Source organism: Parasteatoda tepidariorum, chromosome 11 (assembly GCF_982258835.1).
Source record: "Parasteatoda tepidariorum strain Cologne lab strain chromosome 11, Ptep-v5.0, whole genome shotgun sequence".
Taxonomy (NCBI): Eukaryota; Metazoa; Arthropoda; class Arachnida; order Araneae; family Theridiidae; genus Parasteatoda; species Parasteatoda tepidariorum.
In genome coordinates this window covers 40,336,080-40,624,437 of record NC_141765.1, presented here as the reverse complement: position 1 = coordinate 40,624,437, position 288,358 = coordinate 40,336,080, and the positions used below count along the sequence as shown (strand labels likewise).

Genomic DNA, 288,358 nt, shown 5'->3' with positions numbered 1-288,358 from the left:
TAAAACAAAAATAATTAGGTCTTCATCCCTAATCTGGAATCACTTGCTTAAAGAAAATATATTATTAATGATAAAAAATATATTTTATTTGTAAATAAGTCTTACAGAGTGCAATTTTTTATATTTCTTATCCATGCATTTAATTAAATAAAAAAATATAAAATATAAAAAAAGTCTTAGTTTCATAATTTGTTTGATACAAAATTACATATTACGTGATAAAAAAAACTTTCTTTATACTCAGTTTCTTCCAAAACCAAACTTTATTTATAAATACATATTAACAGATTAATTTTTTAACGAATTAAGCTAATTGCCATTTGAATTTTTTAAATTTGAAAAATGCAGTAAGTGATGATAAAATAAAATGAACTAGAAAAAGTAATTAAATGTTATTGTAAATCAATATGAAATTAAAAAGAAGATTTTCAAATAAAAGGAAAATCAATAATGAAGCTTCAGTTAAATTTGAACATATAAATATAACTAAAATCAAAAGCAAGAGTACTTTGTTTTATTATAAAATCACTTAATGTTTTTAAAGTTAATAAAATCCGAAGCAAAATTATTTCTTTCCGAAAACTCCTGCGCAATAAACTGAATTCGCGCAATTTAAAGTTCCCGGGTCTTTTGTAACATTCACGATAAAGCAAGCTCTATGATCAAAGAGATATTTTGTCCAATCACTTGTTTTCGTACATATTGGATAAGCTGTTTTTAATATTTGAATCAATATTCGGCACAAAGAAAAATTATAGCTTTTTAAATATGTGACACACTATGAGCTTTAAAGATTAAATTTAACTAAGGCAATTGCATCAAGGGAAGGACAGGAAATCATCAGTCAATCGAAGAAATACTTTTAATTAATTAAAATCGGGAATAGCTGGGTTCTTTCTCTATGGAAAAAGAACACCTCCAAAAAATATAGTATGAATAGTTAGGGAAACTCTTAGATAATATAATTTTCCAAATCTATATTTTCGTAAAAGATTTTACATTTACATAATCATAAGTTTAATCATAACTTATAGAAAAAAAACTTAAGAATTTTTACCTGGAAATTTTTTAAGCTGGATTTTAATTCACAAATATAAAATATGATAAAATGTTAAACAGCTTCTTCTTAATATTCTGAACAGGAAAAAAATATTGTTACTGTTAAAATTTAATTTTAATATATAACACGTTATCAATTTTGCTTAGTTTCTCCTATTTTTTTTTCATGTTCTTCCAGTTTCATAGAAAAAATAGGTGTTTTCAAAAAGGCTTCTTACCCTGGTTCAAATTTTTGAATTTTTAATTAAATTAAAGACATAAAAATGTTTTTAATATAAATAATAATTTTATGCTTATCAAAACTGCATAGTATATCATATCTCAATTTTAATTAATTAAATTTAAGGTTTTAAAATGTTGTAAGAAATATAAATGATAAATTTATGGTCATCAAAACAGATTTGTCTATCATATCTTAATATTAACATGAGTTTCATTTTTATTAAGAGAAGAAAAAAGTATTCCAAAGTTTAAAAAGTATTACAAAATCTTAGCATTTCTGAAACTTTGTTGTTTAAATAGTAAAAATATGTTTGAACAATTTCTTTTTAAGATCACGAATGCAAAAACATTTAATTACAAAAAGTTAGATTGCGTTTTAAAAAACAAAAATCTCTCCTGTAACGATTGTGTGCCAATTAGGATAGGAATAAGATGGAAAACAGATTAATTTCTTTAACAGATTCATTTTTTTAGAAAAATACTTGCTAAAATTTCCCATTATTTTTATCAATGTACTTTTAGACCATTTTTTAAACTAAATTAAAAACAATTTATTTTTTCGAATTAAACAAATTGCCATTTGAATTTTATGAATTTTAAATGGCAGGTAGTGGAGCTAAAATAAAATGAACTAGAAAAGATAATTAAAAAATATTGTAAATCAATATGAAATTAAAAAGAAGATTTTAAAAAAAAAGAAAATCAATAATGAAGTTTCAATTAAATTTAAACACATAAATTTAATTAAAATCAAAACCAATAGTACTTTATGTTTTATTATAAAATCGCTTAATGTTTTCAAAGTAGATAAAATACGGAGCAAACTTATTTCTTTTCGAACACTCCTGCGTAATAAACTGAATTCGAGTGATTTGAAGTTCCCGGGTCTTTTGTAACATTCACGATAAAGCAAGCTCTATGATCAAAGAGATATTCTGTCCAATCACTTGTTTTCGTTTATTGGATAAGCAGTTTTCAATATTTGACACAATATTTGGCACAAAGGAAAAATTATAACTTTTTAAATATGTGACACACTACGAGCATTAAAGATTAAATTTAACTAAGACAATTGTATCATGGGAAGGACGGGAAATCTTCAGTCTACCGAAGAAATACTTTTAATTAATTCAAATCGGGAATAGCTAAGTTCTTTCTCTTTGAAAAAAAAACGGAGCCAATAAAATTAATTTCTTTCCTACTCATTTGAAGGAATTAGAAGAAACTTATTTATCAGAAATATTAAACAGTTTATAACTACAGTTTGTTTTAATTAATAGATTTAATTTCCATGCTCTTTAGTACAACATAATAAGTGAAAACTAAAAACCATCAATATAAATGAGAATAAAATTTCAAATCAAGAAACCAAAATTAAATTTTATAAATTTAATTAAAGTAACAACCCATAAAACAAACCTAATCACAGTTACAAATCAAGTGTTGTATTCATAATTACAAATAATATAACAATTGTAATAATCAAGTTCTGTTAAATATAAATACTAAAAGCGCAACTCTTGGATAATATAATTTTCAAAATCTATAACTTCGTGAAAGATATTACTTTTGCATCATCATAAATTTAATCATAACTTATGAAAAAGAAAACCTAAGAATTTTTACCAGGAAATTTTTTTACGCTGGTTTTTAATTCACAAGCATAAAGTATGATAAAATGATAATCAGTTTCTTATTAATATTCTGACCTGGAAAAAAATATTTTAATTGTTAAAAATTTATTAAAATATATTTCACGTTATCCATTTCGGTTAGTTTCTCCTATTTTTACGCTGGATTTTAATTCACAAGCATAAAGTATGATAAAATTATAATCAGCTTCTTTTTAATATTTTGAACTGGAAAAAAATATTTTAATTGTTAAAAATTTATTAAAAGATATTTCACGTTATCTATTTCGGTTAGTTTCTCCTATTTTTTCACGTTCTTCCAGTTTCATGGAAGAAATGGGTGCTTTCTGAAAAAACTTCTAACCCTGGTTCAAATGTTTGAATTTTTAACTAAATTAAAGCCTTAAAAATGCTTTTAATATAAATAATAAATTTATGCATATCAAAACTGCGTACTATATCATATCTTAATTTTAATTAATTTAATTTAAGGTTTTAAAATGTTGTAAGAAATATAAATGATAAATTTATAGTCATCAAAACTGATTTGTCTATCGCATCTTAATGTTAACATGGGTTTAATTTTAATTAAGAGATGAAAAATTTATTTCAAAGTTTAAAAAGTATTACAAAACGTTAGCATTTCTAAAACATTGTTGTTTAAATAGTAAAAATATGTTTGAACAATTTTTTTAAGATCACGACTGCAAAAACATTTACTTACAAAAACTTAGATTGAATTTTTAGAAACAAAAATCTCACCTGTAACGATTGTGTACCAATTAGGATAGGAATTAGATGGAAAAACCGGTGTTACATATCTAGCTTTTACACCATTATCAGCGATTCTTTTAAATCCGGGATAACAATTATTATTTAAATAATCCCAACGCACACCATCTACAAGCACTAAAATCACTTTCTCCGATTCGACGAGAAAAGAGGGATAAGAGAAACTTCTACTAATCCCAACAGCCAAAAACAGAGCCAACGAGAACATCATCCTTGTCGATACCATTATCAGTAGCGAGAATGAGATGAAAACTATCACCATCCTCAAAAGGATGAAAATTGGCGATACTTTCTTCGAAATTACTTCGCCAAATGTAACCGGTTTGGCATCAATTCGCCTAAATTTTTTCCAATCAACGGATTCTATTCTTCTGTAAACTATTTATTTTAACTCTTTCATAAGAGAAAAATTTCTTGAATCGCTTTCATAATTGATGCTTTTAATTCTCATTTCTTAAATAAATGAATAATTTAGAAGTTAGCTACAAACGGAACAAAGAATCTGATATACCGTAATTTTATAGGCAGTATTAATTCTATCAGTAGTATATATTTTATAGTAGTATTTACTATACAGAATCATTGTAATTAAATGTATATTATTATAAACATTACGGTAGAAATGGAGTTTACGGTAAAAAAAAATTTGCTAATAATGCACCCAAGTTATCAGTACTTTAAACCGCAAATTAATCCGGAGTATTCTTACAGTGTATGTCCCATCTAGAAGAAAAAGAAATTTCTGAAATAGCTTGAATGAGCAACAAGCATAATAACTCCAGAACCATTATGATTTTTCTCTGTATATAATTTAATTAGAGTTTTCTTCAAAAAGTTTAATTCTATTTATGAATAAAATTGTATATTTCCTTTAACCTATTTTTCCACCATAACATTTCCAAATGTTGTACTGATGTCAGATATTAAAAAGTAAAATGTAGGAGAAGAACATTACATATTAGTGGATAATTCTTCCCACAAAAGGGAATAAATGGATAAGACATTAACTTGAACAAGAGAGAATCAAGAAATTATCAAATTCAACTGCGCTATCCCCTAAATTTCAAGAACATGTTAAAATTTAAGGGGTTCATTTGCGTAAGATACCATTCCCCCCTAGTAAAGGATTAGAAAATCAAATGGTCGTCAAACACCAAACTAAGAATTTTTACCTGGAAATTTTTTTATGCCGGATTTTAATTCAAAAGTATAAAGTACGATAAAATGATAATCAGCTTATTTTTGATATTCTGAACTGGAAAAAAATATTTTAATTGTTAAAATTTTTTTAATTATATTTCACGTTATCAATTTCAGTTAGTTTTTCCTACTTTTTTTTCACGTTCTTCCAGTTTCATGGAAGAACGTGATTCCCTGGTTCAAATACTTGAATTTTTAATTAAATTAAAGACTCAAAATGTTTTTAATATAAATAATAATTTTATGCTTATCAAAACTGCATACTATATCATATCTTAATTTTAATTAATTTAATTTAAGGTTTTAAAATGTTGTAAAAAATATAAATGATAAATTTATGGTCATCAAAACTGATTTGTCTATCGCATCTTAATATTAACATGGGTTTCATTTTAATTAAGAGATGAAAAAAGTATTTCAAAGCTTAAAAAGTATTACAAAACGTTAGCATTTCTAAAACATTGTTATTTAAATAGTGAAAATATGTTAGAACAATTTTTTTAAGATCACGACTGCAAAAACATTTTCTTTACAAAAGTGAGATTCTACTTTGAAAAACAAAAATCTCACCTGTAACGATTGTGTATCAATTAGGATAGGAATAGGATGGAAAACAGATTAATTTTTTTTAACAAAATCTTTTTTTTAGAAAATTACTTGCTGAAATTTCACATTATTGTTATCAATGTAGTTTTAAACCATTTTTTAAAATAAATTTAAAACAATTTATTTTTTAAAATTAAACTAATTGCCATTTTAATTTTATGAATCTGAAAAATGCAATTAGTAGTGCTAAAAAAAAAGTGAACTAGAAAAGGTAAATAAAAATTTTTGTAAATCAACATGAAATTAAAAAGATTTTAAAATAAAAAGAAAATCAATAATGAAGTTTCGATTAAATTTAAACACATAAATTTAATTAAAATAAAAACCAACAGTACTTAATGTTTTATTATGAACTCGCTTAATGTTTTTAAAGTAGATAAAATCAGAACCAAAATTATTTCTTTCCGAAAACTCCTACGTAATAAACTGATTCGCGTGATTTGAAGTTCCCGGGTCTTTCGTAACATTCACGATAGAGCAAACTCAATGATCAAAAAGATATTTTGTCCAATCACTTGTTTTCGAACATATTGGATAAACAGTTTACAATATTTGACACAATATTTGATTCAAAGAAATTCGCCTCAATTCGCCTAATTTTTTTCCAATCAACGGATTCTACTCTTCAGTAAACTTTTTATTTTAACTCTTTCCTAAGGGAAAAATTTCTTGAATCGCTTTCATAATTGATGCTTTTAATTATCATTTTTTAAATAAATGAATAAGTTAGAAGTTAGCTACAAACAACGGAACAAAGGATCTGATATACCGTATGTTTTTAGGCAGTAATAATTCTATCAGTAGTATATATTTTATAGTAGTATTTACTATACAGAATCATTGTAATTAAATATATATTATTGTAAAAATTACGGTAGAAATGGAGTTTACGGTAAAAATAAATTTACTAATAATGCACCCAAGTTATCAGTACTTTTAACCATAAATTAATCCGGAGTATTCTTACAGTGTAGGTCCCATCTAGAAGAAAAAGAAATTTCAGAAGTTGCTTGAATGAGCAACAAACATAATAACTCCAGAACCATTATGATTTATCTCAGTATATAATTTTATTAGAGTTTTCTTCAAAAAGTTTAATTCTGCTTAGAATAAAATTATATATTTCCTTTAACCTATTTTTCCAGCATAACATTTCTAAATGTTGTACTGATATCAGATATTAAAAAGTAAAATGTAGGAGAAGAACATCACATATTAGTGGATAATTCTTCCCAAAAAATGGAATAAACGAATAAGACATTAACTTGAACAAGAGAGAATCAAGAAATTATCAAATTCAACTGCGCTAAACCTTAAATTTCAAAAACATGTTAAAATTTAAGGGGTTCCATTGCGTAAGACACCTTTCCCCCCTAGTAAAGGATTAGAAAATCAAATGGTCAAACACAAACATTTTGATGATATTTCTCAAGTCTATAGAACGATACCGATTTTTTTTCAGTTAATAAAGGTTCTAAGAAGGAGCTTTTTGACTGACTGAATTTCCCCACCCCAGACTTTCACTCAACTTTTCCGGGAGGGTCATGAACAGTTCGCAATATATATATATATATATATATATATATATATATATATATATATATATATATATATATATATATATATATATATATATATATATATATATATATATATATATATATATATATATATATATATATATATATATATATATATATATATATATATATATATAACTTTTGACCGGATGATAGGATCTTCACGTACTGGGACTTAGCACTAAAGGCTGAATGAGTAGCTTTAAAAGCTGTAATTCATTAACTCAGGGTCCCGCAGTAGACTGATCATTAAGACACGGTTCCCAGCAGATCACCGAAGTCAAGCATCAGTGTGCGGGTGAGTGGCCACTTGGATCAGTCTGCGTAGGAACCGAGGGTGTGCGTTATTGGCCCTCGTTAAACTGTGCTACCGTAAAGTGCTGGACTTCGCGTGCAGGTCGTTGGACTTCCGAAGCTGGGATGCCATCCCCTCTGCAGATGATCAAAATTGTGATGGCATGTCTTCGGATCATCCTCAGGCGATACTTAATTTGCTAAATGAGATACGAAAACGTACTCTTTTTAAATAAACATGCCTTTTTTTTATTAGATATCGAATTTTGACCTTCAAAATGTATGGATTGCCGCCATCTAGGAAATATGGAATCAATATTTTGATTAGGAAAGAAGTTAAAAAATTTGACTCTTTACTGTTAATTTTAATTTTTATGCATTTCACCATTACGTTCTAATTTAATCAAAATTTTAAATTATAAAATTTTTCAACGAAAAAATTCCTTTCTCCAAAGATAATTCCTTACAAGAAATAAATTTTAATAAGTGTTTATTATTTTTTATTATTTCACTTAATAATAGTCGAAAATATTTCGAATTGTAAGGTATAAAAAATTTTTTCATCGGTTTGAAGAATGTTATTTTACATGAAAAAATACAAATTTTGAATGAAATTGGTTGATCAAATGACTTCTGAGTTAACAAATTTTAAAAAACTCGTACATTTAAAATTCGATTTCTCAGGAACTATGCGATCGACTTTGTTCAAGCTTTATATTTTTCTATGCAAAATTACTTTCCTTGAAATGAGGCAATTTGTATACCATGCATTTCAAAAGTCTTTCGACTATTATGAAATAAATAATAGAAAAATAATAAGTAATTGTTAAGTAATTTTTTGTACAGAATTATTAAATAAACGAATTTTATAAATACATGTAAAACTTCTTCTTTTGCTAACAAATTTCTTAAAGTATGGCGAAATAGGAAAAAAATTAAAATTAACATTACAGTGTCCAAACTTTAGACCAAATTTTTTTTTTTAATTTGGACCCTTATGGGACCATATTTCCAAGATTGGAGCTTACATGTGATTTCGTAACTTAAAATATCGTCAAAGTTTATTCAAAATTCTTTTTTTGAGTCCTTTTTAAAAATGAGTTATTTCTTATGTTTTTTTGAAACTGTACTTTTACTGCCAATATTTTGCTGCGAAATAAATACGTCGCAGCTGCTTTTTACTTCGATTCTCACAATATTGCTTATGTAAAATATGATAAAAATATATTGATTTTACAATAATTTCTAAAACAAAAATAATTTGGTCTTCATCCCTAATCTCGAATCACTTGCTTAAAGAAAATATATTGTTAATGATAAAAAATTTATTTTATTTGTAAATAAGTTTTACAGAGTGCAATTTTTTATATTTCCTATCCATGCATTTAATTAAATAAAAAAAATATAAAATATGAAAAGAGTCTTAGTTTCATAATATGTTTGATACAAAATTACATATTTCGTGATAAAAAAAACTTTCTTTATACTCAGTTTCTTCTAAAACCAAACTTTATTTATAAATACATATTAACAGATTAAATTTTAACGAATTAAGCTAATTGCCGTTTGAATTTTTTAAATTTGAAAAATGCTGTAAGTGATGATAAAATAAAATGAACTAGAAAAAGTAATTAAATATTATTGTAAATCAATATGAAATTAAAAAGAAGATTTTAAAATAAAAGGAAAATCAATAATGAAGTTTCAATTAAATTTAAACATATAAATATAACTAAAATCAAAAGCAAGAGTACTTTGTTTTATTATAAAATCACTTAATGTTTTTAAAGTTAATAAAATCCGAAGCAAAATTATTTCTTTCCGAAAACTCCTGCGCAATAAACTGAATTCGCGCAATTTAAAGTTCCCGGGTCTTTTGTAACATTCACGATAAAGCAAGCTCTATGATCAAAGAGATATTTTGTCCAATCACTTGTTTTCGTACATATTGGATAAGCTGTTTTTAATATTTGAATCAATATTCGGCACAAAGAAAAATTATAGCTTTTTAAATATGTGACACACTATGAGCTTTAAAGATTAAATTTAACTAAGGCAATTGCATCAAGGGAAGGACAGGAAATCATCAGTCAATCGAAGAAATACTTTCAATTAATTAAAATCGGGAATAGCTGGGTTCTTTCTCTATGGAAAAAGAACACCTCCAAAAAATATAGTATGAATAGTTAGGGAAACTCTTAGATAATATAATTTTCCAAATCTATATTTTCGTAAAAGATTTTACATTTACATAATCATAAGTTTAATCATAACTTATAGAAAAAAAACTTAAGAATTTTTACCTGGAAATTTTTTAAGCTGGATTTTAATTCACAAATATAAAATATGATAAAATGTTAAACAGCTTCTTCTTAATATTCTGAACAGGAAAAAAATATTGTTACTGTTAAAATTTAATTTTAATATATAACACGTTATCAATTTTGCTTAGTTTCTCCTATTTTTTTTTCATGTTCTTCCAGTTTCATAGAAAAAATAGGTGTTTTCAAAAAGGCTTCTTACCCTGGTTCAAATTTTTGAATTTTTAATTAAATTAAAGACATAAAAATGTTTTTAATATAAATAATAATTTTATGCTTATCAAAACTGCATAGTATATCATATCTCAATTTTAATTAATTAAATTTAAGGTTTTAAAATGTTGTAAGAAATATAAATGATAAATTTATGGTCATCAAAACAGATTTGTCTATCATATCTTAATATTAACATGAGTTTCATTTTTATTAAGAGAAGAAAAAAGTATTCCAAAGTTTAAAAAGTATTACAAAATCTTAGCATTTCTGAAACTTTGTTGTTTAAATAGTAAAAATATGTTTGAACAATTTCTTTTTAAGATCACGAATGCAAAAACATTTAATTACAAAAAGTTAGATTGCGTTTTAAAAAACAAAAATCTCTCCTGTAACGATTGTGTACCAATTAGGATAGGAATAAGATGGAAAACAGATTAATTTCTTTAACAGATTCATTTTTTTAGAAAAATACTTGTTAAAATTTCCCATTATTTTTATCAATGTACTTTTAGACCATTTTTTAAACTAAATTAAAAACAATTTATTTTTTCGAATTAAACAAATTGCCATTTGAATTTTATGAATTTTAAATGGCAGGTAGTGGAGCTAAAATAAAATGAACTAGAAAAGATAATTAAAAAATATTGTAAATCAATATGAAATTAAAAAGAAGATTTTAAAAAAAAAGAAAATCAATAATGAAGTTTCAATTAAATTTAAACACATAAATTTAATTAAAATCAAAACCAATAGTACTTTATGTTTTATTATAAAATCGCTTAATGTTTTCAAAGTAGATAAAATACGGAGCAAACTTATTTCTTTTCGAACACTCCTGCGTAATAAACTGAATTCGCGTGATTTGAAGTTCCCGGGTCTTTTGTAACATTCACGATAAAGCAAGCTCTATGATCAAAGAGATATTCTGTCCAATCACTTGTTTTCGTTTATTGGATAAGCAGTTTTCAATATTTGACACAATATTTGGCACAAAGGAAAAATTATAGCTTTTTAAATATGTGACACACTACGAGCATTAAAGATTAAATTTAACTAAGACAATTGTATCATGGGAAGGACGGGAAATCTTCAGTCTACCGAAGAAATACTTTTAATTAATTCAAATCGGGAATAGCTAAGTTCTTTCTCTTTGAAAAAAAAACGGCTCCAATAAAATTAATTTCTTTCCTACTCATTTGAAGGAATTAGAAGAAACTTATTTATCAGAAATATTAAACAGTTTATAACTACAGTTTGTTTTAATTAATAGATTTAATTTCCATGCTCTTTAGTACAACATAATAAGTGAAAACTAAAAACCATCAATATAAATGAGAATAAAATTTCAAATCAAGAAACCAGAATCAAATTTTATAAATTTAATTAAAGTAACAACCCATAAAACAAACCTAATCACAGTTACAAATCAAGTGTTGTATTCATAATTACAAATAATATAACAATTGTAATAATCAAGTTCTGTTAAATATAAATACTAAAAGCGCAAATCTTGGATAATATAATTTTCAAAATCTATAACTTCGTGAAAGATTTTACTTTTGAATCATCATAAATTTAATCATAACTTATGAAAAAGAAAACCTAAGAATTTTTACCAGGAAATTTTTTTACGCTGGTTTTTAATTCACAAGCATAAAGTATGATAAAATGATAATCAGTTTCTTATTAATATTCTGACCTGGAAAAAAATATTTTAATTGTTAAAAATTTATTAAAATATATTTCACGTTATCCATTTCGGTTAGTTTCTCCTATTTTTACGCTGGATTTTAATTCACAAGCATAAAGTATGATAAAATTATAATCAGCTTCTTTTTAATATTTTGAACTGGAAAAAAATATTTTAATTGATAAAAATTTATTAAAAGATATTTCACGTTATCTATTTCGGTTAGTTTCTCCTATTTTTTCACGTTCTTCCAGTTTCATGGAAGAAATGGGTGCTTTCTGAAAAAATTTCTAACCCTGGTTCAAATGTTTGAATTTTTAACTAAATTAAAGCCTTAAAAATGCTTTTAATATAAATAATAAATTTATGCGTATCAAAACTGCGTACTATATCATATCTTAATTTTAATTAATTTAATTTAAGGTTTTAAAATGTTGTAAGAAATATAAATGATAAATTTATAGTCATCAAAACTGATTTGTCTATCGCATCTTAATGTTAACATGGGTTTCATTTTAATTAAGAGATGAAAAATTTATTTCAAAGTTTAAAAAGTATTACAAAACGTTAGCATTTCTAAAACATTGTTGTTTAAATAGTAAAAATATGTTTGAACAATTTTTTTAAGATCACGACTGCAAAAACATTTAGTTACAAAAACTTAGATTGAATTTTTAGAAACAAAAATCTCACCTGTAACGATTGTGTACCAATTAGGATAGGAATTAGATGGAAAAACCGGTGTTACATATCTAGCTTTTACACCATTATCAGCGATTCTTTTAAATCCGGGATAACAATTATTATTTAAATAATCCCAACGCACACCATCTACAAGCACTAAAATCACTTTCTCCGATTCGACGAGAAAAGAGGGATAAGAGAAACTTCTACTAATCCCAACAGCCAAAAACAGAGCCAACGGGAACAACATCCTTGTCGATACCATTATCAGTAGCGAGAATGAGATGAAAACTATCACCATCCTCAAAAGGATGAAAATTGGCGAGACTTTCTTCGAAATTACTTCGCCAAATGTAACCGGTTTGGCATCAATTCGCCTAAATTTTTTCCAATCAACGGATTCTATTCTTCTGTAAACTATTTATTTTAACTCTTTCATGAGGGAAAAATTTCTTGAATCGCTTTCATAATTGATGCTTTTAATTCTCATTTCTTAAATAAATGAATAATTTAGAAGTTAGCTACAAACGGAACAAAGAATCTGATATACCGTAATTTTATAGGCAGTATTAATTCTATCAGTAGTATATATTTTATAGTAGTATTTACTATACAGAATCATTGTAATTAAATGTATATTATTATAAACATTACGGTAGAAATGGAGTTTACGGTAAAAAAAAATTTGCTAATAATGCAAACAAGTTATCAGTACTTTAAACCGCAAATTAATCCGGAGTATTCTTACAGTGTATGTCCCATCTAGAAGAAAAAGAAATTTCTGAAATAGCTTAAATGAGCAACAAGCATAAAAACTCCAGAACCATTATGATTTTTCTCAGTATATAATTTTATTAGAGTTTTCTTCAAAAAGTTTAATTCTGTTTATGAATAAAATTGTATATTTCCTTTAACCTATTTTTCCACCATAACATTTCCAAATGTTGTACTGATATCAGATATTAAAAAGCAAAATGTTGGAGAAGAACATTACATATTAGTGGAAAATTCTTCCCACAAAAGGGAATAAATGAATAAGACATTAACTTGAACAAGAGAGAATCAAGAAATTATCAAATTCAACTGCGCTATCCCCTAAATTTCAAGAACATGTTAAAATTTAAGGGGTTCATTTGAAGATACCATTCCCCCCTAGTAAAGGATTAGAAAATCAAATGGTCGTCAAACACCAAACTAAGAATTTTTACCTGGAAATATTTTTACGCCGGATTTTAATTCAAAAGTATAAAGTACGATAAAATGATAATCAACTTATTTTTGATATTCTGAACTGGAAAACAATATTTTAATTGTTAAAATTTTTTAAATTATATTTCACGTTATCAATTTCAGTTTGTTTTTCCTACTTTTTTTTCACGTTCTTCCAGTTTCATGGAAGAGCGTGATTCCCTGGTTCAAATACTTGAATTTTTAATTAAATTAAAGACTTAAAATGTTTTTAATATAAATAATACATTTATGCTTATCAAAACTGCATACTATATCATATCTTAATTTTAATTAATTTAATTTAATGTTTTAAAATGTTGTAAAAAATATAAATGATAAATTTATGGTCATCAAAACTGATTTGTCTATCGCATCTCAATATTAACATGGGTTTCACTCTAATTAAAAGGTGAAAAAAGTATTTTAAAGTTTAAAAAGCATTACAAAATCTTAGCATTTCTATAACATTGTTGTTTAAATAGTGAAAATATGTTTGAACAATTTTTTTAAGATCACGACTGCAAAAAAATTTAGTTTACAAAAATGAGATTCTACTTTAAAAAACAAAAATCTCACCTGTAACGATTGTGTATCAATAAGGATAGGAATAGGATGGAAAACAGATTAATTTTTTTTAACAAAATAGTTTTTTTAGAAAAATACTTGCTGAAATTTCACATTATTGTTATCAGTGTACTTTTAAACCGTTTTTTAAAATAAATTTAAAACAATTTATTTTTTTAAAATTAAACAAATTGCCATTTTAATTTTATGAATCTGAAAAATGCAATTAGTAGTGCTAAAATAAAGTTAACTGGAAAAGGTAAATAAAAATTATTGTAAATCAACATGAAATTGAAAAGATTTTAAAATAAAAAGAAAATCAATAATGAAGTTTCAATTAAATTTAAACACATAAATTTAATTAAAATCAAAACCAACAGTACTTAATGTTTTATTATGAATTCGCTTAATGTTTTAAAAGTAGATAAAATCAGAACCAAAATTATTTCTTTCCGAAAACTCCTACGTAATAAACTGATTCGCGTGATTTGAAGTTCCCGGGTCTTTCGTAACATTCACGATAGAGCAAGCTCAATGATCAAAGATATATTTTGTCCAATCACTTGTTTTCGATTATATTGGATAAACAGTTTACAATATTTGACACAATATTTGATTCAAAGAAAAAAACATAGCTTTTTAAATATGTGACACACTATGAGCTTTAAAGATTAAAATTAACTAAGGCAATTGCATTATGGGAAAGACGGGAAATCTTCAGTTAACCGAAGAAATACTTTTAATCAATTCAAATCGGGAATGGCTAAGTTCTTTCTCTTCGGAAAAAAAACGGCTCCAAAAAATTAATTTCTTTCCATCTAATTAATCTTAATCTCTTTCCAATTCTAATTCATTTGAAAGAATTAGAAGAAACTCATGTATCAGAAATATTAAACAGTTTATAACTACAATTTGTTTTAATTAATAGATTTAATTTCCATGCTCTTTAGTACAACATAATAAGTGAAAACTAAAAATCATCAAAATAAATGAGAATAAAATTTCAAATCAAGAAATCAGAATAAAATTTTATAAATTTAATTAAAGTAACAATCCTTAAAACAAACCTAATCACAGTTACAAATCAAGTGTTTTATTCATAATTACAAATAATATAACAATTGTAATAATCAAGTTCTGTTAAATATAAATACTAAAAGCGCAACTCTTGGATAATATAATTTTCAAAATCTATATCGTGAAAGATTTTATTTTTGCATCATCATAAATTTAATACTAACTTATGAAAAAAAAAACCTAAGAATTTTTACCAGGATGATTTTTTACGCTGGATTTTAATTCACAAGCATAAAGTATGATAAAATTATAATCAGCTTCTTTTTAATATTCTGAACTGGAAAGAAATATTTTAATTGTTCAAAATTTATTAAAATATATTTCACGTTATCCATTTCGGTTAGTTTCTCCTATTTATTTCACGTTCTTCCAGTTTCATGGAAGAAATAGGTGTTTTCAGAAAAAACTTCTAACTCTGGTTCAAATGTTTGAATTTTTAACTAAATTAAAGACTTAAAAATGCTTTTAATATAAATAATAAATTTATGCTTATCAAAACTGCATACTATATCATATCTCAATTTTAATTAATTTAATTTAAGGTTTTAAAATGTTGTAAGAAATATAAATGATAAATTTATGGTCATCAAAACTGATTTGTCTATCGCATCTTAATGTTAACTTGGGTTTCATTTTAATTAAGAGATGAAAAATTTATTAAAATATATTTCACGTTATCCATTTCGGTTAGTTTCTCCTATTTTTTTTCACGTTCTTCCAGTTTCATGGAAGAAATAGGTGTTTTAGGTTTAGAAAACTAAAAATCATCAAAATAAATGAGAATAAAATTTCAAATCTGGAAATCAGAATCAAATTTTATAAATTTAATTAAAGTAACAAACCATAAAACAAACCTAATCACAGTTACAAATCAAGTGTTGTATTCATAATTACAAATAATATAACAATTGTAATAATCAAGTTCTGTTAAATATAAATACTAAAAGCGCAACTCTTGGATAATATAATTTTCAAAATCTATTTCTTCGTGAAAGATTTTACTTTTGCATCATCATAAATTTAATCATAACTTATAAAAAAAAAAAAGAAACCTAAGATTTTTACCCGGAAATTTTTTTACGATGGAGTTTAATTCACAAGCATAAAGTATGATAAAATGATAATCAGCTTCTTATTAATATTCTGAAATGGAAAAAAATATTTTAATTGTAAAAAATTTATTGAAATATATTTCACGTTATCCATTTCGGTTAGTTTCTCATATTTTTTTCACGTTCTTCCAGTTTCATGGAAGAAATAGGTGTTTTCTGAAAAAACTTCTAACCCTGGTTCAAATGTTTGAATTTTTAACTAAATTAAAGACTTAAAAATGCTTTTAATATAAATAATAAATTTATGCTTATCAAAACTGCGTACTATATCATATCTTAATTTTAATTAATTTAATTTAAGGTTTTAAAATGTTGTAAGAAATATAAATGATAAATTTATGGTCATCAAAACTGATTTGTCTATCGCATCTTAATGTTAACATGGGTTTCATTTTAATTAAGAGATGAAAAATTTATTAAAATATATTTCACGTTATCCATGTCGGTTAGTTTCTCCTATTTTTTTTTCACGTTCTTCCAGTTTCATGGAAGAAATAGGTGTTTTAGGTTTAGAAAACTAAAAATCATCAAAATAAATGAGAATAAAATTTCAAATCTAGAAATCAGAATCAAATTTTATAAATTTAATAAAAGTAACAAACCATAAAACTAACCTAATCACAGTTACAAATCAAGTGTTGTATTCATAATTACAAATAATATAACAATTGTAATAATCAAGTTCTGTTAAATATAAATACTAAAAGCGCAACTCTTGGATAATATAATTTTCAAAATCTATAACTTCGTGAAAGATTTTACTTTTGCATCATCATAAATTTTATCATAACTTATAAAAAAAAAGAAACCTAATATTTTTACCTGGAAATTTTTTTACGATGGAGTTTAATTCACAAGCATAAAGTATGATAAAATGATAATCAGCTTCTTATTAATATTCTGACCTGGAAAAAAATATTTTAATTGTTAAAAATTTATTAAAATATATTTCACGTTATCCATTTCGGTTAGTTTCTCCTATTTTTTCACGTTCTTCCAGTTTCATGGAAGAAATAGGTGTTTTCTGAAAAAACTTCTAGCCCTGGTTCAAATGTTTGAATTTTTAACTAAATTAAAGACTTAAAAATGCTTTTAATATAAATAATAAATTTATGCGTATCAAAACTGCATACTCTATCATATCTTAATTTTAATTAATTTAATTTAAGGTTTTAAAATGTTGTAAGAAATATAAATGATAAATTTATGGTCATCAAAACTGATTTGTCTATCGCATCTTAATATTAACATGGGTTTCATTTTAATTAAGAGATGAAGAAAGTATTTCAAAGTTTAAAAAGTATTGCAAAACGTTAGCATTTCTAAAACATTGTTGTTTAAATAGTAAAAATATGTTTGAACAATTTTTTTAAGATCACGACTGCAAAAAACATTTAGTTACAAAAACTTAGATTGAATTTTTAGAAACAAAAATCTCACCTGTAACGATTGTGTACCAATTAGGATAGGAATTAGATGGAAAAACCGGTGTTACATATCTAGCTTTTACACCATTATCAGCGATTCTTTTAAACCCAGGATAACAATTATTATTTAAATAATCCCAACGCACACCATCTACAAGCACTACAATCACTTTCTCCGATTCGACGAGAAAAGAGGGATAAGAGTAACTTCTACTATTCCCTACAGCCAAAAGCAGAGCTAACGAGAACATCATCCTTGTCGATACCATTATCAGTAGCGAGAATGAGATGAAAACTATCACCATCCTCAAAAGGATGAAAATTGGCGATACTTTCTTCGAAATTACTTCGCCAAATGTATCCGGTTTAGCATCAATTCGCCTAATTTTTTTCCAATCAACGGATTCTATTCTTCAGTAAACTTTTTATTTTAACTCTTTCCTAAGGGAAAAATTTCTTGAATCGCTTTCATAATTGATGCTTTTAATTATCATTTTTTAAATAAATGAATAAGTTAAAAGTTAGCTACAAACAACGGAGCAAAGGATCTGATATACCGTATGTTTTTAGACAGTATTAATTCTATCAGTAGTATGTATTTTATAGTAGTATTTACTATACAGAATCATTGTAATTAAATATATATTATTGTAAAAATTACGGTAGAAATGGAGTTTACGGTAAAATAAATTTTGCAAATAATGCACCCAAGTTATCAGTACTTTTAACCGTAAATTAATCCGGAGTATTCTTACAGTGAAGGTACCATCTAGAAGAAAAAGAAATTTCAGAAGTTGCATGAATGAGCAACAAACATAATAACTCCAGAACCATTATGATTTATCTCAGTATATAATTTTATTAGAGTTTTCTTCAAAAAGTTTAATTCTGTTTATGAATAAAATTGTATATTTCCTTTAACCTTATTTTCCAGCATAACATTTCCAATTGTATTCCTGATATCAGATATTAGAAAGTAAAATGTAGGAGAAGAACATTACATATTAGTGGATAATTCTTCCCACATAAGGGAATAAATGAATAAGACATTAACTTGAACATGAGAGAATCAAGAAATTATTAAATTCAACTGCACTAACCCTGAAATTTCAGGAACATGTTAAAATTTAAGGGGTTCTTTTGTGTAAGATACCATTCCCCTCTAGTAAATGATTAGAAAATCAAATGGTCAAACACAAACATTTTGATGATATTTCTCAAGTCTACAGAACGATACCGATTTTTTTTTCTGTTAATAAAGGTTCTAAGAGGGAGCTTTTTGACTGACTGAATTTCCCTTCCCCTGACTTTCACTCAACTTTTCCGGGTGGGTTATGAACAGTGCGCAATATATGTATATATATATATATATATATATATATATATATATATATATATATATATAACTTTTGACCTGATGATAGGATCTTCACGTACTAGGACTTAATACTAAGGGCTGAAAGAGTAGCTTTAAATGCGGTAATTCATTAACTCAGGGTCTCGCAGGGGACCAATCATTAAGACACGGTTCCCAGCAGATCACCGAAGTCAAGCATCACTGGCTGTGGTCAGTGTGCGGGTGGGTGACTACCTGGATCAGTCTGCGTAAGAACAGAGGGTGTGCGTTATTGGTCCTCGTTAAACTGTGCTACCGTAAAGTGCTCGACTTCGCGTGCAAGTCGTTGGATTTCCAAAGCGGGGGTGCCATCCCCTCTGCAAATGATCAAAATTGTGATGGCATGTCTTCGGATCATCCTCAGGCGATACTTAATTTGCTAAATGAGATACAAAAACGTACTATTTATAAATAAACATGCCTTTTTTTTATTAGACTTCGAATTTTGACCTTCAAAATGTAAGGATTGCCGCAATCTAGGAAATATGGACTCAATACTTTGATTAGGAAAGAGGTTAAAAATTTTGACTCTTTACTGTTAATTTTAATTTTTATGCATTTCACCATTACTTGAAAACGTTCTAATTTAATTAAAATTTTGAATTGTAAAATTTTTTAACGAATAAATTCCTTTCTCCAAAGATAATTCCTTTCAAGAAATAAATTTTAATAAGTGTTTATTATTTATTATTATTTCCTTTCGTAATAGCCGAAAATATTTTGAATTGTAAGGTATAAAAATTTTTTTCATCGGTTTGAAGAATGTTATTTTACATGAAAAAATACAAATTTTGAATGAAATTGGTTGATCAAATGACTTCTGAGTTAACAAATTTTAAAAAACTCGTACATTTAAAATTTGATTTCTCAGGAACTATGTGATCGACTTTGTTCAAGCTTTATATTTTTCTACGCAAAATTACTTTCCCTAAAATGTGGCAATTTGTATACCTTACATTTCAAAAGTTTTTCGACTATTATGAAATAAATAATAGAAAAATAATAAATAATTATGAAATAATTTTTTGAACAGATTTATTGAATAAACGAATTTTATAATTATCTGTAAAAGTTTTTGATTCGCTAAAAAATTTCTAAAAGTATGGCCAAATAGGAAAAAATTAAAATTAACATTACAGCGTCCAAACTTTAGACCAAACTTTTTTTCGAATTTGGTCCCTAATGGGACCATATTTCCCAGATTGGAGCTCACATACGCTTTTCTATGTGATTTCGTAATTTAAAATATCGTCAAAATTCTCTAGAAATTCTTTCAAATTTCTTTTCGAGTTCTTTTTAAAAATGAGTTATTTTTTGTGTTTTTTTTCAACTGCACTTTTACTACAAGTTTTTCACTGCGAAATAAATACGACGCTGCTGCTTTTCACTTCGATTCTCACAATATTGCTTATGTAGCAAAGTAGGATAAAAATATATTGATTTTACAGTAATTTCTAACACAAAAATAGTTAGGTCTTCTTCCCTAATCTGCATTCACTTGATTAAAGAAAATATATTGTAAATGATAAAAAATTCATTTTATTTGTAAATAAGTTTTATAGAGTTCCATTTTTATATATATGCATTTAATTAAATAAAAAAATATAAAATATAAAAAAAGTCTTAGTTTCATAATATGTTTGATACAAAATTACATATTACGTGATAAAAATAAATTTCTTCATATTCAGTTTCTTCTAAAACCAAAATTTTTTTATAAATACAGGTTAACGAATTAATTTTTTAACGAATTAAACTAATTGCCATTTGAATTTTTTAAATTTCAAAAATGCAGTTAGTGGTGCTAAAATAAAATGAACTAGAAAAAGTAATTAAAAATTATTGTAAATCAATTTGAAATTAAAAAGGAGATTTTAAAATAAAAAGAAAATCAATAATGAAGTTCAAATTAAATTTAAACACATAAACTTAATTAAAATCAAAACCAACAGTACTTTATGTTTTATTATAAAATCGTTTAATGTTTTTAAAGTAGATAAAATCAGAATCAAAATTAATTCTTTCCAAAAACTCCTACGTAATAAACTGAATTCGCGTGATTTAAAGTTCCCGGGTTTTTTGTAACATTCACGATAAAGCATGCTCTATGACCAAAGAGATATTTTGTCCAATCACTTGTTTTCGTACTTTTTGGATAAGCAGTTTTTAATATTTGATACAATATTTGGCACAAAGAAAAAATTATAGCTTTCTAAATATGTGACACACTATGAGCTTTAAAGATTAAATTTAACTAAGGCAATTGCATCATGGTAAGGACGGGAAATCTTCAGTCAACCAAAGAAATACTTTTAATTAATTCAAATCGGGAATACCTGAGTTCTTTCTCTATGTAAAAAAACGCCTCCAAAAAATAAATTTCTTGCTACTCACTTGGAAGAATTAGAAGAAACTTATCAGTGAGAAATATTAAGCAGATTATAAATACAATTTATTTCAATTAATAGATTTAATTTTCATACTCTTTAGTACAACACCTGTAATAAGCGAGAACTAAAAAGCAACAATGTAAATGAATATAAATTTATGAATTTCATAGGAATCAGAAACAAATTTTATGAATTTAATTAAAGTAACAAACCATAAAATAAACATAATCACAGTTACAAATCTTGTAATTCCATAAAATAAACATAATCTCAGTTACAAATCCATAATGACAAATAATAAAACAATTGTTATAATCAAATTCTGTTAAATATGAATAGTTAGAGCAACTTTTAGATAATATTATTTTTTAAATCCATATTTTCGTAAAAGATTTTACTTTTACATAATCATAAATTTAATCATAACTCATGAAGAAAAAACCTAAGAATTTTTAACTGGAAATTCTTTTACGCTGGATTTTAATTCACAAATATAAAATATGATAAAATGAGAAACAGCTTCTTTTTTAATATTCTGAACTGGAAAAAAATATTTTTATTGTTAAAATTTAATTATAATACATATCACGTTATCCATTTCGCTTAGTTTCTCCTATTTTTTTCATGTTCTTCCAGTTTCATGGGAAAAAAATAGGTGTTTTCTAGAAAAACTTCTTACCCTGGTTCAAATATTTGAATTTTTAATTAAATTAATGGCCTAAAAATGTTTTTAATATAAATAATAAATTTATGCTTATCAAAACTGCATATTATATCATATCTCAATTTTAATTAATTAAATTTAAGGTTTTAAAATGTTGTAAGAAATATAAATGATAAATTTATTGTCATCAAAACTGCTTTGTCTATCGCATCTTAATATTAACATGGGTTTCACTTTATTTAAGAGGTAAAAAAAGTATTTCAAAGTTTAAAAAGCATTACAAAATCTTAGCATTTCTAAAAAATTGTTGTTTAAATAGTGAAAGTATGTTTGAACAATTTTTTTAAGATCACGATTGCAAAAACCTTTAGTTACAAAAAGTGAGATTCTTCTTTGAAGAGCAAAAATCTCACCTGTAACGATTGTGTATCAATTAGGATAGGAATAGGATGGAAAACAGGTTAATTTTTTTAACAGAAAAATTGTTTTAGAAAAATATTTGCTGAAATTTCCCATTATTGTTATCAATGTACTTTTAAACCGTTTTTTAAAATAAATTTAAAACAATTTATTTTATCAAATTAAACTAATTGCCATTTTAATTTTATGCATCTGCAAAATGCAGTTAGTAGTGCTAAAATGAAATGAACTAGAAAAGGTAAATAAAAATTATCGTAAATCAATATGAAATTAAAAAGATTTTAAAATAAAAAGAAAATCAATAATGAAGTTTCAATTAAATTTAAACACATAAATTTAATTAAAATTAAAACCAACAGTACTTAATGTTTTATTATAAATTCGCTTAATGTTTTTAAAGTAGATAAAATCAGAACCAAAATTATTTCTTTCCGAAAACTCCTACGTAATAAACTGATTCGCGTGATTTGAAGTTCCCGGGTCTTTTGTAACATTCACGATAAAGCAAGCTCTATTATCAAAGAGATATTTTGTCCTATCACTTGTTTTCGTACATATTGGATAAGCAGTTTTTAATATTTGACACAATATTTGGCACAAAGATAAAAATATAGCTTTTTAATTATGTGACACACTATGAGCTTTAAAGATTAAATTTAACTAAGGCAATTGCATTATGGGAAGTACGGGAAATCTTCAGTTAACCGAAGAAATACTTTTAATTAATTCAAATCGAGAATGGCTAAGTTCTTTCTCTTTGGAAAAAAAACGGCTCCAAAAAATTTATTTCTTTCCTACTCATTTGAAGGAATTAGAAGCAACTTATTTATCAGAAATATTAAACAGTTTATAACTACAGTTTGTTTTAATTAATAGATTTAATTTCCATGCTCTTTAGTACAACATAATAAGTGAAAACTAAAAATCATCAATATAAATGAGAATAAAATTTCAAATCAAGAAATCAGAATAAAATTTCATAAATTTAATTAAAGTAATAAACCATAAAACAAACATAATCACAGTTGCAAATCAAGTGTTGTATTCATAATTACAAATAATATAACAATTGTTATAATCAAGTTCTGTTAAATATGAATACTAAAAGTGCAACTCTAGGATAATATAATTTTCTAAATCTATATTTTCTTGAAAGATTTTACTTCTGCATAATCATAAATTTAATCGAAACTTATGAAGAAAAAAAACCTAAGAATTGTTACCTGGAAATTTTTTTACGCTGGATTTTAATTCGCAAGTATAAAGTATGATAAAATGATAATCAGCTTCTTTTTGATATTCTGAACTGGAAAAAACTATTTAATTGTTTAAAATTTATTAAAATATATTTCACGTTATCCATTTCGGTTAGTTTCTCCTGTTTTTTTTTTACGTTCTTCCAGTTTCATGTAAGAAATATGTGTTTTCTGAAAAAACTTCTTACCCTGGTTTAAATGTTTGAAGTTTTAATTAAATTAAAGACTTAAAAATGCTTTTAATATAAATAATAAATTTATCCTTATCAAAACTGCATAGTATATCATATCTCAATTTTAATTAATTTAATTTAAAGTTTTAAAATGTTGTAAGAAATATAAATGATAAATTTATGGTCATCAAAACTGATTTGTCTATCGCATCTCAATATTAACATGGGTTTCACTCTAATTAAAAGGTGAAAAAAGTATTTTAAAGTTTAAAAAGCATTACAAAATCTTAGCATTTCTATAACATTGTTGTTTAAATAGTGAAAATATGTTTCAACAATTTTTTTTAAGATCATGAGTGCAAAAACATTTAGTTACGAAAAGTTAGATTCTATTTTGAAAAACAAAAATCTCAGCTGTAACAATTGTGTATCAATTAGGATAGGAATAAGATGGAAAACAGATTAATTTTTTCAACAGATTAATTTTTTTAGAAAAATACTTGCGTAAATTTCTGATTATTGTTATCAATGTAGTTTTAAACTATTTTTAAAATAAATTTAAAACAATTTATTTTATCGAATTAAACTAATTGCCATTTTAATTTCATGAATTTGAAAAATGTAGTTAGTGGTGCAAAAATAAAATAAACTAGAATAGGTAATTAAAAATTACTGTAAATCAATATGAAATTAAAAAGATTTTCAAAAAAAAATAAAATCAATAATGAAGTTTCAATTAAATTTAAATACATAAATATAATTAAAATCAAAACCAAGAGTACTTTGTCTTATTATAAAATCGCTTAATGTCTTTATAGTAGATAAAATCAGAAGCAAAATTATTTCTTTCCGAAAACTCATACGTAATAAACTGAATTCGCGTGATTTGAAGTTCCCGGGTCTTTTGTAACATTCACGATAAAGCAAGCTCTATGATCAAAGAGATATTCTGTCCAATCACTTGTTTTCGTATATTGGATAAGCAGTCTTCAATATTTGACACAATATTTGGCAGAAAGAAAAAATTATAGCTTCTTAAATATGTGACACACTATGAGCATTAATGATTAAATTTAACTAAGACAATTGCATCATGGGAAGGACGAGAATTCAACCAAAGAAATACTTTTAATTAATTCAAATCAGGAATAGCTAAGTTCTTTCTTTTTGGAAAAAAAACATCTCTAAAAAATTTATTTCTTTCCTACTCATTTGGAAGAATTAGAAGAAATTTATTTATCAGAAATATTAAGCAGTTTATAACTACAATTTGTTTTAATTAAAAGATTTAATTTTCATGCTCTTTAGTGCAACATAATAAGTGAAAACTAAAAATCAACAATATAAATGAAAATAAAATTTCAAATCAAAAAATCAGAATAAAATTTTATAAATTTAATTAAAGTGACAAACCTTAAAGCAAACATAATCACAGTTACAAATCAAGTGTTGTATTCATAATTACAAATATTATAACAATTGTTATAATCAAGTTCTGTTAAATATGAATACTAAAAGAGCAACTCTTGGATAATATAATTTTCTAAATCTATATCTTCGTGAAAGATTTTACTTTTGCATCATCATAAATGTAATCATAACTTATGAAAAAAAAAACCTAAGTATTTTTACCTGGAAATTTTTTTACGCTGGATTTTAATTTATGAGTATAAAGTATGATAAAATGATAATCTGCTTCTTTTTAATATTCTGAACTGGAAAAAAATATTTTAATTGTTAAAAATTTATTAAAATATATTTCACGTTATAAATTTCGGTTAGTTTCTAATATTTTTTTTCACGTTCTTCCAATAGATTCAAGAAATAGGTGTTTTCTGAAAAAACTTCTAACCCTGGTTCAAATGTTTGAATTTTTAATTAAATTAAAGACTTAAAAATGTTCTCAATATAAATAATAAATTTATGCTTATCAAAACTGCAAAGTATATCATATCTTAATTTTTATTAATTTAATTTAAAGTTTCAAAATGCCGTAAGAAATATAAATGATAAATTTATGGTCATCAAAACTGATTTGTCTATCGTCTCTTAATATTAACATAGGTTTCATTTTAATTAAGAGATGAAAAAAGTATTTCAAAGTTTAAAAAGTATTACAAAACCTTAACATTTCTAAAACATTGTTGTTTAAATAGTAAAAATATGTTTGAACAATTTTTTTTTAAGATCATGACTGCAAAAAAATTTAGTTACAGAAAATTAGATTGAATTAAAAAAACAAAATCTCACCTGTAATGATTGTGTACCAATTAGGATAGGAATTAGATGGAAAAACCGGTGTTACATATCTAGCTTTTACACCATTATCAGCGATTCTTTTAAATCCGGGATAAGAAGTGTTATTTAAATAATCCCAACGCACACCATCTACAAGCACTAAAATCACTTTCTCCGATTCGACGAGAAAAGAGGGATAAGAGAAACTTCTACTAATCCCAACAGCCAGAAGCAGAGCCAGCGAGAACATCATACTTGTCGATACCATTATCAGTAGCGAGAATGAGATCAAAACTATCACCATCTTCAAAAGGAGGAAAATTGGCGATACTTTCTTCGAAACTACTTCGCCAATTGTATCCGGTTTGGCATCAATTCGCCTTATTTTTTTCCACTCAATGGATTCTATTCTTCAGTAAACTATTTATTTTAACTCTTTCCTAAGGGAAAAATTCCTTGAATCGCTTTCATAATTGATGTTTTTAATTCTCATTTTTTAAATAAGTGAATAAATTAGAAGTTAGCTACAAAATGCAACTTAAACAATCAAATTGGAAAGTTGGACAAATAATTCGTCTAAGAAAAGAACAAAAAAAAACGATTAACAAACAATTTGCACTTAAAATCCTTTGAAAACATTGTTTATTTTAATCCATTGATATTTTAACTAACAGTCATAAAATATTAAATATTGAAGCATTCTAACACTTTCCGTATAACATCCGTTTAACACTTTCCGTATAGCATCCGTTTAAAAACAATCTTTAACCATATTAAATAAATAATCCTAAGAAACTGAAGCGGCAAGATATTAACTTATTAAAAACTTCATGCACTTCAAAAATATATAAATATTATAACCGTCGTTGAACAGCCAACCCTATGTTGAGATTACGACTACCAATACTCAACTACGCAGCTTTGTAATTTTGAACCCAATCCAGAAGACAAGGGAGCTCCTAGATCAAGTATTAGGAGACTTTTTGCAGTCGTAGAAGACTTTATTTGAATTAATTAACCCACATTTGCGTTACGTGTAGAGGAAAACCGCGAAAAACTCTCGCGGTCAATCTGACGGCAAGGAGACTATAACCCATGATCCGTCTACCACTGAGGATGTTTCATGTCAGCACTGTGGTCGATGTGTGTGGTGCGGAATTCTTATCGACCAGCCATCGTTGGGATTCGAACCCTATTCACCTCATTGGGGAGGGGGTGAGCACACTATCCCCTGAGTCTCTATCCCCTCAAAATCTATAAATAGCCAATAACAGTCGATATGTTTCGAGCACTTATTTAAAGCGCTTGAAGCATGCCAACTGTTATTTGTTTTTTATATATTTTTGAAGCGATAAAAATTTTAAATCAGGTGAAATCTTTAACCCTTCCAAAAATGTTCAGATATAATTGCAATTTAAAACCAATGACCATAATTATTTTAATCAAACACCATAATTTATTTTTTAAACCATAAAATAACAAAAGACAAACTCCGAATCAATAAATTAAACGGATATTTTATTTAAGGCCGTAAAGTTTTATTTTATTACTAAATTTTATTTAAGGCAGTAAAATACACAAATGCCTATATTGCTCTAACAATTTTTGTTTATGAATTAAAGAAATAAATTACGCTTGAAAAATACATTCCTAAATTCTAATTTTTTATACATCTTTGAGTGAGTCAAGCACGTTCTGTGGGAACCTACAGCAATACCATGCATTTTTCTAACGCGTTCTCTAATTGACACCTATACTTTCAATTAGCACCCATACTTGAAATTAGCACCCATACTTGAAATTAGCACCTATACTTTCCCAAGCTTCACTGAGTCGAGAAAAATATTTATTATCGTACCTACAATAGACATATATAAAATTATAAAAAATGTACTTTATTATTTGATTTTTTTTTTATTATTTGATTTTTTTTTTATTATCTGATTTTTTTTTATTCGATTTTTTTATTTTTCTTCTTCGCTATAATTCATAATTACAAAAACAAAGAAGTAATGGAAAGTTATTGAGAGGAAAGATTACTTACTATGAGAGATAATCCTATTAATGGATAGATTTTTTTGCTGCTTATTTCTTAAAGTATAAAGCACGTTGAAATAAATGTAGATAATAAGATAGATCAGTTTTATTGTTTAATATAAAAAAATATTGAAGCTTGGTTTTAAATGAGAGAAGAAACTATAAGCTTTAAAAAAACTGCTAAATTTTGATTAATATACAACTATTTCAAAATATCATCGTTAGTTGTATTCGAATTATTTTCAACTAAAAGCAATAAATAAAGCCACAGGTCAAAAAAAAATTTCATTAAAATATTGTCAATTTCGTTAAATATTTTTGCTTGTATTTAAAGCGTCAGAAAAAAAATTTATGTAAAAGGGCGTTGGCGTCAAAACATTAAATGTTTGAGGATTTCAATTTAGACCACTAACATATACGCACATACAAATCTGCACAGTTACCCGATATTTTATTTGCTCTTTAAAAAAAAATCTTTTCCACAAGTTGCTGTTGGGACATAAAAATGAGATGCATTTTCATCTTTCTGTACAAAAACTCAAAATTCGGTAAATAATAACGATTATGAGAACTGTGTTTTTCTTTTATGTTAGACAATAATATTTAAATAAATATTCCATAAAAAAATTAAGCAACATACTCAATTCCTATTTGTGTACGAAACATTCAAAGTTTTCGCTGCGAGTGAGACTCGTATAGATGAATTAATGAATTAATGACATACACAAATATTTACAAAGCAGATTTTTATAATTGGCATTTTAATAAATGATACAATTATAATATCAATTTTATTTGTCTCTCATACTGCTTTTGTCGCTAGAACTACTTTTACTTATTTGCTGTTGCGGCTTTTTTTATTTGTATAAGATTCTTTTTTTCCTTCCTTGTTTGTTTCTTCTCCTCTCCTTCTGTAGATATTCTGTATATTTCAAAAAGTTTTCTTTAATCATTTTTCGATGATTTCTTTATCTTTCTACTCTATTTATTCTTCTGCAAAAGAAAAAAACACTTTTTCAATGATTAATTGTAGCACTAAAAGTCCAAAAATACATGTTTAACATATTGTTAACATATATTGTTGAAATGATCTGAAACTTTTAACTTCAAATAAAGTAAATCATATTAAATTTGTTTTTATCTCAAACTCTTAAGTATCTACATTTTATGCTAACTTCATAAACATTTGAATAACAGTTTAAATTATTCGCATTTTCTTATTCCTTCTTTTTTTATTTGAGAAAAATGGAAAAAAATCTGTGCCTAATGTTATATTTACTTACCTACCTATCCTCTTCGCGCCTACTGGCAAATAATGCCTCGAGTTTCTTTTTTCCAGGCACTTTCGTCCCGAGCCCTGCCTCTTGCCTCCTCCCATCCATTTAATTTTGTTTTGCACAGATCTTGGTGCCTATATCTTTTCAAGTAAGTCTCGGCCTTCCTCTTTTACGTTTTCCATCGGGTACCAAAATAAGTGTGATCATAGCAAAGCTAACCCATTTTAAACGAAGAATATGTCCAGTTCATCTTCATCTTCTCTTGAAAATTTCCCCTTGAAAAATTTTACATTTGAAATTGCATCGTTATTTGAAATAGTTTTAAGCCGGAAAAATTTTGAAATAATTCTTAAACATTTGTTCTAGATTGTATCTAGTTTCCAGTTCACCGTTTTCTGTTTATTTTATATTTTTTTAACATATTTATTTAACAAATTTGTTTAAAAAAATGTTACCAAGAAACAAAATCATACGGGTGTATGAAAAAAAAATTCTAAAAAACTGTTCTGTTTGTTAAAATTTCAATAGAATTCCTACATTTTAATGTACTTCCTTAACCATATATCATGTACAAAAATATTTTATTGTGGAAGTAGCAGTTTATCAATCCAAACTGAATAAATAAATTGCACACAATGTCCCTACTCAAATAATGCTAATTTTGATTTATTAATCAGAGTTCCCACAACTAAATCAAAGGGTTACCCTCTACATGTTTTCCAACATATTATTTTTACATGATTTATTTTATATTTTGTTTAGATTACATTTGCACTTTATTTCAAAAGATGTTGCTGGTGTGTGACTTTAAGATTAGACTGTCAGATTATATGTAAATTACGAGAATTGCAGAATTATTTTTTCAGCTCTACGATACCATGAAACGTAAAGAATTTTGGCACAAACTTTTTCACACAGAGTGTCCTTTTAAAAATTAAAATAAGCAAGTTAGTAACAGTAATTTAATACTTTCTCAATAAAGTTTAATTTTTCTTTATAATGAAATATGTTTATCCTTTGGAACGAGCATTAGTGTATAAATGCCTATATTGCTTTAACAATTTTTGTTTATGAATTAAAGAAATAAATTACGCTTGAAAAATACATTCCTAAATTCTAATTTTTTATACATCTTTGAGTGAGTCAAGCACGTTCTGTGGGAACCTACAGCAATATCATGCATTTTTCTAACGCGTTCTCTAATTGACACCTATACTTTCAATTAGCACCCATACTTGAAATTAGCACCTATACTTTCCCAAGCTTCACTGAGTCGAGAAAAATATTTATTATCGTACCTGCAATAGACATATCTAAAATTATAAAAAATGTACTTTATTATTTGATTTTTTTTATTATTTGATTTTCTTAATTATCTGATTTTTTTTATTCGATTTTTTTATTTTTCTTCTTCGCTATAATTCATAATTACAAAAACAAAGAAGTAATGGAAAGTTATTGAGAGGAAAGATTACTATGAGAGATAATCCTATTAATGGATAGATTTTTTTTCTGCTTATTTCTTAAACTATAAAGCACGTTGAAATAAACGTAGATAATAAGATAGATGAGTTTTATTGTTTAATATAAAAAAATATTGAAGCTTGGTTTTAAATGAGAGAAGAAACTATAAGCTTTAAAAAAAACTGCTAAATTTTGATTAATATACAACTATTTCAAAATATCATCGTTAGTTGTATTCGAATTATTTTCAACTAAACGCAATAAATAAAGCCACAGGTCAAAAAAAAATTTCATTAAAATATTGTCAATTTCGTTAAATATTTTTGCTTGTATTTAAAGCGTCAGAAAAAAAATTTATGTAAAAGGGCGTTGGCGTCAAAGCATTAAATGTTTGAGGATTTCAATTTAGACCACTAACATATACGCACATACAAATCTGCACAGTTACCCGATATTTTATTTGCTCTTTTAAAAAAAAATCTTTTCCACAAGTTGCTGTTGGGACATAAAAATGAGATGCATTTTCATCTTTCTGTACAAAAACTCAAAATTCGGTAAGTAATAACGATTATGAGAACTGTGTCTTTCGTTTATGTTAGACAATAATATTTAAATAAATATTCTATAAAAAAAATTAAGCAATATACTCAATTCCTATTTGTGTACGAAACATTCAAAGTTTTCTCAGCGAGTGAGACTCGTATAGATGAATTAATGAATTAATGACATACACAAATATTTACAAAGCAGATTTTTATAATTGGCATTTTAATAAATGATACAATAATAATATCAATTTTATTTGTCTCTCATACTGCTTTTGTCGCTAGAACTACTTTTACTTATTTGCTGTTGCGGCTTTTTTTATTTGTATACGCTTCTTCTTTTCCTTCCTTGTTTGTTTCTTCTCCTCTCCTTCTGTAGATATTCCGCATATTTCAAAAAGTTTTCTTTAATCATTTTTCGATCATTCCTTTATCTTTCTACTCTATTTATTCTTCTGCAAAAGAAAAAAACACTTTTTCAATGATTAATTGTAGCACTAAAAGTCCAAAAATACATGTTTAACACATTGTTAACATATATTGTTGAAATGATCTGAAACTTTTAACTTCAAATAAAGTAAATTATATTAAATTTGCTTTTATCTCAAACTCTTAAGTATATACATTTTATGCTAACTTCATAAACATTTAAATAACAGTTTAAATTATTCGCATTTTCTTATTCCTTCTCTTTTTATTTGAGAAAAATGGAAAAAAAATCTGTGCCTAATGTTATATTTACTTACCTACCTATCCTCTTCGCGCCTACTGGCAAATAATGCCTCGAGTTTCTTTTTTCCAGGCACTTTTGTCCCGAGCCCTGCCTCCTCCTATCCATTTAATTTTGTTTTGCACAGATCTTGGTGCCTATATCTTTTCAAGTAAGTCTCGGCCTTCCTCTTTTACGTTTTCCATCGGGTACCAAAATAAGTTTGATGATAGCAAAGCTAACCCATTTTAAACTAAGAATATGTCCAATTCATCTTCATCTTCTCTTGAAAATTTCCCCTTGAAAAATTTTACATTTGAAATTGCATCGTTATTTGAAATAGTTTTAAGCCGGAAAAATTTTGAAATAATTCTTAAACATTTGTTCTAGATTGTTTCTAGTTTCCAGTTCACCGTTTTCTGTTTATTTTATATTTTTTTAACATATTTATTTTACAATTTTGTTTAAAATAATGTTACCAAGAAACAAAATCATACGGGTGTATGAAAAAAAAAATTCTAAAAAACTGTTCTGTTTGTTAAAATTTCAATAGAATTCCTACATTTTAATGTACTTCCTTAACCATATATCATGTACAAAAATATTTTATTGTGGAAGTAACAGTTTATCAATCCAAACTGAATAAATAAATTGCACACAATGTCCCTACTCAAATAATGCTAATTTTGACTTATTAATCAGAGTTCCCACAACTAAATCAAAGGGTTACCCTCTACATGTTTTCCAACATATTATTTTTACATGATTTATTTTATATTTTGTTTAGATTACATTTGCACTTTATTTAAAAAGATGTTGCTGGTGTGTGACTTTAAGATTAGACTGTCAGATTATATGTAAATTACGAGAATTGCAAAATTATTTTTTCAGCTCTACGAGACCATGAAACGTAAAGAATTTTGGCACAGACTTTTTTACGCGTAGTGTCCTTTTAAAAACTAAAATAATCAAGTTAGTAACAATAATTTAATACTTTCTCAATAAAGTTTAATTCTTCTTCATAGTGAAATATGTTTATCTTTTGGAACGCGCATTAGTAAACACATTTCTACCGGCAAAACTCTCAATAATATCTGTCAGGTTATATATAGGTTCCAAGAGTTGCAGAATTATTTTTTCAGCTCTACGAGACCATGAAACGTAAAGAATTTTGGCACAGACTTTTTTACACGTAGTGTCCTTTTAAAAACTAAAATAATCAAGTTAGTAACAATAATTTAATACTTTCTCAATAAAGTTTAATTCTTCTTCATAATGAAATATGTTTATCTTTTGGAACGAGCATTAGTAAACACATTTCTACCGGCAAAACTCTCAATAATATCTGTCAGATTATATATAAGTTCCAAGAGTTGCAGAATTATTTTTTCAGCTCTACGAGACCATGAAACGTAAAGAATTTTGGCACAGACTATTTTACACGTAGTGTCCTTTTAAAAACTAAAATAATCAAGTTAGTAACAATAATTTAATACTTTCTCAATAAAGTTTAATTCTTCTTCATAATGAAATATGTTTATCTTTTGGAACGAGCATTAGTAAACACATTTCTACCGGCAAAACTCTCAATAATATCTGTCAGGTTATATATAAGTTCCAAGAGCTGCAGAATTATTTTTTCAGCTATATGAGACCATGAAACGTAAAATTTTTCGGTGCAGACTTTTCCACACAGATATGGTGTCACTTTATAAATTAAAATAAGCAAGTGAACGACAAAAACTTAATTCTTTTTCATTAAAATCTGAAATCGTAGACACTTTTAAAGCAAACCTAAAATCAAATTAAAGGAAATTTAAATTTTCTTTTTCTGACCTCTTTTTTTTGTGGATATTGCGTGATGTACTCGATGAAAATCGTCCTCTATATTTAAGCCCGGCTTCTTTGTAACAGCCGATCAAAACTATACGTTTCCTTAAAAAATGACTGTAATCTTAAATAATAATACACCCGAAAACCTACCGACAGGAAACTAATTTTTTGAAGATACGTTGGACTATCATTTGAATTTAAAGAAAAGTTCAGTTTTGGTTGCTGCAACTCAAATAAAAATTTATTTAATTTAAAAATAAATTGGATTTTCGAAAGCGATCGCCGAAGGAAATTCAAGCCCTCGGCGTCTTCCCTCTAATTATTGCCAAAGCTTATTCCTCCGCTCTTAAGTTAAATGCAGTGGGAGTTAAGAAAAATGGCGCGTTTTATTTAAATTCTTTGTCGGAATCATAGAGCTCAGAAGAAAAAATAATTCATTGATTATTGAAAATTTAATCGAATTTAAGATCGAACAGGAACTTACAATTAAAATTTCATTAAAGGATAAGCCGAATACGAAACTTACACTACCGCTCAGTAATTTTAAAATATTTTACATTTTTAATGAGAAGCTTGCAAAATGCGGTGCTTTTATGCGATATTCATGTTTCTTGTGAAACTTCCTTTAGTCATTTCTGTATTAAACTTTGATTGTAAAATAAAAAATATAAATATCTTTTTTGCACGTTATCCATCTAAACTTTTAGGACTAAGTTTTTATCGCTGTATTATTTTTCACAAAATACATACGATGTTAAGGAAATCATTTGAACAAGTGCATTCACGGGTATAAATATAACAAGCCTAAATTATCAGTCTGCTGTCGTGATTTATTACAATTGGAGTAAAATTAATTCGAAATTTCGGACAAACTAACAAACAGAATGACCAGAATATGTAAAGTGGTGATAACTTCTGAAGGAGGGGGGACTTAGATTAAGGGAAACAATGTCTAGAAACAGTGTATCACAATTTTTTAATTGAAATTTGAGTAGTTCCCTCTCTCCAATAAGTGACAAAGGAGGTTACGTTCAGTATCATTGAATATTTTTAAATAAATATTAATTACTTAAATATTTTTTTTTAACTCGAAGTGAAATATCACAAAATATTCTAACATTCCGGAGCATTTCATGTCCGTTCTGTATCTTTCATATTTTGAAACTCCTTCTATTTCTTTAAACCTATTGGCATTATATATTTACATTAAGTACAAATTTTTATAAAATTTAAAATCACTTAAGGTATCCGACTACCTGCTTTGTGCCAATTTTGACCAAAATATCATTTTTCTACTTTTTTATATAAAATAAAACTATGGTTATTTCTCTTTTAAATACATTTTGAGTTTTGTTTGTACGTTAAATAGAATAGTAGTTATGATGATTTTTTAAAAAAATGTATATTAGTTATTAAATTTATTAAATGTGTCTTTCTTGGTTATTCTCCTTCATTCCAAATGTAATCTCTTAAAAAATTTTATACATGAAGTTTTGCATGAATATTTTTCTCACATATATCTAGAAAACAGACGACGGACTAGTGAAATAAATATAATTTTATACTAAAGAACTTAAATAAAAATAATTAATCGCAATATTTCACCTTTTTTTCTAAATAAATTTCTATATGTGCTGCAAAATATCTAAATGTTAATTTAATTTTTATGGGTATTATAAAGCAAGAATAATCAATAAGTAATAAATTTTAATGAAGTTATATGATTTTGGATAAAGGTCAATTGTTGGTCTTTTTTTTACTAGTTTTTCCCCATATTTCTTTTTAAAAAATTCTCATGCTTACTTGTATTTATACCATGTTTTATTGTATAATACACAAATAAATAAAAAAAATTTAAATTTTGTCTTCGAAGGTACTCTGGTACCTTGAATAGGAAAAGCATTAAATACACTGGTTATCATAAATTAAGGAAAAATCACAAAAATAGCGATAACTCTTTCAAAAGTAAGCCAAACCGTGCAAAATTTGCATATGTTGTCCACTAAGAGTAGCTGAGTAAAATTGCAATATGCAAATTAGTGGCTCTGCACTCGGCTTACGTCATCTGCCTGGAGCATAAAAGTCCAAGTTTGAGAGAAAGCACACAAATTTTACTGTGATTGCGACATTGAAAATCTGAGATAGCCAATTCGTAATAATGACCTCTAGGTATCATTTGCCTGAAGAACTACGATGGAGAGCCATCGGGAGACTAGAGGCAGGGCAGAGTCAATCAGAAGTGGCCAGATGGCTAAATGTGAGTCCATCTGTGGTTCATAGACTTTGGAGGCAATTTCAAACCACAGATTCGGCATCTAGGAGGTTCAGTCAAGGACGGCCAACTGTTACGACCAGTGCCGATGACCGATATTTGACATTAAGTGCACGCAGGAATAGAACCGCTACTCCGACACATCTTAGATCCTCTCTTGCTGCAGCCACCGGAAGGTTGGTGTCAACGTCAACTGTGCGCAGAAGGCTCCACGAAGGTGGTCTGTATGCGAGACGACCAGCCATTTGCGTGCCGCTCACATCACGCCATAGGAGAGACCGTTTGCAGTGGGCCCGACAACATGTCCACTGGACGTCAGATCAATGGAGGCCTGTTCTCTTTACGGATGAGTCCAGGTTTAGTCTAGAAAGTGACAGTAGACGTTATTTGATATGGAGAGAACCTGGGACCCGTTATCATCCATCAAACATCCGTGAAAGAGATGCATACGGAAGAGGCAGTGTCTGTGTTTGGGGAGGCATATCCTTAGGAGGGCGCACATACCTCCATGTCTTTCCAAGGGGAACCGTGAATGCTCAGGTTTATCGAGACAACATCCTTGATGCTTATGTGCGCCCATATGCCGGGGCAATTGGTGATTGCTTCCTGTTACAGGACGATAATGCAAGACCACACAGAGCTCGCATTGTTGATGATTATCTTCAACAGGAAACAATTACTCGCATGGAGTGGCCAGCTCGATCCCCGGACTTGAATCCTATCGAGCACGTTTGGGATGCTCTAGGGAGGCGTGTATATGCCATCAATCCGCCCCCTCAGACCCTTGCCACGCTTGCAACTGCTTTACAAGAGCAATGGCTCTCACTTCCTATTGAACTGATAGACCGCATAATTGAAAGCATCACACATCGCTGTTTGTGCTGTATTGCTTCTAGAGGCAATCATATTCCATATTAAAGGTACTTTTTCTATTGCAAACCGATACTTCCAATTTGTTTATTTTATACATGTGCTAATTTCTATACTACTATTAATGTCTGATAATTTCTTTTTATGTTGTTTAATACCTTACTATGTGTTGTATATTGTGGGTAAGTTTCATAAAATTCCATGTGTAATTTCTTGAGTTATCGCGATTTTTGTGAATTTTCCTTAATTTATGATAACCAGTGTAGTAATGAATTTCTGAATTAATTCGCTCGTATCATAAAAATCAATTTTATTTTAAAAATATACAAACTATTGTTAGGTTTTTCATTAATATAATTAAAAAAGAACTGAATATAATAGGTTTTGCTTGATTCCAATAAAATATTTTCTATTTCTAAAGTAAAACTTCTCGTATTACGTGTATGTCTTGAAAGTTTGGTAAAATATATTTTATATCGTTTATTAAAATAATTTTTACTGTCATTTTAAATTGCTCTTGATTTAAAAAAAAGTAAAAGAAATGATTTATAACGCACTAAGTTGAACTTTTGAAACATAACATTCGAAAATATATACATTTTGTGCTAATATTAGAAAATTTATGCTCTGAAAATAAATCTAAAAATATTTCGTAACTTGCTGCAAGATTTTTAAAGTGTATTATTTTCTATTGTTATATAGAAAAATATGAAAACAAAATATATATATTTTAAGACGGGCTTTGAAGAAAAATTTGGGAAAAATAAAACCACAAAATTTAATTAAAGCGAGCAAAAACGATATACATTGTGAAAAATTCCGGATCAAACTACGTTATTGCGGATTTTGGGTACATCATCCGCAAAATTCATTTTACCGTAAAATAATTTACGGTATATTATTTATTTATATATATATATATATATATATATATATATATATATATATATATATATATATACAGTAGAGAACCGATTATCCGGAACGATCGGGACTATCGCTATTCCGGATAACTGATTTTTCCGGTTTTCTGAATCGCTACAAAAAGCCGTTTTTTTAGTGTTAAACCCAACTAAAAAAAAATATTTGGAAATAATCTTAAAAATAAGAAAAAACGATGAGGTAATACACTAATGATTATTTCTGAAATGATGGTAAGGTAAACATCTTTCAAAAAAGAAAGAAAAATCCTAAAATCTTATGAGGAAAAAAAAAATTTTTTTTAAATTGCGGGAAAATTCATCGAATTTCGTTCCGGTTTTCTGAATTCCGGATAACGGGTTCTGTACTGTATATATATATATATATATATATATATATATATATATATATATATATATATATATATATATATATATATATATATATATATATATATATATATATATATATATTGGCAAGTGTATACATCTGTGATTTTGTCTCAGTTTTAACTTTTCAATTTTAGCACTATATTCATCTTTGAGTTGTATTTACGGCTGTTTTTGGTGAATTGTTAGATGTTTTGTCTTGTATTGAGGGGTCCACCAGCTCTGGCTCACAGCTCACTCAGTTTTTACTGGTTATCTCTGGGTTCATAATTTTTGTATTTTATATATATATAATTTTTGTATTTTATTTATATAAGGGTTAATAAGTTTTGTATTTTATATATACATATAATTTTTGTATTTTATTTATATAAGGGTTAATAAGTTTTGTATTTTATATATACATATAATTTTTGTATTTTATTTATATAAGGGTCTGTTGACCTTTTAAGTGATCCATTGTATTTGACGTATGGGCCTATTGGCCTAGGCCGCTGTATATATAATAAATAAATAAATATATATATATATATATATATATATATATATATATATATATATATATATGGGTCATTCTATATATATGGATCATATATGGGTCTGAAAAGATATAAATAGACTCAAAAAATTTCTTAAATTAAAGTAATTTAAAAAATGATAAAAATTACATAAATGCCTTTATTTAGTTTTGTTATAGGTCCTTATAATAACGGTCAAGTTTTCTGTTTTATTTTTTACAAGATTCAGAATATTTTAAATTCTGCCTTGTCTACGGAGCAAATGTAATAGTCAACGGAGGAGACATTTTATGCTATAAAATATAAAATGTCAATGAAGACTAATTCATTAATTATTGGGTACAACTGATATGAGTTTAACATTAATAAGTAAATAATAAAATATTTCATTATTAGAGATAGAGCTACATCCGATTAATCATGCTGCTATGAAAGGAAACATCCACTTTTAGCCTAGGTGTACAGTTTTTTAAGTAACTCTTACTGAATATTAATAAATTAAAATGTAAAGACTATTGAAATAAAAATTCAGACTCCACATGAAAGTTAGTGTTGAGGGTACTCTTTTATGAACATTTTATGCAAGTTAAGCATACTGTCTTTCTAATAACTATTTTGTTTTTTCTCTTTTCTTCTTGTTATTGTTTCTTTTTTCCCTGGGAACAAACGGCTTGCTCTATCAATTTCTAGAAATTTAAGTACATTTAATCACGATTTTTCGGTTAAATCTTTTTCTGATACAGATTTTAAAGTTTCTTGCTCTTTTTTTTTTTTTTTTTTTTTACTTTCTTCAAACAATATAGGGTTTTCTTTTAATTTCTGTCTAGCTTGTCTCATACTAAGTTTTTTCTGCTCCCTTCTCTTTTGCATTTGCACATTTGGTTGCTTTCTTTTCATGCATTTTGGTTTTGCCATTTTTTTCCTAAAATTCGAAGAGAAAAAAAATTTTAAACATCACAGAAATTATTTGGAAAAATTGCCAATATTTACTTCTCCGATAAGAAAAAGTTAAACTTAATTGATTTTCTTTAAAAATACAAACAAATTGACACATTTGTTCCATTTTAAAAAATATCAATTAAACGAAAATAGTTTTTTAATTATTAAAATTGTATTATGGTTATCTAAAACATTGTCTCTTCCATTGACTGTGTCTTCTCATCCGTGGACTTGTTATGTCCACGGAGGGGACGTCCACGGAGGAGACAAAAACTAGTTCTTGAATTTTTCTGATTTTTAGTTTTAAAGTTACGAAAATGGAGTAGGTCTTTTTATTAAATATATTATTTTTGCAATCTAAAATTCATCTATAAAAAATAAAATAATTTTCTCTTACCTTTCTTATGATGTCCACGGAGTATACGGTGAGAACTTTGCCAAACCCCAGTTGAACACAACAATCCGAAACTGACACCAAAGAGAACAAAAACAACTGATAGTTAACATTAGAAAATGGAATGGTTACCCCTCCCAGCAGCTGTCTTATAGGGATTTCGCATATGCTGCCCTTTATTGCATATTTACCGAACTATATTAATTGTCCATGGAGGGTGATTTCATTTCAAAGTTTACTAGTCATTTATGTTACAAAATTTTTTTTTTTTTTTAAATATTAAATAAAAAATTACTATAAACATTTAACTAGGTAAAACTACAAAAATCATTAAAATAACATTTAAATTGTTTAACAGTCATTAAAAATTATTTTGTGTCACAGACGTAGGGACGTCCAAGGAGGGGATTTTAAAGTTATGTTTATTAGAAAATAAGAATGAAATATTAAATACATTTAGCAGAAATGCATATGATTTGTTAGTTAGAACTTTACGAAAAATGATGAGGAAAAATATTAAGAAATCTGCTGTATTTCCTAATATTATTACTCAGGGACTTAAAAAATCACCTTTTTGTGAGAATGACCCATATTTACAGAGAGAGAGAGATAAAATATTAGTTCAAAAAATTTTTTGGACTAAAATTGTTTATAAATAAATACGTTATAATATTGTTATTTTAGTTTAACAGTTTTTATGTACAGTGCTCAAAATAAATAAATGGACCATTCTGAATAACTTTTTATCTAATGATCGGATCTTCACATTCTATTACTGATTCTTAATAGCTTGAGGAGGTTACCTCAAATGTGCTAATTAATTAGTGGCAGACGATATTTTAAATCACGAAATCATACACAAAAACGAACTTTTTCTGAATAAACATGCCTTTTTCCCGATTGATGGAGATTTTTGACCCCCAAAATATAAGGTATAACCCCAATCTGGTAAATATGGTCCAAACAGTTTGGTCAAGACAGCGGTCCTAAGTTTGGACCCCTTAATGTTAATATTATTTTGTTGCGTATTTCGCCACATCTCGAGAAATTTTTAAGAAAATTGAAGATTTTTTGTCTAAAATTTTAAAATTCGTTTATCCAAAGATAATTTCAGGAAAAATAATTTTGCATGGAAAAATCCAAAATTTTCGCGAAATTGGTCGTATAGTTACTGAGAAATCGAATTTGAAAATTACGTCTTTTTAAAAAAAAAATTTTGCACTGTGCATTGATAACACCTACTTAACAATAACTTCAATGACGCAAAAACAAATTTTACTTGCTTCTGTAAATAAAACTGTAGCCATTGGAACAATAGAGATATATGTGTGAAAACGACAGTTATAACCATTTAAGTGAAATCAATTTAAGTATTAAAATAAAAAAAGTGCGTTTCTGGGGTTGTATACAAACAATTTTCTGTTTATAAATGAAGAGTTTACTAGAAGAAAGTGATACTTAGTGACTATGATATTCTGAAATTCTGATCAGGTTAAAATAGGAATTACCTTGGCCAATTTAAAAACAATTGTTTTTAACTGGATCTTGTAATTTTCTTAAAACAAATTTAAAAATTATAATGAACAAAAGGATTTTATCAGAAATTAAAAATTCCTTTCAAATATCCATATTTTTCCAATTTACGTGTGGAAGACTTTGCTAAGAAATGAACACTTTTCCCCATTTTCAATTTTTCTCCCTTTTCTTAATCAGAGATAATTTTAACGAACAAATCTCTTTGATTTTTTAGAAAAATATTCTTTCACGTTTTATAATGAAATTCACGTTTCTTAGTCTCCTCAGAATTGTTCATTGATTTTGAACAACATATGAACTACTTAACATACTTCTAAGAAATACAACTGTATACGTTTAACTATTTGTCCTTTAAAATAGACTTTATTTTCACTACAACACAGTTTTCATTAGCATATTTCAAACGATTTCGTTATTTTTTTTTTACGCTACATACAAAAAGTTATAAGTTTAACGAAATTATAAAAAATGACCTGGTCGGAAACTTCCGCGCGCCATTCTTTAAATAATATTAACATATTAAGAACTTTAGGTTACGTTGTTTAGATATATGAATAAAAATTCTCTAGGAATTCTTCCTAGTTTAAGTTATTCATAGAAAAATTAAAATAATTTTGTTTGCGTTGGATATTTTTTATAAAGAAAGCAAGATCTTAAGAAAGCAAATCAATGAATCTGAATTCTAAGATTATGTATCAGAAACTCTTATTTTCATTCCATTAAAACAAAACAAAAACAATCCGTATAAAAACTATTTTAAATATTGTTTTTGTCAATTAATAAAAATAACAAATAACTTTCTACTTCCACCTACATCATTTTCGTGCCCTACTGATGATTTCGGTCATCGGCCCATTTCCACTAATGACCTGAAGCAAATGGTTTAGAAAATTGCACTATCAGAAGTAACTGACAATCGTTGATAGCAGTTCGAAGGACCAGCGTTGGAACACGTGTGTAGCTTCCCCCTTTTCAAAACAAGGCTGTTAGAGCACGGCTGTATGAAATAGGAAGAAGTATCTGATTTGGCTTTGTATCCTTATTTTTATATCTGAAACCAAGCTATAAAAGAAGAGGGGTTGTCTTTGTTACGCCAACTGATTTTCATCCACAGTTAAGTCCTCAAGTTATAGGGCAATCCCGTTCTAACGAAAGTGCACTAAGAGCATTGAAGAAGATTTGCGTGAATTGTATATTTATGTCATTTTTTCGGTTGACTGACCTTCAGGAATTAATTACGTAAAAGATTCTTTTTCTGTTGTAGGTAAAGTTATGTCATTAATGAAGACGAAAGGTTCTTTGATACTTAGATTCGATAATGTCCCACTCTTTACATTTTACCTTACGGGTTAGAACGTTTGGTTTTGCAATGCATAATTGATTGTTTATTTTTATAAGAGACCTTTAAAAACTTTAAAAGAACCTTTTTTTTAAATATTTTTCAGATGTACAAGTATTAGAAACCTAATTATTTTCGTGTGACCAAGGAATTTCATTATGCTATGCTTCGTAAAAAATATTGGAAATATAATGATATTAATCAATGCTTTTACTTAATTGCATATACTTGAAATAATCCCTCGCATAACAATTTTCTTAAAAATAATCTATTTTAAAAAGTAAGCGAATAAATACAAAATAGCAGGTATAATATTGTCAAAACCACACTTCAAAAGCAATTTTTTTCGCTGAAATATCAAAGATAATTCCTTCATATATTTAACTCTAATTAAAACTTCATATGTAAAGAATGGGAAAACTGAAAAAAAAAGTTTAATTTGATTAAGTTAAAATAAAACTTTTTTGATATTATTTTCTAATACACTTTCACACAAAGTGATTTTAAATTCTATCGGTGCCATCAACCGGTAATATGATTTTATAAAAAATTTTGATTTTATAAACATATCGTTAATATAAATTATAGTTTTATTAACATATTCGTTAATAAAAAATATACTTTTTCTAAACATATTTGTTATTAAACAATATACCTTTTAAAAACATATTCGTTAATAAGAATAAAATAAATAGACCTGCAACGTTTAAATTGAGTTTTAACCAATTTACAAAATATAAGGCAGTAAACTGTAAATATATTTTTTAAAAGTCAACTCCTCTTTTTTAATATGTTTTACTATTTCTTTTTAATTTTGGACTTAAGTAATCTTTGTTTGGGACTTTTTGGACTTATTTTAGTAGAAATCAAATACATTTCACGTGTTACGCTATTTTAAACCCTTGCACAAGAATCTGCTGATAAAATAACATTACAAATTAGCAAAAAATAAATAAATAAAAGAATATAAATTTGATAAAAAAAATTAGTCTTGAAAAACAGGAGTTAAGCTTTTTATTTTTTGTTCTCATGACTTTTGAAGGCGTAATTTTGCATTCGAACTCGTCGTCAGCCATCTCAGGAACATAGAATTAATTTCGTTTCATTTCCTTTGGAGGGTTGATTTTTTTCTGATCTCTGCCCACCTGCAATCAAAGATATCCTTTCCTTCTGGCTTGATTTTCGGCTTTTTTTCATTTTTGTTTTAACGAAAAATTCAAAATGTACCGACAAAAAAAAGTAAAGAAAAAGGGGAAATAGCAAAAGTTTAAGAGATAAACAATTTATTTGTCAAGACAATGGTAAAGCAAATACCGTCTTTCATAATATTCCGCCAAACCAGTTCCGTCAAACCAAAATCTATAATACATGTGATTTTAAGTTCATGAAAATAAATTAAAGTAATATAATAAGCGCATAAGTTTATTTATTTCAAAATTGGATATTTTGATCTTTTCTAGTGTTTGATATACTTTGTTTTACAGTTTAAAAAAAGTGAAAAAATTACATTGAAGTTTTAGTATTTTCTGAAGTTTAGGACGGGAAAAAACGTTTTTATTTTGTATTCGAAATTAAACAAAAACTTAATAGTTTCATCTTTTGAGCGTTAATAAAATGTTTTTTTTTAATTTTAATTTTAAATATTAGAATGTAAATTTTAATTTTAAATATTAAAATGTAAATTTTAATTTTAAATATTAAAATTTTAAATGTTAAATTATGAATTTTAAATATTAAAATTTTAAAGAACTCTAAAAAAGAAAACTAAGAAGATTTTATTAACGTTGAAAACGTTATTATAAACAAATTAGCATTATGAGCGTTTATTATAAACAAATTTTTATCATTGTTTGGAATAATTTTGTCTCTAATTTCCAATTACGGATAACAATTTATAACTGACAGAGGTGATAAAGTTTTTAAATTGAGTGAGGCTTCAGAATATCACTTGGCGCTTTCCCTTCAATAATTAACATACTCTTCCACATTCGAGGTTTTTGCGAATTACTTTTAGAGAAGTAAAGCAGCAGAAAGTTTTAAAATAAATAGAAATTTTAAAATACTTTCATCAACAATTTAAGAGCATGACAATTTGACTGTCTGACAGTAATACATGTTTAAATCATTTATAAGTAGGGGGGATAAAATTCCTTTAATTCTAATTTATTTAAACATAAATACATACATTATCTTTGCTACCACTAGGAAATACATTTTCTGAAACTACGGAAGTTCCGTAGTAATTGGAGGATATGCATTAAGGTTTTCATTAATTAATTAATACATTGGTGCTTTTTAAAATGCTATTCCAAATACATATTTTTTGTTTTAATAACTTTCAGGTCACACTGCAAAAAATTCCAGATCAAATTACGATATAAATCACCGCACTTTGGGTGCATCATCCGTAAAATCGATTTTACCATAGAATCCACTTTTACTGTAAAATATTAGACCATAATTTTTGCAGTAATATTTATTAAATTAGAGTGATTCAGTGAATTTATGTTAATTATTACTGTAAAAATTACGGTACATCAGCTTTTTAATTTCGTTACATGTTCCGGTAAAAATGGATTTTAATCCAGAACTTGTTCCAGAATTTTTTACATTGAATGTTAAATAGAATATACGTTATTGAAGATATCAGTTAACCTTTCTAATGACTCTAAAAGGGTTGTAAATTTAATCCTTAATATTTTAAGAAATATTTTTTTCAAAAGAAGCGTAAAAAAATTTTGAAAACTTCAACACTTTAGAAGGATTAAGTGGTCTTTCAAATTTAAATTAAAAATTTTCTTAATTAAATAATTTGAAAACATAGCGTCTGAAGTAGATGTTCCTAAATTTTCGAGTTGAGACTTTTTACGTATGAATGAATCAGTCAGGTGGGTTTTGTCAACACTTCCAACAAATCCGATACTTTACTAGTCTGAACATTGTTACATCGTTCTGTTTTTCCCTCACTGCGCAGTTTTGTAGTGCAGTAGTTGCGACATTTTTTTATACATCCCTTCCACTGTACAGTGCATGTTCGTTACGTCGGACTGCTAAATTGATCCGTGCGGAGACTTTGTCTTTCTTTTTAGGAGATGTTGATCTTGTACTGTCCAAAAGCAGTATTGGGGGGAGAGAAGTCAACAAAAGTTTCAAGGATCTAATACTTCAAATTGATCAAAGCTATTTTGGAGTTTTAAGTAAACACGTTAAATAGTACTTCTCACAATATCGAGGGAACTACGATAAGTCAATAATTTTGTAAAATATTTTCAAAAAATTCAAGTGGTGTCAAAGCGAAAATCTTTTTTTTTCTTCAATTAAAATCCTTTTGCCACAGACCTATAGATGTAAATAAAGATTTTTTTTATTAATTTAATATTTCAGGAACTATTGAGCTGCTGCATACGATCATCTGTATTGGAAACGTCAAAATAGAGAAATAGCTAATATTACAATTATATAATAGAGATAATAGAAAATTATAGAAATAGCTAATATTTCGTAACAGGTATTTGAACGAATTTTACTTACTAATTATGAATTAAAAAAATGTGTTTTACTGTTATACAATGGGAAAAAAAGGTTTTTACTGAAACAAAGAAAAACATTACAAAATATTAACTAGCTTCATTAAATACAGAGATCACATTAAAATGTGTTCATAGCCTCTTAACCCACAATTTTGTACATTTTCATCTATACACCGTTAACCCTTGGACACAAATGGGACACTGAAGTCTCTTTTATATATTTTTTCTGACTCTCTAATTTCAAGCAAAAATATATTTTGGTACTTTTTAATTACAAAAAAGCCTAACAGTCAGTAAAAAACATCTGTTAGATTATCGGAATTATATTTGTACTGAAATATAAAATTAACAAAAAAGTAGTTTGAAATTTCTTTTTCATGCATATTCGAAAAATTACATATAATTGATCATGCAAATAGAAGAAATTTCAATGATGAATCAATGTTTCGCTTAGATCTGCAAATTTGAAAAATAATTGTTTGGAAGTGAGCCGTGTTTGGAAGATTTACCTACAACGCAGAAAAAAACACCGATGTTTCATGCTGTATTTCATAAACATAAATAATTAAAACTCTAAATATAATATTTTTCACTTATTTTGACCTAAAATTATACAAAATAAAGAAAAAAAAGTATGAGAAATAAGTTTAATAAAAATTCTGCATCAAAGGGTTAATGGTCAAAAGGAAAACATCTGAAACTATTAGTAAGAGAAATAATATCGAACATAAAATAATATCCAAAAATCAATCCAAAATTGAATAGTTTTTGCTTAAAATACACATCCTTGTTCAGTTAATGTCTCGAAGCATAAGAATTTACTGTTTCTAAGTGAAGGGATTTAACCAAAAAATATAGAGAAAAAAACCATTTACTATACTAATAAAAAACCTTAACATTTAAAATCTAGTATTTGTTTTCAATTAGAATATGAAGGTGAAGGTTGCTATGCAGCTGGGGTTAATATCACCCAGCATTGTATGAAGGCATTAAATTCAGTAGGAATTGCTATGAAGTAACACCTTTTTGATAGGATAAAAACTAAATTAAAACTTTAAGAAGATCCGTCTGTAACAGTGGGTAATTATTCTGTTAAAAAGAAAACTATGAAGAGAATGAAAGTACACTAAGTTCAGTGCTCTATTACTAGAGAAGAGTAGAAAGTGCTGCAACTCTCTCAAAATTACATACACAATAAACATCGCTAAATATGAATTCATTAAATATAAAGACGAACAAAATGATGACCTAAAAAACTGACGTCATGCTTCGAGGAACGTAGAAGGTGGAAGTCGTTACTATTTTCAAGTGCACTGACCATTTGACATACTTTCCTTGTAGCTAAAAATCACGATCACTTAAGGGGCGAAAGAAAGTGGAGCAAGTTCACTTGTTGACATTTCTTGACTTTTTTTGACCTTCTTAAATTTTGTAATAAAAAACAAATTGATGATACTTGTTGTCAAATGATAAAAATGTCTGCGTTAGTTATGTAATATTCTCATACATTCATTCATTGACATTTGATAAAAAGCTACCATGACTCGCATATCATTTTATTTTAAGAAATTTGATTAAAAACACTAAGTTTGAAATCATTTTTCCGAGAAAAGTGAAACAGTTTGTTCTTTTTTATCTTCAATTATTATTTAAAATATCATTATTTTACATCGTCAATTGTCTACGTTCTGCAGTCATCCTTGATTTTCTTTTTAAAAAAAACAAGAAATATTTTTGATACACTTTATTAAATCACTAAAAAATTTCCACTTCAATGTTAAAAAAATATGTAGTTATCATTAGATATTTAATTTAAAAAAAAGAACAAATATCTACTTCATCCTAATGCTTTCAAGCAAAATAGAATTTTAAAATCTACTCACAATTCAGAAAAACCTTTCCAATAATACACATAACCGTTTTTTCAAGACAGTGAAAGTATTCGCGTGCCCGGTCAGTCATTATTTTACCAATCATTAACCGTATTTCTAGTAGGGGTGACTACAAGCACTTTATATATATATATATATATATATATATATATATATATATATATATATATATATATATATATATATATATATATATATATATATATATATATATATATATATATATATATATATATATATATATATATATATATATATATATATATATATATATATATATATATATATATATATATATATATATATATATATATATATATATATATATATATATATATATATATATATATATATATATATATAGGTTACGGTGAAACACCGAAACCTGGAGAATGTCAACATTCACGTAGTCGCTTGGTGTAGGTCCGAAATATTTGCTAAATACCCTTATTTCTGACTCTCACCGGTGAATGTCAACAATCACATAGTCACTTTGGTGAATGTCCGAAATATTTGTTATATCCAATTTTATATTAATTTATTCGTTAATATTATTATATTTATTTGATATATTTATATTTATTCTATATTTTAATACTTACTGACGATAGATTAAAAGAAACATCCGTGTTTGGAGTATCGGGCAAATATATACCGGGCAATGGCACTTGACCTTAAAGAAACATCAGTGTAGGATATATCGGGCAAATGTATACCGGGCAGTGGTAAACCTTAAAAAAATATCAGTGTGGGGTATACCGGGCAGTGGCCCTTAACCTTAAAAAAGCATCAGTGTAGGGTTAAAATATCGAATAAATGTAATTATATCCACGAATAAATTCATATCAAATCGAATGTGATAAATATTTCGGACATTCCCCAAAGCATATATGTGATTGTCGACATACACCGGTGAGGGTCCGAATGTACAAGAATGTAATGAAATATTCGATCTTTCACCGACGTATTTGGTGTTTGTCGACATTAACCGGTGAAAGTCAACAACCACCGACTTCGGTCTTTCGCCGTGACAAATATAAACATCAGTGTAGGGCAGGGGTCGGCCACCAGTGGCTCGCGAGCCACAGGTGGCTCTTTTGATGTAAAGTTGCGTCTCTTCAGTTCCATACGAAAAAATTAATAAATTGTTGCCAAAACCCTTAAAAATAAGAAAATATATTTTTAAGTACCTAATTTCTCAAGAACTTTCTATTCTTATAATCGTTAATTACAAATCTCTACGCTCAGGCCCGTCGTTAGAAGGGTGTCTCATTCCGACTCGATTCGGAGTATTCACACAGAAAAGTTACAAGTCTGTTGTCTTTTTTGAGCATGCCGTTACCGACGCTATGAAAAGGCACAAAAAAATGATGGTGCCCGCGTCTCTGATCTTGTGAAACAGCAGACAAAACCCCGAAAATTTCTGTTAACTTAAAAAATCCAGGGTGTTTTAAAAGTATTTAGCTAGAAATGCCTTTTTCTCACGTTTTCTCTTACTCTTTCTAAGAATAAAGACAATATCTTTGTCCATGTCGTTAAGAAGGGGAAGGAAAGGGCTCAATGCACATACAGCTGTGGTTTTTCTTTATATGACTGTTCAGTTTCTTTTCCCGCACCCCACCAGTTACTTCACTGACCTGTCTTTAACTGTCCAGTACCAGTTTACAAGTACTTAGTTACTGAAAGCGTATTTTATAAATTAATATTATTATTGAATGTAAGTATAAATTTTTTTATAAATATTTGCTATTTGCAGTCTTATTGTTTAAATATTAAGATAAAATTAAATTGCATTAAATATGTTGTTATTTTCCAATTAAATAATTCCTCAATTATTGCTTCAAAATTTAGGTATAAGACTTTTTTTCAAAAAAGAAAAAAAATGTTTTTTTTTTTTTTTTTAAAAAATATGTATGAGTAAAAATAGATTTTTATGAAGTAGATAAAAAAATTTTAACCTCTTTTGTACAGTAAAATGAATAAAAGAAAGAAAAAAGAGCAATTAAATTTTTTTAATGTTATTTATATTCATTAGTAGGAGCTTGAGATAGAAATAGATAAATCACATTTGAATTCTAAATATAGGAATTCTTTTTCCTTTTTTTAAATAGTTATTTACTAAGCTTTGTGTTTGAAATAGTAATTTATTTTAAAATTTAATTTTTTCAGTTAAGATTATTTTTTATATATATCATTTAATCGAAATTTCAAAAATCAAATTCTATATTTGTTCGTAGCATTTGTTTTTATAATAAGTTCAAACTGCAATCCTTTATGAACAAAACTGTACTAATGCTTATTTTATTAAATATGTAATGTGTTTAAAAATAGAAATGCTTCAATTTTTTTTTTTTTTTTTTATTAATTTTTTTAAATCTTTTTTGTTACTATGTTGACGTATTTCGTATGTATTTAATGTTTTTTATATTATATTTTAGACTCAAGTTAACAACTTTCCATTTGTTTAAGTTAATTATTAGTAAAAAGAAACTCAATATTTTTGTAATTATGTAATATCTCAATTCACAGTTTTGTATTAAAAGGCAGGATAATTATCAAAATAAATAATTAACAAAATTGTACTTTAACTGCCTTAACTGGAAAAAAAATTATTTTGCTATTTAAGGGTACTTTTTTTTCAATATTTAAAAAAAAAACACTTAAAAATTCTTCGGTAAAGCATTTTTGGGTATTTACAAGTCATCAAATTTTACAAATATTTATTTATTATTTATCATGCTACAATGTTTGAATACATAGTTAAATTATTTATTATTTATATTGTGTTATTTTCGTATAAAGAAATATTCGAATGAGAAATTTAGCATTTTACAAATTATTTAAGGCAGGAATGCGTGGAAAAGTTTATCTGTACTTCCAAAACTAGTTCATCCCCCCCCCCAGAAAAAAAAGAACTATTTCTGTATCCCCATTCAAGATTTCAGTCACAGCTCTTATATTAATAACAATGTAAATTATAGCACGAATAATAAAAATGAATAAAATTATTGAATAAAAATGAAAAATAACATTTTAGTAATAAATAAGCATTAAAAATAATTATTCGTAAATAAAATTACTAAAATTAAATATATACGTATATAATATTTGAAATGCATAAAAAAGAATCATACTTAGATTAAGAATTTTAAAAAAATGCACGAGTCATAATTGATGTCTGATAATTTTTCAGTTTAAGGTTTCAGTTTAATGAATAAATACTGATTTAATTTTCATCTACATTTTTTAAAGCCTTTGATGTGCATCACATGTAATTATTATGCAAAACATGATGTTATGAAAAGACCACCCTTAATATAAATTTTTATAAGCTTTGTCAAAAATAAAGATAAAAATCTACTTCAGCGGATGTAGTAAATTAAAATTTAAAAGGGAAAAAACAAGCATATGAATTTGAAAAATACCTAATACAGTATATTGATAATAATCTTTATACTAATAATAATAACAGGCCTATTTAATTGCCAGGTGAATGTTAAAGCTTTTAATTTATAAAGTTATTTAATTTGGTAAAAAATCGTTAATCGCCATTTTACACTCGCCTTCCTCAACAGTGATTTGTTTGTTTTCGATTGTTATAATTCTAACGTGTGACCTTTATCCGTTCTTTTTTGCTTTCACTTGAAACAGAATTTCTTTAAATGCATATTAAGAGCGGTCATTCCGAATCACCTGCTTATTATTAAATTACATAACAAATACATTGATGTTGTAATTTTGCGTATAAAACATATTTAAAATAATAGAAGATCGTTACTTTCAGTGACTTTTATTAAATTAATTTTTAAAAAATTTTTAAGTTATTTGAGTTGGAAAGCTCGAGGCTCTATAAATTTAAAAAATTTTTACAATAAATATAAAAAGTATGTGACCATCATTTCTAGCACTTCATCATAAGTCGATTTAACCTTTGCTTTGACAAAAAAATGTAAAATTTATTCAAATGTTTAATAATTAAGTGTTTAAAAATTGTTTTAACAATAACAAGAATAGACGGTACATATTTCTTAAAAAAGGAAAATTGTGAAAAAATTCTGATATAATATTAAATGAATATTATTGCGGAATTGCTACGAAAAATTTAAAAGAATTATTATAAAATCTATATGATAAGATTGTGCTTCGTCGCACATTCAATAAAAAAATAGCGTTTTCTGCTGAAAATTTGACAATAATTAGTAAGAAAATTTACAATTTTCATCGAATTTTAATGACCCAAGTATTCTACCCCCCCAAAAAATAGTTTAAAAAAATTTAAAAATTAAATGAAAATTAAATTTTAAAAAAATTACTGACGTATTTTAAAAATAAAGAATAAATATTATTCTGTATTCAAAACCTTTTTTTTTAAATTAAAAATCAAATATACATAAAAATACTATACTATTGAATCAAAAAATTTTAGGAGACTCTTTGAAAGCGGGGAAATTTTGTAAAATTGTAACTTTCGGCTCTTTCATTTCAAAAGTTTGCCGACCTCTGGTGTAGGGTATACCGGGCCCAGTGCAATAATTAAATATAAAAAACGGAACAACATTGAATTTAAAAAAATATAGGACACATATTTCTAAGTAAAAAAAGTACCAAAACACTAGAAGGATGGATTCTGTAGACTTTTGCTGCTTTCTTTCGGATTTTTGGACGAGTAATTTGCATTAAATTACATTTTTTTCATGTAAATTTTCTTTTAAGTACTGGACAAATTTATAAACAAGCTTAAATTTTAATTAGCTTATTTTAACTTAAATAATAGAAAAAATAACATAGGCCACATAAAATGTGAGTTATAAAAAAACTGTTTGCACTGCGCTATCACATTGCTTTGTAAGTTGATTTCAAATATAGTATTCACTTTTTTTCAAGAACATAAGGATTTTCGCACTTGAATATATGTATAATATAAACGTTCAACAAATCTACCTATCTTGAGTAGTGGGGTCTGGAGTCTACATATTCTGTCCTTTACAGTACATATTCTAGGGTAGAGAGAAACTAAATTAATGCTATATAGACAAGTTAGGTATTTTTTTTATGTTTATATTGTTGTTGTTGCTTATGTCACTTACCAATACCAGCAAGCTTGCGTAGGAATCAAGCGAATTTTTAAAGCAGAGGATAAGTTTGTTGTTTTTTTTTCAGTGGCGCCATCTATAGCTGAGAATACAATTTCAGCCACACACACGTCACAGCCCGTTTTACAGGGAGGACATAATCATACTCCATTCATTCATTCACAAATCATAATTATGAACTAAACCAGAGAACGATCAATCTCCAATGTAGTACCTCCAGAGATTTTGATTTGTTATGGGAATTCGGAGGACTTAGGGATCCCGATAGATTTAACGCGCACCAGTCACAATTTAATACACAAGGATTCTTGGGCCGGCGGAATTCGAACTCATGTGCTGACGAACACGAGCCCAACGTCCTACCTACCAGGCTACCCCAACCTGTTCGTGTCTACCTATTTACCTGTATACTATTTATGATGTTTATATTTACATTGAATTATATGAGATCGAATTCAAAGTTATATAGTTTAGAACTTATATAGGTTTTATGCATAAAAAGTACAGTTTTGTATTTATATTTATTTACGCGTTTAATGTTGCAATATAGGCAAAAGTAGTCAATTAATATAAAAATAAAGTCGAAGTAATAAATAATTTAAAGGTTATAAACGTTTCCATGAGTCAAAAGTAAAGTCGAAAAGTAAAGTCATTTTCGAGTCTGACGCTGCGATACAGACAAATATATCATAGTGTCTTATGCATTTTTTTAACGCTAAATCCAATAAGATAAAAATTTAATCAGTCAAACTAATAGTTTCAAAGTTATAAGGGTTTTAGGCGTAGCCGAATATAAATCAAAAGTTATAATTTTCATACATAAAACCCTTGTTTCTTCTAAACTATTAGTTTGAACATAATTTTTTTTATATGACCTAACAGAAAAAGTATATAAGAAGCAATGTCTAACATGTACAAAGGCAATGTCAGACGCGTAAATAGGTCTAAGTAAAGAATAAAAAATGTTCAAATAAATACAAAACTGTACTTTTCATATTTAAAACATTGATAACTTCTAATAGAGAAATAAATTACATTATAAACAATACCTCTATTTAAGTTTCTCTTCTTGAGTAAGAGCTGTTTTGAACTGTAATAAATTAAAACAAAACAAAATTCAAGCAAATGCAATTAATTAATACTTTGTTTTTAGTTATTCGTTTCTCAGACACGGCTATATACAGGGCCGGATCACCCATCAGGCCAGACTAGGCCATCCTGGGGCCCCCAATGATTAGGGGCCCCTTAAAAAAAATTTGAAAATGAATTTTAAAAAATTTAGAAAAACAATGATTTCTTTAAAAGAAAAAAGAAAAAGCCAATTTCAAATACATATTAATAAAATACGATAATTTTTTTACATAATGTATTACATAATTATAACATCATGTTTTACATATTTACACAAATTTTTTCAAAATGTTATGATGATTTTTTAGTTCTAATTTTACAAAATAGAGTAAAATTTAATTTATTTTTATTTTAAATATTTTTTTTAAATGAAAAGATATATAAATACTTTTATATTTGAATAAATGAAAAATATGAGAGAAAAAAAAATTAATCTACGGGCCCCAAAAATTTAAATGGCCTAGGGCCCCGCGTACGCTTAATTCAACCTTGGCTATATGCCTTCAGTTCTAGCCAGTAGTGAAGCCTTTAAGAGTAAATACTTATCCTTTTCTTTGGTAAATTATAATAAAATGCGGTGGCCACGAAAATCAAACTTTTGGTGAAAAAATCAATTGTAAGAAAAGAAAAAAAAAACAATAATGGGATATAAATGTTTCCTTATTTTTCCGAAAATCGGCATTCCAGATATCTATTAAAATCCGTTATTGGTTTCTAAACAATAATTTGGTCACAGGGTTTTGTAATATAACATGCTCATAAGCTTTATTAAAATGGAGAAAAAAATACTAACTGTGTTCCGCACTGTAATGGTCCACAGTGCCTCATATAGTCTTTAAGCAAAACAATTTCATTACTTTACTTTTTGTCAACATATTTTAACAAATAAATGAATATCTTGTATACACAAAACCCAATTTCAAAACGTTTTCTTGTATTCTCGTAATAAAAAATATGTTCTTAAAAAAATATTTTTCATACTGTAAAATAAACCGCATATTCCCAACAAACGGCTTAGTTTAAAATTAATATAATTATGCGATGTATAAAGCTTGAAATGTCTACTGCATCAAAAGTTTAAAATAAATACATGGTTTAGGACTAATTTTCTCTCTTCTTTTAATTATCGATAGGCAATCCTAAAAACTAAACACGATTTTTAATAAACTTGTTTTTTGTTTTTTTAACTGTCTGGCTGGACATCTATTATCTATTGGTGTCCTCCCGGGCCCCTTTTGTTATTTCTGTGGAGAACACGTCATCATGGATAGTCATTACATTTCACACAGCAGAGCTCTTCGTGGGTGTTCTTGGTCGAGCATTATTGGGAGGCTCGAGGCCGAATGAGACGATGACTTTTTTTTTCATGTCTTTTTTCCCCTTTATGTCAAGTTCTCTGCCATTGGAAATGAAATAAAAAAATGTTTTTCGTTTTTTTCATTAACTTTTACTTCACGTGAGAAACAAACCAACTTACATTACAATTTATTTTAATGTATGAAATGTTCCCAGAAAATAATATATGAGTAGGAAAGGAAAGAATTAATGTATTTTATTTATAAATGAGTCACAATTTTAAAAGCGGTAACACCCAAAATTTTCTATCATAAGTTTTACATTTTTTTGCTGTTTCTTAAAAAGTATATATTATACAAAACAATAGCCCAAAACGATTTTTTTTTATTTAATTTATTTTACAAGGTATTAACAATTAAATTTCAAAGCTCTTTTTAATTTAAGAAATTAATATCTAAGGATAGAATGAGTGAATTTTTAAAAAATGTATCGCATTTACCGCGGAAATAATTGAAGTTTTTGATAAAATAATTATAATAAAACAAATGTTTAAAAAATTTAACTTTTATTGCCAAATTAAGTTGTAAAATGAAAAACAAAAATTTTGTTAATGTCGTACGAAGTTCAAACAAAACCCATTTTAAAGTAAATTTTTTTCTGAATAAAAAGGCTTTTCAAAAAAAAAATGGATCGCAATTCCATAAAAAGTTATAGCTTTTTTCGAGAAACGCTAAACCGCGGCGCGCTCTGCCACTCCACTCCGCTGATCGCTCAATTGCGCTGTATCTGTTAATTTGAGGGGAATTTAAAAACCTCAACTAAAGCTTCACAAAATAACAAACATTATATTAAATCATAAACATATAATTTATAATTTTAGTGAATAATATTATGAATAATTAGTTATTTATAATTTATTTGCATAATTGTTTGAGTTCAAACTTGGAACTAGAAGAATATATTTTACATTTGAGAGTTTCAAGATTTTCAACTAAATAAGTATGGTATTCTCTAGTTCCATTAATTGTTGAAGCTTTCTTAAATCTTGTTTCCAATTTTTTTTTTCATTCTCATGTTCAGATTTTGCGCAGAAGTCAAACTGAATATTATCGAAAAATTTACATGCCCAATCGAACAATTCTTTAGGTGTTGTTATATTTTGTGTTTGCAAACTACTCTTTCTTGCTTCCCTTTTCTCCGTCCCACCAATACCATCGCATGCCCCTTTGCTATGAGAAGTGGCAAAAAAGTGCCATTCTGCATCGATATTAAAATCATTTCTGTGATTGAGTAAGTTCATGAAACTATTCTTGTTTTAATACTGTCAGGAAGCTCCATCCGAGAGGTAAATAATTGTTTTAATATTATCACTGCCGTAGATATTTTGTAAATATTGAATTAGCTTACTATTAAATAAGTGCACACTTGTAGTGTCATGCTTTTCCTCTTCCGAAATTATGGTAAAACAATGATGTCTAAGCTTTTCATTTTGTTTACAATGAACAGCATATATGGATGTAAGATTGCTTGCTAATTATACCAATAAAAAGATTGAATAGAATCTTGTATTTTGAAAGCATAATTTTCGGAAAAGACTAGGGTAACCAGAAACTCTCCATCTTTCAAGCTGTTTTTTCTTTCACTTAAATTGGCACTTTGCGATCTTGCAAGAAAATCATGTTTCAAGACATGAACACGCAGCGCATGAGGTAATCAGCGCTGACCACAGAGCGCGCTGCGGTGCTGTTGTTGTTGTTGTTGTTCATTTACGTCGCACTAGAGCTGCACAATGGGCTATTGGCGACGGTCTGGGAAACATCCCGGAGGATGATCCGAAGACATGCCATCGCAATTTTGATCCTCTGCAGAGGGGATGGCACCCCCGCTTCGGTAGCCCGACGACCTGCACGCGAAGTCGAGCACTTTACGGCAGCACAGTTTAACGAGGACCAATACCGCACACCCTCGGTCCCTACGCAGACTGATCCAAGTGGTCACCCACCCGCACACTGACCGTAACCAGTGATGCTTGACTTCGGTGATCTTCTGGGAACCGTGTCTTAACGATCAGTCCACTGCGGGACCGCGCTGCGGTGCAGCGTTTCGCGAAAAAAGCTGTAAGTTTTTATGGAATTGCGATCCATTTTTTTTTTTTTTTGAAAAGCCATTTTGTTCAGAATAAAATTTACTTTAAAATAGGTTTTGTTTGAACTTTGTACGACATTAACAACATTTTTAGTCTTCATTTTACTACTTAATTTTGTAATAAAAATTAAATTTTTTAAACATTTGTTTTATTATAATTCTTTTATCAAAAACTTCAATTTTTTTTAAATCCATTCATTCTATACTTAGATATTTATTTTTTAATTAAAAAGAGCTTTAAAATTTAATTGTTAATATCTTGTAAGATAAATTAAATTTAAAAAAAATCGTTTTGGGCTATTGTTTTGTATAATATATACTTTTTAAAAAACAACAAAAAATGTAAAAATTATGATATCAAAATTTGGGTGTTACCGCTATTAAAATTTTGACTCTAATCCAAATAAAATTAATAAGATTTTAAAAAACTGGTAATTATTATAGAAAAGTCGGAAATAAAAGCACATTAAAGGTAATATGAAACAACTTCAAAACATGTTTCATATATATATATATATATATATATATATATATATATATATATATATATATATATATATATATATATATATATATATATATATATATATATATATATATATTGTAGTTGTACTTCATTTACGTCACACTATAGCTGCACATTGGGCTATTGGCGACGGTCTGGGAAACATCCTTGAGATTGATCCTAAGACATACCATCACGATTTTGATTCTCTGCCGAGGGGATGGCATCCCCGCTTCGGTAGCCCGACGACCTGCACGCGAAGTCGAGCACTTTACGGCAGCACAGTTTAACGAGGACCAATACCGCACACCCTCGGTCCCTACGCAGACTGATCCAAGTGGTCACCCACCCGCACACTGACCGTAACCAGTGATGCTTGACTTCGGTGATCTTCTGGGAACCGTGTCTTAACGATCAGTCCACTGCGGGACCGCGCTGCGGTGCAGCGTTTCGCGAAAAAAGCTGTAAGTTTTTATGGAATTGCGATCCATTTTTTTTTTTTTGGAAAAGCCATTTTGTTCAGAATAAAATTTACTTTAAAATAGGTTTTGTTTGAACTTTGTACGACATTAACAACATTTTTAGTCTTCATTTTACTACTTAATTTTGTAATAAAAATTAAATTTTTTAAACATTTGTTTTATTATAATTCTTTTATCAAAAACTTCAATTTTTTTTAAATCCATTCATTCTATACTTAGATATTTATTTTTTAATTAAAAAGAGCTTTAAAATTTAATTGTTAATATCTTGTAAGATAAATTAAATTAAAAAAAAATCGTTTTGGGCTATTGTTTTGTATAATATATACTTTTTAAAAAACAACAAAAAATGTAAAAATTATGATATCAAAATTTGGGTGTTACCGCTATTAAAATTTTGACTCTAATCCAAATAAAATTAATAAGATTTTAAAAAACTGGTAATTATTATAGAAAAGTCGGAAATAAAAGCACATTAAAGGTAATATGAAACAACTTCAAAACATGTTTCATATATATATATATATATATATATATATATATATATATATATATATATATATATATATATATATATATATATATATATATATATATATATATATATATATATATATTGTAGTTGTACTTCATTTACGTCACACTATAGCTGCACATTGGGCTATTGGCGACGGTCTGGGAAACATCCTTGAGATTGATCCTAAGACATACCATCACGATTTTGATTCTCTGCCGAGGGGATGGCATCCCCGCTTCGGTAGCCCGACGACCTGCACGCGAAGTCGAGCACTTTACGGCAGCACAGTTTAACGAGGACCAATACCGCACACCCTCGGTCCCTACGCAGACTGATCCAAGTGGTCACCCACCCGCACACTGACCGTAACCAGTGATGCTTGACTTCGGTGATCTTCTGGGAACCGTGTCTTAACGATCAGTCCACTGCGGGACCGCGCTGCGGTGCAGCGTTTCGCGAAAAAAGCTGTAAGTTTTTATGGAATTGCGATCCATTTTTTTTTTTTTTGAAAAGCCATTTTGTTCAGAATAAAATTTACTTTAAAATAGGTTTTGTTTGAACTTTGTACGACATTAACAACATTTTTAGTCTTCATTTTACTACTTAATTTTGTAACCCGCACACTGACCACAGCCAGTGATGCTTGACTCCGGTGATCTGCAGGGAACCGCGTCTGAACGATCAGTCCACTACGGGACACACACACACACATACACACACACACACACACACACACACATATATATATATATATATATATATATATATATATATATATATATATATATATATATATATATATATATATATATATATATATATATATATATATATATATATATATATATATATATATATATATATATATATATATATATATATATATATATATATATATATATGTATATATATCCATTTCGGGCAATCCGAGGGTAAAATTATTTACTTAAAATTTCTTTATTAATTTACACAATTTTTCCATGTGCAAATCCGTGGCTAAAATTATGTGCAAAACAGGCAATTCATGTTTCTCTTTTATATTTCATGTTTTTTTCTTAATTAAATATTTATTTTCTTAAATTATTTATGGTCAACTTCTTTAAATTATCCAGTATAATATTACCTTGTGCACATCTATTTCGGGCCCATCCTTGGTAACTAACAAATCAAACGCACTTCAGCAATGCAGTAAGAACGACACTTTAAAACAAAACTGCTCTAGTTACGCTCAATTTGCGCTTTTGTTGTCATATTTTGCAATCTGGCAATCTCGTTACGAAAATATTTTTTAAATCATTCTTGAAAAATTTCCCTCTACATGTAAGTACATTTGAATTCGCTACTCGTTTTATAGATTTTGTTTCATTCTGTTTTTTCTTTTTATTTTATTTTAGTTTCTGTTTTTACGTGTTATTTTTACTTATTGTGTTCTATTTTATTTGTTGTAATTTTTGTAAAAAAGTTTTTCAAGTGCTCCTCACACTATTGTATTAATATATTTTGCTTTGGCTATATTGATACAATATCAGAAAGCACTCTTTGTTGCGGATATAATCGTGTGGGCTGATGAAGAGGACGCAATACCTGCCCTCTCAATGCCAGCAGCTAATGCTTTTTCTATGGGAGCTTCATTTACTAATAACTTTTTTGCATTTTGATATTTTGAAAAAATTCTTTCAGCATTTGAAACTTCATAGTTTACTCTAAGATTTTGTGAAATCACTTTTTGTTTTACTATAAATTTAAAATTATTAATGGAGGTGAAAGATCGGTAATAGAGTTATCTTCTGGAAATACGTTTTTCATCAAAATTCATTCAGTAAATCTTTATTTTTGAGTTCACGTAATCGAACTATACATTTCAAGCTTCCGAAAGAATTAATTCGCAATTATTTTCTTCAATTATGAAATGTGTTATTATAAAAGAAAGATGAAAAAATTCTTAAAAAATTTGCGAAAAGAGCCTAAACCACGCCTTCCATCTGTCCTCCCTTCATTTACCAATACGAGTATAAGTTCTAGTAGGGGGGATCTTTTGGGGGTTAGGAGAAAAGTCTCTTCACTTTCCTTGAATAGTTGAGGGGTTAAATAGCCTGGGGTCTTCTATTGTGGTTGAAAATAGTTTTTATTTCATTCGCTTTCTTTAAAATGAGTTAGAATGAAGACTTTCTTTCGAATTTTCTTATGCTTCTTATTATTATTTCTTCTTAATTTTGGCTTATCAAAACATTTTAGGATAAATATATTTAATTAGTTAATAATAATAATACTTACATACATATATATATATATATATATATATATATATATATATATATATATATATATATATATATATATATATATATATATAGAGAGAGAGAGAGAGAGAGAGAGAGAGAGAGAGAGAGAGAGCAAACAATAATTATGCAATCTTCTGTAAAAAATTCTATGTAGAACTTTCAAATACGAATTTCAAGTAAAAATTTTAAACTTCGTAATTTAAATAATAATATTGTCATTAAGACTTTTTTTAGCTTTATATAAGAGGTTAAAAATTAAAATTAGCAATATACAATTTCCTAACTTAAATATCAGTCCTAAATTTTATAAAATTACTATAAATTTCAGAGCAGTCACATGTGGGTCTAATACTTGCCTAATTAAACTTGGCAACTTTTTCTTTAACTACTTAAATAAAATTATGAACAATATTATTAGAGAAAGTTTTTCTTGGATTATCACTAATAATCCACCAATTTTAGAATTTATTAAACATAATAAATTTAATTCTATTGCCATTTATGATTTCCAAGATCTTTTCAATAGCATTCCCCTTTCTAAACTGAAAGATGTCCTTTTGAGTTATTACTATGATTTGAAAAAAATCTTTAATTGCGATTTTGATTATTGGGAAATTCCAATTAATTTTAGTCTTTTTAATAATTATCTTTAAAATGGAAAAGATATTTTTTTTCTAATTGATACTATATCGGAAGGATCTAATTTTTCATCTCTCTTAGCTAATTTATTTTTGCACTAAAAAAATTGTACTCTTAATATTGAGCTTGTTTTTATATTTATTGATGATTTAATTATCTTCAATTTTCAAGAATATACTTTTTTATTAAATGCTATTTACCTCTAGGAATTAACCTCGCTTCGTAATCATGATAATTTTAATTTTTTGGATCTGGGTATTATAAAAGAAGAAAATATCTGCTTTGTTGGTCTATTGGATAATAGAAATTATTTTTATTTTAAGACAAATAAACTAATTACTTGGAATTCTAATGTTCTTAAAAACATCTATTTAAATACCATTTTTAATCAAATGAACAGAATTAAGAGATTATGTAGTAATGTTTAGTTATCCAAGAAACAAATAGACAAAATTTGATAAAAAAGAAACAATGGTTACCCAAATAAAGTAATTAAATTCTATATAAAAACATTAAGTTAATTGTATGTTATTGTAAATAAATTTACTAAAAAACTTCTTTGTTAATTTATACAATTTTTACCGTATGCAAATCCATTTCGGGCAAATCAGAATTGCTTAGTATCATGAGTTTTCTCAGTAAAATTTTACTTTCACAGTGTCAACGATTCATATTATAATTTTCCCTCTTGCAAATACTCTTTATTTCTCAACAACACATGTTGTTGCTCAGCATTTATTTTATTTTATATAGTATTGATAGATATAAACATGAATATTATATTTCTAAATTTTTATTGGTTGTGCATCATAATGCCTATCTGCTTTACATATTCTTGCCTGACTTTATATTTTAGTTCTATATTTTAGTATTCTTTTCTTCTTTTATTTTGGTTTTTTGTCAGCATTATTCACAATTATTAAATCAAAATTATTATTCTCTAAAATAAGTAGTCATAGCCGTGTGCGAGCTCCTTCGTCACAAGAATTCTCCCCCTCTTCAGTGGGCGTAATCCTTAATCAATCTTCAACTGTCAAAATCGGAGAAGGAAAATCGGAGGGGTGAAGAACTAAGATGAAGCTTGGAAAGGGGTGCTAGAGGATTATCCTTTATCGCCTCTTATTTGCAAATTATTTATAACAAGCTGATTATAATGCTGATTAGTAGAGGAAAGCACGTGCTTTTTTGAAAGTTATTATCTTAAAATTTCAAAAATTTATTCTTGATTTAAGTTTAAGTTATTTAATTTCAGACAATTTATCAAAAATGAAGTAAAATAATTCTATATTTATTACTTAATATAAATGGTGTTTTAAAAATCATACATTTCCATGAATTATAACTTAATGTTAGTTAATAATTTTAGTTTGCAGTTATTTAATTAAATTTATGTTATGTTATTAATGTTCAGTTATTAATTATTAATAATTTCTTATAAACATTGCGTAATGTTTCTTAAATATAAGTTCTCTAAGGTTTTAATGTTGGTTTCAATTTTTTCTTGGTTTACATTTATGCGCATTTTAATTTTTCTTAGTTATGATACTCAACTTATACCAGTTTTTTCATTATTTCGATTGTAACTTAATGATGTTAATGCTAAGTTCTCCTGATTGTAGTTATTTAGTTTAATTTACGTACAATACAAATTTTTATTAATTATAGTTATTTTTTATCAACATTTTGTAAAAAAATTTTAGGAAAATTTTCAATTTTTTAAATGTCAAAAGTTTTCATTATTTTGATGTCATGGCAATTAGATAGCAATTAGATTATAGCAATTAGATAGATTTGAAATTAAAAGTCGTTACTTTATATGTATTCAAATAATCATCGCTAAAACTACATTTTAAACAAATCAATTTTTAATTTATGTCACCATTTAATTTATTTTAATTCATTAACACGTACAATAAATTTAATAACATCCAACGTATTCTAAATAATTTAATCATGAGACAATGGGGATCGGTGAGTATGTTGGTGATATTAGCAAGTTGTATTAAAATTTTAAGAAAAAAAAATATAATACAAATTTTTAGTATTTTATTACGAAATAGGTTTCATCTTTAAAAAAAAAACAATCTTTTGTTGAGAAACTCTTTTTTAAATCTTGCGGGAAAATTCGATGGCTATTTAAAAATGACGGGAAAATGTTAAGAATATAAATGTTCACTTCAACTTTTAACTACTAGAAAATGCCCATAATTAATTACCGCCGGCCAGGTGGCCGAGTGGTTAGCGTGTCTGACTGCGGAGCCAATGGCCGCGGGTTCGAATCCCGCTCTGGGCATGGATGTTTCTCTCTCTGTGTTATCTTCTGTTGTGTGAATGAGTGAATGTGGCCCACCCTATGAACGGGTTTGTGGCAGCATGGCGTGGGTAACGTTGCTCGCCTCCGTGACTTTGGTTCACAGGTGCCCACTGGGTAACGCTAAATGAGTAACAATTCCGGCATCTTCTATGGCGAAGAACGAAACGTTCAGTGCCTGCCGTTATTTAAAAAAAAATAATAATAATAATTAATTACCATTGTATTATTTACTATGCCGATTTTACCTTTAATTACCTTTTTGATATTACACTCCTTTTTTCCATCTGTGATAAAATAAGAGTTTTGCTTTTAGCCCTTATTTTGTCACCATATGTAAACGTAATAAAATATTCCAATTGTAAATTTCTTGTGACTCAAGTTATAGTGCTTGTAATGCACATACACATGTAAACTATTTATATTTTCTCTATTTTGTATTTTTGTTATTTATATTTTTTATTTTCTCCTTTTTATGTTTTTATCTTGATTATACGGAATTAAAAGATCAGGATCGTTATAAAAAAAATTATGATTTAAATTAGAGAATTTTTCTAATTGCATGCCTTGCCCACAAAAATGGAATTTTTTGTATTATTACACAGTCATTTTCTCTATTTTTGATTTATTATTTATTTTTGTGTGTGCGAAGCTCTGACATATGTCTACAAACTTACCTGCGTTATAAATAAGTTTCTATTTCATTACGTAAATGAGAAATACATCAAAAAAGTAGTTCGAGAACATTTTTTTCACTAAATTTAGAACCCAAAAATGACACACTAGTGATCTTTTTTTGTTTGAAATATTATGTCTCTTAGCTTTTATATGTATCTGAACAGGTGTGTTTTCGTCGATACACAATTAAAATGAAAGTAGAGAATTCAAGATGTGATCAAAACAAAATTTTAAAACTGTAGACAGAATACAATAGCAAAATAAATAAATAATAAAAAAAAAGTTAATTCGCTGATTATCAAACTACACGCTAACAGATGTTTCATCTGAATTCCATTTTTCTAAAACTGAAGTAATATGGAACATGTGGTGCAAATTCACTTTAAAAAAGGAGAGTAAATAAATAAAAATAAATAATACTAAAATACAAAAATAAATAATACTCAAACAGAAAATTTAATAATTCAAATAGAGATTGAAATGTATGAAACAGAAAGCAAATATAAAATTATTGAAACGGAAAAAAATATAAAAGTATTTTTGTGTAAAAATATTTCTTATTTATTTTCTTTTTCCTTTGCTTTAACACACATACACACACACATATTCAAATGTACGTATGTGTCTTAAACTATTAAAAATGAAAGGAGAAAAATTCTCAGACAAATACAAAACATAAACTTCAGCAAAATTAAAAAGCAATAGAAATAAATAATAAAATTTATTGAGAAATTATTATCCTTATTTACAAAAAATTAAAACTTCCCGGATGGTGAATGCAAGATACATCAAAACAAAAATTTTCTTTGATGCAACCTAAAAAGCGTTTGATTTTTCTTTTATCATATTTTATAACATAATTATTATTTTTTTATTTATTTTTTTTTATTATTAACTTTATATTAGTATAAGTTTTAATCATTTTTTTTAATTCTGTATTATGACTTTATAAATTGCCTACGTTTTTAGAAATTGTATTTTTCTCAGAATTTTTATAATTATAATTCTTCATATATTTACAGCTCAATATACTTAGTAGTCCTAGCGCCGATTATAAATAAGTTTCTTTAAATAATTAAGTTACTTTAAATAATTAAATTAATTCCACACACATAAATAAAAATTTATATTCTTCTTGGTGTTCTAATTTGAAACAAATTAATTGTAAGATATAAGTTAATCCCCATTATCTTGTAAACACCTATTAAATATTTAAATGCAAATAAATAGATAAAATGTTTATTCTGATATTTCACAACGAAACTAGGAAGTTTAAAAATAAAAGACAGCGAACCCAGAATGACTTTTCGAAACTAATGCTTATATTGTTCTGTTTTGCTTAGAGAAGGAGTTTAACTGACCATCTATCATATATCACTGTCACTGTACCAATTCACTTCTCCCTCAAAGCGACGCCCCCAAAGTGTGAGACTTACAACTAATTTTGCCAATTCGGGTTTTTTTTATCTGGGTATGGCGTCCTCTGAAAAGATTATATCTTTTACTTTCCCGATTTTTTAAAAGAAATTTATCCTTTTATTTTTTTTTCCAGTTGTTTGTTATTTTTTTTATTATTATTTTTCTTTTCCCCCCTTTTTTTCATATGTCTGTAATTTTCCTTTGTTTTATTTTCATTTATATATATATATATATATATATATATATATATATATATGTATATAAAAACACAATAAAGAGACAAACAAGAATTAAAGAAAAAAGAAATATGCGAAGATAATTAATAAATTGTATTAACTGAGAAAATAAAACAATAATTTTAAAAAAATAAGAAATAAAATACAAAAAGTAACATACATAGCGAGATCAAACATCCATTTACTAACTGACATCTTGCAAAAATGATTTAACAATATTTTCGTAACTAGTTTGCCAGGTTACAGAATATGACATGAAAGCGCAAATAGAGGATAGTGGGATATATTTAATAGCACGTTCTTACTGAAATACAGAATCGCATTTGATTTGTTTGTTACCTTGTACTGACGCGAAACTGGATATGCCGCAAGATAGTTATATATTATACTCCATAATTCAAAGTTCATAATTTTTAAAAAGTCGAATCATAATTATATTTCGATTTTGATAATTTTTATAGAAATAATTAACATTTTAATGAAAAAAAACTTTATTATATATTAGAAGATTTTTGGAAACGGATTTGCCCGAATTGGATTTTCACATGATAAAAAAATGTGGAAATCATTTCTATGATAGTTTAAACACACATATATAGCGAGATGTTTTATAGAATTCAAAACTCAATGATGTTACATAGAATTTGATTATATTAGTTGGATATTCTTTCCCTAGCAACAATTTTACCTTGGCTCCAGTTGGGTTCAAAATTGGCTCGATATGGGTCCTATGAGAACATGCACCGAGGGATCAATATTGGTATTTAATATTGGTCCTAGAATGGCCTATATAGGGCCAACATTGGCCTACTTCGGCTAAATAATGGATGCAAAATATCAGGTGAATTTGAAAATTCTATGTAGGACCGATATTGGTTGTAAAGTCACTGTAAAATATTGAGTGAATAGGAAAATTCTATATCGGGACAATATCGAAAAAAAAGGCCCTTTGAACCTTACTGAGCCAAGATTCATAAGTATTGGCCCAAGTTATTTTGCGGCTAGGGTTGTTTTTAATCATATTTTAAAAGAGTTTTTCTATTTCTTTTTTTTCGGATTAAAAAAATATTACTACAAAATTCTTTTAATTCTATTTATTTGATTAAAAACAGTATTTAAATAAATGTTTTTAGAAGCATTAGAATTCCATATGTAATTAGTTTATTTATATAAAGTCTAAAATCATTCCCTTAATCGTATAAGTTTACAATGCAGAAATTTTCTTCCTTTTCAATACTTGAATTCAAACAATTGAAATGAATATTATCCGTCATGATCATCAATAAATCTAAAAACAAATTTAATGTTTAGAGCATTTTTTTTCCTTCATAAAAGTATAAAAATTGTTTATCCAAAAACGACGAAAAATTATATCCTTGTCGTATTCCATCTATTTAAATAAAAAAAGAGTTTTCCATTAATAGAGATAATTATTTTTGTTTTCCTAAATTCGATTAAAAACAATGGATATCTAACTAATGTAAATAAATTCTATAAGATCATTGAGTTTATTGTTTGTTAAAACTATTATAAAATTTATTTACACAAAAACTTTTTTGTTAGATAAATTGACATTTTTAACATGTGCAAATCTATTAAGGGAAAATTCGTGGCTAAAAATCCTCCAATATTTAACAAAGGATTATTCAAAAAATTTTAATAATTTCTCTAAAAATTATCAAAATTAAAATGTTACGATTAAAATTTGACATTTTATTAATTATGAACTTTCAATCATCCAATAATAACAATAACAACCTTACGCAAATCCAGTTTCGGGCTAATCCAAGGTAAAAGACTAATCTGTGTTTCAGTAAGAACGAGCCGTAAAATATATTCCATTGTCCTTATTTACGCTTTAATTTAATACTACGTAATCTGGTAAAATAATTACGAAAATATATTCAAAACATTTTTGCAAGATCAGGTCAGTAGCAAGATCAATTTTGTCAGGTTCGATCTCATTCGCTTCAATGTGGAAGAAACAAGAGACTTATTTATGGAGATAAGAACATTTTTATGAAGAAAAATAATAGTAATAATAATAATTCTTTTGCCTTTTTTTTTTGCTGTAACTTTAAAATATTCAACAAAATGAAACAAAATTTTCGAAGCACTTTAAAATTAATTTAAAATTATATTTTTATATTTGAAAAAAATGCGCTAATAACTGCGCAAGATATGAGTACTGAAAATAGTTCCTTTATACTGCGCATGAGCGGAAAAATTCAACAAAAAAATTCTTAATTTTGTAGTGAATTGCTCAAAGCATTTATATACATACAGAATATGTCATCTGGCCATCTCTAGCCCAAACCTCTTTCCTAGTCTATCACCACAGTGTGCCAACAAACAGTATGGATCTTGGGACTAATTTTTTTTTCTAATTCTCCAACTTAAATAATTAATTTTCAAGTCAATTTTGCCTTAATTAATTTCTTTCAGGCTATTGCAATTTTTAGATCAGAGGATAACCACCAAGATGTTCCATAATTTAATTTTCAGTTCTTTTCATGTTTTAAAGATAGTACTGATCCCTCTGGTTATCAATGGTTAGTGGAGCCATCTACAAGGCAACCTGTGTAACTAAATTCCAAAATTACTGTAAATCTTTTTTACTGCTTTCACAATAAATATACAGTTTGTTGCTTTCCTCTAGCCATTTCCTCTTTCTAATTATGTGTTATTCAATTAAATTTCGAAAACAAGGGCCTAATTTAATAAAATTATTGTAAAAATAAAACTGGAGTTTTGACTTGGAAAGAGTTGGTGTAGATGATATGCAGTATTGTATATGAAATTAGATGTTGTTGAATTACTGTATATACATTTGGATTATTGTATATGAAAATTATAAGTAAAGTAGTGTGTTATTTTTCAGTATGATTCCACCAGATTAACTACTATTTTAACAAAAAAATGTTTTGTTAAAAAGTGACTATGCCGAAAATTTTAGCGCAAAATGTGAAAAGATAAAAACAGTTTTATTCAGATTAATTTAAAATAAAGTACCTAGTATAATAAATTACAATTTATTGCTGTCCCGCATGTGACATAAAAATGTTCTTTAAGCATCTACAGAAAAATAAAAAATTGAAAAAAGTACAAAAATATTGAAAACCAATGATTCATGAAAATAAATTTGCCTTTTAATGTTTTTTCAGCAAAGTAATCATCAAAATGATCAAACCATATTGCAATAGACTTATATTTAGCATTAAAGAATCAAAATCATACTTACATGTGGGACAGTTTTAGTTTGAAAATGTTTCTAAGTAAATAATAATTCTAAATGCATAATTGGTCTGAGATGACTGTGCTATTGTTATTTGCTGCAGAAATTCAAAATACAGAACAAAAAAATTTCATTTGTGTCACATGCCAAAATTTATTAAAAAGCAGGCAAAACAATTAATAATTTACTTAAAGTTAAAAGTTTAATACATGAAAACAATAAACATTACCTAAACAAAAAAAATATCTTTAAAACTTATTATTGATTTTCTTTATAGAAAATAGTCAATCAAAACTTGCTGGCAAACACACGCAGCTATCGTTAAACTAACAATTTGCAATTATAGGAAAGAAGGACTTATCTTTCTCACGTCCCGCAGTGGACTGATCGTTAAGACACGGTTCCCAGCAGATCACCGAAGTCAAGCATCACTGGCTACGGTCAGTGTGCGGGTGGGTGACCACTTGGATCAATCTGCGTAGGAACCGAGGGTGTGCGGTATTGGTCCTCGTTAAACTGTGCTACCGTAAAGTGCTCGACTTCGCGCGCAGGTCGTCGGGCTACCGAAGCGGGGGTGCCATCCCCTCCGCAGAGGATCAAAATTGTGATGGCATGTCTTCGGATCATCCTCCGGGATGTTTCCCAGACCGTCGCCAATAGCCCATTGTGCAGCTCTAGTGCGACGTAAATTAACAACAACATCTTTCTCACCCAAAACATAATATTTCACAGTTTTAAATTTAATAAATATCAAACATGTCCTTGTAATTATTCTTTAAATGACTATAAAATTCCTTTTTTCTTCATGGAATTGCCATTTCAATAAAGACGTACTGCATACCCACATATAAGAATTGTTTTTTCTTGTATATACTATCTAAAACAATAATACATGTGAAACTCTGACTCATTACAATTTCTCACACAATCTAACCAGCCCATCAGGAATTCTACCAGCACAGCAAATAGTCAGAACATGCCTGTCTATGGAGGGTAAGCACAAATCATCTTGTCTTGAATATTATTTTTTCAGGGACAAAAAATTCTTTCAATAAGGTAAGATTTCATTACATAACTTGTTAAACAAAATTTCAAATTTAATAAATGAATTATAAATATACTTCAATAAATAAAAATTGTAAGCTTACTTAGCTTATGAGTGCAATTTAATGACATAAAGAACAGTTAGAACGCAGTTTTGATAAATTTTGTCAGTCAATATAAAAAATATGATTGCCAAATCATTATGATCAGAATATGTTTAAAGACAGATAATAAACAATTAAAATAATCAGAAAAACAGTAAGGTTTCAGGATGATCCATAGACCTTTCATTTATGATGAAAATAAGAGAAAATAATTATTTTCACTCAAGTAACTTCATCCTTCTTGGGGTTTGAGTGGCTACCAGGAGCGACGGCAGGTGGTGGATAGCCGAATGTCCTGTAGCAATGACAGGATAGCCTCTGAATAACAAATAGGAGGTCGTGAACCAACTCCCGTAACCCAGGTGTTATGCGACCCGTGCCTTGGGTGAATGGCACTGCGGTTATAGTGTCTTAACGGACCCTCTAGTGCGACTGGCGAACCTCTGAAGTAATAGCCTTACCAAGCATCTCAGGCAATACTGGGCTGACTTTCCTTACCTGAGCTTTTTATTTGAGGTAATGTATGGCTGAAAATGCCAAAAATACAACTCAAATTACTGCTTCTGCAGGTGAAAATCCCAAAGTAGTCCTTTCTGCAAAAGAAAAGGAAACTAAGGAAAAACCAACTGAAGGAGAAGAAATGAACCCTTCATCAAAAGAGGTAGAAATGAGCTCTACCCAGTCAACATCTCAAGTGGGGCAGGAAGCCATTAATAGCATGACTGCCTCCATGGGTGGGATCAAACTTAAAAAAAGATTGTCTGGTGTACAGAAAAAGAAACTTGTCCGAGAAAAGAAGATTGCTGAAGGTACCTGGGTAGAAAAACCCAAACCAAAACAGAGAGGCGAGAAAAGAAAAAGTCAAAGGATGGAACAAGATGTGGCCCCAAAAGCTGCCAGGATAGAAGGACCTGAATGTATAACCTTTAAGGAGGCTCTAACGGCAGTTAAAATGGCTGTGATTCTTGATGGGCATCCTCTTGAGCGCTTATCGGAAGAACAAGCCTTAGACCTTGAGTTCCTGATAACTAGAAAAATTTCAAGAAATGAAGAAGGTTTCGTCCCCACTTTTCTTTCTTGCAAACTAGAAATTGGGGCACTTATTATCAACTGTGCAGATCTGGGGAGCTCTAAGTGGCTAGAACAGACTGTAGTTGAATTAAACCCCTGGCAGGAGCAAACTCTCTTGGTGGGAGAGGCAAGGAAACTTGTCAGAGCCACTAAAGTTATTGCTAAACTGCCGAAAGTCTGTCGTAAACTGGAGCCCAAAGAGGTCCTGAGAAAGATTGAGGTATAAAATGGTGGGCTTACTCCAACCGAATGGAACATACTTCATCGGAAGAATGAACCATCAGGACAGACCATCGTCCTTAGCGTGCCTGAACTGGATGCGGTTACACTTGGCAGAAGGGGATATAAATTTTATATCGGACTTCACCAAGTTCAAGCCAAAGTCCTAGACAAACCTTCCAAAACTGATGGGGGTGAAGGTTCATCAAGACAACATCCACCACAGTAGAAGTGGCACCACGAACCTCACCAAGAAATTTCTTGATGAGGATTTTCACCTGGCCCTGATCCAAGAACCTTGGCTTGTCAGGGGGAAAATCAGTGTCCTCAAAGGAACAAAAGGTAAGCTCTTTTATGATCTTAATAGTGAAGCTAGAACATGTATCCTAATAGATAAAGATATTGAGGTTCTACCTCTAACAGATTTTATTCATAGGAATTTAACAGCAGTGAAAGTCAGACTCAACATAGAGGGAAGAGACCGAGAAATTGTTTTTGGCTCAGTCTACCTACCCTATGAAGAGAAGGCTCCACCTGATCAAACACTGCACAAACTCTAGTGTTGTCGAACTGTGTTGTGAAACTCAGTTTTGTGCAGAAAACAGCGTGCAGGCAGTCATAGGGCTAGACTGCAATGCTCACCATACTGTCTGGGGCACAAATAAAAGAGGTGAGTGTCTTTTAGAATTTATTCTTAATTACAATTTAGATATTTTGAATAAAGGCAATGATCCTACTTTTATAACTTCTAATCGTTCTGAAGTAATTGACATTACTATAGCAACACCAGCTATTAGTAAAAATATCACGAAATGGAAAGTAGATGGGAGACCATCAGGTTCCGACCATCAAAACATCCATTTTGAAATAAACTCCTACATAAATCTTGACCACTGCTTCAGAGGCCCCATGAGAAGAAATTAGAAGAAATTCCAAGACGATATCATGGGGCTGACTGAACTGGGTGAAAATCATATTAGAGATAATTATGATCTAGAAATTACAGCAGAAACTCTACAGAACAAAACTCTAGGTACATACAATAAAAATTGCCCAATACGTACCAGAAGAGCAAAACCACAATGTCTTTGGTGGAATAACTCTTTGGAAACTGAAAGGGCAAAAGTCAGAAAACTTTTCAATAAAGCAAAGAAACATGGTGAGTGGGACAACTATAAAAGAACCCTCACCAACTATAACAAAAATGTTAGAAAAAGCAAACAAGAATCCTGGAGAAAGTTCTGTGAAGAGATAAATTCTATCTCTGAAGGAGCTAGACTCCAAAGAATTCTTAGAAGGGATGAACCCATAATGGTTGGCACTTTAAAGGATGAGGATGGCAACTTTGCTACCACTGGAAAAAGAGATAATGGAAGTTATAGCCAAAACTCACTTTCCAGGAGCCATTGATATGGATAGCAATGAAGGAGAGCATTTCATTGGCTCTGTAAAAAGAATACAAAGAAATCAATGAACCTATGCTAAGAGCATTTTCAATCAAGACAATGTCAGGTGGGCTATCTCCACCTTCAAACCACTTAAGAGCCCTGGACCTGATGGAATCATGCCTATAATGATCCAAAAGGTAGGAGATCCTATCATCCCTGTGTTAACCAGAATTTACAGAGCTAGTCTGGCACTGGGACACATTCCAAAGCTATGGCAGAAGACCAGGATTGTTTACATTCCCAAACCTGGCAAAAGTAACTATGACCAGGCTAAGTCTTTCAGACCAATCAGCTTATCTTCATTCTTTCTCAAAATTATAGAGAAAATTATTGATAGGCGTATTAGGGATTACCTGGGTAGCAATAACCCCTTGCATAATCTGCAGTTTGCCTACCAACCTGGTAAATCCACAGAGACAGCCTTACACAGGCTAGTATCTAAGATTGAAGACACCCTGGAGATAAAAAAAATTGCATTGGCCACTTTCCTAGATATTTCGGGTGCTTTTGATAATACCTCTCACCTATCCATCCTTAATGCCTTAAGGGATACAGGGATAGACCAAACTTTATGTTTATGGATTAGGACCCTACTTTTGGATAGAGTCATTCAAATGAATATCTTGAACGAGACATTAGAAAAGAAAACAACTAGAGGCTGTCCACAAGGAGGTATACTATCACCATTACTTTGAAATCTGGTTGTAAATAGCCTAATAATACATCTAAATAATATAGGCTACTATACCCAGGGATATGCGGATGACATTGTCATACTCATCCGTGGTAAAGATTTTTACATAATTTGCCAACTAATGCAAAACGCTCTAAGTTATGTAAGCAAATGGTGCAGGGAGAGGAATCTGGACCTAAATCCACAGAAGACCAATCTAGTACCATTCACTCGTAAAAAATAAAGGGAAGGCTTTTTTATCCCAAAACTTTTTGACGTTGAAATCAATATTGCCTCCGAGGTGAAATTTTTAGGCTTAATCCTTGACCAAAAACTCACCTGGAATAAACATGTTGATTACAAAATCAATCAAGCAAAAAAATGCATAATGATGTGCAGACGCATGCTTGATAAAAACTAGGGTCTACAACCAAAAATGATGCTTTGGATGTACAGTCCGCAAAAAAAAAAAACGAATCACCCTGAATAACTTTCGTTCTAATGATCGGATTTTCACGAACTAAGTGTCAATCTTAATGGTTTCTGGGGGTGATCTCAAATATGTTAATTAATTAGTGCTAACTATTAATTAAGTTACGAAATCAGACACAAAAACGTACTTTCTCTGAATAAACATATATTTTTTTTTACATATTTGGAATCTAGACCCTTGAATTAGTGGGGGTAGACAAAATTTTAAAAAATTTGGGTGGTAAATTGGGCCGCAATAAAGGTTTATATATTTGGCGATAGTCCAGAAAACCGCCAAAAAAAGTCGCCTGCGCAAATAAATATTTTAAGATAACCCATTGACTAATTCAAAAGAGGAGTGCTTAATTTTACTAGGTTGCTACGCAACCAATCTCTGATAGTAAAAAAATTGAAATAATGTTCAGTGATTGCTCGGAGGGGCTTAATTTATTGTTAATAGAAAATATCTCGAAGTTTCCAGGCCATAAACAATTTTTTTAGGGGATTTCTGTCCAAAAAGCAAAAAAAAATATTATTTTAATCTCCTTTGAAAAGTAAATTTGAATCGATTTATAAATTATTTATGATAGTTTTTAGAATTTAAATACATGAACTTTTTATCTGATATTATTTAGATTACACTGTTTTTACTATATTTATTCGAGGATTTTATACTAAAATAAAATGAGCGTAACTTATTATAGCTATATACAAAATTTTAGGGATAATCATTTTTACAGCTTTAATCTAGTCTTCTAGGCAAGAAAGTTTGAAGAAAAAAAAGTGCTTGAAAAATAAAATGTAGATTATATAATAATTCTAATGCACATTCACAAGGCTTTCTATAATTTACGATATTTCTTTTTTCTATAACTCAAGGAATTGCTGAATGCTTAGTGGCATTTTAAAAACATTGAAATATGTTATGTTTAAGAATAAGATATTGAAATAATATGTTGCAAATTGTAGGATTCATTGTTTAAAAAATCGCTTCCTTCTACTAGATATTTAGGTTACATCGTTTCCTTTGGATAAAGATGATTAGCAAATAGCATCCTCATGTTTCGATACATTCTGAAACTTATACGTTCGCAAATTCACCATAAAATGTCGCACCGCATATTCTTCAATTACGATAAGCTACATTTACCACCAAATACTGCTACTATGGTTATTTTTGCTTTCTTATACATATCTGATGATCTCTTTTTAAACAGAGCTCGTAAGATCCTTAAGATACTGAAATGGGGGCACAAAAACTTAAGAGATAAAATATTTACTTTCATTAACTCAAAATATCTGGTGTCAAAATGTTAATTTTTAAGTTAAATATAACTTTTGCAATATTGATGTTCTTACATTTTTAAAGACCATATGAATCCTGATAAAATATTAAAATGCATATGTTTACTTTAACTAGTGTAAAATCCTTATCAAAATAATAATCAAGACCCAAATGTAAAACAGTATAATTGACGATAAAAACTCAACTGGCTTCAAAACATATGAAGAGGGAAGTAAAAGTCGACATGTTTCGAGTTTTCAAATATAATCGCCCATTCTCAAGACTTGTCAGGCTTGGATAACTTGTGACTTTTATTATTGGACACTCAAAACATGTCTATTTTTATTATCATCTATTATTTTTTTAAATCAATGAAGTTTTTATATTTTCGATTCAGTTTCTTGGGATTATCCATTTAGTTACACAACATATTAAATTATTTCACTCGATATTAAAATAAGTTTTACATATGTTATAGGCACAGGTTCTTAGATTGAAAAAAAAATAATTCACTACTTTGTAAAAAAATTAATGCAGTAAAAAAAAATTATTTTTTTTTATTTTATTTAAAAGGTATTTTTTATATATCGATTCCAAAGTTTATTCGACATATATTTCAGGGTATACTTTCGGAGTATTTCGATCGAGTTTATTTTTACACCCTTATTTGCTTAAAATTATTAAATAATTTACTTAAAATAAATTATTCAAGCTACATGATTTAATGCATTTATAGTATAATAATAAACGGAGCTTCCGACGCATATCCTTAACCTTAATACCGCTATCATTAAATAAATGGAATAAGCTTAGATAAGTAATAAAAGTTAATTTTTCCCTCGTTTTAATTTTCAAGGAATAACATGTTTCGATCAAACAGATTTCATTCTGGAAATAGTGAAATTATTGAGTATGCCCCTTGGAGCAATATCATTCTTATCCTCTTTTGACGAAATATAGGAAAAATTAGTTTTCACAGTTTCTGTAAAAAGTATGTTAGCCTACTTGCCACGTTTTTTTTTAAAAAATTTTTTATTAAAATAAGGTCGGAAATTGTGTATTTTTTATAGCATTTTTTTTAAAAATCAGATGGCTCTAAAATTGGCACAGCTTCGGAATCCTTACAAATTTCAATTTTTAGTATTTCCTGCTTAACAAAATAAGGCATTTTCCTGATAACAAATTATACTACAATAATATCTTGGAAATCATGCTAAAGTAAAAAATTAAACTAAATAGTTTAGTATATTATCAGAAAAAAAAATCTACTTGGTATCATAAAGAGTAAAAGATATAATTAAATAATTAGTGAATCACACGTGGTCAGATAATTAAAAATTTAATTTCACAACTAAGATAGTAGGACGACATTTAAGATACTGAGATATTTTAAGACACTGAAAAAATTGACTACGTATTCCACAGCTTTTTATGTTCGGTATCTTTATCCTCTTTGTAGTGACTTATAAAACATGAACACTATTTTAGATAATCTAAGTTGAAGTCACAAGAAACAAAAAAAAAAGACAATCAATAATTTATATTCTTTTTTCAAAAAAAATAGTATGCTAAGTAAATAATCAGCTGTTTTGCATTAAATAATTTTAAACAGCTGAATGTTTTTAATTTCTTAACAAGGTTTTATTCTTAGCTAGCAGACAATAATTCTTTAAAAAAACTTGACTATAATTTGAAAAGGAAACCTAAATTAAAGAAAATCTAAATTAAAGTTCTAAAAAAATTATTAGTGTATTAATGAAGAAATAATAAACGTAAAATGGAAAAGAATAAGAATTTTAAAATGTTAAAATTTTATTAAATAGTTGGTAAAATAGTTCTGTGATACACTTCCGGAAATTTCTTTTAAGATTAGGATGATAAAGGGTAAACCAATAAATGAAGGAGCATTTCATAGATATTTCTTAGAAATAAGATTTTAAACGTGTCAATTTAGATTGATTGGTAAGAGTAGCTTACTACCTAACAATAGGAAGTCCTTTAACAATGCATTTAGTTATCTGGTCTTTGAGTCTTCTCTGGAAAAAGTTTTGAATTTGTTAGTATCTGTTCAACGCCTTGTTTCTTTGACAAAATTATAAGGTCAGTGTTTGTTTTTATCCGTTTAAACTACAATTAATTGCATATAATAATGCTTTTTCTTTTCATTGTGAAAAAAAGAATTCAAAATATGGTCATTGAAGTTACGTTTTATTTATTTTAAGCATCATAACAGAAGCAAGTACTGAGATTAGGGGGTGTTTATTAACTGGATTACCGAACGATGAAAAACCAATGTATAAACAAGTGTTCCTTTACTGGGATTTTTTCAAGTTAATGAAAATAAAAGAAAAATTTTAATTTTCTTGTACATTTTGTCATATTATAAATCAAAATTATGTTAAAAATAAAAAGGAACAGGCATGTTCCTTCACTGAGAATAGATTTCCCAGTGAATGAATAGTATGTGTGAAATATGATTTTACATGGATAATTAGTAGTTCAGCGACATAGAGGACTCCTAAAATTCAGTTAAATGTTGTATGAATAGTTCCTATAACAATTTCATTTAAATATGCAAATTTAATTGCTAAATTTATTTAAAGAATTATAATAATAATTAATTCATTATTTATCTTTATAAATGTAGTGATTAGTTATTACATCATACCTTAGACACCTTAATAAACTATGTTTATTAACCAAATATAACAACTAAATATAATAATAAAAGCTTGAATGGAATCTTTGCAGGATTTTGTGCCAATAATTAGCTAAATTATTATCCTATTGCCGTCTCTTTTTGTCCTAACGGGAACTGGTAGAAAAAATCCATTTAAAGACAATTATCTAGGTGAAAAATGGGTGAAGTTTTTTAAGGTGACATCCACCGATAACTCAGTGCAATGCGAAGATAATTTCAAAAGGCAAAACTTCCCTTAGAGAATAATATTCGAAATACTGGTTTTAAGAACTTCAGAGAATCTTTAGGAAGGAAGTAGCCCTGGCATCCTTTTATAAAGTGATTGCATTTACAATGCGAATGAAACAAGAGTTGAATACTGCCCTTAAACGGGAAAAATCTGCGGCCTTAAAAATTATAAGGATTTATATTCTAAAGTACCTAGGAAAGAAAAAGTACCTCCATTGGTAGTTTTTCCTTACAGAAGAATTCGTTGAGATATTACAGAATCAGTCCCTGCTACATATTTCATTGGAAAAAGCTATTCATGAAATGAAACGATGACCGCAGCAACATTTTACAAATATATTGCAATTGTTTCTACCCATGGCTAATTAAAAATGCAATCAAATTCCATATTTTGCTTCTTCTGGATAGGTATAAATCTCATATCAATTTGAAACTGAGCAAGTTTTGTTCCTCAAAACAAATTTTCTGATTTAGTTTTCTACGTAATTCTTGGAAATCTCGTTAGATCTTGAAAACAAAAGAATTGTAAAACAATATGTCTAGAAAATTTTACATCCATTTTTAAATAAGATTTGAGGCATCAACTGATGAAGTTAAAATGCTTTTATGAAATGCGATATTTTTTCATTCGATGTAGAAAACGTTGACTGTAACAAATGCATGCTAAACAGACACCAAGAGTTCATGAGCAAGACAACTAATCAACAAAACACATGCTTCGAGAGTAACGATGCGCTATTTCTTCAGAAGCTTGAGAAGGAAATCTCACAAGTTATGTTGCAAATTTTTAAAGGAACATTGACAGAAAAGTTTAATCTCCCAAATATCCAATAGTCTGTGCTTTTCTCAATATTGAAGAATTTATTTCAAAAAGAACAATTGTATAATCAAATTTTGGCTCTGAAGCTGAGACAACTAACATTAATAATGAAAGTATCTTGAAAACTGATTTTGAGATAAGTCCTCTTGAGGCATTGTTAGTTGCAAAAACGATTGGTTTCATAAGTAACTACTAGATATAAGTCAACGAGAGATGGGTTTTACTCAAACTTCGAAACTCCTTTTTCTCATTTATTATCCAGTGAGGAATTCTGGAAATGGAACTGGAAAATCAAAAGAAATTTCGAAGATACATTTACATTGGCCAAAAATTTGGAAAAAAGAGGAAGGTTAAATCAAAAGAAAAAGAAATAAATTACTCATGACGAAGAGAAAAAAAATACTTAAAAAGATTTTAAAAAAAGCTTAAAAAATATGAGGAAAAGATTAAACAAAAAAATTATCGAATTATAATAATAATAAAAACATCATCAGATTACACAATGATAAACATTCATAATTTAGAACGGACTATTAAACTGTGAGAAAAAAATGAAAAACATTTTTTTTAAATTATGTATTCAAACATATTTTACTTTCCATTCCATGCCTGAAAAAAGTAACATTTTCCACGTTAATGTTGTAATTCCAAGAAAAATCTTGTTTTTAGGCATTTGTGTGGCCTATGGATTCCTAACGAGCATTAAACATTCTCAAAATTAAGTGTTCATTCACTGGAAAATTTAGTGTTTATTCACTGGTAAGAACTGTTCCTTCACTTGGTTATCTTACTACTTATTATTTAAGCCACCAAAAGCTTAAAACAATATTATGTAAGTTATCTAACTTTTTTTACATAATTTGCATTTAATAACAAATATGTCGACACCATCATTTAGCTAAAATTACAAATTTTGAAATTTTTATGAATTTTTTTTAAAGGCAAGCTAAGCTTAAGTGTTCCTTCATTGTTTAGTTTACCCTATAAGATGTTGAGAAATTTGCGATGTTGTGAGAGATGTTTAAAAATGTTGACTACGTATTTTTATTAATATTTATAAAATATATATTCAAGAAATTGATAAATATATTACTCCAAATCTATGCATACGCATGTATATTATTGAAATTGTATCAGTTATTGAAAAACAAAATAAAAAAAATAAAAAATAATCACATTAAATAAGCACAATCTGGTGTATTCTATCAGAAGCACGCTTTTTTAAAACTAGACATTTGTTGAATAAAGTGTTTTTTATTCAAAATTCTTTACTAAATTGCAAATAAATTATTAAATGACTGAAAAAGAAACATCGTATTTTATAGTGTGAAAGAAATAAAAATAAAAAGATTAGCAAACGATTATTAGCGAAAAAAATATGAATGAAATTTTACGCTACGCGCACGAAGTCAAGTTCCTCCCAAGTTTATCACATTTTAATATTAATCGCCCCAATTAGTTATTTCTTTATTGTCGCCAAATTATTTTTTTAAAATTAATTAATTTTAATTTTTCTCAGCTTTTAATAAATAAAAACAGTTGAAACTTTAGATTTTTCAATTGAAAAATATGTAGATTAATATGGTATAAAAAAATTCATACCTTATAATTCAATATTTTTTCATCCTCACTTTAATTAAATAATAAAAAATAATAAATAATTATTAAAAATTATTTTTTGCATGAAATTATCTTTGGGTAAATGAGTTTTATGAGTGGGTGCAATTTTTTTTTAATTGCTTCATTAGTTTTGAAAATATGACTGAAAACGCAAAAAGCGAAATTAACATTAAGGGGTACGAACTTTGAATCGCTCTCCTGACCAAACTATGGGGACCACATTTCCCAGATTGCGGCTACCCCCTATATTTTGAAGATAAGAAATCCAAATATGTAAAAAAAAATGCATGTTTATTCAGAGAAAGTACGTTTTTGTGTCTAATTTCGTAACTTAATTAATAGTTAGCACTAATTAATTAGCATATTTAAGGTCACCCCCAGGAACCATTAAGATTGACACTTAGTTCGTGAAAATCCGATCAGTAGAACGAAAGTTATTCAGGGTGATTCGTTTTTTTTTTTTTTTTGCGGACTGTACACAGCAATTGTCAGGCCCGCTTTCACTCATGCTTCAGTGATATGGTAGTGTAAAATGGAACAGAAAACTATGAAGGACAAGCTGGGGAGTCTGCAAAGACTGACCTGCTTGTGTATCCCAGACGCAATGTCCACAACTCCCACCAGAGCACTAGAGGCAATTCTGGACCTGGCTGCTTTAGATATCTTCATGTGCAGCGCTGCCAGAATGACAGCATATAGAATGAAACTGCAATATCAGTGGTATGGCAAGCCCTCTTCTGGAGGTCATACCAGTATTACTAAGAAAATCCACCATCCAACTCTCCTTATGCCTTCTGACTGCATTGAGAGAAAGACCATTTGAGGTAGTTTTTCCTACCAGAGAATAATGGAATAACACGATTGATACAAAAAATGATGATCTAATCTGGTTCACCGATGGGTCAAAGAAAGGTAACCTCTCAGGACTGGGGGGTCTATGGCGTGTCACCAAGATTCAATTTTTTGAAGGTCTTGAGGAATATGCTACTGTCTTTCAGGCGGAAGCACTTGCTATCGTCAACTGCCAGCAGATAAATATTAAGAAAGGCTACCATGGTAAGTGGATTCTTATTTTCAGCAACAGTCATGCAGCCTTGATGGCTCTTTACTCATTTCAAGTTGAATCAAAAATTGTTCTGGAATGCAAGAATCTCCTAAAAGAACTGGCAAAAAGGAATACAATTATTCTTATTTGGGTACCAGGACATATAGGAATTGATGGTAATGAAAGAGGTGATGAACTCGCAAAACAGGGATCCTCTTTCAATCCAATCGGAACGAAACCATTCTGTGGAAACAACATGAAGACTACAAAGAAGGCCATCCTAAAATGGGAAAAACAGGAGATGAACAAAGTTTGGCGCAATTCTCCTGGACAAAAACATGCTAAAAGCATGATCAGCAGTCCATCTGCAAAAATTGCTTCTGAAATCCTTAGGTTCCCAAGATTGAAGATTCAAACAATTGTAGGCTTCATCACTGGGCACTATCATTTTAGGAAACATCTACATAGAATGGGACTTTTCGAACAAGAACCAATACGTCGGAAATGCTGTGAAGCGGTAGAATCAGCACATCACATCTTATACGAGTGTGATGCCCTCGCCCTTACGTGCCTCACTACCTTAGGCAATCCATATCCTAAAGAGCTTCACCTTAACTCCATTAAGGGACTGTCAGACTATATAAACAAAGTAGGCGACTCAAGACAATGGAACTAGGAAAAATTGGGCTCTGAGCATGGTACAAAATGCAACAAATGCAGAGGTGCCACATATCTGACAAGCTCAAGCAAGAAGAACTTCATCCTGAAACACAACATTTGAATATGCTACTTTAGAAGAAAAACTGCCACTCCCATGCAACAACATATCAGCAAACAACATATCAACAACAAGTGAAACCTTCAGAAAAAAGGGGGACTCCAATAATAGCGACGCTGGACAGGACAGCCCATTTTCCTGCTTCCTGAAGATAAGAAAAGAATTTTGAGGTGGTCTGAATATTTTGCGAGAATTACATAAATTGTTGCAGAAGCATTTTTAGCTTCAGAGTCACATATAATAGAAGCTCATTTCCACCACTTACTTTTTCTTCAAAGCGTGGTTTTCATTTAATTGTTGAAAATTTCAAGAAGAAAAGTGTTATCTATAAAATCAATGTTTGATAAAAACATTTTCCCTCCACAATAAAAAATCTAGAAGCAATTCACACAAGTTGTTTTCATGTTAAATTTTTTACATCAACCTTAAGTTTTAATGAGCATACCAATCTATCAGATCTAACGAGCATTTTGCTGTTTTCCTAGTCCCTTGTTATATACATGTCCTACTGTATTTCACCTAGATATTAATATCTTCTCATAGAGTAGACATTTGCCAAGAAAAATTGGTAACATGGCATTTATGATCCTATGTGACTGTAAAATTAAATTTAGTGGTTTTTATTGATTAATATCAAGCTGACTTTCTTTAGAATAAAAATTTATATAGAAATCGGCTTTCAGTCAGAGCTGGAACAAGGTGTGAAGAAGCATGGAAATGGTAAGTAACTAGAGATCCATCAATTATAAATTAGTCAAAATTTACCAGTTATTCAGTTCTGTTGCAACTTTTTTAAAAATATTCAAACTGTAGAATCTTAATAGTCTAGAATTTTGTTCCTTTAACAATGATAAAAAATTTTATGTTAATTACACAAACATTAAACTACCTTAAATGTTAAGTTTTTATAATGGCAAAAATAATTTTGAAAAAATTTTAAAAAACTAAATATTTTCAGATGAGTAAAATACTATTTTTATAGATTATACTACTTCAGTTCTAAACTCATTACAAAGACTTAAAATACACACTAAAAAATCTATGTCAAGTTTTGTTTTTTCTTTTCCTTAATAAACTGATACTATCAATGCTCGTTATAATTCCCCCAATGGAAATTAATGTTATAACATGAGATCACTATATTATGAGTACACAAAACTAAAGCAAATATATATTCATTACTCATAAATACTGAACTTATTTTGAGAAAAATATTCTTCCTTCAAAATGTTCTTGTTGTAAGCATATGATGTAATGCTGATTATGAGCTGTCATTTTTGCTAAATAACATACATCCTGAAAACTGCAATGCCTAAGCAAAAATATTATCAAGTAGAATGTGGCCATATGCTTTAACTACAAAATGAATCACCCATTACAACACATCACATAAAGAGTGAAACCAATTTTCAGACAAGAAAAATTTTATTGAAGAACCTTGAAACCTATGTAAAGAAAATTTACAAAGACTCCGATTTCCACACAAGAATGCAATATGCGATAATTCTCAATGATCAGAAGTAATTAATATTTCAATTGATACTGTTTTTCACTCATTCAGCCAAAAGAAACGGTGGTTTGAATCATTCCTCAGTACTTATGCCAACCATTGATTCATAGTCAATTGGAGATTGTTTTGAAAGAGCAAAAATGTTTAACAGCCATTTTTAGAAAATTAAAAAAAAAGAATTAAAAAAAAATTTTGATAACCATATTAGAATGAACAGTTCAATTTGCATCTTTTTATGAGTGTTAAAATAACATTATTTCTATTGAATGCCAAACAGGATTGGCTGTAATAATGGAAGGGTCACAGTAAGGAGAGAGATACTAAAGACTGTTTCCACAACTTTTTACTAAACTTGTTCTTGCAATCCGAGACTTGAAGCAAAACATGATAATCGAAAAAATTAGAGGAGAGTAACTTTAATTCTACTTAACACATCATTGTTGAGGGACACATTAAATTAATTACGACCAAACTTAGTATTTTTTTAGTATTTTGCAAAATCTACAATCAAAATGCTTTTTTTTTTTTTAATTTAAAAAAAATATGTGACTCAATTTTGTTGTCTTAATTTTTGAGAGTCTGGAGCTGGAACCTAAGTAGTTCACTCCTTTTAAGTTGGTCCTGCTTATGTAATTTTATATAATATAATTTTAAAGGATTTATATTTTTAAATCTTTTTAATCTTTTTTAATACATTTGTTTATTTTAAGTGGTGATAATCAAGCTTCATTATGTCAGTAAATTTAACACAACAACAATATTTAACACAACAATTAAATTGATTTTTATTTGTTCACTTCAAATATAACTTAATTTTATGTACAGTTTAGAGCATTTTTATTATCAAAAAAAGGTTAATAAAAAGATCTCTACTCCAAAACTTCTTTTTAAGCTCTATCTGTTTAAGTACTAAAATAAGTTATACAAATTTGTAAAAAAAAAATGGAAGAATTTTCAGAATGTAAATATCAAATCTGGAAGAATTTCATTGATGGAATTAAGCCATCTTTATAAAACAAGCTTCTTTATTATCATTATCAAGATAATTGAACACTGGCTGCTCACTGTTTGAAAGTTTCCACTGTATACCATTACCAGCTGGTGCAACAGTGTATGGTAAAAGTACATGCCACCAAGACCTAAAAAAAATTACCTGTCTTATAAAGTCAAAATATTTCACATTTTAGAACAATTATATAATTTGAACTTTCAGCTTAACAATTCATTATTTAATGGAATACATATTTCTGAAATGTAAAAATAACTTGACAGTATAACATATCAAAATATTTAAATCACTCTACTTAAAATTCTTTATCAAACCATTGAAACTAGGCCCGTAACCCTTGCGTAATTACCACTTTCCCTTATTATCCATTTTTCGAAGGAAAAAAAATCTGAATTTTACAAGAAAATTAATAACAAAAAAAATAAACTACAGTGAACTCTCACTTATGCACCAGTGTAAGGGGCCAAGAGAAAAAAGCGTATAAGTGAAAGAGGCACATAAGTGAAAGAGGCGCATAAGTGAAAAACTTCAAAATTCTAAAACGCAACGTAAATTTCAGTGACAATATGAATAAATATGTTTCTAAAGATTAAATGTTAATATTTATACTGTTTTGGTATTTACTATAATTATACAAAGAAAAATACCCGTGTGGTGACCGGGTGTGAAAGAATAGTCCCAATGCAGCTCATGCTTGTCGTAAAAGGCGACTAAAATGGGTACCCAGTGTCTGAGGGTATAGCCGGGCACCCTGCCTCTGGGGATTATATCAGGGGACTGGTCCTCCAGGTAGGGAGTTGGGCATAGGGTTGACACCTCTATCCTGTAAAAATTTCTTGCTGCGAAATCCTTAGAAGAAAAATCCCGGATGACTTCACGGAAACGATTTGGAAAACGAAATTTGGATTTGAGAATTGGAAGCTGAAGCGTTCTGTCTCTCTATAGAGCTAAGGTTCTGCATTTGCTGTTAGAACAGATGGAACAATACAATATTGATTTGATTGCCATTCAGGAGGTTAGATGGATTGGCAATGGAACATTGAATAAAAAGAATCATACTGTTTTTTACAGTTGTCACCCCGAAAAACACATTGAGGGCACTGGCTTTATCATAAGCAAAAGAATACGACACCTGATTTTGGAATTTGAGGCAGTCTCTCCGAGATTGTGTAGGCTCAGAATTAAGGGAAAGTTCTTTAATTTCAGTATTATCTGTTCTTATGCACCAACTGAGGATAAAACAGAAGAAGAAAAGGAAATTTTCTATGAAAAATTTAGACAAAATTTACTACAGTTGTCCAAAATATTATGTAAAAATTCTTATGGGAGATCTAAATGCTAAAGTAGATAGAGCATGGGAATTTAAATTTGTAACTGGTGGATTTAGTTTACATGATACAACCAATGATAATGGACACAAATTAATTGATTTTGCTGCTTCACATAATATGATTATAAGAAGCACGTCTTTTCCACATAAAAATATTCATAAAGCTACCTGGCGTGCCCCATGTGGCACTTATGCCAATCAAATTGATCATGTACATATTGACGCAAGACATTACTCTGACTAAATGGATGTGAGAACTTATCGTGGAGCAAATGTAGATTCAGATCACTTCTTAATTATTCCCAAAGTCAGATCAAGATTATCAAATGCAAAAAAGTTTAAGGGAGAGATTTTGAGAGAATATGACTGTGATAAACTTAAAATGAAAGGATAAGGCTTGAATATTGCGAAAAAGTAAAGGAACAGTTGAATTTAAAGAATTATGATGGTACTGTGGAAAATAAATGGAAATGTATAAAAGACAGTATCTGTAACGCTGCCAATACCGTGATTGGTAAAGTAACTAAGAAACAGGGTAAGGATTGGTATGATGTTGATTGTGCCATTGTTAATGATAAAAAGAATGTTGCATATAAACATATGATACAAGCACACACAAGAAATGGTGCAGAGGAGTACCATAGACGCAGAAAAGAGGTGAAGAAACTCTTTAGGCAAGAAAAAGGGTCTTTGATGAAGAATTGTTTAAAGACATGAACATCTAAAATCCATTAATGAATGCAGAGCATTCAATCGGAAAATCAACCGCAGTCGATTGGACTTAAAACAGACCTCTAGTCTATGCAAAAACAAATTTGGTGAAATTATTAGTGATAAACAAGACATTTTAAAAAGATGGTGTGAACATTTTAAAGAACTTCTTAATGAAAATTGTGAGGACGTTGAAATAATTGCACCTGAATTCATAAATGACATCGAAGTTGAGGCTCCAACTATTGAGGAGATCAGAGGTGCAATTAAAAACTTAAAGAATAAGAAGGCTTCGGAACATGATCTTATTTCAGCAGAACTGCTAAAAAATTCTGAACCTACCTTATTGAGAAATGTATTTGAACTTATTACTGACATCTGGCACTCTGAGATTATGCCAACGGATTGGAATATTAGCATTTTGTGCAAAATTCACAAGAAAGGTGATCCTATGACCTGTTCCAACTATCGTGGCATTAGTCTTCTTTGTATAACTTATAAAATTCTATCTAGAATTTTATGTCTCAGGCTGTTACCGTTCATTGACTCAGAAATAGGAAAATATCAATGCGGATTCCGTGATGGAAAATCAACTAAAGATCAGATATTTCGTCTCCGTCAGATTTTAGAGAAATCAATGGAATTTAACATTGAAACACATCATCTTTTTATTGATTTCAAGGCTGCTTTTGATAGTATCAATAGAAATTATCTTTTTGAAACAATGAATACTTTTAAAATACCTTCAAAACTCATTAAATTGAGAAGACTTTCTTTGAAAGATACAAAGTGTAAGATTAAGTTTCTGGGGTCTCTGTCAGAAAATCTTGACACATTCACTGTTCGACAAGGAGATTCTCTCTCCTGTCTACATTGTAATATTGCACTTGAGAGAGTTATTCGTGATTCAGGCATTAGTACCAGTGGTCACATTTTTACTAGATCAGTACAACTACTTGCATATGCTGATGATGTTGATATAATTGCTCGTTTCCTTCTTGCCCTAAAAGAGGCATTTCTTGCCCTTGAGGTGGCTACAAGGCAAATGGGCTTGGTCATAAATGTTGAGAAAACAAAATATATGTTATTCTCAAGAAACAAAGTCCCAGACCCCTATCTTGAAATAAATTCTTATAGATTTGAAACAGTGAGGAGTTTAACTTACTTAGGATCAATTATTACCATTAACAACAGAATTACTCCTGAAATAAAACACTGACTCTATTTAGTGAATAGGGCTGTCTATGGGCTGAGAAGATTTATTAAATCTAGGTTTCTTTCTAGAAAAACAAAGTTCTTAATCTACAAAACTCTTGTCCAGCCAGTCTTGACATCCGCTTCTGAAGCTTGGACAGTGACAAAATTGGAGGAAAATTGTATCGCAATATTTGAGAGAAAGATTTTGCGGGGTATACTTGGTGGTGTAAAGAAAAACAATAACTGGAGAAGGAGATTAAACTTTGAACTGTACAAGATTTATAAAGAACCTGATATTATTAAATACATAAAAATAAATAGAATGAATTGGATCGCCCACGTGATTCGAATGAGTGACGACAACACAATAAAAAAGATACTGCTTTTTAGACCCACTGGAAAAAGAAAGCGGGGAAGGCCGCGGTTGAGATGGGCTGACTCAGTGGAGTCTGATTTTCTCGCAATTAATGAAAAAAATTGGAGATCAAAGATAAATCGGAAGTCGTCATGGAGAAATTTTCAGTGGAAGGCATTGGCTCACATTGGGCTGTCTAGCCAACTATGATGATGATACAAAGAAAAAATTTATCATACCTTAAGACAATTTATTTTTTTACAAAATAATCTTAATACATGTTTGTATTTGTTTTTGCCGACGTTATTCAAAAACAGTTTTTTCCATTTCATATAAATGGGATAAGGGGGAGTTTCAGAAGCAAAATTAAATTGTAAATAGCCACGAATAGTGTCTAAAACTTTTAATACTGCTGTGTGATTTGGGGGAACTTTATCATCTCGTCAATAGTTCTTCACAAAAAATTTGAGTTTTATGGGAGGGGGTGAAACATCACATGATAAATTTCTAAGAAAAGTACTTGATGTCATAATATGCTGCACAATAAGTTGTTCAATTACTACTGTCACTAAACAGATCACCTCCATTTATTTACTAATAATGTCCATCTGACTTCAAGTAAGTGATCACGGTCTCTTTTATCTTTCGTATTCTAGGTGTTTTTTTTTCTAGAAAGCAGCATGGGAGTAAAACTAACCTCTGGACAAGAGGAATGGTCATTTTCTAAAAGATGAATGGGCCTTCATTGCTGTTGGAGTAACAGATAAGACACCCTACTCAAATTTCTAGAAAGAATGTCTTTCCAAAAATAGCAAAAATGAAAAGGTCACAGGGGCAAGCAAATTCAATAGGATCTAACAACATATATTTATTTTTATCTGTAACAAGGATTGCTTATTTGCTTCATTTTTAATTTTAAAAAAAAAAAATTTTAAAAAAAGAAAAAATATTTAAAGGATTAAAAAATTAAAATGTTAGCCTAAAATTTCGGCGCATGTTTGAAAAATTTCTTTTTAGAGCGACGCTTAAACGAAGGATGTTTATCATTATTTTCCTATCTAATGTACTGGGACCTATGAAAATCGTAGTATAAATTAAAAAGGTGCATAAAAGAGGTGGTGCATAAGTGAGAGGTCACTGTATCTTAATTTTGGACTCTTCAATGGTTACATTTTTTTAAAAAAAGAACTTTAAAAGTTTTCTTGAACACAGGAAGAAAAGAATAGCTTAAAAAAATAATTTTATAATTATGTTTTTTTCTTGTTTTTATTTAATTATTATTATTATTTTTTTTTTTTTTTTTTTTTTTGAAATGAGAAATTTAATAGCAAAATATAAGGAGAAGTTTAAGATCGCATTTATATTCCTCTTAACCTTAACCTCTTAACCAAGAGTTTGGGTCTCAGAAAGTACTGAAGGCTAAATATTTTTTATTTGTGTTTAGATGTAAAACTGTACAACACCAGGTTATATTTATCCTCTAGGCCTGACTCAGACTAAACTAAAAATAAACTATACTATGAGCCAAGATACTTGCAAATATTTCCTAGATTCATATTTTAAATAAGTTACAAAATATAGCAGTAAGGAAAATTTTTCTGGAAAAAGCAGAAAATATTCGCTAATTCAATAGAGAAGGGGAAAAAATAGCTAGGTTTTTGCTTTACTCTTAATTTGCTCTAAAATAATTTATATGCTTATCTATGCTGATAAATTCAGTTTAAATTGTTCACATTTGTCAGTTGAGCTAGACTTATTTTCTTCATGTTTACCAAGTTATCAGAAACAGTTTTAAAGTGCATATTCTCTATCATTATTATACCAGAAAAAACTTACTAACTGATTGGAGAAAAATAATTTTTGGGGGGAGAAGGAGGTAGAAATGAAATTTTAATCAGTAATAAACAAAATGGGCATGCCCAATTGTGTCCTTTTCTTTGGTCAGAAAAGTTTAACTTCATTACAGGGAAGCTACTCGCAAAATATCAAATTGTCTCACCAGAAATTGCATTTTGTCTCAGTTAAAATCTCTTTTTGGCTCAGTTTGTCTCAGCTAAAATTATTTTTTCACTCAGTTTATCTCAGCTAAAATGATTATTAATCAGTTTGATAACAATATAAAGATAATTTTCAGGATCCATAAAACCATTAATGGCATACTAGGAGTACTACAATTATACATACATTCACTATTGCTAGGATTTTAAAAAACCTGCATATGATTGATTATAAGAGTCCACAAAATTGTTTTATGGACTCTGTTGTTTTCATATATATTGCATTTATCATTTATGCCAATGAATAGTATCTGTTCCAGAATTTTACAAAGTAAATTTTAACTTTCTTATTTTTTAAAATATAATGGTGTTAACTTTCTAAAAAGAAATATCTATTTAGTTTCAGTAATTCAAAAGGGAAAATACCCATTTTATTTTGAGCTCAAATTTCATCTCAAAATATATAACTATTAATACAAAACAAATGAAATAAAACAAAAATACGACCACCGAAGCCGACGTCTTCAGGGGGTACCGGCCCCGGTAGCCATTAAAAACAAAACCATTTCTATTTGAGGGAGAAGCAAAAGCTTAAAATATCTCCCTCAGTACCCCGATGGTTTTGTATAGAGGTCCAGGAAAAACAAGATACATTCAAAAGAATAAACAAATTACGAAAAGAAAATCAATAAAAATCATCAGAAAATTAAAAACTCACAGTCACAGGTCAAGAATCAACTTCAAAAGCGGAGGAAAAGAAAACACAAAAACTGAAAAACAACGCCCCCTATAATAATGCGCAGTAAAAGTTTAAAAATGAAAAGGTCAGGAGAAGGAGATACGTAGATAAATTAATAGAATGCTTAACTGGGGCTGCTCAGTTAAGACTAGAATTGCGCCCTGTTAAAAGAAAAAATATAAAAAAACCTAAAAACCATCAATCATTTTTTTAATTAAAAAATTAACATTACAAAAATTAAAAGGAAAATCATTTTTACTCAAATTATTTAAAAAATTATCCACAGCTTCTCGAAAACTTTCAACATTATTACAAATTTTCTTGATCCTAACTAATTGCGAAAAAACAAGATTTTTGAATATTTTACTACACAAATTAGTTTTAAAGTTGCAGAAAAAAATAACATTAAAATTAAAGGCTTTTCTTTTATCAAACACACCAATTTTTATAAAATTGTTAACAATATCAATTTTAAAATCTAAATATTCAATATTAAAGCAATTTTCATTAGTTTTTTTCAGGACCAAATCACCAGGATAAATTGTATAAATAAAATTAAAATCGTCACAATTAAACAAAATCAAATCATCAATATATCGGAAAGCATTAAGTACTTTATGTTCAAGAAATTTAGCCTCAAAAAAGTGCAAAAAAATGTTGGCAAAAGCCCCAGAAAAGGAATTACCTTGTGGAATTCCAATAATTTGTTTATAAAAATCTAAACCATTAAAAAGAACATTCTCAAAAAGATTAAACTTGCATAAATCTAACCAGTTAAACCTATCAATTTTTTCATCAAATAAATACTTGTCATAAATACCTTCACAAATCTCAATAATTTTTTCATGTGGTATGCTGGTATACAAATTTTCAAAATCAAAAGTGTTAATGCTGGAAATATCATTACTTTTAATAAAATCCAAAACTTCAACATTACTTTCAATAATAATATTTTTTTTCTTTTTTAATTTTAAGCAAAATAATTTTTAAAAAACAAAAAAACCTTTTACTAATATCAGAATTATAACTATTAGTACCACATGCTATAAACCTAAATTTAATTGGATTTTTATGAAATTTAACTATTGGAAATAAATATGGAAATGTAATCCTATTTAATTTAAATTTTAATTTTTTACTAAATGCAATAATTCTTTTTTCAATAACTTTTTTATCTTCTTTTAACTTTAAATAGGTATTATTTGCATTATATTCTCCAATAATCAATTTTTTAAAAAAATATTTACACATAATACAAAAATTATTTGAAGCTTTATCTACAACAGTAACAATGAATTTATCCTTAAGATTTTTAATTTTTCTAGATAAATCATAATCAATAAAAGTACCTTTAGGAAAAGAACTAAAACTGGTATTAAATAAATTAAATCTAACCCTTTCAATAATTTTAGCTTTCCACTCAGAAAAACCCTCAACAGGCCAATGATATTTTCTGGAAATTTTTGCAATAAAAAAATCTAGATCTTTTTTAATGGATAAAATAAAATCTTCTTTTTTCATCTTAACTCTGGTTCTAAATTTTGAACCCTTACTTAAAATGCTAATTAGATCCTGATCACCCACAATTTCCAAATTTCCGGTAATAACATGTCCATAATCATTATCAATAAATTTTGAAAAACCCTCCTCATTACAATAACAATCAGATTTAGAAATACAATTAAGATTTCGACTTAAAAAATTATAATTGCACACCTTTTTCCTAAGTGTAGAAGAATATTTAAAAGCAGCAGTAACTCTAATTTGTTCTAAAGGAAAGAAATCAGAAAGACCATGAATAATCTGTGGTAACTTAGCATTTTCAAAATTCTTATCATGAAAATTAATCGTACAAAAAACCCTTTCGACTTTAGAAACATTATTAAAAAGCAAATCAGTTTTATTAACACCAATTTTTGATTTAATTAAATCCAAAACTATAAATTTAACAAGTTCAGTATCAAATTTAATTTTAGAACCAAATTTAATAAGGAAATTTTTTAAAATTTTATTTTTAAAACCAAAAATATATTTTCTAATAGTGAAAATATTATTCAAATTAACAGGTAAGTTACAAAAATTCGAAAACTCATCAAACTCAATAAATTTACCCTTACCTTTTCCACCTCCCCTTTTACTTCTAAATTTTGAATCACAAACACCAGGAAAATCAAAAACTTTTAATTTATTATAAATACAAAAATCTTCAGTATTAACAGTACCTTCCCCATTAAATTTACTATTTAATCCATAAGGAAAAAGAGTCTTAAGACTACCAATGTAAATATTTTCTAAATCAAGTCTTTTATCTAAATTTTCCATAAAATCCAAAATAAAAAGAGTAACATTATTAAAATCATGAAATTGAAAATGCAAAATTTCATAATCCGTGGAACAATTACTATTATTAAAATTTTTTATAGCTGATCTGTGGGAATTAATCCGCTTATGAAATTCAAGACCTGTCTGACCAACATAACACAAATTACAACAATTGCACTGAATTAAATAAATAATATTAATACTTTTACAAAAAAATACATTAGAATGACTGTCAATTTGAGAACTATCAGCCAAAGGACAAGTTTTACATTTTTTATTACAACATTTCTTAAACTTTTTAAATTTTTTTATATTTTTAAATTTATTTAAACAAAATATTTGACTTAGTAACTTTTTGTCCGAAGTAATCCCTAAGTCAAGACTAACTTCAGTGCTCCTTGTTTGGGCGCGCGACGAGCCAGGCGCCATAAAATATTTATATATTGTACTTTGCATTATTTAAAATTAACCTAAAAGGAAATACTAAATTAGACATATAAAACCTAGACATCCAACAAAACCCTTTGACGCTTTAAATTAATTAGAAAACACCTGAAGCATGAAATAAAAACAAAATAATTTTTCAAAATAATTTTTCAAAATAATTTTTCAAATAAGAAAAGCGCAAATGCAGCATAAACCAAATTTGAAAATTACAATACTGAAAGAAAACACAAATAATTAAGATCAAAAGGAAAAAACTTCTTTGAAAAAAACGCGCTAAAAAGCAGCAGAAATTTCAGAAAAAAGTATCAATACAAAACAAATGAAATAAAACAAAAATACGACCACCGAAGCCGACGTCTTCAGGGGGTACCGGCCCCGGTAGCCATTAAAAACAAAACCATTTCTATTTGAGGGAGAAGCAAAAGCTTAAAATATCTCCCTCAGTACCCCGATGGTTTTGTATAGAGGTCCAGGAAAAACAAGATACATTCAAAAGAATAAACAAATTACGAAAAGAAAATCAATAAAAATCATCAGAAAATTAAAAACTCACAGTCACAGGTCAAGAATCAACTTCAAAAGCGGAGGAAAAGAAAACACAAAAACTGAAAAACAACGCCCCCTATAATAATGCGCAGTAAAAGTTTAAAAATGAGTCATTTTTAAACTTTTACTGCGCATTATTATAGGGGGCGTTGTTTTTCAGTTTTTGTGTTTTCTTTTCCTCCGCTTTTGAAGTTGATTCTTGACCTGTGACTGTGAGTTTTTAATTTTCTGATGATTTTTATTGATTTTCTTTTCGTAATTTGTTTATTCTTTTGAATGTATCTTGTTTTTCCTGGACCTCTATACAAAACCATCGGGGTACTGAGGGAGATATTTTAAGCTTTTGCTTCTCCCTCAAATAGAAATGGTTTTGTTTTTAATGGCTACCGGGGCCGGTACCCCCTGAAGACGTCGGCTTCGGTGGTCGTATTTTTGTTTTATTTCATTTGTTTTGTATTGATACTTTTTTCTGAAATTTCTGCTGCTTTTTAGCGCGTTTTTTTCAAAGAAGTTTTTTCCTTTTGATCTTAATTATTTGTGTTTTCTTTCAGTATATAACTATTAAGTTACAAAGGAAGGTCTACAGATTTCAATAATTAAAAAAGAAATTCAGTAATTAAATAATGAGAGTTTAAGAAAATGCAAATAACACAAAAAAAAACACTCTTTGATAGAATTCAGGAGGTGCAGTGAAATTTTGAAATATTTTAGGTAGGAATTTTTCAAGAAAATTTTAGGGAGCACTTAATAGCCAAAAATTAGGATACATACATTTTTATATCAAAACAGAAATATATAAAAACTATTATAAACAATTTAAAAAGACACATATAAATATAATTTTCTTTCTAAAATGACTTGCATCCTTTATTAAGCATAAAAGTAAACTTTTTAGTTAATTGGCATTGACTAGTAGATTGTACTTTCTTGCATTCACAAGATCAGTTAGTTGACTATGTTCCTTTAATTTATATAGCTAAATATACAATCATAAAATGTGATTATGAATGCACTTAGTAATTGTTTAAATGCAACAACTGTAGAAAAATATATCACATCTTTACAGTAACTAATTCAAGAAAAAACTTAATTCTACTTCTTTCTAGAATCGTGATACTGGATTTTAAAATTGCGTGAATATGAATTGCGATTTTGGGTTTTAAAATCGCGTGAATATGAATAGCGATATTGGATTACAAAATCGTGTGAATATGAATCACGATATTGAATTTTAAAATAGCGTGAATATGAATCGCGATTTTGGATTTTAAAATCGCGTGAATATGAATCGAGATATTGGATTTCAAAATCGCGTGAATATGAATCACGATATTGGATTTTAAAATCGAGTGAACATGAAATGCGATTTTTGATTTTAAAATCATGTGAATATGAATCACGCTGTTGGATTTTAAAAACACGAAAATACAAATCACGATATTGGATTTTAAAATCGCGTGAATATGAATCACGATTTCGGATTATAAAATCACGTGAATATGAATCGCGCTGCTGGATTTAAAAAGCACAAATCACGATATTGGATTTTAAAATCGCGTCAATATGAATCACTATTTCGGATTTTAAAATCGCGTGAATATGAATCGTGCGGTTGGATTTTAAAATCGCGTAAATATGAATCACGATTTTGAATTTTAAAATCACGTGAATAAGAATAGCGCTGTTGGATTTTAAAAACGCGAAAATACAAATAGCGATATTGAATTTTTAAATCGCGTAAATAAGAATCACGATGAATAATTTTTAGATCACGTGAATACGAATCGCAATGAGTAATTTTTAAATAGCGTACAAATACGAAAAACGAGATCTGATATTACAACTGCGTGATAACGAATCGCAATATTAAATTTAAAAATGCGTGAATACGAATCGCGACGTTGGATTTTAAACTCGCGAGAATACAGATCGCGATATTGAATTTTTAAATTGAGTGAATAGGAATTGCTAGTACGATTTGTAATCAGCGTAAAAAAAAATCGCAACACATAAGTTTTAAATCAGTTAAATACGAAAATCGATGATTGATATTAAAATCGCCTGATTAAAAATCGCGATTTTAGCATTTCCCAGGGTAGTTCCTAATATTTAAAATTCCGAAAATCTGCCAAACGAAAAAAAAAATCAAATATCGGTGGTCGAAACGAAACGCTTAGACTCCTTTCCACTCTATAGCGGAAGTCGCGGGAATCCGACTATCGTTCCGGCGGCTTGGGTTTCTCTAATTGGACTCCCTAAAAATTTTAGTTTTTGGAACATGGTCGAAAATTTTAAAAATTGGGTGAAAAAAGCGGATTTCTGCTTTTTCGTGGAAGTCTTTCATCCCGTGGAGACGTGAACGGCAAAATGATCTCCAATGACTCACGGCGATGCGGATTAATATTTGAAAATGAATTCAGGTTTGCCAAATTTTGGACGTTTTGTCTCAGAATGGCGCAGCTTTGGCAGAAACTGAGCTGAATGTCGCAAAATGGCGCAGTTATGCCGTTTTTTCTCAGTTTGTCGCAAATGACGCAAGCGTAGCATCCCTGTCATTATCTTAAAATGAAATTGAACATTTGAAAGCAATATTTTTGCAATGTTATCACTGCTGTACACTTCTACAAAAAAAATTGCTAATAATTCAAAATTTAACAGCTATCTGGCCTGCCAGAACTAATTTCTTATCTCATAGAGGCATATCATCATCAATCAATCTTATCTTTCTCCCTCTTTCCATGTAAAAGATTATAAAAATTGCATACAACATTAAATATGGAACACAATTTAAAAACCATAATTATCATTTTCCATCTAGCTTTCCATCCCGAAGAAAGTAAAAGAGCTTTCTTGTACCATAAATACATTGATTGCAGTTAAATATGATTTAAAATTACATTAAAATATTCTGCGCATTTTGGTAACAAAATTGGTTTCATTTCTTTAGGGATAAAATTTATTTTAAAACTAAAGTTAAATAGGTAATAAGATTAAAAAAAAAGTTTAAAAAAACTTTAATTTAAACATTTTAAATTTATGTCTTTAAGTTTTATGCTGATGTATTTTATTGTCTTATGTTTTTTATTGCTTTATCTGATTCTTACTTATTAAATTTATATTGTTATGACTTGACTTCTTGTCAAGCAAAATCTGGCCCTACACTTTAGTACATTTATTTTTTCTTCACCTGCAAAATTTTTAAAATTGTCCAAATTTTCTTTTCATTTTTTAAAATTTCTTTTTTTTTAAAAATAAGCTCATATAACAGATTGATCTATTAGTTGATAGTCCAATTTTGTATTTTTAAAGTAATGTTTAACCTTTTCTTTTCACAACACACTATGAAAATTAATAACATGTTAATGTAAAAAGTGAAGAACAAAGACACAAATATTATATAATTGCTTATTAATGACATTACAATTTTTTTAATATTTCTTAACAAAAGTATTTTATGTTCAAGTCAAGAAATAAATTTAGATTTATAAGAAATTTTATGGCAATATTTAATTCAAAAAAAAAACAAAAAAAAAAAACAGACAAGGATAACCTAATTAGAACCATTCGTTTTAAAACTCACCCCAGATAATCAATTCGTAAAAAAATCTTCCAATTATTAATGGCACCAAAATCAAAAGGATTCTCATATATCTATGAAGAACAAGAATAAACAAATAAATTAGACAAAAATAATTACTGTAATGAAGATCTAATTAACAAAGAAAATCATAAAAAAAAAATTAAAAAATGATACAAAATATTCTTATAACTATTTAAACGAGAATTGTAGGACATATGAAATTAAAAACAAAAGATATGTAGAACAGAGTAAGGAAATCTGAAAGGCTGAGTCAAGTACTCTGTGATCTTTTATACACTAACATATCTTTTAAAAAACAGGCTGCATTAAAAATATTTGTATAAAAATTTAAAAGAAAAGTTGGCTCAACTATATACCCATGTAAAAATCATGGAATATTACAGACAGAATTATACATAGGAGGAATAACGTTTTCATTATAACTAAAATAATTTTTATACTCACAAAAATACTATTTCATTTAGTTTAGAATTGCTAGTAAAAGAAGAAGTTTATGTTAATTTTGTATCGACTTTTTAGCATTGTTTGTTTGGGCTTAAAATAATTTTGTAAGGCAAATGCTTAGAGATAAAATGTAACATACATTTTAATTTCTAGAATTTTTTTTATCTTTTTCCTATTTTGGAAGGGAAAAAAGTATTTCTGATGATTTTTCAATATCTTTAAACCATTGCAAAATTTTGAAAATAGTTTGTAAGTCTCTCTTTAATAGAAAAACTTGATTTTTAAGTACAGTAGAGCACCACTTATCACCAATCTGGACCAAAGTTGATCTGATTAACAAAATCTTTGTATAATCCAGAACATACTTTGTAACAATATTCTTGAGCATAATTTATAACAATAATTAATTTGTAACAATTTATAGCCAATGCATAGATTCCATCAAATATAAAAAGTTTTTTTATTTTTAATACCTTGCTTTATTTACAGTAGGGAGCAAAAGTTATGAAACGATACATTTTTCTGTTCAAACTTTTTCAGTAAGCAAAATTTCATAGTTAGGTAAAATAGTAATTTGTAGTTTTAGTCATCCTACATGGAGTGCAACTAATAAGAAAGAGAAAAAAATTAAAAGTTTAAGAAAGAGAAAGAGAAAAGTCTGCAATCTCCACCAAATTTGGAATTCCAAAATCTAAGAAGTAAGTAAATTCTTAAATTCTAATTCTAAATAGTAAAGAAATGGTAGTATGAAAAAATAAAACCCAAACAAGAACGCTAATCAAAAAAAGTCAGAAAAGGTTAAAATATAAAAGTATATTATCTTAAAACTCTTCCTTCCTGCTGTACATTTTTATTTTGTTTTGAATACATTTCATGACTTATTTTTAATTGAAATGTCAGCCACCATTGTCATACTGAACTGTGAAGAATAAGCATAATTAACTTATCTGCCTTTTATTTAAAATCCTGGATCGCACAATACTTCCTCTGTGATAAGATTATTTACTCACATAATCATCCTAAATTAAAATTATCGACTTCAATTTTACCGCTGATCCAACCTCTTTGAAATTGCCAACACATATAATCATATTCCTGAACAATATCAATATATTATTGCTTCCTATGGTCTTTTAAATGAAATGAACATAATGAGAAAAATTTAATAAAATGTCAATGCAAAAAGGGAGCATTGTATAAAAAATTTCAGAAAATGGAAAATCAAAACAAAAACTAACAATTTTAAACTTTAATTTATTAAGCTAAAACGAAAATTTCCAGCACTGAAGAAATTTATTTTACTGATGAAGACTTTACCACTCAAAAATCAAGAAAGTATTGTTACCTTAAACTTTTTAATATAAATATTATATTAAAGCTTCATCATAAAATATTACATAAATTTTTTGTTCTTGTAATAAAATAATTTTAAAAAATGCAAAAATTAGATTTTTTTAATGGCAATATGAACCGAGCTGAAGGTTCCTAAAACCATTCAAATGGCCCTAGAGCAGACACATGCAGTGAATATTTTCTTTGACACATAATTTTTTTAAAATCAAATTTTTGTCCTTTCAATCACGATTTAAGTAAGTGAAAAAATCTTCAAGAGAGAACTTCATAGAATAAAACAAAAATTCTTCAGTTTTACTTTATTTGCCTCCATAAGAATCTTTTTTTATGCCTACTTTATATTTTTCTTTTAAAATTTATAACAATAAAAAGTAAAAAATTCAAGAAAACAATTTAATAAATATTTTAATCGTGTTGAATCTGGAAACGAAGGTTTGAAGGCACATTTGGAATCAGGAGGATATACTTTTAACAGCTGCTACGACGCCAACATACATTGTATCACTTTTTGTTATTGCTACTTATTCTGCCAAGCTTGAACCTGTGTGCAATCAGCTGCAAAAAGTAAACACAAATCTAAAAGAAGTAACTGATTACGTAGTCAAATTGATAGATGTGCTGCAAATTCATCGAAACAATGCTTCTGAAGAGTTTACTACAATTTTCACGAAAGCAGAACACATTTGCGAAGAATTAGGCATTGAAATGAATTAACCTTGAGTGGCATCTAGACAAGCTAATAGATTGAACGTGCCTGCTGAAACCGCAGAAGAATTTTTCAGGAGGTCAATCTTTATACCTTATTTGGGCTCCATTATATCTTTGTTGAAAGACTGTTTTTCTTCTACACAAAGAAAAACATTTTCACTCCTTAGGCTTCACCCAAATGCGATGAACAAACTGGACAAAGAGCCATATCTTGAAGTTTTAGAAGATATATATACTACATAAGAAAAGAATCAAAGATGACTCAGAATTCATTGAAAAAGTTATAAACAGATTTGGACAACTAACAAGATAATTATAATTTTTGTTTGATTAAACAGTTTTTTTAATTGTTATGTATCAATAATTGCTTGGGGGGAAAGCCTGCCGCCTCCACGTGGTGCCCCCTGGATACCCCTCACTGGGTAACTAAATGGCAGGCAAACATACATGATGAGTGAACGAAAAGCCTTTGATACTGCATCATCCGTCCCGCCGGTCAATAAGGGATGCATTCGGGAATTAGGCAGAGGTTCCTGTTCGAAAAGTTTTATTAAGTCTCCAGTAGCATATGGTAAGCCCTCGGGTGAGCCCAGTGCTAATACCGCTGCTTTGCAGTCTGCTTTGGAAGCTGGTGAGGCATCCAAAGGTGCAGGCCCTTCCTCTGCAGGAGTCTCTGGTCCCCAGAGGCACTCAGGGGACAGTGCGTCTGGTACCATTGAATTGCCCAAGAGCCGGAAAAAGAAGTTAAGGAAAATGAGGGCCATGGCGGCGTGTGGAGGAGTTAAGAGACATAGGTCTTCTGGCGCAACTCCATCTCCCAATGCGCTAATCCAAAAAGAAAAGAAGCCCAGGGAAGATATTGTTCCTGGGAGGAAAGCCCAATCCAGTGGAGTGGTTCCCCCCATTGGGGATAGCTGAGCTGGAGAGGGGGATTCAACCGGGGGCCTCCAATCTGGTGTCTCTTTTGCATGTGCAACTGAGTCTACCAAGATCCCTATAGTCCTGGAGGACTTTCCTCCGGACAAGCTTTCTCTGGAAGACTCTAATAACATCTTAAGGGAAATCTTAGAGCGGACTGACGCCATTCCTGGTGGTGAAAGACTGCCCGAGATTTACAGCAACCACCTCCAAAGTGGAGCGCTGGTATTACAATGCAATGAGTTTACTGTAGGGTGGATAAAAGGCCACTTCAACAACAAAGCCTTGGGTAACCTCATGCTCAAGGTCATAGGTGCAAACGAGCCACCCAAGTCCGTGAAGATTGCTTTTAAAACCAAAGAGCAATTCTCCAATCAGAGCACCGTTTTATGGCGTCTTCAGAGACTAAACCCAGGGTTGAAGTCTATGGGGTGGAGGGTTCTGCAAAGTGCTGAGGGACCAGGCACCTCTAGATGGATCTTTGAGGTAGAGCCTGAAGACGCTGATGCAATTGCGAGAGCAAATTTTTGTGCACTAACTGGAGTGGATCTTGGTGTCTTTAAGATTATCCACAATCCTAACAGGAAAAAACCAGTTGAGGCTCCAACAACATCGGACCTCTCTGTAGAACCTGATGTTCAAGAGGACATGGAACAGGAGAATGAACCTTGGCCGGCCAATTCCCCCGATTCCAAGGTAAGTTCAATTGGGGCTCTTGATTTTTCAGAGCTTGGGTTGGACTCGGGGTCAGATGTAACATTACAACCTGACTCACCAGCTTCTATGCTTGGTATTGATGAAGCAATAGAGCTGTTAAAAGAAGATTTTTCTTCTAAAGATGATCAGGATAGATAGGAGTCATTCTGGTATCACTCATACTGCTAACCAATGGCTACAATCAAGGTTGGTCAAATTAATCTCCATCATAGCATTGCTGCCTCAAGCCTTATGGCCAAAAGGTTGAATGATGGAGAACTAGATATTGCTCTTATACAAGAGCCTTGGACCCGCAAGGGTAGAATAATGGGTCTCAATGTTAAAGGTTTTAAGGGGGTAATGCCTGCCGCCTCCACGTGGTGCCCCCTGGATACCCCTCACTGGGTAACTAAATGGCAGGCAAACATCATGATGAGCGAACGAAAAACCTTGGATACGGCATCATCCGTCGCGCCGGTTAACAAGGGATGCATTCAGGAATTAGGCAGAGGTTCCTGTTCGAAAAGTGTAATACAGTCTCCAGTAGCATATGGTAAGCCCTCGGGTGAGCCCAGTGCTAATACCGCTGCTTTGCAGTCTGCTTCGGATGCTGGTGAGGCGTCCAAAAGTTCAGGCCCTTCCTCTGTAGAAGTCTCTGGTCCCCAGAGGCACTCGGGGGACAGTGTGTCTGGTACCATTGGACTGTCCAAGAGCCAGAAGAAGAAGTTAAGAAAAATGAGGGCCATTGCGGCGAGTGGAGGAGCTAAGAGACCAAGGTCTTCTGATGCAACAACCTCTCCCAATGCGCCAACCCAAATTGGAAAGAAGCCCAGGGAGGATGTTGTTCCTGGGAGGAGAGCCCAATCCAGCGGAGTGGTTCCCCCTAGTGGGGATAGCCGAGCTGGAGAGGGGGATCCAACCGGGGGCCTCCAATCTGGGGTCTCTTTTGCCTGTGCAACTGGGTCTACCAAGATTGCTATAGTCCTGGAGGATTTTCCTCCGGACAAGCTTTCTATGGAAAACTCAAATAACATCTTGAAGGAAATCTTGGAGCGGACTGACGCCATTCCTGGTGGCGAAAGAATGCCCGAGATTTATAATAACCACCTCCAAAGAGGAGCGCTGGTAATTCAATGTGATGATTTTACTGTTGGGTGGATTAAAGACCACTTTAACAACAAAGCCTTGGGTAACCTTAAGCTCAAGGTCATAGGGGCAAACGAGCTTCCCAAGCCCGTGAAGGTTGCCTTTAAAACTAAGGAGCAATTCTCTGAGCAGAGCACCTTTTTATGGCGTCTTCAGAGACTAAACCCAGGGTTGAAGTCGATGGGGTGGAGGGTTCTGCAAAGTGCTGTGGGACCTGGCACCTCTAGATGGATCTTTGAGGTGGAGCCTGAAGACGCTGAAGCAATTGCAAGGGCAAACTTTTGCGCACTGACTGGAGTGGATCGTGGAGTATTTAAAATTATCCACGATCCTAACAGGAAAAAAGCAGTTGAGGCTCCAACAACATCGGACCTCCCTGTAGAACCTGATGTCCAAGAGGACATGGAACAGGAGGATGAACATTGGCCGGCAAATTCCCCTGATTCCAAGGTAAGTTCAATTGGGGCTCTTGATTTTTCAGAGCTTGGGTTGGACTCTGGGTCAGACGTAACATTACAACCTGACTCACCAGTTTCCATGCTTGGTATTGATGAAGCAATGGAGCTGATAAAGGAAGATCTTTCTTCCAAAAAATAACCAGGATAGGAGCCATTCTGGTTTCATTCATACTGCTAACCAATGGCTACAATCAAGGTTGGTCAAATCAATCTCCATCATAGCATTGCTGCCTCAAGCCTTATGGCCAAAAGGTTGAATGATGGAGAACTAGATATTGCTCTTATACAAGAGCCTTGGACCCGCAAGGGCAAAATAATGGGTCTCAATGTTAAAGGTTTTAATATCTTTTATGATACCCATTGCGATCCTCCCAGGACCTGCATAATAGCTAGGTCTAATCTAAATGCCCTTAATCTTGTTAAATTTCTTAACAGGGATTTAGTTGCAGTAAAGCTAAAATTCTATGATAATAAGTCAATCTCTGATTTTGTCATAGTCTCAGCCTATCTCCCCTATGAGGAGAGGGATCCATTAGCTGACATTACTAGGGCCCTAATTGCCCACTGTAGTTCAAGCTGTAGATTCATCTTCGGCTGTGATGCAAATGCTCACCACACAGTGTGGGATAGCAGTGATTGTAACCAGCGGGGGGATGTACTCATGGAACATATTTTACATTTTAATTTGTATGTCCTTAATAAAGGCAATGAACCTACCTTTGTTACGTGTAACAGAAGGGAAGTCATTGACCTTACTTTATGTAACTCTAAATCAGTAGATTACGTTAATGATTGGAAGGTATCTGGGGCCGTCACTGCCTCAGATCACCAACTAATTACTTTCTCTATTAAAGGCCTCTCAGGACAGAAGGTCGTAAGGAGGAACCCCAGAACAGCTTATTGGGGTTCCTTTAGAGCAACTCTGGAGAAGAAGATGGGGAGCTTCTCTGGTAAGTACAATAATGTTAATGATGTGGAGTGGACTGTTGACTAAGTGCAACAGATCATACTCGATTCGTATCATATTTCTTGTCAGGGTACGTCTACTAGCTCCCCAAGGCGAGTTCCTTGGTGGTCTTCTGAGCTTAGTAAATTACCAAAAAAATGTAGGAAGTTATTTAACAGAGCAAAGAAATCTGGAGAATGGCAGTCATTCAGAAACGCTCTAACTGCTTATAACAAGGCGATCAGAGCATCTAAACCTCGCTCATGGCAGACTTTCTGCGATGGTATTGACACTACTTCTGCCACCGCAAAGATTGCAAAAATTCTCACTAAAGACTTTAATTGCAGTTTAAATGCCATCCGTCTTACAAACGGAAGATACAGTGAATCAGGGGAAGAGGCTCTTGGAGAACTACTTGAAGCACACTTCCCTGGTTCTCATTCTGTGGAGAATGAAAATATACATATTATTACCACAACTACTTGTAGTAGGAATGACTGGGAGGCCGCCAAGATGGTGGTCTCCTATGAGAAGGTTGTATGGGCCATATAAAGTCGTTTAAGTCCTACAAGTCACCAGGCATGGATGACATCATACCAATGATGCTTAACCAGGGGGTGAATACACTGACCTCTATTCTATGTAGGATTTTTTGATCCTGTATAGTACTTGGGTATATACCTCTCTCTTGGAGGAATACCAGGGTGATTTTCATACCAAAACCAGGTAAGGGGAATTACTTTGAGGCTAAATCATTCAGACCAATCAGCCTCACTTCCTGTCTGTTGAAAGCGATTGAAAAGCTAATTGACAGACACTTCAGAGACACTGTGCTCATAGAAAGGTCACTGTCCTCCACACAGCATGCCTATCAACCAGGCAAGTCTACAGACACCGCTCTGTATGAGCTCTCCTACCTGCTTGAAAAATCTATCACACATAAGGAGATGGCTCTCGCGGTATTCATTGATATTGAAGGTGGGTTTGATAAAGTCCCTCTTGAGACTATCATCAATGCACTTAGGAACAGAGGCATAAACTCAATAATTACCAGGTGGATAGCGAATTTGCTATCCTCTAGGTATGTTTGTTCCTTTCTATTGGGTGCAAGCATGAAAGTGCATGCAACCGCAGGATGCCCCCAGGGAGAGGTTCTGTCCCCTATCCTATGGTGTATGGTAATGGACTCCTTGTTAGTTCGGTTAACTGCTCTTGGCATTCCCTGTATCGGGTACGCTGATGATGGTGTTATTGTTGTCAGAGGTAAACATGGAAAAACAGTCTCTCATATCATGAATAACGCACTCCTAGAAGTAGCTAGATGATGTTCTGAATCAGGCTTATCTGTCAATCCATCCAAGATAAGTTATGTAGCCTTCACACGAAAAAGGCAACTTGATCTAGGTAATGTATACTACCTTGTGATGCCAGAATTGGCATACACATATTTATTTTCTATCTTTTAAAATATCCTTCATTACTTAAGCTTATTTTTATTAATAGAATTACTTTTAAAATAAATCAAAAACTTAATCTTATTAAACGAACATAAAATATTTATTTCTTCTCTTCCAGATCAATGTAACGGATACTTTCTTTTTATTTCATTATTAAGCAGACATATTAATTCAATGTCGCCTCTAATCGAAAACAAAAATCTATTTATAACTTTTTATTCTAATTTTCCAACGGCTAAAATGTTTCGGTTGCATGGTTATAAGAATTCACATAAATTTGTTGGCGACTTGTGATCGCCAAGGTGTTCTTTTTAACCCATGTGGATATGCTAGTTGGCTTTGTTTTTGGCTATGATATATTATGATAAATCGCCAAATTTTGGATCTCCTACCCATACTCTTTCTCTGTCCGTTGAGAATAAATATATTCACTTTGAATTTCTAAATTGGAGAGGCTGGGACCCCTTCGGGGGCCTCCCAGTCTTAATTTTCTAACGGTCAGAAATGTTGTTCTGGCTTTATGATCTCTCAATAGAGAGTATTATTTTTTCATCCCTTTAAGGGATTTCTTATTTTCAAGATGTGGCCACTATCTGATTCAAATTATACTTAATAAAATCTAAATTTACATTCAATGATTTGCACATTATTTCCTGGAAACTCAACTGTTATTGTTTTATTCATTCAATATTGGCCTAAATGAACATTCATAATTCCACTATACAACGGTACGGCTAATGACGAGGAAGCAAAGTCCGTTCCCTTCATCATATACCTGGACCATAAATTAGAACTCACGAAAAAGTCAAGTTTCTCGGGGTTTATTTTGACTCCAAACTAAATTGGGGTCATCAACTTGAATACTGTACCAACAGGGCCAGAAAGATTTTCTGATCTTGCAGAAATGCTATTGGTAGAACCTGGGGACTGTCCCCCAAAATAGTTTACTGGGTATACTCAATGATTATTAGTCCTATCATCACTTATGGAGCAATCGTCTGGTGGTCAAGGACTAGATTGAGCTCCGCAAGGTCTAATCTTAACAGACTACAAAGAATGGTCCGTGTAGCCCTGTCAGGCTGTCTCAGGACCACTCCTACAGCTGCTCTAGAGAGCTCACTTGGGCTTCTTCCATTGAACTTACGCATTGAAGTTGAAGCTCAGACAAGCGTAAAGCGTCTTATGTACCTTGGCCTATGGAAAGAGTATTCCAAGCACTTGTCATGGGGACATCTTGTTTCACAAGTGATGGATATATCCTCTTTTATTATGCCTAGTGACTATATGTCACTAAGATACGTTTTTCACAAGCCCTTCAAGATCCATTTTCCTACTAGAGATGAATGATTTAATTCTCCTCGGTGGCTTAAAGGCAAATGCCTAATATGGTACACTGATGGTTCAAAGATTGATGCCAAATCAGGAGCAGGAATTTATTGCTATAATGATGGTACCAAACTTCACTTTCGCCTGGGAAACTATGCCACCGTTTTTCAGGCTGAGGTCTATGCCATTATCTTGTGCTGCAAGTTATGCTTAGACAAGGGATATCAAAATATGACTATCCGCATCTATTCTGACAATCAGGCTGCTCTCCTATCACTGTCAAGGTGTAAATTCACCTCTTTGTTAGTGAGGGAATGCTTCTCTGTCCTCTGTGACCTGTCCGCTCACAACAAGGTATCCCTGCATTGGGTACCAGGACATATGGGTATTGGTGGAAATGAGCTAGCTGATGAAGCAGCACGGGTTGGCTCTAATGAAATTTTCTGGGGCCCTGAACCTGCGCTGGGAATTTCTCCCTCCTCATTTAGGGCAACCATTTTCAAGCTTTAGGGCAAGATTGCCCATGAGCAATGGCGCGCTGCTGACAGTCAGAGACAAGCTAAGGAGCTGAATCGAGACTGTCCTAGTGTACGTCAAAAGGAGCTCTTAAAGCTTAATAGAAACAGTATAAGGAAGATCATAGGTCCTCTTACTGGTCACTGTATCCTCAGGAGACACCTAAACATTATGGGAATAGAATCCAATTCTCTTTGTCGGGGATGTCATCTAGAAGAAGAGACATCACGACACATACTTTGTGATTGTGATGTCTATTCTGCTCAAATATTTGAGCATCTAGGGCAGCATTGTGTCAATGCCTGGGAACTGTAAGATGTTCCTGTAAGGTGCTTGCTGAACTTTATTTCAACTTTAGGGCTTTCTTGCTAATCACGACTAGGGTTTGGGTAGAATAAACCTCTGGTCAATGTGTCCTGCTCGTCAGAGCTGCCCAACCTCTAAGTCTATCTACCAATAATTGCTTAATTATTTGTTTTTGAATAAAAATATTTTTAATAAAAAATTTTTATACTCTTTAATTGTTTTTAAAAAAAGCCAGGGGGATGTAAGTCCACCCCCTTGCACTCCGCTGCCGACGCCCTTGATTTCATTTCCTATTCATATTTTCTTAAACAAAATACATATATTTTAATGATATTGAAAATAAAACACGAAAAATATGTGCAACAAATTATGTTACTTTAATATTAAAAAAAAGCATTGCATTTTTGAAAATATAACACATTTTAGAATACAGAAAAATTTATTGAAAAATAGGTGTTTTCCAAATAATGGATAAACATAAATCAGCAGTTAGGTGAATAAGTAGTACTAATGAATATTTGGTTTAATTTATATAAAAATGTCTCTCAGAAATCAAGGTGAATGCATGATACACGTTCTTAAATATTTAGTAGGTGAGGAAACACTAATTTTTTAACTGTCAACTTTTAATTTTTTAATTCTTTTAATTGTCTGTTTTTCTCTCTAGTTGAAGTAACTTGTCAATTTGCATGGGTCATTCATTCGTATTATCGCTGTTTTCTTAGAGTTTCAACTTTGTCATTTGGTTTATAAAGATACACTGACAGGTTTATGCTTTTAATAAAAAAAATTTTGATTTTAATATTGTCTAGATACACATATCATATAATTTTACGTAACAAAGATTACTCTCTAATTATCTCATTAAATAAAAACAATTAATGTTTATGAAATATTTCAAAAATAGCCTTTCTGTACCGACAAAGCATTTTGCATTAGACTAGTTTGTATAAAAATTTCTTTTTAGTACACAAATTTCTCATAGAAAAAAAGGAAGAAACCTTTGCTTTCTGGTAGAAAAGCAACTCTTAATAGCAGATCTTTAGGCAATGTTGAAGCTCAGACAGTTAACAAAAATGTTTGGAATATTTTTGTAAATACAGAACACAATTAGCTTAACTATTAATATGGTCAACAATTTTTCTACAGATACTTCTAATTCCTAACTCTCATTGTGAATCAAAAATTCCAATTAGAGTTAGTAAGTATAATCAATTGCAGAAAAAGAAATTTTTGCATTGTGATATTCCATTTAAGACAGAAAAACTATGAACTGCGCCTTAAGAATTACAAAGTTGAAACATGCTTTAAAAATGTGAACTATTAGCTAGAAATTAAATGAGGCAGTTAACATGTTGAACAGAATTCTACTGAATACTTGAGAAATCAATTGTTTCAACATTTTAAAAGATGTGAACTATCTTAGCTTACTTTCCCTTCTTTAATATGATTCTTCCTTTCTCTTTTGTTAATGTGACTTTCAATACTGGTTTCACCATTTGTGATAAGTCTTGCATGCCAAGCCAATAATCCACCAAGAATACAAAAAACAGAAAAACACAAAAGAGCAGCATAAACAACACAAGAATGATACAAAGTTGAAACCCATTTGTCATCGAGGCTTGTGGAATTAGTACGAAAATTATATTCAAATGTTTCCTATAAAAAAAAAACTATTTATTTAAGAAGCTAAAAAGTTGCTAATGAACAAGTATTTAAAGTGATTAATTTATTTCATATATAATATCCTTTTTCAGAATTTATTTACGTCATAGATATATTAATAAAAATTACTGTAAAAAATACATAGCTACTAAATAATATATAAGCACAATTTAAAATATGCAATTATAAATTTTAATTTTACATTAACTTCATAGACAATTATGTGTTAAGAAGGTAATTATGTGGTTATTGTATTACAACAATGAAATAAAAATTGAGAAAATATAGACAATTACCCTCATATAATCAAAAAATAGCTCACAGACTACTTTTTCATACCAAAGACTTTCTTGCTATCTGTTAAACTATTCCCCAATTAAGAACTTTTTTTGTAGACATGACACAGTTTGAAACTATTTATTACATAAAACTATAAATACCAAAAATTTTTATTTTAAATTTACCTAGGTTAAGTTTATCAAGGTTTTAAAAGTTCTATATTAAAAATAAATCATTTATAAATGAATTACACATCATTAGGTCAAATTTTTTGCCCTAATAAATACTAAAAAGTAAAGATATAAAACAGACATTGACATACCCTACATTTTTATTTTAAATTTACCTAGGTAAAGTTTATCAAGGTTTTAAAAGTTCTATATTAAAAATAAATCATTTATAAATGAATTACACATCATTAGGTCAAATTTTTTGCCCTAATAAATACTAAAAAGTAAAGATATAAAACAGACATTGACATACCCTACAATAATGGAAGAGACACTCTCAGCTTTTGACATTAGTTTAAATTTCTAAAGAAATGCTTAGAGGATTGTTCTATAACTTTAGGGGTGTTAAAATTTAAGGATCACGTGATTGCTCATACTTGTCCATAAATTTGAAAGCTTTCAGAGGTTTCAGAGACTAGCAATAAATTATGAGCAAAAACAAGTATTTTTGAACATCCTATGCCAACAAAATTAGGCAATAATTAAACATTAATTGTATAAAATTTCATAAACTGACCTTAATATTCATGAAAATATGGGCATTATTATAAAAAAATTCTTTTTTGTCTCAAATTATCTTAAACTTATTAAGTTGTCTTAAAATCATTTAATGAAATTAATAAGGGGATTTTCACACATCTTATTTTGTACTATTAAACAAGATTTATTAAAAATCCCCCCATAAAAGTATGTTTTCTTTCTTTGCAACATCACATTTTAGTGCATGGATAATTATTGTAAGGTATTATCGTTTCTTATTAAATTTTGTTTTATGATACAAAATGAAATTTACTCATAACATTTAGAGATTTCTTTAAAAGTAAAAAAAACTACTTAGAAAATTTTTCAGATATTCAAAACGGACTTTTTACATTAGTTACCAATACAATTCACTACAAAATATGAGAAAAAAAATTCATTTTTTCCACCCCTGACAGTGTGAAAAGATTACAAGACTACTTTAAATGCTGATATCTTGCAAAATTTTTTAGGAAGTTTCTTTTTCAAATTTTAAAATAAGGAAGTTTTTTTTTTCAATTTCGCAATTGATAAAAAAATGGCCCGAATTTTTTTTTATGTCTTATTAAATATTTTTAAAGGTGAAAAAAAAACGTAAGTTAAAAATATTACTTTTTTTTATAAAAATGTAATAATAATATTTCAGCTAATTTTATGAAATTTTATAAGAAAAATAACAAATAACAACCAAAGTAATCAATACGAGTAACAAGCTTATTGCTATATTTTCTGATATAAAATCTTTAAAAATGCTTGTTTTTGCTCAGAATCTATTACTGGTCACTCAAACCTCTGAAAGCTTTAAACTTTATTGATAAGTATGAGAAATCACATGTCACAATCACTTCTAAAGTTACAAAATAATCTTTTAAATATTTCTTGATAAATTTAAAAAATTGTCAACAACTGAAAGTGTCTATTACATTAATGTAGGGTAGTGTAATTGTTCAAGTCTCTACAAACACATTATTTTTACAAAAATAATTACTTTAATATTTAACTATATGCTCAAATAGTATGATTATACTACACATTTCCAACATTGCTCTTTTACAATTTTTTTAACAATTTACTCTTATTTATTTTTTTATACAAATTTACAGTTACATTGTTATTTATTGATTTGCATAATTTTGTATGTGCCTAGTAGAATCACACATCGATTGATTAACAAACAAGGCAAAGATAAATGGTGAAGTCATAAAGCTAGCAGGCAGTGGTGTACTGTGCTAGTAGAAGGGCTGGCTGTTGCCAGGGGCACCAGCTTGAGTCGGGGACAAATATTGTTTTAGCAATGCGGTAGAAGTTTTAAACTTGTCTGTGGGGGCGAAGAAAAATTGATGGTGAACGAATATAATAATTTTCAATATTTTGCACCCAAACATTTTCCTTGCTTTTTCTCATTAGTTACCCGAGTTATCCAGAAATACCCCTTGTTGCAATAGTTAAGGGTTTATTCACCTATGTAATTTCCCTAGACTGAGAACAGAAGTCAAGGCATCCTACTTCTCATACACATCTTTAAATTCGGATTCTCCAATTTCAAACACTTGCGTTTATCTTCCCCCTCCCCCATAGTGATTTTTATTACATCTTCTATTATCTTCACATTCTATCCTTTATTCTACATCTTCTATTCTTATTATTTAATTTAGTAATGATGGAAGATCAAAACTGTTTGAATTATAAGGTATAAAAAAGTTTATATTATGTTAAATAAAATCCAATGTTTCAACGAAATCTAATAAAACCTACCAAGAAATAAAGATTTAAAAATACAACTTCATTTTTTTATTTTACATGGACCATGCAACTGGTTTGATTAGGATCAACTTTGTATGTTGCTATTCAAAATTGCATAATGTGACTTGAAAAATACAACATCATTCATTCAAAAAAATTTTTAACATTAATAGATTAATTAATAAAAATTACAATCATTAAATATTTTTGTGCACAAAATTATTTTTAGATAAATGGTTAGACTAAGCTATATTAAAAAGCTTTTAAAGCACACAATTAGATTCATAAGCTAATTAATTTGTGCTAAAAATTTAAGTTTGTAGAATCAGACACAAAAATGTACTTCCAGTGAATTAACATAGTTATTTTGCGATAGATTTTGAATCATGACCAATGAATCAATTATAGGGATAGCCGTAATCTTTAACATATAGCCCCACTAGTTAAATCAGAAAGGAAGCCAAAATTTTCAACCCTCTAACGTTAATTTCGTTTTTTGCTACTTCAGCTTTCTCTGCAAATATTTAAGGCAATCAAGAAATTTTTATTCATAATTATGAAACAGGTTTATTCAAAAATAATTCGATGTTAATATTCAATTTTTGCTACTATTTAATTTGGTGATAGTCTAAAAATTTTAAATGTCACTATGTAAAATTAGAATGAAATCCTAGTTTTTGATTTAAGAAGTTTTTAAAAAGTCACATTTTTAAAATTTCATTTCTCTGATTCCATTTCAAGTTTTAATTTGTCATCTAAAGTTGTATTTATGAAAATGATACAAAAATGTGTATGACTTACATTGTTATATTTTCCAACCATTTTTAAATTTATAATTTAAAAATAATAATTATAAGAAACTTTTTTTAAGCATGAAATTATCATTCGAAAAACAATTTTCACAATTGTGTGCAAAAAAGATTTTTTTTTTCCTAAAATAGATTTAGAGTTAAGGGGAAATAAGCAAAAAATGAAATTAGCATTAAGAGTCCTTAATGTTCAACGACGTACCAGATTAAACTATAGAGATTATATTTTCAAGATCGTGGTTAACCCCATATTTTTTTAAGTCAAAAAAAAGCGAATAGTTTGAAAAAATATAATGATTTAATATAATGAAAAAAATTTTTGTGCCCGATTTTGTAACTTAAAACATTTTTTCGTAGTTATTAGTTATATTTTATAACCATCATTGAACAGCAGACCCAATTTCAGTTGTTTTTTAAAAAACTGCACACATTTTTATTATGCCAAGGGCTCCTAATAGGACAGTTACACCACTGCCAGGAATTATATAATTTTCTAAGAGTCAAAATAATGAGTAATCATTATTCTACATATATATTTTATTAATGACGAAAATAATTATTAATAAAAAAATATTTCACGTCCGTAAGTTCTTAGGAAATAAAATATATAAATTTTAAAAATAATAAAAAATTCAGCTAAATTTAATGACTAATTACATTAAATAAATTATTAATGCCTGTAAGATACATCAAAAACTATGCTGTTTAGCCTCTGAAAGTACTTAATAATGTATATTTTCTTTTGTGCTAAATATTTTTTCAAAATTCTATCAGATTATTATTTGAATACTAAAACATACAAAATGGAGCAAAATTTACTGAAATTTTAAAAAAATTTAAATAAAATAAACGATTTATATTATTATTAATTATAGTTCCAGAAATATTTTAAGTCTATAAGTCAATACTGATGAGGTCAATTAAATTTAGAACAAACCTGTAATGTTCTTGGCTGTCTGCTAATTTGATCTGCAACAGTTTTTATTACATTTATGAGGTGAGGTGAAAAACTATACTGAAAGAAAAATACTTATAATAGAAAATTTTAAAAATTGCGAAATTTTAAAATAATATATGTTATAATCTATTCATATTGCAAAGAATAATATTATAAGCTAATCAGTGAATTATGCTTTTAACTTTTCTTAAATTTATAGTTGATACGAAATTGAAGTGAAATGTTGTTTGCTTAGAGGAAACATTCTTAAAGATTTATTTCTCTAAGTTACTGCCCTTGTCATCACTACAAATGGCTCTGTACTTACGTAACAAAAAAAACTAATAGAAGACAACATGAAATTTTAAACATTTAAGGAACTTTCTAATGTCAAAATACCTTCTGGATTATTTTAAGTCAATGTTGAAGTATTCTACTTTTTTCTTCTATACTATTTTTTATGAGCTTCCTTATCGAGTTACATTAAAACAATCAGAATAATAATAATTATTATTATTATTTTCAGTTATGTACTTTTTTGTCTGAAAATGAGCAAGACATTTCATTTTGTTTAAAGTTTGAAATAATTTCGGAGTAAGTAAATAGTTTATTTAGCTGTAAAAGAAAAACCATAATTTGTAGTAATCCAGTATAATTGTAATCCTTTACACCTAAGTGCTCTTATTGCAGAAGGAAAAAACTTGTGGCATTTTTAAAATTTCCATTGGTTGTGGAGTCATTAAATTTTTAAGTGTAATTCATTTCATAATCCCAAAAGATTAAAACATTTGGATGCTTTTATTAAAAAAATTTATTTTAATTGAATCATTTTAATTGAATTATTTCAATTAGGAGGTTGTTGTATATATTGTAATATGTCGATATTAACACTCCATCGGGCGCGTTGATCTGACAGATACAGGCGTGTCAATATCTCTGCTTTTGTCCCCTAAAACATTTTCTTACGACCTTGACCTTATCAGTATCTGTCCATCTGACCCCCTGCTACTTTGGAATGCAGTAGTGACCAGTTCGGTGCAGGAAAATTTCCTGTTTCTAAGCTTGTTTGAAATTTTGTATCTGTTAGATACACGCGCCCGATAACGTTTGTCTCGTGAAGCTACATGGAAGTATCGAGATTCCCTGAGCGTTTTTTATTTATCTTTTTCCTACGATGAGTGCTAAACGCTTTTTAGATTTGAAAATTCAGAAAGACTTAGAGCTAGTTCATTGTATTCTATTTAGTGATGGAAATGAGGAATTAAATGCTGAAGAATTTGATGAAAGTGATGCTGACGAAGAAGATATTTTAGAAACACGTGAAGTTGATTGTCATGGCAGTAAAAGTGTTTAAAATGACTCAGAACTCGATGATGATGTTAATAATGATGATTTTTATGTAGGAAAGGACAATAATACTTAAATGGGCAAAACAGATCGGAAGAAAAAATTTGACTTAAATTTAGAATCGGATTCAATTATAATAATTGATTTGTCACTTTTATATTATGTATTATTTGTGCATAACTGTCCTTTTTATACTTTTTCAACAGTTTAACATGTTTAATTAAATGTTTTTTACAGCATTTAACTTTTGTAATAGCGTTTGTGATTAATAAATAAAAATTATTATTGAAAATATTAAAAAATTTATAAAAAATAAATAAAAATTAAAAATATACATAAAAAACTAATAAAAGTTCCGGGTGTAAAAGCCTGGACCTAAAAAGAGTAAAAATAGGAGATTTAAAGTAATACATATTAACAGAAAACACACAAAACAGAGATGTATCTGACAGATACATCGCGCCCGATGCCGTAAGTTTCGAGACGCGCCCGACGGAGTGTTAATATAGACTAATATAGACAGATCCTTTTCTCAAATTATCTCTAGTTGAAAGAGATAAAAATTTTTGGCAGAGACCCAAAGGCTGGAAACAGATTTCTCAATGTATTTAAAATAAAGTATCGGTTGAAAATAATCATCAGTTTAATACATAAAATTAAGTTGCTATGGAAACAGTTTGTTTTGCTTTTTTAAGATAGTTCATTCTTTTTTGTGGAGACTAAACAAAATGTAACCTAATGTAATGTAATGATATTTGAATTTTCTTACTTTAATTCTTATGCTTGTGAATGTAAGTTAATTAGTAATTACTCGACTGTAATTAAAATTAGAAGTAAACTTAGGTGGGAAGAAGTTGAGAATTATCATCTGTTTAATCTTCAACTTTGATCTAGTTCATAAAATTAAGTTGCGATAGTAACAATTTGTTTTGCTTTTTTGAGCTTGTTCATTCTTTCGTGTGGAGGAGAAGATACAAAAGGGCTTTGAGTTTACATTTATTTATTTTTGAACATTAATAAATTTATATTTATGCCATTTTATAGCTTTCAATGTTTCCAGTTTTATTAATGAAGCTAGTATTTTATATTTTTCTAAATAAAACAGTAAAATAAATCATTTTGCGTGTTGTAAATTGTTTATGGAATAATCAAGAACACTGACATCATTAACTAATTCTGATTCGAAGTGCAAAACGAAATAGTATCAAAGAAATAAAAGTATAAAAGAAATAAAAGTATAAAAGCTTGGATAATAAATAGAAACAAGATAAAATGAGCGAGCTCAATTTACAAAATGTATAGATTATTTTGCTATGTTTTCTAGATTTTATTATGCAAGAAGATATATAGAGAACATTAGTTTTTTAATGATTAAATTGAAAGTTTTTTTTTCTTTTTTGTCCCTTATTATTTAGTTTGGCCATGCTAATTAGCAGTAGAATTATGATTTTTTACAGTCACACACCCTAATGTCTGAAGATAAACAATAGAGCTTACTTTGTTTCAATTTATTTTGAAATGATTAAATTATAAAGATGTGTTTTTTACAAAAAAGTATCAATCCACATCAATATCTCGATTTTTTTTTTTTTGCTTCATTAGTAATCCATACTAATAAAAACAAATGTGCAAGCAGTACTGAGGGCTTACGAGTAGGAAACATGATTTTGAATCAAAATAACGTCAAAAAGATATTAATGTATAAAATATGGGGTATTAAACAAAACTAAGGTGAAAAGGGTGAACAAAGTGATCTCAGATTCTGATGTCATTTGAAATGAACTGGTAAAGCTGTTCTTGGGATCAACAAGTAATAGTAAGTATGGCGCAGAATCTATTGTTTAAAAATTATTGTCTTCTTTATCCAAATCTAATAATAGTTTTTTTTTTATCAAGGATGTTTTTTATAATAATCTATGTAAATTCTAGGTTGTTTTTTTTTAATAATCAAATTTATTTTTTTCTCAATGTTATGTACTCTTTTTACAGCTCCTCGCAAAAAAAAAAAAAAAAAAAAAAAATTCTGACTTTGTCATCTTGACTTAAAAGACATTGCTGGAATTTTGGACTTTCCAGCTTTAAGAAATCTGGATATTTGAGGTTATACTATATTAAAAATCTTCAAATTTAATAAGAATCTGACAGCTTGTGAAGTTATAAAAATTTAATAATAAGGCCAAAAGTTATTCAAAGCGCATTTTTTTTATTCTGTCTTTACACTATCCACCAATACGTATATAGACAACCATGCATATCAATGAAAGGTAGAATTAAGGAATAAGGCTCTTTCTCCTGACATGAACTGCAACACTTACTGCAAATTCATGGCTAACTCAATGTCTATACTTCTAGCATTATTTTAGAAGACGGTGTGCTACCAATATTACACCAATTTTATGGGTCATGTTGTGAGGCCCGACAACAATTGTAATGGTCAAAAAAGAGTTAAAGAAACAAACCACCTTGCTCATAGTGCAGAATGGAATACTACTTAAAACCTGTCAGAAGTTAAATTGCTGAATTAAGTAGTACAATAAACATTTAAGATTGGTGAAGGAACTTACACATCTTCTCTAAGTTACAAGAACTTCTGGAAAACATGCCAAGAAAATTTTGTGACCAATTGCATGATGGTAGCAATTTTGCTCTGACTGCCTATACTTCCCAAACAAGTTGGTGCCCATTGGTTAGCACTTTGACTTCAAACTACTATCAGGAATTAAATCCCAGCTCCACACAATGCCTTCAGCACTGAGTAATTACAGCTCCAATTCTTTTTAGCAATTTTCATATTATTGGGATTCATAAACCCTTTAAAGATGTAAACTCCAATATTTCAAAAAAGTTCCAATTCAAAAATTTAAGCAAATCTGACAAGCAGCTATTTATTACAATGAAATGAATTGATATCTCTATAAATTATTATCTTAAGCTATAGTTTATTAAACCTTATAGCATTTAATATTTAAATTATTCATTGTACAGTGAAACCTTCTGTTATGGACACTCCTGCGAAATGGACGCCTTTAGATGACGACACATTTTTAATTCCCCATGAATCTTCTATGAATAAATCAATATGTACATTCTCCCTAAAGCAGACACTTCCACAATCGGACACATACAGTCATTTTTGCCCTGAAACGTTATTTTCCATCTCTTCAAAACGGACACTATTTTTTCTAAATTTGAAAAACAAAATCTTTTTCTGCTTTAAATTGCAAGCAAAAAAATATGCAACTTTTCAACATTTTTAAAGCATGTAAATTTGCTGCCTTATCTATAACTAAAAAAAAAATTTTAATCAATTTCCCCTACTAAAGAATCAATCTTTCTCCTGACACCTTGTCTTATCTTTGGAAAGAAAGGAGAGAAAATGATACTTCTCATTCGGACAAAGGCATCTTTCAATCTTTTCATCTGAACCGCACAGGTTATGAGACCCCAGAAGCTGAAATGATGTCTTAAGTGCTCCAATGCTTCTTCCCCACTGAAATTTTCTTTCATTTTCTTATAAATTGGAAGACTATATTTAACTCAGCTGGGGTAAAAAAAGAGAAACGAAACATAATCTTTGAAGTGTTTAGATGAAATAAGCATTTATTCAAACACTTGATAGATGATTAATTATGAATAAATCAACTCTACAGGTTCTGGTACCTTACAGGTAAGCATTGATTTCCACTATTTTCTGTGAATCGCTGGAGGTATACTTTTTAAGAGATATTAGCTGTGTATCCTATCAAATGAAGGGTAGGTGTTAGAGGTGTAAACCTAATAATTGAAACCAACTGAGGACTAAAAGCTCCTATTGTGTATCATATGACTAACTTGAAAATCTGTGTTAATAGGAAAATTATATTGATTTATCTGTAGCTACATCTTGAATTATGTATTTATATGAAACTTTTTCATAGATTCTTTTTGTATAGAAAAAAATATTTTTTAAAGTTTAAATAAATATCCTTGTAGATAGTTATTGTAAATATTTAATTATTTCCATATCATTGAAAATATTCTAAAAACAATTTATGGTAATAAACTTCGTTATTAGGGTACTCTTCCCATAAACAGACAATTTTTTTCCTAGGAGTAACCACTTAACTGAGGTTTCACTGTATATTGTTAATAAACTTCACCAAATGAATGATTAAACAATTATACCTCGATATCATGAACAGTATGCAATGATTAGAAAAAAGTTTACAGCATCAGAGGATATATTGAATAGAAGTTGACAAAACAGAAGAATTTTAGCAAAAGGTCAAACCAAATGAAGAAGCAAAGTTATTGAAATTTTTAAAGCAACTTTATTTTGAAGTAAACATATGTATACAAGTTTTAGAAAGTCAGTACAGATATTATTTTGATTAACTTTTTAAAAATATATATATTTTATTATAATATTTGACATTTGATGCCCTAAATTTTCAATATCAAGAAATTTTTAGTCTCTCCCTTAGAGTTTTTAATGTAATGTTAAGATTTATAAACCCTTATACGATGCATGCCCTACAACTACTACAGAATTTCTGTAGTTTTAGAAAATATTTTTTTATCATAGCAAATGTCATGTCAAATATTTTTATTAGAATTAAAAAATTTTGGTTAATCACCACACAAATACTTTAAAAAAGAAATAAATGATCTGACCGTCTAATGGTCATTGTCTAAATTCCATGGTCTAAAGTTCCATAAATGTTTTTTAAAAATTTCATTTGTTTTTTCTGCTTTAGTACAATATCACTGTAAAAAATATTTAACACAAACCTCAAATGCTGGAAGGGGTATGATGATGTAAATCATGAAATTAAAAAAGAAAAGAAAAAGCTAAATACAAAATCTGAGAACAAGTCTGATAAGCAGCTACTTATTACCAGGAAATAAATTTTCATTCTAACTGTAACTTTATCTTTATTTATTTTTCTGATATGTGGGCATTTTGCTATTAAGTCCTACTCTGTGTACTTTTAAATTGTGTGTGTTTGTCATTAATTTTTCATTGCTTTCAATTTTTCTAACTGCTTTTTTCTTATTTGTGTATCCATTACGAGGCCTCGGGGCACTGTCAGCTGTCGGTATTATAACTGCCAACAGAAAGGCTCCTGTGTGTTGGCAAGCAGTGTGTCTCCTGATGAAGTGCTGTCTTGCTAACACACACATCTTAAAATATTATTCGTATTTCTGACTTTTTTAATTAAAGGAAATAAGTTTATATGTTGACCTAAAGGAGGTTATTCATAGATTGAATAAATGTAAGTATAATTACCTCTGAGTTGTACCAGAAATGGCTACGAAAAATAGGTATACCAAATATAATACAAAATAGTACTCCAATCCAAGTATAAACACAAAACATAAAAAAATACCGATGATTGAAGTGTCCAATGCAATTATTGAGCCAAGCTTTTTTCTAATTAAGGAAAATAAATATGCAAGAACTATTTAATTGATAATATAAAATAAGTCATAAAAGCATGAATTTAAATAAAGGATATAAGACTCTTCAAACAAAACAAAATTTGAACAAAAATTCAATTCCAAAAAAATATAAGGTCACCTAATGAGGAAAACTACCACATCAAATCTATAAAGAAAAAAAAAGATTTCCTACAGGAAACAATAATTAACCTTTAAATTACAATTTTGATTTTATTCAGCAAAAAGGCAGTAAATTTTAACATTTATACATTTCAAATTTTTATCTTTTCAAAATAAAAATAAATGAACGTATATTCTGCAAGATTACACTTTAGTGGCATCAATTCCACACATTTTGCAGTTTTATATTATTTTGATAAGTAAATAAATTAAATATAAAGATTTTTAATAATAAAGATTTTTTTAATAAAAATAAAGCATGTCTGCTGGTGTACTTTTCAAACACTATCAATATTCAGCTTCATTAATATTTATAGCTTATTCTTCTCACCAAGTTTATTTTTCTTTAACTGCTCTTATTTTTTCCAACAATTCTTTTAGTGTGCTAATTGATGCAGAATAAATGTTAGAAGCAGCAAAAAAAAAAAAAAATAGGATTTTTTTTCTTTTTTTTTTTTTTTTTTTGCTGATACTGTTTTCAACAGATTGCCAGCATAATTTTTTTTAATTGAAAAAGGAAAAGATATTTGTTTAGTTTGTTATAAAGTGTCTGGAAAATGAACGCGTCCTGAACAGGAAAATGGACGTAGGGATATCCATGGGACTTGATACTGTACATACATGATTCATTGATGAGTTTAATCATTTCAAAATAAAACTGAAATGGAGAAAAAAATGGTTTTGCGACGTAACAGGATGTTTACAAAACTACTATTCAGTCTATCACAACAAACAATTTATGTTGAATATTTCCAGAAACCCTAACAAACATAATAAAAAATGACCAGTGAAGTCAATTTTTAAATATTATTGAAATGAACTTTCAGAAGAAAAAAAATCATGTTTAAAGTACACAATTGACAAAAAATAATTAATTCTATAAAAATCAATATGGTTGGTGTCTTTTGGGCAAAAATAACATCATTTATGCAATATACTATTATGTCTAAAAAGGAAAGTTTTTAATCAATGTGTGTTAATTCAACTTATTTCAGGAGTAGAAACTTGGACTCTAAATAGCAGATCTATACAAAAACATCAAACAAAGCGTGTAAAGATGTTCACTTAGATTTATAAGAAAAGACCAAAAACGAGTATCGTGGATAAGACAAGAAACAAAAGTTTTAAATGCTTTAATCGGTAATGGGCTGGAGGTATAGCTCTAATAACTGACCATCACTGAACATACAACATCTTGAACTGATATCAATGTAACATCAAATGACCAAAGACTAATGGAATTAGAAAAGTAAGCAGGCAGGAAGGCAATAGCATAAGATTGAAAAAATCAAAAATGTGTGGTGAAAACCTGCATCCAGTATTGGCTTGATAATAGTTTATAATGAGTATGATACACAAGGATGATAAAAAAATTCCTAATTTTTCATGCCCTTTATTACAAGAAATATTGTGTACAAGAGCAAAAAGTCTCATCACAAGGAAAATTCTTAAATTTTCAGTGAAATAAAAGAGTAAATCCTTCCAAAGTTTAACTGAAAGTAGAGAATATGTTGATAATATGAGCCATGTTAAGAGAACCTGAAAACTCAGAGTGTGAATGTGGCTAAGATTTTCAACTTTTTCATGAATCTCAGAAAATTACTTGTACCAAATAATAACACAAATTTTTGAAAGCTAATAATTTTAACCTCGCTTTTTAAAAATTGCCAATTACAAAAGTACAAATTTTTTCTCAATTATAGTGTCGATCAAATTCAAGGAAGAAGCGGAAATGGACTCTTTTTCTTACTCCTTTTCTAAATGTTTAATGGAAAATCAACCCATCTGAAGACTTCTGCCCTTCAAGAACTTTAAAAAGAAGTCTTCTTTTGATTTTTTCTCATAACTGCAACGAGATTTAATTATCTTACATTAATTACATATAACATAATTATTGTGAAACAATCTCTTCAAATAACTAGAAACTTTTCCCTTTAAGTTCAATTCCACAAAAAATGAAATAAAATAAATTAATCTGGTAAAAAACAAAAGAGCAAAGAAATCATAGGATGCAAAAATGTAATACACTAAATCTATACTACATTAAATCTCGCTTGAAAATTCCATATTGATATTTTATGTATGACATATGATATTTTTAGTCTTTTTACAGGTTAAAAATAAAATCAGAAATAAATGGAGGAAGTTTTTCAAACAACAGTGAAAATTACTTGCATATGTTGTTTAATTTTAAAGGAAATTTAAAAATATGAAGATATATTAAAATTAAGGTGCAATAGAGTAAATATTAAATTAAAATATTTTGTACACTTAAAATGAAAATTTAAACAAAAAAAATTATTATTTAGAAAGTAACAGCTAGATCAAAATAGTAAATTCAAACTAAAATTTAACTGATAAGAAGCAAAAGAAAGGATACGACAATGATGATCCATTTTTAGAATACATCGATTACAAACAATACAGTGGTGAGTTCTAGGTGGTTTTGGAGCAATGCACCTTTTACAAATTGACACTGCATCAGTAATCATGGTTCCCTAATAAAAGTCATTGACTCTCAGCAAAATAATAATAATTTAGCTATAAGGCAATAAAGTTAAATTCTTATAATGAAAAAAAAAGAGAAAAATTTTAATAAATTAATTTGAAGACAGCAAGCAAGAATATGAGCATATTTTAAGCAACTTTAAATGTTTGAAAATTTAAAAATATTTTCTATCAGTTACAGTTCAGAAATTTCAAATAGTTCTATCAGTTGCACAAAAACATAGATGAAAGATAATTTTGTTTCAACCATAAAAAAAATACATTTCATTGAAAAAGGACTGACTACGTAATAGTAAAAATAACATAGTGCAATGTAAGGAGACTAATGTAAAAAATAACTCAGTCTATCTATATTTGTATGAACTATAATATATAATACATAATGTCTAGGTCTACTACATATAAAGCTTACCTGAGGTGGATAACCAGGATCTGTGATGCATGCCATGTAATAGTAAAACATGATGTTCAAAAGTAACCAATGACCAATAAATAATGCAAACAATAAAATGAAAACATTTTGTTTTAAATAAAATGGAAGACCAACTGCATATGCAACAACTATAATTGATGTGGCTAATAAAATGACTGCTATCACACATACCTAAAAGAAGAATTACAATTAACAGAATACTTAATGCATTTTAATAATTTTATTTATTTATTTCAAAAAGAAATAATTAAAAATAATGTATAACTCATTTGATTTTAAGTCATGAAAAAAACGGGGATCATGTAAACAAAAACTGAAAACTAATATTAGAATTCAAATTAATAACAATTTATAAACATTATATTCCTTTTTCATTTTGTGTCTCTCTCGTTTTTGGAAATCAGATAAACAATTTAGAGGGTGAATAAATCATACAAACATTGTTATTTACCTAAATGAACTTAATAAACAAAAACATTTGTACACTTTCACAATATTTTTTATAAATTTTTTGTAGTATCCGTATTTATAAAACATACTAAAGAAAATTTAAGCAAATCAAAGTAAAAAATTTTGAAGTAAGATATAATTAGCAAACTTTCCACACATTAGCTAATTATATCTATTTTTTATGCAAGTTTCCTAACAATTTAACAGGATGTTATTAATGAAGTTTTCATTACACTTAAGTTTTTTAATTTTTTTGGGCCAAAGAAATAATGAAAAATACTATAAAAATTACTGCTTGATTAAATATTATGAACCTCCTATGAGTAATAAAAACTACATGTAATGTTCCGTTGATCAGCGAATCCAAAAGCGACGATTAGCTGACATTACTTATCAAAATTCAGAGCTCTGTTTACTCTAGAGGTCTAATTTGTGCCGCTTTTAGTAGTTGCAGCAAGATTTGTTGAGGGCAAAGTGGTATAAATGAACATCATCGGCAAGGAATTAGCATATATCTTTCTGTAACATAATTCTCAAGAGTAATTAACATATATTTATCTTTCTTAGTGGTTCTTAATAGTTATTATTCAACATTTGGTTGGTGACATCAATGTTATATAAATTCAATCACAGGAAAATACGACTGTGTGTCCGTTTCTCTCTTCTTTCTTAGCCTGCTATGCAGTGGTAGTATTCTGTTCCATGTTCGACAGATGAGTTTGATGAGAGATGAGGTCCTTTAGTTCTTAGCATTACGCTCTTGCTCAAATGCTCCCACTTTGCTAAACTTTATTATGATATGCTGCAGTGCTTTGTGCAGTGACAACAAGCATTTGGCAGCGATCTGATGGTGTATTGATTGATAAGCCTTGACAACCCCAATGCTGTCGTCTAATGTGTTTTTAGATATAATAAGTGTTACCAAACTTGCCTGTTAACTGTTGAGTCACCATATTGGGAAGAGAACTTTTATCTATGCTGTGCCATTGTGAACTGTGACTGTCCGTGAATTTATGTCAAGTCAACAGCTTTCTACTAGTTATTAGGATGTTCAAATCAAAAAATAAAATTCTTGTTTTTTCTGCATCTCCTGTCTCAATTGTATATGTGGTATATCAATTTTAATTGAAATTTATGAAGTTAGCAAGCTATAAAAATGGTGTTTACAAAAAACACTACTTTAAAATATCAATAAAATGCATTATAAAGCTGATAAACTTTATTATTTTTCAAAACAGCGACAGTATAATGAATTATAATTATGAAGGTTACAATCAGGTGATTCATTATATTAATATAATGAATTACCCAATGTTAGTTCTATCAATTTTTTCTGAGGTGGTGAGACAAAAACTGACCCACTTAACTTTTGGCATTATAAACCACTAAAATTTTAATTAATTTTATATCTTAAGCTACAAGGCTTTTAATTAATTATTTGAAATATATAAACCTATTAACTAATGAAAAATATAAACCTAAAGCAGATCACTTCATTCTGGATGTGCATGCAATGACTAGACACTATAATTCAAAAGGAAACTTTCGTGACAAATTTTCTTTCAACAACATCAGGAATTTAAAATATAGAAAGAGATGAGTTCAGATAAATCAAAAGTAAAGTATGAAGTTTAAAATGCTGATTTTTTTAAGTATGGAATTGCTAACTAATTATCACAGGGCAACTGCTCCTTTCCATGACAGCAGCTAAACCTGTCATAATTTGTTTGAAATTTTATATTTTCAAAAAAATATTTTAGTACTTGGAACTTTATAGTTTACTCTTGGTTTATCTGAACTCCTTTTTTCTATACCTTAAATTTTAAATTACAAATTATCCAAGTAACAGAAACCCTGCAACATAGCAGTAGGCACTGCAGATTATAACAATATCTGCAGATTATTTTTCCTCCTCAGATTTAAAAAAAATTAGGGGAAAAATCTGATAACAAACTAAAAATCAAACACAAAATGATTAATAGATATAATTTGAAATATTAAAAATGTGTTAAAGGTCAAAATAACATCATATTTGGTATTTCAGTAACATTTTTGTTTTAGCAATATAACAACAGCAAAGATATTTCAAAGCTGTAGAGACTTAACCATTTAGAGAGAAAAAAATCTCACTTTTGAAGATTAATAAAATGTTAAATACTTACAGGACCAATAATTTTTGTGAAATGATCAACAAGCCAGAATATTGGCTCCATGCAGGCATCACCAATGTAATATTTATCAGCAAATTCATTGTAAAATAGTGAAAGAAATATTAATTTCACAACACTATAAGCAATCCAGACTTTTTGTAAAATGTATCTGCACCAGGAAAATATTTTACACTGAACCTTGACCATATCAAGGATTCAAGAAACAAAAAATACTTCTATTAAAAATAAATTCCAAACGTTTAGGATGCAGTGAAAATAATACAAACAGTGAGTCCATCATATTATGTCAAAAACCTAAAAGAAAAGAGTGAAATATATAAAGCATTATAAATTTTAATTGATAACAACAAATAATAGAGCATACTGCATAACGAAAACTCTGTTAAAAAATTTCTAACAGTCAATAGATATGCAAAGAGACAAATCAATTTTCAAATGCCTTCAAGATGGTTACAAATGGAACTAGGATTTTACTAACAAAAGCTATTTCTTGCCGCACCTGTAGCTAACACTTTGGTGCTTCTAAAGTGCAACATTGATTGACTAACATTTTTAATATTATGGCTACTACAAAACTTTTTCAAACATGCTAGTTCATAAATATTACCCACGATTAAAATTAAAATCATAGCTGCCAACTTGTTAAAAACAAAAATAGGAACACAAAGCCAATCCAGGGTAATTGTAACACTAAGTGAAAAGCCCAGTTGATTTTATGAGCAAGAAATATATACATTAATTTATAAATCATGCATGTTCATATTTAACATAATTTTTTGAACCTAACAATTCTAATTAAATTACCTACTGATGAAGAATATCATACCTTTATAATAACTAATTCCAGAGGAAAATTATTTCTTACAAGAATCACAATATTGGATTTTAAAATCACGCGAATATGAATCGCGACATTGTATTTTAAAAATACAAATTGCGATATTGTAGTTTTAATTCACGTAAATACTAATCACAGAGACTAATTTTTAGATTGTGTGAATACGAATTGCAATGCTTTCTTTTTAAATCACGTATAAGTACAAAAATCAATGATTGGTATTACAATCATGTGAATACAAATCACAATATTGGATTTCAAAAATGGGAGAATACGATTGTCGTGATATTGGGTTTCAAAAATTTGCAAATACAAATCGCGACATTGGATACCGTCATTCGGGGCTACTTTGTGCAGGATTTCGCAGTTTTTGAACTTTGACATGTAAAAAAACTATGTTAATTCAAACTTTAGTAAAATTTATCGATATTATATTCATAACTGGACTCAGATGAGTGAATTTGATCAATATTGGCATTATTTGTATGCAATATTTACGAATAATAAATCAAAACATACCTTGCACAAAGTAGCCCCCAATTGGGGCTACTTTGTGCAGCGATAGGAATTCAGTTTAATAATCATGTTTTTACTAAAATATTGATATAAAATTGTTAAAAAAGTTAATTGTTGACATTTTTAAAGACAAAAACATCAGGATATGTAAAGATATTAGTTTAAAAATAATTTTCAGCACTAAAAAATCATTTATTTTGAAGAATTTTTTCTTAAAAAGAATGTTTATTTCAAAACATTTGAGTTTAAACAAAAGGAAACCATATACATTTTTAAACATTGAAATGGATGAAATTTCAAAAATAATAATTATTACATATTTATTAACATTTATGATATTGTTAAATTTGAACATAACATCCTTGAATGAACATGACAGAACTTGCTCTTCAGTTTCTGTCAAAATCACCTAATGTCCTATAAAATATATTTTTATGTGTTAAATTGTTTGATTAATTCATTAGAAAAATCTTTGTAGAAGAAAAATAATAGTTTCCCAGGAAGTTTCACGAGTTTCTTGTAAATTTTATTAGAGATAGTATTTCTGTGGATTTTGTACTTCCGAGAAGCTTCTGCAATCGACATACCACCAGCAACTGCTTGCAAACATTGTTGCAGCTTTTCTAAAGTGTAATCACGGTAGTTTCTCGTTCCAGGTATTTTTTTATAACGTCTGACCATTTTTTTGTCGAAGAAAAAACGAATGAAACTTTGCACAAAGTAGCCCCAAAGTGCATGTTTTTTCACTTTCCGTTTATTTGTTACTAATTTTCAAATTTTTTTAAACGCTAACATGATATAATTGCTTATTAATGTATAAATAAAAATTTTGCACTTGCGACAATTGTTTTATCAACGTCTTTGCATTTCACAACTAAAGTTTCCACGCACACTTTTCGACATCCGACGTCCTCGAAAAGTTTTTGACATTGGATGAATGAAACACACTCTGAGATCGTTTTAAAATTCGAAAAAAAATTTTGTAGTAATAGAAGAGACTTCTATCTTCAAATTCCACACATTTTTGACGTGAAATAAACATAATACCGAATAGCAGCACTTGAAAAATGCCGAATTCGAATTTGCACAAAGTAGCCCCGAATGACGGTACTTAAATTTAGTGAATAAGAATTGAGATGTACGTAACACATAACTTTTATATCAGGTAAATACCAAAATCAATGATTGATATTAAAATCGTGTGAATAAGAATCCTGATATTAGCATATTCTAGCACAGTTCCAAATATTCAAAATGGAAAAAATCCACCAAACCGAAGAAACAAATTGGCGCAAGAATCATATGTATGCAAATGTCGCATTAACAGAATTTAGCAAAAGTTTCAAAATTTCATCAGATTATAAGTTTTTGATTCCCAGAAAAGTCCACCATTCAATGGTCTTCAGATATGTGGAATTTTACGACAAGTGTGTAAAAATCATAGGCCCTGCTTCTCGTTTCAATCTACTTCCAGTTTCTTCTAGTTTGAAAAAATTGGCTTCTAGTTTCAAAAAAATCAGTATAAGGAGTGAAAAGGCACTAGAGTATCGAAAAATCAGAACATTTTGACTGAAAATCGTATTTTTGGAACAAGGCTAAAAAAATCGGAACAAATAGGATATAATCAAAACAGTTGGTAGCAACGCAGCACTGTTAAAACTACTTTTTAATTATTGCATTCAGAACTAAATAAATATATTCATTATATTTTATAACTTATTTAACTAAAATTTTATGCAACAAAAACAAATTCTTTACATTAAAAAATTTTTGGACATTTTCAACAAATTGCAGTCAAACTAAATTCATTTATAGCAAGAATAATGGAATTAAGGGTTCCAAGGTTGTTAAATAACCAAAGTTAGCCAAACTTATCAAATGCAAAAACTATTAAATAAGAAAAAGTTTAAAAATGACTTACTTTATTTTTGTTTTTATTATTATTATTTATATTGATTGAGATAACATTTAAATTCTTTTTTTGTGATTGAATCTTAATGAATTCGTTGATGTACAACATGCATGATATGAAATTCAATATGACTCGCCCATGTTGTTTTTGGAGAATTTTACTTTTTTAGAGCAAACTTAATGTTTTTAGATCAGGATAGCAGTGGTTTAATTTTCTCTTCTCTATCGTTGTCAGATTTTGCAATTTTCATAAACATTTAGATAAGAACATGACAGGGGTCTGTCTAGGTCTTTTTTAGAGGTAAGTATTTTGTGAAAATTTAGACATAATTTGTGAAATTTAAAAATTTTATTAAAAAATCAACACAAAAATATGGTAAAATAAGAAAATATTTTCAAAAATATTTAAATATTTTTCGAAAATATGTTAAAAGTATTTTGTGAAACTACCGTTTTTCTTTAAATTGAATTTGTGAAGCTACCACTTTTCCTTAAATTGAATTTGTGAGGCTACCGCTTAACGGCAGTAAATTTGCCCTGGACAGATCCCTGTATGAGTAGCTGTAGATAGAGAAACTATTGAATGATTTGCAGAGCTACATAGTCGATTAGTTAAAATATCTTTCAAGGCAAGACACATGAGGAGCTTCATATTATTTTCCTTTATTGTTTATTGACATTATTTTCTAACCAAAGGTATAACATTCGTGTGCATATGTCTCCCCCCTCCCAACAATTTCCCAAAAGTTTAGATTTTTTTAAGGCTATTAGCCATGGAATATTGAATTACAAAAGGTATTTTATGTTTATTTAAAAATTAATCTTTAGATAGCTTGTATAAAAATAAATGAAATAATTCTATGATTGTAAAACTTATGTCAGTGGTATCTTAAAAACCATTTAATGATTTTTTTTTAATTTGTTACAATTTAAACGAAATGATATCAATGAAACAAAATTTGAGCATTATTTTTAGTTAATGATTGTATAGAGTAGTTATTTGGTTAAATTTATGCTCAATATAAATTTTTTAGTTATGATTTTTATCAATTTAGCATATTAAACTTTTATTAAAAAAAAATTCTGTCAAATACTGTTTAGCATTGTTTAATAGGAGCAAACAGTGTTCCCCCAAAGCCTTTTTAGAAGGGCGGTTCACCCTGCCTGCCCTTTGATCCCTATAAATGTGCCCTCTTTGTAAAAATAAGCAGCTACCCCTAAAAAGCAATGCCTTTTTATTCATATTCCATTTTTAAAAAGGTAATTTACTGTTTAAATAATAATTACACACTAGTAAAATTATCTGTGTTTATAGGTTTAATTCGGAGAGAATATTAATAAATTTTTCAGTTATTTCAATTTTTAAAGTTATTTTATTTCTTACATAAATCCCTTTTTAAAAAATTGCAACTGTAAATATTTATCTTCTCTTAATTTTCAATTTAAATTACATAAAAAGCTTTCAAGTTGTTTATTAATTAATAATTCTTTTAGCTTACTTTTTTGAGAAAAATTTATGTCCAGAGATTGTCTATTAGCATGTCTTTGATTATTTTTATAAACTACAAATTTCTCTCTTATTCTCATAATGAGACAGAACTATTTTTTGAAATATACACATAAAATAGCATAAGAGGATAATTTAAATAATCAGTTATCACAAAATATTACACATTTCGATAAATTTTACAGTGTTAAAATAGTGTTTTTTCGGAAAACAAAGTGCCTTTTTCTAAGATGCAGTGCCCTGCCCTTTCAGTTTCTTAGGGAGAATTCTGGGAGCAAACAGCTTACAGCATATTTTGAACTAAAATTTATACTCTGATATATTCAAGTATAAAATTTTTAAGTAAAATTTCATAGATACTAGCTATACTTAATATTACAATAATTTTTAACCCAACTTCTCCTGATTTCAAAATATGCTCAGAAAAAATTACAGCATCTATTATGCCCCACGAAAGTTTTTAGTTATTTCTGATATACTAGTTACTAACACATGGTTCCTTAAACTAAAGTTTAACAAATGAAACTGTTTCCAAAAAATAAAAATTTATAAAAAAATGCATTTTATACTTTTTTCACATTTGTTGCATGTAATTAATGATAAACTTGATAAATATTTAAATCTATGTGACACACAAATGAAGAAAAAAACCTGTGGAAGACACAATTTATGTCTTTATTCAGACACAATTAATAATGTAGTATATAAGTACGTATGTGACGCTCTCCGAAATAATATTGACACTTAAGGAAATATTTCTTGCATGGAACACAAACACAAAAAAAAACGACAAAATTAATTTCAAATAAGCTATTTTTATTATTATTAAACGGATATAAGAAAAAGCAACAGACTCTTACCAATTTTAAAATGAGACTAATAAATACTAGCTTCCAAATTCTAATGAAATAATAGATTCCAAGGTCATTTAAATTTACAACTGTATATGTGTTAGTTTGAAAAGAATATATAAATCTTTCAATAGTTTAAGATCAATTTTTGAATTCAATGTCTTCTGAATGTCTAACATCTCTTTCACTATTTTAAATACAGCTGACTCCGAAAGTAAACAAAAAAGCAGTACTGACAGTGTTAGTGCTGGCTTTTTTAAATTTGTCACTAAGTCTTCCAACTGTTGTTGTTGTTGTTAATTTACGTCGCACTAAAGCTGCACAATGGGCTATTGGTGACGATCTGGGAAACATCTCGGAGGATGATCCGAAGACATGCCATCACAATTTTGATCCTCTGCAGAGGGGATGGCACCCCCGCTTCGGTAGCCCGACGACCTGCGCGCGAAATCGAGCACTTTACGGTAGCACAGTTTAACGAGTACCAATACCGCACACTCTCGGTCCCTACGCAGACTGATCCAAGTGGTCACCCACCCGCACACTGACCGTAGCCAGTGATGCTTGACTTCGGTGATCAGCTGGGAACTGTGTCTTAACGATCAGTCCACTGCGGGACCTTCCAACTGATGAGATAGCAACAGGTGAGAATCATGAATATAAAAAAGAAGCATAATGGGTTACTGGTGGCAACAGCCATGGTTGCTGGTTTTTACTCAGAATTTCAGATTATGTATCAGATATGATAATATTATATATATGAACTAATTACCTATGGCTTACTTATTGATATGAACTGTATTATGAACTATGTATTACCTTGTAGATATGAACTCATTACCTATGGCAACACTTCACATGCTTTCACCATTAGCGTGAGGAGAGTCATAGAAGAAGGAAGTACGTTAGTTTCTGTCTAGATTTTCCTATAGATTAAAATCTTTTAAGTTCGGAAACTACGCATAGGAATATGTATAAATGTATAGGAATACTGAAAACTACATTAAACATAGTTCTAAAGGAGAGCATCATGGAAATTTTAAAAAATATTTTCATTAATTGAAAAGGAAAAATATTAAGAAAAGGAAAAAATATCGTAGTACTGAAAAGAGGAGGAGAGGCCAGATGGCGTATTCGAGCGTTGCAATCACCTGTAAAAGGGGGGCGTTTATAACTTAGTCTGGACGATTCGCGATCGCAACACTCGAATACGCCATCTGGGGAGAGACCGGTTTCATGCTTTTAGCCCTTCTCCCTTCCCTCTCCTCCTCTTTTCAGTTGTATAGGAATGTACTACGATATTTTCCCCTTTCCTAATATTTTTCCTTTTTATTTAATAAAAATATTTTTTAAAATTTCCATGATACTTTTCTTTAGAACTATGTTAAAGTAGTTTTCAGTTCCATATAGTTTTTCAAGTTAAAAGATTTTAATCTATATGAAAATCAAGAGAGAAACTAACGTACTTCTTTCCTCTATGACTTTCCACACGCTAATGGGGAAAGCATGTGAAGTGTTGCCATAGGAAAAGAGTTCTGCTCTACGCCACCTGCAGCCCATTTCGATCGCCAATACAAATGGATTGATGTACACTAATCTAAGCTGTGAAATTTATTAAAAACATTTTTAAAGTTTCAAAAAAAATTTCTTTTAAATGGTTTAAGTTATGGACGATATGAAGAGAAAATTTTTTTAAAAAATACGAATAAAATTGTGTAAGAAAACAATAGTATTAAAATTTCAAACTTTTTATGAGACTTTATGAATTTAATTATAATCGTAATTTTATGAGTTATTATTCTAAATACATAATAATGTATTAATATAATATGTAGAACATAGTAACTCAGATCCTTCTGTTTATCAGTGCAAGTCAAATGCAAAAATGAAACTGAACATACTTTTCACTGTTCCAGGAAAAAAGTGATGAAAATTTAATATCACAGTTTCAGAAGCATAGATAGGGTTTACAGCACTCGGAAATAAACTGTGTTTTTGATCCCTTTTTCTATTATGAAGTCAAACTTTTTTACGGGGCCATTTCAAGTTTCTCCATTTTCGGGCCTATCCTCGATAACTAACAAATCAAACGCACTTCAGTAATGCAGCAAGAACGCACTTTAATATAAAATTCCCCTAGTTACGCTTTTAGCTCAATTTGCGCTTTTGATCATTTAAATCATTCTTGAAAAATGTATTTTCAAGAATGATTTAAAATGTCCTTTCATGTCAGTTCATTTGAATTTGCTACTTGCTTTATAGATTTCATTTCATGTTTTATTCTGTTTTTTCTTTATTTTTTATTTTCTGTTTTTACGTGATATTTTTACTTAGGTTGCGTTCCAATATTCGCACCGGTGACACTGGTTACACGAAAGCGAACTAGTCACGTGATCTCAGTTCACACCGTAATTTAGGAACGATCGCTGCGGTTAGGTCAGTTCTGGTTGCCATTAGCAACCAGAAGCAGACGCTCTCCTCTTTCGGAATCTTTGAGAAAAATATATTAGTGATAACAAATTCATTTTTTGTTCTATTGTATTTATTTCTTGACCATTCTATTTTTGCATTACTTGTTAAAGAATATATATTTCTAGACTTGTAAAGCTGTTTCATATAATAAAGCAAAATATCATGATTAGTTTCAGTTTATCTTATTTATTTTTTAAGTTTAGTTGATAGAAAGTAAAACTTCTGTTTCTTATTGCATATTTTTCCTATTTAAATGTTTATTTTAAAATGCATCCATCATCTCAGTAAGTTTTATATTTAAATATTTAACAAAATTAAAGAGAAAAATAAAAATCTGCTTAGTACAATTTTTATTGTTTTTCTTTGAAATAATTTGGAAATCATATTTTCGAAAAATTAATCGTTATACACTATTCTTTTCCTCCTTGCCCAGAGTGAGTTTTGATTCTTTAAATTTAAAAATAATAATATTTAGCTTGCTTTAAGCTTAATTTTTCATGTAAATAGCGTAATTAATTGATTTTAAATATATAATAAACTTACTTTCATAATGAATTTTCTCAAGAAAGAAACTTTATCTTAATATAATAAGATCTTTTAAAATGTAAATTTGATAGCATTTCAAATACATGAGATGGCATCTTTGAAATGTTTCTCATTGTAAGCTTAAATGTCAATGACAAACAGTCAAAATAAGTTTAAAATTTGATTGCCAGAATTCAGAAAAATTAACACAGCTTCTATTTTGATAGAGATGGTATGAAGTGCAATGTTTATGAACAAATTGACTTCAACTGTGTAATGAATATATTTTCATAGTGAAATTTTTCACGAAAGCTAATTTGTTTACATGAAGAAATTTTAAAGTGAAACTTCCTCAGTTCCTCTAACAGAAATTAAAAATAACCATATGTTAGATAAGACTAAAAAGATCAAAATCCAGTAGTGAGATTTTTTCCTTAGCTGCAGTTTAAGCATTAAAAAAAAAAAAAAAAGAAGCTAGGTAATTTTTATTAGTGAACATATTGTAAGATATTTTTATACTAGCCACCTTTGGCGAGAAGCAATGTCACATTTCAAAATTATCTTGTACAATATATAAACTTTAACGGTAATCAAGTCGAATGCAGAGCACATCAGTATTTAAATATTTTAATACTTCAAACCCACCTCCAATCCTAACAGCATAATTAGTTTTAAAAAATATATTAACCAATTTTTTTTCACCTTTTAGCTGTTGCCCCAGTTGAAAGTACTTTGATCACAATTTTAGCAAAATAGTTAACACAGAGGAAAAAATTAGATTACTGTATGGTAAAAAAAATCCCTCCTAATACTGGATAATAAAACCAAAATATATAGTATTTATATATTTCATTTCAATTTTCCCATTCACAAGATAACGATTTTCTGAAAATTCTGGTTTTCAAAATTACCCACACACAATTAATAAAAAATACTTAACTGAAAAGCAGGTTTAAGTGAATAAATTAATTTTAGGCCATGCTCTAAGGTATCATGAAAAAATTATTAAACTTTACCAAACTTAATTACATATTATAAAACCATATTTTATTTATGGTGTTTATTTCTATAAAATTACAAGATGACTCTAAATAAATACTTAATGCATAACTAACTGTAAAGCTTAGTGCCAAATATTTTTATTAATTTACAAATAGCACATGGACAAACAAATTTGATTAATTACAAGGAGAAAAAAAAAGGGCCATTTGGTTTAAAGTCTGAGCATCCACTGCCTGGTACAGAGATTCGCAACCACTGTGCTGCGGCACTTTTGTGAGCCGCCAAATTCTTAAAATGTGCCGCCTAATATTAGAAATGATACAATAAAAATTATAATGCTTTTTTTTTATTATGACTAAAGTTTAAATTTAAGAAAAGTGTATATATATACTTTTTATAATTTTTCCACGCTTTAACCGTGTGATCATCTTTGTCGGTGATTATATTGTCTCTGACAATCTTAAAATAAGATGGAAGTGTTTAAATTGTAAATGACACGTGATTTTAAAAAATGTTGTAAGAGCTAATCATTAAAGTAAGCTATGCAATTAATAAACAAATTAACAAAGGATAACTAAAAAAACAAACATATAAAAAAAATTAACAAAGGATTACCAACAAATATTAAGCTAACAAATAGCAAAAAAACTAGTTCACAAGAAACCACAAAAAAATAACAGTTAATAACTATAGAAAACAAGCAAACAATTAATAACTAGCAAAAAAATGAAAATCTGTTACTAAATAATAAAAAATTGGTCGAAATAAATAAATAATCCCTTAATAAATGTGATTTTGTAGCACATATTTTATTTCACATTCAAAATTATTATTACAAACTATTTAACACAGAATAAAATCGGTAATTAAACAACTTTTAATCTAATTTTTTTCATTGTGAGCCGTCAAATTTCGAAATCGTTATAAGTGTGCCGCAACAAAAAAAAGGTTGAGAATCACTGGCCTGGTATGTGGAGGTGCTGTGGTAGCTTGGCGATGTAGGCACTGCAAGTTTTTATATAGTTAACATTTCGGTATGAAAAGCTACTTGTTGAATTCTTTTTTTTTCAAATTACCAGTTATTTGAAATTCTATATTAGCAATAGAAAGAAAATAGTTGTCAAGCCACTTTTCTTGAATTCTACTGTGAAGCACTTATGCTGTTTAAAATTTACTTTGAAACACTAAACAGTGTTGCTAATATATAGAGAAATACCATGATGCCACATGGGAGAAATATTTATAAATAGATAACATACTTGAAATGAGATAACATACTTGATATTATTATAATTTTGCTACAAGTGGGAGCTTTAGTATTCCATCACAACTATACAATTATAGTATTTAATTAAAAAAAATGTTTTAACACAACAATATCATTTTATTGTAAAATATATATATAAGACTTAAATTTTTTAAAAAAATTAAGAAACAAAAATGTTGCAACAAAACAAGAAATGAACTAGTAATGATAAAGTTTAAAGCGTTTTTATTTGTTTACATTCAAAAATAAGAAATTCACTAATATTGTAATCTGCAGATATTCTTGTAATAAAAAATTTTCCATGTTGGACAGAAATATTTAAATTTGTAGTAATATAATTACACATAGTGACAGCAACCTTTGCCATCAAGTTTAAAATCGTTTCAGATAAACTTAACTATTGTTTGCAACTAGTGTGAAATAATGGTGTATACAAAGATGTTTCACATAAAGTTAAATCTCCCTGTCATAACTATTAAGTTGTATTTGTCAGAAATGTTTTAAATCAAACTTTTAAACTAAGTTCAAATATTAACCCGAAAGTTTAAGATGACACAAGCTAGTCAATAATTCACTTATTTCAGTCTTTTTTTTAAAACATTTTGCCAAAAGTTAGATTTAGTAGTATAATTCAAAAAAAAAAGTATACAAAACAACAGTTATTAATAAGTGTTTCAGAAATTTTCAAGTTAGTGTTATAAAAAATAAACATTTATATTACGTATAGATCAATAATCACATAATAAATACCTTGAATTAAAAAATAATTATCATTAAGAAATAGAAATCTTGAAACAAAAAGTAATGAACTAATAAGAAATTTAAATAGAAGTCGATTTTTTTAAAATTTTAAACAGAATCAAAGCTTAAATTAAAAATTTACCAATAACATATAAAATCTTCATATTGTTCAAAATTATAATGTCATAATATAATACTAAAATGTTTATTATATTGTGATTTTCAGAATTTATTTTAGTTAACAATTATGAAAGAAACATAAATGTTAAAAACCTTTGGCATTAAAAGTCTAGTTCTAATAACACAGGCCAATGAACGACCTTTGTCGTTGGGCTCTATTTAAGATCCTTTTACAAAAACTAAACTTTTATATAATATCATCTGTTATTAATCTAAGACATTGATTTGCACGTGTGCTGAAGGAGGTACAGATCAGGATAGATTTCCATATCATTACTACTATGTTGTGGTTATCAGAAATGATTTAATATTAAAAAAAGAAATACATGCAATACTAATTATAAGCATAATAGATTGAAGGCCTAGTTTAACAACTTAGGTCAGTCCCTTTAATGAAACTCATATGATGTATAATACAGTAAAAACTAAAAGCAAAATTTGTTATTAAGCTAGGATAATATTCATCGTTCCAGGTCTGTTATGGAATATAGAAAGGATATAAGAAAAATTTATAACACAAAAGAAATGTATTTAACAATCAAATATTGATTGGATTTGTTTATTTTAAAAACAATATACATTGGACGAAAATGTTTATGAATGCTTATGAAGCAATAAATCTCTTACTGATTTTAAAGTTCTATCGCTATTACAAATTTAACAATGCTTTGGATAGTTGTTTGATTTACAAAATGATATGTTTATTGAAATTCACAAGTCAAAATTCTTTCGATGTGAATCTATCAAGTAAATCTAATCACCACACGTATCAAAATTCAGATGAATTCTTAGTCTTAAAAACAAAAACATACTAATATCAGAAATAAAACGTTTATGAATGATATCCATTGCTATAAACAACATCAAGACGATTCATCTACAGAATACATTTCCAATAATAATTATTATATTTCAACTGATTACAAGAAAATTTATTTTCAATGATAAAACAAGTTTTTATAACAAATTTATGTTAAAATCCATTCAAAAATACAGCAAAATTATGACGATCTCAACAGCAGTACAATAAAGTTTGTAAACAAATAAGGGTAATGACGTCATGCGAACTGACCAAACCGACCAGAAACCTGGTGCACTTTGTGCGTAACTGGTGACACTGGTTTGAATATTGGAACGATCGGTGCAGTGCACTGGTGTAACTGGTTTTAATATTGGAACGGTCGGTGCAGCAAACCAGTGTAACCGGTGACACTGGTGCGAATATTGGAACGTGCCCTTGTGCTTTATTTTCTTGTAAAATTTTTTGAGTGCTTCTCACACTATTGTATTGATATATCTTGCTTTGGCTATATTGATGCAATATAAGAAAGCACTCTTTTTTGCGCATATAATCGTGTGGGCTGATGAAAAGATTATATCTTTTATTTTCCGGCTTTTTTTAAAAAAATTTGTCCTTTTTTTTCGGAAATTTTTCCTCCTGGTTTTATTTGATTATTTTTTCCCTTGTCTTGCTTGTTATATATATATATATATATATATATATATATATATATATATATATATATATATATATATATATATATATATATATATATATATATATATAATAAATAATTAATAATAAATAATAATTTCTCATAATTTTCTGGGCAATAGTTAAAAACGAACTAAATCTGACTTAACTCTTCCATGTTTTGAGCACTGTGGGCAAAGTGATCAGATCACTAATTACAAGCGTAGGTAAATTTTATTTATACTACTCTTTTTTTTTAATAAATATATTTTGTGACAATTAGGTGAGGATTGCATTGGATTTTATACTATTTTTCTATAACAACTATTTGTTTCAAAACTGAAATGAAACACAGTTCTTATAAGAACAATTTCCTAATATTCAAGTAAAAAAGTAAAGATTAAAAAAATATAGGAATGAAGAGTTTAAGAAACTAATATATTAAAACTTTTTCTTTAAGTATAGTTTAACAATACGCTTAGAAATCGAGAAAGATCGAATTTTTACATTATATAATCCTGTAGCGATTCCCTTCTGGGAAATCTATTTTTAGACCAAACCCCCAAATTGTGCCTCTTCATTTCTATAGACAGGCTTAAACCTGCATTCCAAATTTCAAATGTAATTCAACAAAATTCCACTCCATTAAGGATTACTCCGTTGTCAGAAACACAAGAGCAACAACCTACTCTCACCAGATCTGGTCGGCATGTACGGTTTCCCAAACATCTAACTGATGAATATGCCATTTAAAAATCTTCCTATTGTACATATATATAATTTTTTCAAGAATCTTTATGAAAACATTTATGCATTTATCTTATTCTTTTATATTTCATTTGTATATATTTATACATGTATTTCCATTATCAAAATGTCATAAAACTTAAAACATGTTATATATAGCATATAAATTGTAGAAATGCAAATTTCTTGTATCGTGACAAAGTCACTGGGGGGGATACTCTGTAGCGATTCCCTTCTGGGAAATCTATTTTTAGACCAAACCCCCAAATTGTGCCTCTTCAGCCTACCCTGAGAGGCAGTCGCACAAAACTTGTTACTTGTTACGTTTTAATAAATTTATATTAAGTTTAAATCGTCATCCTTGTTCTCACTGCACATTGGAGTCCTCATTAATTAGTGATTAGAGGAAATAAAATTACACCTTGAAACCTCTAAAATCCTTTGAAATCTAAAATAAAATTTCAGTGCGCAAAAAAAAAATTTAAGAAAATAATAAAAGAGCTGCCTGAATAACTTTGATTTAATGATCGGATTTTCACGTTCTAAGCCTCAATCTAAACATGCAAATAGTAAAATTAACATTAAGGGCCCCAAACTTCGGATCTCTTTCCTGATCAAACCATGCAGATCATATTTTCCAAATTGTGGCTACTATATATATTCTGGGGGCCCTAAATCCAAATCCGTAAAAAGAAAAATGTTAATTCAGTGAAATTACGTTTTTGTGTCTGATTTTGCAACTTAAAATATCACCTGCCTTAATTAATTAGCATATTTGAGGTGATCCCCAATTGAACCATTAAAATTGAGTCCTGTAGAGCGCAAAGACCTGATCATTAGATCAAAAATTATTCAGCGTAATCGGGTTTTTTTTCTTCCTTTTTGCACTAAATGTATAGTGTATTAATGTACATTAATCTTAACTTTGACAGAAAGTGGTTAGAAATGAGAATTCTTACTATGGCCTTCTTTTTTTAATTTTAAGAAAATAAGATCTAAATTCAGACTAGCCAAGGTTTTATAATATGCTTTTGTACTGAATACATTACAGAATCCTCGGAAGTTTTTAATTAATGCCAATATGATAGTTATTATGTCCTCTGTTAAGTACTGAAAATTACTCTTAAAATGAATGAGATTTATAAAATTTTCTTTCTGTTTCTTTTGCAGTTTTAATTTTAATACACATATTTCAGAAAATAAATATTTAAAAAAAATTAACAGAAAGTGCCCCCTCTAAAATTTCTTTCACGCTGCGTCTATGTTTAAAAGATGAAAACGTTTTATTCTGAAATTTATTTCCAAATATTTTATAAGAGCCCTTCTAAGGTTCGCCCGGCATAGACATCCCTCTTGCTCCCCTTTAGCTACGCCAAACGCTACTGTGTATGTGTAGTTCACGTAGTGTAGATCACAGTTCCACACCCAAACTACATCTCTTTGTTTTAACGCAACGAACAAACTATATCGTTCTCACATTAAGAATAAAAATAAAGTGACTAATTGTTAAAAATTTTTTTTCAATAATGTTTCGATTTCAACGTTTCAACTGTATGGATAGTAGGCTGAATGTAAACAATCACAAACTTCTTAAAACCGGAAGAAATTTGGAAAACTTCCGGTGTATTCCACAGCCTATGTTATGCTCGCAAAGCGATGTGTGAACAGGCTTAATATTCTATGAAGTTTTATTATTGTGATTCGTGTTTAAATTTAAGCGTAATTTTACTATTCATAAGAGTATTCTGTAATTTACATATTCTAGCAGGTCGTGAGGTCGCAAATTTAAGAAAATTAATATCACAACATAAATAAAGTGTAAGGTTTGACAAGTTTCGAATGTTTTCCCTCATTTGGCTATATCACTGTACATTATCATTGTTTTTTTTTTTTTTTTTTTTAAGAAAATCACAGCACGCTTATGGAGTATTCATTCTAAATTCATTTGTTGTTTGCTTCGTTAAAATTTAAATTGAAAGAACGTGTTATAATGTAAGCTCTACAAGTATAATAATATTGGATAGCTGGCGCGTGAAAGCTCAAGCGTGAAAATCAGCTGAAAATAGTAACCAGGAAGTCTTATGGCGAATTTAAGTCAATTTTACTATAATGGACAATAATATTCAATTTTACTATAATAGAAATTTGCAGTCTATGTTGTAGAAAAATTTGTTTACTACCAAGTTTGCTAGCAAGAACCCTCCACGTCTTCCATGAAAACTATCACTTTGAAAACATTTTGATGCCATTTGCATCCACAAAAACTCAGTTCTGGTAATGAACTTGTTAGCCAAATTAAAGATGCTTGCCAAAAAAGGAAACCCTCAGTTTTTTTGCTACTCAATTTACATTATTGACTTCCACTTAAAAATAATGTCATATCGCTTATCTTTAGTATTTCAAGTGATGTTTTTAGCGTGGTTTATACTGCTCGGTAGAACTGAATTATTTTTTATCAAAGCAGACATTTTGATTAGTCAATTTTAAGAGAGAAATAAAAATGTCCAATTAGATTGAACTTAAATTTGAAATTGCTGTAAAAATGTACAATCAGAGCGGTCCTGTAGTGAACTGATCGTTAACGCACGGTTCCCAGCAGATCACCGAAGTCAAGCATCACTGGCTGCAGTCAGTGTGCGGGTGGGTGACCACTTGGATCAGTCTGCGTAGGGACCGAGGGTGTGCGGTATTGGTCCTCGTTAAACTTTTCTACGTAAAGTGCTCGACTTCGCGTGCAGGTCTTTGGGCTACCGAAGCGGGGCTGCCATCCCCTCTGCAGAGTATCGAAATTGTGATGGCACGTCTTCAGATCATCCTCAGGGATGTTTCCCAGACCGTCGCCAATAGCTCATTGTGCAGCTCTAGTGGCATCCCCTCTGCAGAGGATCAAAATTGTGATGGCATGTCTTCGGATCATCCTCAGGGATGTTACCCAGACCGTCGCCAATAGCCCATTGTGCAGCTCTAGTGCGACGTAAATCAACAACAACAGCAACAACAACAGCAGCTCTAGTGCAACGTAAATGAACTACAACAACAACCAATCCGACCGAACTTAAATTTGAAATTGCTGTTGGGTAAGGTTAAAGCGTACCTTCAGATGAAATCACTGTTGTGTCTGTCAAATACTAAAAATTTGCAGAGAGGCAAACTTGTGAATAATGTAGTTAGTGTTTAAGTAGATAAATGTTAATTTCCTATACAACTAATTGATATAAATTCGCCTTAATCGCAAGAGACTGGGTTATATCAGTAAAATATGTAGAAAGTATATGATAATATCAAAAATTGACATCTCAAGATTTGTTTATTTTTAATGAAAAGTTCTTATTAAGACAAATTTATTAGCTACATTGCATATTTTCTTCGCTAGATGGTTTATTAGTTCCTAGGATTTTTATTCGAGAGTGACAAAATATTATTTTAATCTATTTCAAACAGTTTAAGTTTGCTTAAAAATATTGTAGTTCCCTTCCCAATGGTTAATTTTTTCTGACTATATATTTTGTTTACATTTCATCTTACTAATGATAAATAAATTCACTTTATACTGTACAGCTGTGAAATTACTTTTGTTTGCGAACGAGAGCAATGGATATGTAGGTAAGAAAAACCTTAATAAATTTCATTGTAAAATTTTTAGCAATTTATTTTACTCTAGTGAAGCTCAACATGTAAAAATACACGTTTGTGTTTTGTTATTGTTATACATTTCCATACAAGTATTTTTTAATCGAATCAATGAATAAATTTCCGAAATATTTTATTGCTGAAAGCATCATAATTTTTATTGTGCAAATTGTAATAATAAGTATTCAGTAAAAAGTTCTCTTGATTGAATGTTAAATTAAATGAAGCATGTTCCATTGGTATGCATGTTGTACAATAATCTTTAGAAATAAAGAGTAATATTCTTTCAATCAGAATAAAGTCAGCCAAATTTCAATTTGTGATCTACAGCTAGAAATCATTTTTTCAGAGTTCTTTAAAATCAATTGTTTTTATTTCAGACATATGGTTCGTTTTCATTTTAATATTCTTAGTTCAAATTTTATGTCAACCGATCTGTTTAGGGGTCAGGGAACTGACCTTGCATCAGAAAGGTTCTGGGTTCGAATCCCAACCTGGACAAGGCATGGATGTTCTTTCATTCTCTGTACTATCTGTCCTTACTGTGGGAGCAAGGTTGGCCCACCTAATATGCTGCCCCTAAAAGAGTGGCCAACAAATATACCCTTCAGCTGCCTGTATTGACGAAATGTCATTCCCCATGTGGACACTGGAGAAAAAAGAAGCTCAAATTAAATATATAAAATGCATATTTCTTACTTAGAATTCAAAATATTTTATATTACCTGAAAGAAATTCTAATAGTGATGTTGAGCTATTACTTGGGGGAAATTGTTATAATAAATAATTGAATAATTTTTTCTGAATATTTGGTTTAGAAATGTTTAATTATGCTTTCCTTCATTTTGCATAATTTTATTAATTAATCATTTTTTTCTTTGTTTTACTTTCATGTATTTTGATTATATATAATTATCTGCTTTTGTTTTAAATTTTCTTCAAACATATTGTAAAAAAAAGGAAGAAATTAAAACTTTTTATATTTAAACTGGGATTTAAATTTGCCAACCTTGTGTGAATTAGATGCCTATTTAATTAGTTTTAAAGTAATTTCCACCTGTGATAATGTATTTCTCTTCTTGAATAAATAATTTTCGGTAGCAACTATCTAAGTTTTCAATTAAATGTTTTTTTTTATTTGGATAAACTTATTGGAAATATTTTCTTATTATCTTTAACTTACTTAAAATTTGTTCTTTTATCAAATTTTTCAGCTTTATAAGTTATTCTCCATACACTTGTGAGATTAAATGAAGCATGAGAAATTTCACTTAAAGAATATGGTTTAAAGATGTTGAAGAACTTAAAATAATTCCATCAGAACTTTTAGAGCTATCCGAAAGGTAACGTTAAAAGTTGTTTCAGAAACCTTTATAACTAAGTAGAGAAATACACTTTTCAGGTGGAGGTAATTAGATATATATTAAATGGGTAAATAATTCCAATGATATTTTCAGGAGTTATTAGATCTGTCCTAAAAATTAGCAAGCAGCTTTGTTTATTTGAAACTTATTTAAAAAACTAAAATAAATTTCATATTTTGTATCTGTAAGGTGCAGATTTGTAAGTAATTCATAATGTATTTTTATCCCTATTTATGAATTTATCTAACTGAATTGTGTCTCAGATACTAAGTTACAATTTTAGCCAAATGCCTCTCTCCAAACTGGTTTTAAATGCCCAAAGTAGTTTAAAAAATTATTTAATAGAAATAAAGTTTCAAAATGTATTCGATATTGTTTATTAAAATATAGAAACTTCAATTTTTTACTAAATCTTTATAAAGTGGAATCTTTTGTTTTCTTTTGGTCTTTCTTTATTTGTTTGTTAATTTTATTGAGCAGAATTTTTTGAGTCTAAAAATAAAATTTTGCTGTATGTTTTAATTTATATTGGATTATATAATACTATATTTATTTCTAGCTCTGCATCTTGGAGAAGAATGCCAATATGATATGCAGTGTCTTAAAAGTGACCCTAACAGCTATTGTTCTTCATACAGTCTACGCTTCTTATGTGTCTGTAAAAATAATTACAGAGTTAGTCTTGTAAATAATACTGAAAGATGTATTTATAGTAAGTTTTTGTTTTTTTACTTTCAAACTTTTAACTACTTGAATGTATAGTTTTTTTTTTTTTTTCAATTTCAGTGCAATTAGTTCCTTATCTTATTTTGTAGATAATATTTGTATAGATCTGGTTTTATTTTATTTGCATTAATTATAACCATAATATAAGTAAACTTCAAATTTAATAAGGTAGTAATATTTTATTCTGCTTTTGTTATGTTACAAAAGTTGTGTCAGTACTGGTAAAAGTGCAGACGCATAGCAAATCAGCTCCCATATACTTGTATTTAAAAATTAATTTCCTGGTAAGTTTAATCAAAAAACATTATTGATCCAGTTTTTTCAAAGAACACTTATTAGAGATCAATTATTAAGTAATAATATATAATAACGCAAGTATTTGAGAAAGTTTTAGTTTAATTTACTTTTTCTATTAATTTATTACCTTTGAAACAGTGCTAAAAATATTTTGCTTAAAGACACTTCTGATCTTCTAATTCATGGAAAACCACTATTAAGATGACACTTTCTTTGTTGGTTGATACACAATGTGAACCTGCCTTAATGTTTCTCTCTCCCCTTTTTTTTATATCCAACTATCTTTATGTTAAACTTAATATTTTACCATTGTTTATGTTTAATGCTTATTTTATTTTATTTGCCAGGTAGTTATACTGAAGATGAACGTGAAGGATTGACTGCTGCTCCCATAATTTTATGCTTTTTAGTATGTGTTTTAGTTGAAGCTTTTTGCCTGTTGGCATTCCGTTACTGGAAAAAACGAAGGTTAGTTCTGTTGACAGGTTTCTGTAATTCAAATTGCTATCAATGATAAAAATGTATTTATGTCCTATGCAGTGTTGAAGAATATATATATATATACAAGTAATAATATAAATTTACTCAAAAAAATATAAATATAATTAAAAGAAAATTAAATAAAATTGTGTGTTTACAGAGCAGCACTTCATCAGGGGACACACTGTCTGTAAACTTGAAATTTTTGGAATTTGTTTTCATTTACAAAATTTATTGGGAATATGTTTTCTTTTTCAAAATTGTTGGGATTTTTTAGATAGATGGCGGCACTTGGATTATATTGCTCTTTAATTTGTTTTTTTTTTTTATCTAGGTGTCAGCACAATATAAATTTTGAGCTGATTTGGAATTTATAAGGAAATTCTTCTTCACTTTTACTAACTGTAACTGTTTTTTTGTGCTTTGGGGGCAGTTTTTTTGATGTCTTTTAAATGTTTTGTATATTTGTTTCAGTAAAGGTGATTTTATTACAAAGTTTTTCATGAATGTTATTATGGTAGATATTTATATAATGTGGTAATTATTATTATTATTATTCTTTATGCTTGAATTTTCATTAGGGGCCTCGGGGCACTGTTAGTTTTGGCTTTGCCACTAACAACAGAAAGGCTCCTGTGTGTTTACAGACAGTGTGTCCCCTGATGAAGTGCTGCTCTGTAAACACACAATTTTATTTAATTTTCTTTTAATTATATTTATATTTTTTTGAGTAAATTTATATTATTACTTGTTTATAAGATTTGAATTTGGTTTTAGCTGCCTTGTGCGCTGTTCCAATTTGAATTTGAATTAATGTAGTTATGTTTTTTTTGGTTACCTCCTGTTTTATTTATTTCAATTAAGATTTGAATTTATGTTTGGTTGTATATATATATATATATATATTAAAATGATAATTTCAAAGCAAACATTTAAACTACGTTAGATTTTAAGATACTAACTAAGAAAATACCATTGCTTAGAAAATCAAATTACACATTTGAACTCAATTTTCACAAAGTATTTATTATGGACGATTCTGTTCTTTAAAGGTTAGATCTTGTAAAAAGTAATGAGTTAAGAAAATGCTTGATATATCTTTGAATAAAGTAAATTGGAGTACAGTGACATCTACAGTAAATTGAGAGTTTTATAATTAGATCTAAGAACATATTTAAAAGAACAGAAACTCTAAATTGCTAAATGTTGGTTGTTGTGGCTTGCATACAATATTTTTATATATGAGAGTTGAGCTGCAGAGTGGAACCTATAAATTTGTATTAGTATATATAAATGCATATGTTTGACAAATATATAATCATATCATATTCATATATTTTTAATTGCCACTTAAAGATTTAACAGCATGTGAAAAAGACTTCCTTAAATTTTATCAAACACCATCTATGAACTTCTGCTTGCCAATGTCAAGATGATCTTTGGAAATCTGGGAAAAAGCAACCAGTTAGGTGCAGTCTATTGGAAAAAAGAAAAAAAAAAAATTCCCTAGCAAGTCATGTAGAATTATAACCCAGATATAATTTAGAAATTGTTTAAAATATATCTTTGTGCATAACAAAAATTTTAAATTTTTTTTATGCTATCCTTTTAAAGAAATCTACTGCTGTCCCTTGCTAAATAGTCAAAGCAATAGATACTAAACATTCTCACCTTTTTTTTCTTTCAAGTGTCATATTTTGTCATTGCTCCATTAACAGTGGAAGTCACTTGTCTAAATTTAATTGACTCACTTTACAAATTATTTCAAGGCAGCATTTCAAAATTTAGTCTTGGTGTCTTAAAAGATGAAGAAGTAATATACTAACTATGTTCAATTAAAATAACCGAAAAAAAGTTTTAAGCTGGAAAGCCTTATGCGTAGCTTTTAATTTAAGAATGATACATAGAAATTACCTAAAAGCTCTTAATTTGTTAGAAATATGTGTTACCAAAACAACTAAATTTAAACAACTCTTACTGCTACTTCAAGATAAATATATATGTTCATATTTCACTCAAATTGACCTAATTATAGATAAGTTAATGGATGGAGTTAATTGTGGGATGTCATTCAAAATATGTTGATAAACTGAAATAGAGCAAGTTTTCTCGTGCAGTAAATTATTTGAAGTTGAAAAGAATATAAGAAAGTCTCAAAGTTAAGTAAATAATTTTAAGAAGTATTCAAAATCATTAGTTTTTTATAATAACTAAGAAATTTGGATCAAGATGCAAGACAGAAATATTTAAGAGATGAAAAAGTTGAGTAGAAAATACTAGAAATCTTTTTTGATTAATTAAAAGAGCTTTTAAAACTTAAAAAAAAGAAATTTTTTTTGTTGTTATTATTAAGGTAAAATAGGTTATTATTAAGGTTATGCTATTGTAGGTTATCATTTAAAACTTTGTAAAATTAGTTACTGAAAGAGAAGAAATTAGTGACATTAAGTATATCTTTTAATCAAATAGTTCCAAATAATTTCCTTCAACTATTTTTAAATTTAAAAAAAGATTATCAAAAGCCAAACTAAATGGGAAAAGGCTATTTCTTAAACCTGCTTTTCCTCTCTAGAGCTTATATATCAAATAAAACGTTCTGTATTTCCCAATAATTTATTCTACAGATATTTGGTGAGTTTTGTTCCCCTTTTTCTTTAAAGCTTAATAATAAAACGTTAACTATTGGCTATAGTTTGTATGATTTTGTTTTAAATTCTTTGTTTAGTATATTTAATAAATGTTGCTTGTGATCAGAGGTAAAAAGCTGGTGTATAAAAAATTAAAGCTTTTTAATTTAACATCATAGTTTTCTTTATTTTTCATTCTTTCAACCTAATAAAATATTTGTTAAAGTTACTTTTCAAAGCTGACTTAATTAAACATAAAAATATTGTAATTTTTACTAATTATTTAATTACTTTATGTGGAAAAGTGATATTTAATAAATAATTATGGAAAATGGCATTTGTTGTGTCCATGGAAGTGTAGTATTTTAAAAAATTAAATTAAAAATATTGATGTTTATTTTTAAAACTTTAGTTTTTCCTAATATTTTTAATTGTTAAATTTATGTTTTTTTTATAGGCGTACTAGTGTAACAAGACATGGAGCTTTGCACTTACAAACAGTCACACTCTCTGAATTTTCTAGATTTTCTCATAGTCGAAGTGACCCTATTGTTTCATTTGCAATTGCTCCTGCTATGGACTCTGTAATTTCTAGTGAGTATAAGCAAAATAAAAACATCGAATTTTAGTGTGTGTGTGTGTTTGTTAGTGTAATGTGAAGTATTTTTTAAAAATTATGTTAGATTTTTTGTAATAAGTTTAAGTTAATAAATTTTTTTATCTAAATAGTGCAAATTTGAAAATCTTAGTAATTTTGAAAAGACAAATAAAAAACTTAAGGGTCATGAAAAGTAGTTGAAATAAATATGACTTTATATAAATAGCCAATTAATAAAAATTATATGTATTATTTTGCTGTGAAACTTTCTACTACATTTGAGTGCAAAATATCATTAACTTCTCAAGAAAAATTGAACTTATAAATTATTTTCTCAGGAGGCTTTAATTTATAGAAAAACTTTTGCTTAAATGATAGAAAATTTTTTTTTGCTATTGCTTTTATATATTAGTTCTACTAACTCTTGTACATTGTAATTACAGTCCTAAATAAATTCATAAAAAAATGTATGCAGCTGTATTTCTAAAACCAAATTTATTTTGAGCAAATATTATTATGGTCAGTGTAATTGTATTACGAGTTAACAACATTTAGGGTAGAATTTTTACCAGCAAAAATCAATCAGGAACTGTAGGTAGAATTAAGTTCTGATATTTGTAATTTTTTATTTTTTGCCCTCAACTACCCTAAGAAATTCGAGCTAATGTGCAATGTTTTTAATCTACTTATTTTTTTTATTAACTTTATTCTATTGTAAATTTTTCAGGATTTCTTTAAAATTGTTTGCATTAAGGTATTGGATATGATAAAAAGACAAATAATAATTTTTCTGATTCCAGGCACTCATTTGGCTTCTCCGCCACCTTATAGTCAGACTGTTATTGTTGATACAAGTCTTGTTTCACAGAGAGAAGTAAGTAAAGTAACCTGGTTTTAAGATAGGATTTTTATTTTTCAGTTGGAGAAAAAATTAATGTATTATGCAGATAATTTCTTTAACAGGCAGACTAGTTCTAAACCTCAAAAATATGTGTTTGTTAAATAAATTGACTACCCAATAACATATTGTTTTGTTTAATCTGTTTTTGAGAAAATTTGTAAAACAAAAAACACGGAATTTCTTTTTTGCAAATCTTTTTCTTCCTTTATTGGAATATTTTTCCTGAGGATGGAATCTAAATAGAAAATGACCTGAAAATTTCTAATATTGGTTTCGTGTTGATTGGTTAACTTGTTCTGAACATGTTGCTAACAGTGAATAATTTTGAAATTTTAACTATTACTTTTAATTATTTTCGTTGTTAATTTCATTTAATGTAATGTGCGTTGCTTAATGTGTTTTGTTACTTTACCCTGTTGGAAATTATGATATAATAAGTCACACACAATTTATATTTTGTATTTGTACTGATAAGTTTTTCTCCTCTTTAAAAATATCATGTTCCATTTTTTTTTCAGTATTTTTTAGTGATGTCATCAACAAACGTATCTAAATTGATAATTTTATATAGAATAAATGTAACTAGAAACTAAGTTTACAAAAATGTTCTTTTGCAGTATGCCTAAGTAACTCTAATTCACTTAAGGTCTTCTTTACTTTTGAACTAGAACGATGCAAGCTTTAAGGGGAAATTCTCGTCATTCATTAAAGTGGGTAGGTGGAGGAGAAAAACTCATTTCCTCCATATCTGTTTTTCAAGTTGAGGGCGGGAAGTGACAAATTCTTATTTTCTCTCCAATCATTGGCTATCAATCAAGCATAAAGGCACGGCATGCTGATTGGGTTTTCTTTATTTTTTCTTGTGAGACTGAAAGTGACTCTCCCTCCATGTTAACGTATGCTGCGTTTACTCTTTTTCACAGTGTTTCTTTCCCTAACACTCTAATAAAAAGGTTCCAGGAAATGCCTCTTTTTCTAGCCAGGTGCATAGGAAAGAAGAGGAAGGGGACTCAGTTGTGCTCTTTTTAAAACAAATCTCCCTCCTTTCCTGCATTCCAGAGGAGAAGCGTCACTAACGGCCTTCTCTTCCTCTTTCTGGTGATTTATGGGTTCAATGCATAAATCACTAGGAGCTAGAAAAGGAAAAAAACGTATCAAAAGACCGTTTTTTTTTTTAAGCGAAGGGAAGATGAAAAGATATTTGTTTATTTTGATCGTTAAAAAGTGTCCGGGAAATCGACACTTCCGGAAAGAGGACGTTCGCATATGGGACGATACACTGCAGTGCAATTAATGAACTGAACATTTTTTAAAACATTTGTTACATAATTCTAGATGTAAGGAAAAAAAAGAAGAGAAAATTGGGTGTACTGCTAAAAACTGGATGTATTACAAATAAACTGGTTGTATTACATATATTATATGCATTGCATATTAGCCAAATTTACCTAATTAAATGAAATACTCATGTAGTCTTTATTATAAAGCATAATGTACTCAGTTTATAAGACAAATCGCATATCAGTGAAAAGTTAGTAATTTATAGAAAATATGCAAAATACTTACTCGGCGTGTGTGTACAGAATTACACTGAATAAACATAAATGATACTTAATATCATATTAAAGTTATTAACTCCTAGTAATAAACATACTGATATGCTGTGTAATATTTGCATACCTTTTTTATATGCTATAAGATATTCAATTATAGTATGCAATATTTAATTATTAGATATTTAATTATAGTATGAAATAAAGTAGTACAGCGGTATAAAAATTAGCTTTTGTAGGTTAAAAAGTTGTTTGTTTTAACATATCATGGATGTTGTTTTTAATTATGCCTATTTTTAATAATGCCTACAGAATTGAATATTATATTGTTGTCAAAGGAAAGAGAAAATAAAACATTGAAAAGGCTATGAAAAGTTAATTTATAGAAAATATGTAAAATACTTACTTGTCATACAGAATGCACTAAATAGACACAAAAATGATACTGAAAAAATAATTAACTCCCAATAATGAACATAATATGCTTTATTACATATGCACGTATTTTTTGTGTGGTTAATGTGATTAGTTATTGTATTAAGTAGCCCATGCTGTAAAAATTAGCTTTTGTAGAGTAAAAAAACTTATTTTGACATCAAGGATATTGTTTTTAAAAATAAATGATGCTTAAGGAATTAAATATTACATAGTTGGAAAATTATTTTGCAACAACTGTGTAAAAAATTGTATCTTGTATAAAATATTTTGTATTAATATTCTACATATATATTCACATTAATTGAAAAAAAAAACTTTTATTCTATTACTAAGTAATTACATGTACACAAGTTTCTATACATTGTCTCATTTACAGGAGCCTCCTCCGCCATATGATGAGGCTGTTAAACAATATACTGCATTCACAAAGCTTTCTTCTGAAGAGTATAATCACCGTAAATTGTCTTTCTGAATGTAATATTTTCCATGGGCGGAGTAAAACACTTTTATTCTGAATATATCATTCCTGTAAGTGAATGTAGTTATGACATAAATGGTGCCAACCTGAATTGTGTTCTTACTTTCTGATCTCCAGTTGAAGGGAAGTAGTTTAACTGTGTTGAGTTTTTTCTACTTGTAGAGGTATGTAATCTTTAAAATATGTTATGCTAATATTAGTTACTTCTGTTACAATGTGTATCAAAAACTAATTGAGTTCATTTTTGAATAATATTGACCAAATAAAATTCAGTTTGATCGTGTTGTACATTAAATAAAGCAAATATTCATCAGAAACAGATGTTACATAAAACAAACTGTTCAATATTTTCAAAATATTTTTAAAATAATTAATTGTAAATTCATTTATCAACAAAACTTTCTTAAATCAAAGTACGTAATCAAATATATCAACTGATTAGAGTTGTGTTACTAATTTACACTTCATCATTTCAAAATACTATTATTTGGAAATTCTTAACTAGTATGAACTACTTTTGTATGAACTACTTTTGTGTGGACTACAGTTAAATTAAAGAGAGAGAGAAACAGTTTGCAGTTAGTATTGAGATCAGTGATATATTTGATCATTATTAGTATTGATTATTAGTATTGATCAGTGTTACATTATGTCATGCATAACAGCCATACTATAATTTTTATTTTTTATAACATTAGTGCTGCAAGCTGCTATAATGCGCCAAGAAAAAACATTGCCATGTGTTAAACGTAATGAAGAAAAACAATTTTTAAATTAAGTTCAGGAAAAATTAATACATAACAATAATTTCTAATTAATTCTCAAGTTCACTTTCCCCATATTCACTAGCATATGTTACTCCAGGGTTTAAACAAGAAACATTATTCACCTGCTACAATTTGGTGAAACCCACAGATTTCACAATTAAATCTGACTCTCAAGTAACCCTTCCATTTTAAGAGAGTTATCAGGGAAATACTTCCCCACTGCTGATTGAACATTTTAAATAATGATAATGTTGGACTCCACATCTGTATTTGGGTTAGAAATTGTTACGAGAAGATGAAGTGAAGATCTCCTTGGTTCAGGGAATTTGATTTTGAGGAAAAATGTCTTGAAATGTAATTTTTGGCCAAAGCCTGGAACATATTTTTAAAAGAACCTGGAAAATAATTAATTTTAAAATTTATGGTAACAATAAATAGCCATTGAGGCTTAAAGTAAATTATCTATTTTTATTATATCTTGTAAAAAATCTGCTGCAATATTTTTGTTATTAACTAAAATTAGAATATTAATTTGTGAAAACTTCCCTGTTTAGAAGTTTGCTTTAAATTTCTTTCTAAATATAACCACATTTGTAGTTCAATAATACTATGTATATTAGGAGTGCACAACCTTTGGCTCGCGGGCCATCAAAAACCTGGGATTCATTGGTTTTTTGATGAAAACCTCAAGTTTTTTCAAAATACTTCAAAAATTTTTTCCTGAGTACTAAATAAGAAAGTATGATTTGCTTCTAACATTCTAACAAGAAAGTTTAATATTTGGTAACTATTTATAATTTGTTTTGTTGCAATGTAATTTTTTTTTTTATGTTTTAAATTGTTACGCTATTATTTTTACTTCTTAAGGATAGTCAGATTATGTAAGAATTTAAATCTTCTCAATTAAATAATCCTTAGTTTTTAAAAATCGTTTTATTCAGTTAACATTGCAACTTAATATACTGTTTTTAATTTTTATTCAACTTTTGGTTGCTTTAAAGTTAGTTCATGTTTTTGCCATATTGTTTTGTAACATTATGTAAAGTTATCCTAATAACAGGTTTTGCTGGAAATAATTTAGTGTAAAATTCATCATAAAAGTAAATATAACACATTTTCTGTTTAAAAATAATTTCAAAATTTTGTTAAGTTATATACAGGGTATCTGTGCACCTAGAAAGTCATGAAAAATCATGGAAAACCATGGAGCTCAGTATTGAACAAAATTTGTCATGACATGTCATGATTTTAACTATTTTTTGAAAAAAAAATCATGGAAAGTCATAAATTTAAGTTGCTGAAAAATATAATTTTTAAAATGGTATACCCTCCCAATTTCACAGTGTTTTGAATATCTGAATTTGTAACAAAATCTCCACTCATAGTCACATTTTATGAAATGTAAAATTGTTTCATTTTGTTCTTTAAAAATTATGGTGTTCTTCATTTAAAAAAAAAAATGAAAGAAAGAACGTCATATCTTGAGCGAATTATCTTTTAAACTTCCGTGATTGCAGAATTTTATTATCTATTTGTTATTTTTCATTTTATCAATTTAAAATTCCAGTTTAGGCTTTTTATATTACACTTACTTTTAAGAAGAAATAAAACAGGTTTAAATAAATACATATATCTGACTATTTAGTTATTTGCTTTTGTATTTTTTTAACTATTTTATTGCTTCAACTTTTTCTTTACTCTTTTTTTTAAGTTTAAAATCAATAACTATGAAGATGCAGAGTATTACAGTTTTGGTTATTCCTATCATTTCAATTAATATTATTATAATGCTTTTTTAAATTTATTGTTGACTTTTCGTTTGAGAAAATAGTAACTTTGGTAAGTCATGAAAAATTCTTGGAATTATTCATGGAAAGTCATAGATTTGAAAATCTATAATGTAGCTAATACCCTGTATATACCATTTTCAAAATGTTTTCCATAAAATTATTCAATATTTTTTTTGCAAAAAGTATCTGATAAGGGGATATTACAGGATTATTTTATAATAAAAGAATACCACTTTCATTTTTAAACTGTTAATTTGCAATGAAAATAAAATATCAAATCATAATAATAATAGTGAATAATATTAAGAATGATGGAAGATGATAAAGAAATATTACTATTAAATATATATTAATTAATATATATAAATATATGTGAAAAAATAAATTATTTTCAGTATTTGTGATTTAAATATTTGTGTATCAATTTTCTGGCCATAGGAATGTGTTCATACCTTTGAAAAATCGTTTAGATCCTTTTATTTATGCTTCACCGAGAACTAAAAGAATTGGTTTAAAAATTATAAATCTTCTCAAACATAATAGTAGTCAGATGTTTTTATATCATTGTTTGCTCACATTATTGTTTTTCAAAGTCAAACTTGCTGTTTGCTTGCTTATTTATTTCTATCATGATGTAATTTCCTGAGAAATTCTGTGCTATGGTACATATTTGTTTTCCTGAGGATCATAATGTAAATAGTAATCTTATTAACCTTGTTCAAATAAAATACGTTTACTTGATACCAGGTCGTTTTGCTGCTTCTTTCAACACTGTGCTTTAAAAACTCTGTATTTAGGCAAGCAAAGGGCTTCCACGCCTGTGCCAATTTTGCAGATCTGTGCCAAATCAAAGAAGCTTATATAAATGTATTGTTTTGGCCTTTTTTGCACCAAAACTGAAATTTGACTTTTTGCACATACTTAAGAAAAATAAGTGCTATTTTTCTTTTTATAGCATAGTTTCATTTTACTTTCTGATACACATGATGGTACTAGGCTTAGTTCGCCATGCCCAAAATCTACTTCCTTTTACGTTATTGGGTAGTGTTATTTTTATGCTAATTTGCAGAAGTTACAATTCTCTACAAAGCTGCTAATCTAAAATTTTAATTGTATGACTTGTAAAATTTCATCAGCAAAACATTTATTTCTACCTTACTATTAACATCCTCCCCACGTTCTCATTTACAAACTGTTTTTTTTTTTAAAAATTTTTTTTTTGTGTGAACTTATAAGAGCGAAATGTAACTTCAAATTAACTTTGGAAACCTAGAAGTCAAAGATAAATTAAGTAATGGCTGTGTTCTGTGAGAATAATCATTTGTCATGGATAAAACTAAGTGTAAAATTCATGATGCAAAAAGTAATTCCAAACATTTAACTTTTGTTTTGAAAAATTATTATAGTGCTCTTTTTGTTTTATTTTCTGCATTTAATCGATCTAAAAAGAAATCTTTTTATTTATCTTGATAGTTGTGTTTATCTGCTATTTACTGCTTCCTGCTATTTGTGTCTTTTTAGATGCAAAACTTGCTCTTTACCTGATACAAATTGATACAAAACATAGATTTTTCTAATACAAACTGATAAAAACTGCTTTTCCTGATACAAAAATTTGTACAATTATTTGATAGTGAGTAGGTATACTTGTTTATTTTAAAATCTTTTTGTTAATTCTTCGCCTACTGAAATTTTGTTTTTACAAAATGTAATATTTGATATATTTTCTATCAAAAATTAATTTCGATTTAGTGTTAAATTAAAAAAAATTATATTTCTGACGAAATATTTCCATGTATTACAAAAATATAAATTAAAATTTTCCTGGAAAACCTGGAAGGGTTAGAGAATTTTATTTCTAGAGTTGAGTGGAAGCCCAGTAGTATTAATTTATTTTTCAAACGAATCCCAAAAATATTCTGCATTTAAAAAAAGAAGTAAGGTACATACAACATATGATTTTGTTCTATGTATGACTAACCTTATCACTTTTTTTTCTCTTTGTGAAGCAGATAAGCAAAATTTTAAGTTTAAAATATCTTGAGTTGGTATTAAATACATTTGGCTTTGTATTAGTTCGTATTATCCACAAATACATAAAATAAAAAAATTGTATTACTGACAGATGGCTACACTATATGGCATATGTTATTTTGAAATGAACAAGAATACAAATGCTTAGAAAAAATAAAAAAATTTTTTTGAAAAAGAACTTCTGCAAAATGTTTTATGTTTATATCGAAGATCCAGCTTAGTATTTATTTGAAATGAAAACTTGGATGGCTCAGGTTTACAAGTCTGTTTAAAAATAAAACTTTTTTTTTTACTTTCCTTTCACCTGCATAAACATTATAAAAATTTAATTACAAAATTTTTCACAAGGGCCATTCTGCTATTATATAAGCACCTAAGGGGGAAGGGGAATCTCAATATGATTATTTTTGCTGACAAGGAGGGTGGAGGTTTGAGCAATGCTTACATAAGACAATAAAGTCCCATTATCGTCAAAAATTGCTTATAAATTTGATAAATAATTATTTAAAAAAACAAATAATAAAATTTGAAAAAATATTACATTTAAAGAAAAAAAAATCAATGAAAAAAATCTATTTTAATATTTATTTTCTTCAGTCCAAAATCAATTTTTTAATCTCTTTCAAATACAAATGATTTCACAAGATAAGGAATAATTAATGATATTCCTAGAACACAATTGGTAATATTCTTCTTACCTGCTATTTGTTATCTATAGAATAGATTTTTTTTTAAAAAAAGAAGCATTCTCACAACAGACCCTTGTAGGTTAGGGAGATCATTGAGGTTAAGGCTTCACAATTTTGAGATCAATTGAATGATTGTGGCAATTTATCTGCTTTGTGCACAAATTGCTTTTACTTCCCAGACAAGCTGGTACCCATCAATCTGAAACTGAGTGGGCTTCAAACCGCCACTAGGGACTGAATCCCAGTTCTTCACTATGGCAGTTCTGTGCCTTAACCTCTGAGCCATCACAGCTCTATTCAGTAGATGTAAATGCTTAAAATTGAAGTTAAAACATTGTGAAAAGCTGTGTTTCATAAAATTAGGATCCAGAAATTTGATTATACAGATTTTTAAGGAAAATATTTGAAATGTGAAATTTTTATAACTATCATAAAAATGCTTAATATTAGATTATTATTGCTAAATCTGAAAATCTTGCTTTAGCACAGGTGGGCTTGCAGTTAGTTAATTTTGCTTACAAGAGAGCAGGGGTTAAAAATAAGAAAAGGATGCTTATGTAATAATTGGATGGCCCCATATGAAATGCAATCACAAAAAAAAAAAAAGGTTTTTGCAAAATAAAATTTCTTCAATTCCAAATGTAAGTTAAGAATTTTTAGAAAATTTTTGAAAGCTAAAGTAGAGGGAGAGGTCAGCTTATAATCGGATTCACTAACTTTGAAAAAACCAGGTGAACATTGCCAGCAGGAATGTTTCTTTTTTATCCAGCTTTAGTAATAATCAGTAAATATCATGAAATGTACATGCAAGACATAAAATTGCATAAAATAATAGTTGAAAACGAAATGACTAAATATAAAGATTGAGAAAGACTACATTTATCCTTGACATTATTACTTTTATGAGCTCAAATTGAGAAAAACTACCATCCATCCTTGACTTTATCAGTTTTATGAGCTAAGAATGAGTTCCTAAGCACCACAGCACGCTTTTTAAACACAATGCTGTTTCTTTAGTCCTTGGTAATTCTTTAATTTGGCTTTATGCCAAGTAGAACTATGGCTGATGTTAATCCTTACTGGTTAGTGAAAAGCCTGGAGGCAGAGAGAAAGGGAAACAAAAACAGATTGGGGCTGATGATCTGACCTTAATTCATGCCGCTCAGCTGCAATGTTTGTTTAGAAAAGAAAAAGTACATTTTTATTTCCAAGCATAGTATGCCTTATTTTTTTTTGTCTGGTTATATGCAAATTTTAAATTTTGGGGGAATTTCCAATTGAAAAACACTTTTTGACTTATATATAGCTGGGCTTATATTCGGAAATATATGGTAACATTTCTTTCTGAATAGTTTTTAATTCCAGTCTTTTCCTTCCCAGAAAATAATGACTTGGCTACTATTTTACAATACAATGATCGAGAACCATTACAATTTTTTACTTTCTACTCAGTGAATATGAATTCCATAAAATAAAGATATTTTGTGCTGCCATATTTTGCCACTTTGAAAATTAGGACTACTCTAGGGTTCGGAAGGTTTGGATTTCAGAAATTTACAGACATCTTACTTTTAAAAAAAAGAGATATCAAAGTTGTGGGACCAAAATTAAAAAAATATATTTGATTCTTTCAAAGTTTTTATAGATTTTCAGTTATTTTTTGATAGTTCTGTTCAATCGATTTCCATATATTTTTTAAAATCTCTAAATTTCAATTTAGTATTACGAAATGCAAATAACACGATTAAGTAATCTCTTTTTGAAGTGTTCTATTTGCCACAATTTATTCATTAATTCACTTAGTTATTTTAGTAGCTTTTATGACAGTTATTTCAAAAATTTTCCACATGCATTCAATATTTTATAGGGTACTATTACAACCGACAAATTTCCAATCTCCCACTTGAGCAATAATTTTTTGATGAGCTTGATTTCATTATAAATATACATGGTCTTATCAATCATTTTTTGCAATAATTGCTGCATATTTTTTTATAATCCCAATATTACAATGTTATTATAATTGAGTAATTATTTTTTGATAGTCTTGATGCACTACAGTTTTATTGTAAATTCACATTGTTTTTATGGATAACTCTTGTCAGGTATTGCTAAGATTTTCATCAAGTTCTTAAAATCCCAGTATATTTTATTTATTCACTGTTAATACAATACACATGTACTTACACATTTCGTTTAAAATAAATTAAGCTTATTTTTATCTCATCATGAGATAAAAATAAGTTTCTGTTTTATTGAGGTAATGTATTTGTTACTACTATATATTTTTCTCTAGGAATTTGTGTCTTAAAGGTTTATGGTTATATGTGTGGACATATATATAGTAAAAGTAGTACCTACAATTATCGCCTTCCTTTAAAGTTTCGTTTATTCAATATCATTTTATGTGGTTGATTCAATGATTTATAAAAGAATTTTAAAATAATAAAAGTATTTTGTTTTCATAATTTTATGTTGATAATTTTGTGATTAAATATATATATATATATATATATATATATATATATATATATATATATATATATATATATATATATATATATATATATATATATATATATATATATATTTTATACTAATGTTCTTTTTTTCTCTATCTAGGTGTTTGTTCCCAAAAGCTAGTCATTTTACTTTGCTGAATAGGTTTTCTGAACTCTAATAGCATATTTCCTACTAATAATTTATTTTATTCGTTCATATAAGTAACAATAAGTATTATGCTTAATTTTGATGGTTAAGGGCTATTCAAATATTACATACACTCCTAAGGATATTGAATTTGCTAATTTTTGCTGACAAATGGTGAGACGCTTTTGACTTTTGCTTAAATAAAATATTACTCAAATTTATGAAGGTAATATCAATTTGTAATCAATCGTTTTGTATTAAATAATTGATTCTTTTTGTACTTAGATAGCAGATAACTTAATAATTCTCCAGCATTCCTATGAATCATCTGGTCTAATTAGTGCTTGAATCACATTAGAGTTCTGCATGAGCTTCTGCATGTCAGAATTTACTAGAGATATTATTCGATTTCTTTAATAACATTCAAATAATCTTAAATTAAGTCTGGTAACAATAAAGTGTATGCTAATTTTTACTTCAGCTGATTTTCAAGTTTATTGCAAGCAAATTAAGAATTGTTTTGATTTATGTTTGACTATAAAATGCTTTGATCAGATTTTTTTAAAACCTTATATAAACAAAGAGTGGGTGATTTGCTTATTTTTGTTGACCAGGAGAAGAAGAGTTTCAAAATCTGACTATGCTTTTGTAATATTTGAACAACTCCTTAAGAAGAGAAATGTCTAATTTGTATATAGAACAAAACAGCCATTAGAGTAAATCAGGTGCAGCAAGTAACTTTATGTGAGGTTCATATACTTTTTAAAATTTTTATCAAGGTCCTGAATAGTGACTTGTATTCCTTTATCAATTTATTTTATTTTTCTCTCATTGTTATCTCTTATCTGCTTTATTCTTTCAAAATTTTTTCGGTAGTTAAGTTTTTGACGTACCTTGGTCCATGCTCAGACCAACAGTTGCCAAACTTTGGAGTAATTCTATGTGTATTCATGTTTATAATATCTAAAATAATTGTTATTTGTTAAAATATCTGTGTCTACCAAGTTTTTTTATTTATTTTAATTGCGTATTTCTTTTTGAAATGCTTTGCTACTTATTTGGAAAAATTCTATCTCTTGAATTGTTAACATTGTGAGTGAAAAATTTTTTGTTATTAACCAATTCACTTATTTATGTATTCTGAATAAAGAATTTAATTTGTTGACTTTTTACTGTGTAGTTAAAACAACATTTTTAAATATTTTTCATTTTTTTAACTGTTATATATGCTTAAAATTTTCTTTGTCTTAAAAATATATTATATTGAGGCTCACTACCTTGTTTTAATTAGATGAAACATTAGATGAATTAGAAGGGAATATGTCCATTTTTTTACAGTTAATTTAAATATACTCTCATATTTTAAATTATGTATAAACGTTTCTAATTACTTAACTGTATATTTCATTGCTGAAGAGTTTGTATTTTATCATAAAACTAACATTTTCCTGTCGTATTACACTGAAGGAAGTACAGAATTTTTTTTCTGTTTTATGTATTGGGACCAAGTGCATGTTACTACTCAGTTTGGTGATTCCACTCTAAATGTGCTTTTTGGGTAATGCTGCATTTTGGTGAAGAACAATTCCTTTAAAATATAGATTTTGCACCCCTCAAATTTTAACAAAAACATGCATTCTTGTCGAGGGTAATTAAATGGTACCAATTGTAAAATATTGATTACTCTCTGTAAAATTACGAAGTCATGTTTGATATGATGTATGTTAAAATTATTGATAATCGTAATTAATGGAAATATAAACAATGTGTAAAAGCAAATATTTTAATTACAGTTAGACCTCGATTATCTGAGATAATTGGGACCGCTAGTACCTCGGATATCGGAAATCTCGGTTAATAGAAACCATGTATAAAAACCGTACGTGCTTGCGAATTTAACTACTGTTAAAGTAAAAAACAATGAAACGTTTTTTAAATGATAAGTTAAACATATATGACTTATGTTTCACAGCTAAAAAGATTTAAAAAGGAAATCAACTCTTGTTGTAAATTTTAAAAAGTAAAATGGAATTTTTTTTAACTATACGTAGTTAAATATCGAAAGACGCATTCTCAAAAATAGCACAAATCTCAAAAAAATATTGTATTTTTAAAATTTAATATACATTAATTTGTTAAATTCACATTCTTTTAAAAAAGTCTGTTACCTTTCGTTGCAAAAGTCCAGAATTTCTATCATGGGCTGCCCTATAGCGCCAATTTTTGAGCAATAGGAGATCCATCGGTTAACAGAAACCTCGGTTAATCGAAGCTCGGTTGATCGAGGTTCTACTGTAGTTTGATCTCAGAATAAAGTCTGAAATATATTTTACTTTAGATAACTTTAAATAACCACCTTTGTTTTCTGTTTTTTTGTTTAAATGAAAAATCAGCATGATTGCAGCACATGTGATCAGTCAACAAATAAAATTAAGAAAAAGGAAATATAGACATGAAATTAAATGTATTGAAATACAAGTTTATTGGAAAATTCAATCCCAATCTTCAAAACTATCAAAGAAAAATCAAAATAGTTGAATTCGTCTAAACACTCATCATTAAGATGGTTAGTTTCCTGGTTTACATCATTACCCAGGAACAAAGAAAATCATCATTACTTCCCCCAAAATGAGAGGGAAACTGCACTCTCTCATGCTGAACTAGTTTTTTCTAATCTTTTTTAATTATTCTAGGAATGCAAACCCCTTTCTACTATTCATTCATCCATCCTCACTCTCTCTCTCCTTCAGTCTTACATCATTAACCAGCAATGAAACAAAGATCTTTGCTTCTCTGAAAAAAAGAACACAACTATGCAGCCCTCATTCAGTTTTTACTCTTGCCCTTAAATAATTCTAAGAAAGAAAGCACTTCCACTTCTTTCTATTATTCATTCACCCGCCCTTTTTATTCCGTATCTGCTGCTCCAATTCATCTTTATTTTTCTGTGAAGCAATTTCACCTTAAGAAAGTTATTAAAAATATCTGCTTTCAAAAGTAGATAGTGGAAGATCCTTTATTCGGTATTGATAGCTTGTACCAATGCTTAAAAATTTGCAGGTTTGGTATAATAAGGTATACTTTTTCTTTTAAGGCATTTAAAAATCCACTTATATATTTAACAACATACTTGCACCTCATAATGGAATAAAAGATTCTACATAGCAAGTATATTCTTCAAAACTGTATGTTCTTTCTTATTATGGGGAAGTTAAGTGAAAGAACAAGAGCTCAGATGTTGACCACATTATTTGAGTATCAAATTTTAAATTTATGTGAGGATCCTACCATTGGATGCTTAGAGATACAGCCTTGGATTAAAAGAAAAGGGTCACATGCTTGGTCAATTCTGTTTTTTTTTCCAACAAAATATTTAAAAATAAGCATGTAACAAGTTTTTTACTCTGAAGTTTAAGTTAATAATAATAAATATTGAGTTAAAATTGTTCCATTATTGGTCATTTTATTTTTCAATCCTCATTATATTAGCAAAATGTATCAACTCAAAATGATTAAGTACATTGACCAATTTAAAAAAAATGATCGATAAATAATTTTGACATTACTTTTATTATAAGGTAATAATGAATAAATTATGAATAATAACAAATAATGTATATAATGCTATTAAAGTATATTTATGTGTTATGAAATCCTAAAATATGTCGATAATTAATATCTAAATATTCTGTTATAATTTTTCATTGTTCTTGATTATTAGTATGAGTGAGATTAACATCTCATCCCATGTAACTCATTGAGTTTTAATTGCCATATACCTGTATCATGCTATTTCATCCATGTTTTTTTAATAGTAGTGTACACTTAATAAGAAGATTAAAAATATTGACACTATTATATTTTAAATTACTTTACTCAAACAATTACAAATGCAAACATTTATCATTACTTGAATTTGTGAAATACATTATTTCAAATTTTATATCAAGAAATACAAATGTGACATAGAGTATTTGGTATGTTTTGTTTTTTAAAGTCATTAACACCTTAAAAATATTTTCCCTGTATTTCAAATATTTTTCTCTTTTTTTTTTTAATACTGTTAATAATATGAACATTATTATTAACAGTATTGTTACAGAAATACAGTAATTGAACATTGTTAATAATATGAACAATAAATGTATGATTATTATTTTTTTCGCAGTCTGTCTCTCGGTACTTTATCTACAGTAATTACTTTCGTGCTCTGCTTCTTGTTTTTGTAAAAGAAATATTCTACTGCTAGGGCCATTACTGCAAGTACAACTCCAATAAGAATGACAATGAATACGCCACCTGAAATGTTAAGATACAGCAAAATATTAATATAACAGCTATGTTGATCTGCGTATATTATTTCTTAAATTTACTAAATTAATCTTTATTATTAAATGTTTGTTCTTATTAAACATTTATTTTGTAAAAGATTTATTTTCCTTTTTAATCTTTTATGTTTTTGGAATTGCCTTTCAAAGGCTAAATACTTTGAAAATTATTGTTAATTTTATAAAATGGTGTAAAACAGTTTTCCCTGAATTTAATAAAATTCAGTATATTTTTTTCTAGAAAATCATGTTTTAACTTAAATATATTTTTGTATTAAGAATACTAAATTTTAAATTTTATATAAAATATTTTTTTATGAATCATTTCAAAAAAGTCACCTTTTTTTAAATCAATTTTTAAAGTTCAAAAACTGAGAAAATTTAGACAGTCGATGTTTTCTGTGATTTAAAAATAAAAATTTAACAGAAAATCCATCAGTGAAAATTTAGATTACCTATCTTTTCAGCTTTTCAATTTTTTTTAATGTCATATAATCATCTAATGAGGTAATTATGTTGTGAAAACCATCTACACTGGTTATCATAAATTAAGGAAAATTCACAAAAATCGCGATAACTCAAGAAATTACACATGGAATTTTATGAAACTTACCCACAATATACAACACATAGTAAGGTATTAAACAACATAAAAAGAAATTATCAGACATTAATAGTAGTATAGAAATTAGCACATGTATAAAATAAACAAATTGGAAGTATCGGTTTGCAATAGAAAAAGTACCTTTAATATGGAATATGATTGCCTCTAGAAGCAATACAGCACAAACAGCGATGTGTGATGCTTTCAATTATGCGGTCTATCAGTTCAATAGGAAGTGAGAGCCATTGCTCTTGTAAAGCAGTTGCAAGCGTGGCAAGGGTCTGAGGGGGCGGATTGATGGCAGATACACGCCTCCCTAGAGCATCCCAAACGTGCTCGATAGGATTCAAGTCCGGGGATCGAGCTGGCCACTCCATGCGAGTAATTGTTTCCTGTTGAAGATAATCATCAACAATGCGAGCTCTGTGTGGTGTTGCATTATCGTCCTGTAACAGGAAGCAATCACCAATTGCCCCGGCATATGGGCGCACATAAGCATCAAGGATGTTGTCTCGATAAACCTGAGCATTCACGGTTCCCCTTGGAAAGACATGGAGGTATGTGCGCCCTCCTAAGGATATGCCTCCCCAAACACAGGCACTGCCTCTTCCGTATGCATCTCTTTCACGGATGTTTGATGGATGATAACGGGTCCCAGGTTCTCTCCATATCAAATAACGTCTACTGTCACTTTCTAGACTAAACCTGGACTCATCCGTAAAGAGAACAGGCCTCCATTGATCTGACGTCCAGTGGACATGTTGTCGGGCCCACTGCAAACGGTCTCTCCTATGGCGTGATGTGAGCGGCACGCAAATGGCTGGTCGTCTCGCATACAGACCACCTTCGTGGAGCCTTCTGCGCACAGTTGACGTTGACACCAACCTTCCGGTGGCTGCAGCAAGAGAGGATCTAAGATGTGTCGGAGTAGCGGTTCTATTCCTGCGTGCACTTAATGTCAAATATCGGTCATCGGCACTGGTCGTAACAGTTGGCCGTCCTTGACTGAACCTCCTAGATGCCGAATCTGTGGTTTGAAATTGCCTCCAAAGTCTATGAACCACAGATGGACTCACATTTAGCCATCTGGCCACTTCTGATTGACTCTGCCCTGCCTCTAGTCTCCCGATGGCTCTCCATCGTAGTTCTTCAGGCAAATGATGCCTAGAGGTCATTATTACGAATTGGCTATCTCAGATTTTCAATGTCGCAATCACAGTAAAATTTGTGTGCTTTCTCTCAAACTTGGACTTTTATGCTCCAGGCAGATGACGTAAGCCGAGTGCAGCGCCACTAATTTGCATATTGCAATTTTACTCAGCTACTCTTAGTGGACAACATATGCAAATTTTGCACGGTTTGGCTTACTTTTGAAAGAGTTATCACTATTTTTGTGATTTTTCCTTAATTTATGATAACCAGTGTATATTGTATAATATTTAAGGGAAAAAGGGTTTCCATAAATGTTACTTATAATTTTTTTTCAACTGCCAAAGTTACTAATTCTCTGCAATAATATCCTATATTTTTATCATTAATTGAATTTCATTTAATATCTTCAAATCTTTATTCTTTGGTTTGGAATTCACTGTATACATTGCAGAATTTATAACTGAAATTTATTTAATAGTTATAACTTGCCTATGTTAGCAATGCTAATTCCATCACTTTGTTGCTCACTGTCATCACATTCTAGTTTGGCTGGATTTTTATTCCACCACTTTTCTTTTAAGCCTTCCAGTTTTCTTTGATTCAAAAGTTTCAGTATACTGTGGGAAAAGTGTTACAATTAGCAATAAGTTCTAGAGAGATAATTGATGTCTTATAATTGGTGAATGAAAAGTGTGGCAAATTTTGTAAGACTACTTCATAATTTGTTGCTAAGGATCAATATTTCTAATTTCTAGAACACAGTGTTTGTGGAAGAGATGAGTACATTTTCGAATTTCTTATATTTATTTGTTCAGTAAAATCTGGTAATATGAGAGTGATGATTTTTCCTTTTATCTAATATTGAGATTTTCATATGCTGAATTTGGTTTTCATGATTTAAAGGACTCTCCTAAGAACTGTTCATTTAGTGGCAGAGCTCAAAAATTATATTGCCTGACATGCCCCGTGTAAAAATTCATATTTTTTTACTCTCCCAGAAGGACATGCAAATATTTAAACAGAAATATCAAAAAATACCAACTCCTCTAATCTTGCCAAAAACTGACAAGAGGCTCTGTGGGGTATAAACAGCATCAAAGGGAGATAGAAAAAAAAGAAAATTGACTATATGTCATAAGACTTAAATATAATTGAATTTATTTATATAAATAAGAATTTATTAAACATCATTTTGAAGTAACATGCTTTTCCCAATAATACTACTTATATACTTGTTAATATTAATTCCTTCTTTATGTTTATTACTATTAATTAAGTTAAGAAATTTATGCAGAAATAAAATTTTTTGGAATAAGCAAATAGTCTCTTTTTGGATTTAGAATCCTTAAAAGTATAAAGAGAGTTACAATTTAAAAAATTGGAGATCAAAAGTTCAACCCTTATAATGCTTTTTTCATTTGTGACTGTCTTGACAGCTATTGTAGCAAATCAAAACTTTTATTGATAATTATTATACTAGTTTTCTAATATTTTTTAGTAATTATTTAATTGAATTATTATGATATAAAAGATATCCAAATCTCAATGTGCACAATTTTTTTTTGATGAGAATTTTTGTTTTAAATAAGTCAGGAACAGATAACTAGAAAAATCTATTTAATAACATATTTGTAAATTGTTTTTTTATTTGTTCATTTGTATCCAAAGAAATACAACCATTAAAAATTTAATATTTTTTAATTAAATCTTTTTAAAGGTGTTAAAAATTAAATGTTTTTTTTAGTGTTATATTGAATGCTTTGAAATACTGGATTTTAGCAGAAAAATACATAAATTTAAGAGAATGTTTTATAATTCAAAAATATTTAATTATTCAAAGTAATGTATGATTATTCAAAATAATGTATGAATAGAAAAAGGATAACATGTTTAACTTATTTTAACTGACCATTTAAATAACTGAATATCATAAATGATTTATTATTAATTAGTTGTACATTTTTTTTACTCATTAGTTCCAGCTTAGTTTGTTTTTGCAAAATATGCTATAGATATTTCATTTTGTAACTGTCATTGAACAGCCGACCCAATTTTCGGGTTTACGACTTCTAATGCTCAACTCCATAACCTTGTAATTTTGAACCCAATCCGGAAGACGAGGGAACTACTGGATCAAGTATAGGGAGAAATTTGTTTTTGTGGAGGACTTTTTATTGGAACTAACCCGCATTTGTGTTACATGGAGAGGAAGACCAAGAGAACCTTCCATGGTTAGCCTGACAGCAAAGGGACTCTAACCCATGATCCGTCTACCACTGAGGATGTTTCATGTCAGTACTGTGGTCCGGATGTGGATTTGTACCGACTAGCCATTGTCAGGATTCGAACCCAGTTCACCTCATTGGAAGGCGAACGCCTTATCCTCTGAGCCATCGCGTCTCATGCTATAGATATTGTACATTTAGATATTTATCTGTATTCGTGTAAAAAAATAACTGTTTTTAATTATCGAAAATTTAAAGATTGTATAAGATACTCACGCACTAGATAGCTGATCTTTTAAGGGAGAACCTTGTTGTACTGCAAGAGCAAGTGGTTTCCTACTAAATTCACTTCCAACAGATATCAGATCACAGTTAGTCATAACAGCATATTTTACTTGAGTTGAATCCGCTTTGAAAGAAATAGTTTATATTTAAAATAAGCCAAAGAAAATACTAATTTGTTATTGGAATTGTTTATACTTTCATTGAAAAAAAAGTTAATTTAGAATATTGCAAGCTATTAAAATGGACCAAAAAACAAGCCAAAATTTTCTCCTTATATTGAAACAAATTCAAGAAATGTTTTCATTCTCTTTTTGCTTTTGCGAGAAATATTTTCATTCTATTTTCTATCTTTTTTTAAAAGCATTGTTGTATTTAAAGGTTTTTGGTTATCATAAGTGTGTTAAGAAAAGTACAACATCAATAAATTTTTAAAAATTTAACTTAAAATAAAAATGGCTTTTAAGAATCATTTGTGTTCATATAACCACCTCAAAGATTTCAGAACTAATTTTAAATTGCTTTAATTAAAATTTGGAACTCCCTTTATGCCTGCCCATCTTTACTTTAATTTTTGCATTATTTTTTTTCCAGAAATTTCAATATATTGTTTTAATAAATAAATTTAATTTTTGTTTGCTTTTTTAAGAAATCTTATTGATTGTTTAAGAAATAAAAACAAAAATGAGAAATGTGCAATAATTGCACATGTCTTTTTAATTGCAAACAGAATAAAAAAAAGCAGACAAGCCAAAGCAACCAGTTTAAAGAACAATATTACCAATGTATTCTCATATACATATTACCGTTTGTTGTGTATATATTTTTGTGAGTCAATTATCTTAAGTTATTTCACCAATCTTGAATTCTGTTTTTTTTTAGGCAAAATGTTTCTAAACTATAACTGTATATATATAAGCTTTATGCTTTACTTTTTCAAAATTGTTATTTAAAATAAACTTGCCTCATATAAACTTTAAAGAAAGCCATGCAAGTATATAATAACTTTTATTGTAAATTTTCAAATAAAAAACTGTTTCAAAAAATTGACCTACTAGCAAACTTCCAGCTTTTTTGCAATATCTTTTTTTTCTTTCCTACTAAATATTTTCTTGAAATAGTTTTTTTAAAACTTTTATTCTCGTATTTTTGCTAGTAATAACTATTTTCAGATTAAGAAAAGAATGTCTTAAATTTTCTTTCCCCCCCTTTTTTTTGTTATTGCTCTCAAACATTTAAAAATTCTTAATTAAATTAAACAAACAAGAATCTGAAGAATTGTATCAAAATATTCATTTTTTAGCAAAAAAGATCAAATTAAGTAGAAAAATTAAAAATTTCTCATTGTGAGTGAGGATTCTCACAAACTGTACATCTTATACAGTGATAGAAAAATACTAAGGTAGCGCCAAATAAGGTAGCATCATGAATCTAGATACATTTTTCAAATCATAAACTCAAAATTTAGGCTTTAAAAACTTTTAGTTCACATAAAAATGCTTTTAGTTTTTAGGATGAAAATATTTTAATTTGAAATGCTATACAGAAGTACTTCTGGTCCTATATTACAACAAATACACTAAAAAGTTAAAGTGTAATAGATGATACTGAAAAATACTTCATTATTCAATATACACTAATTTTACAGATTCCTGTAGATGAGATGAAGTTGGCTACTAGATTTAAGCATCTATATTGCAACTAAGTTGTAAGCACATATTTTTTCAAAAATTATTATAAAATTAAAAACGTTATAAATATTGTTTTAAAGCTTCTTTGTTTAGTTATAAAGTTTTTATTATTAATCCTACTTTTTAATTATAATTTTAGTTGTCCATTTTATTTGCTTAAAAGATAAGCAAGCAGGTTTCGTGATTTTTTTGATTTTTTTTAAAGAATCCAAAAAATCAGATTTTTTTTTATTTAAATCGGATTTTTTTTATTTAAATCAGATTTTTTTTATTTAAATCAGATTTTTTTTGATTTTTATTCAAATACACTGTAAGAACTTTAATTTATGATTAAAAAAAGTTTATAAATGCTTAATCAAAATTAAATTAATATTAAAATATATTATAACAATATTTAGAACAATATTTTAACTTACTAAAATAATTTTTCATTATAATACATAGCTTTGAATGCATAGCAACCATTTTGAAACAAATGCATGATTGAAATTTAAGGACTAGTTCAAATAGAAAATTTAAAGAATACTTTATGGGTCTGTCTAGGTTTTTCTGAGAGATAACTATCTTGTGAAAATTCAGACATAATTTTTGAAAATTAAAGATTTGGATTTATCGTTTCTTACGAGACACAAAAATAAAATTTTAAGAAAAAAGTATTTTGTGAAATTATTCTACCGTTTTTCCTAAATTTAAATTTGTGCTGGTACCGGTAAACGGTAGAAAATTTCACTTGGACAGACCCCTGTACTTTAACTATTAAAACAAAGTTTCAATTAGCAAACCATAATTTTAATTTAAAATTTCTTTTTTTTTCCGCTTGATTTTTAAAATGACAAAATAAATGTAGAAGATTGTGTTTATAAATGTAGTCATTCATCAAAAAAAAAATATTTAATCTATATATTTTTATATTAAAATATTCACTTTTAATTCTACATCAAAATAGATAAGTTAGGCTAAAAATATTTTTTTTTAAAAAATCTATGTACTCATAGGAATTTTTTTTTTTACTAAATTTCATTATAGAAAATCGGATGTCAAAGATACTGCAAACATATTATGAGAAAAAATACCAGTTAATAACCCTACTGCTTCAAATAGACTTTGAAAGAGTTTGAAAGGGAGGAATGACACTATATCAGGAAAAAAATATCTGAATTTATTGGCCTTTTTTTTTCTTTCTATTTTTGGCAAATTAGGTATTTTCTTTTTAATATGCTTTTAAAAAAGCTTCAGAAATATACATTTTCCACCAATAAAATATAATGTAGATTTTAATTCCACGCTTTTTCTTTCAAAGGGTAGAATTTTAATTAACAATATTTACATTATTTTTTGAAGAAATTCATGTTTAATAATTACTTTCTACAGCTATGCAACTCTATATTAAGACAGCATTAAATGTTTACTTTAATCTGTACTTTCAATCTCAAGAATCAAAAGATTTTTAAAAATGTAATTTTCAATGTGTTGGAATTTAACACACACCAAGAAAGAAAATAATTTCGTTAACTAAAATTAATTAATGCAACAATTTATTTAAAATAAATTTTGAAACTAAGAAAAGAAAATAATAAAAGTATCAATAATTTAAAACACTGTTTTTTAACTTTTATAATCAATTATATTAAAAAAAATTAGTTGATTTGAATCAACAAACCCTGTATGCAAGTAAGCGAATTTTTGTTTTAAGTTAAATCAAACACGCGTTTCAATAGTGAGGTATCCACTTACTTTTTTGCATAGTAATTAGGGTTTTATTTCAATATAATTTACATGTTCTGGGGCATTTTATTTTTTAATACGTATTTTGAATTTGAAAGTAACTTTTTCATATAATAACATTTTTAGTTTTATTTTATATATTTTAATATGCAGTTTCTAAAAAGAATTCATTCATTATTCTTTATACCAATGAAAGCAAAACCCTCTTGAGATCCTTTCGATTCCATCACTTTTTGTATTCCATCCTCAAATGATTTAGGCATGCCAGTTTCTTGCATGGTCCACCAAATTTTTGTAAATTTGTCACTCACTGGATAATCCCAAACAGCTAACTTAGCTCTTTCCGTTTCATTTAGAGAGTCGTCCAAGGACATATTTTTCCATATTCTAAAAAAAAGTTTAATTTACTAGTTTCATTAATAACAGTGTGATTTACTTAATGTGCATAATTAAACCATTTTTGAGATTTTTATTACAATAATCAGTTGCAAGGATGCCAGTTACTATGTAATTTCTGCAGATTTTAGTTCCTATTATGGAATGATGAATAGTTTTTGAAAATCAAATCAATTTTTATGATTGTAATAGCTTCTAATTTTATTATAGACTTTTTTTTAAATAAATTTATGAATGATCCCTTATTTTATTTTTTTGCTCTTGGTGACATGCTCTTAGTTTATCACATTTTGAAAAATTTATAAATTTATTTCATCAGTAATTAAATTTGTAGCTAATTTTATGATTGTTCTCATAAACTGTAATTGTTAATTTTCTCACAATAAAAAATTCATGGCTAATCTTATTGTTTGGAAAAAAATGTAACTTGCAAGACATTAATGAAGTGCTTTATTTTGCATTTTAGTTTTAATATGGAATCTTTATTATCACAGAAGATTAGGTCCACTACTGTGAAAAAGGTGGGCATCTTTTGATTGGAGTAAAATACTTAGTACATTATTATATATATACAGGGTGTTCAAAAAAGAAAAAAAATGATCAAATAACTTGAGAAACACTTCATATTTAAAATCTATAAGTACACATGAAATATTTTCAAACTATGCATTCAATGATACCTAACTCGACCCCCATCCCTAATCTCATCTTTAGATGGGGCAAGAGCAACTTCATAATTTTAAATAGAAACCATTTTTTATTGCAAATTTAGATTTTCTAGAAAAGTACCCTATTTTAACTTGCCGGCTGTTGCATTTTAATTCATAGGTGGTGCTGCAATTGTGAAGTGAAGATGGCGTAAAAATCGTTTAAAATAGACTTATCTCGGGAAATACATGTTTAATCATAAACACAGATTTAATAAACTCGACCCCTCCCCCGTCTTTAAACTAGGCACCATTCCCTGGGAGGTCAAAATTGTATAAATCATTCACAGCGAGCGCGATATACAAATTCTCTAGTTCTGAATTTAAAGAGAGCTGTGTATTACTCATAGAATTTTTCTTCAATATATGCCATTCTTTCAAAATATGTTGCTGCAGATGTGCTCATTTGTGGTGCATATTTTATTTTATATTGCTTTGCGAGATCATCAAGAGATTCAATGGGAGAATCCAAACGTGATACAGTGAGAAAAGCAGCTAAATTGGCAGTGTAAGAAGCTATAATAATGAAACCAAATAGCCACCAGGTAGCTGCAACTAATCTTCCAGACAAGTTACGAGGAGCTTCACCACCCCCTGAAAAAGATAAATTTAAAAAAAATTTAATATTCTGAAAATGCATTTTGTAAAAATTTTTATTTCATGTTTTCTGACCTTGGGGTGTTAACGATGTCATACAAAACCAAAGACTTTCTTTTAAAGTAAAATCTCTTTTCTCTTCATCATCAAAATCTTTATACTTTTCTTTGTTGTTGAAGTAACTGTAAGGACTTAAGCGATCAAAGCAGTACATGAGGAAACTGAAAGAGATAATAAATAATTAATTTTACAAATAAATAATTTTACAAATCCATATGATGTCTAATAGTATTGCTTGGTAGAATTGTATCTTGGTAGGTTATTCGTGGAAATTTTTTTTTTACATAGAAGTCATTAAATTTACTTTAAAATTTTACTGTGATTTTACATTATTGTGGATGAGTATATGAAAATGAAAGTTGTTTCCTATAAAGTTCCAGTTTCCCTGTCTTGTGTACCTTACTATATTATGATTAAAAATCTTTTAACTGTTGTTTCACTCTTTATAATTATGTATGACGTTGAAAGTACGAAAACAAAGCAGTATTCGCACTTACGCTTATTTTAAACTGCTTGAGTTACTCTTTAATAGAAAACACATGATTTTATTTTTTCATTTTGCGTCATAGCTAATTGTTAACTGACCTTATTGCCAAAAAATAAATATTTCCTCAAAGATTTAAAAGATTAAAGGATGCCACCTTTAACACCTGCAGATGGACTGATATTTTCTTTCTCACTAAAAAAAGAGCAAAGTCTATTAGGTAATAGAATTGGTTGAAATTCTTTTCTGGCTGCGAAGTTAGAGGCAAATACACTCTATAACAAAAAAATCGACGCACCAAGAAGGAGTTATCCGATTGAAACGAAAATTGGTGGATAGGAAGACAATGTACAGAATAGTAAATGATTCAAATTTCAGAATAATTGAATAATTTATTGCAGAGTTACAGTAACAAGTTCAATAAGGTGTTGACCCGCCTTTAGCCTGGATACAAGCTGCCACGTGGCTTAGCATAGACCGATAAAGCTCCCGGATGGTCTCTTGCGGTATTTCCTGCCAAATTCGATCCAATTGTCGAACGAGGTCATCAACATTCCGTGCCAGATGCAATCGCCTTCCCATCATATCCCAGACATGCTCGATGGGAGAGAGATCTGGTGATTTGGCAGGCCAAGGAAGAGTCGATTTTTTTGTTATAGAGTGTATTTTCGTAGAGAACATAACAAACGTCTACACCCATCACGCGTTCTTTATTGTTACCTATCCAGCATTCTACAATGATTTGGATATTATTAAAATTTATAACTGGTCCATTCTTCTATGGATATACTGTATACAACTTCGGAAATAATTTTCTTCTATAGATATACTGTATATTTATTGTATGATTTAAATATTATTAAAGTTTATAATTGGTCCAACCGAAGACTCCCCGCGTAGTAAAATGGTAACTGATGCGCGTTAAATCTGTCGAGTCGCGAAGTCCTCCATGTTCCCATAACAAATCAAAACCTCTGGGGGTACTGAATTGGAGATTGATCGTTCTCTGATTCAGGTCAAAATTACGATCTGTGGATAAATGAATGGGTGAGACGTATTTGTGTGGCAGAAGTCGAATTCTTGGGCATAGATGGCGCCACTGGAAAACAAGAACAATCGCACCCTTCTGCCTTAACAGGTAGAGAGAGAGAGAGAACTGGTCCATTCTTCTATGGATATACTATATATAACTTCGAAAGTATTTTTAATTTCTTTAGAAGCATTCGTAGAAATAATGATCCATAAAAAGAATGTCTTTTAGTCATTATACTAATGTTATAAAAAAGGATCATTTAATTTTATGACAAGTTATAACTTCACTCGAGTACCGTCTTTATGCATAGGTATAGCCGGGCACTGCCCGTGGGCCACAAATACTCGAAGGGGGGGGGGGAGAAACTTTCCTACGTTTAATATATCACCCTACCTACTTTCGAAAAATTGTATTTTAAAAAGAAAGGAGAAATGTATGGCCTCATAAATTTTAAAAGAAATATATTCTATTGAATAAATATAATGAACGAAAAATATATTCAATTGAATAAATCTATTCTAATGAATGTGTAATCATATTTATAATACATTGAGTATATTATGTAAGTACAGTACCAATGAAAAAGATAAGTATTAAAGTGAAAGAAAATTATTTCATGTCTCATGATTTTAAGTATATTAGTTTAATGTAGAGTTGACTAATTTAAACCAATGTTATTTTAGTCATATATATATATAAACTTTTTTTTTTTTAAAATTTTAATTATTTATATAAATACTTTTAATTTGCCAAATATGAAATTTTTCAACAGTTTTTTTTTTAATTTTGAGTTTAATTGCTAAAGGAAGTCTTGTCTTACTTTAAATAAACATAATTGTGTAATTTTTAAATGCTTTCATATTGCGTTCCCGCAAAAATATCTCAGTAGAACAAATTAATACGAGAAAGTTTTAGGTTAGGTCATGTCTCTAAAAATGTTTCACCAATGCTAAAAAGACAATAAAAGTTCGCAAAGTTAGTTTAAAATAGTTTAATAGTTATTAAACTTTTACATTTTGCTAGTAATATCTTTTATGCATTTAATTATTTTAAATAGCTTCTACGGTTTTGAAAACTGTTTAAATTTTAAGTATTGAGGATTACAAATGGTTACTATCTCAAAATTTTAAAAATTATGTATATTAAAACTGATTAATTTTATGTAAGTGAATTTTGGGTGGCTCGATTTTAAACAGTATTACATTTTATAGGGGCCCTGCATGCCATTAAGACGGCCTTGATTTCATTGCTAAAATTTTGACTGCTTGTTATAAATCTACACGTTAGAGAAAATTGATTTTCTGTTACAAGTTACTGAAACATCAATTCAGTTCAACAAAGATGAAATTTGATCAATTATGCCTATTAACATTTGGAAGTAATGTAACTTCCATTTCATAATTAAATCTTTGAAATCAATATATTTTTAGTTGACTGAATTTTTAACAAAATATTTTAACTGTAAGAAAGGGGAACACTAAATGTTTTTAGATAAAATTTCTTACCTTGTTATGAAGTATGCTGCAAGTATGCACATCCATACATTTGCTTCGAGTACAGTGAGAAATTTGAAAAGTGATGATGGTATTGATGGTTTTTTCATCAATATACTTATACCAACTAAATCATAGTAAGGCACCGTAAAGTCTACTACAGTTTCTCTTTCTGCCATTACTGATATTGGACCAAGAGCAATTTCTGCTTTCTGAAAAAAACAAAAGCAAATCCATTTTTTTTAAAAATTTAAAATAGAAGAGTATAAAATGCTTCTACTTTTTTTCTGAGAATATTTGCTTGATTTTTATATAATAATATTATAGTATTAAAAAAATAAATTTTTTTGAACAAAAAAAGGAAGAAAAAAAAACCTATGTTTCTTCATGCTACGCAATATGCTTTTGAATGAAGCTGGCAATTGTGGTACATTGACTTAGTACGTTTTAAAGAAAACACACAAAGTCAGCGTACGGCTACAATTTAAATGCGATTTCCACTTTTCTATTATTTAGTTAAAGGAGAAAAAATCATTTTATATCATCAATGGGTTTTATTTTATAACTGTCGTTGAACGGTCGACCCAATTACGGCAACTAATGCTCAACTCTGTAGCCTTGTAATTTGAACCTAATCCAGAAGACAAGGGAATTCTTGGATCAAATAATATGAGTAATTTGCCTTCTTGGTGAACTTTTTGATGGAACTTACCTGCATTTGCTTTACATTGAGACGACAACCTCCCACGGTTAACCTAATGTCAAGGGGACTCTAGCCCGTGATCCGTCTACCACTGAGGATATTTTACGTTTGAATTGTGTTCGATGCGAGCCGGGTGTGGAATTCGTATCGACCAGCCATTGTTGGGATTCGAACCCGTTTCACTACGTTAAGGCGACTGCTCTATTCTCTAAACCACCACGACTTCATTAATATGGTTTGATAATATATGACTTCAAAGTAGCAGAAATTTTTTGTTCTTCTTTTTTGCACTTTTGAATCAAAATATCTTCATACCATACTGAACTTGATAAATTTCTATGCAAACATTGAATTTTGATTAAAAAAAACCGTATAAAAAGTTATTAAACGTATTAATTGGTCAATTTTGTTATCTAGTATTACTATAACCATTTCTTTATCAGCTTCAATTATTAAAACCATTTTTGGTTTCATAGTTTGGTAAAGAAAAAATGCTTGCATATTTACCTTATCCTTTAAGTCTCTAATCATTCCATCCCATTCTAGGTTTTCATCCATAGTGCCAAATTTCTTATCTTCTGTTTCAGTAATAGTATATTCAAAATTTAATATTTCTTTTATGTTATCAATTAATTCAATGCAGTAGCCTGAGAATGTTACAGTTCCATTTCCGTCCACATGTTTATAGATAAATGGGGGAATCTGAAAGCAAAATTAAAATAAAATAATGAAGTTACTTAGAGAATTCAATTTCTTAAAGTCTGTGGTGATAGTACGTTACCAACGACAATGTCAACCTTCATCTTTGAAAAGGTACTCCAACATAGAATCGAGTTAACATGTCTTATATACTAGTGAATTGGAATTGAATAATTGTAGTGGTAGACACGCTAGGGAATTTTCCCACCAAAATTTTATCTGCGGTAGAATTCGATGAACGGATACCACTAGTTGATTCATTGATGTTTTGTGAGAAGCCGGGAGAGCTGTATTAAGTTCACCGTCATGATCGCTCCTGTGTTGCCATTAGCAGTCGAGTGTATACAGGCCGACGTTGTTTGTGTTCGAGACTGAGTATCACCGGTGTGATGAGGACAATGTCACAGTCACAAATAGCAAGTCAACTGTTGAATGTGGATCATTTTTAGAAGTAGACGTGTTCGATTCGAAGTGGACGTGTGTAGGCCTGTTCAGATCGCGTCTGCAGGTCACCGATGTGGGGCGAGTGTTATTGACAATGTCAACTTTCACCAATGAAAAGTACCCCAACATAGAATCGAATTAACACATCTAATATACTATTGAATTGGAATTTAATAATTGTAGTGGCAAGCACGCTACAATTCCTTGAATCAGATATAAAAATGATTAATTAAAAAGCTAAAATAAGAGAATGAAACTGTAAAAATAATTTATTTAATGGAAAATAATAACGTTATCAAATGTTCTAAGAAACTATTTGAAAAAAAATAGTTTTGCTAATGTGATCGGAAAATATAGCTCTCTTAAAATTCTTCAAAATTATACAATCTCATTAAGTATTTGATCTGTTACTCATATGACTGTAATGAAAATTTAGTAATTAATTAAATTTTTCTTCAGCGTAATTTTTTTTATTATTTTTACAGCTATGAAAATGACTCCATTAACTTAAATCGAATAAAACTTTTTAGTCACCTTATTCTGCAGCAAAATAGCTTCAGTTAGTAGTAGAAGTATATATTTTTTTCTATCATAAGCATTCTCGCCAAAGACAGTTGTTGGCCTAGGATTCATACAAGTTAAGGTACCACAATTTTGAGACCAATAGCATAATGTTAGCAACGTGTTCATTGTTACGGATTTTACATGAGCTTTACTTCCCAGACTAGTTGGTAACCATCGACCTCAAGTTAGGTAGGTTTTAAGCTGCCACTTAACTACTCTACCATCGTGGATCTACCGCATAAAACTAGCTGTTTGTTCTTAAGTTTGCTTATCCAACTTGATCAAAAACTGAAGTTCTTGGTTTCGTTATGATGTAATTGCACCTATACAAGTTTTACTACGTCTTCTGTTAAATTTTAAATTAGTTACACAATTTTTGTTTTTGATATTGAGGTTAATTTTGAAGAAAGTGATCGTTAAAAAGTTTAGCTCTGTGTTCAAAATACGATTTCAGTAAAAGCCTGAACTTTCAAATTGGAAGAAAACAGCCCAACAGCACAGAATCTCTTAATCGATATTTTATCTAGAATCATTCGCAAAGCATCTTAATGTCTTTTCTCAATCAACTCGATGGTTTCTTGCAAAAGTCCGAGATTTTGTCATGTGTATGTCGAAATGTGTTAGCAGATTTAATCAACAAGGATGATATAAATGTATTCTGAAAGAAATATCTTAATTAATAGTACAGTACTGTTTATTAATTGTGTAAGAAAAGAGAAATTTTTTTTTCTTCCTCTACCCCAGTAAAGGTTGAGAGGAGAGGAGAGTTTCAAGAACCTCTGCTGTTGTGCTGTGTTGAAATGTTGTTTTTTCCTTTATACACAGGGATCGCACCAAATCTTGGGGAACTGGTTTACATTCTGTCTATGGAAGCTATCCTTCTTCTCCATGTATATTCTTTGGTACTATATAGTGGGTTACAATGGGGCATTATTTCAGATTTTGTATTTTTAGATGTGCTGAAGCCCTTTTTCCCCTCATCCACTGAAGCCCTTTTTTCCCTCATGCATTGCATATTATGTTTGAGTATATAAACGAGCTTAGTTAATATTTAAGAATGAATTGCAATCAAAATACTAATGTAGAATTTGCATAAAAAATGTACAATACGAACCTCGAGAGTAGTTACACGATATACTGTAATAGCAGTAAAGTTCTTCAGATCGCTTCCTGGTTCAAACTTAATTTTACCCGTTGGTCGACCATAAGTCCATATTCCGATCTAAAATAAATACTTTTAGCTAAATTCATAAGAATTGTTATAAAGAGGGTGGGAATTATTGAGTATACAGCGATTTAAACTTACTCGTTTAGGTTTTGCTATTACATTGTTTGAGAATGATATATTTCGCATGAATAATGATAATTCTTGATAGCTGCTATCAGTGTCTGTTATTTTGAAAGGACCGAACATTCCTTCGTACGCTTCCTAGAATTAGAAAAAAAAAATTGCATGCATTATTTAATGAACACAAATTTATATAAACTGTGTTTTTAAAAATGTTAATTGCAATATAAAGAATATCAAGTTGCTGCAAACTTGAAATTTTTGTTAAATGATACTATCTACTTTTTATATTTTAAGAATAAAATAAAAATGCTTTGTAATTAATGCGGTAGTAAAAAATATAATTGTACTACTGGTAAAGAAATGAAAACGTTATCAGGAGTTACGTGTTTAAAAGGTTTGTATGTCTCTTTTTCAATTGCTAGAATAAATTTTAAATGTTTTTAAATTAAAATTGTAAGAAAAAACTACAATGTTTAGCTGCATAATGTTGTACATAAAAATATGAATTTTTAAAGAAATGTGTGCGTAATTCAAGCAACGTAATGAATCGTTGTCCAACGCAAATTATTCCATCAAGTGTGTTTGGCATTTCTGTATTATTTATTAATACTTTTAATGGATGTTTGAGGATAGTGCTCATTAAAAAAAGTGAGAATTATATGAAAAATCTCACCATTAGCCCCTTCCTTCTCTCTCCCGTGATATCTCCGGGCTGGAGTGTTCAGTAGTAACGTGCCAATAAAAATAAAACTAATTCGTTTCTTTTGTCCGGAAAACATTTTATTTATCATTTTGCACACCAGATGGTTGTACCAATATATTTTTAAGGCAATTGTAGATAGTTTATTTTAAACTAGATGTCAGCACTAACCAAATACGTGTATTTGTGATAGGTGATAAAAAAAATAGGCACTTTTATGACCGTTTTCTTGAAAATTAACCGATCGTTAAGGGGTTAAACTTAGTTAAGGTTAACATTGAACTTGACTGAATGTGAAAAGGTTGATCATAGATTGTAATTTCTGAAACTTACTTGTTTAAGAGCATTTAGAAGTTTTACTGAACTCCGTTCATTCGGATCTATTTTATCTTCCGTTGAACAAGAAGGATAAGATAATTGAGTTGGCCAATCTCCTGCATTTATTTTGTTTTTCACTGTTTGGACTACCAGGAAAACAAGATCATAGTAGAAAGCGATTTCTACCTGTACAAAAGAAAAAGCTAATATAATGTTTTGTAATTATATAAATCATGCTTCAAACTTGACATAATCATACCTCTGATAAAGATTTTTTAAACATATTAGCTAATCTTTCCACTTTCTCTTTACTAGCAGTAGGGCGAGGTGTCATCCACAAAGCAGAAAATTTTTTGCAATTACATCGTGGCTGCTCTGGATCCTTAAGTAAAAAATACAATAGTTTAGTAATTCAGCTTTTGTGAGTATTAATCATTCGTTTATGGTTAAAATTATACTTAGTCATGGAAGAAAGTAGCTATAGGTGATAAAATAAAAGGTTTTTTTAAAAAAAATCATATTGTTTAAAAACAGTACATGAAGTCGCCAATTTGGATCTGAGAATGACTGAAAAACCTCAACGCTTGCAAGAAAGCATTTCGATGTAAAGTATAGTAATGATGCAAAATGGGTTTGTTTCAGAACCTCTCCCGAGGGACCGATCAAGACAAATTCAGGCCCAAGGCCCACAAAATTTTCCGGGTCCCTAACAGAATATTTTGAAATTAAATTTCTGAAAAGTAGTCCTAACAATAAAAATAATCTATTGAACTGCATGATTCAAGAGAAACATTCCCAAACATTTTGAAAGCAGACAATTGAAGAATATTTTTCTAAGATAAAGTTTGCGCATCTAAATATTAAAGCAAAATATAAAAAAACAAAACGATGTTGTATGAAAATAAAAATAGTTTGGTGACCACAAACAATTGAAATCAGTGATTTTGCTAAAAATCTACTGATTAGCTGAATTATTTTAAAGATTGTAGCCTTCCATCTACAAATTTACATATATTTGTTAAGAATAAGCTTTTAGTTCTTGTTGACACTAATAATTTATAAGAAACTTTGCAAATATGCATTCTCGTTGCATTTGCATTGCAAGCCGTTGGAGTAAAAATTGCACCAATTAAAATTCAGCTGTACTCGCTCAGCCGAATTTGATTAGTGCAATGTTTATACGAGTTTGGTTTATCACAATATGAAGAAAATTTGAAATAAAAAATGCCTTTTTTCAGATAAACTGTTACTTTCAGTATTTTTTTTAAATAGAAGTAATATTGTGTGTCTCAAAAATTAGAAAAAGTATTTTTTACTAATTTTTGAGGCCCCCCAGAAAGTGTGGGCCCTAGGCCCATGCCTATTGGGCCTAGGTGATAATCAGGCCCTGCCTCTCCCTTAAATTTAAACACATGTTTTCTTTTATGTGTTGTTTATGTGTGGACAAGTATTGATTTGAAAACCAAAGCAAATTAAGTTTATCATGACTTTTTGATTTAATTTTGTTTCTGTACTGCAGATAAGTTTCTTGAGCAATGTCGGTAAGTGATATTTGACTCACTTTCAAGTTCCCATACGCCAAAATAAGTGTTGTGAGGCAGCTGTTTCGGCTATTGTCCAACGAAACAATTGTCTAAGCAATTTCGACTAATGCTTTTGTGTTTCACAGAGAAAAAATTAAAAAAAAAAAGGATAGTTTGAAACTTTTCATTACTTTCACATATCTTTTGACAGCTTTTAGACTTACTTTCAAGGTCAAACTGTACTTATTGCGATTAGGTTGCGATTTTGTACTTAACCTTTATGATGTGTGTAGTCATGTTCAGTGAAAAAATTTTTGCTTTTAATATGAAACTAAAACGAACAGGAAAGGAATTAGATTACCACTCACTTGAATATAACCCTTAAAAATAAAAAGGTTGTTTAAACCTGGCAAACTTGTTTTTACAATGCATGGAAGTACAAAATCGAGGTTAACGGGGAGGCACTTTTTCTAAAGGAGAAAAATTATTATTTGTTTATGAATTTCGAAGAACTGCTATATAAACGTGCCTGTTCTTGAGCCTGTCCGAAATTCCTGTCCGATTATCACTTTTCCACAAAAGAAAGCGCATGGACAGCTGAGTCACATTGGCTCCATTCATAGGCGGTAGACTTCTATTACAGCAGACTACGAAAAATTATCCCACAGTATGACTATGGACAACCAGTCAAATATTAGTTTTATGAGGTTCAAAGTTAACTGTTAAACCGATCATAACGCCAAAGAGTCCTCAGAAAGTCGTTTTTGTTCTGAATATAAACAAATACTGGTTCTGCAGCATGTGAAGAGGTTTTCACTTTATCAAGCATATAAAGAACAGACCTTGTTTTGACTTAAAGCTCGGTTAAGAGTTAACTTAGTTACCGTCATGTGGGGCTACTTTGTGCAGGATTTCGCAGTTTTTGTACTTTGACATGAAAAAAAACTATGTTAATTCAATCTTTAGTAAAATTTATCGATATTATATTCATAACTGGACTCAGACGTGTGAATTTGATCAATATTGGCATTATTTGTATGTAATATTTACAAATAATAAGTCAAAACATACCTTGCACAAAGTAGCCCCCAAGTGGGTCTACTTTGTGCAGCGATAGGAATTACGTTTAATAATCATGTTTTTATTAAAATATTGATATAAAATTGTTAAAAAAGTTAATTGTTGACATTTTTAATAACGAAAACATCAAGATATGTAAATATATTAGTTTGAAAATAATTTTCTGCGTTAAAAAACCATTTTTGATAAAGAATTTCTTTCTTAAAACGAATGTTTATTTTAAAACATTTGAGTTTAAACAAAAGGAAACCATGTACATTTTTGAACATTGAAATGGAAGAATATTCATTAACATTTTTAATATTGATAAATTTGAACATAACATGCTTGAATGAACATGACAGAACTTGCTCTTCAGTTTTGGTCAAAATCACCTGATGTCCTATAAAATATATTTTTATGTGTTAAATCGTTTGATTAATTCATTAGAAAAATCTTTGTAAAAGAAAAATAATAGTTTACCAGCACGTTTCACGTGTTTCTTGTGAATTTTATTAGCGATAGTATTTCTGTGGATCTTGTACTTCCGAGAAGCTTCTGCAATCAACATACCACGGCAACTGCTTGCAAACATTGTTTCAGCTTTTCTAAAGTGTAATCACGGTAGTTTCTCGTTCCGGGTATTTTTTTAATAAAGTCTGGCAATTTTTTTGTCGAAAAAAAAAAACGAATGAAACTTTGCACAAAATATCCCCACAGTGCATTTTTTTTCATTTTCCGTTTATTTGTTTTAAATTTTCAAATTTTTTTAACGCTAACATGATATAATTGTTTATTAATATATAAATAAAAAATTTTGCACTTACGACAATTGTTTAATCAACGTCTTTGCATTTCACAGCTAAAGTTTCCACGCACACTTTTCGACGTCCGAAGTTCTCGGAAAGTTGTTGACATTGAATAAACACACACTCTGAGATTGTTTTAAAATTCGAAAAAATGTTTGTAGTAATAGAGGAGACTTCTATCTTCAAATTCCACACATTTTTAACATGAAAAAAACATAATACTGAATAGCAGCCCCCGCTGCACAAAGTAACGCATGACGGTACGATACAAAATGGAAATTTGACCAGTTGTCTATTCCCGTGATTTTCATGTCGAGTAGTAGCGAAAATATCCTTGTATCTTTTGCAATAAATCCTTCCTGGTAATTATGTTTCATTTCTATTTAATGACGTGGTAAATTTACTTTTACTACCGTCATTTGGGGCTACTTTGTGCAGCGGGGGCTACTTTATGTAAATTCGAATTTGGCACTTTTCAAGTGCTGTTATTCAGTATTATGTTTTCTTCACGTTAAAAATGTGTGGAATTTAAAGATAGAAGTTTCCTCTATTACTACAAGCATTTTTTCGAATTTTAAAACAATCTCAGAGTGTGTTTTGTTTATCCAATGTCAACAACTTTCCGAGAACGTCGGACGTCGAAAAGTGTGCGCGTAAACTTTAGCTTTGAAATGCAAAGACGTTGATAAAACAATTGTCGTAAGTGCAAAATTTTTTATTTATACATTAATAAACAATTACATCATGTTAGCGTTAAAAATTTTTTAAAATTATTAACAAATAAACGGAAAATGAAAAAAAATGCACTGTGGGGCTATTTTGTGCGAAGTTTCATTCGTTTTTTTTTTCGACAGAAAAATTGCCAGACGTTATAAAAAAATACCTCGAACGAGAAATTACCGTTATTACACTTTAGAAAGGCTGCAACAATGTTTGCAAGCAGTTGCTGGTGGTATGTCGATTGCAGAAGCTTCTCGGAAGTACAAAATCCACAGAAATACTATCTCTAATGAAATTCACAAGAAACACGTGAAACGTGCTGGTAGACTATTATTTTTCTTCTACAAAGGTTTCCTAATGAATTAATCAAACGATTTAGCACATAAAAATATATTTTATAGGACATCAGGTGATTTTGACAGAAACTGAAGAGCAAGTTCTGTCGTGTTCATTCAAGCATGTCATGTTCAAATTTATCAATATTATAAATGTTAATGAATATGTAATAATTATTATTTTTGAAATTTCATCCACTTCAATGTTCAAAAATGTATATGGTTTCCTTTTGTTTAAACTCAAATGTTTTAAAATAAACATTCTTTTTAAGAAAAAATTCTTTATAAAAAATGGTTTTTTAACGCTGCAAATTATTTTCAAACTAATATCTTTACATATCTTGATGTTTTTGTCATTAAAAATGTCAACAATTAACTTTTTTAGCAATTTTATATCAATACTTTACTAAAAACATGATTAAACTGAATTCCTATCGCTGCACAAAGTAGCCCCAATTGGGGGCTACTTTGTGCAAGGTATGTTTTGATTTATTATTTGTAAATATTACATGCAAATAATGCCAATATTGATCAAATTCACTCGTCTGAGTCCAGTTATGACTATAATATCGATAAATTTAACTAAAGTTTGAATTAACGTAGTTTTTTTACATGTCAAAGTTCAAAAACTGCGAAATCCTGCACAAAGTAGCCCCACATGACGGTAGTAAATTAATAAATTTTTTTGCTCTAATTGTACGTAAAGGTTTGTTTCTTTAAAATAAATGTAAAGTTTTTTTTTCAAGTTTGTACAATCTCTTTAAGTTTATCAAAAAGATAAAAATACTTTAAAAGAGACTCTGTATTATTAATTATTATTTAGTTCGTTATTGATTTGCGTGTCAAAATTGCTTGTTATTTTGTATAGCTGTAGTAAAAAAATTATTCCATAAATTAAACAATCGAACTTTCATTTTGTAAATTTTTTAATATATTTTGTTGTTATTCTACCTACAATTATTTCTTTACCTTTACTGAGTTCTTGTTTCGTTTAAATAATAATATTTAAACGGTCTTCGTAAGTTTTAAAAAGTATAATCAATAGGATTGTTACGAAATTAGTTGATGGTGGTACCATCAAATAATTACTTTCAGTGGCTGAACTTTGCGTGTCACTTGATCACTACTGAACCAGCGATAACTGCAATCAAATGAACTGTAACTGTAACTATGCTATCAAACTATAACTAACAAACTGTAATTATAGCTGTGTGATAGAATTATTTAACAAACAAATTTTTATTTTCAACAAAATACATCATATTAAAATGTTAAACGAAAAAAATATTTATTATGGTATTGGTTCACAAATAGAGTAATCGTTCGATTGTTTTCAATTAGAACTAGTACCATATTCTTGAACCTTGCTGGCATAGTGGATAAAGCACTGAGCTAATATTGTCATGAACTAGAGCAGTGGCGTACGCAGAATTTTTTCAAGAGGGGTGTTCATAATTTTCTGAAACTACTAAAAGAAATTCGAATCTGTAATAATGCACTATTATTTCCCTAATTTAGACAGCTAGACAATTTTGACTTTTTATTTAGACAACATTATTTAGTTAAATTTTGATTTGAGTTTTTAAGTTTAAGAACATAATGTAATATCTTCTGAAAAAAGTCCAGTGTCATATGGGTGGAAAGTAACACTTTGAGGGCCACTTTCACATTCATCAGATTTTGTTATGCTAGAAACGTTTTCTTCAACGGAAGTATCACATTTCTGTTCAACAGAAAAACTTACATTGGTACTAGATGCTGTCACCTCACTAATTTCAGGTCGTGATTTTTTCTCAAAATAATTAAAAATTGTTGAATTCACGCGCTTTGACATCCTAAAGATCCAAGAACAGCATACATATATATATATATATATATATATATATATATATATATATATATATATATATATATATATATATATATATATATATATATATATATATATATATATATATATATATATATATATATATATATATATATATATATTGGCAAAAAAATATTCGCTATGCTACGATCTCAAAGTTTCGAGCTGGAATGAAGAATGAATAACTTCAACGAGCACAGTATCTCCAATGGTATTGTTACTAATTTCTTCACTAGTCGAAATAGTGGCGAAGACGGGTTCGATGTTTGAATGAACTTTTTGTTAAGACAAAACAAAACAGATTTAGCGACAAGCTCCGAAAGACAAGCGGCAGAGATAACTCTTAGTCTGACTAACTAACTTCACTGTACCCCGTTCCCCCTTTTATACAATTTTTCACCACATCTCCAAAATTCTCGAATTGTCTTAAAGACGACAGAACGTCTAGGATTCCAGAATCATCGCGTCAAGACCTCACGAATGACAACCAGTCTCGAAAACTATACTAGCAGGACAAAAAGAAACCAGTCCGTAACAGTATCACGTGAATTTGATTTCAAAAGTACAACCCTATTATAGTAAATGTTTTTTCAGTACTCTGAGAAATACCGTGAGAAAAAAAAGTAGGCATAAGGCTAATAAAAATATATAGTCTGAAAAAATAATAGCTCGCATAATTTCTACGAAATTTTTCTTTTGCCATTTTGTCTGAGCTCAAGGGGGGGGGGGTGTTTAAACCCTTAAACCCCTCCCTTGCGTACGCCACTGAACTAGAGTTTTCCATCCTCGGTAGTTACTTGAATCCCATCCAGCTTCAGTTTGATGGGTCTTATTGAGAAGTAAAGACGATCGGTGCATCATTAACCACATTACAATTATTAAGTTATTTGTTACGATAGTGTGGACCGTTAACCAACATGATCTTCCTGCTTCACAACTGCCTGTTACAGGAAAACTTTTCTTTTTTTACCATATACTAGGATTTTTGTTCATTTTTAATGTGACTCTTTAAGATATTTTGCTCGTAACATAAAAACATTTTTTTGGTCAGTTGATCTTTACCTTTAAAGTTTATGAGTTACATTCCAAGAGTTTTATTCTATTGTTTAATCAATTAACAGCATTGGAGTTTTAAGAGCTCTATAAAAAATCTTTCTGGGCTCGCAAGTTGAGACGATGAAAACATTTGGCAGTAATTTGAATAAAATTTACTTAAAAAATGGAAAATTTAATTGTAAAATGTTTAAGATTTTGACGCAATTTATCTCTCACAGTTTTGGATAGCTTTATAAGATTCTGGTAGTCTGAACCAAAACTATTCAATTAGACGAGGAAAAGAAAAATTCTTTTCAAGAATACTTACCAATGAAACGAAATACCAAGCATATTCTCGTCCAGTCATGTGGCTTGCTTCGGCCTGAAATTATAGTTAAATTTTTCAAAATTTTAGAATGAACGTTTTTTTCTTTTTCTTTTTTTGCACTTTGAATGTAACATAGCTGCAAAATTTAAAAAAAAGGAGGAATTGGTGCAAGGTAATTTGATAATTTATTCTAAACTAAATGAGAATGCAAAAAACTCCATGCTTTAAATTTCTTTATACTATTAGCTAATGGAATATTATACTTTCTTTATACTATGAGCTACTATTACATATTATTAGCTACTAAATATTTTTTTTACCCATCTGTAAATTGCTAGTCCATAAATTATGCTTAAATGCTTTTAAAAACTATAAGAATGAAACAAAAAAGGCATGACTTGCTGGGTGACTTGGATTTATTTTAATTATTTTAGGTTATCAGAAGAGACATGGGAAGTAAATACATAAAAATTCAATCTGAGTCGATTTTTTTCATAATTTTTTAAAATTTAAAAACTTACTCACACACTTTAATCTATAGAATGCTGCTATACAAAGATTCTGCCATCATAAAGTATTTCAAGTTCTTTCAAAGCAACTAGTAATCAATTTAAAGATTAAATGCTTCATTTTACAACAATATTAAAGAACAACGCTGTTTTTTTATGAATGTTGGTCAATATAATATATTATAAATTTCTCTTATATATAATATCTAACTTTTTTATTCAGAAATAAAACATCTCTTTTAAAAATCATTGATTAAAATGTTTCATTTTAGATCAAAAACAAGAAAGCTTTAAGAAAAGCTTTAAGAAAAGCTTTTCTAAATGTCTCTCCTGTTTGAAAATGACCCATTTATCTAAGTTTGATTAGCTATAAAGGATTAATACAAAGCTTTTTCACTTACAATTTCTAAGGCATAATTAATTGTATTTGATGGACCAATGACAAAAAAATACGCTGTATCACTACTCTTCATTTTCACTAGTTCTTCCTGAATTTTTTGTCTATCAGGTTTAACCGGAAGAATGTTGGCGCGTGTTGCAATATTTTGAAGAAGTGTTGAAGATTTTTGATCAAGTTCTGAAATAAAATATTAATATTATTAAAGTTTTTGAATTTAATTTTAAAGAAATGTTTTACACACTTTAGAATATTGATTGACAAAAGGTTTTTATGAGTCTGAAAAATCTATTTCATATTGATTGCAAAATTTTTCAAAATTACGTTCCTCTTTGCCAGTAATGTTTCGTTGCATATTTGCTAATTAATTACCTATTACGAGAATTAAATTCAAGACGTGGTGAGAATTAAGTGACTGGTTTCATAACCAGAATGCAGCGAAAGTCCCATTTTTATTTTCAACTATTTTTCTTTAATCGCCTTTTCAAATCGTCACTTATTTTCGGGAACTCGGTAGGGGAGAGTGGGCTCAATTGTAGCATTTTTTATTTAACTATTTTTAACTAACAAAAAATCCAATATATTATTAGTATTAATTGACAGACGAGTAAAGTTGACTATCCTCTACTAGAAAAAAAAACCTTATTTTAAATGTTATTATATTAGTTATTAACAATTTTCGACAGTCGTACACTTGTTACAATTGTCCCCACTTACGGGGTCAATTGTAACAGTTCATAAATTCATCTAAAGCATAGTTAACTATACATATTATCATAGTTGTGATATATATTTTTATTGATCAAAATGGTAGTGATTTTTTAGGAGTAAAAATAATAATGAGCAGAGACCTAAAGGGTTGAACTTTTTACTTTAAAGGGTTAAAAATTTTAATTTATGCTGTGATAGGTGACAAATTAAATAATGCGCATGCAACATAATATAAATGATATAGGAAACCATACTCTCCAACTTATGAGGATTTTAAAAATAATTCTTTCTAGTGGTAGCGAACCAAAGTAGAAATTTTTAAAGCAAATGGATCTCTCATAAAACTTTTATCAGAACTTAAGAATCTAGCCATATGGCCTGCACTTTTATAAGTAATAGTGGACAAGTTACGCTAAAATTAATTTTTTTTAAATATTAAGACATTAATTTTGCTACCGTCAGAAAAGAAGATTTCTGAAACTACGGAAATTCCGTAGCAGTTGGAGGGTATGGGAAACTATTGGTGGTTCTTAAAGAGTTAAGTAATGGTTTGTAAACATAAGATTATTTATTTTCAGCTGTTACAATCGTCCCTTTACTTATTGTTACAATCGTCCCCAAGACGCCATTTCAGCTTCATTTGTTAAAAACAATGCTAGTTAATTAACAAAACTAATATTTTATTTTTTTGAAATGTTAATTAAGGTGTCCACTTACATATTCGGTTGATAATTTTTATTTGTTTAAACAAAATTACTTTGTTACAATATAATATTCTAATACCAAAAAAAGTACTTACGTAGCTTGAAAATATCTTTTGTGATGTAACTCTTTCAAAAGTACATAAAAATGGTTGCCAGCTGGGGTGTACATGTAGATTTATTAAATACACCTTGTGCGCCACCTGGGAACCAAATCTAGAACCCGACACTCGAAATTTTTTCTCTGTTACAATTGACCCCACTCTCCCCTACCATTTTATCGTTACAGCATGTTTCGGTTAGCTGTAAGTTTAAAATATTTTTTTTTAATCATGTTTTTAAATAAGGTAGTTTTCAATGAAAAAGATGCTTTTGAAAATCTCTTCCTAATGTTTCTGTACATTCCAAAAAAATATATGAATATTTCACACAATAAAAATGCTCACAAATTATAGAAATATAACCATTTTAATAATAATAAATTATAAAAAAAACTTCCTCACCTATGTTTTCATCAATCAAAACTCCTGTTGTTGTCATATTTTGGTGAGATACTATGTCTCTTACAACTTGTGGTATGATGTATCCTGGTGGCGCAATTTGGACGAGATACTGTTTTTCATTTTCATCCAAGTTTTCCCATCCCATAATTCCTTTCATTTTTCCATAGGTTGCACTAACTGTTGGAATACCTAGTCTACGGACAACCTTCTTTATCAGTGTACCTGCTCGATTACCTATGGATCTTGGTTTTCGTGTTGTATCAATCAAAATAGTAGGATTATTGCTCACTATTTTCTGACAAACTATTAAAAAATAATTGCTACATTTTAGGTCATGCAATTGTAAATTCAAAATGAAAAAAAAATATATATTCATTTACGTACATTGGAAGTGCTGCATCTCTGCGTTTTATACTGTAGCTGTATTGTATGAAGATAAAATAATCATCTTAATTGTACTCGGACGTCGACTCTAGTTTGATACTCTATTCCAAATTTTAAAATTTCTATACCTTAGTATTTGTAATTACTTTATTCTGTTAATATTAATACTATATTAAAAGTAAATAAATAATGAGTTGTGTATTTCAAAATTCATTGGATAAGAGTACTTTGAACGGAAAGACTTAAGGAATTTGTTATGGCGACCCAGGCAAGGAAAGCTCTTCCTCCAGGTGTTTGTCTCATAGCACGAAGCAGTCTCGCCCAGCACGAGCGTCAAGCTATGCAGACACACAGGCACAATGCCCCGAGTAACTCAATGCGGAAAGTGTTACATCAAACTTACGTTCTATCAACCTTTTCTGAATTATTTTTAATTCAAAGTATTGTTTTAAGTTTGTAATTTAAAGTACAATCGAACCTCTATTTAAGGAGGTTGCTAAATCCCGATAATAAGTTCGTTATATGGAAAATTCGTTAAATAGAAAATCGCCTTTTACAATGCTTAAACAACACAAAACAGGTTTTAAATTCATAAACACTAGACATAATTAAAAAATCAATTGATACAGCTTTATCTTGTAAACTAGTATCTACTATTTATTTTATATATCTTAGTCACAAAAGAAATCGACACTGAAAACAAGAATAGAGCAAAACATTAACCAGTGTTACACTATCAGTGTTGCACTTATACATTTTAAACTAAAAACAGCTAAATTTATGCATAAAATTTTGACTGTATTTATTTGCTGTATAAAATTATAACTGCAAAGTAATTTTAAATAGGGAAAGTGGAAGTTGAATAGAGAACCTCTGTAAGTGAGGATGTAAAAAACAAAAAATTCTTTAAGTATAAAGTGTTAAAACTTATTTCTGCACATTTGCTATTCTGGCAAAATTGATTTAGTCAGTACATGGTAATTGAGATAACTTTAATAGTTATTATGTATTATCTACTTTCTTACAATATGTTGACGGTTTAAGCCATTTTTCTGCCATTAAACTAATTTCCCCCTGCACCATTGAAACTAGTGGATTTTTCTTCTTTTTTCGTAAGTGTGTGTAAAATGCATTAAAACCTCATTATTTAACTCAAAAGTGATCTTTTCAATAAAATTCAAAGATATATTAGTATAAAAGTGAATGTGCTTACCTGAAGTTTCTGTTGAACCATCCTGAATTACTACACTTGAATATTGAATATCTATGTCTGGAAATTCTTCTTTTATGTAATAATCAAAAACTTTCTCTACAACATCTTTTGCTATTGGATACTCTTCTTCAAAAACAGCAACTGAAAAGTACTTGCTTGAGCTTGTTTATTCACAATTATCAGAAAAGTATAGAAAATATGCACAAATTTTTTTTTCTTATCAAATTTAGAATAATTTTGAAAGATGAATTAAGTGTAAAAATATTTTGCTGGTTTTGTATTGCTGTTGGAGTGACAAATTTAACTCTGCTTTACGCGAAGTTTACTCGACGTATAATGAACCAATTTCGCTTCGAAGCATAGTGTTGTTGGTCATTTACGTCGCTTTAGGGCTGCACAATGGGCTATTGGCGACGGACTGGGAAACATCCCTGAGGATGATCTGAAGACATGCCATCACAATTTTCATCCTCTGCAGAGGGAATGGCACCCCCTCTCCGGTAGCCACGTGAAGTCGAGCACTTTACGGTAGAACAGTTTTAACGAGGACCCATAACGCACACCCTCAGTCCCTACGCAGACTGATCAAAGTGATCATCCATCCGCACATTGACCGTAGCCAGTGATGCTTGACTTCGGTGATCTGCTGGGAACCGTGTCTTAACGATCAGTCCACTGCGGGACCCGAAGCATAGTGTATTCTCAAATTTTATTTATTTTTCCATCTTAAAAGCAGCTTTTTCCGAATACTTTCGCTTAGCTTAAAGATATTTTCTTTAAATTTTGGTTTATCATGCATGGTAATTATTAAGGTACCTATTGTACTTAATAGTGGTTTAAAAGCATACAATAAAGAAAAAAAAATTAAAATTTTTTTATAGATTTATATAACGATTTCTCTGATTTATATAATTATTTCATGTTAAAAGATTAAATATTAATTATGACTTTTATTTTAAAAGAAGTTTTTGATTTCATCACTTTTAATTAATTGGTTTTGTCATTCAACTATTCTTTTTGACCATTTCTTACTTTTTGTTGCCATCATACGTTTATTATTTATGTAAAGATATAATTTTAATAAAAGGAAGTATAGAATGTTAATAAACGTGGAAAAATGCTAATAAAGAGTGGTAAGTAAGGAAAACTGGAGATACTTAATTCGGATGACTTAAAACTAGAATCATTGTGCACAAATTACAACATGAAAGTTTGATTCAGCTATTTCTGTTTTGCTTGCAAGACTTGTTGAAAGTGTATGCAACAATTACACTGACATGGTTTTATTCTGTAAACTTTATTTTGTTTGTGAGAAGAGAATTTGTGACTTCAGAATTTTATAATCTTTTGAGTAATCTATTTAAACTATTAAATGTAAACTATCAATCTATTAAATGTAACTGAAGTAGCTTTATTTATTGATATAATGATATAATACTACAAACAATATTTATGGGACTGTATTGAACTTTGGGTTATTGACAATTTCAAAAAACTTAATTGCAATCTACGAATTAATTTTATTTCTAGTTACGACTGTAACCAATCAAAAGTATAACTGTAAACTGTAACCCAGCAAAAGTAAACCCAATTAGTATTTTGAATGGTGAAAAAAAATTTCAATACTTAAACTTCTTTCTTTTTATTTTCATTTTTTGAATATAAATTTATTAAACTATTCAAATGAATTTTATTTGGTTTCTATATATTAATAATTAATTACTTGCCTATTATTATTACTCAAAATTATGAGTCAACATAAAAAACATTGCAAATTCAAGTTAATTTAATATCAATCATAAATGGATATTATAATTTATAGTTATTAGCATTAAAAAGTTTTTGCTTTTTGATGACAATACAAATCCTTAAAATTTCCCATATTTAAAATATTCAGTATGTTATGCAACGGTTATCATGAAATTTATATTATTTAGAGAAATCCATTGAATGTTTTCCTATCCATATTGTCAGCTATGTTGCCAGCTAATTTCATTTTGAACATTTTAATTGAAACATTGTCGTCTGATGAAAGATATTAAGACTCTTATTCATTTTAAAAATAAATGATGTTTTAAGAAAATAATAAATGAATAAATAAATAAAAAATTTCGTTAAAAAAATTCAAACGCAGGAAACATCGGATCCTTTAATAATAAGTGAGAACATAAGTGCGAAAAAAATATATATTATTTCCAAAATAAAAACTGAAAAACAGCAAAAAGGATCAGTAGCCCTAGTTTCTTCTTCTGAATCTCAAATGCAGTAAGTAAAGACAATAATTTTAATTCGAAAAGTTGCTTACACTATAAAAAGGTAATACCGATGCATTTCCAAGAAAATATTCTAAAATTTAAGACTTCTTAATACATTGAAAGTTTAACATATCATTAGAATAAATTATGTAAGAAATATAATTTTAAAAACTTTTATGTTATAAGAGATAAATAAGTACAGTTGTAGTTTATAAATTGGAAATACAACTGGCTTGTAAACGTTCTTATTCATGTCACATTTTTTTCTACACCTGTTTTAAATTTCGGATTAGCTTTAAATTTGAATTTTTTTGGTATCCATGACAAATTCAATAAACAGATTTTTCTCCCATCATCGTATGGTAAAAAACTGATAAAAATAAAATTAGAAAGACAATAAATGTGCTTTGAAAATAGTAAAACCATTTTCTGCGAAAAATTTTGAAAATATCTCAACAACTTGGTCAAGGACACTGCATAATTTTACTATTAAAATGTCACCTTTGAGCAAATAATTTGTGTTTAATAACCATCAAATATCACAATTATCTTTATTCATCTGAGATTAATGATCCATAACACGAAAGAATATAAATGAAGTGTGATTTTTGAGTATAAGATATGTTACAGAATGAGATGAACAACGGAATTTTAAAAAACTTAAGAACTTTAGATAGGAAATTACTTTAATAAACTATTTTATCTAAGAAATTACTCCATATTTTATTAATATTAAATTGTCATAAGTAAGAATAAAAAGTTTGCAAGTCAGAGAATCTATTGACAGCTAAAACTTCTAAAAATTATGGTAAAAATAGCGGGTCGTGGACGTTTGTATATTTTTTTGTAAAGTAATAAGCTAATACATGCTAATTTACTCGCATTGCTAACCTTTAAAGTTAAAGAGGTACTGTAAGAAATTTAATTTTACACCTTGGAACAAGGAGGCTATTTAGCATACAGTATTTAATAGTATTTTTGAGCTGAGGTAGCCCAGTGGATCGAGAATCGGACTCCGTTCCGGAGGAGCCGGGATCCGATGCTCGACTCCACTAAGACACACCAAGTACACTCTATAACAAAAAAATCGAAGCACCAAGAAGCAATCATCCGATTGCTTTGAAATTTCGTATGCATGAATGTTTTGAACAGATATGGCTGGAATGATGCCGACTGGGGACGTATAGTCTTTAGCGACAAATCCCGCTTCCAACTGTGTCCTGATGATCATCGAACACGTGTTTGGAGACGCACAGGGCAGAGGGGGGATCCTGTCTTCACTATTGCACGCCACACCGGCCCTCAACAAGGCATTATGGTCTGGGGTGCCATTTCCTTTGACAGCCGGGCCCCTTTGGTCGTCATTAGAGGTACACTTACTGCACAGCGGTATGTCGACGACATCCCAAGACCGGTTTTGCTACCGTTCCTTTTGCAGCGCCCTGGGCTGGTTCCACACATACGGCACGTGTTGCTGTGAACTGTCTGCAAGCTTGTCAAACTCTTCCTTGGCCTGCCAGATCACCAGATCTCTCTCCCATCGAGCATGTCTGGGATATGATGGGAAGGCGATTGCATCTGCCACGGAATTTTGATGACCTCGTTTGACAATTGGATCGAATTTGGCAGGAAATACTGCAAGAGACCATCCGGGAGCTTTATCGGTCTATGCCACGCTGTGTGGCAGCTTGTATCCAGGCTAGAGGCGGATCAACACCTTATTGAACTTGTTACTGTAACTCTGCAATAAATTATTAAATTGTTCTGAAATTTTAATCATTTACTATTCTGTACATTGTCTTCCTATAAACCAATTTTCGTTTCAATCGGACAACTCCTTCTTGGTGCATCGATTTTTTTGTAATAGAGTGTTCCTTTGACAGCCGGATACGTGCTCATAAAATCAGTGGAATCGAAAGTCCTGCGGTCGGTCTCTGAGCAGTATTATGGGTACAGGTATCTGGAGAAAACTTTCTTCTGCTTCAAATCCACGAGGAAGTGACCTCACGAATGAGTGGTGCTGCCATCTTACCGTGAGGTTCTGAGCTAAGACGCACTTCCACCCTTGCGGTGCTTTCTAGTCAAACAAAAGTAGCACCTTCCTGTTTTAATGCGCTAAGGCCAGTGGCTAACGAGCTTGGTTTGTCCAAGAGTCATTAGAAACAACAAACAACATTAGCATTTTTTTCAGTAACAGTCGTAGAAAATGTGATTTACCTCTATGGATAACTCTGTCTTCTACCTGAGTAAATAAAATTGATGATCAAGTTATTGGTTAAAATTGTACGTTCTACTTGGAAAAAAAAATTGGTCACTGTCAACTAACAGTGGCATAGTTTGATCCATATTGAGATGTAAGATGTAAATTGAATTGGCATAACTATTGGCATTACTAATGAAAAATTCATAAAAAATGATAAACATGTGTTTTTAGACCTGAAAGTTTTGTTGTTTCGAGAATAAGATAACAATTATTTAAAAATAGTGCTACGTGAAGGAAAAAATTTTACCCTATTTCAAACAACTGCTTTTAAATAAAATAATTTTTGTGAAATTTCCAAATTTTTAAAAATTAGCATCATAATCCCTTTAGTGAACACGGTTTATTTTTAGAGCCAGTTCTAAAAATAAATCATGGATGCATTGGTCATTATTGGCATAACTGATTTTCTCCTTTAATTCTATTTATTTTTTCAATTTATATTAAAATTTTATTCGTCTTTCCTTTCTCAAATAGTATAACAGCTACACTTTTTTTTCTTCAGTGTAAACAGGTAATGAATTTTCAATTAATAGAAGGGTGACTGAATGTAAGCTTCTTAAAACCGGTAGAAGTATAAAAAATTTCCGATGTATCTTTCCGCATATGTTACGCTTACTTAGTGTGAATAGGCTTGATATTCCAGGAATTTTTAATATTGTGATTTGTGTTTTAATTATGCGTCATTTTACCATTCGTAAGAGTTTTCTATAATTCATAAATCGTAAAAGGTGGTGAACCTTAAATAAAGTTAGGAAAACTAATATCACATCATAAATAAAGCGTAAGTTTTGTCATATTTTGAGTGTTCTCTCCTATTTGACTATGTAAAATATCGCAGTTTGTTATTTTTTGGGTAGCATCCTACCATGCTTGTGACGTTGACAAAACTCGTTTTCTGTTAAAATTAAACGGATTAAGCTTAAGTTTAAATGAAAGAATGTATTATATTGTAAACATTTCAATTATATTGTTATCGGCAGGCGCGTTTTTCCAAATTTAGGCTCAACAATAAATTGGAAGCAGTAACTCAGAGGTTTTAGATAAATATCTACCACTAGCGCCACCTGTGCTTAGCTTTACACTGTCCATGTCCAATGATCCATCTTTCCGGATATCAAAACCTATTTTTAATCTTCATTTCCTTAATTGCTTTCATGTTTTCACAGACATTATTCTTTAACAGGGGTCTTATTATGAGGTCTTCGGAATCGAAGCAGTTCGTCTATGCTAGAGAGTTTCCAATACTATGCTAGAGAGTACCCAAATTCTTCTGAAAACCTCTAGTTTCGGAAACTGCGTTCGGTATCATGCTCATTTCCGAATTGTTTAAACCCACCTCTCAAATGCCTGTCATTGAGATATAGTGAACTGTGTTGGCAGCTAATATTGTTGCTCTCGCTTTAATTACAGTCGATCATGGATGTATTAGCAACTTGTTAACGATAAAAATTCCAAAATTTTCCACAAGTTTTTTTATGTGAAATTATACAAAAAACTACATTTTTTCAAAATGATACTTTAAAAGGTTTGTATTTATTTTTTAGAATTGTTCCTTCACATCGCCAATAAAAAGAATTAAAATATATATTTTCAAACAAATAATACTTTACTAATATGATAGAAAAAAACTAGTATTTTTCTAAAATTACCATGTTTTCATTCGTATGAAATAAATTTTCATAGCTTCTTTGATACCAGCAAAATAAATTGAGTATGACATTTCTTTAAAGGTCAATAATATTCATTGTTATTTTTCTCCATTTACAAATTTTTTATCATTGTCGCATACACACCATTCGGTTCATTTTTATAAATATTTATGCAGTGACATATTTATATTGTTTTGAAATACCATGTCTATCTAATATATATTTAATTTAATATTTTTTTTTACAATTTAAAATTAGCATACATCTTTTGCACTTTATTTGTTTCATACAAAATAAAATTTAAGAACCGAATGGTTGTGCTTCTGAGTTTGGAATTTAGGACAAATTAAAGTTAATAGATCCTCACAACATGTTCGTAAATGTACAGTGAGCAAAAATAGATAAATAAATAAAATCAGTAAATGAAAAAAGGAACACCCTAAACAATATTTGATCTAATGATCTGATTTTCACGAATCAATACTCAATTTTATAGGTTCGAAAGTCTAACCTTTAGAACAAATATACCTCTTTTTGAACGGAGTTTTTACCCTTAAAATATGAGGGGGGGGGGAGGATAACTGCAATCTGGAAAACATAGTCCCAACAATTTGATTATTTAGGAGAGTGGTCGAAAGTTAGGATCTCTTAATGTTAATTTCACTTTGTGCGTATTTCTCCATATCTATAGAATTTTTTAGGCGAATCGAAATATTTTTGCACACAATTATAAAATTAATTTATTCAAAGATAATTAATTCCATGAAAAAGATAATTTCTAATTAAATTTTTTATTATTTTAGTTGAAAATAGTCAAAAGTATTTTGAGCGTAAGGTTTACAATTTTTCACATGGCAAAATACAAAATTTGACCGAAATCGATCAAATAGTTCTTGAGAAATTAAGTTTTAGTTGAGAAATTATTTAGAAACTATTCAAAAAATTTTGTTCAAAAATATTCTCATTGGTAATAATTGGTCATAATTACATTGGTAAAAGTCATGCAGAATTTTGTATATTTTACAATGCAAAATTTCTGCTACTATTATTAACTAAAATAACAAAAAAGAATTAGTAATTATAATAAATTATTTTTTGTGTTGCATTTTCTTTGGTGGAACGAATTTTAGTATTGTGCTTTCGATTCGCTTGAAAAGTACTCGAGATATTGCGATGCACACAAAAAGTAAAATTAAACATTCGTATTCATCACTCTGAGTTAAACCGAGAGTTACTCGGGTATAAGGAAACTCTAGGGTAAAGGTTACTCGTGGGTTAACTCTCGGTCTTTATTTGACCTGAATAATTTTCAATTATTCATATATTTTGAATGACTGGACGTATCAAGAGTTTAGTTGTTAACGTAGCCTTTCTTTATTTTTTGTTTGATTAGAAAATAGCTTTTCTCAATGAATCGAAGCAAAAGTTTTTTGACTATTTATTAATTATATAATTTGAAATCAACAAATATCTTAGTAAATACAATTGCAAGATTACTCTCTTATTGAAGCTTTTCAAACTTTTGCAAATAGGCAACATTTTAAGACAGGATAAATTTTAATAAATTTGCTGTTGATTTCACCATATTAAATTATAATATATGCAAGATATTTTTGAAAATATGTGACTTATTTTATAGGTTGCTTTGAAAAATGTACTTGATTATGAAAGGATTGGGTCATTAAAAAAGCCACGCTCCTTAAAAGGTGATATTTTTTTCCAAAAGTTGTACCCCAGTTTGTTTCTAGAATGGTATTAAATAAGTTTTCGTGATTAGAGCCATATTATTAACATGATTCATGATTTATTTTTCAGAAAAAAACGCTGTCCTGAACAATTATAATCATTCCTGAACAATCATGAACAATTATAAGTCCTGAAAATTTGGATATCATTTCATTGTGCTCAAAGCCCCTTAAAAATATATTTTAAGCTAAAAAAAGCTTTGGTGAGCTTTTAGTTATCGATCAAGAACTTAAATTTTCTATTAATACAACTCGATAATAAATGTTGAAATAAATTCCACCTTCCATTTTGCAAATAGAATTAATTATTAATTTTCGTTGAAAATATGAGCTTCTAGCAAAACTTCATAAAACAATATTAACAACAATTTCACAATGACTTTCTTTCGTTTTCTGAAAACTCCCTGTCTGTAAAGAATTGAGTTATACATAATTAAGCTTGGTGTTTAATAGCACGCAGGTCACTAATCAGATAAGTGTATCAGTCATAGTTTTCGTGACAGGAAAGCAAAAAGGAAAACTTTAGTCAAAGACATGTCATTTTATACTACAAATAAATATGTAGTAGAATATTCGTTACCATTGATTGATTATTCTAGAAGTTTCTTTTATGTTAGAAGTGAAGTAAGTACTGTGAGATAAATAAAAGTTTTAGTTAGGGGTGCTCAAATTCTTTTGGAAAAAGGCTTCAGAGAAAAAATTTACTGAGTTTTTATATTGTTTGATAATGATTGAAATGTTCCTTGGTGTAGTAAAAACAATATTAGTTTATCTTAAAAATCAAACGATAATATACAGTTCGCAAAATAAAAAATGGACCATCCGGAATAACTTTTGATCAAATGATTAGATCTTCACTTTCTCAGACTCAATCTTAATGATGCGAGGGTGTGGCATCAAATATGCTAATTAATTAGTGTAAATGATATTTTAAGTTGCGAAAACAGATACAAATAGGTACTTACTCTGCATAAATATGCCTTTTTTTCTATGGAGTTGGATTTCTTATCCCCAAAATATAGGGGGTAGCCGCATGCCGCAATCTGGGAAATATGGTCCCAAATAGTTCGATCAGGAGAGCGGTCAATAGTTTGGATCCTTTAATGTTAGTTTTACTTTTTGCGAATATCACCATATCTCGAGAACTTTTTAAGTAAATTGAAAAATTTTCGCACTCAATTATTAAAAAACTTTTATCTAAAGATAATTCCATACAAAAAATAAATGATAGTATATATTTATTTTTTATTATTATTTTTTTCAATAATAGTCTAAAAAATTTTGAATAGTAAGGTATACGAATTTTTACATCATTTTAAAGAATGCAATTTTCTATGGCAAAACACAAATCGGCGAATTGTTCACGAGAAATCAAATTTTAAATATGCGACTTTTTCAAAATTCGATTTCACAGGAATTATTCTACTGATTTCGTTCAAATTTTGTATTTTGCCATTTAAAATTACATTCTTTAAAATGATGCTAAAATTTTTATATTTTATAATTCAAATTTTTTTAGACTATTATTGAAATAACAAATAAAAAATAATAAGTATTTACTAAAAGCTATAATTTGCATGGAATTATCTTTGGATCAACCAATTTAATAATTGTGAGCAAAATTTAATTTGCTTAGAAAATTCTCAAGGTATGACGAAATACGTAAAAAGTATAATTAACATTAATGGGTTCAAAATTTGGATCACTCTCCTTACTGAACCCTTTTGACCATATTTCCCAGATTGCGGCTACGCCCTATATTTTGGGGGTCAGAAATCCAAATCCGTCCAAAAAAAAGGTAGAAAATATGTTTTTGTGTCTGATTTTGTAACTATTCGATATTCGTAATATCGTCTGCACTAATTAATTAGTATATCTGAAGTCACTCTCTTGAACCAATAAGATTGAATCGTTCCTAGAACTTGAAGATCCGAAAATTAGATCAAAGGTTATTTATGATGATCCACATATTTTTTTTTTTGTTGCTTACTATACAGCAAATCATACACGGCTGAAGTTTTGCCCAGTTTGCCTTCTCTGATAAAATAAAAGAAAGTTTTGAATTTCTCCGTAGATGAATAAACGCATTATTTATTGATTTTTTTTTTATTTTTTAGTATATGAGTTACTTACACTTAAATTACTTTTGTCTAAAAATGTTTTAATTAAAATAAATTGTCTTTAAATAAAGCATGTTCAAAAAATTTTTTCTCTAAAAAAATTTAAATGTTTAAATGTTTTAACGCCTCACTGTAAAAAAGGATTTCTCAAAATTGAGCAAAAATGTGCCAAATTAGCTCCGAAACAAATATAGTTGAATCTGAAAACCCATGTACTTATTATTGAGAGTAGTGACATGCCAAAACTTTTACAGCATATAGAAGAAAGTGGGGTTTAGCTGGGTAGTGGGATAAAGTCAGATACCTCGAATTTGGCGAAATTATCTCTGATTTCTAGTGAACAAACTTTGATTTTCATTCTACTGTTCAAGAAGAAGGACCAACCACATTGGCGTATCGTTGTTTATAAATTTACCGCATCTGTGTAGATAAGTTTGTTTTACTATGTCAACTCTCAAATGTTCTACTAATTATAATAATTACAATATGTTCTGAAATTACAATCTGCGTATGGACTGTGAGTGAGTGTGTCTTTCGTGTAAAACTGGTTGTGACGTATGCATGTTAACTCTGGATCATCCTCAGGGGTGTTTCCCAGACCGTCACCAATAGCCCATTGTGCAGCTCTAGTGCGATGTAAATAAAAGTACTAATACAACTCTATTTAAATTTTTGTAGATACATTCTTTTTACCAAATTCACTGGTTCTTTATTTTAATTTGTCATATTTTTTGAAAAATTTTAGCTATGCTAGTCTTTTAATTCCAAGTCATCCTATTAAGTGCAAAAAATACCTACACTGATTTGTTATTTTGAAATTGCTTTTTTATCACTTTTGTAGAAACCATTGTAAAGTAAAAGTTCTATATCAATAACTGCTTTTAATGAATTGTTAAAAGAGCAATTTATTCAAAACGCAATAGTGAAATCTTTCTTAAATAATTTTGTTTTCTAAATAATCATTTCCATAAAAACAATTTTATCTATTGTTGTACATTAAATGTGCTCAATAATAAGTTACATTATTAGATCAATTCTAGTTTCCACCTATTTTATTGATTTAATTTATTTCTTTGCTTAATGGAAGAATGAAAGAGCGTGATTATTCGTATTTAGTGGTTTTTGTAATAATGAATATGTTTGAAGAGATGAAACAAGAAAAAAAAAACAGAATAAAAATGAATACAAAGTCAGAGTAATAAATATTTTACGTTCAACAAATCATAAAGATTGTTTTTTTGTAAGGTTCATGAGCATTGACGTATTTACAGCAAAAAGAAATTAGTTATTTTATATCTTTCTGTCTACCTATTTATCCAATGTAACCAATTGTTATTGTTACATTGAATTCATGGAGTAAATAATAAAAGAAAGCACGGTAAAAATAAAAACATTAAACTGTAATTACGCTATTTCAATTTTCCTAGCTATTTCAACTCTCCAAGCTATTTCAATTTATTAAATTAATTTTTTTTATGAATTTGATTGATAATGTTTAAACTGTCATTGTTTTGCAATTTTGTCAAGAAAAGTGTTTTTATTTTATGCTTTAAGCTTTGAAAATGAATTTGGTTATATTTATTGCGCTCGAATAGGTAAACAGTTCATTTCTATAACCTTTACCTTTCGTGCACGATTAGAAATTTCTCGAAAAAAATTGTTAAATAATAATTTTTTCAAACATTATTTTACCTTATTAAAAAAGACAGCCAAATAACCATAAATAAGACGTTATTAAGCTATTAACTGGGAGAAAAACAGTTTGTTTACTGATTGTACCTTGTACGGTTAAACAGCCAAATTTTTATCACACCAACTATTTTCATCTAATAAAGTCACTTTGTTTCTTGCAGCTGGGTGGATATTATACATATTATACCCGAGAGGGCTAATCTTTCAATCTCATGACCGACAGAACAGGGGTTCAAGTCCCAGCGTTGACACCGCAATATTTACTCCATTACCTTCAACACATTAAGAATTTCCAGTACCCTGCACTTCCCAATTTGTAACCCTGGACTATTAGAATACCATACTCTCATTTACGCATAGATGGCAGTTCTATGTTCAGTTAAGTTTCTTTTTTCACGGTTTTGAAACCATGCTAGTTGTAAGCGGTAAAAAATTCGTAAGGTTTTGTATTCATGGTTTCAAAACCCGCAAAGATAAAAAATGTTCTTTACCATAAATTCTACGTTTAATTGGAGGACAAACTGCTGTCGGTTATTTTAATGTAATTTTGGAATGAAAATTCGAACGTGTGCTTAAACTTATTAAATGGACTTACCGAAATTACTTATATTATGCTACCAAGAATATTTTATTTTCAGAATTAAAGAATTAAAATTTTGTTGAATATAATTTTCAACTCAGTCAAAATTCATTGAATATAAAATGAAGTGTTTTCATCGAGCAAAGAATTTTAGTCATTTTTTTTAATTTATATTTATTTTCCAGTAATAACTATAATGTTTAGTACTTTTTATTGTAATTTCAATAAAATTAACGACAGCTACAAGAAAAGCGCTAAGTGTTGAAGTGAAATCAGATTTTTCGTACCTTTTTTTCCAAAGCGTGAACAGTTTACATACGTTATGGGAAATTTGATTCGTTTTATTAAAACATTTAAATTTTTTTTATTTAATGAAATTTCTAAGTTAAAATTATTTGATAAATCATAATGTTTGTCACCTTTTAATGATATATTTTTTTACTCAAATTATAAAATACCCTTTTTTATTAATATTATTTCAAGCGTATAGAAACTGGGTTAAGTTTGCCTACTTAGGTTGGTTTGATCCACTTTGAGGAAGCATGCAATGAGGAAGGCGACCTCTATATGATTGGGTATTGTTGATCTGAAACTGGCAGACACTTAGCAAGACTTTAAAAGGGTAAACTGGCCACTGTAAAATAATTTTAAAAATAAAACAATTTTTCAAATCTACAACTAGTCTTGGAATCGATTCTTGTACTAGCTAATGGTATATAATCTAATTAAAATACTGACTTATCATAAAAATTCACCCAAACTTTAGGAAAAATGAACTTCTTCTATATGTTCTTTTTATTTGTTTCAAGAACAACTAATACATGTATAGTGGTTTGAAAAAAAACCTTAAATGAACAATTACTTAATTAAATTAAAAAATACTGATGTTTATTAATTTTTTAACTACAATAATTGCTGCTCCAATTTCAATAAAAACATTTGAAAGTTAAAAATATCCATTATTGCCGATTAAAATTAAAGCTTTTTAGAACGTCCTCGTTCGTTTCTGCATCACGCATGTCTTTCACTTTTCATATATCACACCAAGTCCACTAGCTCCCATGGAAACTCACAAAAAAGAATAAATGAATTTGCTAAAAGTAAAAACGAATAAGTCCAATTCAGCATGTAAGTCTACTTTCTTACACACTTATGTTGTTGTTTCATAATAGACCACTGCATGAAAACAAGCACGCATGTAATTCTTTAAAATGGAAAAACGCATTCCACTTAAAAGGAAACATGTCCTAGGGTTTATTTATATTTTGAGGTTGTGCCATTAGGACAATTCATCTATTTTATGCGTTTATTGGTAGATTATTAAGCAAATTTAGTGCTTTTCTAAGGAATTAAATTACAGTTGTTTAGGCTACGACGAGAAAAAAATAAAAGGACGTAAAAGAACTTTGTTAGTAATCATTATTATTCGAAAAATGGAGCTATTGATTTTATAATTTTGATTATGGCTGCAAAATATTTGAAGGTAAAAATAAAAGATTCATATGTCTCTCTAATAAACAAAATAATGCTTAATCCTAAATTGAAGGGAGAAATGCACGAATCTGAAATCCGATTTTGGTAATATTCTATTATCTTGAAACAACGTGCTAATATTCTATTATCTTGGAACGATGGACTCCCAAAAACACTACCAAAAATTGAGTTTAATATTTTATATTTAACTCAATTTTGCGGTGTTATAACCATGTATTCTGGATCTGTTTGTTACAACAGTGTGTTCTCGAAAATTTCTTTTTTTAACCTCAAATACTTTTGTATTTTTTTTAATTAGTTGAACTAAATGAAATTGTGTAGTAGAGGAAAAATAGAGGTTTAGCTGATGAGCACCAAATTGCCCTATACAATGCCATTGCCCTAAGGTAAATTTCATGTAATTGATGCCCATCAGCCATTTTCAAGTGCTGAAAGGAAATCCCCTCCAATATATTTTTCTCTCAGAAAAGTTATTTTTTTCGTTTTTGGTTTTTCTCATATGTGCCATGCGTAGGTTAAAGTTAAACTCTTTGGTTACTTGGATTAGTATACGTGAAAACAATAAGCTTAATTGTTTACTTTCTTTTTTATTGTGTATTTTAAATTTTTGTACAAAACGGATATTAAGTGAGGTTTGATCCATCGTATTAGGTTAAAGATTTTCACAGATACCCCTATCTAAGAGGGAATTCAAAAGAGGCGAAACGCAAAAGGAAATGAAAAAAAAAAAAAAAATCCCCCCCCCTAGAAAATATTAAGAATATGACAAAGAAAGTGGATAATAGAATTTTTCAGATAGTATTTTTTACTGATTCAAGTTAAATTCATCCAACAATTTCTGTTCAGATTTGTTATTTTTTCCTCATTAAATGAATATTTGACTTCTCTTTTAGAATGAATATTTCCTGTAACGTTTCTTTAGTCACCATATTATTGCTGCATACGTTTCAAAATATCTTTTAATGCCATTGGGTCGAACCATTATAGGCTTACCAGTAGAGGGCTTTAATCCAGTTCATACAAATACATGCCTAAAAGGTTAATAAATAATTTAAGTAAAACACAGGGTGAGTCTGAATGAGACGGCAAAACCTTACTGGGTGATAGAACACATCTACATGAAGAATATCTGTCATAGAATGTATGATCAGTGAACACAACAACACAATACAAGCAGTGAGTGTGAACAACACAAGCAGTGAATAATTAAAACGTTGCTTTTCACTGTCGTTTTTAATTATTTAACACAAGATTAATAAAAAATGCTTCAGGAAACTTTTTATTCAAGTGAATATGATTGATGTACAAAGAAATTGCTCAAAAGAAATTGATATAATTGACGAACAAAGAATTGATCGAAGAGATGCTCGAAAAAATTGTTCGCTGTTTTCACATATATACGTCACTCTTTACAACGCAGGTGAGAAGTCTGCATTGAAGCTGGCCGAATATCTTTTGAGCAATTTTTTTGAGTATCTCTTCGAGTAATTCTTTGTATATCAATTAAATATTTTGAGTAATTTTTTTGTACCTTAATCACATTCCCGTGACTAAAAGATGCTTCAGAAAACTTTTTATTCAAGTGAATATGATTGATGTACAAAGAAATTGCTCAAAAGAAATAGATATAATTGACGAACAAAGAATTGATCGAAGAGATGCTCAAAGAAATTGCTTGCTGTTTTCACATATATACGTCACTCCTTACGGCGCAGGTGAGAAGTTTGCCTTGCAGCTGGCCGAATATCTTTTGAGCAATTTCTTTGAGTATCTCTTCGAGTAATTCTTTGAATATTAATTATACATTTTGAGTAATTTCTTTGTACCTTAATCACATTCCCGTGAATAAAGAGTTTTCTGGAGCATCTTTTCGTATTCTTGTGTAAATTCTTTAAACTTGACAGTAGAAAACTACCTTCTAATAACTCACTGCTTGTGTACCGTTCATACATTATATAATGAATATTGTTCGTGTACACGCGTCCTACACTGTTAGAAATTTCTCGGAAGAAATGGTTAAATAACAATTGACTGCATGGCTATTTTACCATATTTAATTAACACAGTCAAATAACCATAAATGAAATGGTAATCAAACTGTTAAGTTTAAGAAAAACCGTTTATTAACTGCTTTCACCTAATACGGTTAAACAACCAGAATTTAATCGCACCAACTAGAACCACCTAATGAAGCTACTTAGTTCTTCGCTACTGCTTATGTATCACAGCCGAGCGGGCTCATCTGTCAATCTCATGACCATCAGAACTCGAGTTCGAGTCCTAGTGTTGACACTACAATATTTTCTCCATTCCGTTCAATACGTGAAGAATTCCCAGCTTCCGGCACTCTCCAATGATCATTAACTTACGAAAAGCCGAGCTTCTATGTCTAGTTAAAAAATTATTACGTTTTTAAAAAAATGCTAGTAGTAAATGGTTAAAAAACCGTATAGTTTTGCATTAATGGTTTTATAACGATATTTCTGTAAATGGTTATAATACCATAAAGGAAATTTTTTTTCTTTTCCGTAAACTTTATGGTTAATGGGATGGACAGACAGCTGCCAGTTATATTACCGTAATTTTAGAAGGAAAATTTTAACAGTATATAACCCAGTGAAGTTTTGCTGTCGTATTCAGGCTCACCCTGTATAATAACATAAGCAGATGGCAAACGCTATAAGTTATCAAAAAATGCGAGATGCACTATTGATAATTGATGCCGAAATTGATGCAATATTTCTCAAAAAAGTGTAATTAATTTTCACAATTTTAAGAGCATAGCACGCTTTTGTGTCTGATTGTATAACCTAATTAATAACTAGAACTAATTAATTAGCATTTTTGAGGTCATTCACTGGAACCATTAAAATAGACTCTTAGTAAGTAAAAATCCAATCATTAGAACGAAAGTTATTCGAGATGACATCTTTTTTTTGTACACTGTGCATACTACCTCATTTTTATATTTGTTTATCTTCATCTTATCATTCATAATCATCTATCCATGCCCGATGAAATAATCTGAATTTTAATGATAAGTATTATTCTTCACAAATTAAATTTGCCTTGCAAAACTCGAATCCGCATCTTCTTAAACAAAATAACCGTCTTGAACGAAAATTGTCTTCTTTAACATAATTAAAATTGATAATAATATAACTGAAATATAATTTTTATTTAAATTATAATACATTCGAATGCATTTTAATAAATATGAGTAAAAAATATATTGATATCAAGATCTATATGGCTATAGATTGTATTTTTGTGTCTCGAATGATTATAATTATCAACTTTTAAATACAACTTTAAATTTCAACAAAGGAAATGGGAAGAGAATTACAGAGTAATTCTCGGAACTCAAGTTTTTGATGTATTTGTGCTTATAAACATGAACTCTATACGACGATTAATCGATTATTCGTTTGCATAATTGCGAGAAATCACCATATGTTTCAGTTTGCACAATTAATGGAACATCTTTTTACCTCTGGATTTACAATAAAAATCAAATATCTGGATTTCATCTACAATAGAAGAAGCAAAGTTAAGAACATCTGTATTTTCCAATGTTCCATTTGCTTCCTTACAACCGTCTGACTCATCAGGTTTTAAGTTAATGAAGGGGTTACTCATGAAATATTCAGAGTTTTATTGATTATCATTAGAAAGTCTACTTATTAAATATCTGCTTGTACACATAAGCAATATAGATTTTTATCTGTAGACTGTTGCATAAAGTTATTGATGCTTTCATCAATTCATCAATTACATAATAAATACTAATAATTTATATTAATTACAAAATAAAAAAGTACATTTTCAATAAAAGTAGGACTATTTACTTTCAACGGTTCTCTAAATGAGTATTTATTTACCAATTAATACAGATTTTTTTTATCAATTTAACTTTATATATACATATATATATAAAGGTTTGGTTTGGTTATGTATAAAAAGGTTTGGTTAACAAACAGGAAATAGATTTTAATAAGAGGATGTATTAAGAACATTCAAAATTGTGGGACGTATCAAATTAATCGTATATTGTGTCAAAGAAGAAAAAAAGGACAGGATATAAAATTTTCAGGCCAATGTAATGTATAAATGCAAAGTTGCTATGAAATGTTTTTTAGATAGTTACAGAGTAAGAAATTTTTTTAAAAAATAAATCGTTCATTACTATTGTTTTTCAGGGTAATTATAAAGCTACTCTTCTACGAAAGGAGATTCAATTCCAAAACATGTATTGAAAAATGTATATAATTATAGTCTTCATACAGATATTTTCTTATAATAATACTATTAATTGTCTTACAAATAAAAACTAAGCAATCAGCAAATGAATGATTGTGTAATATAATTACTTTAGCGAGAAATATTATTAAAAATAATTAAAAGGAATAAAATCATTAATTAAAAGGAATTAAATCCTTTAAAGGAATAAAATCATTTTAGATACAAAAACAGCCACATGTATATGGGTGCGTAAACTGTCGAGATACACAGTAAAACATGTACAATAAAAAAATTGTAAAACTTCCCTTACAAACTGTGTTTTTTATTAAACAGCATAGAGAAAAACTGAACTTTTCTGCAGTTAAACAAATTTGGTTTTTATTTGTTCTCTTTCTCTGTATATGTATATATATATATATATATATATATATATATATATATATATATATATATATATATATATATATATATATATATATATATATATATATATATATATATATATATATATATATATATATATATATATATATATATATATATATATATATATATATATATATATATATATATATATATATATATATATATATATATATATATATATATATATATATATTTATATATATTTATATATATATATATTTATATATATATATATTTATATATATATATATATATTTATATATATATATATATATATATATATATATATATATATATATATATATATATATATATATATATATATATATATATATATATATATATATATATATATATATTTATATATATATATATATATATATATATATATATATATATATATATATATATATATATATATATATATATATATATATATATATATATATATATATACCGAAGAGCCATTACATTATGACCACACTGCTAATAACATGTAGGACCACCTTTAGCCCTCAAAACTGCTAGCACCCGCCGTGGCATTGATTCCACAAGGTGCTGATAGGTAGTCTGAAGTATCTGGTACCAAGTGATCACCAACTGGTCCTACTACAATTCCCTCACATTGCGAGGGGGAAGCGTGGCAGCACGAATTTGGTTTTCCAAGTAGGACCACAAATGCTCTATTGGATTAAGGTCAGGTGAATTTGGAGGCCAAGACATGACTTGAGAGTCAGTGGATTGTTCCTTGAACCAATCCATGACGATTCGACCCTCATGGCATGGTGCATTATCCTGTTGGTAAATACCATCCCCCGCAGGAAAAACTGTTGCCATGAATGGGTGAATCTGGTCTGCAACTATGCTCAAGTAGCTTACAGACGTCAGGGATTGTTCTATGAGGATTATGGGTCCTAATGTGCCCCATGAAAACATTGTTCCTGGCCGAGAAACCATGAAAACCTGGGCGAGCCCATTGTTATAGATGGAGGGTGGTCATAATGTAATGGCTCTTCGGTGTATATATGAATATATATATATATATATATATATATATATATATATATATATATATATATATATATATATATATATATATATATATATATATATATATATATATGTTTAGATGAATTTTTCGAAAAAAAATTGAAATTATTTTCCAACTCAATAAATTATTCATATTTTCGTTATATTTTATATATTGGGCAAAATCATTCAGTACCAGATGCCAATCATGTATCTTTAATGCTGTTTCTTCCATGAGGAGTCAAACCCAGCTGAAAATAAACTGCAGTTTTTCTACAAAATTTAAGCATTTTTGAAGTTATTCAACAGTCTACAGTAGATTTTCTGTGGAATTACTTTGCGGGTAATGTAAAGTAGCTTTGCAGTAATTTATTTCAAAAAAATTGTCAGCTATTGTCTACATAATTACTGTAGTTTATGTAAAGTCACTTTAAAATCATAAGTTTAGAAAATGAGGAAACTTTTAATCCCTAGTTACATTGCAGTAAATTTAAAATAATTATACAGTCATTGTTTCAGAAGCATATTTTCTAATGCATCTGCAGAAAAACTGCAACTTGTTAAAGTGAGAGAGTCTTACGGCAATCGAAGATTTTGATCTTTCAAACTCGCTGTCCTCGTTTTTAATTCTTCAACATTTTGCAACTTTTTTTTCTTGATTATTAATTAATTCTTGATTATTAATTTTTTAGATTTTTATACGAACTCTAAGCATGCATATATTAAGGACAGAGATAAAGTACGTTATCTGCATTTATAAAAAAACTCATAATATATATATTTGACCTAATTGTTGTTTTATAATTTTGAAGCAACAAAAATTTTTAAATAAAATATCTTACACTATTTAATTATTTTAAAATTTACTTAAAATTAAGTATTTAAATATCTCTGCATTTTAGATATTTCATAACTGAATTAATTTTTATCAACTTATTATTTATTGATTTATTTCTTATTTATAAAATTTTTCTTTTACGTAAAATTGTGGTAAAAGCAATATCACAACAAATCACCACTCTACTAAATTTTTTAAGATTTTTTTCTGTAGCTTATTTTTAGGTAAGAAGACACTTATAAAATTTTAACTGCAAGTTTAAATATTTCTCCATTGCTAATTTTTTGTCTTTCCGTAAATTCGCTACTAAATTAATTCAGTGATTTCATTTTAATCTATCTCTCCCTGGATTAAAAAATTATCCAGTATGAGAGTTGTTCTACTATGAGATTTGTTCATAACAATGTGTAATTTTTCAAACTGTCCTAAAAATAAATATCAAATCTATATACAGAATAATATAGATTATAATCAAATTAGATAATTCCAATTTCAGTGTAACAGAAATATCGATGAGCCTAATAAGCCTTCATTACTTCAGGTTCATTGCAAACGGCTAAGAATAAATTAAATTTATTGAAGCATGGGTGGTATATCCTCTAATCAGATTAAGCATAAGTAGGCTTATTGTAATAAATCTAAAAGTTGTAAGCTGAACAAGAAAATAATGGATTACTTTCCGATTAGCCTGGTGAATTGTAAAGAGCCTGTTCCTAGTTTACGATATAAGTCAATTTAAAAAATAATGAATCAGTTAAATTGAAACAAAAAATTTTGTATTAAAAAGGGTGATAATTATTTAAACAATTCCCATCCCATTATATCCTATGTTACACTAATATTAGAAGTAACTCTTTCACATCGTTATGATGTTTCTCAGCTTTAAATTTGAAACAGATGAAAAGGTTTTTAAAGAGGTGCGGTCTCTTTAACATGCAACAGAAAATGTACTCAGCTATACAAATGCAAATATATCATTGATCAAATTGTTACTGTTTTATTAAATATTATTACCTTATGTTATCGAACATTTCATGATATGTGTATCAGTTGGTTTTAAATAGAAATATAGTAAATTCTTCCTAAGACGGACAAAGTATAAATAGGAATTCTATGTAAAACAGAAAATGTAGCATAGCCTGTCCAACTCTATATTGTAAAAAGAATGTAAGTTCTTAGCGATAGTTTCGAGAAAAGCGACATGACAACTATTTTCTTTCCTTTGCTAGTGGGACGGTAAAATAGAATTTCAGAAAACCGAAGAAAAAAAAATTGATAGTTGAAAAACTTTCTTTTTTGTAATATGTAACTTATTATACAGAAATGCAAAATATATAAAAACCTCTATTTTTTGAAATCTCACTCACTTTTACTGAACGGCAGTATAATAAGTAACAATAATTAAAAATTTTTTAAACTGGATTCTGTCTAACGCGGAAATGAGAAGTTTAAGAAGCCAGCAAAAAATGTGAAAATTCTTATGGGTCGGAAAAGTTTCCATGACTTGTGCTAGTATTCCCAATTAATTTTTTACAAGCATGTTTATTTACTTATTTGCGTGGAGCACTGGTGACGAATTTGTGCTGTTAAATTGCATATTTCGGCGAGTTTCTAAATTCAATAATATAAACTCAATGCACAAATAGAGGATAGCAACAGAAATATTTCAGACTTGGTTCAATATTCAAGATTAACAAGATTATTAAATTATTTTAATGCAATCTTGACCATCTCGTCGTCAATCCTGACCGAGTTAACTATTCTGTTTAAAGCCTATCATTGTTGACCGATGACGAATTAACTTATCATTGGTTAGCAACGTTTGGGCAATCAATCCTGACCGAGTTAACTATTCTGTTTAAAGCCTATCATTGTTGACCGATGACGAATTAACTTATCATCGGTTAGCAACGTTTGGGCAATCAATTTTTAGAATGTTTCACAGTTTCTTCCACTATCAATTACAAAGTAATAGCCTAGAAATTATGTAGTTTCTGTGTAAAATTCCCGGTCAATAAAGTGTTAATATGATGGAATTTCAGTTTCTACTCCGCTTAAAATTCCATATTTGAGTTAGACGGGAAACTGTCTAAAGCGGAATTTTTGTTTGGCGATGATTGATCTAGCTTCGAAGATAGATCTTTGACGAAGTATATCGCAAATCGTCTTTTAAATACAGCGTAATCTAGCGTAATACAGCGTAATCTAGCGTAATACAGCGTAATCTAGTGTAATACAGCGTAATCTAGCGTAATACAGCGTAAATCTAGCTTCGAAGATAGATCTTTGACGAAGTATATCCCAAATCGTCTTCAAAATACAGCGTATTATAAACGAGGGTCAACAAATAATCTAATTTTTGTTGTTTTCACTTAATTCTTAACAAATAATTTTTTATATGGTAGAACTTTAGTTCATTTTCATTGAATTATATTACATTTTTACAGCGCATAAAAGGGTTAATTATTCTTAACTCTTGTTTTATTTAGATTGTTTTTAGTTATTTATATGATGTTTAATATAATCTTTTCCCTCCCCTTATTTAGCATCAAACTTATATATTTTTATATAAACCTTTTCAAAAAGTATTAAATTTAATTTTAATCTATTTTATTTTCTGTTAACGAAATTTTAATATACTATATAAGTTTCATAAAAAATATTTAAATATCTTACCTAGAGTCATGCTTGCTGCACCTGCTAGAGTGTTAAATGAGTTGCAGATAAGAATAAATAGCCAAAATGATAGAAGAGTCTTCAATTTTTCATGAAAACTCAACTCCATTGTTTTCAGTTAATTCGTCTGAAAAAAATTCATGCACAATATTAAATACACTTTCAATTAAAATCGAATTTCGATCAAATAAGGTTAAATTCCTCAGCATATTAAATGTAAAATATCCTCAAGCTTATGCACGGGATTTCTAAAAAAAACTGAATTACTATTATTCATATTATTTATGGCCTACATAGGATAATGCTTTATTTCTTTACCAGCCATTAACAAAAAGGTAATGGTTATATTAAAGGCATTTAAAATTTTGTAAAATAAAAAATAGAGAAGAGGGATGTAGACTTGAGATTAGGGTCAGCAAATGGAATATTTCGGTTATTTATCACTTAAAATTCCTAAGCAAATTTTGGTAGATTGACGAAACTGTGCGACAATTTCATTTGTAGTTATAGGACAAAACACTAAATTCCTAAAGAATAAATTTTGCAAGGTTTCAAGGAGACATTGGACGTTCAAAATGAAAAAAAGACCTTCAAAAATCGATTATTGGTTTTTGAAATGTTAAAAAAATGTACACTTTACTAAGTAATAGGCAACAAACCTTGATTAAATCAGAGTTTTTCTTACCGAGTTATAAGATTACGAATTTAAAGGTACATACATCAATATGCATTTCTCGAAGTTGCTTTTTCTCGTAATAGAATTTTTCAATGTTCTCACAACTTCAAACCAGTTTTTGTTTTATTGTTATTAAATTTTTTTTCCTTACTTTTTGTTTACTTCTAAATGTATTTTATTGACTCATATCTAAATTTAATTTTTTAATAAATTAGCAAGCATAATTAAAGCATGTGGTGACGTTTTTGGTGACAAATTAAAATTTAGTGCCTAATTGTGTTATATTTTTATACTGTTACCCATTATTAGTTAAGTTTATTTAAATACCTATAAAAACGTGTTTGGGTAAAAATTAAATTTCGTTCACAATGAACTTTTTAATTACCAGCATTAAAAAGCCATACTTCAGCTACAACTTTAAAAATAGTTATTATTTTTTCCTAAACCATTGCATACTAACTTATTCTAATGTTACCAATATTTTGTTAAAATTTGAAAATGATCGAATAAAAATTTCCCTTTTTGTGTTTTGAACGTAGTGTGTCCCCTTAACAAACAAGGTTTTTATCGTGGAAAAGTAACTTCGTAATATTTGCTTTAATTGAGACTTTAGACTTTTTTATTCATTGTTTTTAACAATAGGAGATGTTATATAGTGAACAAATATGCTTATTTAAATTTTTTACTGAGTTTAAAAGAACATAGGGCTATTTTATTGCGCCTCCCACGGCTCTTGGAAAAATTCAATACTAGAAGTAAATTCAAGTTTATTCTAGCAAGAATTTCTTTTTACGATACCATTTTAACGTTTAGTTATCAAGAAGAGCTAAGTTCATCTACAAATATGTTTTCCCTATAAAATAGTGCATACTGGTTGTCACAAATGTTTCAAAAAATCAATTAAGTCACAAAATGATCGAGGCTTTTAGCACATTTTTCATCATAACTATAAACACCTTGATTAAGTATATGGGATAAAAATGTGAATTAATTATCAACAAATTACTTGTTAGGATGCTTATTTAATAAATTAGATTATATTTGTAAAATATTTCATTTGTTTCCAGTTAGGACTACAGTAGTTATATTATTTTCAATTATTTCTTGCATAAGAGCTAATCTATGAAAAACAAATGCTTTAATGTGTTTTCAGAACTTTTTTAAAATTTAAAATATTGATTACACAAGGAATTTCTTAAATTTATTTTACATAAGTAGCAAATTGGAGACTTCAAAAACTCTGCTAATGCTTCTCAACTGTTATTTCATATCGGTTCGCGAAGCTACTTTATCAAATAAAAACTAAATAAAATTTTTCTGCTAAATAAATATAGTACACTTCTATTTGAGTAACTTGTCATTGAAAAAATTTCTTTTTTGCACAATTGGTATATAGTTTAGTTATTAAATATAAATTAATATTTATAAACCCGAAGAGTCGCAGATTTTTATAAAATTTAAAGTAGTTGTGAAACAACAACTGAGGTAATCAAAGCTTGTTTAATTTTGCCTGTGATTAAAAATTTGAACAATACTATAATCAGATCATATATATTGATGTTATTGTTTAACTTGATTACAAATCATGTTTGTTAAAATAATTGTAAATTAATTTCATTAAATGTAAAACATTGTAATGAAATTCGCTACCACTTTATATAGCAAAGAAAAGTCATCCGTTAAACCAGTGAATTGGGTATTCATGTGTATATTAAGCTTAAACATTAGTTAAAATAGATCTGGTTAAGATTATTTACTCCAGACAGTATTTTTAGATTAAAAATAGTTCTATTTTTATTTTAATTTCTTTTTTAATAAGTATTAGTGGATTAAGTAATTGGTTTCATGAATTGCTCACACCGCTTGATTTGGGGCTAATGTGGACTATTATTAAAAGGAGTATACATACAAATAGCTTTCTTATCATTCTAAATGAAGAAAAACGTTAAATTTTATTTAAAAATATTCTAGAAATGTTCAAAAAAATAATTAGTAATATTTTTTTTAAATTAAAAAAAATGGGTTACATTAGCTTCTTCTTTCTCGTAATTATGCTCCCAATCTAATAAAAAATTAAGATTTTCAGAATTGCCGCAACATACTATTATAATTTAATTTTTTTATCTTATTTTTTTAAACTATAAATCATTACTTTCAGATTTTAAAATTAGCAAGTATTATAATGATGTCTAAATTTAACGAAGAAATTTTGTCAAAATTTGATTAACATTTAGCTATGATGACATTTAGGGGATAAACGTTTAGCTATAAATACAGCAAAGAAATTACAAAAATTGCAATTCATTTTTGATCAGAGTTTAATCTAATTTTCACACTTATCTACAACGATTTTTTTATGTGGTTGTAAAGTATTTTAAAGTGGTATCTAATACATCAAACCTCGCATTTTAAATCACTAAAAAAAGTCATAAATAATTTACTTTAGTCAAATAAATTTAAAAATGCGTTCTTTTTTTAAACATCTGTTATTTTAATTACGATAGTGAAATATCAAAAAGTCACTGAAATATCACAGGAATTTTCATATATTACTCAAGGTTATTGAAACGGTACTTGGTCATACAAAGTTTTTCAGAAACTGAAAATGCGTCTGAAACCTAAGCAAAAATTTTTGTCTGGTACCCTGTAAAAAATTCCGGATCAAATTCCAGTAAAAAATACCAGCACTTGGGATGAAAGTACTTTCTACCATAAGAATCCTATTTTACCATAAACTTTTACAGAACAAATAATTTGTTATACCGTAATTTTTACAATAATTTTTACTGTTAAATCACTGAATAACTGCATTTAAATAAATATTACCGTCAAAATTACGGTTTGAAATTTTACGGTAAAAAATGAATTTTCAAATTACTCAACATAATGCAAAATTTAGTTTTAATGTATCGTTTTCCGTATTTATTTCATTATTTAAAATGTTACTCTATTGGAAAAATATTATGTCTATATCGTAGTAAGATATGCTGCTAAAAATTCCGGATCAAATTATGATGTAAAGTACGCACTTTAGGTTCATCATCCATAAAATTTATTTTTACTGTAAAATATTATGCGTAATTTTGACAGTACTATTTATTTAGTTGGAGTGATTCAGTGATTTTACTGTAGTTATTATTGTAAAAAATTACGGTATATAAGATTTTTTGTTCCGTAACTTGTTCCTGAAAAAATGGATTTTACGGTAAAAGGTATCGGCACCCTAAGTGCCGGTGCTTTTTACCGTAATTTGATTCAGAATTTTTTACAGTGTATGATCTAGTAAGGTAAGTTTCCTTAATATTTGTTGTTGTTTAAAAATGTTTTATTAAGTTTGAAAAGTGTTAGACAAGTTTATAAGCTTAAATAGTTAATAGAAAAAATTATTGTACATCGTACCTTCCGGTGCATCAATCAGTCATCAAAAGATAATCGAGAAAAACATATGCAGGAGAAAAAATATATGCATTATTAATAGATTAATCACTTGTCTTGGTATTGACAATGTTATTTGTTTTTATTATGAAGCTGCTATATGTCTTTCAATAACTCTTATTTGGGATCGTTAAACTTTTCCCTTCATGACGTAATTTTTTTCTAACTTTTGAAAAAATATTTCGCATTTCTATACTACTAAGGATTTTTAGTATAAAATAACAAGACGTCAAGTTCACTAATTAATTAAATATAATCGCAAATAAAATAAAAAACAAACACTTGTGACTTCCAAATTTTAATTTTCTTGCAAAAAACAGTATTTTTAATTCAAATAATAAATAGGTTTATCATATATTTATTTTTAAAATATGTAAGTGTAAATGTGTTAAATGTAAAAATGTTACTGTTTATTTTTTAATTATGCAATGTTTTTAAAAATTTTGTGTTTTAAATATTTTCCGTTCGTTAATATTTTTTTAACTTTAAAATTTATTATTTTATTTCAAAATATGTTTATGTGGTCTTCTAATTGGAGCTTTCAAATTAAATGAGCACAATAAAGTTTTATAAACAATTAACAACAGTTCTATTAACTCTGAAGGGTATTTCAAAAATTAAAAAAAAACATTAAAAAAATTTAAAAAATTACAAACCTTTGTCTTCTGATATCTAATAATTCTTTTAGAACATATTCGAACTTCCTAAGCTTCCATACACTAAATGTGTGAGAACTAACTTTCCTAGGGCGTTTCTTTGCTTGAAATGATAACAGCCAATAGGAACAGTCAATAAGGTGCGCGTGTCTTTCAAAAAGTAATAGTGAGAACTAGAAGTTCAAACAGCTCGTTTTTTACTTGTTTGTAGACATTTCAATCAATATATTGCTTTTGTTGTGGCGAAATGACTTTTTTCTGAGCATAGATTATACGTGTCGGCTATAATTTTCAATACAAATGACATTTTTCTCCTCAAGTCAAAGGCATTTTGTTTAGATTTTTTTTAACTTACATGGATTCCGTCAAACTCATTACGCATTCTTTTGTGCAATAGAGTTTTTGAATAATAAGTCATGAAACCGTCTTTTGTAAAATGACTTCAATTGAATTTTCACGTGGCAGTCATATTAAATATGTTAATAAAAACTCGTTAATGAGGCAACAGGAAACAATTTGTAGTCTTTTTCAATAAATGAAATAAAAGATAGGCGTAGTTGTTGACCGACTGCAGTGAAAAGTATCGATTTTAAGCATTGTAAATAAATTTAAATTTAAATAAAAACGGACAATTTCACAGATAAGTAATATTTAAGCAAATCAGTTCCTAATCTGCAAATAAAAAACTTTACATTTACGGAAAAAAACTGTCAGTTTCTGTTTCAGTATAAAATTGTTTATTTCTCCGAAAAATACTATTATTTAAAAGCAGACGCCTACTTTTAAAGCAAACTCCATTAAGTAACTATGTCAACATTGTGGTTGGTACTAGCCGAGATTAGCATTCGTACCACCAGTTGAATCTGGGATTCGAACCTGGGTCACTTCATTGGGCTCGGCGAGCGCTTTGTCTCTTGAGCTACCGCAATTCTCGTATTTCAGTATTAAGAAAAAGCTTAATTTTTTTAAACTTAAAATTCTTACTTATTGAAGTAATATTTAGGTCCAAAAATGTTTAAAACCCATAGTAGGCCCACTCGTACAAAAATGTTTGGAAACTGAATTTACCAAAACAATAATTCCTTAAGAAATATAATATACCGACAAAATATTAGTTTAACCATAAAGTCGAACCACAGTTTCATTTATACGATGTTTAAAACCATAAAATAATTGCTGAAAATTAAAAGCAAGTACAGAGCTACTTTAAATCTGTTTATAATTTATTAAAATTAGTTTTGAACAAATTGTTATTTTCTTAAGATTTTTGTTTCGCAAAAATTGTTACGTCGAAGAAACATTAATAAAAGTAAAAATATTTTATAAAAATTATAACTATCATGAAAAATATATTAGTATAATTACTATGTTTTATGAAAAAATAATACTATAATTACTATGTCTTATTAAAAAATATTACGGTAGAAGGCAAAATAACGTGAGCCTCTTTTTACGCTTGTTGCAATTCATGTAAACGTTACATCAACACAAATTCTGCAATCTTTCTTTCTAATATTTCAAATTTTGTGAACAATTGAAAACTCAATAGAAAAGTGTATTAAGGGACATAGTGGGGATATTCATTTTTGATTTTTCCTTTCTTCGAAAAGAAAATACGGAAGAAAATATGAATGGAGCTGATGTATCATTTATATTTTCTTCCATATTTTCTTTTTATTCATATTTAATTATTTCTTAATTTTTGCTTTTTCATTTTTACTTGTACTTATTTATCTTTGATTTTTTCTTCTCTTCCACCATTTTTTTCCAATAATACTTAAGTATCTTTTATCTTTCGCTCATTTTTGTTTTCACTTGTGCATGTTTTTCCTTTTTCTTCTTTTCATCTTCCTTCTTCTCTGTTCATTGATAATTAATTGACAACATTGATAATTAAAGTCCCTTATTTTACTTCTGCTCTTCCTTTTCAATTGGTATATCCAATTCACAGTTCTCGTTCTGAGGTATATTAATAAAATTGTTTCTTGAAAAATGGAAGGCAAAATGTTTTGGTATGTACTAAAGATCTTATATTTCCCATGACATAAACTTTCGTAAAAGGAGTAAGGCTAATTAAGCTTTTTTTTTAATACTAGTATCACAGACATTCCATAAAATACATTTAAACTTGAAAATGCCGTAAATTTTTTCTTGTTTCACAAATTTAAATATTGGCAGTTTTTTCTTAAAATAAAATATTTATCCTGTAGTTTTCATAATATTCCTACAAAAAAAATGTCTAAAATTTGAACTTGTTTAAGCAACTAACAACAAGCAGCTCGCACCGCCTAACCATGAATAAGATTGTAGCTCTGTTTCAGGGCTATATCTCTTAACGGCCATTGTTGGAAGACCAATACACGTGGACGACGTGGACAGCACCTGAGCTTGTACCCCTTCTCCAAACTTCAACACCACAATCAACCAGAGAACCTTAGGTCATGACAGATTTAACGTGCATATACACGTCCGTTGTTTCTGGTTTTGTCGACTGACAGAATCGAACTCACAATCCCCAGCTGTGGTGTTTTCGATGCCTTAACCATTAGCGTGCTCCAGAAACGCCAAACAACAAAAAATCCTCTGGAGGTTATTCATTTGATTATCATAAGCATAAAATGATTTAAACTTCAATATAAATGAAGGTATTGGGCCAAATGTTGTTGTTACATATGGCTCTCTACAATGTTCAACTTTAAGTGGACATAAACAAGGAGTAAAAAGGAACAAAATTACAATAACAAACAAAGAAAACACATGACAAACACCTATTAATACAAAAAGAACACATAGAAAAAATTAAAGTAAGAAAAAAAATACATATATATACAGTGAAGAATGAGAAGTAGTCTTTACAGAGAGTTCATGTGATCTCTGGCATCCCAGTAAAGTTTACGCAGATCACCCCGCTCTTGGGATTGTTTGTCCAGTAAAGGGCATACAAGCAAGTGGTCTGAGTTCATGGTTCCCGAATTGCAGATTTGGCATTCGCTAGATGGAAGGATACCTATTCTGTTGAGGTGCTCTGCCTTGCACTCATGGCCTGTTGAGAGTCTGAAGTTTGCCACGGCCTTCTTACGAGGACTGTGACAAAATTTCTTCCAACTGTTTTGGATGTTAGCCCAGGGTTTTCCAGTGGATTTTACTGCTTGGTTGAGCTTTAGGACGGTCATAAGTTTCTCGGAAAATTGTTTTTTAAGGGAGTCTGGTGGAATCGGTTTATTACATTGTGGTTCGAGTGTCCCTTTCTTGGCTAGTTGGTCTGCCTTTTCATTGCCATTGATTCCCACATCGCTACTATAACATTGGGTCAAATGTAATAGTATAGGATATTAAAATGTTTAAAAAAACGCAAATTGCATACTCCTAAGGATTCAGCTTACTCTTTAAGCATACTCTTTTTTTTCCATTTTCTTGTTAATTATTGCATATTCTTCTTAATACATTCAAATAAAGAGAACAAAAAGCCAAACTCAGACATTCAAAGTTGAAAGCCAGGATAAAATGGGATTTGTTTACTTTGGCATCTTAGTCTAATATGGCTCATTTAAAAATCTCACAAAATTCAGTGGCAGGTTTCATCGGAAAAGTGAAGGGAACAAAATCAAAATGAGAAGAAAACTTAAATAACTGATATTTAGACAAATGATGTATTATTTCTGATATAGGTTATATAGGAATTAATAACTTAAGCTATAATGCTATTATATACAAAAAATGCAATTTTTTATGCACTTCACTAAGCTATCTAGGCAAGTGAGGAATTGTATCCGAATTATTTTTTTGAATGAATCGAAGGAAACTAAATTCGAGTCAAACTGACAAGCATTTTTAAAAGATAAAAATATTTTTATGTTTGCTAAAATATTATTTTTAGTTCAACCTATTTGCGAATTTTACATTGCTAAGTAAAGTATTTTAACTTAAGAATTAAGTATCTGAATTATATATAATCTATATCGGAAAGATATTCAGTTTAGATGCGTTAAGAGTTTTACTAAAAAATGCACAATTCAAAAATAGTATTCTTTTTACAAACAAACCTTATAATTCTGAACTGTAAGACTATATTATTCTGAACTACATTGGCTTTAGTTTTGTTTCATTAGATTCAGAGTAAAAACTATGTAAGAAACAATACTTGACCTGTGTAGATAGCAATAGGAGATACAAGTCGGAAATTGTACTTTTTATACATAAATCCCACATAATTTTTAAGCTATTAGAACTATCTTCTCAGACTCATTCAATTTAGCGTAAAAATTTTCATTGAAGACAATATTTTATTGATTGATATTGCTGCTAGATATAGCAATGTCAGACGCGCAAAAAAGTACAACTAGGAAGTAATAATTTTTTTACATAAAAACTATTTTAGCTTCTAATAATCCTATTGAAGCGTCTTTGGTTTCATTCATTTTAGTGAATGAATACATAAATAACAATACTGCTCTTGTCTGGAAAGCAATGTCTTAGGCGTAAATACATACAACATTGTGCTTTTTGTACATAAACCCTTAAACCTTCAAAACTACAAGTCTTATATTCTCGTGCCTGGTCGAGTTCGATTCAGCAAGAAAAAAAAACTGATCAAAAACTCATTTTTTTCCTAGTTGACGAAAGTATCGCATGCAATTTTAATAAATTCTAAATTCGGCGTACAGTAATTAAAAACAATCATTAATTCTAAAATGAATGTTGCTCTAAAATGATTATCTTTCATAAAATTTAAGTTTGAGCAAAATTAAGCATTAAATATATTTTGAACAAACTCTATTTTGAAGTTACGTTTAAGAATATCAACCTCTAAAAACAAACGAAACTGAAAGGAGCGATTTTTTTTGTTTGAAGAATTTAGATGTTTTAAGCTCATGACCGCGGTTTGGTTTTTAATATACATTTTAAAAGAAATAATTATGAAAAAAAAGCATCACATCATACCATAAGTTAAATTATAACTTGACTATTATCATTTCTTAAAATATTTTTTTTCTGAAAATCTGAAGGTTTTGTACAATTTGTAATTTTGTGTTACTGAAGAAAGTAAGTTTTTTGATGGCTCTTTTCTTTTGGCAAATACGAATTAAAAGATGCTTTGTTTCTTCGTTTAATTTTATTTATTACGTCAGATTTAGTAAATAACATAATTTGATTTCATTACATTGTACTAACTTGTTTGATTATAGCCGCTTTTGGCTCTTGCACTAAATTCTAAGTACTACTGACTTTTTTTCCAATTTTAAACTACAAACTGCTCCGCATGAAAAATTTGTCTTCCACATTATACTCAATGAAAAATTGGTGAATAATAAGGAAATTTCAGTACAATTTCGCCCAGGGACTCAACACTAAGAGAATTTACACAATATAACCCAATCTTTCGCAAAAGTGTTTTCCCAATTAATAAATATAATTCAAGTAACAAACTATCCAAAGCTCAACGCTTGAAGGGTTTACTGAATTTAATCCAATCATTCCATAATAGGATTTTCTTCCATTTATTAGTAACATTTTTAAGTTCTCAGCTAATGTCTAAAATGCTGGTATTTCACTGAAGTAGCAATAATTTTGCTATAAAGATAAAACATAAATACTTTGAAACTTGTTATTAAGCTTTTGAATAATATGATTTTCTATTTTCTTTCTTGGATGATTAAAATATCTGCAATTACCATAGCTGATATAGTTTCCATAAAAGCCATTGCCACCTTTTAATCTTCTCTTCAAACATAATCTATCCTCAACTATGTCTTACGTATGGTTATTTGAAAGCCGCAAATCTACATATGACGATGACTTTCCTTGACGATGAAAATCAAGCATAATTTTTTCTTTCTTGTGCGTTGTTACATTTAACAGAGAAATGCTCATAATATAATTTCAGTTTAATTTCTTTTTCAAATCAAAGCCATTTTAAATATTTTCTGCACATATCTATATAATAAATATTTCTGGTGAAAATAATCGATTATTTTTCAACTGAACTCAATTACTCAGTTTTCTCATTATTATAACTCAAATTTCATCACAACACGTAGACATCTTAATCGATAATAAAAGCTGGTTCAAGAGGTACAAAGGGGAAAAACTCGATTATTAAAATAGATATTTCCCCATAACCCTATAAAATACTTTTCAAACCGTGGAATCCTACCATCTGTTTTTTAAGAACTTAGCTTGAGTCAATATTTTCAACTCATAAACGATAGAACTAGATTTTCTTACAGACGTGAATTACGTTTATTCTTTTCAGATTGTGACTTATTCCGTTTTACTACTTTATAGATTTGAATCTACTTTATGTTTTTGTTGTTTACAACTGTTAAGTCGAAAAAGAAGAATTGATCATTAGATGACAAGTAGCATTTATTGATGATACATTGTTTATTTTTCTCAACAGTAATTTCCCGTCTATTTAAATTTGAAACGACGTTTAATAATGCACATGCCAATGATAACTAAATTGAGAAATGATGATGAAATTGTTTTTAAATATATTATGTGGGCAATATTTTAGGGCTCATTTCTTATTTACTACCTTCTTTTATTTTCATCGCGTTTATGAAATAAAATTATTTCCTATTTTTAGAATTAAAATCAAGCTTATTCTTTGCTATAAAGGTTTTTTGTTTGGTGGAATTTAATCTTAACTGAATGAGCATATTTGAAATGTTTTAATTAAAGAAGGATTTACAATAAAATACAAACTTTAAATATAGCGCACAATTTTCTTCGATATAAAAAAAATTGAAATAGTTCAGGAAATGAACTGTTTGCCCTTCTATGGAAAATTCTTAATTGCTTTCTTATGTTTTCTTCCAATTATTGTAAAACAGTTTTACATCTGAAAAGGTATTTCTATGCAATTAAACTAGAGCTGACTAACCTTTTAATAAAAGTACCTCTACATGAAGAAAAAATATTATGCGGACCACTTGCAATTTTTTCTAACATAAAAAAAAAGTACAAAAGGTGACAACAATGCTATTTAGAGATTGTGATTTTTACTCAAAATGTACTTTTTTCCCATATAAGTCTGAGTAGGAGATATTTAAGAAACGTTTAAATAAATAAAATAAAAACTTAGAAGTTTTTTCAAAAAGAGGGTAGGGTAAACTAAAAAACAGGGGATACCTAGAATAAATTAAAACAATTTGAATAAAGAACAGATAAAAGTAAAATGGACATATTATTTCGTTTCTATAAACAAGAACCTTCCTCAGTGTCTAAATACCAAATAGCAGTAGAAAAGAAACGGGACAAACACGCACGAAGTGGTTTAACCAGTAGGGACGGACGAACAAGAGTGAACAAGGTAAAGAATGAAGGAAGATAAGTAACATGTGTGTGGGGATTTGGAGGGTTAGAAATACAGGGATTAGAAATTAAATTATAATGGATTTCCAAACAATGCCAAAAGGATGGAATGCTAGAAGGATCATTAAATTAATTATTAGAATTTTTCAAAATAAGGAAGCATTCCCAGAAATCAAGGTTGGTAGACGAAAAGCAGTATTGAATAATTCCAGCGGAAGAAAACTCAAATCTATGATTAAAATTCTTTCTGTGCAAAGCGATGGAATTTCGTTTAATTATCTGATATTGGACATATTTTTCTTATTTTAAAGTCGAAATACATTTAGAGGAAGTAGAATAATACGTAGGGCTTAAAGGATAATAAGTAGGATCCATTTTGCATAAAATAGGATCCATTTTGCTTGTTCAATTTAAACAAGACCACATTAACAAAAAATTTGAAAAATACCAAAAATATCCTCTTCATATGAAAATTAAGAATTTTACTGTAAGTTTTCACAATCAGACAAATTGTGTTAATAATTAAAAAAATGAATTAATGGTTTTAAAAGTAGACGTTTGCTTTGCTTTAGTGTGACTATAAAAGCGTACTATTCCTTACAGTAATGTTTCTCAGAGCTGATTCTCTTATATTGCTCTGAATTTCTTTAGCAATTTATTGAATTTAAAGTGCAGAGGAATGAATAAAATAAAAACTTTAAGTATTAACATAAATCTCAAACGACATTTGAAAAATAATTGTGCTTTCCCGAAAGAAAAAAAAATCGATCATTTCATTAAAAAAAGAAATTTCTGAGGAGGTCTCAATATTTTTCGATAAAGTAATTAATGGAATACGAATAATGCGTTTGGCACTATTACAATAAACCTAGGAGAAAATTGGAATGCTACTAATCGTATGAGCAAGTGAAAAATGATTTAAAAGTTCATTAAATTTTCCATAAACATGTCATTTTCTCCGAGAATGGAACAGGTACTCTCCAGATAAATTGCAAATTCAATCAATAATGTTGAAATGCCGATACATTTTCCATTAAATGATAAAAAATAAAATTCATAAATTGGTGTCATGTACAGCAAGTTGCTATCATGACAGCGTGCTGTAATCTATCGCGGTAAGCACGGGCTTAATATTTGAATGTTTTAAGTTTATAACTTTCATTTAGTTCATTCTCCAATTTATTCAAAAAGAATTATTTTTGACATTTTCTTCTCTCATACGACAATAAAATATAAGTATCTATTAAATTTCAGTAGAACATAATACGGTGCTATCTGGAATGGTTTAATGCAGGGCAACTTTTGTGTGTAGGAGTATAATGCACTAGATTGCTTGTTGCAATTTTAATTCTTCGTAGTCAGAATACCTTTAACCCCTTCAGAACCACGATCACATAAAGTTACTACCCGATTCTCCCTTCATGTCCCACGGTATCATATGAGACAAACCTTTCCGACTAGAGCAGCCCATGATTACTAGACGTGGTTTCAATTGAAAAGAGCGGTTGAAACCTATCATTATTTTGAATAACGTCTCACAGACATTCAATATGCGCTTTCCACTCCGAGGTTTCTTTTTTATTTGATAAGGGGAATTAATGCATGAATGGGAACCTTAAGATTGAGTTCGTGAATTAGTATGCTCAGGGTTTTTGTTTTGATTTTGACAGAATGAGGAAAAGATGGTGCATACTTTGGTAATGTTTTGCATACTAGATAATGTTTTGCATACTTTGGGTTAGTTTTGCAATTTATTCTTTAAATAGAAAAAAGTTTTTTACAGTATATTCAGGTATTTACAGAGATAATAAATTGTAAATTTTAGCGCATTTAACTGCAGTAACGATTTTATATGAATCTTTAAATGAAATTAGGCTTAACGGGAAACTTGCCCATGAGTATGATACTCTCGGAGCATGTAAGCCAGAAGAAGCACTTCCTTATCTCTCCGCCAGTTCTGAACAGATTAATAATCAGTTGCACAGCTGTAAACATTCATACTTTTAGATTTCTTCTCAAAAGTAAAGGCAATAAAGTAACTCATTTGGAGCCGCAAAGTAATAATTAAGAGTGTGAAAAATAAATCCGCTGATCAAATCACGCAAATAGCTATTGAGAATGACGAGTTGTAAATTTCAAAAGCTATTTGGAGCATTAAATGCATTATCTAATCATAATTTTCGTTGTTCAGTTTATTTCAAAGATATGCAATTAGGAGAAGTTTTGTGATGTTACTCTTTTCCCAATAAACTTGAATTCAATCATTTAAATAAAATGAATTAAAATAAAGTATCAAAACCTGTTTGATTGCCTGTTTAGACAGGAAAGAGTTGAATTATAATTATCGGAAACAAATTTTCAAAACTTTTGGAAAAGATAGAGATAGTAAGAAAATAACACATAAATAAAATGGAGACTTCGTCGGTGTTTCTATTTATGAAAAATACTTGAGTAGTAAATAATTTGTGTTCTCTAATATCGGAGAGACCAATGAAAACATCACTTCATATTAGGAAAGTCCTTAAAGCTTTCGATGTCCCTGATATTTATGAAAAATACTTGAGTACTAAATGCTTTGTATTCCTTGACATCGGAGAGACCAAAGAAGACACCACTTCATCATGTTATGCAAATTCATATAGCCATTGGTATCTTTGATATTTATGAAAACTACTTGAGTAGTAGATATTTTGAATTCTCTAATATCTGAGAAACTAATGAAGAAACCGTTTCATTATATTATGAAAATTCAAAGATCCTCTATAAACGAAAGAATTTTTTTGCGATTGCCTGCTGAACGCCCATTTTTATTATTAAGAAGTAATATGATTTTACGTCTCTTTTATTAGAAAGAATTTTACATTTAGCCACTTAAAACACTTCCTAATCTAAACAGTTTTACAAACAAATAACGCCAAATAGTATAATATATTTTCTGATGTAAAACAAAATCTTTCGAAGGAGTTTGAATTTTAATATGTTATTAAATTTGTTGTTACTTGATTAGGTCCTAAATTATTCTCATAATGGGTTTATCCTCTAACTTAGTAGAAGAAACCTTTAAATTGATCTGTAAAACTAAATTATCTGCCGAACGTGTGGTAAAATATCTACATTTAAATGTTGCAATTCAGGAGTTTAATACTTTGTTAAATTCAAAAATATCTAATTCTGCAAAATGGAATGAAATAAGTTCAGTGTCACATAAAAGCACTTTTTTTCATTTTGTTTCATTTGACTGAATACTTTCAAAGTTATAGCGAAAAAACATACGACCAGAAAAATGAGTTTTTTTATATAAAAATGTTCGTATCTGCTTTAAGCTAGATTAATAAAATTTTATGCAGTTATTGCAAATAACAACCAAAGTAATCTATTACAAGTTACAAGCTTATTGCTTGATTTTCTGGCGTAAGGTGTTCAAAAATACTTGCTTTCTCCTGCAATTTATTGTCACTCTCTCAAACCTCGCAAAGCTTTAAACTTTCTTGTTATTAGATTATTTAAGTACCAATACTGATACTAATTCGTCAAGTACCTGCTCATCATGGTTCTTAAGCCACACTGCATGTTACATATTCCCGTTAAAAATAAAATTTTTATTAATAAATTTTTTACTTGTGTTGTTGAATGGCAAGCGTATCCAGTATTGTTTTTTTTTTCTTTTGGAATGAAGCAGTAGACATTGAGGATCTTTTTTAAACCTGTTGTTCAACCAATTGAAAGGCATATGCTTTTATAGGTAAATATATTACAGAGACACAGGAAGGGAAGTGGGAAATTCGCGATTTAGAACAAATTTTTCAAATATTTTCCACGATGTTCTTAACGTCGTGTCTTAAATGCATGAAATATAGTATCTCCAGTTTCAAATTGCTGTCTGGTTAAATGTTTTTATTCAGCAAAGTACGAACATGAATTCCATTTATCTTTTAAGATGTCTTTTTCTAAAAATCGTAAAAAAAAACAAAAAAAAAAAAAACGATAGCTTGAAGTATATTTTTTAATTGAAAAAAAAAACTTTTGAAATACATATGTAAAAAATTCGAACAAAAATTGAAAGGATGTAGGAATCTTCCTTATGACTTTTGAGTAAATTTAGAATAGGTTAACCATTTCGCATTAGGTAACTATGTTGTGTTAGTTTTGGTTCAATTCATTAAAAATTAATAAATAAATAAAAGCATAAAAAATATCTATGAGGAGTTTTTGTGTGATGTCAATTGTGATGTCTTTTGTGATGTCTATGAAATAAGCTTAGAATAGATTGATCTTTTTAGATTCGATAATTGTGTTGCGTTAGCAACATTTAAAAAAACATTTAAAAAATGAACATTTAAAAAAGATGAAATAATGCATTAATAATTTCTATTACGATATTTTTGTGATTGTATTAGTAGTTTGCCTTAAATTAATGCATTTTGAGTTAAAAACAGGTATTTTCATGTGTTTTTCAAGGTTAACTGTACTTCTAACTGGAAAAATAAAATATATTTACTATCAAACAAAAACAAAAAAAATTGAACATTTTCTAAAAATCTCATCATATCAAGTATGATAATATAAAAGGGAAAATAAAAAATAACGCATATGTATCATTACGCGTAGTTGAATGATCGAGGTAAAGAAAGACAGTGAAACCTGTTAATGACCACGTTTTACTGACCATCTGTCTAATTTGAACCTAATTATCTAGTACCAAACAGGCATAAACAAATAAATTGCTCATTTATAAATTGAGCTGTTGTCTAAGTGTTCCATAAAGTTTCGTTCCACAAGTTGTCAACTTACTTAGAAATTTTATTTACTTAAATGTTTCTGCACCTATAGGTTTTTTTTCAGTCGTAATATATTAGCGGCCTAATGCATAAACATTCAGAGTCTATCTTTTATGTGTTGATGTTGCGTTTTTGGTGAAAAAAATAATAATTTAAGCAGTTGCCGGTGGATGGCAGTAGCATGTACCACTGAAGCCAGTTGTAGTGTTATACGCTTCGAAACCCCGGAGGGATTTATGAATAACCCTGTATAAATCTGAGAAAATTGACAATGAATTTTAACTGACTTAACATTCGTTGCCAAACCGTAGCATAGAACGCTCCTTCACAGTTGACTGGATTGGTAATCGTCTTAAAAAATGTTAACTCTCGCACTGTAAGAAATAGATGCTCAATTTTCACGTTTTTCTTACTTTGTTTTTGACGAAGCCGTTTCCTAGTACTATATGTTATTGACAGTTTTTCGAAGAAAGGAATTTCGTCAAAATTATAGAAATATTTTGTCATTCTATTATTCCAGAAAAAAAGGCCTCTTGTATCTAACTTTTCTAGTCATCACTTTATCGTGGGCACCATATAGTTGGAACAATGTCATCCATACATCATAAGAAGGGCAGAGAGAAAGAGATAAATTAAAACGGAATACAAACCCGGGATCTTTCCGGTACGAGGCCGACTTCTTGACCACCATACAGTCCGGTCGGCTTAGTTCGTCACTTTATATTCGATCTTGTAGTCCTCATCTCCCACAATGCACTGTGATGAGGTTCCGAGTTGAGGAAGCATTTTCGTCAAATATATGAGAGTTCGCGTTTTATCCCAAATCACATGATTTCGTTAGGAAATAATTCTCAAAACTAATAATATACAATTCAAAGATTACTGAATCATCAAAAGTAAAAGTTTTATTCCTGACACTAGACTATATCTGACACATTCTGACTACGCAAACACTAATCAATCCGGCCGTAATGATGTCAGTGGACAAAAAATTAATATGAGAAATTTGTGAAGATCCATGTCCAGAAGACCATGATCTTTGGCCAAAAGTCAAAAATTAAATTTTCAACTAAAATATGTGTAGGCAGTTTAAATATAACCCAAATTAAGTATTCATATTCATTCCAAACATTATAATTTACTTTTTGGACCGACAAGAGTACAATGTAATGAAAAATATGTTAAATTTTTTTTTAAATGCAACTTTTAAATTTTTATTTCAGAAATATATATAGGAATTCAATCATACTGTTACATTTTTATCAGAGTAATTAGTTTGAAATTATAGCACAATTTTTCAGTTTGTTGGATTAGTTAATACTCTAGACAAACTTATAGTTTATATCCTATTATTTGACATTTTATAATGTTTGAATGAATTTCGAAACTTAGTTCCAAAAAGTTCCACGAGGTAATTAGCTAACAATTGTTGTTGTTGTTTTCTTTGATGTTTCTTCTTTCGAAAAAAACTGCCCCATTTTGCCCGTACTGCAAAGGTGGACTAAATATACCGAAAAACAGAAATTAAGTTTTTTCTTCTTCATGTTTTCGCGTTATTTTGTAATTAATTCGCGTTATTTTGTAATATGACTTCGGAAATATAATTTGCTTTTCATTTTTAATATAAAATTACGAAAATTATTGTATTTTCATTGCTATATTTAATTATTTAAACGTACTATATTATTTTTTTTAATATTTGCTTGCCATATTTCAGCCGCCATTTTGTTTTTTGGGGTATTTTTAGTGTATTTCAAAATTTTATTTATGAATTCAATTCACCTGCACATAAAAGCTCCTAAATAAAACCCCCCAAATTTTGAAACAAATTTTATCGAAATACTAATTTTGGCCACGAGACCTTGAATGCTGGCCCACTGTGCACGTAGAACGCGTAGGAGTTACCTTCTGGACACGCCACGTATTAAAGAAAAGAATGAAACTTAAAGAAAGTGAAAAAGGCATATTTTATTAATTCTTCGTTTTACAAAGAAAATTATGATAAATATTTATAAAGACAATGCTTCATATAAACAAGTATCTAATCTAAATTTTTCACTTTTCGCCGCGTGCAACGCCTTTACATTTCTTTACATAAAAATGCTGTTGCAAAGCGTCTTGTATAAAGCAAAAATATATATTATGTTTAAATTATTCATTGAGAATCATCTTTCTTATTGACGCTGATGATCCCCATTTTCGTAAGTGAAATATGAATCATTATTTCCATATCTTGATTGCTCATTAGCTTGAGTGTTTCTTTCAGCATTCTCATAACTTCTTCTAATTGCGAACGAATTGTTATTAGTATATTCTCCTCCAAAATTCGTCCTTTCAGCATTGTCACTGTCGTAATTGTTATAGATGTCTCTTCGTCCGTATTCATCTAATCTTACGTCGGAATTCATAGTGCTGCGTCGATTATTCCACTCATCCTTGCTGAATCCTAATAAAACAGAACAGAATTTGAAACTCAAAAAAATGCATTCATGTATTTTTTTACATGTTACACTGTAAAAAAATAGTCCGTGAAAAGAGAACAGTTCCGATGACTCAGTTTACGGTATTTCTCCGTTCTTAAATAAAGTTTTCGTTGGGATTATTTTAAGACATATAATATATAAATTAATTATTAGCTTTTTGCAAAAATATTTCTTTTAAGCGATCCTTGCTATATGTTGGGTTAAATCACGGACAAGAAGTTGGACAATTAAGTAATTGATAAATTTGAAATGCTTGAGTTTTGATGTAAGTTCTACAGAAAAATTACAAACTTATTAATTTAATAATAGCAATAAGTTTCTCAATGTATAATTATAAGTATAATACTCGTGTATTGTACCAACCATCCATGCATATAAGGAAAAGAATATTTTATTCGTTAAAATTAAGCACGAAAGTAGATTATTTTTAAAATAGAGAAATCAAATAAAGACAAAAAAGTAAAATGAAATTCAGGATTTAAAATTTGAAAAAAAAAGAAAAATAATCCGTTTAAGGTCAACTATATGCATAGGTCAAGTATAGCTTTTTCTTTTTTTGTATGTTCTTCACTTTATCCTATCAAAAAATTAAATTTTGAAATTTCTATTTCCTCAAAGAAGGGTTTTAATTTCTAGGTTTTTCTATAAGTGCTACAGTGCTTATTTTTAAAGCACATGTACTTAATTTTACAATAAAAGTACTTAGTTTAAAAGTATAGTTTTTGTGAGTTGAAGAAAATCAAGGAATAACATTAAAGAAGAAACATTTGTAAAAATGTTTACGGAAAGAATAGGTAAAAACTCGTTATGATTTTTGAAATGTGTTCCTGAAACAAAAAATTCCCCTACAAATTGTGATGATTATCTCGGTTTTATCTGATGAAAATGGTCATTAAATTCACAAAAATCAAATCTTGTAAATTTTCAAATCAGTGTTAAAGAATTATTCTTGTGCCGGAGTTTTGAAAGGTGAATATTTGAGACAAATGCAATATTTCATGAAACCTTGTCACTGATCAAGTAAGAATCAGTTTTTTTCATTATCAAGGATTCAATTATTTGTTTATAATTACCTACATAAATAATGAAAATGAAAAAAGAAATGCATCTAAATTACTTTATCTGCAGAAAAATTTGGATCATAATTTCAGTAAGGAAGAGACATAAGAGTTGTATCGTATGTTTTTTCATAATGAAGCGATCAATTTATCTTCACATTTTTCCAAATTTAAAGCTGTTGACAAAACACCACATAGTTCTAGAGATAAAAGCTAATACTATTTAAGGTATTTATATATTTAAGGTGTTATAGTGTCAAAAATAAGTAGAAAAAAGTATTTGGAACCTCTATTGCTGTTACCTTTAACGTAGAAAAAAATAACGGTGTTTAATGATGTATTTCACAGCCATAAATTATTAAAATGCTAAACATAACATTTTCAATTATTTTGAACTAAATTAGTTCAAAATAATGAAAAAAGTGCTAAAAATATCTTTATAAATTTTGCCTTTTTTCTTTAAATCCTCAAATTTAAAAAGAAATCTTAGAAATAACAATCGAGACCATAAGGTTCCTCATTTTTGTAAGTCTTCTATAAAATTCTTAATTTATTAAGTGCAACTAAAATACGTAAATGAATTATTAATTGCTATTGCACACCAATACTCACGATAAGATATCTTACTTCGTGCTATATTTTTACTTATTCTTACCTCTATTATCAGTACCATTGCTAAATGAAGTAGCATTCTTTTTCTGCTTTCTGTTTTTCACTTTATCAAGATCTCTTATACCAGGATACATTCTAGATTGCATAAAGTTATCTTTTTTATTAATTTTTTGGGATCCTGCATTCAGGAAGGGAATTATAAATTTGGATCTCTTTGAATGCATAACACGCATATTAGCCGGGAAATGTCCTTTGTTTCGACATAAAATGTAAACAAGTTCTGACATTAGGAAAAGAATTGAGCCACATAGTCCAAACATTAAAATATAGAAAGATCCAACCATTTGAGAAACATTAATTTCTCTGGTATCTCCTGCTTGTGGTTTTAATGCCAATGTACATTCATTATCAGGTGGAGAAGCATCTCTTTTCCATTTTAGAAAAATGCCACATTCAAATAATCTTTCTACCCTAAAAAGATAAAAACGCAATGGATTACAAGCTTGTCACTTATTTTAAGAGTTGGTAGAAATTATACTTGGTGTCCCGTTATCACCACCCTTAATATATATTTTTATGACTCTTGTCCAAAACACTCTTTACTCTAATGTGTATAAGCAAATATACACATTAACGGTCACAAATTATTATTTAAGCGAAGGAATAGGAAAATTTTAATTGAGTAGTTAATAAGGAAAACGAGATTGAAAAATATTAAAATATGTTTGATTGCCTGTGAAAATTCAAATTAGGTGGAAGCAAAAATCAAAAAAGCCTTCAAATTTAATTCGGCAATAAAACTTATTTTCATATTTTATTCTCGCCTTCTTCAATAATTATTCGATAGATTTTCTTAATATTTTTGTTTTCTTCTCTTTTCTAGAATGAATTTTCTATCTGAATTTGTAACTGAAATTTGTTATCCCTAATAATCATGCTTATTTTATTCGATATTTAACGAGGATTTAGTAAATGTATATTAGAGGCTGTGGTTACGAAACACTGTGTAATTTTTACATCATAAAATTATGTTTCGTATTTTTATAAGTACTTAGAACTTTTACCCTCTTATGAGGTAACTGATTATTGTATTAAATAGTAAGGATGAGATAAGTTCTTCAAAATAAATAATGAAATAAGTGTAAAAGAAACACTTTTTACTAAAATCGGAAACGAATAACTGTTTTTAGAATAATTTTCGGCTCAATACTGAAATATAAAGTTTTATTCATATTTCTCGAAATTTATGAGAATTTTCGAATAATTTTGTTTACAAAAATACATATTTTATGTTCTAGTTGCCGAAAAAGTATTTTTTTCCTTAAAATTAGTAAATATGTTTAAAGTCTTGAGTGTATAAGTCAAAGTTCGTGTCATTTGGATAATTTTTTCTATGAACTTAATCATTTTTTTAAATGTTCAAGTCATAAGATTTTGTTTAATTTTATTGAAAACCACCTACTCATATATTCGTTCTATCTGGAAAAAAAAAGCAGTCGCTTACTTTTAAATTTTTTTTTAATTCCAATTATTTTTTTAAATTGCAATCGCAAACAAAACCCCTCATCTGTGTGAGTAATTTCATAGGGGAAATCATTAGTAACAGTTTCTAATAGAGATAAGTCGATAATAAATAATAAAAATAGTGACTTGACAAATAAATTCACTGTAATTACCATATTAACACAAAATTTAAGATTATTGGTCAAAAATGTTAGAAATTATTGTTTATTTATAGTTCTCACCTTTTACGGTTTAACAACCAGAATTTTACCAACGTGAACTAGGCCCATCTTATGAAGCAACATAATATCTTGATGCCAAGTGCATACAATAGCTGAGAGGGCTAATCTGCCAATATTATAGCCGAATGAACGGGTATTCGTATCAAGTTGTTAAAACCGCAATATATCTTCCATTTCTTCAACACATGAAGAGTTTCTAGTGTCTTGAACTCTCCAATCGGTGACCCTGGACTATTAGAATACGAAACTCACATTCACGTGTAGATGGCAGCACCACAGAGTTGCTTAGTACAAAAATGTCTAGTATGCCCCCTTTCTCTCGATAGATGGCAGCAAAATATAAGCTAATTTAGTCACATTTCATTTGATAAAACACAACTCAACTACAGCTAAACTCCAATATCCTTTCTCCAACGGAAAACCTAACATAGTGTGACCCCAATGTCCAGTTATATTTTATTTTTACAGTTTCGAAACGATACTAGTTGTAGACTGTTTCAAAACCGTAAAGGTAAAAAATGTTCCTAACCATAAATTTTGCGGTTAATTGGATGGGAGGTCTGCTGCTCGCTAATTTCACTGAAATTTAGAAGGAAAATTCTAGCGGTGTGTCAAAAAACTGTACCCATTAGAAATCACATGCTAATAATTTAACGGGGAAGAAGCCAAGCCTCTTAAGATTTATCGAAACTTTATTGAGGAAAGCTTGATTCAAACCATCAAGAATAGTTTGTTTGGTTATCGTAAGGGGTGGCCAACCTGCGACTCGCGAGCCACATGTGACTCTTTGAAGGATTATTTGTGGCTCTCGATAAATGTACCCGAGTTCCCTTTTCATTTTTGTGCTATTATATTTCATTATTTTTCTGAACCCATTTGAAATTAACATAATTCAAGGAGAGTTTTCCATTTCCAATATAATTATGACCCAAAAAGTATCTGAAGAATTAGAATTAATAGAGATGCAAGACGATCAAGCTCTACAATTAAAATATAAGTCGACGTCGATTACTGAATTTTGTACCAGAATCGAAGCATCCTGAATTAAAAAAGGCTGCTTGTCTAATTATTTCAATATTCGGAACAACGTACTTACGTGAATCATTTTATTCCACTTTAAAATTCGTGAAATCCGAACACCAATCAGTATTAACTAACCAGCATCTCAAAGAATTACTGAGAAGTGCTGTCACCAATTATTCACCAAATTTTAAAGAATTGTTAAGAGAAGTAAAATAAATGTGTTTAATTTTTAATAATTAAATTCAATACACATATTTTGTACTTTTATTTATATGTTTTCAATAAATATAATTTCTGCAAAAAATTTTTTTTTAATACCTTTTTTGCATACCTTTTAAATACGCATTTAACTGCGGCTCGCGAAAAATTTCAAATTTTGAAAAATGGCTCGACTATTAAAGAGCTTGTCCACCCCTGGTATATAACTTGATGACGATTCTAATAATTGACTTTCACCTCCTCCAAATTTCCATCAATAATCAAACAGGTCTTAATCTCTACAGTGAGGTTTCTCGTCAGGTTTTGATAACAATTTAGTTTTTTCCTCTTTAGTACGTTAATTTTCAACACTCAATGTTCTTTTTTTTTAAAATTTAGCTTTGAACAGGAATTTTTAAAATCTATATTCAATGCAGTGATTGCGTATCACTTTGTATACAAGTTTTATTGCTTTTTTTTATTTTTACATTGCTTTAATACCTATCCAAAACGGGAATATATCCAAAGCAAATTTAATTCTTTTGTTCCTGAAAATACTGTTTCTTTTTTAAGCGTTTGTAGAAAAGGGTGCATTTGGTTTTATTTTTTAAAATTATTATCCCCTTACACTGTTTATATACTGCGAAGAGCCATTACATTGTGGTGATAGGTTCGACGCTCATCGTAAAATCAAGTTTATTTCATATTGTTATCTGTTTGTCTTTAATCAATTGTGTTTTTACTTATTTTTGAAGTGAACTGAAATAAGAGTTCTGATGTCATCATATTAGAATTGTATAAATACCAGCTCGCACATGACAGCCTGTCAATAATTTCTCCCATCACTTGCCGTGATGATGTTCTTGTAAATCAAACCAACTTGTATATAAATGTAAATATGTTTAATAAAATATTAGTATCTCGAAGGAGCTATCTTCGCTTACCTCAATGGTGACCCGGACGTGATTTGAACACGCAACCTTCTTCGCTTACCTCAACATTATGACCACCCTGCTAATAACATGTAGGACCACCTTTAACCCTCAAAACCGCCAGCGCCTGCCATGGCATTGATTCCACAAGGTGCTGATAGATAGTCTGAGGTATCTGGTACCAAGCGCTCACCAACTGGTCCTGCAATTCCCTCACATTGCGAGGGGGTAGCGTGGCAGCACGAATTTGGTTTTCCAAGTAGGACCACAAATGCTCTATTGTATTAAGGTCAGGTGAATTTGGGACAATGACATGACTTGAAAGTCACTGGAATGTTCCTCGAACCAATCCATGACGATTTGACCCTCATGACATGGTGCATTATCCTGTTGGTAAACACCATCCCCTGCAGGAAAAACTGTTGCCATAAATGGGTGAACTACGTTCAAGTAGCTTATAGACGTGAGGGATTGTTCTATGAGGATTATGGGTCCTAATGTGCCCCATGAAAACATTGTTCCTGGTCGAAACCATGAAAACCTGGGCGAACCCATTGTTATAGATGGAGGGTGGTCATAATATAATGGCTCTTCGGTGTATTTCATATTTCAATTTAGAGCCTTAATAAAATTTATCTGTATGGTTGCATAAATATTTTTTTTATAAATGTACTTCTAGTAAAAAAAGGATATTTTTGTAACATTCATATGATTACTTTAAATACTTACTCAGAATTTACATGCTCTAAGTATGGCCAGTTTTTTCGAACTGCTAGTGAGACGCTTTCTGCATGAACATCAACAGCACCAACAGCATAATAACATTTATTTGTTTCATTGTATGATTTACCCATTATTTCAAGCAGTTCAAATCTTGAAGCTATAAGTACGAGATCATTATCTTTTATTTTCTTCATCCATTTTGGTTTGTCATCTTGTTTGAGAATAACCAATCGCTTTCCAACGTTTCTATAAGTTTCTGATGTTGAAGTCTGAATCACAAAAAATAATAGTATCAATATGAGTGATAAAAAAAGCCAGAAAAATGATTGTGGGGAACAATTTTTTTTCTATTGCAAATTTAATGGATCTTAGATAGTTTAGTATCATTGATATCAAATCCACAATCAGTTTGAATGTCCAAGTAGCATTTTTTTTTTGAAAATGACCTTTTTTGAAGAAATTTACAAGTTTAAAAATGTTATATATGGCAGGGGGTCACATAAAGGCTGCAAAAGCTTCTAGGGGAGCTAGGACAAGTCCTCAGAATTAAAAATTGCATGAAATCCCGTGTCCAGAAGTGTAATATGCCACTTGGGGGCTGTTCTATTATAAACTGATTCTTCGTGTGCTTCTGAGCAAGTCTCAATAGAGAAGCGGATCAAAATTGCTTCATCAAGATTTGAATTACATAGGAAATCATGATCAGAAATTTCATCATACGTGGCTAGGGGCACTTCCCTATTATGACCTGCTCAGAAGCACACGAAAAAACAGTTGGGAAGTGTCTTAAGCGGCGCACGACGACGCGAGTTGCTATGCCATTTTAATCCTGATGATGTGCCTTAGTTCCCCAAGAAGTTTGTCGCAACTTTTACGCGACACTCTGCTACAAGTAAAGTTTTTGATCTTGTACATTTCGGTAAAAAATTGACTCAAAAAGTTATTTAAAGAAATAATTAGTTGATGTGCAAAACACTAATTTTAGATTTGAAATCCCCACACCCGAATTGGGTAAGATCATATATTTATATGAATGCAACAAAAGATTTGTTCCCCACTGTAATTGAAGAAAAGAATTTAAAAAGCTGTACAGGCCAAATTATAAATTCAGAGAGAAATTGCAGTAAAAATGTCACTTATTGCTATAAAAGTAATTAGCAGCATCTACGTGAGACGAATAAATCGTTAGATGACTATTAGCCTTATTTAATCGCATACGCGTAGGAACTACACATTTTCTGTGGAGAAAAATCACACTAGCAACTTTTCTTCACTTTTGTCTTCAAATTGTTGAAAATAACAATGTTGGGAATTTCCTGTCTTTCTCTTTTATTCTTACAATTTATTAGTTCAATTTTAAACTGTTTCCAAAAGAGAACTTTGTACATGCATATACAGATGGCTCCCCTCACAAAACTATAACAAATGGAGGCTCTGGAGTGTTTTTAACCACTTTAAGTAATTCCCCGTAACAAGGTAAATTTGGAGTAGGCGCTACAGCCTCTAACTTCACCTGCGAGCTACGGGCAATTTTAGAGGCCCTTAACATGTATAAAGCCCTTCCCCCCTCTGAGCAAGCAAAGGGCCTTGTTATCTTCTGCGACTCGAAGACCGACCTCCAAGCAATTTTAAAAGGGGACTCTTCTATCAGTCAAGAAATCATTTCAAATCTTCATGAACTTCAGGACTTAAGCAGAACCTGTACTCTTCGGTGGATACCAGCACACGTTGACATTGCAGGAAATGAAAATGCAGATAAATTAGCCAAGGAAGCCAGAAATCTCAACATTAATAACTGTAACGTCTCCATCCAAGATGCAAATGCAATTGCTAAATCTAAACTAAGAGAAAAATCAATTCCAACGAAACACATGATTTGTAGTGTAAATGCAGATAAATCCACAACAAAAACTATAGCCAGGATGAGAACCAATCACCACAGAGACATGAAGATCGACAGAGAGGGCAGGAAAGTATATAGGAATTGTGAAAACTGCCCAGATACACAGCTGACACCACGCCATATCATTGAGTGTCCAGCAATGAGTGCTAATCTGAGAGAAATAGGAGTCTTGCCGTCATTGATTGACCTTTATGACGACCTTTTTTCTTGATGTTATCATCAAGAAAATCGCAGAAGCAGTAATTAAGACTCATGGAAACATTTGATTCGGCTATGTCATAGGCACGACAAAAAAAAATAAATTAGTTAAATTAAAAACAAAGACTTACTCTTAGTTTTTCAATAAGTCCTTCACCTTCAAGAACGCCCCATTTAATGCTTCTTTGATTTGCTAATAGATCTTCAAACGTGTTGATTGGACTCCTTATTTTCGGGAATGTTAAAACAGCAACAAGATTTCCACTGTATGTTGCTACGGTGACTATTACAAATAGCCACCAAAAACCAACTAATATACGTCCTGAATATGCGAGTGGTAAATGAATTCCACCTATAAAAATTCAAACCAAGTGTAACCCTATAAGATAGTTTAGGGTATTATAAAGTATAATGCCGATTAATATTTCAGTAATTAAATAACAATCATGATGAAACTGTAAATCTAGCGTAAGAGGACGACTGAAGGCTAAATCATGGTAAGAATAAATCTGTTAAAATGAGAAAATACACTTTAAAAAATTTCGGAAACTAATTTTGACAAGACAAAAATGCTTCCGAAAATTTCAAAGAACTTCATTTAATATCATGTTTCCGATCAATTGAGAAACATTTATTTTATTTTTAAAAGTAGGAAACTGAATCATATTGACTCCTATTCAGTTCCAGAGTGTAGCTACCACTAGTATGTAGCTGCCACCCAGAGTGCAGCTGCCACTAGTTCCAGAGTGTAGCTATTCAGAACGTAGCTACCACTATAACTATTAAATTCCAATTCACTAGTATATAAGACATGTTAACTCGATTTTATCTTGAGGTATCTTTTGATAGATGACGGTTAAAATTGTTGTTAGCCTTCAAACAGGAAGTTTTAAAAATATTAAGAAAAGCTTAAAGGAAACACTTCGAAATATTAAAAAAAAAAATCCGAAACTGCAAGAAACTATTTAAAATATTTCTGAAGTACTGCGAAATGTTTCTTATTATTACGAAAGGAGGTTTCCGAAATATTCAGAAACGTTTCGGAAAACTACATGCACCCTAGCTGCCCCATACAATCAGAGACGTTTCGGGAATTTTTTTTTTTTTGCAATGTAATAACAATTACATGGAATCAATTATAGATGATAAGGATATTAACTTCCAGGACTGATCTGATAATTCCTGATAATAGTGTGTAAATTACACACCCATTTAATATGTTTTGAAATCAATACCACTCAAAGTGTAGCGTGCAAAAAAAAAAAAAAAAAAATTAAAAAAAAAAAAAACGATTAACCAAAATGCAAAATGCATTAGCATTTTGTTTACTCGACCTACAAAAGTTTCAAAAATAACTTTTTAAGTCATTTTTCGGAATGGTTTTTTTTTTTCTGACATCTTTGTTCGTTTGGAATTTTTCACTTCTGGAAACAAAATGTCTGGAGGAGATTTGTCCGAAGAGAATAGTGTATGATTCATCTCAAAAACTTCAAGATGTTGAAGCCATCAAGAAAATACAAATGTCGGAATTAAAGAACAACTCTTCCCAAAATTTCGAATGAGGACTTTGAAAGTTGCTCCTGCAAATTTTACGTCTAAGTACAAAAGTACATTATGGCAGGAGGAAGTTCTTTGAAACATATCAAATGACAAAGCATTTCCCACGAAATTTTCAAAAGTTATTAGATCAGCCTTGAAAATTAACGGTCGTACCTTGCAAAAATTGATACAAAAAAAGAAAAATACTTTCTGAAGGTCAATCCTCTTCTTACGGTAAATGGACACTATTTGTATTTATAAAAAAATATTGTACAACTAAAATAATTTTTAAAAATGTTCTATGTAATGATTTACTGTATATTAAGACTTTCACGTTAATAGGAGAAAATTTCGTTTTAAATGATTTTTCGTTTTAAATTATTTAAGTGATTTGATTTTTTGTTGTATTGTTTGCTCATAAAATGAGTACTGCAAATACTGCAGTGTTTTCTATAAATACAGTTTTAAATATTTTTCTTTATAATTTTTCTGCTGATTTGAGCTTTGAGCACTGAAAAATTCAACCTTATTTGTCAATCAACAACAGATAATTTTCAAAGATCATTTCGCTTAAAAGCAAAATATATTAATTTAGAATTGTTCAAAAAATACTTAAAACTTAAGCTTTAGAGGGCGAGCAATTCTTAATAATGAGCAAAAACTATTTAGAATATAATAAAAACTGTATATTTTGAAAAAAAACTCGAATTTAATGTTACATTTATGTTTTTATTATTTTGAATTAAACTTTTTACTGAAAAATATCACTAGAGTAAAAGAAATATAAGTCAGGAAAATTTATTATATGTTATATACAATACTGCACTATCACATTCTGACTCCTTTAAGTTTTATTACTGATTGTTAAGTATTTTTTTCATTTTCAGCTCCTTGTTTAATATTAAAAAGTTTATATTTTTCTATACTCTTTTTCCTTGTCTGATTTTAAAAAAAATATCAACCTAATTTTAAACATTGGATTTGTGATGTTCTTTTTTGTTCCAATGGTAAACTTGAAACGCATCAATAATTTTAAAAACTTAATTCTAGAAATTTTGAGACAAACGAAAATCGTATTTACCTTGCTGAACAATAGCACCAAATACGTACCACGCACAATTGCTAAAATCAAAAAGACCACCTTTCTCAACTAAGTTGTAAAACCTATAGTAATAACTTGCTCGATGAACAAGCCATAATACTGGTCCGACGATCAATACAGTAATAAAAACGCAAAGCCATGTCTGCACATAACAGAAAGAGAAACAAGATGTTAAATTTGTTTATAAGAAAACGAACTTATTAATTTTTTTTGTAAATATAAATTAACTCTATTTTTTTTATATAAAAGTTTAAAGAATTATTTCAGCGCTATTTCAACTAAACCAGAAATATTTACACTACCACTCAATTATTTCAATATACGCATTGCTTTTTTTCCTCAAATTTCTAAACAAACAAAAAAAAAATTATCTTATTAATAGAGTCTTTTTAATTCAGTCAAACACATTAATTTTGTCTTAAAATTTTCCTTCATTTAAAGTAACTTTTTTAGACATGATCACAGCTTCACACATTTTATTTTATAACTGTCGTTGAACAGCCGACCTAATTATGAATTTACGACTTACAATGTTCATCTCCGTATCCTTCGAATTTTGAATCCAATCCAGAAGACAAAGAAATTCATGGATCAAGAATCGGATAAAATTTGCCTTCTTGGAGGACTTTTTGATACAACTAACCTGGTTTTGATTTACATGGGGAGGAAAACCAAGAGAACCACCCACGATCAGACTGACAGCAAGGGTACTCTTACCAATGATCCGTTTACCACTGAGGATATTTTACGTCAGCAATGTGGACAGTGCGAATCGGGAATCAGCTATAGCTGAGATTCGAACTCAGGTCCCCTCATTATGAGACGAGCTCCGTTTCACACATTTAACGAATCTTTTTTGTTCATTCCTTGAAAGTTTCGGATACAATTTTATTTCAATTGCATTGATCTACTTACCATTCATGATTTAGGCTTGTAATATGTATATCTTTGATGCCTAAGAAGTTTAATAAGGTTGTACTGTGGTCTCTGACCCTTATTTTGTTTAAATTTCATCTGTATTTTTCAATATATGATGTAGGGATAAAATACAACTCGGCTGTAACATTTTTGTTTTCGGAAAATTTGGGAAAGTACCAAAAACATATTTCCCCCCATTTTTTTTGCTACCAAGTTTTGTTACAGATATTAATGGAAGTTGCTTTACAAACAGCAGCTTCTTGCATATTACATTGAATTACCGTTTTTGATGAAAGAATAAATTTAATAGAAACCCACGAAGGTTTATTGAAACTAATGAGTGGTAGAGTAATATTTAAAAAAAAAAATTATTTCAGTTAAAAATGTTGAAAAAAATCTACGTTTGCTAAACCCATTCCTTATTTATGGGGTGAACAATAAAACTCAAATATAAATTCGTCTTTTTTGCTAGATATAAAGTCATTTTTAATGATTAAATTCAATGAACAGATTTGGAATACGCAATACTAAAAACACTCTTATCACCTCAAATATAATTTACTTCGTAAAAGACAGCAGCACATACAATAAAGAAATATTTAACAATAAGTTAACTTTCTTAAAATTTAGTAGCAGAAAAATTTGCGTATGTTTCTCCATTTAATGTAATTTATTTGGGTTGATTATATTTTCCTTCTAACAAGATGTTCTAACAAAACTGACGCAACTTCTGAACCGTTGAAAACCATTTGTGAATGTCTTTTTTACGTTTCGCAATGACTATCGCAAGTATTTTCTTACGTTTCGTTTCCAGTATACTATTAGAGATTTTTGAATGATACATTCAAATTCGAAAATCGCAAATGCAAAATAGTAATGTTTTCTTATCTGACGGTAGAGTCAATTTTTTAATGCACATATTTTAATCCGGACATATTCTCGCTGGGTCAAATATCGCGTGAATGTATCCCTATAATGACAAAATTTCGCGTGAATACAATTTCGTAGGACAAATTATCGCTGGGACAGACTCTCATACACACAAAATATCGTATTGATTGACTCTCTTGATTATAAAATACACGAAGATAAGAATTAGCATTACAGTAGCATTTGTTATTAGCTAACTTTTGACGTTGCCGAATTGTCAATGTAATTCTACAGAGACGATACCCACATGAGATTTCCTCTTTACGAGATAATGCTCATACAAGACTTCGTTTCTGCAAGTTTATGCCTACGAGAAAGTTGTTTTTTCAAAAATGAGTTTTAGAAAATTTATTTAAAATAGTTTGAATAATTTATTTATTTTAGATCTGGAAATAAGGCTGAATTAGGACTTACATCGTTTGTAAATGGTGCTAAAAATAAATATTTATGTTCTTGTTCTGGTCTTTTCGTCAGAAATGTGTAAGCCATTATATCTACTGCATGTGTAAAATTAACTGCTTCGAGCCGCTCCGGTGTCACGAAAAAGCAGTGGGCAACAAATTCTACTTCCTATGATAAGAAAAAATACATTTATGGCAAACTTTTTTTCTCCATTCAATGAAATGTTTCGTCTTAGAAGTTGAATTACCCCTCGTGTTATTTGTCCTATTAATCCAGTCCATTCACCATTCCTTTTCTTATATCCAGATTGCTCTTCAGGTGGAGCGATGAAATTATACCTATAGATTATACTTTTATTAGTAGATTCATTAGAAAAAGAAAAAATATATTTAAGCATGTGAATTTGATTAATTAAATCGAGCACATTGATCGTATAAGTTTCTTTGTGGCCACATAAGTGAAGACGCAAGATTTAAATAACAGTTTTATTAAGAAAAAGAAAAAAACATTATTTGAAGTAGAATTGTTTAAAATCTTAAGTAAGTTTTTTTAAAATCTATATTATTGGATTTCACAGATTATTTATTTTTACTTCGTTTGTTATTTAATTGTTTATATATGCAAAAAATATTAAAATATCTTTTTTTGTTGTTGCTGATATTACATTCCCAAAAAATCAGTTCAACTTTGACCCATAATATCGATACTTTTAACCATATTAAGATGCAAATTTGGTGTAAATTCAGCATGGCGTTAAGCTGAATCATATTTTTATCCGAGATGGATCATGGTATCGAGTAATCAAATTTAAGTACAACGATAATATGGTTCAACAATATGGCTGATGTAGTCTTATTATGGTTAATATCATGACATATAAGTGCTATCTCAAAGAACCGTGCAGAAATATTACGTGAATTAATTCGCTGTCAAATTGGATGAAAATTTAGTATGATGTAGTTTTAAACAATCTGGGCAATATTTCTCATTGACAAAAATGGATAGTTTCCAAGATACGGAGTCTCAAACATAATAGATATGGTAAACGGTCTTAGTCGTAAAAAATGCTCGGTAGCACTTTTCATGTTTGAGTTTCAATTTCACAAAGAATAATTTCCATAAGATTTATGCGGGCTCCTTTGAACGATATAGTGATTTAACTTGCTCAAAAATATCTATCTTTGTGGTTATTTTTCAGTTGCGTTAATTTTCAATGTGTAACAAAATTGACTCTTATATCATTCCGGTAGCTTTTCATGCTCTTTTTTAATACAGATTACTAACCTTTACTCAAACATTTTAAAAGTCATAAAACTTCGGATATTTTTCTTCATTAGTGCAAAAGAAGGTAAGAGGAGATTTTTTGGACTATATTAAACTTTGATTAAAATAATTCAATTTTATGCAAAATGATACAAAAATTGTATAGAACATGCACAAAGTACCATACAGTTCTATACTTCTAATGTCATTCCAATAATCCGTAACAGCAAAATTAATTTATCCAATCATAGTTAATCAGAACTATCTGATAATCGTTTAAGTTGAATACGATTTCCTTGGATATCCAAGTCTTCCTTAAACATTATGAAGTACAACTTAAAAATGGATTTAAGTTTTTGGATAAAATAAACAGTGATAATTTGAAATACTTAAAAAATTTAAAGGTATAACATTTTGAGAGATTAAAATATTAAACTTATATTATACTTAGTTTTTAATTGAGCATTTTATAGTTATTTTTAATTATCTATCAATAAATATACCAATCAATACGAGCAATAATAATTAACAGCATATTTAGAGGATTATATATTTCATAACAACAGTTAATAATTTTATATAATTGATTTCGAAGACGACCCATTTTAAGAAGGAATTTTTCGCACATTGTAATGAGAAAATAATTTTTTATTAATTTTTGATAAGCTCATTAGTTTTATACAACTAAGTTTGATGTGACATACGTAAAATTCATCTCATCTGATAAAGCTGTGATGAAATCAACGGCTAATCCACTGTACGTAGTTTTTGGACCATCTTCATGGATAACTGCACATGGAGGAGACTAGAGAAAGAAAATAACACTCTAATTTTTACTAATGTCTAATAACTAACGTCTAATAATTTTTTATATAATGCCTAATAATTAAGTAAGTAGTAATAATTTTTCTTACATTTCCTTATAAGAATTTTACAAATACATGATAATTATATAGATAATTTTCCCTATGATAATTATAACTATGATAATTATATAGATAATTTTCACTATGATAATTATGATAACTATGATAATTATATAAATAATTTTCATTCAGTAAGGCTAATGGAATACTAACAGAAAAATTCCCCAAAACTGTCTCTGGTCGTTTGCCAGTCGATAACCAGATGATTAAAAATGGTTAGAGGTAAACGCAATAAAAAGTTTGCTTCATTTTACTTTATTCATAATTAATTGCTTATAAAGAAAGCTTCTGTTAAGTGGTGTGAACTACATGGCACCATTGACTACATGTGAAAGCCACATGTAATTATATCGCTGAGTCCTATGCTGCTACTTTAATAAGTTTATACTCAAGGATTAATTAACTCACGAAAGTTCTATACTCACGGATGGTAAGTACCATTTCTTCCCTTGCAGAAAAATAACTTGGGCCCTCACTGGACCATTATTCATTATTGACTCAATAAGGGTAAAAAGGACCGATATTTTTCCAATATTAGCCCTATATGAAATTGTTAGATTAACCTAATATTTCATATCCATTATTCAGCCAATATCTGCCCTATACAGAGTTATCCATTTCACCCAATATTCTCCAGCTACTTTTCAACCAATATCGGCCTTATATAGAATTGTTATTGACCGATATTAAAAGCCATTCTAGGACCAACATTAAAAAACTAGACATCCCAATATTGGTCCATCTGTGCAGGTTTTTATAGGATCTATATACTGCGTCAAATTTGAGCCTAACTGCTGCCATGGTAAAATTGTTGCTAGGGTTCAGGTAGAGCCGTAATTGTCATAAATATTTCACACAATTGTCATAAATTGTTTCATTCTCACTTACCACTCCGAGTGTATTAAATGGTGATCTCGTAATTTCTTATCCCCAAATAAAACTTCCTCTTGATTCACAAATGAATAAATAAAATAAGTTCAAAACTTAATATTATTTTCCACTGATTTTCAGAGAAATGTAGAATAACTTAATGGTTAAGAATTGAGAACATATCTTTTTATAAGTCATGAACAAAATTACTTACATGAAAGATGCCTATTCTAACCAGCTTTCCTCTTAAATTTCCGGTGCTTAGAGGGTAAAGAGGTCCATTCATCTGAATACCACCCAATAAGCTCCAAGTGCCAACAGTTTCATAATCACTTAGAGCTTCTGCTGTTTCAGTCTTTGGCTTGAGATATGCTGTTGTTTTAATCATTGCCATAAAACAACCACCACAATCAGTCTCTTTCTTCAAATTCTCCTACAAAAAAATTTAAAAAAATTGCTTCAGCATTTTAAAATTAGAGTATAGGCCAGAACTGTCTTTTTATATCCAATTTTTTTCCCAGCATTATCAGAACCAATATAACTGCAAGCTTTTTTTCCCCATTATCATTACTTAAACCAAAACTGTCAGAATGGTAAAAACTAATCTTTATGCTAAGAAAATTGTCACTCTTTACCACACTTTGAGTCACTTTATACTCTCTTGCTCAACTTAAAATTCGCATAAGTTAGGAAACAAAAATTTTTGTCATGGTATCACAGCTTTTACCACCCAACTTGAGTTAGAGATGATTACAATAAATTTGGTTTCAAATAATCAAATGCTTGCAATCATGATTGCAATCATAATTGCAAATTGGCCATAATATATGACTATAGTTGTAACCGTGATTTTAAGTTTTTATTATTTACGATAACAATTGTATAAATAGTTGGAAGTCATCATTAGTTATGATTCAAAGTAATATTGATTACATTTAATCTTGACTGCAAGTAATTGCAATAAGGAAATACGTTATATTTTTCTGAAACTCTGCTACATGCCGTAGTCACAGGATATATTCTCAATATAACTTTCTTCCTAGATCAGAAAAGTACTTTCGAAGCAGTAAAGTGAATTTGGGTGCTTGAAGTGTTTAAAAGATTAGAGAGTTCCAGAGGTTTTAGAGCTTCAACATTCAAAACGCGCTTTTGATTTTGGTTATTTCATCTTTTTCGTTTAAATTATCGTTCACGTTATGACTGATATTTCTTGCAAGTTAAGTGAACTCAAAAAACTGAAAACCCTGTCAGAATAATTATTTTAACTTCCTGTACCACACTCAGATTTCAAAGCAATTGCTACTCGGTAGATTTTCCGTTCATGTACTCTGTATTTGGGTCAGGAATGATTCACCTTAGTAATATTTAGGGAATCAGGTTTTGCATAAGCTAATTTTCTCCAATTACCTGTCAATTCTCAAAGCGGTGCATATATGACTTTTATGTGAATTTCAACTTTCACATTTAGGACAACCTTCTCTATTGTAAAATAAATTGATTTTTTGGAAATTTTTCATGGAAATATCCTTCATTCAAATAATTCTTAGCATAATCAAAAGATTGACCTATTTAATTTTGATTTCTTGAATAAATAATTTTACTATCCTAATCGAGTTATAAGAGATTTCGTTAGAAACTAAATATTATTATTGCAACTAAATCAAGTATATTCCATTAGTTCGAATTTATTTACTTCAGAAGGATGATAACACATTTCGTCGCTTTGAAACTAAACCGTGGTAACTCAAAAAAGCAAGTTTCTCAGGAGAGCGATTTCTAACTTTTCAGGAACTTCCACCGCAGGTTGACACGAAGCTATGGCGACTATTGCAAAATAGTTTGCATTAAAAAAAACCTATTTCGCTTCATTTTTCAATGAACCAGGCCTGATTCTTTTAGCATTTCTAATTTTGTGGTAATTTCGAAATAAGTTAAGGTACTTTGAGTTGCAGCACTTTTCTCTAAAACTTTTATTAAAAGTGGAGAGTTATTTAAATATACAATGATGTTCTTCAAAATGTTCTCCCGAATATTAGATATTTCATTTCAAATTTTGGCATACAACAGTGTAGGGAAAAAATCGTTCACACCTGAAAAACTTGCTTTTTTAAGTTACCACGGTATAGTTTCAAAGCGACGTTATCTCCCCCAAGGTTTTGTTACAACTGGCACACTGCTACACTATTCCCTAAAACCAAGATGGTGAATCGCGCCAACGCGATAACGATTTATGTACTTTCCAAATTAATTTTATGGAACTATGAAGATAACACGTTGTTTCTCTAAAAGGGTGGTTTTTTTTACACAAAATGACCCAAATATCTCATTTTTCGATTTTTTTTAGTTACTACGGTTTAGCTTCAAAGCGACGATTTGTTGCATTAAATAAATAAATATTAATGAAAGACTAATCCGTCTTTTTCAGCTATTAATATTAAAAATAAAAATAAAATATATACTTACTAACGTATAACTACGTATTTTTGATTTTGTCATTGATTTAGCTTCAGAGGTAGTCATATCGTACAGCCCTTTTTGAATCAATTCTCGAATGGCTGTAACATACGCCTTTAAAATTAGACTTGGCTGGCATCCTTTTGGTTTCTATACATAAAAGCAATAAAATGATTCATTTATAAGTAAAAATGAAAAACCGAAGCACAGTTGCGATTCAGTTATAAAAAAAAAATCAAGTCTGGAAATTCGAGATTTCAAGTGTAGAAATAAAATTTTTAATATATGTTGTGAAATATAATAATATGTGCAAAGCTAATAAAAGCGTTTTTGTCTTCCTTTATAATTAGTTTTTTTTTACTGTTAGTTTTTTGTTTTTTGAATTTCTTTTCGTCTAAAATGATGCTATTGAATTATTACATTAAAATTACATTTTAATTAAAAGTTATTAAATTAATTGGATGTTCGAACTTCTACTGTAACACTCTATTACACTTATTTGGTGTCCTTGAAATTATTTGTACACTTGTTTACAATAACGCATGTTAATCAATAAAATTTCAAGAGTTGGATAGACAAAATCAAAAAAGTACTATTTCTACGTCAATAAACTAAACTCAGTGGTGCGGTAGCCCATAGAGGGCCAAGGCCTACTGTGCCCATCTCAGTTTTCTTGACTTTCGGCTCTGGGGTGCAGGAGCAAATGTTCCAGTTAGGTGGTCAGCCGAATACGGAACTCCCAGTGTTTAGTTCCCAAGCATGCTTGGTACTCATTTATCCCACTAAATGGATGAAAGGCAGAGTCAACCTTGCCCGGCCCGAATCCAGGACCTGTGGCACGGGATCGCGAAGCTTTACCGCTCAGTCACCGGGCGACAATAAGATTTGGACATAACTACTAAGGAAAATATTTCTAATGAAATTTAGTTTTCAGATAACATACTGCATCATACGTATTTGTTTGAAAGTCGTTAATATCATAACTTAGATGAAATCAGCATATGAATGGAAGGAAAGCTAATAAAACAAGACTGCAGAATAAAATTTACAACCTAAAGAACGATTTTGGTAATTGAGAGCTTTATATTAATGTTTTCAGTGGATTGTATATGGCTTTGATTAGTTTCTTTTTTATATAAAATATTATATTGTGTGTGCAGTTTAGTGCTAGCAGTTGATTTTTTAATTGTTTAAAATTGTTTACCTATTCTTAAATTCAATGTTTTTAACAATTTTTAAAGAGTTATCATTATCAATAGATTAAAGTAATGAAGCAATTTAAAAAAAATATAATTCTTAACAGTTAGAACTTCATAATATTTTCTTAAGAGTTACATCTTTTAATTGTTAAACTTCGTAATATTTACTTAACAGTTTTAGTGTTTATCGTAGCGCTGATCAGTACAAATACCTACCAAACAGCCTTCTTCTTCAGGCTTCGGGCTTACAGGATAAACTAAAGCCATATTACATTCAGGGGGTAAATTTGTAATATCATCTACAAACTCTACGTCATTTGGCACTTCGGTAGCAATATATAGCCAATGTCTTTCCGCCTCCATCATGGTAAGTTTTTTTGCCTAAGGAATATAATCAAAAGAAATAATAAGAAGACAAAATAAGCAAATACAATGGTTGTTGCATATTAAATATGCAATGACTGGTAAATTGTGTGAAACTAAATACATGTGTAATTGATAACTTTAATTTTTTGTTAGTTTTTAGTGGTTTACTTAGCGTATGCATATTATTAGTAGGTAAGATTACCATCAGAATATTTTGTTCAGTTTATTAAATAATCATTGACGGTGACATTTATTTTATGTTTGTAAGTTAAGAAAAAAAGACAAAATTGTCCGCGATTAATTGTGTAACTAGTTAATGCTAAAAGAAAAAGAAATTCGAACAAGTAAAGCGAATTTTAAAATTTAATTTAGTTACAGTTTTATTTTTCTGCCTCTTTTTTAAAAAAAATTAAATAGTAAACCTTACATTAATAAAATTAAAAATGTTTAAGGAAATAAAGATTATAGCTCATCCTTATTTTCCTAGCAATTTTCCAATTGGGTAAACTTATCACCTGTTCTTAATATCTTTTGCTTCTTGATATTTGTTAAGTGTATGGGAGTATGGTTGTCATCTACTTTTTTTGAATGGAAAAAAATACCAACCATAGTTGAGATGCCTCTCAATTCAAAACTCTCAATTCAGGAATGGTTTCTAAACCTTAAGTTTTCTCAGAAGTAATAGATAAAAGTTTTGTTTTCCATTAGCTTCTTTATTCACCTGCACTTAATTATTTCGAAAAGCTATGTATATGATTCTTATTTTAACTTTTTTTCTTCTTCATTGATCTTATTTTATACTTTAACTATTCTCAGATCGCGATGATTTTTAAAATTTAGTAAACAATTCGTGTTTTCAACTATAGAAGTTTATGTCATGCTACTAATTTGATATTTATGTTTAATGAAAAAGAAATGGCAATGACCTACAAGGGACGTCCTCTCAGATAAATGATGGCATTTGTTGATTCAGAAGCCAATCAGGTTCGACACATACGAGTGACGTCGCTTACAGGATTGATCTGATTGATTGAATTAAATCTGATTTGAATCGTATGGTTAGGCATAATCCTCTCTCTTCTTTTTGAGTTGCAAATAACCAATTAAAAGGTCCCTTAAATCCTATTTACACGCAGAAAAAAAATCTAGTAAAATTGCCGTATTGTGCGGTAATGATATTTCTGTGAAACTAAACTCCTAATTCTGGTTAATAAAACCAAATTATAAGGTATTCAAACTAATGTTATTTAAACTATTCATAAGAAATTTAAACTATTCTGGTTTTCAAAATTATAGTTTTTATTATCACGCATCTACGAAATACAGAGTATTAATATAATTTGACAATAGGAATAAGCAGCCTTTGGAAACTGAGTTTGTTAACATAAAGGTTGAAAATAAGCCTTTATTAAGTAATTATACAGGCTCATTTTTATACTTTAAAAAATCAAATGCAGGTCAAGTACATATTTTAAGAAAACGAGATTAGGATATCAAGTTTTAATTGAGTGTGACTTTTAAACTCTTTAATCAAATTTTATTACTCTGGAGTCTGTGCTCTGAAAAAATATGTATTGAAATGCGTCACAACAGAGAAAACTTTAATCGTGTAAAATTTAATTTAAAACTTATTTGAATAATTTTTCTTTGTTTATTCGTTCTGGAAAATTATATAGAATTCTTTCAAAACTCGACAATGACAAATGTTTAAAATGACCTTCATACAACCAAATTTTAAAATTTAAACAAGCATAAATTGCTTTTCTATTATTCGTATCTGCACACGAAACAGTAAACAAAAATACGATACTAGCTGTATTTCAATGCGTTCTTCAAAAATATAAGCACTAGAAAAGTATTACACTCATTACTATATTTAAATTTACATTACATGTAAGTTATTTCCAATAAGATCATTTTACAGATTGTGGGAACGAAGCAGTGTTGTAAGTGTTGCAATTGTTGACTGATTGAGCTTTCGTTCGATGCTTTTGCTTTTCTTTTTAACTACATCGGTAATGATCTATATTTGAAGTACGATGAATATTTGCGGGTATTTCACCGATCCGATAATGGACCAATTACACTGGCGTGACCAAAATTATTGATCAATACTTTCGTTCGAAAATTATCTTATTTGAATGTTCCGTGATATAGAAAACGATTGGGGGATATCTCCAAAATAAATGTTAAATTCAAAAAATAATTAACGATAAAATAAGAAGATAATAATTTGCTAACACAGTATTGTTGGCAAATTATTAAAAAATAATTATACGCATTCTCATGCCAGGCCTTGTTACTGAGATACATAAAAATAAGTAAGTCTTATGAAATGTAATTAACTTTGTGTATAACACGTGCTTTCTAAATTATAGAAAAGTAATTACATGAAAATGTATGTGATTTGTAAAGTTATTCTTATAGGTATTTAAACATTTTCTATTATGCTTAAAAAGGCAAAATTAATGGGTAGATAGTCTAATTACCCTTGACGGTAATCAGACAATCATAAATTAGAGAAATTCATAAATTATCTATAATTGTAGTTGTTGAATCCAAACATAAATCGGGATTGTAGCTCAGAAAATTTATAACAATCAAAACTATACTTTTATTAAAACAAAATTTTTAGTAATTTTGCAAACTTTTTATTTGCAAAGGAGTTTATTTTCTGTTAAATTCCATTAACTTTCGTCTTATTCAGTTGGATAAAATTAAGTTTTAAAACTAATCTCCTAATTTTATATTTTGAATTTCTGTCAAATTTAAGAAATATTCAAAAATAGTTTGTCTTTTTATTAGCATATTTCAAAATTACATATGATTCTTTCCCGAAAAATTTGTTTCAAAATATTTTACTCATAGTAGAATTAATTAATATCAGATTCGCAACTTTCTTATTTTTATTTTTAATTTAGCGTTGTTTTGCAATCCCGAAACAATCATAAATCCTTTTAAGAGCTTGTATTTCCACAGATTTATGCACCATTATAGTTCTTTATTTAAACAATAAATATTTTTCATGATAACTGGCTAAATGCAAACATGGTTCATAAAGTGTATTTTCATTTTTAAAAAGGCACGTTTGTTTTAAATGAGTCTTATGAAAACAATAAAAAAGCATTTCTAAAGGAGTTTAGAACACTGTTTTAATAGTGAAATAAAATAGACAAAACTCTTAAAAAATGTATAATTTTCATAAAATATTTGACCTAGAACGATAATTATGAATCAAAACAATAAAACAGAAGCAAGTATCTTCAATAGTTACATCTACTTAACAAATATTAATCGTAAGAAACAATTTTTATTTAATAAAATGAAATTAATAAACTGAACCGGAAAATTCAAGCACAACAAAAAATAAGATAATTTTTTGTTATTAAGAATGCCGGCAAAATTTTATAATTAATTAATGTATGAGGAATAAAACAGCAAAAACTAAAAATTTCCAAAGACTTTTTTTAATTTGACATATTTACTATTTTTTGCGTATTTCCTATTCGACTTAGTAAAAAGAATTTCATATCGAACAAGGAAATCACAGCAACTGCAACATACAACTGTTATATTTAACGAAACTACTTTATATTAATTTTTATGCGCAGATTTGAAAAATATTATTAATTTTAAGGTCGCTTCAGAAGTTTTTCGACCCTTCGAAAAAACTTATGCTTTATTTAACAGAAAGAAAAAGATTGCTCTCCCCGTGATATCATATTCAGAAGATAGCGGGATCGAACATGACTGTGGCCATAATTTTTCTGTAAGAACTTTTTCTTACTATTCTTCTATTTTTCTGTATCTTTTTATTAAACTTTTTTCCTTCCTTTTTTTGTAGATGTTTCTAAATTTATCTATTTTTCTTATATATATATATATATATATATATATATATATATATATATATATATATATATATATATATATATATATATATATATATATATATATATATATATATATATATATATATATATATATATATATATATATATATATATATATATATATATTACAAAAAGTCACTTTTGAAAAAAGTGGCTTTTTTAAAAAGTATGATTTATCATTGCATTGCAATTGGACTTTCAGTTTTGGAAATGTCAAAGCACTTATAATCCTATTTTTTCCGTTTAATGAGATTTTATTTCTCTCCATTATTGACTTTGAATAGTTTACTTTAGTGTATAATCATAGGACAAAAGCAATTTTGCTTTATTTTAGTCTTACAGGCATAAATTGAGAATTATTTATGACATATTTCGGTCATGATTTTTTCGTAATACCAATGCGTTTGAAAAATGTATGCATACTTTTTAACTTATGGGTAAATATACAAATTTCTCAAATCTTCTAATCAGTAAGAAATGTAGCATCAAGGTGCATGTGTTTTGCCAATGCTTTTTCGACTGCTTTAATTTTTTGAAAGAAACGCATTAGTAAATCATACTAGTACATTCTTTTTATAAAACCTATTAACAACCACTGTCAAAAATTTGTCAGAAAAAATGGATAAAATAACAATTTATTTAATTGTTATTTTACCATATTCAAACGAAGCAGTCAAATTACCATAAATAAGGTGGTATTCAACTATTAACTGGGAGAAAAGCTGTTTATTTACTGCGCTCACATGATAAAGTTAAACAACCAGAATTTTATCGCACCAGCTAGAGCCACCTAATGAAGCCACTTTGTTCCTTGCAGCGGAGTAAATGTTATAGCCCAGAGGGCTAATCTGTCAGTTTCATGACAGACAGAATGAAAGTTCGAGTCCTAGCGTTGATACCACAACATTACCTATATTCCCTTCAGCGCATGAACAGTTTACAGTGTCCTAAACTCCCCAGTTTGTGAAACTCGCATAGGTGGCAGCACCATAAAGCTGCTTAACACAATAAAGTTTAGTATTTCCCATCTTTTTTGATAGGTGAAACAACCAGATAAACTAGTTAAACCCTAGTTCAAATTTCTTTTTTTACAGTTTTGTAACCGTTCTAGTTCTAAATGGTTAAAAAACAGTGTAGAGTTTTGCATTCATGGTTTCTTAACCATACTAGTTGTAAACGGTTTTAAAACCATTAAGTTAAAAAGTGTTCTTTACCGTAAACGTTAATTGGATGGACAGATCGCTGACAGATATTTCACCGTGATTTTAGAATGAAAATTCTAACTGTGCATATTGTCATACTTGTTTTATTTTATAAAGTTTAATATTTATACATTTTATGCGGTTTTGTGTGTAAGAGCTTTTGATAAAAATTTACGCTAAAAGCAACTTTTCGTGAATATTAAAGTTAGTTTCGAGAATAAAAAACTGATCTGTTGGATAATGTTTTTCTTATTGAGTGATAGTCACGCTAATATGTGTAACATAAACAAATTTGCGTGACTTTTTTTTCTAGCATTTAGTGTCTAAACCATATAGACTTACTTAAAAAGCTGTTTACCATATATTTGAATTCAAAGATACAAAAAATTATTGGATTTCCTTAATAAAAATTATATTTCCAAAAAAATCTTTATTTAACCAACTGTTTTAATTTCTTTGGTCATAAAAATGCATCGAAAATGTTTTACACTTGAGAAAGATTTTACATTATCAATTTTGTTATATATTTGATGGTTAGGGTATAATTAAACTACGTTTTTTCGTTATAGTGCAGAGAATTTACATATTATTGTATTGCATTAATGTGTAAGTTTTCTTTCTAACGAATTGTCTAGACATATTAATTAATGCTATTACTTTATTTTCATGCGTGTGTTTTTATTTTACCATTTATTTAATTTTATAAAATATATAGGAATTTATCTAGTTAGATTTAGTCATAAATGTAAATTTTTTTAAATATTTTATAAAACAGTTTATAATTTATTATCATATACCAATAGATACGAACGTATGTTCAATTTGACAATGAAGCTCAAAAGTCGACTATTTTTCAATACATAATTTCAAAGTAAAGCATTCAAAAAATCTTTCCTTCATTTCTTATTCTGTGAAAAACTCCAAATCAAATTACGGTATAATATGCTGGCTCTTTGGGTGCATCATCAGTAAAATACATTCAACTATAAAATCCGTTTTAATCGTAAAATATTATACCGTACTTTACGTAACTAATACTGTAAAAATTAAGTTATATCAGATTTCTTGTTCAGTAACATGATTCAGTAAAAATAGATTTTACGATAAAAAGTACAGGCACCTTGAATGCCACTACTTCTTACTGCAAAATAAATTAAACTAAATACTTTCTGCTGTAGCTGTTTTCTATTTTTAGCATATTAGTTTTACTAAAAACACAGATCGCACCTTGGTATTTATAATTTCGCAAATCGAAGTTATATCGCAAAGTAATTTCATAAATATTTCTGTTATACATTTGGCTTTGTTTCTTAGACTGATGATGAAGGAATAAGACTAGAAATCATCATACCAATTTTTAAACAATTCATGGAAACTTAATTGAATTATTCTAGAATTACTAGGCTAATAATCTATTGTTTATTTACCCTAAAATCCAGTTCATCTGGTTCTTTGATTTCCAAATTTACATGACAGGTTATTTAAGTTATCAGTTCATGTCAAATCATGTTTTAATAATTTAAAATATATCTAAATCGTACAATTAGAGAATCTTCATTAAGCATACCTTCATTAGAATTTATTTTAATTTTTTTAACATAAGCAACGGTTATTCAATTGTTTTGTTCACTTATTAATAGCAGTTCTAACGAAGAGGAAATTAATTTTGGTTCACGAATCGCCTTTCAATTTTAACGATAAAAATGACTCACAAATAAAAAATAACTTACTTGGTCAATAATTTTTCTAAAAGTTTTTTCTCTTGACAGCACCATGAAATATTTCTGCGAATCAGATGCTATGTAAGGAGTAAGACATTCTCGAATCACAGTTGTCATATCTTCACATATTAGTTCTCCTCGGCATACGCCATATAATGTTAAAGTGGTGGCTCTTTTTTTCGTTCCAGTTGATTGTAACATGCTCACAATTGTCTCCAGGGAATTGAGATCTTATGTGAGAAAAAAGCTCAGTTCAATTTTTTATGGTTACCATTTAAGCTACAGCTTTTAGTCTAAGCATGGTTCTATGACATTTTTTATTAAAGATATATTATATCATTAGCACCACGCCAAAATCACGAATGTGCGAGGAGGTACAGGGAGAAACAAAATGTATTACATGAAACTGATACTAAAAACCATAAAAAAACCATAATACTGGTTTAAAAAAATCATAATACTGGTTAATAAAACCAAAATATACGGTATTTAAGCCATTCATTTGGTAATTTTTCCCTTTGTATGACAATGACTTACAGGAAATTCTGGTTTTCAAAATTACAGTTATTACCACACATTGAGAAAAAAATACAAAACTGAAACGTAAATTTAACTGAATGAAGGGTTTTTATACTATGTTCTAAGCCATCATGATAAAACTGCAAAATTTTGCCACATTTATCAAATTTCATCGCATGTTATAAACCATATTTTATTGTAGTTCTATCAAAATTATTATCAAAGCGCTTCGGAAAAAATTATCGAGCTTTTTTGTATTCCGATAGAGCTAGAAACAAGAATTTTTTTTTACCGTATTCTGGTAGTTTTGACTATCCTTTTTTTTCTCAGTGTACTTATGAGATAAACGTATTTACAGTTTACAATTCTATCAATTATCATCATCTTCAACTGTTAACCCACTACTGGTCAAAAGTTTTCTTCTAACTCTAAAAATTCCTATTTTCTTCTAAAATTTCCGATTTGTAGTTTCTGTTTTCCAATTTGCTCATGTTGCTTTTTCAAATCTATTTGACTCGCTTGTTTTTAGTCATTCGATCCTACGAGGATACCAGTCCGAGTATTAGTCAGTTCTTCGAGCAATATAGCCCACCCTTTGTCATTTTAAAAGTGCTATTCTCTTAATTTTATCAGAAAATTTTGTTCTATTGCTACTATGTTACTCGTTTAAAGATTCATAGGTATTGCTTAGACTACTGCAATAGTTCCAATCCAATCTCCATGTAGTCCCGCAGTGGACTGATCGTTAAGACACGGTTCCCAGCAGATCACCGAAGTCAAGCATCACTGGCTGCGGTCAGTGTGCGGGTGGGTGACCACTTGGATCAGTCTGCGTAGGGACCGAGAGTGTGCGGTATTGGTCCTCGTTAAACTGTGCTACCGTAAAGTGCTCGACTTCGCGCGCAGGTCGTCGGGCTACCGAAGCGGGGTTGCCATCCCCTCCGCAGAGGATCAAAATTGTGATGGCATGTCTTCGGATCATCCTCCGGGATGTTTCCCAGACCGTCGCCAATAGCCCATTGTGCAGCTCTAGTGCGACGTAAATTAGCAACAACAACAACAACCAATCTCCATGTAATCTAAGTATGTGATAGGAGAAGCCCAAATACGTTCATTCGCTCTCTGTCAGACATGATTACTAAGAAGTCGCAAAATAAAATGATATGAACAAAAAATATAATAAGAAATTGCGCTACTACCAATTTGCTCCACTTATTTGTGACATTACCATTTACGTTTGCCGTACACAGTAAAATATTCTGTATAAGTACAGAGAGGAAAACAAGAATAGCCGTTAAATTTTCCAAATTTTTGTACAAACACATAAAACCAAGATTGTCGTTAAGATAGTTACTGAAAATATCGGTTTCTCTCTTAGTATTTCTTTCTAAAGAATTTCTTTTCTAGTATTTCAATGCATTGTTATTTATTTCTAGAGTTATTACTTACAATTTCACATCCTCAAAATTCGGCGTGGTGGATTGAGCCTCCTCCTACCACGGTTTCGGTCCGATTTCAATTCTCCGTGCTAGTACTGGGCGTCTGATCCAACTACATTTTCTCCGATTTTTTCTTAGAGGTTCATATTAAACATTAATGTAATATCTATGGTGGAGTCAGAAAAAAGCTTATTGTTTACGCGCTGGTATGTAGTTCATAGAGTTTTAATTGCTTTCCTTGAAAATTATTAAGCCTCCTACGAATGTTTTTCTGTATTTTTACAGAAGCTTTCAGTTTTTAATTCTTTGCAAATTTACATGAGATTCCTGATAAGTGATTTTTAAAAAGTTTTGTGCTAGATGTTGTAGTGTACTAGATCAATTAAAAAAATAGAAAATCACCAAATTTGCAGATTTGTGCTTTTGGTGTGGTGCTAACAATGCACAATAGACTTTCTCACAACTGATTCTAGTTTAACTATAGATCTATGCTGTAACCGATCCAAACAAGAGGTATTGCTCTGCTGAATTGGATTTTTCAAACATTCCATCCGAAGCATTCATTAAGGAACTCTAACTAAATCTCATTCAAATTTAACTTATTGAAAAATTACTTTTTCTCAGATATTTTATATTAGATCAGATAAAAATTATAGTATCTTACCATAAATAAAATTTATAATATCATCAATAAGTATGACTAGTATGGTATCACATTTTTCAATAAGTCTGATGTCACATCTTAGGTCAAAAAAAGTTATAGTAGCTTACCTATAGTATCATCATAAAGTATAACTATATCATCCCATTTTTCAATGAGTCTGTTGTCACTTCTCAGGTCCACAAGTAAAGGCACGATGTCATACGTTTTTGTGATATATGGAATTCCTACTCCAACATCGAAAGTAGGTCTTGGACATCCTCTTTCCAAAACGGCTAAAGCTATAGTGTCACTTAAGGTCATTGATACAGTATTCATATCATATAAATAGGATGCGCATTTTACAACGCTGATGATTGCTGATATATCTTGTACTGAAAATCAAAAGAATTAATTAAAAAAAATTGTAAATTCACATAATTCTGTTATATACTTTTGGAGAAAATTCAAATCTTTATCACAGTTTCATGCAAAACATAAATTAGATTTTGATATCAAATTTACTTCTACATGGAGAAATAAAATGTGGTAAAATTACTATATTCTGAAGTAATGACAATTTTGGTACAAAAAAGAAAACAATAATACTGGTTAATGAAACAAAAATATATGGTATTTAAACCATTTATTTGGTAGTTTTTCTGCTCATATGTTGACGACTTGCCATAATTCTTGTTATAAAAAAACCCAAGAAATCAAAACATACGGAATTTATTCCATTCTTTAGTAATTTTTCCGTTCCTATGGTAACGGTTTACCTAAAATTCTGGTTTTCAAAAGCATAGTTCTTACTATCACACATTTAGTAATAATACAAAACTGAAGAGTAAATTTAACTAAACCAAATTTTATCATAAATTATAAAACTATATTTTATTGTTAATTCCCCAAAGCATTTCCAAAGCGTTTCGGTAAAAATTAATGAGTTTTATTTTGTTCCCATAGAGGCAGAAACATGTAAATGTCACCATATTTTGGTAGTTTTGACCACTTATGACTTTATCGAAATTGTATTCAAATTTGCACTTTGCCATGTAAAATTACATAATTTAATTTAACAATTTTATATGTATTTTATATCATGCTATTTATTATCTTTTTTGCTCAAAATGGATGCAATTAATTTCTGACAATTAAATTATTTAATAGAAACTCTTGGAACTATTTAATGACAGGAAATTTCTCAGATTTTTGCTCTGCTTTGTAAAGCAAAATTATATCTATATGTTTTTTAGATTGAGCTTGCACATGAAGTTTAACTTCGGCGCATGAAGTTTAACTTCAAGCACATGAAATTTAACTTCAAGCACATTAAATTTAACTTCAGCCACATTAAATTTAACTTCAAGCACATTAAGTTTAACTTAGGTGCATGAAGTTTAACTTAGGCACATGAAGTTTAACATAAGCAGAGGAAATTTAACTTTAAAAGTGAAAAATTTATTCACGCACATTCTTCTTAATTTATCTAAATACACTCCTTCTACAAACGACTACTTACTTTTTTCGGTAAAAAGTAATTGATCCAAACTAGGATGCAATCGTTTATCAATAATGATTGTAGCATCATCTCCTGCTATTTCTTGAAGCTCTGATTTCAGGTTGACAATATTTAGTCTTGTATCATCCGTTCCACCTTGAGCAACAGACGGATCGACTATGGGTACTGAAAAAGAGATTTTGTTGTTGTACTTTGTTGTTGTGTTTTTATTAATTTTTATTGATATATATTTAAATGTTTAAAGGATTTTTTTAAAACAAATAATAATGCAAAAATTTGAATACGAACACATTAATATCATTAATGGCAATATATACTGCATAAAAATGCACGTTTTGTTTAGCATGCATGGCTATACTAAAAAACGAATGTTTTATAATTATCTCTTCTTTAAATATTTTAATATATTATTACTCTGAAAGTAATATCATTTACGTCAGTTTATGAAATAAGTCTCATTTTCAAGCCCTGTATTCAATATTTTAAAATATAATTACTCTGACAGTTATATCATTTATGCTATCTAATAAAACAAATTTTATTTTTAAATTCTGATTTCAGTATTCTAAAATATCAATATTCTAAAAGTGATATAATTCATGCCGCTTTATAAAATAAATCATATTAGAGTTTTTTGAAGTCAATTGAAAAATAAATTTTACGAAAAATCCTTTGTGTTCTTAATGCAAGAATATTACCGTTCTCTAACAAAAATTCGTTTCGATTCATCCTGCTATAGTATGCATGTAATACATCATCATCAAAATCTTCAACCACTACCAATTCATTGCTGGATGAAGATCTTTTCCTAACTTTCATACACCGTGCTTTCGGTTTTATGTATAGAAGACAATTTTCACTGAGTTATGTTAAGTAAATTTCTAAGCACATGTTTCAATCAATTGAATTTTCTTCTTTTGTAGAGGACCAATTAATTTCAACAACGCACTGATTTATTCAGTTTTGATGAACTTATAGTTAACATAATTGAAAGTAACAATACTAAACAAGAGTAAATGTAATGAATTGTAAACGGCTATAAAATGTTTGCATTAATTCTTTTGTAACTTGACTCCTAGATAATGTGTGGGTGTCTACTTATGCTGTTCTAAAATATTAGGGCATTTTAGACTTTGATTTTAGTATTCTGAATTATCATTACTCTGAAAGTAATATAATTTATTCCACTTAATAAAATAAAATCTTAATAGGGTTCTTCGAAGTTAACTGAAAAATAAATTTTACGAAAAAATCCTTTGTGTTCTTAGGGCAAGAATATTACTGTTCCCTTACAAATATTGGTTTTGATTCATCCTGCTTTTGTATGTATGTTATACATCACCATCGTAATCTTTAACCAATATCCATTCACTATTGGATGAAGATCTCTCTTAACTTTCATATACTGTACTTACAGTATTATGTATACAACACAATTTTTACAGAGTTATGCTTGATAAGTTTCTAAATACATGTTTCAATCAATTAATTAAATTTTATTCTCTTTAAGGGGATTGATTATTTTTATCAACGCACTAATTCATTTATTTTTCATGAACTTAATAACTAACAAAACTGGAAGTAATTAACTCTGAAAACTAATTAATGTAATGAATAGTAAGCAACTATAAAATGTTTGCAATTTACTCCTTGATAATACATGGGTGTTTACTTATGCTGCTCGAAAATTAAAGGGTCTTTTAACAGCGAAAATAATTCTATCCATATTAATTGTTTAAGATAACCTTGTTTTGTAAATTGTGCTATTTTATTGAAATATCAAAAATTTACTGAGTGTGTATTTTTACATACAAAATTAAATTGAAATTAGTATGCAAAATTTAAAAAAAAAATGAAAAGGCTAAAAATAAATATAAACATTTTAGATGAGAAATTTGCATCATAATCAAATTAATTAAACAAATTAATATTTGTTAAAGATAAATTAATAATTACTGTTTGATTTTATCAATTCACTTATGAAAACTTTTAAAAATATATTTCATTAAATCTAAATACACATATACTGAATGCATAGATCAGAAATATAAAGCAAATTTAAAAAAAAATCTTTTTATTTTTTCGACAAATGCTACACTAAAAAATGCAGAGCTTATGCTACATTAAGTTCAGCGAAATATTAAAAAAGGAGTTAAAGCTTAGCTTTAAATAATGTTATAAAAGTTATAGAATTAAAAATATAAGAATTAGAAGAACTTCCCAAATGTCATCCTTTAATAATGAATAAATGTCATATCTTCAAATATTTTTGTGAAAAGTTTTAAAATTAAAAACTTACTCTGAGAAGTATTTTTGATTTGATTTTTTCTGATATATTAGTCTCTAAACTATATACTTTCTGTACTTCTTGATTTTCTGTACTAATAAAAAAAATTTTATTAAAAAATTATTTGTCATATAACGACCTTAAGAACATATTTTAACTATTTCTTTTTACTGTTCTTTTTTCATAAAATTTTATTTTTAAATACATTTAAAGGAACTTATTCTTCTTATTTATTAAGTGCATTTAATGATTTATATATAAACTTAGTTTTGAATCAGTTAATATATAAACTATATATTTGAAATAAAATATCGAAATCGGTAAACAATTTTTTTATTAACTTGTTAAGTCTTAAATTAATTTTTATAGTGCCCTAGATATTAACTATATTTTGTATTTCCTGCTCTATTCTGTTGAGTAATTCAAAAAATTTAATAATTTTTTTAAAAAATTAATTTTTTTTTAACTTTAATACCTTTTCTTCACAAATTACTCCTCTGAAGAAATCAAGTTAAAAACTACATTAAAAGATTCTATATATAAATATTTTTATAACGAATTATATAGAAAACAATTCACTCACTTTTTAAATAACAACAAATCAATCTATATTTGAAAAAGAACTAATGCACAGTTAGTATAAAGCACTGATATTTAGTGCTTTAAATAAATTTAAAAAAAGAAAATTTTGGCGGCAAAGGATTTTAATATTTCATGAAAAATTACTCACCTATCGTAATGTTTTCAATACAAAATATTTTCTTGAGTACAAGTAAAAATGTAAAGATTTTTACAAAAAATGTTTTCATTATGTTTCTGTATGTACATAAAATTTATAAAAATTTAATTTACATAGCAAAACTATCATTGTTTTTTTCCCTAGATGCAACGTTTTACTATGAATACTATTCGATTGTGCCGCCTTTCGAAACCATGATCGTTAAATTAGAGCTGGGAGTCAATAAGTTTAAAAGAACGCGATCATCTCACTTTTGGCGAAAACCACGTGACTTGGCGAAGCAATCGCCGTTTCCATGATATCGAATGCTTCGATTTGTATTTTTCCACCAGAATATTAAGGTCTTCTTGATGCAATAAACGCGTATAGAAAAGATTAATGGGAAGATGTTTATTTTTAGAAAATATGTCTTATTTTGCAGTAAGAAAGATTTATTACTGCATGCAATTAGAAAAAAAATGAATTAAATAGCATTTATTACGTAATAACATTCATAATGTATAGCGATAGTCTTGTCAAGAAAGCGATTGACAATTTAGATACATTAAATTTAAATATGGGCTTTGATGTTTGTTGTACGACTTGAGCAAAAAATTTCGCATACAATTGTAAAACTCGTTTGTCCAAAGATGAATTTCATGCAATTAAAATAAGTTTGAAAACTTACTAATTAATTTAATCGTTGTTTTATAACTTTTGAATATTGCATTTATATTTTTCGAAACTATAATGTATTAATAGATTTCTATAAAATGCCTAAATTTTATAAGTGAAAAAGGGTTAAATAGAACTCCTCAACTGTTTTGACATAAATAACTATGTAATCTATACATAATAATAAAAGCGGCTGTGTGTGTGTGTGTGTGTCTGTAATCACAATATATCGCCCCAGAAGCCTCGCCCAGGCACGAAACTCGGCACATAATTGTGTTTTGACATAATGAAGAAGTATTTTTTTTCTTTTTCAAAAATTTGGATTAGTTATTTAGTTATCAGTCATTTTGTAAGTCTATGCTTTTCGTCTGCTTTTTCGTCTTCAAAGAGCCATATTCAAAAAACTATTAAAAAATGCATATACTTTTCCCCACTCTTATAAATGTATGCTAATGCGAACCTTACAATTGAAATATTTATTTTCGACAACTTAAACCAATAATATACGAAGGAATTAATAATTTAATTGTAAAGTTCGCATTAGTTTACATTTATTAAAGTGGAGAAAAGTTTAACTTTTGTATTAAAAATGTGGCAACATATTCGATACGTAAATAGAACGCTTCGCTTTGATATATTTGTCGCTGTTCATAATTGTTATAATAAGTTTTTCTTCTTTCCACGCTCTATTTTTTTTCTTAAGCGAAAACGATAATTTTTGTAGCGATATTGTAGTACTTTGTACAACTAAAAATTCTTTTCACAACACTTTAAAAATATTTACTTTATTTTCTTTATATATACAGAGAACAGTCGGCAAAGAATTCGATTAGGTTGAAAAACATTTCGCTAAAAAGGAACGAATTCCAAAAGAAAAAGTAAACAACTTAAAGAATAAAAATGCTGATGCCAGCCAATTTTTTGAAAGTTAACTTAGAAATAACAAACCAAACGATGTTAAATAACAAACCAAACGATGTTAACAAAATGACGTAGAAAGCGCAACTAGATCAAAATTATACAAGCACAACTAGATCAAATTATAATACCTGAGTGCTTGACGTAACAGATATAGAAATAGAATTTGATACCATAAAAAATTATATAGAAATAAAAATTGATACCATAAAAAATTTATTCGTTTTCGTGTTCTTTTCATGTATTTGGCATTTTAGTTTTTTTTCCTTCTTAAGCGTTGTAGCTATATAATTTCAAACATCCTCAAGAGCTATAACACATCTGCAGCAGAACTGGATATGAAGACAAAATTGCAGGACAGGAACACTTTAATTGTCCACTAATCTTCAGATTTCCTGCTATGTTTTAAAAAACTTTATTTGTGAAAACCTTCAGCGTGGCGGACAGCTGGCCGCCTTAGGCGGCTAGTTAATAATAAAGTTTAAACGTTAATTTAATGTAATTTAGAAACTTACACAGTTTTTAAATTAAATTGCATTTAAAATAAATGGTCATTAAGAAAATACATCAGGTACTTACTTTGATCCAGAAATTTACGAAGCTCCAACAGTGCTAATTTTTTTCTATTTAAATGCTTGCATTCATAAGCATTTTTATTTACAGTGACATTCAAAACTATGCAGTCAGAATATATTTATAAGTTGTTTTAACTTTTGGCCCTTTTTACTTATAGCTTTAAAAAGAGGCATAAACCTTTTAAAATATGCTCAAAGTATTGTTGCTTATTTCATTTTTATTTTAATTAAATTAAAATAACAATATAGAGAGTGGCTTTTTACATGGCATTGTAAGATCTGTTTTCGTGGCAAATAAGTCAACTCCAAAATGCTTAATCCATTTCAAGCTCCAAAATTCAATCCTATATTTAAAATATTTTAAAAATCTAATTTTTTCACAGTATATCTGTTTTTATGAACAGAAATATAAAATTTTTCTTACATATGTACCTTTTATAATCGAAAATGATTTTTCTTTTCTTTTTTCTTTCTTTTAAGTTCATGCCTAGTAAGCACTTAACCGTTATTTCTTATACCAAAGTATATTATTAATAATAATCAAGTAAGTTATTATTTGATTATTATTAATAAGTAATTATTAATTCTCTAAATATAAATAATTCAAGTATAACTACTACCAATATATATATACAAGAATTAATCTATTACCATTTCGCCATAATGTATTTTTTCGTATTTTACTTTATTTACACAACAATAAATTAATATGCAAATTAAAAACTAATGTATCTGCAAGGATACCAACTGAAATATATGAGATTCCCCACTTTACAAAAGAAATTTCACGAAAACAGTTTTTTTACTTAGCACCTAAATTATATAATAAATTACCATTTCAGTTGCAAAATATCCAAATATACTCTTCTTTTAAGCGTGCTTTATTTCAACTTGTGATGAACATTGGCGATTTAGATCTCTATTTTTCACTTTAAAGGAAGCATTCGATTTTTTATATCAGTCCTGTGCCAATCCAAATGAATTTCTTATGTTAACTTTATTTTTTTTATATAGTTTCATGTATTTGTTTTTCTATTATTACAGAGTCCAACAATATATGATGTCTTATGATGAGCAAAATAATTTATGATTGTAATATCCCTCACCCTTTTTTTTTCTTTCTTAATTTCTATTTTAAATTTATTGTATTACCTTTCTTTGTCGCCTGAACAGGATTTCCCTCTTGGCGACGAATATATATTCTTTGTATTTATGTGTTTATTTATGTGTTTATTTATGTGTTTATTTTTGTGCCTAATAAAGTTTCTGTTTGTTTGTTTAAAAAAAATGGAAAAAAAGACCGTTTTAGAATTAGATATTTAATTTATTATAAATGAAAGTCAGCTAAATTGAAAGTTTAAGTTTCGTAAAAGAGCATCATAATAAGGTAAATGTTATTTTCTCAGGTCGTCAATTTGGTATTATTCTGTTTCCCATAAAGAAACTAAAAGAAAAAAAATACTTTCTCTCTTTTCTTTAATGATTGCCTTACATGAATACTATACTTCCTTACCCATACCAACAAGCTTAAAAATACCAGATATTGTGCCGCGTGCTAGAATTTCCTATATTGCATATTATATGTGTGTGTAGTGCAGAAAGAAAAAACCGACCACCCTGAATAACTTTTGATCTAATGGTCTTCACGTTCCAGGACTGAATCTTAATGGCCCGAAGGGGCAACATCAAATATGCTAATTAATAAGTGCAGACGATATTTTAAGTTACGAAATCAAACGCAAAAAGTTCTGTCTGTTTGTCCTTTTTCTCGATGGATTCGGATTTCTGACCCACAAAATATGGGGGGCAGCAGCAATCTTGGAAGTATGGTCCCCATAGTTTGGTCAGGAGAGCTCTCCAAAGTTTGAACAACTTAATGTTACTTTTACTTTTTGCGTATTTCGCCATATCTCGAGAACTTTTTAAGAGAATTGAAAAAAATTTACACACATTTATAGAATTTGTTTTTCTAAAAACAATTCCATGCAAAAATTAAATTTTAGTAAATATTTATTTTATTTTATTATTTTATTCAATAATAGTCGAAAAAATTTTGAATTGTAAGGTATACACTTTTTTACACCATTTAAAATGATGTAATTTTACATGGCAAAGTGCAAATTTGAGTACAATTTCGATAAAGTCATAAATATAAAATTCTTTCACTACATATATATATATATATATATATATATATATATATATATATATATATATATATATATATATATATATATATATATATATATATATATATATATATATATATATATATATATATATATATATATATATATATATATATATATATATATATATATATATATATATATATATATATATATATATATATATATATATATATATATATATATATATATATATATATATATATAGTTTCGCTAATTAAAATATCATGTTTTTAAGGTAAATCTTTCCACCCTGTAACTGAAAAACATTGTCTGTAAAATATTTCTTTTGCAGAAATCGATGCATAGAAATATCCTTAATAAATCTTTAAGTAATTTCAAGCTATTTCACTTCAAATAATAAATATCGCACAGCAAAAAATCTATTTTATGTGTTTCCAAATTAAAAAATATTCCGGGTATTTTAACTGTTTCACAACTTCAATTTGTGGTTTTAATTTTAAGTTTTCACAAAGAAAGAAAATTGTAAGACTGATTTTTTTGACAAATAAAAAATTAGAATGTAACAAAGTAGTAATAGCTAGGTAGTTATAGCCAACAATAGCTAGCCTTGTTTAATCAAAATTTTAATATATTTAGTAATTGTTTCAAAAAGCATTAAATTTAATAAAAATGAGTTGCTTAGTAGCTAATAATAGTTTTTTGATCTGTGAATTATTTAAAAATTGACGTTTTGAACGGCGTAATACTGACAGATAAGTACAAAATCATGCTATAGTATTACTATTTATTAAATATTAAATGACTATAAATGAAAAAAAAATAAAGAAAAATAGTTAGATTAGTGAATGATCCTAATGAATAAAAAGAATTATCAATTTGCATTTTTAAGAAAGATTATAACAAAATAAAATTTATTGCAATTCGGATCATATTTATTACTATTTTTAAAACTATAGAATTCAATTCTATCTTCTTAATAGTATACATTAAGAATTGATTGCTGAAAAATTTCAAAGACATAAAATCTTATTTGTTTTCGAATTTATTTCTTGTAAGAAATCTGTCCCCATTTTTTTACAGTGAAATTTCAGAAATATTTAACAAAAAAGTTGTGTAACTAACTTTCGTATATATAATGCATTATATAGATAAATTTTATAACAGAAATAATGTGCATCTTCTGTGTCTATTCAGTTTTAGAATTGTACATTTTCAATAGAAAAATATGAATTGGCAGAAAAAGGAGGTTATAATTTTTGATATGATTTAGCTTAATTTTTATACGTATGGCCAAAGAACTTCTAGTTTAATTAATCATTAATGTCAAGTAAACAGTAGTTAGATATTGGTTTCTTAATTTATCGTTAGGAAAAAAAATAAGCAGAAATTTAAGGCCAGAGAATTTTAAATTTCGCTTAAAAAGATCAGAAAAGATTTTCGGAAAAAGATATGCAAAATGAAAATAAACATATAAATAACAAAGCAAAACAACTTGAATTCCGTTACTTTGGAAACGGAAGAAAACATATTGGAAGATTATGAACACCGGTATCTATAGTTAAATCAAACACTAATCCGCTTTGCATTTCACAAATAGTGATTTTTTTGTTGTTGCTGCTTGTTAATGGACATTTTTTTTGTAATATTGACATAGCCAATTACACACAGATTTCAGCTTTTAATTGAGTGCAATTTCATTCTTCGATATCACTTTTCAGATTTACGTCAAATATTTACAATTGGTGTTTTTGAAGCTTTTTACCTAATAAAATATTGTTGGTGGTTGGTGTTGGAATGTACAAAACAAATTATGCCGAATATGTCCTTCGATTTTAAAATTTTTCGTAACTTCCACAAATGGAGTTAGAGCTAATTATGGATATTATATATGCTGTATATAAAAAGGCAAAGATTCTAAAGATTATGTTTCATTTGGTTATAATTAAATGAAAGAAAATATGCAAAAAAAATTGAAAATAAAAGTGACCCTTGCTATTTCTTCATTTAGTGTTTCTATCTGAAAAAGATTTAAATTGATTATACAAATATTTTTATAATCGAAAGATAGTCATGGTCGTAATTAAAACAAAATTTGGAACTTCCTCATTTTTTGTTGTCAATTAACTTGAAAATTAACTCGGGAAACACAACTTACGGAATTATTCAGTGAAAATAATTTTATAGAAATAATTCATTTATATATATTTTTTTATTAAATATGACAAAATGTGTGTTGTGATTAATTATCTTATAACTTTCATATATAGTTAAACAAGAATGGATTAAATACATGCAACTTGTAGTTTGATTGCAAAATTGAAACTTCTTTAATTAGCATGTAAATTGTTTGACTTTTGCAAGACTTAGTAGCAATAAAAATTCCCCACACTGTGAAAAATTCCAGATGCAGGTAAAAATTCTTAACATAAGTCATCGAGATTCCTTTGCTTAACAAAAAATCCAAAAAGCATAATTTTTACAGTAATACTGTAAAATCATTGAATCACTGTAATTAAATAATTGTTACTAATAATAATTAATACGATATAATATTTTACTGTAAAAATGGATTTCGCGGTAAAGTAGATGTGCACCCAGGGTGTCAATACTTTTAACCTTAATTTGATCCTTAATTAAGGTTAAAAGTATTGGCACCTTAATTTTAACATTAATTTTTTATAATGCAGTTAATTGCTGTGCATTGCTATAAGGTTATTTTCTCGTGTCATTGGTCGCTCAAACTAATTTAACAAAGATATAATTGAAATAAAGAATTTCGGGTTCATTTCTATAAGTCTAAAATTGAAATAAGCTACATGTAAAAAATTCATATTAAAAGTGCTGGTAACTGAGTGCAGCATCCTTAGAAATTCATTTTTACCGTAATTTTTACAGTATTTATTAAATTACAGTGATTTATTTATTTTGCAGTTAATATTACTGTAAAAATCACTACAGTAATATTTATTTAATTACAGTGATTTATTGATTTTTCAGTTAATATTACTGTAAAAATTATGGCATATCAAATTTTTTGTTTTGTGAAATTTTACATCAAGAATTGACGATAAAAAGTACTGCCCCATGAAGGTTGATACTTTTTACCGTAATTTGTTCCGAAATTTTTTAGAGTGTAGAAGATATTTTTATTGTCGCGCTGCATTGTAAAATGAGTTTGTTTTGCGAAATCCAGATTTCGCTATTAGCCTTTGATATCTACAAAACATCTGGATAATTTTAGATGTAGTAATCCAATATTCCCATTGTTAGTATTGTTAGTCTTCCAATTGTTAGTATTAGCGTGCAATATTAAAATTAAGTACTTTAGCATGTATTTTTGCTATGCTGAATAATTTGAACTAACAAAATTTTAAGTTATGAAATCATGCACAAAAACTTATTTTCTCTAAACAAACATATACCTCTTCTGAGGCATACTCGGATTCTTGAATCTCAAAATAAGGAGAATGGTTTAAAATCCGTCATATGATCAATAATAAACTGGAATATAGTATAGTTAAGAGAGCGATTATACATTTGAGCAATGTAATGTAATTTTTACTTTTTTCATATTGTATCATATCTACGAAATTATTTTAGCGAGTCAAAAAATCTTTGCACACAATTATAATATATATATATATATTAGATGCTAGATAGTTGAAGAGACTTAGGCTAATTAATTTAAAAAGGCATTTTATTAATGGATCTTAAGTTATTTAAAACAGTGTTCGTTGGCTATTTACATTGATGGGATTTCCATTGCAGGGATGTTTGGATTTGGCCCAGATTTATCTAGCCATGCAAATAAGAAAAAGCCACGCATTTTTGGTGCCCTTGATATTTAAAGAGAGGTTCTGAAAGGGAGGTGGTTGCAAGGATATTCTTTTCCTAATGAAACGTCATTCAATTGATAAAATTTAGAGATTTTGATTCGCTAAAAGGATATCACCCCTCTGACGGTGGGAAGTTTTTGAGACTATCTTAATGCGTACTTTATCTACGAATTAATGCCCATTAGCTTCAGAAAATAATCTTTTATCTGGTCTTATCTGGTTTATCTTGACTTTTTATGGCCCTTTGTGAGAGACCGATTTCTGTATCTTAAACTTGATAAGAAACATCTGTTTAAGCTTATATATATATATATATATATATATATATATATATATATATATATATATATATATATATATATATATATATATATATATATATATATATATATATATATATATATATATATATATATATATATATATATATATATATTTTTTTTTTTTCTTTTTTTTCTTGCATTACCTATATTTGTGTCACATGAAGAGGGTATTTATGAAAACCTCCAGAGGTAACACATAATTCGGTAGACCAGAAAAATCTTCCAAACCATGATTCGTCTATCACTAAAAATATTTTTTATCAGCACAGTAGTTGAAGGACACTAAGGACAAATGTATCATCACAATTGATTGTCTTATTAGCTTATTTAAGAATGACTTATCAAATTATGATATCTGCAGCTTATGGAGATTAGGGTAAAACTTAAGATAATGATATTGATCTAATTAAATGTATTTAGAGAAATCTATTATTTTGCTCATAATATAGATTTTCTTCAAAATACTTTATGACATATTTTTCCTTAGTAACTTTAAATGTTTTAATTGTAAATAAATTTATACACAGAGAGTATATTTACATTTGAATGTTTCTTACTTATTATATGCAATTTTATGAGATAGTAGCTTTGCATTTTCTTCTAATAATCAGTTTTGATTAAAATACCTCGAAAAAATGCTCTTTTATTAAAAAAACACATTTTAATAAACAGGTTGACAGGGTTTTTCCAATTTTAATGCGCGATAAACCTATCAAAATCTTCGTCTGTTTTAACAACAAGTAAAGTTTTTTTGGAGTAATTTTTTTTTAAAATTTAAAAAGCTTGCACACACCTTTTATGCAGCCTATTTGCTACTAAGCAATAAAGTTTTATTGCGAATTTAGGCCCAAACCTACGTCTTTTCTTGCCACAGTTTGCACAGGCAGAATATCGCTTCTTCATCTTTAACGAAAATAATGTAAAAAACTTGATCAAAGAAGCCTTGCAATGAACAAGTGGTTATGTACTGTGAGTAAAATAAAAAATAGTAGCAACTAAATAACTTTTAATATGATGATCGGATGCGGAATTAAACGTATTAACATGTGATAGAGGTATTGACTAGAAATGCGCTGTTCAATTTAGTTTAATCAATATTTTAAGTAACAACATTCTTAGTCGTCGCCGTGCCACAGTGGACTGGTCGTTAAGACATGGTTCCCAATAGATCACCGAAGTCAAGCATCACTGGCTGTGGCTAGTGTACGGGTGTGTGACCACTTGGATCAGTCTGCGTAGGGACCCAGGGTGCGCGGTATGTGTCCTCGTTAAACTGTTCTACCGTAAAGAGCTCGACTTCTCGTGCAGGTTGTCGGACTACCGAAGCGGGGGTGCCATCCCCTCTGCAGGGGATCAAAATTGTGATGGCATGTCTTCGGATCATCCTCAGGAATGCTTCCCTGACCGTAGCCAATAGCCCATTGTGCAGCTCTAGTGCGACGTAAATGAACTACAACTACAACTTAGTTATCGCCTCGCCGGATTTCGATTCTTGCACTAAAATATGTCTGGCAGCCGCAATCGGGACAATATGGTCCTAATAGTCTAGTCGGGAGATCACTCAAAATTTTGGATTTAATGTTAATTTCATCGCTTTCATCAATTCATCAATAATTTCATCATTTCTCTTTAATTATTTAAAAAAAATTGAAAACTTTTTTCACAAAAATGCAAAACTCGTTTATCTAAAGACAAATTCATGTAAAAAACTACCTTTTTAATAATAATTGTTCAGTACTTTTTAATTTAATAACTGTAGAATAAGTTTAATTCTAAAGTATAAAATTTTCACCTCAAATTAAATTGCATTTACTGTGACAATTTTATCTAATTTAATAAGTCAAATTCCAAAATATGAACGAAATCAACCGAATATTTTCTCGGTAATAAAATTTCCAAGAAATTATTTTTCCTTAAATATTTATTTCTGAAGAATTTAAAGAAGAATAGATAGGAAAAATAAGTAATTAATCATAAAACATTCAATCGGAAGTTCTTCTTTAGCAAAGATATTACTTTTAAAGCAAGAAAACCAATATGTGTTTTGCTGCAAAATTATTCATTTTTGTGTCTAACATAAAATTTGTATCTTATTTACTCATAAAGAATTAATTAAACCTATTAGAAATTCGAAATTTCATCTTCTTTTGTTTACGCACTTATCCAATCATAAAGCACCCATTCTTATAGAAATAGAAGATATTTGGATCAAAATAGAGTAAAGAGGTTTTTGTAATGGGGACATGAAGTAAAAGATTTTATTATATGTACTTTTCGTGCAAATGAATTTCAGCCGAGAAGGAAATGCTAATTTATAGCTTTTTTACGGCGCAAGACAATTACTAAATATATTTTATTTTTGTTGCATTGGTTATTTTATCGTCTTTACCAACAGATGCCTCATGTATGCGTATTTTTATTGCTCGATGAATAATAATGCTATATTTCGGAACATAAATTTAATTTGCATATGGGTAGCAAAAGCGATGAAAATTGAAAGTCGATATCCAATGTTATTCGAATGCAATATATTTAGGGTTCAGAAAAAAAGGGAAATAGACACTCATGAGTGATTCTCACGAAACTGGGTAACGATAATTCCCATTTTATTTATTTTAAAACACACATTCACAACCACAGTTTTCCCCCGATTTTCATCTTCTATTGATATTTTAATTGTATATTATCACTAGTTATGACTTTTAAGCTATGAAATGATTAATTAAGAAATGATTAGTTTAATCACTTATACAGGGTGTTCTGTAATGACCGTTCTTAATATATACTATAAAAATCCCAGTAGGAAATGAAGCAAAAAAAAAATATGCACATATGAAAACACAAGCTAATATTTAAGTTTAAAAAGAAAAAGTTTTTAAACACTAACCAACCATTTCTGCAGAGCGGAAAAGCACAGGAGGTGTTAAAATCATTTGGTAGGTTTGATAACTTGGGGGGGGGGTTTCTTCCTTGAAGTCAATCAAAATTTTCCGCCAAAAATAAATGACTAAATAAATAAAAGATTAAAAAAATGGAAGAAACAAATAACACACATTGGTAATTGTTAGCAAAGAACTGGATTCGTCTTCAAAGGAAAGTTTAGAAATAAAAAATTTACTCGTCAAGAGAAACGTTGACAAAAGCTCCAGTGCTACCAATGGCAAAACTTTGAAATTAAGCAAAACTAATAAGCCCTCAAACAGGGTACAGAACTCCGTATATATATTTTAAACCTAAAAATACTCATGTATCTTGTTTCTTGTTTTTATTGTTTAGTACAAAAATTAACTGTTTTTTGCGTCGGGCCATTTATTTTTTCCATTTATTTCTTGCGCGAGAAGAAAATATACGATTAATAATGGTATAATAAAATCTTTATTCTTCTGATTTTATGTTGAATATCAGATCTAAGTATTATATTTTTAAATAACGATTATATTTAGAGTCTCAAATAAAAGTTAAAAATTTAAAAAAATAATTATAATATATTATTTGCGTTGTAAGTGATAACCTTATGGATTGTATGCATCATAACTTTAGCAAATTTTCGCTTTATTTTTTAATCAAAAGACTGAGTTGGAAAATAAATATATATTTCGGATAAATAATTTTTGATAATTTTTAATGGTGATTTAAAAGTTTGAAAATGGGATAAAAAATTAAATTGAAGAGAATTACGTGAATATTTGCATCATATTTATACCTTGAAATTTAAATTTCCCTAAAAGTATTTATAGACGAACAAATTTCACCACCACTTTTTCTACTTTAAAGAAAGTAAAAACTCAAGTATGATGGATTTTCTTATTGCGATGTAAGAAGTTTTACAAGACTTTTTTCTTTATACAACTTTTTTGTAAGTTTTTTTTAAAATTTAATTAAAAATCTTTTATATATATATATATATATATATATATATATATATATATATATATATATATATATATATATATATATATATATATATATATATATATATATATATATATATATATATATATATATATATATATATATAAATAACGGTAATTTAATTTTGGCCCTTTTCATCAGGTATGTTTTAATTTTTACGGGCACTTCCTGTATTTAAATTTTAAATCCATTTAATGGGTAAAGTGACATAAACACTTATTTTCTTAAAAAAAAATAATAATTTGAAATACTTGTGATAGAAATACCTTTTTTCGCTGCAACCGAAAATACACACAACATTATTAAGTTTATAAATTTAAAATAAAAATTAATGAATACAAAAAAGTGTTTTAAATCATAAGCATAATTTTTTTCCTGAAATATTTATTTTACCGATTTTTAGAAAATAATTTTTGCTTTTTCTGAAAGGAAAAAATGGGTTAAGTGTTCGGTTTGGTAGTGCCATCTATTGATGAAACAATAAAAGATAATTGCAAAACCCAGTACTCGACGGAATCAAAATACAAAAATTTTATAATTCATAAGAAGAAATTTCTCCCCCGGACGGGGAGGAAAAAAATAAGAAATGAAAACTTTTTTAACTGTAATTATTTTTCAGACATTTTTCATTGTAAAGTTAGACTGATATTGAAATGATACTAGAAAAATAACTGTTACTTAAAATGGAGGTATGGATCCTTAAAAACTACGGAGGAAAAAAAAATTCATAAACCAAATTGAGTTTCCATATATCCCATTGAGTTCCCTAAGAAGAAAATATATATACTTCTCTCTTTTTAAAGATATTTCAAAAACAAAATATATATTTATTCAAAAATCGTGTAAGTTTTGTATATCACGGATTCTGTAAAAGTAAAGGGAACCTCTTACTTCTAAATCGTCTTATAATTGAAAAAAAAAAAACTGTAATAATGGTTATTAACCTTTTCTTTCAGTTAAAACTGGACAATTCTACGACTTAAAAACAAGGGATAGCCATTTTACGGGAGTAAAGTTAAGTTTATTAACTAATAACTATTTAGGCAACGGATAGCTAACTCATTTCCCGGCACTCCGACTATAGATTGAAATTTTTTAACTACCCGTAACAGGGCAGGGTTCTATTCACGTCTGAAGAAATGAGGAGGGGTTGCTTTTGTTTAAAATTTTAAAAACAGTAAAAAAAAAATTAAAAGTGAATTCTTCTTTTTAAAAATTGTACAATTTCATTCTTTTTACTTTGTTAGTTGGTTGAAACTCATTTTGAGATTGAAAGTCCATTTATAATACTTGTTATTAACGAAAGTGTAAGTAAAAACACGAAAAAGTGGATCAAAATTACTGCAGTAGACGATAATGAATTTACAAGTGGATAAATGAAATAAGAATTTTCTATGAAAATATCCTATATAAACAGTAATTTCTCTTCAAATAAAAAAGCTCGCGTCTCTCTCACTTGACACCCATCAATCTCTTTACAGTCGGATTTTTCAGTACTCTTTTATCGGGTTAGTTTTACTGGAAAGAAAACTGGTGCGTAAAATTGCCTCACTGTTAAATACAGGAAATCCCCTGTTTTCTAGGTTGAGTTTAAATTAACAAGGGGAAGAAATGAACGTTATGAGCCGCTAATTCACTATACGGATTAACTACTCAATGCTGGTAACGATAAAAAATTTCTATTCCCCTCAAAGAAAAATAAATAAATTAAAAGCAAGAATATTTCCAATGTATTTCCTATTATGCAGTTAT

General features: G+C 28.8%; 6 protein-coding genes across 8 annotated transcripts in view; 2 read left to right on the top strand and 4 right to left on the bottom strand.

Moving 5' to 3' along the window:
* Positions 1-26,510, bottom strand: part of LOC107453262 (glycerophosphocholine cholinephosphodiesterase ENPP6-like) — a 66,621-nt gene extending 40,111 nt beyond the window's left edge. The window contains exon 1 of the mRNA XM_087155391.1: positions 26,255-26,510. Within this exon, the coding sequence (XP_087011517.1) occupies positions 26,255-26,510 (256 nt within the window). The remainder of the gene's footprint in view (positions 1-26,254) is intronic.
* Positions 26,511-31,887: 5,377 nt separating this feature from the next.
* Positions 31,888-135,005, bottom strand: LOC107439422 (palmitoyltransferase ZDHHC16). Of its 2 annotated transcripts, none has more exons than XM_087155214.1 (9): positions 134,546-134,873; positions 128,905-129,207; positions 126,272-126,463; positions 125,732-125,849; positions 123,020-123,156; positions 116,404-116,481; positions 111,653-111,880; positions 99,927-99,997; positions 31,888-32,020 (listed from the first exon to the last, which is right to left on the bottom strand). In XM_087155214.1, exons 2-9 carry the CDS (start codon positions 129,097-129,099, stop codon positions 31,996-31,998), a joined length of 1,044 nt encoding a protein of 347 aa, XP_087011340.1. In that variant the 5' UTR covers positions 129,100-129,207; positions 134,546-134,873; the 3' UTR covers positions 31,888-31,995. The 2 variants fall into 2 exon arrangements, with proteins under 2 accessions (XP_087011340.1, XP_015907506.1); XM_016052020.5 differs by lacking the exon at positions 31,888-32,020 and adding an exon at positions 86,454-86,832 and having other exon boundaries at positions 134,546-135,005.
* Positions 103,371-104,225, top strand: LOC147801362 (uncharacterized; the record flags this gene model as incomplete). Its single annotated transcript, XM_087155095.1, has 1 exon — positions 103,371-104,225. A coding segment is annotated over one exon (855 nt), but the record flags the coding sequence as incomplete, so codon positions are not given.
* An 11,007-nt stretch (positions 135,006-146,012) lies between the features above and the next one.
* LOC107439413 (uncharacterized) lies at positions 146,013-165,133 on the top strand. Of its 2 annotated transcripts, none has more exons than XM_043045273.3 (7): positions 146,013-146,547; positions 148,498-148,650; positions 149,309-149,429; positions 152,526-152,662; positions 153,467-153,540; positions 155,935-156,200; positions 163,939-165,133. In XM_043045273.3, the coding sequence occupies exons 1-6, from the start codon at positions 146,472-146,474 to the stop codon at positions 156,028-156,030; spliced, it is 657 nt and encodes a 218-aa protein (XP_042901207.1). In that variant the 5' UTR covers positions 146,013-146,471; the 3' UTR covers positions 156,031-156,200; positions 163,939-165,133. The 2 variants fall into 2 exon arrangements, with proteins under 2 accessions (XP_042901207.1, XP_042901208.1); XM_043045274.3 differs by lacking the exon at positions 163,939-165,133 and adding an exon at positions 160,115-162,509 and having other exon boundaries at positions 146,032-146,547.
* Positions 165,134-167,596: 2,463 nt separating this feature from the next.
* On the bottom strand, positions 167,597-225,481 carry Ir25a (ionotropic receptor 25a). Its single transcript, XM_016051995.5, has 18 exons — positions 225,335-225,481; positions 220,568-220,694; positions 197,559-197,699; positions 195,962-196,264; positions 194,051-194,226; positions 193,141-193,194; positions 185,721-185,843; positions 185,477-185,647; positions 184,459-184,581; positions 184,267-184,374; positions 181,953-182,147; positions 180,755-180,954; positions 177,748-177,893; positions 177,420-177,669; positions 176,160-176,359; positions 172,551-172,683; positions 170,539-170,666; positions 167,597-168,264 (listed from the first exon to the last, which is right to left on the bottom strand). The coding sequence occupies exons 2-18, from the start codon at positions 220,674-220,676 to the stop codon at positions 168,119-168,121; spliced, it is 2,706 nt and encodes a 901-aa protein (XP_015907481.1). The 5' UTR covers positions 220,677-220,694; positions 225,335-225,481; the 3' UTR covers positions 167,597-168,118.
* Positions 225,482-239,377: 13,896 nt separating this feature from the next.
* Positions 239,378-274,446, bottom strand: LOC107439329 (ionotropic receptor 93a). Its single transcript, XM_071187338.2, has 15 exons — positions 274,227-274,446; positions 271,210-271,374; positions 269,819-270,082; positions 267,099-267,319; positions 260,124-260,288; positions 258,718-258,858; positions 256,469-256,687; positions 255,163-255,263; positions 253,443-253,533; positions 253,208-253,363; positions 250,925-251,087; positions 248,436-248,656; positions 246,210-246,472; positions 241,626-242,053; positions 239,378-239,875 (listed from the first exon to the last, which is right to left on the bottom strand). Exons 1-15 carry the CDS (start codon positions 274,303-274,305, stop codon positions 239,604-239,606), a joined length of 2,949 nt encoding a protein of 982 aa, XP_071043439.1. The 5' UTR covers positions 274,306-274,446; the 3' UTR covers positions 239,378-239,603.
* Positions 274,447-288,358: the final 13,912 nt, after the last annotated feature.

Coding starts and splice junctions, on each gene's coding strand:
- LOC107439422 (XM_016052020.5), bottom strand. CDS start 129,099: ATGGTCAAGGTTCAGTGTAAAATATTTTCCTGGTGCAGATACATTTTA. Junction 123,157..125,731: donor AAAAATGGATCATCATTGTC/GTATCCTTTCTT, acceptor ATTAGAAAAAAG/CTTGGCTCAATAATTGCATT. Junction 99,998..111,652: donor ATCATATTAAAGAAGGGAAA/GTAAGCTAAGAT, acceptor TGTTCTTCATAG/ATATATGAGAATCCTTTTGA.
- LOC107439413 (XM_043045273.3), top strand. CDS start 146,472: ATGATAAATAAATTCACTTTATACTGTACAGCTGTGAAATTACTTTTG. Junction 148,651..149,308: donor TACTGAAAGATGTATTTATA/GTAAGTTTTTGT, acceptor TTTATTTGCCAG/GTAGTTATACTGAAGATGAA. Junction 152,663..153,466: donor TATGGACTCTGTAATTTCTA/GTGAGTATAAGC, acceptor TTCTGATTCCAG/GCACTCATTTGGCTTCTCCG.
- Ir25a (XM_016051995.5), bottom strand. CDS start 220,676: ATGGAGTTGAGTTTTCATGAAAAATTGAAGACTCTTCTATCATTTTGG. Junction 177,894..180,754: donor GCAGCATACTTCATAACAAG/GTAAGAAATTTT, acceptor TATCTCTTTCAG/TTTCCTCATGTACTGCTTTG. Junction 176,360..177,419: donor ATTGAAGAAAAATTCTATGA/GTAATACACAGC, acceptor ACTTTTTTTTAG/AATATGGAAAAATATGTCCT.
- LOC107439329 (XM_071187338.2), bottom strand. CDS start 274,305: ATGAAAACATTTTTTGTAAAAATCTTTACATTTTTACTTGTACTCAAG. Junction 242,054..246,209: donor TTAGAGCATGTAAATTCTGA/GTAAGTATTTAA, acceptor TTATCTTTTTAG/GGTAGAAAGATTATTTGAAT. Junction 239,876..241,625: donor CAATGGTACTGATAATAGAG/GTAAGAATAAGT, acceptor CTGTTTTATTAG/GATTCAGCAAGGATGAGTGG.